The 288,358-nt window shown below is 40.3% G+C and overlaps 1 protein-coding gene across 1 annotated transcript; it reads left to right on the top strand.

Annotated features, from left to right (window-relative positions):
• Positions 1 to 74,024: 74,024 nt before the first annotated feature.
• On the top strand, positions 74,025 to 244,340 carry LOC132402384 (lutropin-choriogonadotropic hormone receptor-like; the record flags this gene model as incomplete). Its single annotated transcript, XM_059985241.1, has 10 exons — positions 74,025 to 74,203; positions 161,424 to 161,495; positions 185,975 to 186,049; positions 219,927 to 220,001; positions 227,754 to 227,825; positions 234,484 to 234,561; positions 236,967 to 237,035; positions 237,164 to 237,238; positions 241,064 to 241,258; positions 243,044 to 244,340. Coding segments are annotated over 10 exons (2,187 nt in total), but the record flags the coding sequence as incomplete, so codon positions are not given.
• Between the last annotated feature and the right edge of the window lie 44,018 nt (positions 244,341 to 288,358).

The raw sequence follows: 288,358 nt of genomic DNA, 5'->3' as shown, positions 1-288,358 counted from the left end.
CGTCCACGCGACTAGTCTCAGTTTCTGTAGTCGGCCCTGATCCCTCTATGTCACACTTCTCCATGTATCTATTGAAATGCTTCTTAAATTATATCTGCCTTCACGACTTCCTCTGGCAACTCATTCCATGTATTCATCACCCTCTGTGTGAAGAGGTTGCCCTTCTAAAATCTTTCCCCCCCTCAGCTGTGGAGGGCAAGTATTTATGTATATTCAAGGTAGGAGTTGGTAGATTCTTGATTTGTCAGGGCATAAAAGGAAACAGTGGGGGATGGGAGGGAAGCAGGAGATTGAGGCTGAAGAGGAAAATTGGATCATCCATGATGAAATAGCTGAGCAGACTCGATGGGCCAAATGGTCTAATTCTGCTCCTATATCTTATGATCTTCTGTCAGTCCATGGCCTCCTCTACTGCTGGGATAAGGCCAGTCAGGTTGGAGGAACAACATCTTATATCCTGTCTGGGTGGCATCCAACCTGATGGCATGAACATTGATTTCTTGAACTTTTGGTAATTGCAACACCCCTCCACTCCTTCACCATGTATCATTCCTCACCTTTTCTCCTTACCTGCCCTTCATTCCCTCGTGTTCTCCTCCCCCTTCCCTTTCTTCTATAATCTTCTACCCTCTCCAGCACTTTCACCAATCAACTTCCCAGCTCTTTACTTCACCCACCTCCCCCTCTCATGGTTTCACCTATCACTTGCCCTCTGTACTTCTTCCTCCCCTCCACCCGCCTTCTTCCTCTGAATTATCATCTTTTATTTTCCAGTGATGAAGACGGGTCTTAGCCCAAAACATTGACCGTGTACTCCTTTCCATACAACCTGCCTGGCCTGCTGAGTTCCTCCAGCATTTTGTGCATGTTTCTCCAGTTCCTACTGACTATTGGGGATCTATAATACAGCCCCACCTGACTGACCTCTCGTTCTTGTTTCCAAATTCTAACCATGTGACCTCACTGGATGAATCCGCAATAGTGGCATCTCTGAGTTCTCCTGTTTGTCCACCCTTATCAAACAGGCTATACACGTGCCTCAACTAAATACACCTCTTTTACACCTGTAGTTCCTGTATCCTGGAATATTAGGCTGACAGTCCTACCCTTTTCTCACACATCTTTCTGTATTGGTCATAAAATGCCAGTCTTCAGAGCTATTCCTGGCTCTGAGTTCGTCTGTCTTACCTGTTAAGCCTCGTGCATTGAAATAAATGCTGTTTATCTGAGTTTTGTTTTCCCTGCCTTTATTGTGTCCCAGGCTATTTGGACTATTAGACTTGTTTTCACTGGTTACTGCTTTATCGATTACTTGCTCTCCCTCCACTCCCACTTTAACACCAATCCCCAGATCATTTGGCTGTTCACCCACCCCTTGAGAATTTTCTGCCACTGCTCAGAGAGATCCTTGACCCTGGCTTCCAGGAGGAAACATATTATCTCAGCATTTCTTCTGTGGCCATGACATCTCCTGTAAGTTCTCCTCACTACTGAGTCCGCTTTCACTATCACAATCTGACTAAACCTTTCAGCTCTCAGTCTGAGCCGAGAGCTGGTCACAGTACCAGAGACCTGACAACTGCTAGCCCTGAAAGGAAATTCCTGTCAAAGGTATACAAGGGGGAACAGCCTTAGAGAATTGTGCACTGACTGCCTACTGCTCTTACTTCTCCTAGTGGTCACTGATCTGTTTGAAGCCTGTACCTTGGGTGTGAACTTGGGCCTCTACATTTTGGTTGCTGTTAATTCCAAAGATCATTTATTTTTCAAAATGGCTGGTTGCTCTCCAGCAAGTTGCATCAGAATGTCTTTTAGTTAATGCAAAACAAACAAGCGTAAATGTAATTGTGAGAAAGATGAGAAATGCTTCAGCATGATTATTATTATTTATTACATAGTGATACAGTGTGGAACTGGTCTTTCTGGCCCAACCCAGAAATCCAACTATTTAACCCTAGCCGAATCACAGGACAATTTTCCATGACTACCAGCCAGTACTTCGGACAGTGGGAGGAAACTGGAGCATGTGGAGGAAATCCACATGCATGCAGGTAGAATGTACAAACTTTCTGACAGAGGATACCAGAATTAAACTCTGAATTCTGTTGCCCTGAGCTGTAATACCATCTTTAAACCAGCAGTAAATTTTAACCAATTCAACCAGAATTCTATGGTCTGATAGCAGAACCAGGATACCGTCTTATTTTTTGACCATTCACCCTGATGAACTTGTCTCATCCTCAATCATATAATGGCTTAATACAAATTTGAGAAAATAAACTTTTATATCTGCTTATATATCCTTCCATTAAATGATGATACTTGATGAGCATTTCAACCCTCAACTTACTATATGTTATTACAGATAAGAATGAAGCCCTTGCCTGTAAGGTTGTGGCAACATTTTATATCTAACTGAAAGAAATGATAACCACTTTTATTTCAAGGCATTGAATCAAAATGTGCAGGAATAATACATGGGGCAAAATGTTTACACAGCCCTGTTCAATGCAATTACACACGATGGCATTGCATGGATTTGTACTTTGGGTTATTGACTTTTGACAAATATACATGCATCAGCATGATGCAGCAAGGAATAAACTTCAAACTGGGACAAAAGAAATTGTACTCATCAAGGAAAAAAGCAAGGAAATAGGTCAAAATCTAGGCTACTATTTTGTGGATTTTGTTCAATATGAAGTTCTACATAGAGAAATGCTTGATAAAAAGGATGATGCTTACAAAGTTGGAATGCATAATATGAGGGGTGATTGATATGTTCATGCCCTAAGGTAGAAGGAATCAATTTTAGAAAATCTAGCACATTTATTTTTCCTACATTTACACACTTAGTCCAGCAGTTGTGGAGCATGCAGATCCCTTCTTTATAGAAGGCGGCATCTCGGACTTCCTGAAGTGGTCCACAGCATGGGGTGATTGATAAGTTCATGACCTAATGTAGAAGGAGATGAGTTATTAACTTCAAACTTTCTGCATTTTCACTCTAAGAGTTGAACTGCACATACATGTAGCGAGATCTGTATAACTCATCTCCTTCTACCTTAGCAAACAAACTTACTAATCACCCCTGCTGTGGACCCCTGGAGGCCCAAGATGCTCTCGTTACATGCACGTGCATTTCAACTCTGAGTGATAATCCAGAAAGTTTGGTTAATAACTCATCTCATTCTACCTTAGGCCACAAACTTATCAATCACCCCTGCCGTGGACCACTTCTACAAAGAGGAGATCCGTATGGTCCACGACCGCTGGACTAAGTGTGTGCATGTAGGAGGGGACTATGTGGAGAAATAAATGTGCTAAGTTTTCTAAAATTGACTCCTTCTACCTTAGTCCACAAACATATCAATCACCCCGTACACTTTTCAGTGCTGCATAACTGACATTGAGATGCTTCAGTTATAGGTTGTTTCACATAATTCCAAAAATGTCAGAGGTACTGTTAAGCATGAATTGCCCTTGCAAGTCTGATATGATTTTTGTGAGATGTATTCTTCATGCAACACTTTTAAAAAATGTTTTGGGAAAGTTGAATCAAGACTTCATTAGGCCCTTGCAGAAAAATTAGATCTTGACAATAAAATACTGGAAAGGGAATCCTGAAGGTGAAGTTCAAATTTCTCTTTATTCCTTTGACTTTCCCTTGCCAACATGGCTCTAAGTTCTTATCCACGATTTTTGAACCAACACTCTAGATCTTTGACTGATCAATAAATCCTATGTTCTGATTTGCTGATCATGCTTCAAACCACCTACCTCATTACTTACCCTTAAGCTTATTTTCCTCTAAAGGCTCCAAATTATCAGAATCAGATTGAATATCACCGGCATATGTCATAATTTTTTTAACTTTATGGCAGCAGTACATTGAAATGCATGATAAATAAGTATAGAGAAAAAAATCTGAGTTACATTAAGTATATACATACATATATAGTGAAGTTAAAAAAAATACTGCAAAATAACAGAAATAAAAAAAAGAAGTGAGGTAGTGTTTGTGTTCATGGGTTCAATGTCCATCGGATGGCAGAGGGGAAGAATTTGTTCCTGGATCACTGCGAGTGTCCCTTTGTAGTATGTACCCAGCTACTTATCTGACCACCCTTCTCTTAACCTGACTTTAAGTGTAGAAGCAGTCAATCCGAAGTTACTTAGTAGACCCTCCTCCTGCTTCCATTTTTACTAGTCTTAATCTTGCTTGGCTCCTTCTACCCAATTTACCCTCTGAAAATATTAGATGTTTCTTTTAGTTGTACTCTGAAGTATATGTGCACTCTTGAACTCAAAACATCAACCAAACACATATTTTTGTACCAATCAACTTTAAATTGAATTAAAGCATAGAACAGAGTGTTGCAAAGCTATTCATGTACTTTAGTTAATGATGACCACTGTACTATCTCAGACAAACAGCTAATATACACAAAACTCAAACCAGTATGCAAATATCATAGCACTGATCTGACACCCATTCCTTCCCAACCTACTACTTACTCAACTCAGCTTCCTGATCCTAGATACTGATCCTCAGCCTTAGGCCACTGATCCTTTCTCCCACTTCTCATCCCTGGTACTATCACCCTCCCCCCTCATCGCTCTGAACCCTGCATCAGGGACTGGTAGCACATTATCAACAACAGAAATGTGGAACAAGCCCTACTAAAACTTTCAGTTCAAATCCAAGGTCATTTTAAGTGTTAACGGTTTTGTAATTTTGAAAACATTCATTTTACAGAGTAAAATTCCACAATTATCAATATAACAAATGACAAGATGTTTTGTTTGTTAATTTTAGTCATTCACAAAATGTATGTAGGTATTGCTCCTAATGCTAGAATTTATTGATCCTCTCTCACGAGCCTTGAGCTGGAAAGGAAGTGATGCTGGAGTTAGGTATGACAAGTTTCCTTCCCTGAGGAAAAATGTGTAAACCACATGGATTCTACAGGTTCTATTACAGAATTCTGTTTTCCTTTCTAAATTATAGATTCATTCAGTTACTTTTTTACGTACTCTAAGTACCATGATGAGATTCAACCTCACCTTTTTCACTCAATGGCACAAAACTTCAGCTACTTCTTCAGTAACCAAAGGCTGTACTACTGTAACTTATGGTGAATTGTCAATGTAGAGTGGGAAGAGAACAGAAAATCTCTGTCATTCTTTATCATGACTACGTGATATGTATGTATAATATCTGAAATAAATCTTATGGAAATGTTTGTTTGATAATGAACTTCAATAAAAAAAAATTCCAAAAAAAAATGTACCATGCAATCCTTAAAATCCATTTGAGGTTGTAGACAGGGCCTTGATTTAACATATCATAGAATGATACAGATGTATTGTGCTGAGGAGACTATTTAAACTATTAAACTGCCAAAAATGGACTTTATGTTAAGCTCATTTCCCAGACCTTGGTTCATTGGCCCAGGTAGTAATGCCTCTTCAAGCACAAAAATTGCTTAATTTAATTATGTAGATCTAAAACCCTGAGCTGCTGTGGTGAGACTTGAACTAAAACCTTCATATTTTTAGATTCCAGATTACATGTCTAATAATTTAACAACTATAATTCCATTACTAGCTACCTCTCAACCAAGTTTATATATTCAAATCCAGAGAAAGAAGCTTGATTCACAAGCTTCAGACATAGAGGCACAATGGAATTTGCAATAAATCAACGGGCAATATTATAAGATAAGGAATTGATGAGCTAGTTAAATAATCTAACATCATCAAATGGAAACCACATTCACAAAGATATTAAAAATGTTTATTCAAAAATCTGAAAATCATTGGCAATGGTCAATATCATGTTAAAATAGCAGTTACATCATGCCCTTTATAACAAATTATCTCTGATGTTTGTGATGTAACAATTCACATATTTCACTTTAATTACATTTTGGTGATGTTATCTCAGAATATTTTAAAGAGTGTTTGGGTTCTCACTTCATCATGAGCTGAGTCTAACTCTTTGATGTCCTGCATCATTAGGAAAATTGTGCATTCAGCACACAGCACTGCTGTTCAAAACCTCCTTTTGCTGTTTACCTAACTGGATTACTAGTCTTCTCTCCTCCCGTAGATAACAACCACATACCCTGTGCAGTCACCCATCTTAATAACATTAAAATCAGCAGCATTGGGCTGTCTTCTTCTGGTGCACAAGATTTTCTCACCATTAGTACTTTCGTACTTTATTGTAATTTATTTATTTAGAGATACAGCGTGGAACAGGCACTTTTACCCCAACGAGCCACACCAGCCATTTAACCTTGGCCTAATCACTGGTCAATTTACAATGACAAACTAACCAACTAACCATCTGTCTTTGGACTGTGGAGGTAACCAAAACACCCAAAGGAAATCCAGGCACTGATTGGAAGAATATATAAACTTTCTTATAGAGGACAAGAGAATTAAATTGTGAACTCCAACACCCCGATCTGTAATTGTGTCTTGCTAACCGCCATGTTACCATGGCACCCAATTAAATCAATTTAGAATAACCCATCAATGAACTGAAACACGTAGAAGAACACTGCAGAATGATTGCTCCATCAATAATAAACATACCATGATTAATTTACAAAATTTATAAAATGTAGCACTATTTGCATTCTTGCTGCACTGCAATCAGAATAACAAGTATTCTGAAACTCTACAAAACTTCGGTATAAGTTTAGATAAAATGAAAGGCCGCAGAAAATTAATAAGCTTCATCCAACAAAATGAATTAAAAAATTAAAATCATATGTGATGAGCAAACACCCAAAAGTACTTAGTACGGTTAAGGTGTAGTTGAAGAAAAGCTATATCTGTAAGAATATCTGCGAAAGGCAAATATAAAGTGAACCAACTACAGTAAACTAAAATTAGAAAGAAACACCTGGAGGCTGTCAAAATAAAAGGAATACACAAGGAAGTAAAATTTAAAGAAAGAATTTATGAGAATGATAAAAATTACCTGGAAGCTTCCAAGGAAAACTAAGATTTAAAAAGGACATCTTGCATAAAATTAGAATTTAAAATTCATACCCAAGAGACAGAGAAGGAAAATTGAGAGATTAGAAACAAGTCTAATTAGAAATGAGAGCATGGGGTGTGTGTGCTGTGGAATGGTTTCACACAGAGAGTGATGACAATAATAATTGGGTGAAGAGATGTGGAAACTGTCCATTGATCAATGCGCTTATGGAAATAGAAATGGCTTGAGGGAAGAATATATATGCAGTTTTATTGTAGGAAAAGAAGAAGCGATAATTAAGAAATCTTGGTTAGCACAAAGTCAGAGCTAATATAGACCCTGAAAATGAATAATCAGGGTGTGCAGCTGGGTGCAGTAAAATAACCCAGTAATGATTATATTGCATGAACATCTTGGATCTCCTTATAGCAGTATATAAAATCAAACTAAACTGTGCAGCAGAGAGGCTTCGTACCATAGAGTCACAGAGCAATACAGCAGAGATACAGGCGCTTTGGTCCAAATTTCTCCATGCTGACTATGGTGCCCACACAACAGGTCGCAATTTCCTGCATTCAGCCTGTAGTTACCTGGGTTGTCTTCATGTTATGCCCTTGTTTTTCCATGTGAATCTTTTTTACTTCAGTGTGATTCAGGGAGCTGTTCTCCATTCACTGGGTGGAAATAATAGAGAAACGCCCTAACAATGATTTTTCCTGTGGCAGACAGCAGGGGAAACACCTGTTTTATTACTGTAATTGGATTTGTCTCTTTTGTTGAGGTGGTCATTATTATGGCAATCTGAATTTCTGCTAGTTTGCCTGAAAATATGACAACAAAATCATTGATTTGTGATTGTATCTCTTCACGGCTGAGTATTAGAATTTTAGCCGAAACACTATCTCTTTCAATGGCCTTTTTTTTAATGTTGAGCCATGGCTTTTTCAGCTTTGTCATATTAAAATGAATCTGCAAGGTTTAACCAAGTAGATTACTGTGAGATGGACGGGGTGGGGAGGGGGCGCACATCAAAGTCAGAGTCACATTTGAGGTCTTTCAAGTTTTCGTTCCAGTGGGTACTAACTATTTCTTGTTCTTAATGAGGTTATCTTTACTCTTGGATTTCAGTGGGAGGGGACCATGGATGTTTTTTTGTCTGTTTAAAGAAAATTCTGTGCATTTTGTTTTCAAAGATTCTATATGTTTCTGAGCATACCTGGTAACTAGGATGCGAGAACACAACTGTTACTTTGTGTTGGCCTTACCAGCTGATCTGCATAATTAGTATAAGATACTAGGGGTGACAAGCTGCAGGTTACATTCAGTTATCATATAAGGTCAGTGCTTAACCAAACTCAACCTGCTGCCACCATGGCTTTGGACCCTGTTGGCGACAGGACCTTGGGCAGTATTGCAGAACAGAGAGAGCAAGGAATACAAGTACAGAATTCTCCCAAAATGATAAAGGCATGTAAACAAGGTCATAGAGAAGACATATGGCATGATTACCTTCATCAGATGGAGCTCTGAGTACAAGAGTAACTGCTGTACAAGATTGCATCTGGAATACTGTGTGTATATCTGGTCACCATACTATAGAAAGGATATGATTAAGCAAGAGTGGGTACAAAAAATATTAACAAGGATTTTTACCAGGATTGGAGGCCTTATCTTGAAAGGAGAGACACAATAGTCTAGGAATATTTTCTCAGGAGTGAAAGAGGCCATGATGTGACCTCATAGTTTTATAAAATCATGAGGGACATAGATAGATAGATCATCACAATTTTTTTTTCCCCAGTGTAGGGGAGTCTAAAACTACAGTACTCAGTATTAAAGTGAAATGGGGAAGATTTAAACATGATCTGAAATACAAGGTTCTTTTCCACACAGAGTGTAGTAAGTATATGGGATAAGTTTTTTACAATGTGTGTACACCTAAACATTAAAACACATTTGAAAAAGTACATGGATAGACAAGGTTTAGAGGGAAACGGAGCAAATGCAGATGAGACTGGCTCAGGAAAACACATTGGTCGGCATGGATGAGTTGGGCTAATGGACCAGTTTTTATGCTGTACAACATTCTGACTGCATCAAATCTGTAAGCTGCCAATGGGTGCTCTATAGGTTTTTAGGATTGCAGAGGCATTACTCAGGTTGCTTGGTAATGACTTTAGTGAACAAGAATCTACTGTTCACTTGGGAAGAGTGCAGTCATCTACTGCCACACTATCACTATCCCTGTATCAGTATCTGTCATCCATGTCAAAATGGTGCAATCCACAAGTAATCCTTTTCAGCCCTAAGTGGTCAGTAGACCTCCAAGGGAATCTAGTTTTACATTCACTCTACTCCAGCCATTTTAGATGTAGTCTAAAAACCTAGAAGCTAAAGACTGAAGAATGAAAGTCTGATTTTTTTGTACAATTCTTTGGGAATACGGACAATGGCACAATTTTTCAAATAAGATGTTGAACAGAGACTTAACCACACTCTCAAATAGATGTAATATACTCTATGACACAGTTCTGGAGGAACAAAGTTATTACTAAAGTCTTGTTCAATATTATCTCATAATTAACATGAGAAAACAATGTATTACCTTATAACAGCTGTTACATTTCCTACATTTCAATGGTGACTACACTTTACCCATTCCTGACCTGCTGAGTTCTTCCAGCATTTTGGTGTGTGTAGCTCTAGATTTTCAGCATCTGCAGAATTTCTTGTGTCTGTAGCTTATAATCACAGTCCACACCTAAAAAGCTCAATTGAATAATATCAATGTATTTGTAAAACCTGGAAGATAATTAAGCAAGAACCATTTATTTTCCATAAAACAAATTTGTGAGAGTTACACTGACATAGTTATGAACAATTCACAGATGGTTCTTCTGGAAACTTTTTTTAAAATTTCACCCTTCTATATAATTTGATTTCTTATCCAAAATGCTCAGTAGAGGTAATTACAGTGACCTTTTGAAAACTAATATAAATATCTCCTTGATAATCTTTGGCCTCCCTGTATTCTGTTCCCCTCCAATTACAAAAGTTCTGCTCTTCCATTTTCAAACAAAATTTGCATTCAGATCCATGCATTAGTTGCTTGATGTCTCCGTCATTGATAGATGGTGTTCATTACAACAAGGTCTATTTCAGCTCTCATAATCTTATATACCTCTACCATGTCTAACCAATGATGTATCATAATGTTCCATTTATTATGGTCTATGCCCCAAACAACGAAGGCAAGCATGCCAAATGCCTTCTTCAGCAGACTATGATTTGCTTTTACCACTTACAGGGAATTATGGACTCAGGTCCCCAGTTCTTTCTGTTTATCAACATTCCTTTGTGCCCTACACTTACTGTGAATGTTCTCTCCCAGCTGATTTGCCAGAAAGCATCATCTCACATTTAGGATTAAATCCTGTCTGCAAATGCTTAGCCAAATTTCCATCCAATCTATATCTTGCTCGATCCATAGGTAACTTTCCTCGCTTTCCATATCTCCATCAGTTATCATGTTATCTGAAAAATTGCTAACCATACATACCTCCTAAGTTTATGTCAGAGTCATTTATAAATATTACAATCAACAAAGATCCAGGCACTGATCTCTGCAGTACTCCACTGGTCATAGATTTCCAATCAGAAAATTACCTTTCCATCACTATCCTCTGCCTCCTATCACCAAGTCAATTTTGGATTGGATTAGTCGGCACACCGTAGATTCCACATTTTACAACCTTCTGGACCAATTTATCATGTGAAAACTTACCAAATGTCTTACTGGAACTGAACCAAAAAGTCAACATCCACTAAGCTATTTTTACTCTCCTTTCATATCTCTTTAAAAAACAATCAAATTAGTGAGACAGTACACACAAACATAGGCTAACTACCCTAATCAGTCCCCACCTTTCCAAATACACATACTGTAAATTCTGTCCCTTAGAATTTTCTCCAATGTTCTTGCTATTATGCTTATTGGCCTATAGTTACTTGTGTTTTCCCTACTGTTCTTATAAAGGAACAATAATATCTAACTTCCAGTTTCCCTTTAATCTCTTCTTTGGGTAATAAAGATGCAAAAATCCTCAACAGTGACTCAGCAATCACCCTCTTTGTAATCCATCACAATCTGGGATAACTCTTATCTGCTCCTGTGGATTTATCCACCCTTTGGTGTTCCAAGGCAATTAACACTTTCACTTCCAGTTTTGACATTCCTGGCGGATCCAGGAATACCTCCTGCCCAATGGAAAAGGGAATGGCCTGAATGGTGGTTTTTTTTTATGATAGACGCTGCTTTCGTGCGGCAGTACTCCAAGTAAATGTATTCAACATTTGGGAGGCTTTAGTCTGTGATGGACCGAGCTGTGTCTATCACTTTCTGTAGCCTTCTCCATTCGAGGGCATTGGCATTTCCATACAAGGCCATGATGCAAGCAGTTAGAAACTCAGCACTGTGTAACTACAGCAGTTTGGCAGAGTCCTTGGTGACATGCCAAATCTACATAAACTTGTTGGAAAATAGAAGCACTGGTGAGCCTCCTTTGTGATGGTATTTATACAGTGGTAGTAGCACAGATCTTCTAATATGCTAATACCAATAAATTTAAAGCTACCAACCCTCTCCATCTCCATTCCTCTAATGAGGACAGGCTCATGGACCTCCAGTTTCTTCCTCCTGTAATCGGTAATCAGCTCTCTGATTTTACTGGCTGTTGCTTGGTAGCCTTCAGGTTCAGGTCCAATTATCATATGCATATTGAAACACGGAGTGAAATGTGTTGTTTGCCTTAACAATCAACACTCCTAAGGATATGTTGGGGGCAGCCCGTACCCACCAGCAAGTCCACAATGTTCAGCAGACCAACAGAGAACACAACAGAACAAAACACAACAAGCAACAAAGCAGTAAGAGCAAAACAAGTCCTGCTTTTCCCTCCCAGCCACCCAGGCGTATACACAGTGATCAGATCCCAAGATAGGCTGGTTTCTTTTGTATCCAGCCTCCAGTGGACTGGTGGATCGACAGATATTGAGCCTTCGACCATGAGACTTCAATCCAGACCTCAAATCGACCATTGGTCTTTGATCAAGACTTCCAATTATCCTGCAGGCTTTGAATAGAGCTTTCATCTGATTCAACCAGATTTTCAGTCTCTCTATTATATGCTCTATAAGTGTAAAACTATATTCTGCACTCTGTTCTTGTTTTTCCTTTTATACTAACTCAATTTACTTCTGTATGGACCCATCTGTTTGAATGGCATATAAGCTTTTCACTGTATTTCAGTTCCTCTACCAATAATGAACCAATTACCAATCAAATTTTGAATAATCTCTGCCATATTCAGTTCCCTAATCCTGCCACTTTTGCCTTTCTTAATTCCAGAACACGTTGCGAGCTCTAATTTCTATGCTAATTTACAATCCCCTGCTTTTGTTTTAAGTTTTAATAATTGCATTCAAAATAAGATTTCAATCACAAATTGACAGTAACTTGCCTGATGTAACTTTGGAAAAGGTATTTTTTTTAAACTCAGTATGTAAGGGAGGGAAAATGGCGAGGTTATTAGTACTCAACATTACAAAGGTTGAAACCTGACAGCAATTTCTGCAGTGCTCCTTTGTGTAACTGAAGGTGAAAATGAAGACTTATCTGTCATTAATTCAACAGTTCTCCACAATGTGTGCTGCTGCTGTGCTCATCAAAGCAGTTGATGCTGAATCAGTAAATGTAAGAGCTATCCACACCGTAACACTGAGCAGCTTAAACCTTTGTTAATTGAAATGCAATTGAGGTTTCAGCAGTGGAGAAACCTCTCTTCTCCTGAAAATCAATCTAAAGTATGTGAAGGAAAATTTCAGCTGAGAATAAATACATGTATTTCAGCATTCTACGGATATTAAAACATTTTTTAAAATAACTATGTGTTTATATTTAAGCTTCTTTATTTTGGTCTGGGTAACATTTTCAAATCATTATACAAACATTTATTTACATTCTATTAGCTGCTCAGTAAACTTGATGACATCATGGTTAATGGATGCCACAGAAGCTTCTTGTATCAAGAAAGAAAAAATCCTTATTGCATAGTCTAATGAAACTTTAAGGTGAATTTCTTCAAGTTCAGAGATAATTCCTCACCACTGACCAGAAAACCAGACTGTGTAATCTAATTTTTGACTTACAGAAACAGGAAAGCTGGAACGAAAACAGGAAATGCTGAAAAGATTCAGCTAGTTTCAGCATTGGTGGAAAGAGATACAGAACATTTCAGATCTAACACTTTACTGGAACTGGGCCAAGAGAGAATCAAAGGTATTTTCTTAAACACAAGAGATTCTGCAGATGCTGGAAATCTTGAACATCACACAGAGAGTGCTGAAGGATCTCAGTACTCCTAACGAAGGGTCTTGTCCCCAAAACGTCAACTTCTTATTCTTCTGCATAGATGCTGCCAGATTGCTGAGTTCCTTCAGCACTTTGATTGTGTGTTAACTAATGTATTTATAATTAATGTCACTGGTTTTGTACTTTATGGCATACCAGTCAAGATGGTGCCAGTGAACAATGAATTCTCGGCGCCATCTTCCAGATAGTCAATTATTTCAGTTTTTTTACATCTGCTCCTTATACTTTTTATCGTAATTTTGTTTTTGAAACTGTTGAAGCCTGTGGCTTGCATTCTATAGTTCGATCGAGCAAGTTAGCATTCTGCTGTCCCTGAGAAATCTCCAGGAGGGAAATGCGATCATGACCTAACACGAGGAGAAGCTCAGAGACAAGACTAGGGTCTATGATCGACTACTTTTCTGTATTCTATAGCTATCTGGAGAAGACAAGTTTCAGAGTTGTATTCTGCAAAGATATTTTGATAATAAAATGGAGTTTTGAACCTTTGGTTTCAGATTTTAATGACCCAAGGCCTTTATCATTGTTTCATTAAATGAATTTACCCAGGAAAAAGTCTTGCAATGCATTTGAACTTTTGCTACAGATAGCATTGACAGGAATTTGGAATTCCACTTCCTTTCATTTTTTGCTTGACAATTTCAGTCACAAAAATAAACCATATTTATTTCATGAGTGGTGTGGTGCTGTCTCAATAAATATTAGCTAAATCTGGATAATTTTTATAAAGTATGGTAACCATCCATCACCTATGACCAGAACATAAAGAAAGTGTGAGGTGCTACATTTTGGTAGGACTAATCAAAATAGGAGATACAAGGTAAATGGTAGAGCATTGAGGATTGCAGTAGAACAGAGTGATCTAGGAATAATGGTGCATAGTTCCCTGAAGGTTGAATCTCATAGGGTGATGAAGAAAGCTTTTGGTATGCTGGCCTTTATAAATCAGAGCATTGAGTATAGGAGTTGGGATGTAATGTTAAAATTGTACAAGACATTGGTGAGGCCAAATTCGGAGTATTGTGTACAGTTCTAGTCACTGAATTATAGGAAAGATGTCAACAAAATAGAGAGAGTACAGAGATTTACTAGAATGTTACCTGGGTTTCAGCACCTAAGTTACAGAGAAAGGTTGAACAAGTTAGGTCTTTATTCCTTGGAGCATAGAAGGTTGAGGGGGGACTTGATAGAGGTATTTAAAATTATGAGGGGGATAAATAAAATTGACATGGATAGGCTTTTTCCATTGAGAGTAGGAGAGATTCAAACAAGAGCACATGAGTTGAGAGTTAAGGGTCAAAAGTTTAAGGGTAACACGAGGGGGAACTTCTTTACTCAGAGAGTGGTAGCTGTGTGGAACGAGCTTCGAGTAGAAGTGGTGGGGCAGTTTCTATATTGTCATTTAGAAAAAAATTGGATAGGTATGTGGACAGGAAAGGAATGGGGGGTTATGGGCTGAGTGCAGGTCGGTGGGACTAGAAGGGCCGAGATAGCCTGTTTCCATGCTGTAATTGTTATATGGTTATAAATCTTGGATCCAAATAGTAAATAGCTAGGTGGCTAGGTATAAGATGCGCTGATTCATAAGAAATGGCATATTGTATCTGACAGTTTGTCACAAACTATATTTTTACTCTGAATCCTTGAGCAAACTTTCTCTTTTCTAAAATGGATATATGTCGGTATAGCATGTGGAAACTGTTCATATCTGTTGTGAAGGGAATTTAAATTATCTATCTTGCATTTATTGAAGAACAGAACATCAGTTACTTGCTGTTAGAAACAGTTTGACAGCCCCTATGAATAGAACAAACACACAGAAGTCATTTGACCCAAGTTCACCATGCCATCAGAGGTGGAGAGGGTCAGTATCTCTAAATTCCTGGTTGTCATTATCTCAGAGGTCTTGTACTGGACCCACCATATAAATACAATAAAAAAAAAACATGAAAGCGCCCCTACTTCCTCAGGTGTCTGTGGAGGTTCGGCATTCATCAAAAACTTTGGCAAACTTCTATAGATGTGTGCTGGAATGTGTATTGGCTAGCTGACTTATGGCCTGGTATGGGAAAGCCAAAACCTCAGAGCGGAAAATCCTACAAAAGTTAGTAGATTCAGCCCAGTACATCACAGGTAAAACATTCCCAGCCGTTGAGCACTGCTACATGAAATATTGCTGTAGAAAAGCAGCATCCATTATCAAGGACACTAACCATCAATACCATGCTCTTTTCTCACTGCTGCCATCAGGTAGAAAGTACAAGTGCCTCAGGACTTGCACCACCAAGATCAAGATCGGTTACTATCCCTCAACCATCAGGCTCTTTGGTATTCCCACAACTGATGGTTTCATTTTAAGGACTCTTTATCTTGTTATTTCATGCTTGTTATTTATTGTTAATTATTTATATTTGCATTTGCAGAGTTTGTTTTCCATTGATCCTGTTAACAGTTACTGATTTATCGATTTGCTAAGTACATCCGCAGAAAAAGAATCTCAGGGTTGTATGTAATGACATGGATGTACTCTGATAATAAATTTTACTTTGAACTTTGAATTGTTACTTTGAATACTTTATGTTATTTGTCTTTAGTTTTGCTTTTCCACTTGGCTTGAAAGAATTTCTTTTTGTTAGCTCAATAAGAACATCCCATAATTTTAAAGACCATTATGATTCAACCATCATCCCTCTTTATACAAGAATGGGTGACCCAGTTTAGTCTTTCTTTCCTGACAGGTGTGACTCTGGTTTAATTCTGTTAATTAATTATTATACGTATCCTTTCACATTGTTTTAAAAACATAGCAGGAGGAACTCCGTACAGGCATGATCAAATGCGATCCAATATGTATTTCAAAGCAAGAATAGCTCTTCAAGTTTATTTTCCTAGGAATAAAACTTAGTATTTTGTTTAATTATCATAGCCTCATTGAGCAGCACAGGACTTGGGAATCTTTCCTCCCTGATCATTTTGCTCCTCAATACTTATTCGCCATGCAATATGTGAGGTCCTTAGCTTTTCTCATCAAAATGTAATTTCCTACACAGCTGCCATCTTTGATATGACAAAAGATAGATATTGTGATATCTGTCACAAAGGATCCAGGCAAAGACACCTAAAAAGAAGTTAATGGAATTGTAAGGAAGTGGTGGTAGACAGCAAGGCCTCCTCGCAGTTATAGGGAGATGCTACTCACATCCTGAATGGAGCAAGGAGCAGAGGTTGACAGGTACGTTAAATGGATAGATACGTTAAAGAAAAGGAGTTGCCTGGGTTATATTTCCATTGATGGGCCCTCCTTAATTATGTGGAGATCTTTGAAATGATAGTTGTTCTGGAACAAAGTGACTTAATTGCCTAGAGAGCAGTCCTAACAATTGGGGTGACCCAAATGCAGTTGGATCATCAGTTTGTCCAATTGAATTACCAACATGATGTAATTCCACACTGAAACAGTCAAGTTTCAGATGTGCAGTACTGAAGGAAAAATTAGTGACACCTTCTAACAATAGTAGTACTATGAACATAATTGCTGGGAAGATGTCTTTGCTGATTGATTCTTAAAGAAAAGAAAACATTGATGTCTGTGGACCCTACTCTTGAGAAATAAGCTCCGGTGGATGCACCACTGATACTGGATGCTCAAGATCCATTTCACATGAAGTTCCTTTCCATAAGCTTTCCATTGGCCATCTCTCAAAAGGCAGTCAAAAGAATTAGAATCAGACTAAGGTTTATTATCATTGACGTGAGTCATGAAATTTGTTGTCTTGCACCTTAGAAAAAAAAGCTCCAAGACAGAATACAGGCACCATCAAGTATAGGAGCCTTGACACTTATTGCAGAGACAAATTACCAATAGGACACCATTACCCAAAGGACAATCAGACTTTAGATCAATGAGTCATTGATGAAGCAGTATGGTGATGGTGGAGAATGATGATGGTAGAGGATGGAGCTGGTGACCAGCCTGGAGCTGCAAACCTAACGCTCAAAGAAACAAAGTTCACTGTTGTGGCAGAACATGTGCATCCAGAATCAAGCATTTTCCCATCAGAATACCCATTAAGTCTGACAGACATTAATGTGAATTCAAGGGGATTGTCATCTGCTCATCACCAAAACTAATCCACATCTATAAAAACTGAAAGGCTACCTATAAAGCATGTATCTATATAGATAATCAGACCATGAGACCATAAGATATAGGAGCAGAAGTAGGCCATTCAGCCCATCGAGACTGCTCCAACATTCAATCATGGGCTGATCCAATTCTTCCAGTCATCCTTTCTCCCCTACTTTCATCCCACAGCATCATTAAGACATTCCAAAACATGTTTTATTTGATAAAATACTTTAGAACTTTTGTCACCATTGAAGAATAGGAACATCTAGGTCCACAATTCAAATTGTTGATAAAGTATAAATTTGCAATTAATTTTGCTACTGATAATGAGCAGGCAAGTTAATTATATAATATATTGCAGCAAAATCTTGTCTTGATGAATGAGTTGTTGGCTATGTTGTGACATAACTTCTAAGGCTTTCAAAATACTGATTAAATCTATTAGAGAAAAATTACACAAGTCGATTGCCTTTTAATACCAGGGGCCAACAGTACAGTTGGTAAACCTCAATATGTCAGATTGAATTAGATTGATTCTACATGGCAATTTGGCAGGAGATGTACATAAAACTATTTAAATATAGTGCACTTTTCTGATTACTTTCAATACTCATGTTTTCTAAAATTTGTTAACCTCACATAGACTTCTGCTGTTAGTGTAATACCTAACATCACTGCACACTAATCAACTCTGTTTTCATTTCTCAATTGCTTTAAAATATTTATTTGGAGTATGGCTAGGATTGCTGTGTCTAAAGCCAAAGGTATTCTTGACCATTTATGTACTTGTTGTTCAGACTCCGATCTTTTTTGATATTGAAACTCACATACAAATAACTAGAAATAGTAAATTATGGATAATAAGGACTTGAAAATTAACAGCGCAATAGTACTGGATGATCGGCCAAGATGAAAATGCCAATTGTACTTGAGTTTATAAAATTGCATATCTATAGCACCCACTCTATTTTGCAGGTTTTCAGCTTATGTAAATGATGACAGCTATTTTCCTGCTCATTTCAAAGTCTTTCACGTTATTAATGCACATTTTAAGCACTGTTGGGTCTCATTCAAGTTCAAAACTCGCAAGGATTATTGAATGTTCAGATGTACTTCAATTCTCATATAATGATAAAATATGCTCCTTTAAACATGAGTCTAAATTGAGTTATGAATTCAGGATGTACTAGACCTTGAGGAACATCCAATAGGAGGAAAGTAAGAACTAACATGCACACATTGACTTCATTTTGCTAATAACTAATTATGATCTCCATGCAAATCCAACAGTTAACACATGGAGTTCCTATTTCAATATCATGAAAATGAACAGAAGAAACAAAACTTGCACAAAGTAAAGGGACATCTTTACTTGGTGAAAAAACGGGAGGTCTTTAAAAGAGAGGTAGGAAGAATTAAGGGGCAGAAGTTTAGGGGTAACACAGGGGGAACTTCTTTACTCAGAGAGTGGTAGCTGTGTGGAATGAGCTTTCAATAGAAGTGGTAGGGGCATGTTTGATTTTTGTCATTTAGAAAAAAATTGGATATATATATGGACAGGAAAGGAATGGAGGGCTATGGGCTGAGTGCAGGTAGGTAGGACTGGGTGAGCGTAAGTGTTCGGCACGGATTAGAAGGGCCGAGATGGCCTGTTTCAGTGCTGTAATTATTATATGTTTATATATGGATATATAATTCAGGAACAGCATATTGCTCTTGAAGTGGAAGTCAAGGCTGGTGAGATTAAAGAACCTTGCTTGACAAGCGATATTGAAGGTCTGGATAGGAAAAAGAAAGAGGTTTATGTCCAATACAAGCAGCTTGAACAGTCTGATGGATGAGGATGTACTCTTTGGAATTAAATTAGGAGAGCAAAATGGGAGCATGAGATAACCCTGGTAGAAAAGATAAATGAAAATCCTTAAAGATTCTATAAATACATTGAGTGAAATGATAGCCAATGAGATATTAGCCCTTTTTTACAATCAGTGTGGTAATCTGTGTGGAGGCATAGGTAATGGTCAAGGCCCTAAACAAATACTTCATATCTGTATTTTAAGTGGAAAAGGACCTGGGAGCTCGAAAGTTGAGGGAAAAGAACTGTAATATTCAGAAGAACATTGACCTGACAAAGGAGGAAGTGATTTTGGTCTTGAGATGGATGAAGGTGGATAAATCCCCAGAAAATTCTGGGAATCAAGGAAGGAGAACATTGGGGGTCTGGCAGAATTTTTTTTTATTTCTGTAGGCACAAGGCTGGTACTGGAGGACTGGAAGAGAGCTAATAATGTGCATTTATTTAAGAAGAGCAGAAAGAATAAGCCGAGGAACAGTGATGGAAATTTACTGCCCTGGGCAGGTAGGCCTTTCTAACACAACAGCTGAAACTTTCAGAGATCAGAGAATTGTTTTGGAATAAGTTAAATTTCCAACTAGCACTCCTCGTTTAGCTTCTTATTGTAAATAGAATCCGGTCTTCAGTTCTTAATGTAACTGGTAAGCCATGGCCATCTGAGATTAGAAGGCCAGCTTTGCAAACAAACAGCACTGTCTACAGTGCACAGGATGTTGGCCTGCAACATGGGGCTGGCTGCTCAAGAGATACAGTAAAAGATAATGAGGTTATGATAATTGGCCTGTTTCAAACCAGACAACACTGGTTAAGTTATTTAATTCAAGGAAGCTTGCAGACCAGGTTGATACTATCACTTAGTACATCAAATAGCTGATCTTCCAATAGTTGGAATGTTTGTGTTCTCAAAGAATCTGCTTCACAGCATTAAATGTGGGAATCTGTGAACTTTGTCTCGAGATGCTTCTCATCCATTTGTGTAAAAATGTATCTGAAAATAATATCATATGAGTGTGAAGTCACCCAAGTGGCAAAAAAGCAGTACAAATTTAGAGAGCAGTCAGACTTGTTAGGAATGGTAAAGAATAGGAAAAAAGAAAAATGACAGAAAGACAGGGTGACTAAAATCCATTCCTCTGCTTTCGATTTCTGGACAGACAATTTGTTCATCTGCTACTCATTGATAAGTCTTTCAGCTTAAAGGAATTATACACGTTTTAGAAATCCTTTCTGTTTTAGAAATCATTTATCATTGGAAATCTTTTATAAGATAGAAATCTTCTGTAAGGTCAAGGCGGACTGGTGAATAGATGATGTTGTTCCTTTGTTTAAGAAAGGCAATAGGGATAACCAAGTCATTTTAGTATGGTGAGCCTTAGATCAGTGGCAATTAAGATATTTCTTAAGGGAAGGATTAACCAAAACGTGGAAAAGCGTGGATTTTATTAGAGATCGTCAGCATATGCGGGTGGGCATGGGGTCTCATTGTACAAATTTAATTGAAGTTTTTGAGAAGATAATAAAGACAACTGATCAGGGCAGTAGATGCTTTCTGCTTGGATTTTAATAGAGCATTCAACCAGGTCCTTCATGACAGGTTGAACCAGAAGATTAGGGCACATGGCCAACCTCTTGGGTGTAGATCCTTGAAGGTGGCAAGATAAATGCATTGGGTAGAAAAGGAGGAGTATGACATGTTTTCAGTTGTGAATATCAAAGTCAGGAAGTCATGTTGCAGCTGTATAAATTTATGGAGGGCCACATTTGGACTATAATGTGCAGTTCTGATTGCTGCATTTCAGGAACAATGTGAAGGATTTGGAGAGGTGGCAAAAGAGGTTCACTAGGATGTTGCCTGGATTTGAAAATCTAAGCTATCAGGAGAGCTTATGCAAATTTTATTTCTTTTCTCTTGAGTATTGGAGACTGAGAGTTGACCTGATAAACAAAAGAATATAAGAAATAGGAGCAGGAGTAGGCCATCTGGCCCATCGAGCCTGCCCTGCCTTTCAATAAGATCATGCTGATCTGGCCATGGGCTCACCTCCACCGACCTGCCTTAACCCCAGAATCCTTAATTCCTCTACTATGCAAAACTCTATCCAACTCTTGTCTTAAGCATATTAACTGAGGTAGCCTTCACTGCTTCACTGAGCAGAAAATTCCACAAACTCATTGTTCTCTGGGAAAAGCTGTCCTAAAACTACTCCCCCCAAATCCTGAAGCTATGTCCCCTAGTTCTAGTCTCACCCACCAGTGGAAACAACTTCCCTGCCTCTATCTTATCTATCCCTTTCACAATTTTAAATGTTTCTTTTCCTTGTTCTGAATTCCAATGAGTACAGTCCCAGGCGACTGAATCTCTCTTCTTAGTCTAACCCCCTCAACTCTGGAATCAACTTGGTGCATGAAGTATAGAGACCTCCCAATGGTAGATAGTCAAGAGTCTCTTTCCCAGCGTGCAAATGTCAAACAGCAGAAGACGTAGGTTTAAGGTGAGAGCTGGAAAATTTAAAGGAGCTTTCAAGGTAATTTTTTACACAAAGAATGATAGGTGCCTAAATCACACTGGCAAGAGAAGTAGAAGGAACAGATACAACAGTAACATTTAAGTGGTATTTAGACCAGACACACAGATAAATGATGAAGGATATAGACAATATGCAGGCAGTGTGGGTTAGCTTAAATTCGCGTCGTGGTTGACACAGACACCGTGCACCTGTTCCTATGCTGTACTCACTTATGTTCGAGGGTAAGGTCTGATTTGGACTTTGTGAGTTGGAAAACACATGTCATAAATTTGGTCAAGTTTTGATCAAGAGGACGGATGAGGGCAGGGTGATGTCTTTTGTCTATATGGCAAGATCTTTGGCAAATACCCACATGGTAGGTTTAAACAAAGTGAGCTAGCTAAATTGATTCAAAATTGCCTTGGTAGGAGGAAGCAGTGGGGGATAGCGAAAGGTTGTTTTATAAATTGGACAGACAATATGGTGCAACAATTAGAATCAGAATCAGTTTTATTGTCATTGGCATGTGTCGTGAAATTTGCTAACTTAGCAACAGCAGTTCAATGCAATACATAAAATAGAAAAATACAAGATAAAATAATAATAATAATAAATAAACAAATAAATAAGTAAATTGCAGTATATTTATATTGAGTAGATTAAAAATCTTGCAAAAAAAACAGAAATAATATTTATTAAAAAGTAAGGTAGTGTCCGAGGATTCAATGTCCATTTGGAATCAAAATGCAGAGGGGAAGAAGCTGTTCCTGAATCGTTGAGTGTGTGCCTTCAGGCTTCTGTACCTCCTACCTGATGGTAACAGTGAGAAAAGTGCATGCCCTGGATGCTGGAGGTCCTTAATAATGGATGCTGCCCTCCTGAGACACCGCTCCTTGAAGATGTCCTGGGTACTTTGCAGGCTAGTATCCAAGATGGAGCCAACCCTCTGCAGCTTCTTTCAGTCCTGTGCAGTAGCCTCCCACCCACCGCAACCCCCCCATGGCACACAGTGATGCAGCCTGTGAAAATGTTCTCCACGGTACATCTATAGAAGTTTGTGAGTGTATTTGATGACCTACTAAATCTCTTCAGACTCCTACTGAAGTATAACTATTGTCCTGCCTTCTTTATAACTGCATCGATATGTTGGGACCAGCTTAGATCCTCAGAGATCTTGAAACTGCTCGCTCTCTCTGCTTCTGATCCCTCTATGAGGACTGGTAAGTGTTCCTTCGCCTTAACCTTCCTGAAATCCACAATCAGCTCTTTAATCTTACTGATGTTGAGTGCCAGGTTGTTGCTGCAAAACCACTCCACTAGTTGACATATCTCCCTCCTGCACGCCCTCTCGTCACCATCTGAGATTCTACCAACAATGGTTGTATCATCAGGAAATTTATAGATGGTGTTTGAGCTATGCCTGGCCAAGCAGTCATGTATATATAGAGAGTGAAGCAGTTACCCCTGAGGTGCACCAGTGTTGATTGTTAACGAGGAGGAGATGGTATCACTAAATTGTACAGATTGTGGTCTTCCAGTTAGGAAGTCCAGGATCTAATTGCAGAGGGAAGTGCAGAGGCCCAGGTTCTGCAACTTCTCAGTCAGGATTGTGTGAAAAATGGCATTAAATGCTGAGTTATATTCGATGAACATCATGCTTGCAAAGGAGTTTGTGTTGTCCAGGTGGTCTATAGCTGTGTGAAGAGCCATTGAGATTACATGTGCCATTGATCTATTGTGGCAATAGACAAATGGCAGTGGATCCAGGTCCTTGCTGAGGCAGGAGTTCAGTCTAGTCATGACCAACCTCTCAAAGCATTTCATCACTGTAGATGCGAGTGCTATAGGGTGCTAGTCATTAAGGCAGCTCCATTATTCTTCTTAGGCACTAGTATAATTGTTGCCTTTTTGAAGTGAGTGGGAACTTCCACCCGTAGCAGTTTGAGATTGAAATGTCCTTGAATACTCCTGCCAGTTGGTTGGCATAGGTTTTCAGAGCCTTTCCAGCGACCTTCTGCTTTGCCAGCATTCACCCTCTTTAAAGACAGCCTAACATCAGCCTTTGAGACAGAGATCACAGGGTCACCGAGTGCAACAGGGATCTTCACAGCTGTAGTTACATTCGTCCTTTCAAAGCGGGCATAGCAGGTGTTGAGTTCCTCTGGCAGCGAAGTAGCACTGCCATTCATGCTGTTGGGTTTCACCTTATAGGAAGTAATGTCTTGCAAACCCTACCAGAGTAGTCGTACATTCAATGTCACCTCCAACCTCATTTGAAATTGTCTCTTCGCTCTTGATATAGCCCTCGGTAAATCATACCTGAGTAGTGCTGGATCCTCAGTTGCTTATTCTATATGGTAATGGTTTGGATGAGAATGCAAGTAGAATAATTAGTAAGTCTGCAATGACATCAAAATTGAGGTTACACTGAATAGTAAAGATGTTTGTCTGAAGTTACTAAAGACTATGGGAAAATGGGTAAGGGAATGACTAGTAGAATTTAACTCAAGCTTTGCAAAGTGATGCTTTTTGGGAAATCAAACAAGATGAATGACAGGGCCCTGCAGTGTGTGCTAAACAGAGGAATATAGTTCCTGTAAGTGGTCACACAGTTATAGTCAAGGGGGCAAAGAAGGCGTATGGTGTGACTGCCTTCATTAACCAAGGCATTTGTGTACAAGAGTTGGGATGTCATGTTACATATGTAACTGACATTGGTTAGGCCACACTTAGAAAATTATGTATAATCAGCACGCTACAGGAAGGATCTGATTAAGTTAGAGATGCTGTAGTCATCATGCTGTCTGGATTGGACCATTGACTTATAAAAGGGATGATAAACTGCGGTCTGTTTTCCCTGGAATTAAGGAAGTTGAGAGGTGATGCACTAGAGGTATATAAAATTACAAAAGGCATAAGATGTGTAGTTAGGCAGTCCCTAATTCTCATGGTATGAGTATCAGAAGTTAAAAGGGCATGGGTTTACTGTATGGGGAAGGAGGTTTAAAAGGGATGTGAGGGATAGATATGTCACACAAAGCATGGTACTTGGAATAAGCTGCCAGAGGAGGGGGTGGAGAAAAGAAGAACTGCAGCATTTCAAAGGCACTTGGACAGGTTCTTTTATGAGCAGGGCATAGAAAGTTATGAAATAAATGCAGCCAACTGGGATTAATTTAGATAGGCATGATCGTTAGCATAAACATGGTGGGCTGAAGGGGCTGTTTCTATACTGTACAACTTCATGATTCTGTAACTAAATAAAAGCAACGGTAAAGTGAAATGGCAAATGAAGTTCAGAGACTGAAATCAACAAACTGGATTTGTTGGATATATGAAATAAAAACAAGAAATATTGCAACAGGTTCGGGAACAGTTATTGCCCCGCGGCTATCAGGCTCTTGATAACTTCACTCAATTACACACATGCCAACGCTAAGCTGTTCCTGCAACCTATGGACTCTTTCAATGATTCTGCATCACATACTCTCAATATTTATTGTTTATTTATTTATTTGTCTGTTTGTCTTTGTATTTGCACTGTTTGTTGCCTTTTGCATATTGATTGAATGCCTGTCTTGTGTGTGGTTTTTCATTGATACTTTTGTGGGTCTTTTTTGTACTTACTGTGAATGCCCACAAGAAAATTAATCTTAGGGTATCACGTAGTGAACTATATTTACATTTAAAATAAATGAACTTTGAATAATCTTCATCCTTCTGGTATTTATCTCTTCTGTTCCCCATCTCACACTCCCTCTGACTTGTCCATGTCCCGACCTGTTCTAATGATGCTCAACGTAAGCTTGAGGAACAACTCCCAGCTCTTCTCTGAACATTCTGGACTCCATATCAAATGCAACAATTTCAAATAATTCATTTTCTCCTTTTCTTTATCAGAACTGGTCAATTCTGCTGTTAGGTTATTCCTCTACATTATTATCCCAGCTGTTTATCTCCCTCCAACAGTACCTGCTTCACTGAATATTCCCTACAACCCTGTAACTCACAGCTTCTAAATGTTCCTTTATTCATTTTGTCTCTCAAACTTCCATAATTAAACCATCAACTAGATGACTTATCACCATGACCACCTGATGTACCGTCAATAACTCTCTCTGAGACGTGAAGGCGAGATATCGGCTTTTATTGACTGGAAGAAAGAACAAACAGTAGTTGACCACCATACTACATCCTGGAGACTGAGAGGCCGGGCTCAGGTCTCAATCGCCTTTATACTGGGGTCTGTGGGAGGAGCCACAGGAGCAGTCAGCAGGGGGCGTGTCCAGACAGGTATATGTAGTTCACCACATTCACCCCCCCTTTGTTTTAAAAGAGAGTCCCCATGGGGCGAAGTTTCTTACGTATACTTAAAGGTTAAGTCTATCAGGTGGTCGAATATGTCGCTGTGATCTACGTAGCACCGGCTGTGATTGCACAGGTGCTGGTGGTGATTGCACCTGAGACGGTGGTTGTGCTGGTTCCGGCCTAACTGGAGGTGTCAGCCTACCAGGTGTCAGTAATCCCTCATGCGTGTGCAAGGCGCCTGGATTATGCGCGTATGAAATGCCCGGTATATGTGTGTCGTGAGGAGTCTGTGTAGGGCTCGGTGTGCGTGGTGTCTCCTCAGGTACAGGGTTCATAGTTACCATGGAGTGTTCAGGGTAGTGGTTTGCTGCTCCTGCGGGCGCCAGGTCGCGGATGGAGACCGTGTCCTCCCGCCCATCAGGTAAGACCACGTAAGCATACTGGGGGTTCACATGTAGAAGGTGAACTCTCTCGACCAGCGGGGAGTACTTATTGCTCCTCACATGTTTCCGGAGCAGCACTGGCCCTGGGGACGTCAGCCAAGCTGGTAGGGTGGTTCCAGTGGCAGACTTCCTGGGAAAAGAGAATAGGCGCTCGTGAGGGGTGGCATTGGTGGACGTACATAACAGGGAGCGGATAGAGTGGAGTGCCTCAGGGAGGACCTCCTGCCATCGAGAGACCGGCAACCCTTTTGACATAAGGGCTAAAAGTGTGGCCTTCCACACTGTGGCATTCTCCCTCTCCACCTGTCCATTTCCCCGGGGATTATAACTGGTGGTCCGACTAGTAGTAATGCCCCTAGCTAGCAGGTACTGGCGCAGCTCGTCACTCATAAAGGAGGACCCCCTATCACTATGGATATAACAGGGATATTCAAACAGAGTGAAGAGCTGTCGCAGGGCTTTTATGACAGACATGGTAGTGGTGTCGGGGCAGAGGATGGCAAAGGGGAACCGCGAGTACTCATCGATAACGTTGAGAAAGTAGACATTGCAGTCGGTGGAGGGAAGGGGGCCCTTAATGTCAATACTCAGTCGCTCAAAGGAGCGGGTGGCCTTGATAAGTTGCATCTTTTCAGGACGGCAGAAGTGCGGTTTGCACTCAGCGCAGACTTGGCAGCCCTTGGTCATTGTCCTGATGTCCTCAAGGGAGTACGGCAGGTTCCGGGCTTTCACGAAATGGTAAAATCGGATGACCCCCGGATGGCAAAGATGTGCATGGTGGGCGTATAGCTGGTCGAGCTGTGCACTGGCACACGCTCCCCGGGATAGGGCATCAGGGGGCTCATTGAGTCTGCCAGGCCGGTACAGGATATCATAGTTGTAGGTGGAGAGTTCTATTCTCCACCGCAAAATTTTATCATTTTTGATTTTGCCCCGCTGTTGGTTGCTGAACATGAACGCAACTGAGCGCTGGTCGGTCAGCAAGGTGAACCTTTTGCCGGCGAGATAGTGCCTCCAGTGCCTAATAGCTTCTACTATGGCCTGGACTTCTTTCTCCATCGCGGAGTGCCGAATTTCAGAGCCTTGAAGGGTACGAGAAAAGAATGCTACTGGCCTGCCTGCCTGATTGAGGGTAGCAGCAAGCGCGAAATCAGAGGCGTCACTCTCTACTTGGAAGGGAATGGTCTCGTCCACCGCATACATCGTTGCTTTGGCAATGTCCCCTTTAATGCAGCTGAAGGCCGCGCAGGCCTCTGCAGAGAGAGGAAAAGTGGTAGAATTGAACAGGGGGCAGGCCTTGTCTGCGTAATGGGGGACCCATTGGGCGTAATAGGAAAAGAAGCCCAGACACCGTCTGAGGGCTTTGAGAGTGGTGGGAGGAGGGAGTTCTAACAGGGGGCGCATACGTTCGGGATCAGGGCCAATGACCCCTTTTTCCACGACTACCCAAGGATAGCGAGTCGGGTGGTTCTGAACACACACTTGTCCCTATTATAAGTGAGGTTCAGGGCTTTGGCCACTTGGAAAAATCGTTGGAGTTTGACGTTGTGATCCAGCCAGTCGTGACCACAGATGGTGATGTTATACAGATAGGGAAATGTGGCCTTCAGTTGGCACTGGTCCACCATCCGGTCCATTTCCCTCTGGAAGACCAAGACACCATTTCTTTCACCAAATGGGATGCGCAGGAAGTGATAGAGCCTGCCGCCGCCTCGAAGGCGGTGTAGGGGCGGTCCTTTGGACGGATGGGGAGCTGGTGATAAGCGGATTTCAGATCTATTGTCGAGTACACCTTGTACTGAGCTATCTGGTTGACCATATCCGCGAAGCGGGGTTGGGGGTACGCATCAAGCTGCGTGAACCTATTGATGGTTTGACTATAGTCCACGACCATCCTATTTTTCTGCCCGGTCCAAACAACAACCACCTGGGCCCTCCAAGGGCTTGTGCTTGGCTGAATGATCCCCTCCCTGTGCAGCTGCTGCACCTCTGACTGAATGAAGGACCTGTCCCCAAAGCTGTACCTCCTGCTTTTAGTTGCCACAGGTTTACAGTCGGGGGTCAGGTTGGCGAACAGTGGTGGGGGAGGGATCTCGAGGGTGGAGAGGCTGCAAGTGGTGTCAGTAACGCAGCTGTCGGCATGGTGCTGGTTGGGATGTGTGGTTCGGTGTGTGTGTGTGTGTGTGTGGTCAGTAGCGGGGTATATAGCGAAGTCCTACAAAACTGAGGATTCCTGACAGTGACTGGTGGGAGGGGCCCGTCGTATACCATAGTCACACTTTCGAGGTGGCTCTGGAAGTTCAGCCCCCATGGCACAGGTGCGCACAGTTTAGGCATGACCAGTAGTGCAAAGTTCCGATATTCTGTGCCCTGCACCACCAATGTCGCTACACAACCCACCTGGAGGTCTGTGGAATACGACCCAGTAGCCAAGGTGACCCTCTGGCTTACCGGCCGTGTCACAAGTCCGCAGCGTTGCACTGTGTCCAGGTCAATAAAACTCTCAGTGCTGCCCATGTCAAACAGGCAGCTAGTCCTGTGCCCCTCCACCAGGATGTCCATCATTGACCTTGCAAGCTGGTGTTGGGCACTTTGGTCGAGGGTTACAGAGGCTAGAGTTGAACTACCGTCTTGGTGCCTGGTAAGCACCGGTGGGTAGGGGACGGGGCATGTTGGTGCCAACAAAGATGGCCGCCCCCATCCAGGCATGCAAGATGGTAGCCCCCATGCCTCGCACGAGGCGGGCAGGCAAGATGGCGGCCCCCATGCCTCACACGCAGCGCTGCCCGACCCCGCTCGTGGTTTAGACTTACAGACCTTGGTGAAATGGCCCTTTTTCCCGCAGCTGGAACAGGTCACTTCTCGGGCTGGGCAACGTTTTTGGGGGTGCTTTATGAGTCCACAGAAGTAACACTGCGCGGGCTTGCGACTGGCAGCAGCTGTGGTCGGGTTCGGGGATTTCGTGGAATCGCGACTGGCAGTGGTGCTGGCGAACTCGCTTGCAGGAACTGGCTGCAGCGGGGTCTGAGCTGTCCACGGGACCGGCGTGGAATCACGCGGCTGGACAACGTCAGCGTTGTGCAGAGCAGCCTGCAGCATGTCAGCCGTCTCGATCGCTGAGCGTAAGGTAAGATCGGCATTTTCCAGCAGCCGCTGGCGCTCGTACACTGATTCCTGTAACAAAGGCGTCTCATACGAGGAGCTCCGCATGCTGTTCCGCCGAGAGAGTTTTGCAGTCGCAAGTCCGCACGAGTGTCTGTAGGGCTCGGAGAAACTCGGCGCTCGATTCTCCAGGCAGCTCCTGCCGCGTCGCTAAGCGATGACTTGCGTAGACGGTGTTCACTGGCCGCAGGTACAGTCTTTTGAGGGCGTCCAGTGCCCCTTGGTAAGACGACAGGCCTCTGATAAGTGAGTAAACTTTCGGGATGACCCTTGAGAGGAGAATTCAGTGCATAACAGCGGGTTCAGTTGCACTAACCTCCTCCAAGTATGATTGGAAGCATGCAAGCCACAGTTCAAAGGCAAGAGCTGCTTCAGGGGCTTGGGGGTCCAAATCCAATCTTTCCGGATGTAAAATGCTTTCCATGTTTTAAAACTTCCAGTCAATAAAATTTATGCACCATCAATAACTCTCTCTGAGACGTGAAGGCGAGATATCGGCTTTTATTGACTGGAAGAAAGAACAAGCAGTAGTTGACCACCATACTACATCCTGGAGAATGAGGGCCGGGCTCAGACCCCAATCGCCTTTATACCGGGGTCTGTGGGAGGAGCCACAGGAGCAGTCAGCAGGGAGCGTGTCCAGACAGGTATATGTAGTTCATCACACCACCCTAGCCTCTCTCTTGGTACAAACCATCCTTCTGTCATCCTCTCTGCAACATTAAACTCTATTTCTCTATTTGACGCTCAAACTCTATTTGAGCGTCGAGTGCGCACTTTAAAAGGCAGGACTTCTTGTCAGAGTGGTCATTTGAATCGGGAGGAAGTTACAGCTTGTGATTCAGCTGGGATCTCTGAGAATTCGACCGTTGTAGGTAGGATTTAAGCCTACCTGGTCAATACCTCTGGACGAGGCGGAACTGCGCAGGCGCGAGTGACGTCAGCGTCGAGCGTGCACTTTAAAAGGCAGGACTTCTTTTCAGATCGGGCAGTGTCGAGCGGGCAGTGGAGTCTGTGGAAGCAGAGTCCTGGGCTTTGGCTAAGTGGGCTTCGGCGTAAGGGGACTTTGGTAAGCCTGTGTGATTGTTCGCTGAGGGGAAGAAGGTAAGGTCGCTAGGTGCTTTTTAGACTTATTCTATCAATCCAGTTCAGGTATGGGGGAGACAGTCAGAGCAGTGGTGTGCTCCGCATGCAGTATGTGGGAAGTCAGAGTCAACACAGTTGTCCCTGATTACCACACCTGCAAAAGGTGCGTCCAGCTGCAGCTGCAACTCCCTATCAGACCGAGTTAGGGAATTGGAGCAGGAGCTGGATGAACTACGGATCATTCGGGAGGCAGAGGCAGAGATAGATAGGAGTTATCAGGAGGTAGTCACACCAAAAAACCAGGAAGTAGACAGATGGGTGACAGTCCAGAGAGGCAGGGGGAGCAGGCAGAGAGAGCAGAGCACCCCTGCGGCCATTCCCATTAACAATAAGTATACCGTACTGGATACTGTTGATGGGGATGACCTACCAGGAATGAGTTGTAGTGGTCCTGACTCTGGCACAGAGGTTGAACCCTTAACTAGGAAGGGGAGGAGGGAAGAGAAGAGAGCGATAGTTTTAGGGGATTCTATAGTCAGGGGGGCAGATAGGAGATTTTGTGGGGCAGATCGGGAGTCTCGGATGGTATGTTGCCTCCCTGGTGCCAGGGTCCGGGACATCTCAGATCAGGTGCAGGCTATTCTTGAGAACGAGGGCATGAACCCAGATGTAGTGGTCCATGTAGGGACCACCAATGTAGGTAAGGTGAGTGAGGGGGTCCTGCTTAGAGAGTTCAGGGAGTTAGGAGTGAAGCTGAAAGGCAGGACCTCCAGGGTGACAATCTCGGGATTGCTACCTGTGCCACGTGCGAGTGAGGCGAAGAATAGAATGATTATGCACATTAATACGAGGCTGAGAGCATGGTGCAGGAAGGAAGGGTTCAGGTATTTGGATAATTGGTCTTTGTTCCAGGGACGTTGGGATCTGTTTCGAAGGGACGGTCTACATCTGAACCGGAGGGGTACTAGCATTCTTGCAGTAATGTTTGCCAGTGCTACTCGGGGGGGGGGGTTTAAACTAGATGTGCAGGGGGCAGGGATCCAGAATACTAGAGACGATGATATGATGAAGGATAAGGGACAGGTGGGGAATACATGTTTCCCAAATATTAATTGTGTAAAGGAGAAAGGTGAGACAGAACATGTGTTGGAAAAGTTACATGTACAGAGGGTTGGTCAGAAGGAGCATGGGGTTAAATGTGTAGAAGGTTTGGGTGATCTTGAGAAGGTCATCAAAATTCAAGGTGCAATTAGCCCGATGGAAGTTCAAGGAGCTGGGTTAGGTACAATAGACAGTGTTTTAAGCAAAGAGAGGAGGAATGGGCTAAGAATTCTATACTTGAATGCGCGTAGTGTCAGAAATAAGACAGATGAGCTTGAAGCTCAGATGAAAGTGGGGAACTACGATATTGTTGGGATAACGGAGACATGGCTGCAAGGGGATTAGGCCTGGGAATTGAGTGTACCAGGGTATACGTGCTATCATAGAGACAGAAATATGGGAAGAGAGGGTGGGGTGGCCCTGTTGGTGAGGAATGAGATTCAGTCCTTAGCAAGGGGTGACTTAGGAACAGGGGAAGTAGAGTCTGTGTGGATTGAGCTGAGGAACAGTAAGGGTAAAAAGACCCTAATGGATGTAATGTACAGGCCCCCAAACAGTAGCGTGGATATTGGGTACAAGTTGATTAAGGAGTTAACATTGGCATGTGCTAAAGGTAATGCAGTCGTTATGGGAGATTTCAACATGCAGGTGAACTGGGAGAATCAGGTAGGACCCCAGGATAGGGAGTTTGTGGAGTGTTTAAGGGATGTATTTTTGGAACAGCTTGTGCTTGAGCTAACCAGGAACGAAGCTATTTTGGACTTGGTGATGTGTAATGAACAGGAATTGATAAGTGATCTTGAATTAAAGGAGCCGTTAGGAAGTAGTGATCATAGCATGATAAGTTTTTATCTACAATTTGAGAGGGATAAGGGCAGATCAGAGGTGTCAGTGTTGCAATTAAATAAAGGAGACTACGGAGCCATGAGGGAAGAGCTGGCCAAAGTTAAATGGGCGGATGCCCTGGCAGGAAAGACAGTGGATCAGCAGTGGCAGATATTCTTGGGGATAATACAAAAGATGCAAAAGCAGTTCATTCCAATGAGAAGGAAGGATTCAAAGAGGGGGAAGGGGCCACAGTGGTTGACAAAGGAAGACAGAGATTGTATAAGCATTAAAGAAAAAGAAGTATGACAGGGCAAAGATGAGTGGGAATACAGATGATTGGGAAAATTTTAAGGAACAGCAGATCTTAACTAAAAAAGCAATACGGAGAGAAAAAAATCAGGTATGAGCTCAGTCTAGCCAGGAATATAAAAGGGGATAGCAAAAGCTTTTTTAGCTATGTGAAGAGAAAGAAGATAGTTAAAAACAATGTTGGCGCTTGAAGAATGAATTGGGAGAAATTGTTATGGGAAACAGGGAAATGGCAACAGAATTTAATGCGTACTTTAGATCTGTCTTCACCAGGGAGGACACAAGCAATCTCCCAGATGTATGGATGGGCCAGGGTCATAAGATATCAGAGTAATTGAAACAGATTGACATTAGGAAAGAAACTGTGATGAGTAGACTGGTAGGACTGAAGGCTAATAAATCCCCGGGTCCAGATGGTCTGCATCCAAGGGTTCTAAAAGAGGTGGCTCAGGAAATTGCGGATGCATTGGTAATCATTTTCCAATGTTCCTTAGATTCAGGATCAGTTCCTGAAGATTGGAGAGTGGCTAATGTTATCCCACTTTTCAAGAAGGGAGGGAAGGAGAAAACGGAGAACTATCGCCCTGTTAGCCTAACGTCAGTCGTGGGGAAGATGCTTGAGTCCATTATTAAGGACGAAATAGTGGCACATCTTGATGGCAGTAATAGGATTAGGCTGAGCCAGCATGGATTTACCAAGGGCAAATCATGCTTGACTAATCTGTTTGAGCTTTTTGAGGGTGTAACAAGGATGTTAGACGAGGGTAAGCCAGTGGATGTCGTGTACCTAGATTTTCAGAAGGCATTCGATAAGGTGCCACATAGGAGATTGGTGAGTAAAATCAGAGCTCATGGCATTGGGGGCAGGGTTTCAACATGGATAGAAAACTGGTTGGCAGATAGAAAGCAAAGGGTAGCAGTGAATGGGTGTTTCTCAGACTGGCTGGAGGTGACTAGTTGGGGTACCACAGGGCTCTGTATTGGGACCACAGCTCTTTACGATTTATGTCAACGATTTAGATGAGGGCATTGAAAACTATATCAGCTAGTTTGCTGACGATACTAAACTGGGTGGCAGTTTGACATGCGAAGAGGACGTTAGGAGAATACAGGGAGACTTGGATAGGCTGGGTGAGTGGGCAGATACTTGGCAGATGTCATTCAATGTGAATAAATGTGAAGTTATCCACTTTGGAAGCAGGAACAAGAGGGCAGAGTATTGTCTGAACGGTGTAGAGTTAGGTAAGGGAGAAATGCAAAGAGACCTAGGAGTCCTAGTTCATCAGTCAATGAAGGTGAATGAGCAAGTGCAACAGGCAGTGAAGAGGGCAAATGGAATGTTGGTCTTTATTACAAGGGGAATTGAGTACAAGAGCAAGGATGTCCTTTTGCATTTGTACAGGGCCCTGGTGAGACCACACCTGGAATATTGTGTACAGTTTTGGTCTCCAGGTTTAAGGAAGGACATTCTGACAATTGTGGAAGTGCAGCGTAGATTCACTAGGTTGATTCCTGGGATGGCAGGGCTGTCTTATGCAGAGAGATTGAGAGATTGGGCTTGTACACACTGGAATTGAGGAGATTGAGAGGGGATCTGATTGAAACATTTAAGATAATTAAAGGATTTGATAGGATTGAGGCAGGAAATATGTTCCAGATGTTGGGAGAGTCCAGTACCAGAGGGCATGGATTGAGAATAAGAGGTCAGTTATTTAAAACAGAGTTGAGGAAAAACTTCTTCTCCCAGAGAGTTGTGAAGGTGTGAAATGCACTGCCTCAGAAGACGGTGGAGGCCAATTCTCTGGATGCTTTCAGGAAGGAGCTAGATAGATATCTGATGGATAGGGGAATCAAGGGATATGGGGACAAGGCAGGGAGTGGGTATTGATAGTGAATGATCAGCCATGATCTCAGAATGGCGGTGCAGACTCGAGGGGCCAAATGGTCTACTTCTGCACCTATTGTCTATTGTCTATTGTCTATTTCCATCTTCAGATGAAGGGTCAATGACATGAAGCATTAACTCTATTTTTCTTTCCACAGGTATTATCTGTCTGTAGAGTGTACTCATAACTTTGCTGTTAACTAGTGACAGACTTCTTATAGGTTCTATAAAAAAGCACACATTTCAGGGATTAATAATGGAAAATAAGGAGACGGCAGATTAATTAAACAGATATCTTTTCTCAGTTTTCAATTTAGAACATATCCTTAAATTGCTCTATTCCATTCTTCAAAGGAAGGAAGAAAGGAAAATTAGTCACTGGGGAAGTGTTTCTGTGCAAATAGTTGGAGCTATGATCTGACAAAGCATTGAAAGAGATCCTACAGTTCACTGAGTCCATCCCAAACATCAAACACCCATTACTCTGTACTCCGCATATTTGTACTACTCATCCACACAACAGGACCAATTTATAGTGGCCAATCAACCTGCCAAACAAAGCGTATTTGGAATGTAAGAAGAAACAGAGAATTCAAGGGAAACCATTAAGTTAATGTGCAAACTAAACACAGATATCTCAGGAGGTCAGAATAAAACTCAGCTTTGAAACAGCCAATGTAAATGTAGAAAATTGTAATTGTAACTCATTTGTTCAGAAACTAAGAAAGTACAGATCAATTAGTTCAACATCTTTCATAGGGAAAATGTGAGAAGCTATTATTAAAGTGCTATAGTAGATCACCTTGGAAATTCAAGGTAATCAGGTAATATCAAATCGTTTTGTGAAAGGGTAATAATGTTTGACCAAATTATTAGAATAATTTGATGAAGTTGCATGTCCTGTGAACAAAGGAGAATTAGTAGATGTAGTAGATTTGTACTCCAGGGAGCGCAAAGCACAGAATCGAATATCGCTGTGATGATTGTACACGCTAGTATCAATTGTTTGGCGACAATAAAGTAATAAAGTAAAGTAGTTAGATCTCCAGGAAGCATTTCATTAGGTGTTTTATCAAAGATATCTGTAGGCAGTAAAAGCTTGCAGTGTAGGCCATAACATCTTGATAAATATGGATTTCCAGAAAATAGATAAAAGTGGGCTGTTTTGGTTGGGAAGATGTTACAAATGGTGAATCATAAGGAGTAGTGGTGGGATTGTAACATTTTACAATCATATAAATGACTTGGATAACGACATGGATCAGGGAGGAGGTACAAAGTGACAGAAGACCCACACACAATGCTTCAGAAACTATTTCATCATCAGATTTCTGAATGGTTGATAGACTCAACAGCACTGCCTCATTATTCCTTTCTTTTTGCACTATTTATTTATTTTGTAATTATTATGTTTAAGTTCTGTATTGTTCTGCTATTGCTGTAGTGCTGATGCAAAACAAAAAATTTCATGTCACATAGGACAATGGTAAGAAGTCTAATTTTAGTTTTAATTCTGGCTGCTGTAATATTGGAAATTTCATAAGGAAGTCAAGATGGATCATCTTTTGGGGGTATCTGGCTGAACATTATTCATCCAGATGCCCTAAAGAATGATTTGCAACAAATAATGAAAAATCTGAAAGACTATTACTGAACTTGGATAGGAAAATCGAATAGAAAACTGGGGAGATATGCTTAATTTATGTAGATGAAATCTTGAGTATTTTGTATAGCATTCAATCATTACTTAAGAAAGACTGTTAATGTACTAGAATCAATTCATAAATTTACTTGCATAGTCTGGTGGGACTATTATGAAAAATTAGATAAGCTGGGCTTACATCTGTTGGAGCTTGGAAGAGCAAGGAAGGACTTAAGTGAACAATGTAAGATCCTAAGGGACCCTTATAGATTTCTGGTTGAGAGACAATCTATATATATAAAAATATGGGGTACCAATTAAGGCATAAATTTAGTAATTAATTTTTTTCTCTCTCTCAGAGGGTTCTGAGTCAAAAGACCATTGAAAATGAATTTGAATATTCGTAACTCAGAGATAGAAAGATACTTAAGACCTTTGACAAGGCGCCACACATGAGCTACTTAACAAGCTACGAGACCATGGTATTACAGGAAAGATTCTAGCATGGATAATGCAGTGGCTGATTGGCAAGAGATATTGAATGAAAATAAAGGGAGCCTTTTCTGGTTGGCTACTGGTGACTATTAGTGTTCCACAGGATCTGAGTTGGGCTAACTCTTTTTATGTTATATGTCAATGATTTAGATGATGCAATTGATGGCTTTGTTACAAAGTTTGTAGATGATATGAAGGTGGGTGGAAGTGCAGGTAGTTCTGAGGAAGTACAGAGGCAACAGATGGATTTTGACAGATTAGGAGAATGAGCAAAAAATGGCAGATGGAATACAGTGTTGGAAAGGGCATGGTCTTGCACTTTGGTAGAAGAAATGAAAGGGATGACTCTTTTTAAATGGAAAGAAAATACAAAAAACTGAGGTGAAAAGATACTAGTGAGTCCTTGTGTAGGTTGACCTTATGGTTAATTTGCAGGTTGAGTCTTGGTGAGGAAGGCAAATGCAATGTTATCATTCATTTCAAGAGGACTAGAATATAAAAGCAAGGATGTGATGTTAAGACTTTATAAAGCACTGGTGATGCCCCACATGGAGTATCATGAGCAGTTTTGGGCTCCTTATCTTAGAAAGGATGTGCTGAAACTGAAGAGGTTTCAAAGGAGGTTCCAGTATTGAAAAGCTTGTTATTTGAAGAGTGCTTGATGGCTTTGGACCTGTATTCACTAACATTCAGAAGAATGGGGAGTGACCTCAATGAAATCTATTGAATGGTGAAAGGTCTTAATAGAATAGATATGGAGAGGACATTTCCTATGGAGGGAGAGTATAAGAACAGAGGACAGAGCCTCAGAATAGAGGGGCGACCTTTTAGAACAGAGATAAGGAGGAACTTCTATAGCCAGAGAGTGGTGAATCTGTGGAATGCTTTACCGTAGGCAGCTGTGAAGGCCAAGTCTTTAGGTAGATTTAAGGTAGTAGTTCATTGATGCTTTATTGGTCAGGGCATGGAGGGATCTGTGGAGAACTCAGAAGATTGGAGCTGAGAGGAAAATTGGAACAGCCATGATGAAATAACAGAGCAGACTTGATGGGACAAATGGCCTAATACTGCTCCTATATCTTATGGTCTTGATAAAAGGAGGAGGTGAGGAGTAATTGCTGCCACAAGTACCTTGGAATGTGAAGCTAACATTACAGTCAGACCACCTGTAATTTTATTAAGTGCCAAAGTAGGCTGAATGGCTGTTTTTCTTTCTTCTGCTCCTAATCCACATGTTCTCAGAATCAGAATCAGGTTCATTATCATTAGATTACGTCTTGAAATTTGTTGTTCTGCAGCAGCAGTACAATTCAATACCTAATAATAATAATAAATTCTATAAATTAGAATAAGTATACATTAAAAAATTAAGTACGCTGTGCAAAAAAAGAGCAACATTTTTTAAAAGAATCCAAATTCATATCCAACTGATATTTTTTAAGATTTAAACGCTTATCAGAAGGGTTTAATAGCAACTATTTATGATATGATTATGAAAATACAGCCAGGTATATCAGATAAGATCAAGAATGAATGGGAAAAGGAACTTCAACTTTCCTTACCTACAGAGAAATGGGAGAAAATTCTTCAATTAGTTAACTCCTCCTCTATACGTGCTAAACATGTGTTGATACAACTTAAGGTGGTGCACAGGGCCCACAGGTCTAAAGACAAGCTAACTCGTTTTTACTCTCATATAAATCCTGTTTGTGGTAGATGTCATTCTGAGGTAGCTTCTTTGACCCATGTGTTCTGGTCTTGTCCTCTTTTGGAGAAATATTGGAAAGACATTTTTGATATTATTTCAATAGTTTTGAGCATTGATTTGCATCCTTATCCTATTACTGCAATTTTTGGTTTACCAATGGTGGAACATGGTTAATTATTTATCCTCCTCAGCTCATTGGATGATTGCATTTGTTACATTAATGGCCAGAAGATCCATTTTACTGAATTGGAAAGATATTAATCCTCCTACTACATTCCAGTGGTTTTCCCAAACTATATTTTGTTTAAATTTAGAAAACATCAGAAGAGTCATTTCTGACCCTTTGGTTAAATTTGAAGAAACTTGGAGACCATTTATTCAACACTCATATGATGTAATTTGACCTTTTCCGAATCCTTTTTATTATCCTTAAATATTTGGATAGAGGAGTGGAGTTATTGATATTATTGATTGTATCCGATGTAACATAATAGCCCAGCTTTGTTTAGTCTAGTTTTGTTTAGTTTAGCTCAGTTTTTTTCAAATTTCTAATTTGGGTTTTTTTATATATGTGTTTTTATCATGTTAATTACACTAAGAGTTTGGGAGGCTTAGTGCATTTGTTTTATCTATAGCTTATACTCGTATATACTGCTTACCAACAATGTAATCCCAATCTCCCTGTACTACTATTGTAATTATGCCTATGTATTTGAAATTAATAAAAATATTAAGGAAGGAAGGAAGGAAGGAAGAAAGGAAGGAAGGAAGGAAGGAAGGAAGGAAGAAAGGAAGGAAGGAAGGAAGGAAGGAAGGAAGAAAGAAAGAAAGAAAGAAAGAAAGAAAGAAAGAAAGAAAGAAAGAAAGAAAGAAAGAAAGAAAGAAAGAAAGAAAGAAAGAAAGAAAGAAAGAAAGAAAGAAAGAAAGAAAGAAAGAAAGAAAGAAAGAAAGAAAGAAAGAAAGAAAGAAAGAAAGAAAGAAAGAAAGAAAGAAAGAAAGAAAGAAAGAAAGAAAGAAAGAAAGAAAGAAAGAAAGAAAGAAAGAAAGAAAGAAAGAAAGAAAGAAAGAAAGAAAGAAAGAAAGAAAGAAAGAAAGAAAGAAAGAAAGAAAGAAAGAAAGAAAGAAAGAAAGAAAGAAAGAATGAATTATAGTGAGGTTATGTACATGGTTTCATTTTTCATTCAGAAATCTGATAGTGTGGTGGAAATGCTATTCCTGCAACTTTAAAAGTGTGTCTTCAGGCTTCGGTACCTCCTCTTTGAATATAGCAATGAGAAGAGGGAATGTTCTGTGCAATGGGGGTTCTTAATGATGGATGCAGACATTTTAAGATATCGCTTTTTGAAGCAGTCGTTGATGCTGGGGAGGCTACTGCCCCTGACAGAGCTGTCTGAATTTACAATATTGAGCAGCTTTTACAATCCTGTGCAGTCGCCCCTCCATACCATATGGCATGTTCACATGAAGAAGAATGACATTTTAATCTTTTAGATGGGATTTTTAAAAGGTGAACATAACATATGATGAATGGATGGTACAATCACAAAAATAATTAGAAGAGGATACTAGATGAAATTCCGGGAATGTACATTGTTAGAGAAGGGGATGGTAAATAGTTCACTAACAGCAAACACATTAATCAGTCAATGGTTGTTTTATGGCTTTGGAGGGATAAGTGGAAAATGACAGGAATAATCTGAGCAGGCCATTTCACACTACTAAATGATCATGGTTCCATTTGTATTATGAAACACCTTTGGCCATCCAGAGTGATAGCATAAAACTAAATGAAAGACGTTTTATTAAAATAAAGAACAATAGGCAATCCACAGATACCAATCAACATAAAAGTAAGAAGGGAGTAAAATGTAAGTGCTACGAGCTGCAAACAAGGAGTGAACAAAACAATTTGCGATGTGCACCAAGGACAGGTCAAGTTTTTTCTTATGTATCCTATGGCCTGAATTTTGTAACTGATGGCAAATCATTCACAGTTGCCCTTGTGCAGATTTGCCTAACAGACACATTGGCCTATGTGGTACAAATATATCCTTTGCCAAGGCTGGCTATAGTCAAAGAGCAGTTCAAGAGAGGAAAAAACGCTCTTTGGGTTTCCAGCCGGGTACAGTTTTCGATTATAATTGCATTTCAATGACAAACTCCAACATATTCATCCCTGATACCTGTACCCGGTTGGAAGCCCGAGAAGAGTTTATTCCTCATGTGCACCGGGAAAGCACTAGGTCCTTTTTCAGGTCAAGAGAAGTTTGATTACTGTGAATACTTCTTGCAGGCCAAGAAGAAAAAAAGAACAGTATATAATTAACTTTCTAAATATTTTTACAGAAACACTAAATAAATATTTGAACAGGTGCACATAAAATAGGAGCTTAAATACCATATTACTAGGCTGAAGTTACTGTTATATTTTAAACTATCAAAATTTGAAATATGCAATCCTCAAACATAAAGTAATCATTAGAGAACATAGAGGTTTGTTGAATAATAATTATGGCTTAGCATTAATATATTTATTGCAGGATGAAATCATAAATGGCATAAATTCACTTTGATTTTGCATGCATTTTTAAATATGTAACAACTAAGAAGTTGCTGATTGTAAATGTCAACAGTTTCATTAACACTGTAACTGCAAAACTTAGGCAATGAGATAAAGAGAGTGAGTAAAGGTAATGGGCTACTTAATGACAGGCTTATGTCATGTTAGCATTGGAAGTCAGGAAATTGGGTACTTACTAGTTACCAAACCTGACAAGCGGATGATGTGCTGAGGTGAAGGAATTATTAATGCATCAGCTACAATCTGGTGCCTGAAGAAAGGGATCGGTATCTAACTTGTCTGACAGAACTAAGTTAGGCAGCACAATAAATAGTGTAGATGAAAGTAAAAAGTTGGAAAGGGGTATTGAACAAAAAAATCTTTTTAACAAGTAAAGCTAAGAAAGAAGAACCAGAATGCAAGAAATTTTGATGACACCCATATACCTTTCCAGAAATGCTCTCATCTCTCCTTGCAAAAAGATGGTTCAAATTTTATTCAAATACTAAGAAGCAAGACATTTTGGGCAAGCAGGGGAATTAAAGCACCAAATATGGAAAACTCTAAATCTTGTGGAAAGATAAGAAATATCTCTGTAAAGACTTTACCCAATCAACAGAGACTGTGATTTCAGTCTCTGAGGCTGATGAGTGAGCAGCCTTCAGGAGGGTGAACCCAGGTAAAGTATCTAGCACAGGTGTGATAGCTGGCCAAGTACTAAAGACTGACACCGATCAATTGGCTGGAGTGTTCACTGAATTCTTTAACCTCTCACTTTGGCAGTCTGAGGTACCCACCTGCTTCAAGCAGACTTCACTTATACCAGTTCCAAAGAAGAACATGGTAACATGCCTCAATAACTATCATCCAGTGGCACTTCTGTTCATAGTGATGAAGTGATTTGAGAAGTTGGTGCAAAGACATAACCATTCCTGGTGAGAAGTAACTTGGATTCACTCCACTTTGTCTACTGAAGCAACAGGTCCACAGCAGATGCCTTTTTTTTGGCTCTTCCCTCGACTCTGGAATATCTGAACAGTAAAGGTACATACAAACGTACATCAGGATGCTCTTTCTCAATAACAAAGCTCAGCACTCAATACCATCATCAATGATGATGTTGTCAGGGACACCCACTGCCCAGGTCATGCTCTTTTTTCACTGTTGCCATCAGAAAGTACAAGAGCCTCAAGACACTCTACCAAGTTCAGAAACAGTTATTACCCCTCAAACATTAGATTTTTCAACCAAAGAAAATTACTTCACTTCACTTGCCCCACCATTGAAATGTTCTCACAACCTATGGTTTCACTTTTAAGGATTCTTCATCTCATGTTCATGATATTTATTGTTTATTTATTTATTATTATTACTTATTTCATTTTGTATTTGCACAGTTTCTTGTCTTTTGGACACCGTTTGATGAACATGTGGTTGTAGTCTTTCATTGATTCTATTATGGTTATTATTTTATTATGGATTTATTGAGTATGTTCACAAGAAAATGAATCTTAGGGTTGTATATGGTGATATGTATGTACTCTGTTAATAAATTTACTTTGAACCTTAAACTTTGATTGGAATACAAAGATATAGATATTCTATGACAATCCTAAGGAGTTGTAGTTAGACCCCATCTAGACCACTACATCCTGTTTTATGTACTGACCCTCAAGTAAAATACTAATGTTGGACAGGAAGGGTGCATATTCACCAGAAATATATGTAGATCAAAAGAATTAAATTTGATGGGGATTCTCCATAGGCTATTCTTATATCTCTTTGAATGCATTGAAAAGTAATGATTTAATTGAGGGATATACAGCTATAAAGGGATAAATAAAGTTAAACATTCTGCGGTTTAGATTTATTCTGTGGATAAACTGTTATGTTTTGTCGCTCCAGGAAAAACATGGGAAGACAAGGAGAATGTGTTTGCTTTGTTTCGTTAAGTTTAGCGAGGTGACTACATGATGACATGGTTGCATTAAGACACACTGTTGACGTGATGGTGTAATGGTGCATGCCATTCATATAACCCATAATGAATTATGTAAACAACAAAGAATGCTTAATCAAACAATATATTGCCAATATTACTCAAATATTAAATACACTACATTCTTCCCTGTTTAGCTGTCAACTCCACTATACAATATCTAAGTAACATATATATGCTGAACTATACAGTACAACTACTGTAAAGACATTACGGCATTGTAAATTTTAAATGCTGTTAAAGATTTCTTACTCTTGTGGGATATCTTTTCTGACAAGAGGGTGTCACTGTACTTGACATGTGAAACTTGTGGCTGTAAAACAATCTCAGGTTCTGGGCCTTCCTCTGTGGTTGTTGACTCTGGGACTGCAGGAAGTGGTTCTAATGGCTCTGTACACCTTTCTTCTCCAACAATTGACTGTGCTCACCTCAGATGATCTCTAGATGACATCAGGCACAATCTCCGGTTCTGTTCTTAATCTTTCCATGTACTCACTTTTGATCACCTCTGTAGTCCAGGGGTGAAGCTTCGAGTCTTCATTTAAGGAGCCCTCAATTTGTTTCAGTTGTTAGCCCTACATACTCGTTCTGAGATCAGGCCTGAGGAGATCCAAGCGTGAGTACAAGAGATGACGCAGGAAAAGCATAGCTGGTGAATTGTTGGTTGTGGAGTGTGCTGCATTCTGATGTGCAGCAATGAAATGGGTGAGCTTCTGGTTCATTCAGTGTCAGTGTAGTGTGTTCTGATGACATTGATCGCAATGCATTCTTGAGACCCTGAACAAAACTGTCCTGCAAGCCATTTGAGGCTAGGTATTATGGAGCAGATGTACTATAACTTATTCCATTCATTTTCCAGAATGACAAAAACAGTGCCACAATAAACTGTGGTCCATTGTCACTGACTACGTGTTCTGGAATGGGGAGGCATTGTTCTTGGTATCTTTTGGATGTGATGGCACCCCAAACAGTCAATGGTGAGTTACTTGATCTGCTAATCTAGCCCAGGCCGCCAGACAGAGTTCTGAGCCAACATTTTTACTTTGAACACACCCAGATGACCAGCATTAGCTACTCCAATACTTTAGCTCTCAGCATGAATGCTACAAACAACTCTCAATCCCCACATGAGATAATATGGAATTTCTGCTACACATTCCAGCCATTTTGAGTTGCTATGTAGATGTGAGACAGTGTGCGGTCTATTCTGGGTTTCCTTCGGATTATTTCTGCTGTAATCGGGAGACGTCTGTTTTGCTTTAGGGAGAATATTTGAAAAGAAGTGTCCTCTTTTGTAAATTTTTCAAGTATTTCCTTTTCCAAGGGTAAACAGGACAATCTATCAGCATTTCCATAATTAGTTGTCCTCTTGAATTTGATCTTATAATTGTGTCCTCCAAGAAACTGAGCCAATATCTGTGTTCGTGCTTCTGCTGTTAACTGCTTCAGAGTTAACACACAACTGTGTTTGAAAAAGGACACTAGTGTTTGATGATCAGTAATAAGAATAAACCGTCTTCCATACAAGTACAGATTGAAATGTTTTACACCCCAAACCAGACTCAGGTGATCTCTGTCAAGCTGAGAATTTTTTTTCTCTTCAGTAGTAAGTGTTATGACTGTCATTCCCATAGGAGTTATCTTTCCCAAGTATGTGTTCTTAGTTGAATATCTGTAGGCTTCAGTCCAGTATCTTTGAAATCCCATTCAAGCAAATTTTGCAGAATGAGTGAAACAGCTGAGCCAGTGTCCAATGTTATTTTAATTAATTTGCCATTCACTTCTGGTGTAAGTCACCTTGCTTGTTTATTGTTGGTTTTCATATTGCAAATCTCAAGGCTATCCACTCCTGTGTCAGTCTTATCATTATCATCTTTTTCATCAATAGCATGCAGGTTAGTGCTCTTTTGTCTTTTTATCTTTCTCTTTTTGCTTTGCAGTCCATTTTATTTTTGTCTGCCCAGCATGTTCCTTGTACGTGTCCTACTTTCTTGCATTTTCTGCAAGTTTTGCCTTTAAATCTGCATTTGTCTGGTGCATGTGAGACTCTGCCACAATGGTAGCACAATTTGTTTGGCTAGGCTATTCTATTTTTCAATGTTAGTTTTGTTTGTGCTTTTATTCCTGACTGCAACTCAAATGCTTCTCTGTCTGCTGTTTCCATTGATACAGCTATTTCAGCTGCTCTTCAAAATATGAGCTGTGCTTCAGAGAGGAGCCATCTTGAATGTGTTTTTGTTAGGTTTCACAAACTAAACAATCTCTCAGAGTACCATTAAGCCAATCACTGAACTAACAATGTTCAGACAGCTTCCTCAATTCAGCCACATATGCTGAAATGGACTCACCTTCTTTTAATTCCACTAATAAAATCTAAAGTGTTCTGCAATTAACAATGGTTTTGTTTCTAAATGCTCCTGCATTGCAGTTCTAACTGTATGCTGTTAAACCCTAATGCACTCAACAAAACTGACACTTGTTTTGTACTGGCTATTTCATTTGCTTCAAAATACTGTCCAATTTGACCAGTATACAATATCCAGTTATCTCTTATGCAATCAAACCTGTCTATCTTTCTGATGTAGCCTGCCATTTCTACATGTTTTTAATATATGCTTATTGTCACCTGGCATTCACTGTTTATGAACCCATGAAATCATCCATTCTCTGCCTTTTTAAAAAATTCAAACATCCAGCTGCACTTTGGCAGGTAGGTAGTCATCTTGGTTTCATTTTAAAACTTCCTCATCATCATGTGCTTTTACATCTAACTGATAATAAATTGTGTAAACAACAAAAAGTGCTTAATCATACATCACTCAAATATTACTGAAATATTAAATACACTATACTGCCTTTGAAAGATATTTTTCCCAGTGGCACATACAGAAATAATGATGTAAGAAAGCTAAAAATACAAGGATACATGCAAGTAGTAAGAACTACTTGCATATATAATTATGCCCACGGGCAAAGTGAGTGGAGGGAAAAAGTGAGACCGCAATGAAAGTCAACAATAGTATATGCTTCTTGTTAGCGGGAAGTGGTGATGCTTTGCTTTTCTCTTTGTAAATTATGAAGGGAAGTATAGAGAATGACTATGCATAACTTAAACTGAAGCAAAGGATGGAATGGAGAAAAATAATGGGTTGTGAGTAACTGTGCTTAATTATCTTGTGCGCAATTCAGCTACACGAAGACTGATGTGTGATGCTGGAACTGTAAATGCAGAAATTTGTATCTATTTGAATTTGAAGCTGCTGGAATGGCAGAAAACCCCACTCCTCCTACCCCAGTACTGCTGAGCAGTCTCTGAACTTAACAATTATTTCACATTCCTATGTAATCCAAGCTCTTGATTAAATGTGCCTAATTTATGTTTGAGGACAACCTTCATTTCACTAAATAATATTAGTAAAAACCAGTTCATGGTAATCAATAAGGTTGTCCATGTGTTATGAATATAGACATAAGGTTAAATAATCAAACCTTCTTGCTGTAAGATTTTCCTCAGTTTTATTCAAGTATCATTTCTAGGGTAAGTGCATTAAAAAGTAACTTCCCAAATACTTCAACTGCACCCTTCATTACTGCTAATATACAGTATGTGGATAAAATACTGTTAGGCTATAAAAAATGTCTGGCTGCAAAAATCCATTTGTTTTCCTTTTTGTGATATTTTGTTAGTAAGAAGTTTATGGAATATATATGCCATAAGGGAAATGCATTAATTATAACAGTACTTCTAAAATTATTTATGGAAAGTTAAAACAGCAAAACTGTTTTGTTGAATAAGTCAGTTATTTAGTGCAGACTACAAAGGGTAGGATGCAAGGGTACAGCATCCAGTTAATCCAAAACAAATTTTTATAGAACTTTTCAGACGTTTAGATATTGTATGGAAACAAAACATTCAATAACAGGAACCAAGATTTATCTTAATAAAGACCTGGAGCTTTTTTATCTAGAAAATAAGATGGAGGTTATGAGCTGAAAAATACGCAATTTTTATAGAACTTAATAAAAATCTAAGTTTGAGGAACACCTGCAACCATAACCATTAAATTTAAGATAAGAAATCCAACAGAAAATTCATGAGGAACTTCATTATTCAGGAAGTGTTTTGGAGGGATAGTAAATTGACTGAAGACAATCAGTAAAAATGAAGATTATTTTGGTTCAAAGCGGATGGGAGAATTTCATTTGGAGTAGCCCATTCAAATATCACATTTCCAAATAGTAGCTTGTATGTAATTTGGAGTATCTGCGATTATCAGTAAGATATATGGCAGAGGCAGCGGAGGAGCTTAGGAGGAGACAATGGTGCCTAAAGGCAACTCCTTTGCTGCATCTTTGGCAACAGCTTTGTTTCCATCTTTCATTTCTCTATATTCCTCTTCCAGGTTCTTTTGAAGAGTTATATGCTGAATTTGGTTCTTTGTGGGAATGGGACCTGCTCCCAGGGTTTCATTACTGGCCATTATCTGATATGCCAAGGATGCGGACTAAGAGATTAGCTCACTTTTAGGGTTCCAAGATCTTGAAGGTTGGTGTCTCTGCAGGAATCCGTGGTGTCGTGGGAGATGGACGATTAAAAGCAGGGAGCTGGCTGCTGGCCATGTACCCAGAGATCCAAGTCCTTTGGCACAGAGCTCGGAAAAATGACGCAACAGACTTTTAACATTGTAAATCAGCAAGTTGTTTGTTATGTACATCCTCTCACTGTTAAACAAAGACACCTCTTCTCCCTTATTAGGGAGAGAGAGAGAGCCTGTGGTATGCCAAATACTGGGTGAATGAGTAATCTTTGGGGTACTGCAAGTCTATGTCTTTGCTGATGCTTTGCTCCACTCTTGAGTGCTCGGTTATGGGTGCCAATGCTATTTTTTTGCTAGTATGGGAGGGGGGATTATTGCTTTGCTGCTGCTTACACGTGGGAGAGGGGAGCTGGGAGAGCTGTGGAGTTCCAACATTAAACTGTCATTCATTTTTTGGGGGCACTCCTCTGTCCTTGTGGGTGGTTGTAGTAAAAAGTATTTCAGTAAGTATATTGTATACATTTCCCTGGCATTAAATGTACCTTTGAAAGCTTTGAAACCCATTGTCAAAAAATTAGAATATACAGTGTATTAAGCTTAACCCTTTCTTCCAGCTGGACAGAATAAATGATTTGCTGCAGATTCAAATCTGAGGGGAAAATGCAAAACAAAACAAAAATTATGGGCTGGTGTGTGTAACTACTACAGAAACCTACTTTTAAAAAAAGTTCAGCTTTAATAATAAAGGCATTTTCTCTAAAATAGTGGAACTTATAAAATGCACTTCACACTTGGTCTCTTCAGGAGATCTGATGTCATCAAAACCCTTTGCGAACTATAGATGTGTGGGTGAAAGTATGCTGGCTGGCTGAATTATGGCCTGGATTGGGAACACCACTATCTTTGAGTGGAAAATCCTACAAAAGGGAATGGATTTGGCCCAGTACATCACAAGTTAAAAACCTCCCACACATTGAGCACATCTACATGATACATTGTAGCAGAAAAACAGCATCCATCATCAAAGATCCTCACCTCCCAGGCCCTGTTCTTTTCTTGTTACTGCCATCAGATAAAAAGACACAAGTGTCTCAGGACTCGCACTAACTGGTTCAAGAAAAGTTACTACCCCTCAATCATCAGGCTCTTCAACAAAAAGGGATAACTATACTCATTCTATTTATGGCATCCCCACAATCGATGGTCTCACTTTCCGGGCTCCTTATCTTGTTATTTTATGCTCGTTATTTATTTATATTTGCATTTGCAGGCTTGTTGTCGATTGATCCTATTTACACTTACTGCTCTATAGATTTGCTAAGTATGCCTGCAGAAAAAGAATCTCAGGGTTGTACGTGGTGACATGGATGATAATAAATTTTACTTTGAACTTTGAACCTTACTTCTTAAACTTTATACAGGGTCACAAAGGTGGTGACAGCAATTTAGCCATTTTTCTCAATGCATTCATTGTCTTCTCTCTTAGGTAAATTAATTGAGTTTTTTCCTCTTTTGGATTGGATACATATTATCTCCATGTACAATGGATGAATGGCATCAATGTCACCCACAACACTGGAGACCCAATGAAACTAGTTTCCTTGTTGAACTGAATAGGTATGAATCTGCAGAAATTGTTTTAATCACTTGAGAATAAAATTCAATTGACATCAGAAAAGAGATTAATTGAATGTTGTTTTGTCATCAGGCTGGACATTCTGAAAAATAACTGCAATGTATATTTAGTGTCACTTTAGATTGTGCATTCCAATCACACTTCTGAGACTTTTGCAAACTGATGTTTGCAGGACATTTTAGGATAGCACTGAGGAAGTACTGCAATGTCAAACTGAGATGTTAGAATTAAGTTCCTTCTGCTCCATTGTGTGCATGTCTGTATGTTGGTGTTACAATGGTTAAATTATTGCACTAGCAATCTAGAGACCTGAGTTTAAATCTCACTACAGCTTATAAGACCATAAGTCATAGGAACAGAATTAGACCATTTGGCCCATCAAGTCTGCTCCACTATTCCATCATGGCTGATTTATTATCCCTCTCATCCCCATTCTCTGCCTTCTCCCCATAACTTCTGATGTGCCTAATAATCAAGAACCTAGCAGCCTTAGCTTTAAATATATACACTCGCTTGGCCTCCATCATCATCTGAGTTCAGCAGAGTCACCACTCTCTGGCTAAAGAAATTCCTCCTGATCTCTGTTCTAAAGGGACAACATTCTATTATGAGGTTATGCCCTCTGGTCCTAGGTTCTCTCCCTATAAGAAACATCAACTCCATACCTATTCTATCTAGGTGGTTATATGTTCGATAGGTTTCAATGAAAACCCTCCTCATTTAATCTTCTAAAGTCCTGTGAGTGCAGAGCCAGAGCCATCAAATGCTCCTCATATGGTAGCACTTTCATTTCTGGTATCATTCCCATGAATCTCCTTTGGACCCTCTCCAAAGCCAGCCACATCCTTTTAGATAAGGGACCAAACTGCTCGCAATGCTCCAAGTGTGATCTGACCAATGTCTTTAAAGGCATCTTTGCTTCTTAATTGTATGAATGTCATATACAACCCCTGAGATTCATTTTCTTGTGGGAATATTCAGTACATCTCTAGGACAATAACGATAACAGAATCAATGAAAGACCAGCCAACTTGGGCGTTCAACCTGATGCACCATCAATAACTCACTCTGAGATGTAAAGGCAAGATATCGGCTTTTATTGACTGGAAGAAGGAACAAGCAGTGGTTGACCACCATACTACATCCTGGAGACTGAAAGGCCGGGCTCAGGCCTCAATCGCCTTTATACAGGGGTCTGTGGAAGGAGCCGCAGGAGCAGTCAGCAGCGGGCGTGTCCAGACAGGTATATGTAGTTCACCACATTCACCCCTCCTTTGTTTTAAAAAGAGTCCCCATGTGGCGAAGTTTCTTACAGGTTAAGTCTATCAGGTGGTCGAACATGATGCTGCGATCTACGTAGCACCGGCTGTGATTGCACAGGAGCCAGTGGCGCTTGCACCGGAGACAGAGGTTCTGCTGGTTCCGGCCTAACTGGAGGTGTCAGCCCACTAAGCGTCAGTGACCCCTCACGCTTGTGCGAGGCGCCTGGTATATGCGCGTACAAGACGCCCGGTATAGGAGTGTCGTGAGGAGTCTGTGTAGGGCTTGGTGTGCGCGGTGTCACCTCGGGTACAGGGTTCATAGTTACCAGGGAGTGTTCGGGGCAGTGGTCTGCTGCTCCTGCGGGCGCCAGATCGCGGATGGAGACCGTGTCCTCCCGCCCATCAGGTAAGACCACGTAGGCATACTAGGGGTTCGCATGTAGAAGGTGAACCCTCTCGACCAGCGGGGAGTATTTATTACTCCTCACATGTTTCTGGAGCTGCACTGGCCCTGGGGACGTCAGCCAAGCTGGTAGGGTGGTCCCAGTGACAGACTTCCTGGGAAAAGAGAATAGGCGCTCGTGAGGGGTGACATTGGTGGACGTACATAACAGGGAGTGGATAGAGTGAAGTGCCTCAGGGAGGACCCCCTGCCATCGAGAGACCGGCAACCCTTTTGACTTAAGGGCTAAAAGTGTGTCCTTCCACACTGTAGCATTCTCCCTCTCCACCTGTCCATTTCCCCGGGGATTATAACTCGTGGTCCGACTAGTAGCAATGCCCCTAGCTAGCAGGTACTGGCGCAGCTCGTCACTCATAAAGGAGAACCCTCTATCACTGTGGATATAGCAGGGATATCCGAACAGAGTGAAGAGCAGGCGCAGGACTTTTATGACAGACGTGGTAGTGGTGTCGGGCAGGGAATGGCAAAGGGGAACCGCGAGTATTCGTTGATAATATTGAGAAAATAGACATTGCGGTCGGTGGAGGGAAGGGGGCCCTTAAAGTCAACACTCAGTCGCTCAAAGGGGCGGGTGGCCTTGACAAGTTGCGCCGTTTCAGGATGGTAGAAGTGCGGTTTGCACTCAGCGCAGACTTGGCAGCCCCTGGTCATCGTCCTGATGTCCTCAAGGGAGTACGGCAGGTTCTGGGCTTTCACAAAATGGTAAAATCGGGTGACCCCCGGATGGCAAAGATGTGCATGGAGGGTGTATAGCTGGACGAGCTGTGCGCTAGCACACGCTCCCCGGGATAGGGCATCAGGGGGCTCATTGAGTCTGCCAGGCCGGTACAGGATATCATAGTTGTAGGTGGAGAGTTCTATTCTCCACCACAAAATTTTATCATTTTTGATTTTGCCCCGCTGTTGGTTGCTGAACATGAACGCAACCGAGCGCTGGTTGGTCAGCAAGGTGAACCTTTTGCCGGCGAGATAGTGCCTCCAGTGCCTAATAGCTTCTACTATGGCCTGGGCTTCTTTCTCCATCGCGGAGTGCCGAATTTTAGAGCCTTGAAGGGTACGAGAAAAGAATGCTACTGGCCTGCCTTCCTGATTTAGGGTAGTAGCAAGCGCGAAATCAGAGGCGTCACTCTCTACTTGGAAGGGAATGGTCTCGTCCACCGCATGCATCGTTGCTTTGGCAATGTCCCCTTTAATGCAGCTGAAGGCCGCGCAGGCCTCAGCAGAGAGGGGAAACGTGGTAGACTTGACCAGGGGGCGGGCCTTGTCTGCGTAATGGGGGACCCATTGGGCGTAATAGGAAAAGAAGCCCAGGCACCGTCTGAGGGCCTTGAGAGTGGTGGGAAGAGGGAGTTCTAACAGGGGGCGCATACGGTAGGGATCAGGGCCAATGACCCTGTTTTCCACGACAGACCCAAGGATAGCGAGTTGGGTGGTTCCGAACACACACTTGCCCCTGTTATAAGTAAGGTTCAGAGCTTCGGCCACTTGGAAAAATCATTGGAGGTTGGCGTTGTGATCCGGCCAGTCGCGACCACAGATGGTGATGTTATCCAGATAGGGAAATGTGGCCTTCAGTTGGTACTGGTCCACCATCCAGTCCATTTCCCTCTGGAAAACCGAGACACCATTTGTGACACCAAATGGGACGCGCAGGAAGTGATAGAGCCTGCCGCCGCCTCGAAGGCGGTGTAGGGGCGGTCCTCTGGATGGATGGGGAGCGGGTGATAAGCGGATTTCAAATCTATTGTCGAGTACACCTTGTACTGAGCTATCTGGTTGACCATATCCACGATGCGGGGTAGGGGGTACGCGTCAAGCTGCATGAACCTATTGATGGTTTGACTATAGTCCATGACCATCCTATTTTTCTGCCCGGTCCAAACAACAACCACCTGGGCCCTCCAAGGGCTTGTGCTTGGCTCAGTGATCCCCTCCCCGAGCAGCTGCTGCACCTCTGACTGAATGAAGGCCCTGTCCCCCCCGCTGTACCTCCTGCTTTTAGTTGCCACAGGTTTACAGTCGGGGGTCAGGTTGGCGAACAGCGGTGGGGAAGGGATCTTGAGGTGGAGAGACTGCAAGTGGTGTCAGTAGCACAGCTGTCGGCATGGTGCTGGGTGGGATGTGTGGGTCGGTGTGTGTGTGTGGTCAGTAGCGGGGTATATGGCGAAGTCCCACCAAACTGAGGATTCCTGACAGTGAGCGGTGGGAGGGGCCCATCATACTGAATTGTCACACTTTTCAGGTGGCTCTGGAAGTCAAGCCCCAATAGAACAGGGACACACAGTTGAGGCATGACCAGTAACACAAAGTCCTGATATTCTGTGCCCTGCACCACCAGTGTCGCTACACAACCCCACCAGATGTCTGTGGAATGCAATCCAGAAGCCATGTGACCTTCTGGCTTACCAGCTGTGTCACGAGTCCGCAGCGTTGCACTGTGTCCAGGTCAATAAATCTCTCAGTGCTGCCTGTGTCAAACAGGCAGCTAGTCCTGTGCCCCTCCACCAGGATGTCCATCATTGACCTTGCAAGCTGGTGTGGGGCGCTTTGGTCGAGGGTCACGGAGGCCAGAGTTAAGTCGTCTTGGTGCCCGGTAAACACCGGCGGGTCGGGGGTGGGGCATGCTGATGCCGACAAAGATGGCCGCCCACATCCGGGCATGCAAGATGGCGGCCCCCATGTCTCACATGGGTCGGTGGCGGGGCATGCTGACGCCGACAAAGATGGCCGCCCACATCCGGGCATGCAAGATGGCGGCCCCCATGTCTCACACGCAGCGATGCCCGACCCCGCTCGTAGTTTAGTCTTACAGACCTTGGCGAAATGGCCCTTCTTCCCGCAGCTGGAGCACGTCGCTTCTCAGGCCGGGCAGCATTTTCGGGGGTGCTTTTCGAGTCCGCAGAACTAACACAGCTCAGGCTTTCACCTGGCCACAGCCGAGGTCAGATTTGGGGAGTTTGTGGAATCGCGACTGGCAGCGGCGTTGGCAAATTTGCTCGCAGGAACCAGCAGCGGAGTGGTCTGAGGTGTCCACGGAACTGGCGGGGGATCGCGCAACTGGACAGCGTCAGTGTTGTGCAGAGCAGCCTCCAGCGTGTCGGCCGTCTCGATTGCCAAGCGTAAGGTAAGATCGACATTTTCCAGCAGCTGCTGACGCACGTACCTGACCTCATTCCTGTAACAAAGGCGTCTTGTACTAGCAGCTCCTCATGCTGTTCCGCCATGAGCCTTTTGCAATCACAAGTTCGGACAAGTGTCTGTAGGGCTCGGAGAAATTAGGCGCCCGATTCTCCAGGCTGCTGTCGTCTGGTAGCTAAACAATGTCTTGCATAGACGGTGCTCACCGACCGCAGGTACTGTCTTTTGAGGGCGTCCAGTGCCCCTTCGTAGGTCAACAAGTCCCTGATAAATGGATAAACTTTTGGGGTGACCCTCGAGAGGAGAATTCTGTACAAAACAGCGGGTTCAGTTGCACAAACCTCCTCCAAGTATGATTGGAAGCATGCAAGCCAGAGTTCAAAAGCGAGAGCTGCTTCAGGGTCTTGGGGGTCCAAATCCAATCTTTCCGGATGTAAAATTGTTTCCATGTTTTAAAACTTCCAGTCAATAAAATTGAAGCACCATCAATAACTCACTCTGAGACGTAAAGGCGAGATATCGGCTTTTATTTACTGGAAGAAGGAACAAGCAGTGAGTGACCACCATACTACATCCTGGAGACAGAGAGGCCGGGCTCAGGCCTCGATCGCCTTTATACCGGGGTCTGTGGGAGGAGCCACAGGAGCAGTCAGCAGGGGGCATGTCCAGACAGGTGTATGTAGTTCATCACACAACCAGAGTGCAGAAGACAGCGATGTAAATACAAAAAGAAAGAAGGAATAAGAATAATACCAATAAATAAGTAAGCAATAACTATTGAGAACATGAAATGAAGAGTCCTTGGGTTTGTGGGAAAATTTAAATGAGGGAGCAAATGAAGTCGAGTGAAGTTATCCCACTTAGTTCAAGAGCCTGATAGATGAGGGGAGTAACTGTTCCTGAACATTATAGTGTGAGTCCTGAAGTTCCGGTACCTTCTTCCTGATGGTAGCAGTGAGAACAGAGCATGTCCTGGGTGGTGGGGTTTGCTAATGATAGATGATGCTTTGCTGTGACAGTATTTCATGTAGATATTCTCAATGGTGGGGAGGGCTTTACCTGTGATGGACTGAGCTGTATCTACTACTATTTGGAGGATTTTCCATTCAAGAACATTGATGGTTCCATACCAGACTGTGGTGCAGCCAGTTAATCTACTCACTGCACATCTATGGAAGTTTCTCAATGTTTTAGATATAATGCCTAATCTTCTGCAAACTTCTAAGGAAGTAGAAGCACTGCCATGCTTTCTTAGTAACTGCACAGCTGCTGGGCACAGGACAGGTCTTTCGAAATAATAACACAGAGGAATTTAAAGTTGCTGACCTTTCCACCTTTGATCCACTGATTTCCTTTTCCTGAAGTCAATAATCAGCTTTTTGATCTTGCTGACATTGAGTAAGAGGTTGTTGTTATGACACCACTCAGCCAATTTTCAATCTCTCCCCTATATGCTGATTCATCACCACTTTTGTTTCAGCCTATGACTATGACATCAGCGAACTTGAATATGGCATTGGAGCTGTGTTTAGCCGCACAATCATAAGTCTAAAGCTAAGCACACAGCCTTGTGGTACATCTGTGCTGATTGAAATCATGGAGGAGATGTTGCTGCCAATCTGAACTGACTTGGATCCGCAAGTAAGGAAATTGAAGATTCAATTGCACAAGTAGGTATTAAAACCAAGGTCTATGAGTCTATTGAGTAGTTTTCAGTGGATAATTATATTGAAAGCTGGGATGCAGTCAATAATGAACACCCTGATGGATTTATCTTTGCTGTCCAGATGTTCTATGGTTTAGTAAAGAGCCAGTGAGGTGGCATCTGCTACGGACCTGTTGCTCCGGTAAGCAAATTGCCGTGGATCTATGTTGTTTCTCAGGCAGGAGTTGATATATGTCATCACCAACCTCTCAAAACACATCATCACTGTGCATAGTCATTGGATGATAGTCGTTGATGCAGGTGTTCACACTCTTCTTGGGCACTGGTATAATCAAAGGCTGCTTGAAGCAGGTGGGTACCTCAGACTGCTGAAGTGAGATGTTAAAAATCTCAGTGAATACTCCATCCAGTTTATCAGCACAGGTTTTTAGTACCAGACCAGGTACCCTGCCTGCGTTGGATGCTTTTTGTGGGTTCACTCTCCTGAAAGCTGCTCACATATCGGCCTTAGAGACTGAAATGAAATCGAGGAATGTGAATGTTCATGATGGTTCCTCCATGACTTGATGGTCAAGGTGATCATAGAAGTCACTGAGCTCCTCTAGAAGCAAAGCCGTGCTGTAACTTATGATGCTTGATTTAACTTCATAAGAGCTGATAGTATTCAAGTCCTGCCACAACTGTCAAGTATTCTTCATTGATTCAAGTTTAGTCCAGAATTACCAATTATTCCGTTAGATGGCTTTCTGGAGATTGTTCCTAAATTGTGGAGTGACATTTGCAATTCTTGCAAATAATGGAATATAAGTACAATTAATAGTCTTGAAATAGGGAAAAAAAACTGCCAGTCTTTATTAACAATGATCATAACCAATCAGATTTTCATAACAATCCATCTGATTCACTAATGGCAGCAGCTGCAGAAAATCTTCCGGTCTTACCTTGCCTGACAGATATGTAACTGCAGACCCACTTCATATGGCAATTCTTAATTGCACTAGTAAGCTACCAAGTAGAACAATGATGGTCACATTCTAAAAGAATAAAACAAGATGGATCACCTAGCATTGAACCAAGCACCAAATTTATTCACAGCAAAGTCGCTCTCAGTTTATTGCCTTAGCGAAGTCCCCCTCACAAATGCCTGGCGATTGGTATCTAAATTGGGGAAGGTCATAAGCAACACCCTGAACTAGCCACACTAACAGAATCATACCACACAAAATATGTGCTTTACTCCTCTATCAGATTCCTTGGATACATCTTGTCCCAGTAGCAGTACCACTTCACCAGAAGCAATGATACAGTGGTATCATCAGTTGTAAAACAACTCTTGTAGCAAGATTACAGAATGTATTCTTCGTGGTGGGATGTTTATGCCTTCTCATAGAACAGGATTCCTGCTTAGCCCACTGCTCTAGTCTCTCTATACCATGACTGTGTGGTGAGGCATAACTCAAACACCATCTATAAATTTGCCAATGACACCGCAATTGTTGGCAGAATTTCAGATGATGATAAAGAGTGTACAGGAGTGAAATTGGTCAGTTGGTTGAATGGTGTTGCAACAGCAACCTTGTACTCTGTGTCAGTAAGACCAAGGAATTGATTGCGAAATTCAGGAATGGGAACTCGAAGAAACACATACTAGTCCTAATTGAGGGATCAGTTGTGGAACGGGTGAGTAGTTTCAAGCTCTTGGGTGTCTACATCTCTGAAGATCTAGCCTGAGCCCAACATATTGATGTATTTACAAAGAAGGCACAACAGCAGCTATATTTAATTAGGAGTTTAAGGAGACTTGGAAAAAACTCTCGCAAATTTCTACAGATGTGGAGAATGTACTGGTCGCATCACCATCTGCTCTAGTGGGGCCACTTCACAGGATCAGAAAACAAAACTGCAGGAAGTTGCTAACTCAACCAGCTCCAATATTGGCACTCGCCTTCCACCCAAACCCCTGATGCACCATCAATAACTCTCGGAGACGTGAGGCTCTGAGGGTGGTGGGAAGAGGAAGTTCCAACAGGGGGCACATACGGGCAGGGTCAGGGCCATTGACCCCGTTCTCCACGACATACCCAAGGATAGCAAGTTGGGTGGTTCTGAACACACACTTGTCCCTGTTATAGGTAAGGTTAAGAGCTTTGGCCGCTAGGAAAAATCGTTGGAGGTTGGTGTCGTGATCCTGCCAGTCGTGACCGCAGATGGCGATGTTATCCAGATATGGGAACGTGGCCTTCAGTTGGCACTGGTCCACCATCCGGTCCATATCCCTCTGGAAGACAGAAACACTATTCGTGGCACCGAAGGAGACGCGCAGGAAGTGATAGAGCCTGTTGTCTGCCTCGAAGGTGGTGTAGGGGCAGTCCTCCGGGCAGATGCGGAGCTGATGGTAAGCGGATTTCAGGTCTATGGTCGAGTACACCTTGTACTGAGCTATCTGATTGACCATATCCACGATGTGGGGTAGGGGGTACGCGTCAAGCTGCATGAACCTATTGATGGTCTGGCTATAGTCCACGACCATCGTTTTTTTTCTGCCCGGTCTGAACAACAACCACCTGGGCCCTCCAAGGACTTGTGCTTGGCTCAATGATCCCCTCCCTGAGCAGCCGCTGCACCCCCGATTTAATGAAGGCCCTGTCCCCCGCGCTGTACCTCCTGCTTTTAGTTGCCACAGGTTTACAGTCGGGGGTCAGGTTGGCGAACAGCAGTGGGGGAGGGATTTTGAGGGTGGAGAGGTTGCAAGTGGTGTCCGTAGCGCAGCTGTCGGCATGGTGTTGGGTGGGATGTGTGGGTCAATGTGTGTGTGCGTGTGGTCAGTAGCGGGGTATATGATGAAGTCCCACAAAACTGAGGATTCCTGACAGTGAGTGGTGGGAGGGGCCCATCATACTGAATTGTCACACTTTTCAGGTGGCTCTGGAAGTCGAGCCCCAATAGCACAGGGGCACACAGTTGAGGCATTACCAGTAGCGCAAAGTCCCGATATACTGTGCCCTGCACCACCAATGTCGCTACACAACCGCCCCGGATGTCTGTGGAATGCAATCCAGAAGCCATGGTGACCTTCTGGCTTACCGGCTGTGTCATGAGTCCGCACCGTGTCCGGGTGAATAAAACTCTCTGTGCTGCCGGTGTCAAACAGGCAGCTAGTCCTGTGCCCCTCCACCAGGATGTCCATCATTGACCTTGCGAGCTGGTGTGGAGCACTTCGGTCAAGGGTCACGGAGGCCAGAGTTGAATCGCCATCTCGGTGCCCAGTAAGCACCCATGGGTTGGAGGTGGGATGAGGTAGCACTGACAAAGATGGCCGCCCCCATGCCTCGCATGTGTCGGGCAGGCAAGATGCCGGCGACCAAGATGGCCGCCCCAATGCCTCACACGAGGTGGGCAGGCAAGATGGCGGCGACCAAGATGGCAACCCCCATGCCTCGCATGCAATGCTGCTTGACACCGCTCGTGGTTTGGACTTACAGGCCTTGGCGAAGTGGCACTTCTTGCCGCAGCTGGAGCAGGTAGCTACTCGGGCCGGGCAGCATTTTTAGAGGTGCTTTTCGAGTCCGCAGAAGTAACACTGCGTGGATTTGTGACTGGCAGCAGCCGTGGTCGACTCGCCGGCGGGTTGTGGGGACATCACAGTCTCGCGACTGGCAGCAGCCGAGGTCGATTTGCCGGCGGGTTGCGGGGTCTGCAGCGTCCACGGGGTTGGATCGCGCGCCTGGACAGCATCAGCATCATGCAGAGCGGCCTCCTGCCTGTCGGCCAGCTTGATCGCCGAATGTAAAGTAAGATCGGCATGCTCCAGCAGCCGCTGGTGCACGTACACTGACCTGATCCCCGTAACGAAGGCGTCTCTTACTAGCAGCTCTGCATGCTGTTCTGCTGTCCGTCCCCTGCAGTCACAGGTCCTCACAAGTGTCTGTAGGGCCCGGACAAACTCAGCGCTCGACTCTCTGGGCCGCTGCCACCGTGTCGTTAAGCGATGTCTTGTATAGACTGTGTTCACCGGCCGCCGGTACTGTCTTTTGAGGGCATCCATCGCACCCTGGTAGTCCGTTTGGTCTCTGATCATGGAGTAGACCCTTGCACTGATTCTGGAGAGGAGAACCCTGCACATCGTGGCAGGGTCGGTCACATGCATCTCCTCCAGGTACGATTCGAAGCATGCTAACCAGAGTTCGAAAGCATCGCCGGCTTCCTGGGATTGAGGGTCGAGATCCAATCTGTCGGGTCGTAAAATGCTCTCCATGTTTTAAAACTGCTGCTAATAAAATTGATGCACCATCAATCCCCCCCTTTGTTTTAAAAGAGAGTCCCCATGGGGCGAAGTTTCTTACAAGTATATTTACAGGTTAAGTCTATCAGGTGGTCGAGTCTGTCACTGCAATCTACGTAGCATCGGTGGTGATTGCGCCAGTGACGGTGGTTGTGCTAGCTCCAGCCTGATTTGAGGTGCCAGCCCATTAGGCATCAGTAATCCCTCATGCGTGTGCCTGGCGCCCGGTATGGGAGTGTCGTGAGGAGTCTGTGTAGGATTTAGTGTGCGCGGTGTCTCGTGGGTATATATATCGGTGGGTACAGGGTTCATAGTCACCGTGGAGTGTTCGGGGTAGGGGTCTGGTGCTCCTGCGGGCGCCAGGTCGCGGACGGAGACCATGTCCTCCCGCCCATCAGGTAAGACCACGTAGGCATACTGGGGGTTCGCAGTTATTGATGGTGCATCAATTTTACTGGTGGCAAAAGGGAACACGACATCTTGGAGACTGAGGGAGGAGCAGTGCCTCCAATCGCCTTTATTCAGGGGTCTGTGGGAGGAGCCACATGAGCAGTCAGCATATGGGCGTATCCCAACAGGTATACATAGTTTAGCACACCCTCTCCAACAGAAGGTGGGGGAGGGGAGAGAGAAACTGTCGTGATGAGGGCACACTGAGGTTGGAGGAACAACACCTGTTCGGGTAGCCTCCAGCCTGATAGCATGAACATCAATTTCTCAAACTTCTGGTAATTCCCCCCATCCCCCATCCTCCACCATTTCCCAACCCCTTTCCGTCTCTCACCTTCTCTCCTTGCCCGTCTATCACCTCCCTCTGGTGCTCAACCCCCTTTTTTTAATCTTCCATGGTCTTCTGTCTTCTTTCATCAATCAAATTCCCAGCTATGTATTTCACCCCCCCTTTCCAGGTTTCACCTATCACCCAGTATTTTTCTCTCCCCTCCCCCACCTTTTACATCGACTCCTCAGCTTTTTTCCTCCAGTCCTGCCGAAGGTTTTCGGCCCGAAACATCGACTGTACATTTTTCCATAGATGCTGCCTCGCCTGCTGAGTTCCTCTAGCATTTTGTGTGAGTTGTTAAATCTGAATTAGATAGCCAATGAACCAACACAATTCATAAATTGCCATAAATTCATGCCACTCTGTAAATTAGTAAATAGCCTGTTAAGTAAAAATATGAAAGGGCAAGTGACATCATGATTATCTTGTGCCATCTGGAAAGTCTTGGACACTTTCTGTGCTCTGAACAACTAGATATGTGAAAAACATTACCACTGAGATCTGCTTGAATACTGTGATGCACTTTTTAATGCCCAGCCACAAGTCTGAGTGTTGTGTGGGAAGTGGCCACCTGCAACTTAAGGGCTTGTCAGTAGGATGGGAATGGGTGGCCACTGTAAAGAAGAGGAGAATCTGTTGAGTCTATCTGGTTCACCAACTAGTGTTCAGTGATGAGTATTTGTGAGGGTAATGACAGGAGAGCATTCACTTGCCTACCTTTTACATTCAATGGCAATATCTATTTTGAGTTCTCTACCATATCCCGAAGGACAGCACTGAACTATCCACAAGTATTATGGCTGTATTGCCTTTATGGCAGTTATTTAGTTTATAATATTTTCGCTTAGTAATTCATTTGTTAGTATCTTCTAGTTAGAATTAGAATTGTTTAAAGTATATTCATTGCCTGTAAAATATACCGGCATGCGATGACGTCACATCCGGTTTCGCCGCGTCTTGTGGGAAAATACCGGTTTGGGATCGATGCAAGGGCGGGGGCTCGCACGAGGCAGACCCGCGCAAGAAGTTGTTTGTAAGCATTAGAAATTACAGTGAGAGCAACACTGTAAGTTAATAGATAATCGATATGTTAAATTAAAATGTTAACGCCGATCCCGTTAAAAGTAACGAAGGCCAATGAGGTTTATGTTTTCGTTAGTTAAAGAGTTGCGGATAGTTTGTGTTGAAGTGTATTTAAAGCGGTCCATGGCATAGGTAGATTCTGACTGTATGCTGCACTTTAATGCAATGTAGTTGTAGTTTACTTTTACAAGTATTTACAATGTAAATGTGATATCGAGAAAGGAACAAATACTGTATCAATCTTGTATTGTTTTATCAACAGTTTTCACCATATGTTAATGTGAAAAGTGAACAGTAAATGGTTAATCTTACTGTGACCTTGTTTCATTGACTATGGTTTATCTCGGCGTTTAATTTGGCGTTTCATTACACCCGAGCGAGAACGCTACAATGGCTATAAGGCCAAGTCAGAGGTTTAGCATCCACAAGTGGAATAAGCACTGGATTTCCAATAAAGGACAGGATGGAATATTTCTTTTTGCCTCGATAAAAGAGGTGACAACAATTTTCAGGCAGTTCAGCATTTCCATTAAAAGCAGTATTTCTGCTTGTTATCCATAAACCACCCCACACATTCATTTTCCCCATCAATGGTGTACGTTTGCCACATTGTTTATGCCATCTACAAATTCCATGAATTTTCTAGCCTAAGCTACTCTGGAGCACCACCACACTTAGTTTCCCTTCCAAGTCAGACACCATCCAGACTGGGAATTTCACTGCTGGCTCTTCACTGACATTGGACCTAAATATCGGAACTCCCTTCCATCAGCACTCTGGGAGTACTTTCACCAGAAAGACTGCAACTGTCAAAGAAGATGGAGGGCAAGATTTTAAAGAAAGACATATAGGGTGATATATAGGCTGATTCTTACTCCTTAAACAATATCAATTCAAACAGATTACTGTTCATTATTATGGAGATTGTGGAAGATTGCTGACAGTATTTTTCTTCCTACTGCTGTATTTTCCACTTTGTAACAGTGATTTTGCTTTTAAAAGCACCTCATGTGCTGCAGCAATTGCTTTAGGGTGACCTGAGGTCATAAATTGTGTCAGAAATGCATGACTTTCCTTTTATTTCTTCTCACAAGAACACCCCACTTAATGCTAAGCTCTCCATCCTCAGAAAATATCAGGCTTTCTGATAATATGGAATTCTAAATATGTCACAAGCTATGGCCCCATTGTTTACAATAGAATTTCCTTGAGCTAAATGACAGCTTCGCACAAAACACAGAAGGTAATCTTTATTTTAAAAAAATTAAAAATCTCCTTCAATAGCTTATTTTTCAACAGACTGTGATGCAATCTGAATGACAACAAACAATGTTGCTGTCTTTGTTTCTAGGAAGGTATGGTCTAGTTGTCAGTGGCTTCATCAAGGCCTGTGTGAATGAGTGTGTGCGTTCGAGAACACACCAGGCATACTCAAACCAAAAGCTGTGGATAAAGCAGGATATTTTCAGTTTGTTTAGGGCTAGATCTGTGGCATTCAAGATCCATAATCCAAAACTATACAAGAAGTCCAGGTACAACCTAAAAAAGTCTATTCTGGAATTAGGGTACATAGCAAGCATTAACTTCAGCATCTAATCTCAGCAACCAACCTTTAAACCTGAATATGAATTTAGATTAAATTTAAAAAGCATCCCTATATCCTGGAACTTAATTGAGAAAACTAGACAATGCTGATTAACATTCATTTTGGGTGTCTGAAATGAGGGTATGTAAACTGTATGTAATTCAAAGGAAGCATTGTAGATACATCGTCAATATTGAATTGTTCTTTGATCTTTAGCATATAAAACATCATGTAACATTGGGTTGAACAGGCCTCTCCCTCCAAAAGGGTCTCAATATGATGTCTGCTGCTTGTTTTTGTTGAGTAAAACACTTTCATATTCACTAACTTTACTGTCTTTCTAATGACGTTGTTCACATTACAACAGTGAAAAAACAATTCCAGTTCTGGCCGAGTTTGCAGTCCATTACTTCCTACAAGGCAAAATCTAACATCATGCATGGCTGTGAGGCTTCACTCTCAGATTAATTCAGCACTTTTTATGCACACTCTGAAAAGGAGGATAAAACTACACCGCAGTGAATCCCTACAGCATATAAGGATTCTGTGATGTCTGTTACCAGGCTGGCATATATATAACCATATAACAATCACAGCACAGACACAGGCCATCTCGGTCATCTTTCAAGAGTGTGAACCCTCACAAGGCATCAAGTCCAATGGTATACCTGGTAGGGCACTGAAAAATAGTGCCAACCAACTGGAATGAGTGTTCAAGGACATGTTCAGTTTCTTACTGCTGCAGTCAAAGGTTCCCACCTGTTTTAAAAAGGCAACAATCATACCAGTGCCAAAGAAGAACTGCCTCAACGACTATCAACAGTTACACTCATATCTACTGTGAAGAACTGCTTTGAGAGGTAGTCATGGCTGAAATTAACTCCTGACTAAGCAAGAACATAGACCTGCAGCAATTTGCCTAATGCCACAATAGTTCTACTGGCTCTCTGCTCGGCCTTGGACAACGTGGATATATCAGGCTACTGCTTATTGATTACTGTTCAGCGTTCAATACTATCATACTTTCAGTTTCAATCAACGAGCTTCAAACTCTGAGACTCTGTATCACCATTTGCTCCTGATTCTCTGACTTCCTCACCAGGAGACCACAGTTAAACAGATTAGAAGTAGCATCTCCTTTTCACTGGCAATCAGCACTGGTGTGCCTTAAGGATGTGTGCTTAGCCCATGGATGTACTCTCTCAGCACCCATGTGGCAGCTCAAATGCCATCTAAAAATTTGCCAATGACACAACCATTGTTGGTAGAATCTCAGATGGTATGAGTACACATATAGAAGTAAGATAGCTCAGCTGGTTGAATGGTGTCACAACAACAAACTTGCACTTACCATCAGTAATACTAATAAAATGATTGTGAACTTCAGGAAGGGGAAGTCAAGGGAACTCACATCAGTCCTCATTGGGACATCAGCAGTGGAAAGGGTGAGCAGTTTCAAGATCTTGGTGTCAACACCTCTGAAAATCTATCTTGGGCACAACATATTGCTGCAATTACAAAGAAGGAAAACCAGCAGCTATATTTCATTAGGAGATTTGGTACTATATGTCACCAAAAACCCTCACAAATCTCTATAGTGCCAAAGAAGATCTGAGGGAACTGGTTGCATTCCCAGATATGGGGGAGGAGGGGCACTGCAAAGGATCAGAAAAAGCTGCAGAAGATTGCAAAAGCTGCCAGATCCATCATAACTGCTCTGCCAAAATTTCTTTCAAGCACCTAATACACCGAGAAAACAAACGCACTTAGATCAGAATGATGTTTCTATATTGAAGTTCAGCATTCAGAATTATTGTCCCACAGATCTTGATGAACAAACTCCTACTCCTTGGTTTAAATACTGTACATCAATGTGTAACTGGATATTGGAATTCCTAACAAACAAACCTCACAGAGTCAGGATGTACAACCACTCCTCCATCGCCATCATCCTCAATTTTGGTGCACCAGAGAGCTGTGCGCTGAGCTCATTGTTATACACTCTACTCACACATGACTGCATGGTCAAACACCCAAGTAATCATATCATCAAGTTTGCTGATGAAATGACAGTGAACAAGCCCATCACCAACAATGATGAGACAGGTTCCAGAAAGTAGATGGAAGAGCTCAGGGTCTGATGCTAGGAAAATAACCTCTTCCTCAACATCAACAAGACAAAGGAGATGGTTATCGACTTCAAGAGAACTTAAACCACTCACACCACCCTTTACATCAGCGAATTAGCAGTGCAAACTATGAGCAGTTTCAATCTTCATGGGAGTGCACATCTCATAGTCCCAGACACATTCTGTACAGTCAGGAAAGCTCACCAATGCCGTATCTGAGGAGGCTGAAGCGAGCTGGACTATGCACACCTGTTATCATGTGATTCTATAGAAGCACAAAAATAATGCTAACAAGCTGCATCACTGCATGCATCGTGGCACACAGGGAGGCATCACTCTAATGTTTTGTGACCCCAAAACTAAACAAAAGAAAAAAAAGCAGGGAGCCCGGAGATAAACATGTCTATTTCATCTTTACTCTTAGTGAGGCCTGTAGTTATGACATGGTAGCATAATGACGTACACCATCCACATACTTTTACACATAACCGTAATTAATTATGTAAACAACAAAAATGCTTAATCAAAAAATATATTTACAATATTACTCAAATAATACTGAAATATTAAATACACTACAACTACAATAGGTAGTTACAACATCGCAATATATCACCAATCCCAGCCTACCTGCCATCAAGGATGTATATACAGAAAAGTACTAGTAAAGGGCCAGTACATCATGAAGAATCCCAGCCCCCCTACACGTGGGCTGTTTGTTCCACTCATATCAGGGAGGAAGCTTCATAGCATCAACACCAAGATCACCAGAACCAAAAACAATTATTTTCTCCAAGCAGTAAGACTAATCAGCACCGACATCCACCAATCCACCCCTCCATGTCTCACCTTTACTACATTATCACTTTCTGTCAGTCGAACTATGTTACAGATACTCGAGTACTCGAATGACTTTATGCACATGAAATCAATTTATTTATATTAGCTGTCCTATGTTGTTATATTTATTGTGATTTTTATTCTTATTATTGTATTCTTTATCTTTCATTTTTATGTGCTGTATTGGATCCAGAGTAACAATGATTTTGTTCTCCTTTTGTTCTCCTCCTGTACAGGAAATGATATTAAAGAATTTCGAGCCTTGAATTGAAGAACCCTCATCACCCAGGACTTGCCATTTTCTCATTACTACCATCAGGGAAGAGATACAGGAGTCTGAAGACACACACCCTAAAGATTTAGGAACAGTTTCTTTCCCTCCACCATCAGATTTCCAAACAATGAACCAACCCGTGAACGCAAGCTCACTATTATTTTGCTCTCTTTTATTTATATATATATATATATCAATCTAGTATTTATATATAGTACATTTCTTATTGAAATTTATTGTTCTTGATATGTTTTGCAGAAAATGACTTATTTCAATATATATGCCAGAGATATTCAACCTGATTTTGCATCTAATTCTAGCATTTGTTGAGGTACACAAAACATAATTTTAAGCAATAACACTTATATCACTACATGTCAATATTCCTTGTATCAGTTAATTGTTTTAAATATATCTATGAATAATCATCCTGCATCTGTTTTCTGGAATGCTTGAAAATCTAAACGTATTATAAAAATTGTCTTCAATAAAATTACTTCCCAGGAATTGAACACGTACAACATCTTAACAATTCACCAAGAGAAAATCCCTTTTCTGTATAAAACATCTTTTGGTATTCTGCATTTTCTGCCAGTTCAGATGTGATATGGTGCTGTGCTTTATTTCCTTTGTAACAATATTAGTCACGTTCGATAGAATAGAAAGAGCTAATGTTTTATCATAGCAAGTCTTCTCAAAAACACTTTACTAACTAGTAATTATTAATGACACAATGTGGAATGATAACTTAAAGACATCAGTTCAAATCTCCAAAGAAATCAATGGGCTATTTAAAATCAATTAATTAAATAAATTCTTATACTGGTAAGTGTCTATCGGTAATAGCAACAATGAAACACCTGGATACCGTCACAATGAATTAATATCCTTCAGGAGAGCTATTTAGCCCCATGAAAGCAATATTGGTTAACACTTAGCTGTTACTTCAGACTCAACCCAAATAAAAAAACTGACCTTGTTAGCAGTGTTCATATCTTGTGAATAAATTTTTAAAAAGTAGAAAACACAACAGCTATACAAGAATACTCCACAAGCATTAATTGAAAAGTGTCCAGATAATCTGAATTTGTATTGTTGATTGGAAGGCAAATATTAGCCAGAACATTAGAGAGATTTTTATATTTCATAATAATGTCATTATATCATTCATGCTCATCATAGAGAATTTGATGATTTGAAAAATACCACATGTAGCAGTAATGTATTCCCTGAATGCAAGCCTAGGTTTTGTGTTCAGGTCTTTAGAATTATGCTTAAAACTTTGCAGTAGTGGACAAGTCCTTCAATGTATCATTTTTATAAAAAATGACATTAAATGAAAATCACCCAGCTCCTCGGTCCCTACTTTTTTCATTAGTAGGTACCTCCTTGATATTGTTTTGAGAGGCATGAAATGGTAACCCAAAGACACCAGTTCAAATCCCGAAGAAATCAGTGAGTAGAGTTCAAGAGAAACACACAGTGCAATAAATGGCAGAACTGGTACTTGCACTTCAGTTTCTGATGTCTCATGAGTACATATCCATTACATTTTCATTGAATGGGTGTGCTAATGGCAGCTGCAGCACTTTAGGAAAGGTTATAGCAGAACAGGGTAACTTTCATCAGTGAATACAGTCCATATTAACTATGCCTAGCAAATCGCTATCTGGGTTATTTAACAATTGCTTTTCATCCATGCACATGCTTCTGTAATACCTGTATGTTCAAATAATATATGATATATCTGGTAGCTACTTAACTTCTTTAAAATGCTCCATTCATGTTATAATATTCTGTGCCAAGTGAATTTCCTAATTTATATGTTAACACTTTGACATATGATGCATTCTTTTGCACTCTAACACCATATTCCATTTGTATCTCAGAGCTAAGATAACAAGAGGAATATGCCCTGTAACATTGGCATACTAGTTATAAACATACTATGTTATCCTGGACACCCACAGCTAGACTATATTCAATGATTCAGAATCAGAATCAGGTTTATTATCACCGGCATGTGTCGTGAAATTTGTTAACTTAGCAGCAGCAGTTCAATGCAATATGTAATATAGAAGAAAATAATAATAATACATTAATAGGTAAATCAATTAGAGTATATGTATATTGAACAGATTAAAAATCGTGCAAAAAAACAGAAATACTATATATTAAAAAAGTGAGGTAGAGTTCACAGGTTCAATGTCCATTTCGGAATTGGATGGCAGAGGGGAAGAAACTGTTCCTGAATCACTGAGTTTGTGCCTTCAGGCTCCTGAACCTCCTACCTGATGGTAACAGTGAGAAAAAGGCATGCCCTGCATGCTGGAGGTCCTTAATGATGGACGCTGCCTTCCTGAGACACCACTCTTTGAAGATGTCCTGGGTACTTTGTAGGCCAGTACCCAAGATGGAGCCAACTAAATTTACAGCCCTCTGCAGCTTCTTTCAGTCCTGTGCAGTAGCTCCCCTTCCATATCAGACAGTGAAGAAGCCTGTCAGAATGTTCTCCACTGCACAACTATAGAAGTTTTTGAGTGTATTTGTTGACATACCAAATCTTTTCAGACTCCTAATGAAGTAAAGTCACTACCTTGCCTTCTTTACAACTGCATCGATATGTTGGGACCAGGTTAGATCCTCAGAGATCTTGACACCTAGAAACTTGAAACTGCTCACTCTCTCCACTTCTGATCCCTCTATACAGATTGGTGTGTGTTCCTTCGTCTCACCCTTCCTGAACTCCAAAATCAGCTTTCTCGTCTTACTGACGTTGTGCCAGATTATTGCTGTGACACCACTCTACTAATTGACATATTTTGCTCCTGTACCATCAGAGATTCATCACCATCTGAGATTCTACCAGCAATGATTGTATCATCAGCAAATTTATAGATGGTGTTTGAGCTATGCCTAGCCACAGAGTCATGGGTATACAGAGTTGTGCAGTGGGCTAAGCTCACACCCCTGAGGTGTTGACCATCATCAAGGAAGAGATGTTATCACCAATCGGCACAGATTGTGGTCTTCTGTTTAGGACGTCGAGGATCCAATTGCAGAGGAAAGTACAGGGGCCCAGGCTCTGCAACTTCTCAATCAGGATTGTGGAAATGTGCAACTCAGTTGTGGAATCATTCTGCATAATACAGGCCCTGTGCATTGCAGACTATGCTTGGAATGACTAGTACTAAGCTTAGGTAGACCCACCCTCCTTTCACCTGCAACAATAACATCAGCAATTTGTAAGAAATACAATTATGAGGAAGAAAACACCAATTTAAAATCAGAAGTTGAGGAAGGCTTTGTATTTATCAGTAAAGATGGTAAAACAGTTGTTAAGAAATATTGGTTTTTCAGGATCTGCATGTGGCTGGCGAATTCAGCATTATTACCAACTCTACTTTTATTTCATGAGGCATCTTTTAGAGGTGCCACAGCCCTGTGATATAAGGCACTCCCAAATTGCTGCAGGATAGGAAGTTAATGAATTAGACCAGCAATGATGAAGAACCCACATAGATTGCCAATCCAGGATGATGTGTGACTTGGAGGGATACCTGCAATTGATGGTGCTCCCATGCAACTGCTGCCCTTGTCCTCCCTGATGGCAAAGGTTGATAGTTTAAGAATTTCTGTCAGAGTAGTCTAGGTGAGTAATTGCTGCACATTTTGTAGTTGGTGCACACAGCAGCTACTATACACTGGTGGGAGAGATAATGAATGTTTCAAACAGTTGATAAATGTGAATTTTGCAGGTTTTGTTTAACTCGACTAGTGTCAAACCTCTTGTGAGTTATTGGTTTTGTATATTTCAAATGCAAGTGGAGACTATGTTCCTGATGTGGCCTGGAGATGTTGGAAAAACCTTTGGGTTATCTGTGGGTGAATCACTTACTACCTAACCACTCATGATTAGCAACATGGCTCATCTGTTTGAGTTTCTAGTCAAATAGACTTTGATAGTCGGAGACCTATCAAAGGCAATGCCATTGAATATTAATAATATTTAATATTTTTTGAGATGAGCTAGGCTCTTGTTGGAGTTGGTCTTTGTCTGGCTGTGAGTTGTGCAAACATTACTTGCCCTTATCAGCTTCTGTCACATGTCTTGCTGCATTCAGGTATGTGCTATCTTATTTTCTAAGGAGTTGTGAATGGAATCAAACACTGTGCAAACATTATTGTTCATTTCTACTTCTAACCTTCTGGTGGTAGTAAACATATTGACCTGGAGTTGAAGTCATTGGCTTTGAGCTGCAGTTCTGACATCGTCCTGCAGTGACATCCCAGGGGTTCAGTAACTAACCACCAAGAACCAAATCTATTTATCGTTCTCCGTATGACTCCATCCAGTGGAATTTTTTCCCTTTGCTATTCATTAACCCATTTTACTCAAGACTCCATGAGGCAAAATGACTCTGTGTCAAGGGAAGTTAGTGTACACATGCTTTTGATATTCAACTCTCTGGCTCATATTGAGTCCAAGATATAGCAGAGGTGTGGAGCTGAATAGTTTTCATGAACCCCAAAATGGGTAGGTTCAGTAGGTTATCGGTGAGTAAGTACTGCCTGATAGTATGGTCAATAAAACCTTCCATCACTTTGTGGACAATTGGTAAAAACTCTGATGTATCAGTACTCCAAGTTTTTGGTTAGATGGTAGTGAAAAACTACAGTACTGATAATGCAACGTCTTGGCTAGTGGTGCAATTAGTTCTGGAGCACAGATCTTCAGTACAACACAAGATCAGAAGACTCTGAGACATAGGAACAGAGTCTTTTCCACTGTTCCATCTCAACCCCCATTCTCCTGTCTTCTTCCTGTAACCTTTGATACACTGATTAATTAATGCTCCATTTTAAATATATACTTAATGACATGGCCCCACAGCTATACATGACAATGAATTTCATAGATTCTCCCTACTCTAGCTAGAGAAATTCCTCCTCACCTCTGTTTTAAATGATGTCCCTCTATTCTGAGACTGTGCCCTCTGGTCTTTTACTCTCCCACTTACAACCTCCACTTTATCAAGGCCTTTCAATAGGTTTCAATGATATCACCTCACTCTTCTTCTAAACTCCACCGAGTACAGGTCCAGAGCTTTCAAATGCTCCTTATATGTTAACCCTTTCATCTCACAATTCATTCTTGTGACTCTCCTTTGGACTTTCTCCAATGTCAATGCATCTTTCATTCGATAAGCGGCCCAGAACTGCTCACAATACTCCAAATACTGTCTGACTAAAACCTTATAAAGTCTTAACATTACATCCTTACTTTTATATTCTAGTCTTCTTGAAATGAATGTTAACAGCACTTTTGCCTTCGATACCACCAACTCAAACTGCAAGCTGACCTTTAATGAATCCTGCCGAGGAGTCCCAAGTCCCTTTGCACCTCTGATTTTTGAATTTTCTCCCTGTTTAGAAAATATTCTATGCCTCTATTCCTTCCACCGAAGTGCATGGCCTTTCACTTCCTTACACTGTATTCCATCTGTCACTTCTTTGCCCATTCTCCCAAGATATCCAAGCCCTACTACAGATGCCCTACCTCCTCTACACTACCTGCCTTCCACCACCCTTTGTGTCACCTGCAAACTTGGCCACAGAGCCATCAATTCTGTCATCCAGATCATTACAGGGCTGGACATCTGGCATATTGTCTGGCCCTGTAGTCTTTGCTATATCCAGTGCCTTCAGCTGTTTCTTGACATCACATGGGGTGAATTGAATTAGCTGGAGTCTGGCTTCTGTGAAGGTGGAGATCCCAGAAGGAAGCTAAGAATGATCATTTTGTTGGCATTCCTGGCTGAAAATTGTTGCAAATGTTTATTGTGTTTGTAAAGAATTGTTCATCTTAAAACCACACACGAAGCTAACAGGATGAAGACTCCTAAAACCTGTACCATTAGCTATGATGGAGCACTCATTTGGTCAACTGTGGTAAAGTAAAATGCAGGTATAAAACAAATTTTGAACTTTCTGAAAACATTCTCTAGGTCCGGCAGGATCGGATTCAGGATATGCACATGTAATGTTAAATGCTGCCTTACTTGTTTATTTTTTGGCATTTTCTGTTTTTGAAAGACATGGCATTTTTAAAATTTTTATAAAATTGTGCATGCATGTCTTGCGGCTCTCAAACATACAGATATTTTAAATGAATCTTTGAGATCTATTGGGTTTGGTCACTCTTGATTCATACAAGACTGGTTCTTCAGTTTCCACTTGCTCATTAACCTTTTGTTAATCACACAATTTAACAATTTTTTTTTCAGTCCTGATAAACCTTTTTTCCTCTTAGAAAATGTTTAAAATGCTGCATCCAGCAACTTAGCCAAGTGCTTAGTGACTTTAAATTTGTATGATTTGTATTGGTAGGTTGCTTTTCAAAGAATGCATAAAATGCAACCATTTAGATTATTTAAAAATATTGTTGTGGTGCTGCACAGTAAGTTAATCACTTCACATATTTGTTTTTCATTTAGTTGAGTTACAGCGTTAAGCTTTATCAACATGTTTCCCAGCAAGGTCTTAGATTCGCTATGTAGGTGATTGCAGTCTGTTTAATAGCAGAGGAAATATTGAGAGCGTCAGCAATGTTCTTGAAAATACTCTGGATTTTTTTAAAGCGTGTACGACGAGCGACAGATAAGCGGTCCCAAGGCTTTTGGAGTAAAGGGATGAAGTTAGACCTCCCATAATGCGGTCAGATGCAGTGCGAAAGAAACGGGCTGTTCCCCAGTGGTGTCCCCACTGTCCAGCTCCGCCTCCGGGCTACTGGTGACAATTGAGCTCCTTGATCCAGCTAATACTTTAAAGAGGGTCGATTATTTGCGAGGTGTTAAAATTAACTTGAATTTCGAGACGGAAGTTTCTTGGAGCTCCTAAAACTATGTGAAACGCAACACAATGACTTGGCTCGTACTGTTGCTGTTCTGGGTGCTTCGGGATCCTGTTTTCAGCGCTAACTGCCCCAAGCTCTGTAGCTGCAGAACGGATAATCGTATCATTTGCCAGGAGAGCAAAGTCGATCATATTCCAAACGATTTTCCCAGAAGCGTCAGCAAGCTGTGAGTACACAAGTCTTCGCTTTCGTTTTATACTGGCGCAGGCAAAAGTTGTGGGGACCCAAGAGATTAAATTGCAGTAGAACTTCAGTGCCGCTGAACCATTTGTTGACCCAGTCCGACCCTGACAAGTGAAAAGTGGACGGGGAGGACAGCACAATCGGTTCCTGTGGTTTCTTCAGAATATATAGACCACAGTTGACAGCTTTTATCTGTAATTACACTGAAGTATCACACTTAGTCTAATAGTAAGCTCAGAGGTGATTGACGATGGTCAATATAGCGGGTCAGAACATTCTCGCTGGTGACGCTTTACATGATTTCAGTGCTCTGATTTAAATAGCGAATCGCATAAATCTGCCTATAAAAAGAAATCGTCTTAAACTAACGCTCTTTATGACTTGACAGCAAATTAGATTATTTTGCAATGTAGTCACTGCGGTAATTTAAACCGAAGGGACAGCAAACTACCGCAAAAGTTGCAAAAACGAGCAAATGTGAACTATCAAATCAACTCTTTTAATGAAGCTGTCAAGATCAGTGTTGGCCATATAGTTGAAAGATTTCTCTTTTGTGTCACCATGCAATCTTATATTTTCACCTGAGATGCAGTGAAGAATTTGACATCTTTGAGTCCCCAGCACTTAATACACAGCGCCTAAGGTCAGGTGGGATAATGCTCTCATATTGTTGAATCCAGAAATTTGAATGCCTTTGTGCAACCTCAGGAGCAAAGACTGAACTCTTAGCAATACCTCTTCAAAGTTGTTAATGGTGCCACTTTGCAGTGGAACTACTCGGGTAGAACACTATAATGTTTATTGTAGGAATGTAATTTGACTGAAACTGGAAGGAATTGATAAGCAGGCAAATGGAGTTAAAACAACAACACACACCAAATGCTGGTGGAACACAGCAGGCCAGGCAGCATCTATAGGGAGAAGCACTGTCGACATTTCAGGCCGAGACCCTTCGTCAGGACTAACCGAAAGGAAAGATAGTAAGAGGTTTGGAAGTAGTTGGGGGGGGGGGGATGCGAAATGATAGGAGAAGACCGGAGGGGGTAGGATGAAGCTAAGAGCTGGAAAGGTGATTGGTGAAAGTGATACAGAGCTGGAGAAGGGAAAGGATCATGGGACGGGAGGCCTCAGGAGAAAGAAAGGAGGGGGGAGAGCACCAGAGGGAGATGGAGAACAGGCAAACAACTAAATATGTCAGGGATGGGTTAAGAAGGGGAGGAGGGGCATTAACGGAAGTTAGAGAAGTCAATGTTCATGCCATCAGGTTGGAGGCTACCCAGCCGGTATATAAGGTGTTGTTCCTCCAACCTGAGTTTGGAATCATTTTGACAATAGAGGAGGCCATAGATAGGCGTATCAGAATAGGAATGGGACGTGGAATTGAAATATGTGGCCACTGGAAAATCCTGCTTTTTCTGGCGGACCGAGCGTATGTCGTTAAAGATGTCCTCCTTCAAAACTCGGGGTTTCCCTTTCTCAACCATTGATGCTGCCCTCACCTGCATCACCCCATTTCACTGACATCCACACTCATCCTATCTTCCTGCCGCTTTAATGGTGATCGATTTTCTCCTGTACTAACCTACCATCCCATGAGCCTCTACATCCAACAAATCATTTTCTACAACTTCCACCATCACCAAAGGGATCCTACCACAGAAAACAGCTTTGCCTCCAGCCCACTCTCTGATCTCTGCAAGGATAATTTCCTCCATGATTTCCTTGTCCATTCATCACTCCCCACTAATCTCCCTCCTGGTACTTATCCCTGCAAGAGGCCAAACTTCTACACCTGCCCATTCACATCCATCCCTCACCTCCATTCAGGGCTCCAAACAGTCGTTCCATGTAACGCAACACTTCAGCTGTGAATCTGTTGGGGTCATCTAATGTATCTGATACTCCTTATGTAGCCTGCTCTTCATTGATGAGACCTGTTGTAAATTGGGTGACCGATTTGTCCAACACCTGTGCTTCATCCATCAAGTGCTCAAATTCCTGCTGGTCCATTTTATTCCATTTTAATTTCTTTTCCCATTCTGACTTTTCAGTCCATGGCCTCCTCTTTTGCTACGATGAGGCGACTATCAGGGTGGAGAAGCAACACTTTATATCCCATCTAGGTAGACTCCAACCTGATGTCATATTAATTTTTTTATTCCAATAATTTTTTGCCACGCCCCTTTCTTCTTTTTCTATTCAGGCCGCTTCTCATCTGCCTATCACCTCCCCCTGGTGCCCCTCTTTCTTCCCTTTTACCCATGGTACACTCTCCTCTCCTATCAGATTCCTTCCTCTTCAGCCATTTACCTTTCCCACCCAATTGGCTTCATTTGTGTACTCCTAGCTATCCTCTTTCCCCTCCCCACCTTTTTATTTGAGCTAATTCCCCCTACCTTTTCAGCGCTCAAGAATTGTCGCAGTCTGAAAGGTCGACTGTTTATTCATTTCCATTGATGCTGCCTGACCTGCTGAGGTCTTACAGCATTTTGTGTATGTTATTTTGGTAATTCTGTTGGTTATTTTCTCACAAACTAGATAAGGGAAAGTTGCTACTGTCACAATTGCATACATGATTGTTGTGGCTGGAGAATTAGCTTTTCCTAATATTCTGACATCTTCCCTTACAGGACAATTAAAGATTAAGGAATTATGAATACATCTTCTTAAAACAAGATGTCAATAAAATTCAACAAATAGATTTTAAACTATAACTATTTTAATGCCAATTAATTTGAAGAATTGCAAGTGGATAGTCCAGCTGGAAATTATAAAAGTGAATAGCTTTAAAATGTGCTTAATTATTCACTATTATCAATTTCATTGTGAGTGTTAGCCTGGTGAGAATGTATTAATAGAGCTGAATTGTGTACAGAAACATGTAATAAAACATTTTCACTGAGTGTCTAGATTTTTGAGAGCAGCCTAATTTAAAATGTCCGAAAATGTCTAAATTCTGAGTCATGTATTAGCATGATTGGTGAGCATCAACTAGATTTTCAAAAACGCTGCTTTTGATATGAGAAAGCTTTTACAATCTACCTTCAGGTTTCTTGTGCACCTAAGAAAATCAATGCACCACAAACCACAGCATCAATGGAATCTGTCAGTGTTGATCCTGGAACAGGCACTGATCCAGATAAACTGAACTATAAGAAAGTGTGAAAATATGTAGAAACCGCAAACAGAAATGCTTTTGTTAATCTTTTGCTTTTGAAGTTACGATGATTTTGCATAGGTTTACTGGATTTTGACCAACATTTCTAATATAAACAAACAGAAACCCCATCACTACTTTCACACTAATGTTTTGGATTTTGTCACAAGGCCTCTGACTTATTTACAAAGGAGCCCCAGTGATTCCTGACATTAAGGGAACATACATAAATTGCTGGCTCTCAAGAAGACAACTTCCAGCAGATAGTAAGACATTCAGCCATGAAAGTGCGCATAAACTACTTGCTGGCTCCCAATATTTGGAGGTTTCCCAAGGAATATGATGCTTATGTAAATCTCCAAGCTGAGTTTCAGGCTCTACTTTTAGACAATAGACAATAGGTGCAGAAGTAGACCATTCGGCCCCTCGAGTCTGCACTGCCATTCTGAGATCATGGCTGATCATTCACTATCAATACCCAGTCCCTGCCTTGTCCCCATATCCCTTGATTCCCCTATCCATCAGATATCTATCTAGCTCCTTCTTGAAAGCATCCAGAGAATTGGCCTCCACCGTCTTCCGAGGCAGTGCATTCCACACCCCCACAACTCTCTGGGAGAAGAAGCTCTTCCTCAATTCTGTTTTAAATAACTGACCTCTTATTCTCAATCCATGCCCTCTGGTACTGGACTCTCCCAACATCTGGAACACATTTCCTGCCTTAATCCTATCAAATCCTTTAATTATCTTAAACATTTCAATCAGATCCCCTCTCAATCTCCTCAATTCCAGCGTGTACAAGCCCAATCTCTCCAATCTCTCTGCGTAAGACAGCCCTGCCATCCCAGGAATCAACCTGGTGAATCTATGCTGCACTTCCTCAATTGCCAGGATGTCCTTTCTTAACCCTGGAGACCAAAACTGTACACAATACTCCAGGTGTGGTCTCACCAGGGTTCTGTACAAATGCAAGAGGATTTCCTTGCTCTTGTACTCAATTCCCCTTGTAATAAAGGCCAACATTCCACTTGCCCTCTTCACTGCCTGTTGCACTTGCTCATTCACCTTCATTGACTGATGAACTAGGACTCCTAGGTCTTTTTGCATTTCTCCCTTACCTAACTCTACACCGTTCAGACAATACTCTGCCCTCTTGTTCCTGCTTCCAAAGTGGATAACTTCACATTTATTCACATTGAATGACATCTGCCAAGTATCTGCCCACTCACCCAGCCTACCCAAGTCTCCCTGTAATCTCCTAACGTCCTCTTCGCATGTCACACTGCCACCCAGTTTAGTATCGTCAGCAAACTTGCTGATATAGTTTTCAATGCCCTCATCTAAGTCGTTGACAGAAATCGTAAAGAGCTGTGGTCCCAATACAGAGCCCTGTGGTACCCCAGTAGTCACCTCCAGCCAGTCCGAGAAACACCCATTCACTGCTACCCTTTGCTTTCTATCTGCCAACCAGTTTTATATCCATGTTGAAACCCTGCCCCCAATGCCATGAGCTCTGATTTTACTCACCAATCTCCTATGTGGCACCTTATCAAATGCCTTCTGAAAATCTAGGTACACAACATCCACTGGCTTACCCTCGTCTAACATCCTTGTTACACCCTCAAAAAACTCCAACAGATTAGTCAAGCATGATTTGTCCTTGGTAAATCCATGCTGGCTCAGCCTAATCCTATTACTGCCATCAAGATGTGCCACTATTTCGTCCTTAATAATGGACTCAAGCATCTTCCCCACGACTGACGTTAGGCTAACAGGGCGATAGTTCTCCGTTTTCTCCTTCCCTCCCTTCTTGAAAAGTGGGATAACATTAGCCACTCTCCAATCTTCAGGAACTGATCCTGAATCTAAGGAACATTGGAAAATGATTACCAATGCATCCGCAATTTCCTGAGCCACCTCTTTTAGAACCCTTGGATGCAGACCATCTGGACCCGGGGATTTATTAGCCTTCAGTCCTACCAGTCTACTCATCACAGTTTCTTTCCTAATGTCAATCTGTCTCAATTCCTCTGATATCTTATGACCCTGGCCCATCCATACATCTGGGAGATTGCTTGTGTCCTCCCTGGTGAAGACAGATCTAAAGTATGCATTAAATTCTGTTGCCATTTCCCTGTTTCCCATAACAATTTCTCCCAATTCATTCTTCAAGGGGCCAACATTGTTCTTAACTATCTTCTTTCTCTTCACATAGCTAAAAAAGCTTTTGCTACCCCCTTTTATATTCCTGGCTAGACTGAGCTCATACCTGATTTTTTCTCTCCGTATCGCTTTTTTAGTTAAGATCTGCTGTTCCTTAAAACTTTCCCAATCATCTGTATTTGACGTTGTCATCGAGGAAAAAAGATCAAAGTAAGGAGGAAAAGTATCTATGTAGAAAAGAAAATCTTAGAACAGCTACATAGATGGGAGAATGTATGAAATAAAATTAGAATGATTAAAATATTGAAATAGAATAAGTGAGAAACATAACTGTTCAAAGCAACACATAGAAAATGCTGGAGGAACTCAGCATCATCTACGGAAAAGATATTTGGGCCGATACCCTTCATCAGGAAGTTCTCTTGCTTGTGAACATAACTGTTCAATTGGCATTAGTAGATAAAACAGACTTTCAACATTTAATAAGTAAGCTTTTTATTTAATGAAACTAGTATCAAATTAATTAAAAGTGTTTAAATCTAAAGGTCTCAATCTGGAGATCAAGGTAAATGATGTTGATAAAGTAGACCAAGTTGATCAAAATAGGAAACAATAGGTCAACAGAATGAATGTGACACCTTGTTCAAACAAAAAGTTACCTTCCTACTACCTTTAAAATAATCATTCAAATGTATCTTCCATCCTTTCTTATGACTTTAATAAACACCACCAATAATTCCTCCTGTGAAGGAAACTATATAAGTGAAGCATTAAATTCTTTGCTAATGTTTTACTGAGGAACTATGGTAGAACTGAAAGAAGTTTAAGAGTTGTATGTGAATTGTATAAAAATTGTGTACAGTCTTCATTGAAACAATGCAAAATGAAAGAGCAGCAGAACTAGAATGGCATGTGAAATGGACAAAATAATTAAAAAGGGTGAGCTATGGAGCCATACTTGGCAAGGTGGTCAACTGAGCTTCATTGGGTACACTTTGGGAGAGACAAAGAGATAAAGAGATGGATTAAGAGAGCATGTGTCTAAAAGATACATTCAATCACATATTCAGAAGTAGGAATTGAAAGAAAACCTATTTCATGTCTGTGAACAACCCCACAGAAGATCGATTACACATGAAGGATTTTCAGGGGAAAATTGATTGCCAGGATGTGAATATGGGAAAGGGTTTAGTAGCCATCATTTATAAGATGATCATGAATTTACAGTTAGATGTATCAAAAAAAGTTAAGAAGGAATGGCAAGAAGAGTTGCATTGTCCTATATCTACTGAGCAATGGGAAAAAAATTTATTATTGGTAAATTCGTCCTCTATTTGTGCTAAACATGCCCTAATACAATTTAAGGTTGTACATAGAGCTCATATGTCTAAGGATAAACTGGCTCAATTTTATTCTCATCTTAACTCAACCTGTGATAGATACCATTCTCATGTTGCTTCATTGACCCATATGTTCTGGTCTTGTCCTTGTTTACAAAATTATTGGAAAGATATTTTCAGTATTATTTCAAAAGTCTTAAATATTAATTTTCAACCACATCCTCTTACTGCAATTTTCGGTTTACCAATGACGGATAATAATCGTTTATCTGCTTCATCTCAACGAATGATTGCATTTGTTATATTAATGGCTAGAAGATCTATTTTATTGAATTGGAAAGAAATTAATCAACTGTATTTCAGTGGTTTTCTCAAACTATTTCTTGTTTGAGTTTAGAAAAATTAGAAGTGTGGTTTTTGAACCTTCAGTTAAATTTGAAGAAACTTGGAGACCTCTTATTCAACATTTTCACATGAGTTGAATTGTCTTTTCCTAAACCTTACTTATATTATCCTTAATCAATTGGATGGAGGTTCGGAGTTATTGGCACTACTGTATATGTACTTAATATTATTCAATGGCCCATGTTGGTTAGTGATTTTTTTTGCTTTTTTTTCCTCTTTTTTTGGGGGTTTTTCTTTGTTTTTCTTTTTACTTCTTTGTTCATTAATGTTTTGGGTTTGAGAGGTTATATATTTTTATTATTATATATCTAAATGTCTATTTAAACTATTAATTATGTACTCTCAAACATTTTGTATTCATGTTTCATTTATGTTTGTTTAAAACTAATAAAAAGATTTAAAAAGAAAGGATGTGAATATGTAAAAGCCCCAGTTATAAAAGATAAATTAGCATATTTGCTCATGTTTCTGTTAGATCTATCACGTACAAAATACATTTTGCTTACTGTTTTTCTATCATGGAGATCACCTTTAATTGGTTGGGCACTAATTACTTAAAAAATGCTACTGTGATTGATCACCTGAATTTTGGCTTTTCTAGTTTCTGGGGAAGAAACTACATGTGCAGTATAAAATACTGATGACAAAAATTGTTTCAAAATGATCTGAAACCAAACATGCTGGAATAAAAGACACATCTACAGCATTAGAATGTTGAAAAGGAGATGGAACAAGGAGTCAAAAATATGATTGCTTTGATTGAAGAACTTTGACAAATTATGAAGATTATACTATGGAGAAGAGAGTGAAAAATGCATGAGTGTTGGTTCCAGTTAACTTCACTGACATTAAAAAGCAGAACTAGAATTTTGAGGAATGTATTTTTCATGATTACAAATTGAATTAACCAAATTGACAAATTTATGTACCAGGAACATAAGTTTAGAATTTTAAAAGTTATGAGTAAGAAGGGAGGTCAAATGTAGTTTTGCACCCAGGAAAGTTGAAATTTCCTGTAAAGTATTTGAGATGATTTGATTGAATCTGGTTCTCGATAAGGGTGACTTGAGAATGCTTGCAACTGAGACTGACACACAGAAAAAGGTTGTTTGTAATTTTAATATTCATGTTTTCCTATTTTGACAAAAGTTTTACTTTAAAGTTCTAAAATAATAAAAAATTATTTCTGTTTGGATAAAGAATTACCTAGATTTTGCAGATAGCGGGAAAATGATGGTATTCATTGCTAACTTTGAAGAAAGGTGCCTACAAAAATCCAATGAGCTCTGTGGCATGTATTTCACACTTCCTGATTGTGCCTGCTGACAGGAGTTAGCTTCTAGAAAATCTAATGTCACCCATCAAAGAGACTGAATAACTAATTACGTTCCAGATAGAATACTGAAAAGCAAAAGGGAAGTCATTTCATTTTTTAAAAGATATGTAATGGTGTCTGAAATAAAGATTGAAGGTACTCATGAAATTAACCTAGAAACTAAAAATTTGATAAACAAACTTTTAAAAAGTAAAACACTTTAAAAGTATATATAATTTTCAGTTATTTATATGAGAGAATAAGGTAGATAAATCACCAGTTCCTGATGGGATGCACTTATGTTGATGAGGGAAATGGAGGTGAAAATTAGTACATTGAAAATTCACATACCTCATAAGAAAAATACAATATTCACCGCCACTTTGTCACAGCAGTAGTTTAAAAATATCTTAAATGCTCAGCACTTCAACGGGAAGACTTTGTGGAGGAACAGGGATGCTTTGAAGATAATTTTTTTTGTTTTCTATCTTAAACAGTATGGATGCATTCTCCAGAAGTTGTTCCCAAATTGCTCCTATTATTAAAGAGAATGCTAGTAATCTTATCATTATTTCACAGTACAAATTCTGGGATGTTGGACTTATTTGGGAAGAACTAAATAGTCAGTGGGATTGATTGGAAGCAATAATTGAAAGACGGAAATCACAATGGAGGTACATGATGATCAGAATGGAAATTTTCTAACAACTGGTTGAAAATAAAAAATTTAATATGAGTTCTTTTCGCAAGACTCATTAAACTGCCCGACTGAATAAATGTGGCTCTGATGCTGCAGAATTTGAACTTGTGAAACATATAACATGTGTGCAGCTCTTGGTGCATATGTTTTGCATTATGCATATTTTGCTTAAATGAATCATCTGTTTTCAATACTTGGACGGCAATTATATTTGACAAACATAACTGTTGCCCAATATAATCATACTTTGATAGAATTCTGTGTTAGTTTACAATTATGATATCAATTTCTCTCTCAGTTCAGTGGATGTTAAAGCATTTTGTTTAAAATACAACTTTAAAACAGCTATTGTCTTTGATTTATAAATCAAATAACCAACATATTCTTTATTCTGATAGAAAAGAAGGACTCATTCACAATTACAAATTTTGTTACTAGAAATTACATTTATTTCTTCAATGTAAATATGGCAAACATTTTATGTAGCAACAACATGGCTCGAATCTTATGAAACCCTCTGTTTGTGCATCATCAATATGCTAATTCTGTTATTCCTGGTCTCCATGGTAAATATTTACATATATTGTAGGATATACTGTGTTTTCGTGTACCAAAATCAATGCTCTTTTTAATTTCCCAGAATATAAATAAAACAAAGACACCTGAACCTAGTGAAATTGATCCATTAGAAAATCTGCTTGTTACCATGTAAATATAACTGCATCGATTTCTGTTCCATTTTTTTTTACTGTGGAGCAATTCACTTCCTATTAATTTTAGAATACAATAGATCACTCAATATACTTATAAATTTATCTCTCCCAGTCAGGCCTGCTGCACCCAAAAAATCCTCTGAACAGCAAGAGACTGTAGGAGAAGAATTGGGCCATTCAGCCCATCAAGTATATTAAACTATTCAATCATGGCTAATTTATGTTTACCTTTCACCATGTTCTCCTGCATTCTCTCTATAAGCTATGAAGCCCCGTCTAAATAAGAACTGATCAGTCTCCAGCTGAGGTATACCTAAAGACTTAGTCTCCACAGATTTAACACCCACTGGCAAAAGACATTCCTCATCTTCTCTGTACTAAAGTGATGCCTATTTATACTGAGAATGTGCCTTTTGGTCCTAGACTTACCCGCTACTGAAAACATTTTTGCCACATCTACTCTACCCAAGCCTTTTAATATTTGGCCAGTATTTTTAAGATTCCCTTTCATCCTTTTAAACTCCTGTGAATATATGCCCAGAGCTATCACACACTCCACCTTTGTTCCCAGGATTATTCTCATAAACTTCAGCTGGGCCTCCTCCAAGACTAGCATATACTTCCTTAGACTTGGGGTCCAAAATTGTTCAGAATATGTGAACAGTTATATGAAGAATAAGGGGATAAGACATGAGCGAATAGGACCAATCAAGTGTGACAGTGGGAAAGTGTGAATGGAACCAGAGGAGATAGCAGAGATACTTAATGAGTACTTTGCTTCAGTATTCACTACAGAAAAGGATCTTGGCATTGTAGGGATGACTTACAGCAGACTGAAAAGCTTGAGCATGTAGATATTAAGAAAGAGGATGTGCTGGAGCTTTTGGAAAGCATCAAGTTGGATAAGTCACCTGGACTGGATGAGATGTACTCCAGGCTACTGTGGGAGGCAAGGGTGGAGATTGCTGAGCCTCTGGCGATGATCTTTGCATCATCAATGGAGGTGGGAGAGTTTCTGGAGGATTGGAGGGTTGCAGATGTTGTTCCATTGTTGAAGAACTGGAATAGAGATACCCCAGGAAATTATAGACCAGTGAGTCTTACCTCGGCGGTTGGTATGTAGATGGAGAAGATCCTAAGAGCCAGGATTTATGAACATTTGGAAAAGCATAATATGATCAGGAATAGTCAGAATTTCTATTATTGATCAATAATAGAAATTTTTAGTCTTTTTTTTGAATTGTTAAGAGGAGTTGTAGTTTCTTTTATATTGTTACGAACCCCGTAACTGGGTTACTTACCAGCAAAGATAGAGACGTCCGTTGGAGTCTGATGATACTATTTTTAACAGTATTTATTAGTAAAAATACACAAAAATAATATCGATACAAATATACAGATACTATACATCGTCAATACTGAACCTAAAAGTGCGGGTATAATAATAATCAATAAGAAACAAACTCTATCGTTATCTAGGGGATAATGAATTGTCCGATGGAAATCTAAAGTTCATTTCAGTTCATACAGGATGCCATCGTTTGTTTGTCGCTGTGTTGCAATTGTTGGAGAGAGAGAGAGAGATAGAAGAATGGGAACAGTTACCGCTATTGTTTTTGCCAACCTTCCTTTATGATTTCGATCTGTCAGTGTCTCGTTGTTGTGGCCGTTCAAGTATGACCTCTCCTTTAGCTAAACCGTTCTTCTGTGATGAGCCCGCCACCCATGCAAGGGAAGATGCACACAAGCTCTCACCGGCTTTCACTATAAAACGCTGTCACTGGATTTCTAGCGTTTCTCCTGGTGCATCTGAGGGGTGTTCCCCAGACCCAACTTTTATCCTCACTCATGGGGTCTCAGATGTCAATCAGGTTGGGATGATGCAATCTCTCAACCGGACCACTCTGGTTGTCCCCTGAGGGGCTTCAATGAATAATACAGTACTCAATACACAATTCCTTCTCCAAGAGACAATAGCAGTAATCAGTGGTTCCGTTCCGCTTTTGTTAAGAGACATTCCACCTGGTTGTGTATTCTGCGTTGTCTATAACAACTGCCTTTGCTGTGATCCTGCGTCTCTCTCTCTCATTTCCTGGGTCTCAGACCCGAAATAATAGCGATCTTGCGATTCTCAAAAAGGGGGGGGGGGCATTGGCGATTCTGGTCCCTTCTGTCCATCAGAGTTGATACTTATTTGTAACATCCCCATCCTTCTAAGGATTTTTACCACAGGTAAAAATGAACTACTACAGAGACTTACAGAATTTCAGAATCTAACACAATACAAAAGAGTTCTTTTTTCACTACAGAGTAATACAGTTATACATTCAATTCAGCATCTAAACAGTTAGCGATTACATTGTCACTTCCTTTAATATCTTAATATCTTGTACCTTAATAAATTCCTGTAGCATCACTCCAATTATTTAATAACCACCTATTTTTATTCCATTTCTTCAGCAGAATAAAACTAAAGAGTTGTGCTCTTAGCTTAAGTGTATATTACAAAAGTTTATGCAAATACTAATCTTTATTTCACTTTCAAACCTAACAGTCAATCTTCCATGGTGTTGTCTTTATTATTTACATGCTTTGTCAAAATCCCTTAAAACCAGATCCTGTTATTTAAAGTGGCATCCCGTCAACTCTCGCCCCTTTTCCAGTTAACTTCCACGTGGTTAGCTTGCTTACCAGTGTGGAATAGGCTGTTGCATGCTCCTTTCATAGGAGTTGTTTTATCAACAATGTTTTCCAAACGTAGCCCATTTTCTGAACTTACACACAATTCTTTCTTTTTAAGCAAGTTCTTAGTTTTGTCTTCAGGACCCTTCATTCTGTTGGTTTTCAGTTTAATATCTGCAAGTGATCCCTCTTTGTCCAAACAACATTTCAAATTCTGCCTCTTCACAGCACACCCTTGAATAACATTAGCGTGTGGGGCACCTTTACATTCCAAATCAAATTGTAATTGATTCGCAGGCACCTTGGTAACAAGCCATTGTTTCCTTAGCCTGGTTACTGCTTCTGACACCAATCCAGACTTTAAATTTTCTTCATTCAACTTAGGAACTATACTTTTCCCTTCTCCTTTAATAATAAAATCCACATCACCACCTTTTATCTCCTCACTAACTTTTAACACACCTTCAAACACAAACAACTGGGAATTCTCTCTTCCCACTATTACCAAGGTTAACCCTTTCTTCACTGAACAAAGGCCATCTGACCCACAAGGACTGCATTCTTTTTTAACTGAATCAGATACCTCAGACTTTTCCTGAGTTTCATTACTAGGTTCAGTACCACGTGCATCCACATCTTGAACACACTCAAACGGGACATCTGCCTCTTCCAGGCTTTCAATACCCATCCCCTTTTCAAATTCTAAGTTCCCCTGATCCTCCCAGCTACTCTCTGGGCAACTCCCTTCCGGAGTAAGCTCAACCCTGCGGGCTGAAACAACCTCATCTGCCAACCCAGCAGACTCCTTCAAGGTAATGGCCTCCTTTTCATCTAGGACTGCCCTCATTTCATTATCGGGAACACCTTTAAAATTTTCAACTTCTTCAAACAGTTCTGTCAAACCAGACAGATCATCCATGTCCAACCCTGCACCTTCTAACAGCCTTATCTGTTTTTCATTTTTACTCCGTGCCTCTATAAATTTCCTCCTGGCTAAGGGTAGGTCTACCTCCTCTCTTTTACTCTCTTTCACCTCCCTACTCTCCGTTTTACCATCCTTTAACCCCTCTTGGGACAGGGTCGGTAAAAACGTCTCAGCCAAATCGATACTGGCCTGATTTAAACTGGTCTATTTCTCAGCTGTCTTTCTCGACATGCTGCGAGTGTTCACACATGTGGGATAGATCTTGGAATCTAGGGGCGGGTCCTCAACACTTACAGGCTGGCTCGTCAGCTTCATTGCTGACCAAACCTCACCACCTGCTAAATCATTACTCAGAAGGATGTCCACGTCAGCTCTCGGAAATTCTGATTGCAACCCTATTTTAACTGGTCCAGATACCAGCTCACAATTTATAATGATCCTATGCAAAGGCACAGCTTCTGTCCCTTTTCCTATGCCTCTCAAAGCTACCTCTCCCGTCTCAGGACCAAAATCTAGTACCTTCCTGAGAATCAATGACTGCTCAGCTCCAGTATCTCTCCAGATCCGCACTGGAACTGGTGTTTCTCCCTCTTTCACAGACACGGTCCCTTCCGTAATAAATTTCTCACGCCCCTCTCGTATTCTATCTACCTGGGGCTTTCTCGTCAATTTACTGATCAACACAATACATCCTGTAGGGACTGCTGCTTTCCCTTTTCCTGTCTCCTTCCTCGGAGCAAAGCATTTAGATGCAATATGACCCACCTTTCCACAATTAAAACAGGTCAAGCCAGGACCCCTCCTGCCATCTTGCCTTTCTTCCTCCTTATTTTTACCACTAGCTCCTGGCTGAATCTCTTCCTCAGCCGGCGGGCTTTCTCTACTGTTCCCACGGTCTTTCTGGTAACTCTTATTCGAGGAAAACTTTGTCTTGTGGGTTAGGGCATATTCATCTGCAAACCTGGCAAATTCGGATATGGACTTATTCGGCTTCTCATTCAAATACATCCGGAAATGATCCAAAACACAACCTTTAAATTCCTCAATCAGAATTAACTCCCTGAGACGCCGAAAATCTTCTTCCACCATTTCTGCTGCACATCAACGATCCAAGAGCACACCCTTCTCATAGGCAAACTCTACATACATCTCATTTAACACTTCCTTTAAATTTCTGAACTTTTGTCTATAGGCCTCAGGTACCAATTCGTAGGCCCAAAGAATGGCCTGTTTTACTTCCTCATAATTCTCATACTCTTCCTCCTCCATGGACAACGCCGCATATGCTCGTTGTGCCTTCCCTTTTAACGCACTTTGTAACAACGCCACCCACTGATCTCTGGGCCACTTCTGACTCACTGCCACCTTTTCAAAATGTAAGAAATAACTATCAACATCCGTCTCCTCAAACGGAGGAACTACCCCAAACTCCCTACTAACGTTAAACTTCTCCTCTCGGTCTGGCCCTTGAGCACTTCGCTCTTGCCTTAACCTCTCCATGTCCATCTCATGCTGCCTCTGTTTCTCCTTCTCCTCATACTCACTCTGCTTTTCAGTTCTTTCCTTCTCCTTTTCAGCTGCTTCCAGCTGTTTCAACTTAATTTCATGCTCCTCCTTTTCAGCTGCTTCCAGCTGTTTTAACTTAATTTCATGTTCCATCCTTAATTTTTCCAACTCTTACTGAGCCGTCCCACTAGCTGGTACCTTTTCAAGGATACTTTCCAATACCCCAGCTGAAAACACATTCTTCTCAATATAATACTGAGTTATGGCCCTCTGCATCTCACACTTTTTCATTGACGACTTCATCTCTGCGAGATTTAGTCCTTTCGCAATATTTACCAAGTCCGACTTTGTGGCCCCCCCCCTCTAGCACCTTCAAAGTCGGGTTTTGTGTAAATTCGTCTACATCCATCTTTGCTGGTTTCCCGTCTGGCTACCCACGCAACCAGATCCAAGTTTGGACTTAAAAGCCCAATTTACTAGCCCTCCAATTTGGTATCAAGTCTCAAGACGAGGCCCCAAGTTGTTATGAACCCCGTAACTGGGTTACTTACCAGCAAAGATAGAGACATCCGTTGGAGTCTGATTATAATATTTTTAATGGCATTTATTAGTAAAAATACACAAAAATAATATCAATACAAATATACAGATACTCTGCGTCATCAATACTAAACCTAAAAGTGCGGGTATAATAATAATCAATAAGAAACAAGCTCTATCGTTGTTCTAGGGGATAATGAATTGTCCGATGGAAATCTAAAGTTCATTTCAGTTCATACAGGCTGCCGTCGTTTGTTTGTCGCTGTGTTGCAATTGTTGGAGAGAAAGAGAGATAGAAGAAAGGGAATAGTTACCGCTATTATTTTTGCCAACCTTCCTTTATGATTTCGATCTGTCAGTGTCTCGTTGTTGTGGCCGTTCAAGTATGACCTCTCCTTTAGCTAAACCATTCTTCTGTTATGAGCCCGCCACCCAGGCAAGGAAGGACGCACACAAGCTCTCACTGGCTTTCGCTATAAAACGCTGTCACTGGCTTTCTAGCATTTCTCCTGGTGCATCTGAGGGGTGTTCCCCAGACCCGACTTTTATCCTCACTCACGGGGTCTCAGATGTCAGTCAGGTTGGGATGATTCAATCCCTCAACCGGACCACTCTGGTTGTCCCAAGGGGTTTCAATGAATAGTACAGTATTCAATACACAATTCCTTCTCCAAGAGACAATAGCAGTAATCAGTGGTTCCGTTCCTCTTTTGTTAAGAGACATTCCACCTGGTTGTGTATCCTGCGTCTCTCTCTGTCATTTCCTGGGTCTCAGACCCGAAATAATAGCGATCTTGCAATTCTCAAAAAGGAGGGGAGGGGGCATTGGTGATTCTGGACCCTTCTGTCCATCAGATTTGCTCCTCATTCGTAACAATATATTAGCTCAATATTATACCACATATGATTTTGACAGTGTACACTCCTTTTTTTGCTTGTACTTTTATCGAAATATGTATTTGATATAACTTCTTTGATTTGTATTTGTCTTTATGTATTTTTAAATTAGTTAAAAGATTAAAAATGAAATGAAAATGAGGAAAAGTCTGCATGGCTTTGTCAAGGGCAGGTCGTGCCTTATGAGCCTGATTGAATTTTTTTAAGGATGTGACTAAAGACATTGATGAATGTAGAGCAGTAAATATAGTGTATATGGATTTCAGCAAGGCATTTGACAAGGTACCCCATGCAAGGCTTATTGAGAAAGGGAGGAGGCATGGGATCCAAGGGGACATTGCTTTGTGGATCCAGAACAGGCTTGCTCACAGAAGGCAAGGAGTGGTTGTAGATGGGTCACATTCTGCATGGAGGTCGGTAATCAGTGGTGTGCCTCAGGGATCTGTTCTGGGACCCCTACTCTTTGTGATTTTTATAAATCAACTAGATGAAGAAGTGGGGGGATGGGTTAGTAAATTTGCTGATGACACAAAGGTTGAAGGTGTTGTGGATAGTGTGGAGGGCTGTCAGAGGTTACAGTGGGACATTGATAGGGTACAAAACTGGGCTGATAAGTGGCAGATGTAGTTCAAACCAGAAAAGTGTGAAGTGGTTCACTTTGGTAGGTCAAATATGGCAGCAGAATATAGTATTAATTGTAAGACTTTTGGCAGTGTGGAGGATCAGAGGGATCTTGGGGTCCGAGTCCATAGGACACTCAAAGCTGGTGTGCAGGTTGAATCTTTGGTTAAGAAGACATATGGTGCATTGGCCTTCATCAATCGTGGGACTGATTTTAGTAGCTGAGAGGTACTGTTGCAGCTATACAGGACCCTGGTAAGACCCCACTTGGAGTACTGTGCTCAGTTCTGGTCACCTCACTACAGGAAGGTGGTGGAAGCAATACAAAAGGTGCAAAGGAAATTTACAAGGTTGCTGCCCAGATCGGGGAGCATGCCTTATGAGAATAGGTTGAGTGAATGGCCTTTTTCCCTTGGGGCGACGGAGGTTGAGAGGTGACCTGATAGAGGTCTATAAGATGATGAGAGGCATTGATTGTGTGGACCGTCAAAGGCTTTTTCGCAGGGCTGAAATGGCTAGCATGAGAGGGCACAGTCTTAAGGTGCTTGGAAGTAGGTAAGAGGAGATATCAGGGTTACGTTTTTTTATGCAGAGGGTGGTAAGTGCTTGGAATGGGCTGCCAGCGGTGGTGGTGGAGGTGGATATGATTAGGTCTTTCACGAGACTCCTGGATAGGTACATGGAGCTCGGAAAAATAGAGGGCTGTTGATAACCCTAGGTTATTTCTAAGGTAAGGACATGTTAGGCACAGCTTTGTGGGCTGAAGGGCCTGTATTGTGCTTTAGGTTTTCTATATTTCTATGTTCTAATACTACTAGTGTGGTCTGACCCAAGCCTTCCTTGCTTTCATATTCTGGTTGTCTTAAAATTAATGCTAATTTTGCATTTATGTTCCCTACTACTGATTCAACCTGCAAGTTAGGTTTTAGGGAATCCTGCACTGCAACTCTCAAGCTTCTTTGAATGTCCAAATTCTGAATCTCACTGTTGAGAAAATACTCTTTGGTCTTTATTCCTCCTTCTAAAGTGCATGACAATACACTTCCTTGTACCGTGTTCCAGCTGCCATTTCTTTGCCTATTTCCCAACAGATCCAAGTTCTTCTACAGATTCCTTGCTTCCCCAACAATACAGGCCCCTCCATCTATCCAGATCATTAGCATATAACATTAAATGTAGTGGACCCAACTCCTACAAGAAAAGGCCCCTTTTATTCTCACCCTCTACACCTGTCAGTCAACCAATTTGCTTTCCATGCAAGTAGCTTTCCTGCAATACTTTTGCCCGCTGTTTGGTTCAGCATAATGTTTGAAGCACTTTATCGAACCCTAGTTATACGATTCACCAGGATCCTGGTCCCAGCATGGTTTAGGTGGAGCCTGTCTCATTGGAACAACTCCTTCCTTCCACTCCACTGGTGCCAATGCCCCACGAATTTAAACCCACTTCCACACCAATCTTTATGTTTGGCATTTATCTCTCTGTTATCCTATTGACCCTGTGCCAAAGTGCTTTTATTTCAGATAAGAATTCAGAGATTATTATCTTTTTTGTTCTGTTTTTAACTTAGTCCATTGTTACTCAAATTCTCTTAGCAAATGCTCTTTCTTTGCTGTACCTTCATCATTGGGACCCACATGAACCAGAACAACTGGATCTTTCTCTCCCCACTCAAAATTCCTCTTCAGGTCAGAGGAGATATTCTGAACCTGGACACTAAACAGGCAATGCAGCCTTTGGGGACGATTGATTCGTGTTACTCAGAATTGCATCCATTCCCTTTACCATACTATTCCCAATGACAGTTGAATTTCTCTAGTCTCCACTTCCTGAATGGCTCCCTGCGGCATGGTGCCATGGATAGGTTGCCCATCCTTCCCACAGCATCTACACTCCTCCGCACAGGGAACAAAATTTCAGATGTCAAGAGCATCCCTTATGTTAGCAGGTATGTGTAATGATGATTGTCACCAATTACCTGAACAATTGCTCTCATTTTAGGTTGAAAATGGTTATTATAAATCATCACTGCACTTCCAATAAATGGAAGAGCCCCTCAGACATATTTTATTGAATGCCAAATGGCCAGTATAGTATTTTTAGCAGTAAATTTATATTGCTCTGGTTACTCTAGCAATAATCTAACTCTTAGCAGGCATTTTTCACATTGAATTGTAAAAATCAAAAGGAGGGATGAAGCCATTAACTGGATCAGCAGTTAGAGAATGTGCCTAATTAATTGATATTAACCAGTTAGTCTCTCTATGTTTTCAAAGTGTTGTGAGTCATAGTTAAAAGGCTTAAGTTTTCCATCAGCCACATTATTGAGTTGTAATAAAATGCTTGTTAAATGAAAGCTTCATTTTTGCAGCAGCAGCTTTATAACATTGGGAATTGAATAAAGGAAGAAGACTGTACATTGACAATTCATGAGCTGAGTTGCTTGACATTATTAAAGTGGAGCAGTGCTTGCATTGTATTCATTAATGCATACATGACCCTCACTGCCAGTGCACCATTCATGCAAAAGTAGTCTTCACAATGACATTGAGGTCTCCCTCTTTGTTACATGAAGGCATTTCCCTGTCAGCTACTGGAAGCTCAATTCTGGCAATTCCATCCAATACTCATTTCTCCCCTGACCCTTTCTTCCCAGTGGTGGTATCTCCCTGTCCACTGATTTTTCAGTGCAGCTTCACCTGATCATCCCCATTGCTCATTTGTCTTTGATTGCACTCCAACTCTGACTACCACTCTACCAATCAGACCAAATGCACTGCTGATTCATGTTCGCATTCCACTATCAACTTTGTCAAAACTATTTATTTATCTATTAAGGGCACAACCATTGCCTTGATCCTGCATGTTACCACACCAGCCCGCATCCTCTTTCATGCCCAGACTCAGATGTATCTATTTCAGTGATCTCCCTTGCATGCCATATAAACATAAAATAAACAAAATAAATGCTTTTCCTTGTGAGAGCCTGATTCAGGATCCTTTCACATTATTCTACTGCACCATGAGTTGTCCTCTGGAAGCCCACAAACAAAAGGTTTGTTTTATTGCTGAGCACTAACTGACTAATGAATACACCTTTACAAACTCCAACCGATTTCTGATCATGTATATTACCTTAGTCAATGCCCCCACACCTCTTTTGGCAGCTAAGTCCAGATACCATTGCTATTTCATGCAGAAGAAAATGTAGCCTTCACATTCTCTTTAAGTCACCTGCCTCTCAACATATTTGCTTCTTTTAGATATCCATACCATGGGAAGCAGAGAACACCTGGCTGTCCTTCCTGTACCTCTCATAATTTTATGTAAATCTATTATGTCACTTTGCAGCTCCTTTGCTGAAAAGAAAACAAACCCAAGTTATTTCTGGGTCAAGCAGAATGAGAAAAAGAAGAAATAAGGAGGATGAGAAATAATGGATTGGGGAGAGATAAAAGAAATGAAGTAAAGAAAAATCAGCAAAAATGAGAATTGAAAGAATGAATCTTCAAACTTATAAAAATTGATTTTCAGCACCAGAGAGATTGTTTTGCAGTTATTAAGTCAATAGAGTTTTAAAGTTGGAATATAGATTTAATATTTTATGGTGTGTTTATTCCATAGAAGTGGTGTCTGTAAAAAGCCTTAATACTGATTGGTAGATATGAGAAAAGAAACCATTTGGCAATTAATCATTTCCATGGAGCTAACAGGGGTTTTCATGTGTCCAACAGTAGTTTCTGAAATGTCACATTTAATTGTATATACTTGACAAAGGTTTCTATTTAATCTGTCCATAAAGAACTGTAATCATGGCTGGCCTCACTATTGTAGTCTAAGTTAAAGGTGACCCTCAATTTATACTGTGCTAGTTTCGAACTCAGGTACAATGTGAAAAGAAACACAAGGCCAATACACTTGTGGTCTGTGTATGATTATCCATTTTCAGAAAATAATTTCTTCACAGGCATTTGAAATCAATGATTTACTTGTGAATGGCCATGGTATTGACGGCAATTCTTGACTCAAAAAAAAACTTAATTCCTGAAACCCTCTAATGTTCTAAGTTAGGACAGTTATGGTAATTATCACAGGAATATCTCTGAGGCAATACTTTCTGTTTTATTGCCTGCTGAGACTGAGACTTGCTATTCACATCCCAAAGTATGTTTTGTTTGCGATTCCTTAGGGAGATGTACAATGCACTTTGGGAGCCACTTATCTGTTGCTGCATGTTGGATTCAGGAACTAATCTCTCTGACTGATAACACCCTCATGTAGTTCAGATTCTAAAAAAGAGCAGAAAGAGCCTGTAATCTAACTGCAGTGTCAGATATGTTTTTGTAAAGGGATCTTAAGTGCTATTGATGATCATACAGATAGAGAAGGAGTCACAAAGTTCATTCCTTACAACTTCTGTATTAGAAAGCTGTGGTAAAAATGCAATTACATTGTGCAATGCCTACTTGTGCTATGTGATTGAATTTAATGAGAAATTCACCATTGTACCCAGTGCACCTTTCATGAAAGTCTGTATGGCTTCTGGATCCTTCTCTGTGTATTAGAATGCATACGCATGGTCAGTGTCCCTGCAAACATTGTTGACTCACACAATATCCAAAACCTGTTCCAACACCAATTCTGCTAAGTTCATTTGTGCATACTTAGGCAAAGAATAATAAAAGACATTTATATGAGCATGAGGCTCAGCAGCGAGACTCAAGGGAGATACACTTTAGTAGCTTTTGAATGTGGGAGTACCAGTTCACCTTTCTCCCAACACTTGACTAAAGTTCCAGTCCACCTCAACCCCTCTTGACAATCCCTCTTTCTTGTTACAGCTGTGATTCAAGATCTATGAATAATTTGGATTGCTCAATTTAGTGAATGTCTGACCAGCACAATTAAAATTAAATAGGATACAAGGATAGACAGTGCTTTCAACAAGTAAAGCAGAGTTCTAATTTGTCAGAAAAGGTACAATCAATGTTTCGGGCTGAGACCCTTCAGGTCCTCTGTCTGAAATGTTAACTCTTCTCTTTTCCTTACAACTGCCTGATCTGCTGAGTTTCTTCAGCATTGTGTGTGCTTCACTTGGATTTCCAGCATCTGCAGATTTCTTCTTGTTTGTGATATCATTTGCCATGGCAGAATGCCCTGGTTAGTCCCATTATGCCCAGTATGCCCATATGTGAGAATATGAAATTTGGTAAAGGTTCAGAAGATAGCAACAATATTGCGTCTCAGTTTAAAGCACCTTAGTTACCAGGAAAGATGTCAATGGATGGCTGTATATTCTTGACTTACTTGATTATATCCCCATGTAATTGTACTGTGTATGTTAATCAAAATGGCTTCTTTGTTCTGTTAAGAGTAGGAATGCTTCTTTGTATGATAAGTGCTTTCTCTCGCAGTTGTTTAGCTTTGGACTTGCTGATATCGGGATTGTATTCATTTGTTGACCAATGGAGAATGTTATTTTGTCATGTGAGGTTGGGAGCTTGGGGGTTTTCGTGGTCTTTTCAGGGAAGTCGGGAAGAAGATGCTGAGGAAGATGGACGTGCGCCGCCCTGCTCGGTTGACCACCCAGATGGTCCCAGGTGCGAGGACGTGGAGGTCGGAGGAAAGTGACGAGGGGTCACATGGTTCGAAGGTTGAGCTCCAACTATGCGCACTAAACTGACTGAACTTTGATAAGTTGGCGCCTTTTACTTTATTTTCTTTTCCTTCATATATATTGTATTCCATAGTACTCTTTTTCATTTTAGTAAAATCTTTAAAGTGTATTCCATAACGGTATCTGGTGTGAGTTTGATATGGTGTGTATGCGTGCGGCATAAACTTGATTCTCACAGCACCTGCGTGTACAGGAGGTGGGGTTGGTGAGTGGCTGGATCTCCTTTTCCCCTGGACATATACCAGCCTGTTGGGTAAGTGTTACATAATACTGAAGGTTCTACACATTATTGCAGTTAAAAACTTTAGAGAGTACCAGGATCATATCTGTACTACACATGTTGAAAACTACATTATTTACAAGGAAGTTCTTTTAGCAGGGAAGTAAGTTATTACCATGAGCAATGAATGCCAGGTTGCCCTCTCTTTAAGAGAGCTGGGTAGATTTCTTGTGGCTGAGGTCAGACAGTACAAGGGGTAGAAGTGAATTGATGTAAGTAACACAGAATGTGATGTCCTGAAATAATTTGGATCGCCCACAGGGATGAAGGAGGAATTTTCCAGATTATTTTCTTGTAATTGGACCTCAATTTTGCATCTTCTTTCCCCAATCTCTCTGGAGATTACAATTCCATGAAAAGACAGAATGTATTAATTGTAATGCATCAGAACTATATTGAATAGGCTAGAATGCTAAATTGTAATGAATTTCATTCAACATTCTGGGGATATTTAACATTGCCTTAATGATGCTATTTATGGAAATTGTATTAAATGTGTGCTGTTTAGTTGTTACATTATTACATCTCATTTGTCTTGTGATCCATGTAGGGCTGGTTGTTCTGTGCTTTGTTTGTGCTAGCTGTCACATAACTGGAGAAGAGAGCAACTTTATATTGTGGCTGCAGGAATTATAGATGTTGCAGTGTCACTGATACTTGCACCTGGAATATCAAGGCCTTCTGCTATCTCAGAAGAAAAAATATTTTAAGTCTTACTTCAAAGGATAACCAGCTGGAATGGTCACTGTCACAGGCATGACCTTTAGAGATAAGCTTTTCCCTGCCGAAGATGTTCAAAGCCCATTTGTATGATGATTTTATAGGCTTATATCTATGTGGCTGTGATAATAGCTAAATATTTGATCATCCCACACACAGTACAGCTTGCAAGATATCTATTATTTTAGCTAAACAAACATGCATCTTTAACTGTCAGCCCCAACAGAGCACATTATGCAACACAACAGCAAAAAAAAACACTAAAATTCTGCAAATAGCTTATTGTGGCTTGAAAAGCTTTCATGTTCAAACTAAACTTTGTACGGCAACTTCCATAATATTGGTGTATAGGTTTAATTTGATCACAAAGTAATGCAATTCTAATTTGAAATAGTTACAACTGACCATTTTGGATGTGTTGTCATTTGGAGTTTGTTTCCTGGTGACTGGAAGAACTCTCACTATGATATATTTTCATTATATACACTTGCCCTTCATCATCTTCATATTTATTCCACTGATAAAATTAGAAATATCTAAACTTATGGTATATGAGTACACTTAAAAGATGAAGCTCTGTTATAAATCCTTCTCTCCAGAAACTGTCATTACTGTACTTTAGAATTTAGTATTTAAGGATGTCTAAAAGAAAGGGGCTGGTACTGTATGTGGAACTCAATATAATGGTGGCTGAATGTCTGCTCAACAAACTTTGACATCTTTGTCAATGGTAAATCTATAGAATTCTCCGAGAAACTAAGTAAGCATGGTTTATTCCATGATCGGTGTTGAGAGTGCTTCTTTTCAAGCTATATGTCAATGATTTGGATGACAAATTGATGGCTTTCAGGCCAGGTTTGTGGATGTAACAAAGATAGGTGAATGGGTATATAGTGTTGAGGAAGTAGCGAGCCTGTAAAAGGATTTAGACTGATTAGCAAAATTCCCAAAGAAGTGGCAGATGGACTGAACGGAAATATATGGTTTGTACTTTGGTAGAAGGAATAAGGAGGAAGAAAATACAAAACTCATTGGTACAAAGGGTCTTGGGAGTGTTCATGAAGGTCAACTTGCAGGTTGAATTGGTGATATGGAAGGCAAATGCAACGTTAGCATTCATTTCAAGGTGACTAAAATACTAAGCACAGATATAAAGCTAAGGCTTTATGAGACATTGGTCAGGCTGCACATGGAAAATTGTCAGCAGTTTTCCGCCCCTTATGTGGAGGGTGGCCAGTGAGCAGGTGAATCACTGAAGGAGTGGAGACTTGAGGCTTTGGTTCAAAAGGCTTCAGAGAGAAGAGGCGGAGGATGAGCTTGCTCCCAGTGAGGTAAGGTTGGGTAAGTTTCTTTAATTAATTTAATTAACTTAAGAGTTGGTAATCAAGGCTGTAGACAGGGCAGTTCAGTACTCCGATTGTAGGATGTGGGAAGTCAGGGACAGCACAATTGTCTCTGATGACTGCACCTGCAAAAGGTGCATCCAGCTGCAGCTCCTGTCAAACCCAGTTAGGGAGATGAAACTGGATGAAGTTCGGATCATTTGGGAGGCAGAGGCAGTAATAGATCGGAGTTTCAGGGAGACAGTCGCCCCTAAAAGTCAAGAGACAGGTAACTGGGTGACTGTCAGGAGAGGGAAGGGGAATGGACAGAAAGAGCAGAGCACCCCTGTGGCTGTTCCCATCAACAATAAGTATACTGTTGGTGGGGACGACCTACCAGGGACAAGTTGCAGTGGTCGCATCTCTGGCACCGAGACTGGACCCTCAGCTCAGAAAGGGAGGAGGGAAAAGTGGAGAGCAGTAGTGATAGAGGATTCAATAGTAAGGGGGACAGATAAGAAGTACTGTGGGAGAGATTGAGAATCCCGGATGGTCTGTTGCCTCCCTGGTGCCAGGGTCCACGATATCTCAGATCGAGTTCTTGCTATTCTCAGGAGAGAGGGTGAGCAGCCTGATGTCGTGGTCCATGTGGGGACCAATGACATAGACAGGAGTAAGGATGAGGTCCTGAAGAAGGAATATAGGGAGTTAGAAAAGAAGTTAAAAAGCTGGACCTCAAGGATGGTAATCTCGGGATTGCTGCCTATGCCACGAGACAGAGAGGGTAAGAACAGGAAGTTATGGCAGATGAGTGCGTGGCTGAGGCGTTGGTGCAGGGGGCAGGGGTTCAGATTTCTGGATCACTGGGATTTCTTCTGGGGAAGGTCTAACCTGTTCATAAAGGACGGGCTGCACCTGAACTGGAAAGGGACTAATATCCTGGCGGGCAGGTTTGCTAGAGCTGTCGGGAGGGTTTAAGCTAGTTTGGTGGGGGGTGGAAATCAGAATGTGAGTGCAGGGATTAGGGTAGAAGAATAAGGGCATGATGCTATGTGTTCTGAGTTGGTGAGGAAGGACAGGCAGGGGACAAAACATAAATGTAGCCAGTTAGATGCATTGAAATGCATTCAACGCGAGGAGTATTAGGAATAAAGGGGATGAACTTAGAGCATAGATCAGTATGTGGAACTACGATATTGTAGCCCTTACTGAAACTTGGCTGGAGGAAAGGCAGGATTGACTGATGCAGGTACTGGGGTTTAGGTGTTTTAAAAGGAATAGGATGGGAGGTAGAAAGGGAAGGGGTAGCATTACTGGTCAGGGATAGTATCACGGCTATAGAAAGGGAGGATGCTGCAGAGGGAGTGTCCACTGAGTCAGTCTGGGTGGAAGTTAGAAATAGGAAGGGATCTATCACTGTGCTGGGAGTAGTCTATAGGCCCCCAAATAGCCCTCAGGACACTGAGGAGCAGAAAAGCAGGCAGATTTTAGAATGGTGCAGGAAATACAAGGTTGTAGTTCTGGATGATTTCAACTTCCTTCATATTGACTGGCAGCTCCTGACTGCAAGGGGGATAGATGGGGCTGAATTAGTCAGGTGTGTTCAAGGATTCCTGACACAGTATGTGGACCGGCGGACAAGAGGCGAGGCCATACTGGATCTAGTTTTGGGTAATGAACCTGGTCAAGTGGCAGACAACAACTCCCTTAGCTTCAGCATAGCTATGGAAAAGGATGAAAACAGACAAAATGGGAAAGTGCTTAACTGGAGAAGGGCTAACTATAAAAGGATGAGGCAGGAACTAGCGAGAGTAATTTGGAAACAGATGTTCAAGGGTGTAAACACAGAAGTAATGTGGAGGAAGTTTAGGGACCACTTGTGTTGGGTTTAAGATAGGTTTATCCCACTGAGACAAGGAAAAAATGGTAGGAAAAGGGAACCGTGTCTCATGAAACATGTGAGGCAACTCATCAAGAGGAAGAAGGAAGCATATGTTAGATACAAGAAGCAGGAGGGGCTCATGAAATATAGGGTAGCCAGGTAGTAGTAGTAGGCTTCTGTTCGTCTCGATAGACCATGGATTTGCATCTTGTAAAGTTTCCAGGGCACAAGCCTGTGCAAGGTTTTTTTTAAAATGGAAGACCGGCAGTTGCCCAAGCTGCAAGTCTCCCCTATCCACGCTACTGATGTTGTCCAAGGGAAGGTCATTAGAAGCCAGGAAGGAGCTTCAGAAAGGATTTAGGAGAGCATGAAGGGGGCATGAGAAGGCCTTGGCATGTGGATTAAGGAGAACCCCAAGGCGTTCTATGCGTATGTGAAGAACAGAAGGATGACAAGAATGAAGGTGGGGCTGCTAAAGGATAAAGAAGGGAACATGTGCCTGGAGGCAGAGGAGGTTGGGGAGGTCCTAAATGAATACTTTGCTTTGGTATACACAAGTGAAAAGGACCTTCATCACGGTGAGATTGAAATAGAACAGGCCTGTGTGCTGGACAATGTGGAAATTAAAGAAGAGTTGGATCTTCTTAAAAACATCAAGATTGATAAGTCCCCAGGTCTGGATGTGATATACCCCAGGTTGTGTGGGAACTGAGAGAAAAGATCACTGAAGCAGTAGCTATGATCTTTGAATCCTCGTTGACTGCAGGGGAGGTGCCGGAGGATTGGAGAATGGCAAGTGTAGTTCCCTTGTTTAAAAAAGTTAACAGGGAGAATCCTGGGAACTATAGACCAGGGAGTCTTACGTCGGTGGTCTGCAAACTATTGGAAAGGATTCTTAAGGATAGTATCTACGAGCAACTAGAGAAGTACAGTCTACTCAAGGATAGTCAACATAGCTTTGTGAAAAGAAGGTCATTCCTCACAAGCCTAATTGAGTTTTTTGAAGAGGTAACAAAAGAAATTGATGAGGGTAGGGCAGTAGATGTGGTCTACATGCATTTTCGCAAGGCATTTGACAAGGTCCCCCACGAGAGACTCATCCAGAAAGTCATGAGGCATGGGGTCAGTGGAACTTTGGCTGTTTGGATAAAAAATTGGCTTACAGGAAGAAAGCAGAGGGTCGTAGTGGAAGGAAAGTATTCTGCCTGAAGGTCAGTGACTAGAGGAGTGCCACAAAGATCTGTCCTGGGACACCTGCTCTTTGTGATTTTTATAAATAACCTGGATGAAGAGGCGGAAGGATAGGTGAGTAAGTTTGCGGATGACACGATGATTGGAGGAGTTGTGGATGGAACTGTAGGTTGTTGAATGTTACAAGAGGATATAGACAGGATGCAGATTTGGGCAGAAAGTGGCAGATGGAGTTCAATCCGGATAAGTGTGAGGTGATGCATTTTGGAAGGACAAACCAGAAGGCTGAGTACAGGGTTAATGGTTGGTTACTTAAGAGTTTGGATGAACAGAGGGACTTTGGGGTTCAAATCCATACATCCCTCAAGGTCACTGCATAGGTTGATAGGTAGTTAAGAAGGTTTATGGGATGCTAGGCTTCATTAATAGGGGTATTGAGTTCAAGAGTAGAGAGGTCATGTTGCAACTCTACAAATCTCTGGTGAGACCACACTTAGGGTATTGTGTTCAATTCTGGTCACCTCATTATAGGAAGGATGTGGAAGCTATGGAGAGAGTGCAGAGGAGATTTACCAGGATGCTGCCTGGATTGGAAAACAAGTCTTATGAGGCAAGGTTAGCAGAGCTGGGACTTTTCTCTTTGGAGCATAGAAGGATGAGAGGCGACTTGATAGAGGTCTACAAGATTATGAAAGGCATAGATAGGGTGGATAGTCAGTATCTGTTTCCCGGGGCATGAATAGCAAATACCAGAGGGCATATGTACAAAGTTAAGGGAGGGAAGTTTAGGGGAGACATCAGGGGTAAGTTTTTTTTTACACAGAGGGTTGTGGGTGACTGGAATGACTTGCCAGGGATAGTTATGGAGGCTAAAATATCGGGGGTATTTAAGAGCCTCTTGGACAGGCACATGAATGAAAGAAAAATAGACGGTTACAGGGTAGTGTGGGTTTTGTACTTTTTTTTAAGGAATATATGGGTTGACACAACATCGAGGGCTGAACGGCCTGTACTGTGCTGTAGTATTCTAGTGTTCTAGTATCTATAAAATGATGTGATAGCATTGGAGAGAGTATTCAGGAGATTCACAAGAATGATTCTAGGAGTGGAAGGGTTATGAGGAGTGTTTGATTATTCTGGATCTATACTCACAGGAGTTTAAAAAATGAGGTAGAATCTCATTGAAACCTATAAAACATTGAAAGGCTGAAACTAGTGTGTGTGGAGAGGCTGTTTCCAATAGTGGGGCAGTTTATGAAAAGCAGACACAGTCTCAGAATAGAGGGGCATCCATTTAGAACAGAGAGCAGGAGAAATTTCTTTTGTCACAGAATGTTGAATCTGTGGAATTCATTGCAATGGGCAGTTGTAGAGGCCAAGACATCAGGTATATTTAAAGTAGAGGTTGATAAGTTCTTGATTAGTAGGGGTGCCAAAGATTACAGGGAGAAGGCAGGATAATTGGTTCGAGAGGGATAGTAAATCAGCCATGATGTAATAGTGGAGTATACTCTATGGTTCAAATATGCTCATGTGTATTAAGGTCTCATGGTGTTATTCTCAATATCCTTCATCTTGTTATTTATGACTTCCATAGAATTCTTAGGGTAAGGGACCTGAGGACCTGAATTGTAGGGGAAGTTTGAATAGGATAGGACTTTATTCACTAAAATGTAGAAGATTGAGAGGAGATTTGATAGAGGTATACAAAATTATGAAAGGTATAGATAGGGTAAATGCAAGCAGGCTTTTTCTCCTGAGATTAGGTGAGACTACAACAAGAGATCATGGGTTATAGGTGAAAGTTGTAAGATTTAAGGGAACTTCTTAACTCAGAGGGCGGTGAGAGTGTGGAATGAGCTGCCTACACAAATGGTGCATGTAGGGTCAATTTCAACATTTAAGGGAAATTTGGATGGGTAAATGGATGGGAATGGCATGAAAGGCTATGGTCCGAGGGCAGGTCAATGGGACAAGGCAGGTTAATGGTTTGGCATGGACTAGATGGGCAAGAAGGCCTAATTCTGTGCTGTAGTTTTCTGTTAGAGTTGCACAGTAACATACTTGATAGCTGAACAATTTACAGTACAGGCAACCAAGGTTCAATTCACACCGCTCCCTTTAAGGCATTTGTAGGTTCTCCACGTGACCTTGTGAGTTTCCTCCAGGTGCTCTGGTTTCATCCCACAGTCTGAAGACATACCAGTTGGTAAGTTAATTGTTCATTAAAAATTGTCCCATGATTAGATGAGTGTTAAGTCAGGGGATTGCTGGGCAGCATGTCTCAAAGGGCTGGAGGGCCTATTCATACTGTATCTCAATAAATGATAAAGAAATGGTTCTATGACTCTATGATCCTGATGATACCTTCAAGATATGAATGTTTGACTTGCATAAATCCAGGTGTAGTATTTTTGATTAAGCATCGAGACTAAAGGTGTACTCTCTTAAGGCAGATGCTCGTAAAAATTCACCTATCATTTGTATGCTGTAAAATTGTGCAGTGACCCATTTACAATAGAATGTAATGTATTAGAACATAGTTATCACTGAAAATTGCTCTAGTACATATCTCAATAAAGATTATAATATTTTCTAAAGATTTCTGACACAGAATACATCACCTACATATATTTTATGGTGTGCATTTTTGTGTTTATAGAAGTTGAGCAACATTGACAACTAAAATTTTAACATTCTGAAAAATAGTGACTAAAGAAATTACAACTTGATTTCACAGGAGGCAGTTACCAACATCTGGACAGGTTTTTAAGATGGCATTTAACATTGTGCAGCACTGAAAAAACATACAGTATGCCCTGACAGTAAAACACGCAAAAGGATTAAGAAACTCTTCTCAAGCTTCCAGCCGGGTATAGGTATCAATTTTAACAGATGTTTCAATGACAAACTCTGCCATCTTCATCAGGGATGATGCTTAGGCATGTCTAATCTGGTGATATTTATACCTCCATTGCCCATCACCCCTGATTGATTAGTACTTATCCAATCAGGTTTCCTCTGTCCCAACTTTTCTACAGTTGAATTCCAGTTCCAGATTGCAAGCAGTATGGACAGCAGAAACCTGATTGGATGAGGAGAGGAGAGTCAGATGACAGGAGTACAAATACCACTGGACTAGACATGCTCAGGTATCATCCCTGATGAGGATGGCAGAGTTTGTCATCAAAACATCAGTTAAAATAGATACCTGTACACGGGTGAAAAGCCCAAGAAGAATTTATTCATCATATATGCCGGGAAAGCACTGCATCCTATTTTTTTCTACAAAAGGATTGACAGTACTATTTTGCTTTTGAAATAAACTATTCAATAGAAGAGATAAAGCATAGCAAGTCTAATCATGAGGTATCAGGCATTCATTTGTTGTCACTTGTAGTTATATAATGCAATAGCTGTTTCATTGAAGTTTTCAAGCTTTGACATTTATCAGTACAAATCAAATATCACTTTAAAACAAAACAGAAAAACTCAAGATTGAAAACAATTAAACAATTAAAGCCACAGACATGTTAATTCACTGACAGTGCCAGCATTGATTGATGGAAGAAAACCTGTGGATATTTTAATAAGAAACCAGAGAGATTTTCAACCCAGCAAAGTGTCAAAAGAAAACTATAGCATACATCCAGATACAGAAGACTTTCATTCTTCATGTATATCAATAGCACACAGTACAGTGTTGAGTACACAAGGTTAAATATTACAAAGATGAAAAATATTAAGTTCCCCAGTGTGATAGTCCCAAAAAAATCAATGTTTCTTCTAGCATATCTTTTCATATTTTCTATTCACCTCAGGATTCCTTTCTGTTGATGTCCATGTCTGACATATGTACAGTATGTGCAGTACCCAATTAACTCCATGCAGATTGTCCTATGAAGCTCTTCACCTCTACCCTTAAAATAATGTCAAAGATAGCTTTGGATCATATTCTTTCCTGGATTTTCCTTTGCAATTTGGACATTAAGATCAATGAGACATCAAATGCAACATTGGAAGATCAGAGGTAGATAGGGTCAGCTACTTTAAATTCCTTGCTGTTAATACTTCAGAGGAGCTGTCCTGGTCCCAGCATGTAAGTGCAATTATGAGGAAAGCAAGGCAGTGCTTCTGCTTCCTTAGGAGTTTGAGAAGTTTTAGCATGACAACTAAAACGCTGAAAAACTTCTTTGCATGAGTATTGATTGCATCACAGCCTAGTATGGAAACATCAATGCCCTTGAATGGAAAAACCTACAAAAAGTAATGGATACGGCCCAGTCTATCACAGGTAAAGCTCTCCCCATCATTGAGCACATGTACATGGTGCATATTTGCACGAAGGCAGCATCCATCATGAGGGACCCCCGCCACTTCAGGAAGGGTTAGCTGCTGCAATCCGGAAGAATGTACAGGAAACTCAGGACCATGCTCAGGATCAGTTATTACCCTCATCAATCGGGCTCTTGAACCAAAGGGGATAACTTGAGTCAACTTCAACTTCACATAGATGGTGCAGTAGCATCCACACCAGACTTTGTGGTGAGTGGTACCGGGTACAAATCCGGCCAGCTCCTTGCATGCCTTCCATCCATGCTAGGTTGAGTGCCAGGCTTCCAACTCAGCTTCATAAAAACAGACAAAAATGCAGAAGAAATGGCAAGTTTGCTGTCTGATGTGCCATAAGGCATGGGAAGGAAGAACAGCAATTTATTATTATCATTTCTTTTCTTTGAGTTTGTATCATTTTGTTATCTTTTGTACACTGGTTGAACTCTCAAACGTGGAGTCTTTCATTGATTCTATTATAGCTATTATTTTCCTATGGATTTATTGAATATGTCGGAATAAAAATAAATCTCAGGGTTTTAGATGGTGACATATATGTACTTTGATAATAAATTTAATTTGAATTTTGAACTTTAAAATTTATTTTTGTAGTTACCTTATTAATCATACTGGTAAAACAGTACTAAGCCTTTGTGCGAATCAAATACATCATACAACAATATCTTACAGAAACAGAGAAAAATGCAAATAATTTTATTTCTCTTAAATGCCCTTATTTTCAGAAGTTACAAAACATAATTCTGGCACCCAAAAACAAAATACTGGAGATGTTGAAACTCTGAAATAAGAAAGGAAGAAACTGAACATATTCAGCATGTCAGGATCATCTGTGGAGCAAGAAACAGAGTTAATGTGACATCATCTCCTGCCAGATGCCATACTGTATGATGCCTTCCTTATAGGGCAATAAGGGCTGAAGTAGCAAGCAGAAAACCCTGTTACATCATGTCGATGCACCTCTATTTAACCAAAGAATTCCTACTTTCTACTTCCACGACCTCACTGGAAAGTAGACCATGTGGCCTCCCAAGCCTTTCCTGCCACACAATGTATATGCTAACTCGCCACTGACCTCAATTTCCAGATCATTAAAAAACATATCTGCCTCATCTTTAAATATTCTAAATGATATCACCTCCACATCACTCCAAGGCAAAGAATTCGAGCTTCACCCCTGTCTATCAGAAGGTCTTATGCATCTCAGTTTTAAATGTAACTATCTCTCTTTGTTCCAGATTTACCCACTCATGGAAACTTCCTGGCATCTACCAGGATTTGCCCCCTCTGGATCTTATTTTTTTCAATAAGATTTCTTACAATTATTTTGAGATCCAGGGACTTTTATCTATTATCTTTATGGCATCTCCAATGCCAGTGTATCCTTTCTTAAACAAAGGGAACCAAAACTCCATCATATTCCAGGTATGGCCTAATCAGTATTCTATAAATTTATAACAAATACTTACATATGTTTTAGTTTCAAACCTCTTGCAATAAAAGGCCTCTTAACCATTTGCTGTGTCAGCCTTTTTGTGCTGTCAAAGGAACACCAGTACCACTGCTTGTATGAGGCTGACCCTCCCAGCAGTTGAGCACTTACATTAAACTTAGAAGCTGTGACTGACAAAAATCTCTGTTACAACATTTTTGAACTCTGTTCTTGTCCTTGGCACCCACAAGAAAGGAAGTAAAACATGGATGAAACAAAATCGGAACACATATGGACCAAAGGATTTTTACCCCTTCTTGAGTGGGTTATCTGAACTGAAATTGTAACGTTAGCTGAGACTGAGCTAAAAGGTAGACTTGCCAGTACACTGCTGCCCTCAATTGGCAGTGCATTCTCTAAATTGCAAACTGGCTGCAGGTATTAAGATTTGAGGTGGAGAAATTCTGCAAATGGCCTGGATTATCCTTGGTATATGTGCTAAGATCTACAAATAAGAACTGGTGCTGCAGGTCTCCCTGGCAGCTCCCCATCCATCTCATATTGTTTCAACCATCAGAAGCTCCAACTGATTTGACTTCTGAATCAATGTGCCATCAAGCATTAAAATTGCTCCATGTAATTTGTTGCAAACTCTTAATCCTGCTACGAATTAGACACTGAATGGAAATCTTTAACTAAAAAGAAAATGACCACTAAAAATATAAGAAAATTGTTGTAAAAAGGAAGAATAAAGTTATTACACCAAAGAACTTAAACATCTTATTCGTACGTTTTCCTTCTCATTAGTTCCAGAGGTCAGATTCCATACAGTAGCAATGTAGTGGACTGTTTGAAGCTTAGGCAAGAAATGAACACAAACATATCTGCTGAGAAATGCATTTCTCAGTCTTGCTATATTTGTAATTTGAGATACTGTGCAGTTACCTCATAACTTTCTTGGATGTGTTAACCAGAGTCTTCCTGACCAAATAGTTTACTTGTCCTAAAACAGGATGAGTCAAAGCACACTTGGATGTCTAGTTCTATACACTTCACAATAGTTTCTCATGAAATTATTAGGACATGAGGTGAATTTTCATCAACTCATTTTAGCACAGGATGCTTCAATGCTAGCTTGAGCAAAGGCTGCTTTGAGAGGCAAGAAAAATATCACAAGTGGAGAAGTATTTTATTCAATGCTAATTGAATATTTCTAAAAATAAATGTCAATATTCCAGTGCACAAGAATGTCTACTCCAAGGCAATTAAGATAGTAGTAAAAGGTGATACAGTCACACCATAGATCATAAACAGAAGAAGGCTAATGACAAGGCCAAATTTTTCAGTCACTTTAACTCAGAGTTCACTAGTAATCACTAAGAAATCAAATTAATCAGGAACTTCCAAGACAGCCAACATTCTGTTAACTGTAGAAATTAGAAATTTGAGTTGCTCTTCTCCACAACAGTTGCATCATGCTGTTGTTCCGCTAAGATCAGAGTCCACAAAATGAAGAAAGTGTGAGATTTACTCATTATATACCAATTTAACATCCCAGAGATGGTTTGAGCTCGTCCATTCAAGTTTGAAAGAATGAAACACGACACACACTTCTAAGTACAATTTTTCAACACACAAGTCCAAATTGTTGCCAATTTCCTTGTATTGACTATGAATACTTAAGTATGTGTTGAGCCTCTTTCCAGCACATTTTAAACATTGTGGGAGACTGTTAAAAATTAAAAATACTAGCTAGTATACTTGTGCTTTTTGTATTTGCTGTTTCCTGAACATTGGTTTAGATCAATTTAAATACTCTTCCATTTCCTTTAAAATCTAAAGCAAATTTGTTTAGATTTTGTGTAAGCCAGCAAGGATGATAGTCTGTTTATATAAAGAGACGCATTCATTCCAGATCCCACGTGGAAGGAGTCACACCTTTTAAGCTCACTAATTATTGTAAATCTCTAGGTAAAAAACACACATACTTACCTTCTTCCATTCCAGTTCTGTGGCTTTTGAGATTTATCTGACCCTAATGGCACTGTAACAGGTCAGGCATAAGGTACTTGACAGTGCAAGTGAATCTGCTATTTTTGAATGTATTGATTATAACTTAGATCATGACCTCCAAATGTGTGCAAGCATTAGCACCTGATAAATAATAAGTCATCTGTATCAGATGGTTTCTCAATTCTAAAATTTAGTTGAGAAGAACTTCAGATGCAAATTTGTTGACCCATTTTCTACAGATGGATAGAGTATGACATGTCATTAGACTCAGAGATCCTGTAATCATGACCATCCAAGAAATAAAACAATAGTAGAGGTTCTTGCTGTCACAAGGAATGCAAGGATCTTCCACACCCTTCAAATGCCTCCTCCTACGATTCCCAAATTGCAGTTTAGAACAAACAGACATGATGAAGTCATAGAGTCTTCCCTCTTCCTTTTCAGTCCTGATGAACTGTCTCCATTTCCATAGATGCTGCCTGATCTGCTGTGTCCCTCTTGCATTTTGTGCGCATAGCTTTGAATTTCCAGCATCTGCAGACTTTATTCTGTTAATAATAGAAGTTCTGTTAATAATAGTTTTTTAATGTGCTGTTTCACTCAAATGGGTGATAAAGGAAATGGAATCGATGCACATTTAACATGACAAAACTCATTAATGCTTACTTTATATTCTGCATTTGTCCGCCATGTTGGATGACCTATTGACCTACTGAATACTGAAAGATCTATGCAGAATGTTCATGGAAAGGTTGTTTCCAATAATAGGAGAGTACAGGTCCAGGGAGCATAGACTTAGAATAGAATGATGTTCCTTTAGGGAGAGATGAACAAGAATTTATTTAGCCCGAGGATGATGAATTTGTGGAATTTATTGTCCCAGGCAGCTGTGGAGACTGTCATTGGATATATTAAAAGCAGAGGCTGATCAGTTCTCAAATAATAAGGGCATCAAATGTTACAGGGAGAATGGGGTTGAGAAAGAAAATAAATTGTCCATAAATGAATGGCACAGCAGACTTGATGGACCAAATGGCTGAATTTTGCTCCTGTTCTCACAATCTCTCTGTTCTAATTCATAGTCATTCTTTTCTAATTCCTGCAATTCCTCTGGTTATCAACTCAACTGATGGTCATCCAAAAGTCAATCGTTCATCATAATCATAGTTAGATTGTATAGTCTGGTTATAGATTGTTGTAATGGTGCCCTGAGCATTTTTTCTTCATTTAATTTCACAAAGCCCTCAATAATACAATGAACATGGAAAAGATGTCTCACAATCGAAAGTTCTTGAAATTTTGAAATGCCAGCCGCTTGGCTATCCATTCTATTTTTCTTGGCTAGACATCACGTTTTGCAGTGAGCAACAAGGTCACAGACTCCCTGTTCCCAGGAAGGTTAATACAATGTCAGAGTCTTCATTTCTTGTTTAGCTTGATGAGTTGTAAGCTCCATGGACCATCTATAGAAGCTTAGCATATATTTATTATGAATGCTGCTGTTGGACAACATTTCAAACAACCTGCCCATACTATATCTGTCTATTTTCTAAAGAAAGTACTTTTCAGAAAGCAGTAAAAGACTTTCAAAATACACATAAACATCATACATAAACTCAGGATTCTTATCATTGTGAGTCTTATCAGTTAGTGTCCTTCTCTGTGAAACTGAAATAGTGAAAGGTCTGCATTTCACATTTTCTTTGTTTTGACAATTCTGGGTGTTGTCTGGAAGATAATTCTGTTTATCCTTAATTTTAGCAACAGGATTACATGCTCTTTAAGAAGTAGTTTGCTGCAATATGCTTGAAATTATTAAGATGATCAAATGTCCTAAGATTCTTTTTTTCTTACTTGACTACATCACCTAACATTCCAAATAAGATTTGTATTTGGATTGACATTGACTGAAGCTGATGAAAGCAGACAAGTTTCCATTCATCCTGTAGATTAGTTCCATTCTAGTATGAAACTTGTTGAAGATAAGGTGTAACTGCTCAATGAGTCAACGGTCCTTTAACACCTGCTGTACAATGCTGAGGCTGTCCTACGAGTCTGTGGTGGCCAGTGCTATCATGTTTGCTGTTGTGTCCTGGGGCAGCAGGTTGAGGGTAGCAGACACCAACAGAATCAACAAACTCATTCGTAAGGCCAGTGATGTTGAGGGGGTGGAACTGGACTCTCTGACGGTGGTGTCTGAAAAGAGGATGCTGTCCAAGTTGCATGCCATCTTGGACAATGACTCCCATCCACTCCATAATGTACTGGTTAAACACAGGAGTACATTCAGAGACTCATTCCACCGAGATGCAACACTGAGCGTCATAGGAAGTCGTTCCTGCCTGTGGCCATCAAACTTTACAACTCCTGCCTTGGAGTGTAAGACACCCTGAGCCAATAGGCTGGTCCTGGACTTATTTCCACTTGGAATAATTTACTTATTGTTATTTATTTATGGTTTTATATTGCTATATTTCTACACTATTCTTGGTTGGTGAGACTGTACGGAAACCCAATTTCCCTCGGGATCAATAAAGTATGTCTGTCTGTCTGAGAAAAAAAAAATCGGAGAAGTGATAGAACAATTACAAAGTTACTTGATTGCATTGAGGTTAGATTAGTTAGAATCAAAGCCATGTTGCAGATGTGAATTGGACGCCAATTTCTAAGGGCAACTAAATTTGACAAAACTGCTTCATATTTCCTCTCAATTGATACTGTTCAAGACTTTCAGAGCTGAACAAGTCGATGTTGTGCTGCCAACTGCACTCTCTTGGACTTCTTGTGTGCTCAAAATGAAAAATTGGTGGTGGTATTGATAATGAGATGGGTTGCCTAAGGCTGCAATAGTGATATTGGTCAGCTGGTAAGTTGGGTAGGGCTGTGAAAAATGGAATTTAATCCTGATATGTGTGAGGTAATGCATTTTGAGGCAACATTTAAAGGTAGAATATACACCATGAAAAGTAGACCTCTCAGCAGTATTAAGAAACAAAAGTACATTTGTATTTGTCAATGAATCCCTAAAGGTGGCAGCACAACCAGATAGGATAGTACAGAATGTATGCCTTCATTAATCAGAACAGAGAATTTTACCGCCGGTAGATTTTAATACAAAACATCATTTAAGCTACAGCTGTAATATTGTCTGTATTTCTGTCACCTCACTAGTGGATAGATGTGATTACACCAGATAATTCAAAGGAGATCCATGGGAGAATTTTTAACGTATTTTAAAGAGAAAGATTGGCTTTATTTGTCACATGTACATCCAAAAAAAAAGTGAAATGCATCATTTGCAACAATGACCAATATAGTATGTACGGGATGGCCGCAACTTACTAACGCTATCTCATACATCATTGGAATGTGGAAAGCAACCAGTGCACCCAGAGGAAACCCACGTATGTAGTCAAGGGGACAACATATGAACTCCAAACAGACAGCAGTGGGAATTGAAACCTGATCGATGATTGCTGGCACTGTAATTGGGCTATGCTAAATGCTATGTTACCATGCCACCCCAAATGTGAGAGACCAGATTTTCCTTTGAGCAGAAGAGGATGATGGGGAGTGGGGTTGGGTTGGGCGTGGAAGATACTGATGAAGGTGTAAAAAATTTGATGAGGCATCAATAGGGTCCATGTTAAGAAATTATCCCAATCACAGAAATAGCTAAGATCAGAGAACACAGCAGACACAAATTTATAGTGAAGAGTAAGAAGCTTAGAGAAGACCTGAGAGGATCTGAGGAGAAAGAACATTTTCAGTTGGAAGGTGATTGCAATTGGAATGTACTGTTTAAGTTGTGCTGGAGGTAGATACTCATTACCTGAAGAAGGTTATTAGCTCTTTTTCTCCCTTAATTGCAATTAAGATAATGTTTAGGATGATTTTTTTTATTATAGGGGCAATGGGTATTATTGGCAAAACCAGCATTTAATGTACATACCTGCATTCCCTTGAGAAGAAGCTACCTAGGCCTCAGTGACTGGGCATGCACCAATTTAAAAGTAATCTAGAACCAGAGGAAATCATCAACCTGAAATGAGACCACTGCAACCAAAGCTACTCAAACAGCAAATGTGCAATAGATGTATATCCTGTCCAATAGGTCATCTATAACGTACAATCTCAATGATGTAATTAATCTGGGAAGTTCAAAACAATAATGAACAAATCCTGATATTGTAAGGTAAAAATTAAAAATGTTATATTTTGTGGGTCCCTGAGAGCACTTAAGTGTTAACACAAGGAAATCTGCAGATGCTGGAAATTCAAACAACAACACACACAAAATGCTGATGGAACACAGCAGGCCAGGCAGCATCTGTAGGGAGAAGTGCTGTCGACGTTTTGAGCTGAGACCCTTCATCAGGACTAACTAGTTAGTCTCGGCCCAAAACGTCGACAGCTCTTCTCCCTACAGATGCTGCCTGGCCTGTTGTGTTCCACCGGCATTTTGTGTGTGTTGTAGCACTTAAGTGGTCTTGGTTTATAATCGTACAGCAGTATATGAAGGAATATTCTGTTATATTTTTAAGAAATTGACATTAGTCATTTGGTCTTTTGATTATCCCTCATGAATGACCAGCAATCAGATTTGTCCATCAAATATTGAAATGTGTACCTCTGCCATTTCCTACATGAGAATATTTAAAAGTTGCCTCCACTTCCACTACCTCCCCCTTCCCTCTATCCACTCCTTCAACTTTGAAACTAGATTAAAACATGGTTATGATAAAGTGTTAGGGACTCGAGAAGGTATGCACAGAAAAGTACACTTTTTGATTTACTCTAAGGATTTGAGAAAGAATTATTAACAGATTCTTGGAAATCCTTGAAGCAAATGGACAATTATTTTTAATATGTTATATGTGAGGAAATAAGCCTTTGACTTTCACAATTGGTATGTGTGTGTTTAGTTGGAATGATGACTCTCAAGGTTTGCCATGACAAGGTGAAGGCTTTGCAGTAACATTGAAGTCCAAGGGATCTAAATGTTCTGATGTACTGTCAGTTGGGCAGTACACACTCCATATCAATAACTGATTTTGTTCCCTTTGGGATTGCCATTTTTATGCAACTGAGTGGAAAATGTTTAATTAGTTTATTTTTTAGGAATATTTTAAATTTTCAGCATTATCAGTTTGGAATAATTTGTAAGAAGTTCAATCTCCAGTGGTTTGGACTGTCATAAGCATCTGTGCAAAGCTTCATCTGCTCTTAAGACATATCAAAGACATATGCCTAGGAAAGTCAAGTGTTGAACTGAGTGTCACCAATCAGTTGTGAACCCGCTTTCTTGACCTAAGATATGCCAGACAGTCTGCTCCAGTAAAAGCTCTTTGAAGATGGATGATTACTGAAGTCAAATAATTCAGTATCCAGCAGATGATGTACACCAGCATGAAAGCATGTTACCCGTTTCATTAATAACACTAAACACAGCAGATTGCTAGCCTAAGCTGAGCATGTGCAGAATAACACCATGGTCCAGGTGCCAGAACCCCAGAACCTGCTGTTGAAATCATTAAAGAGCCTTTTCTTTGCTCTCTCTTGGGTCTTGAATAAAGTCAGTATTGCAGTGTTTTGTCACAGTTGACCTAGAGATCCCAAAGATCTTAAATACTGCATAATAACAGAAGGTGAAATTTTGAGAAATCAATGTTCAGTAAACAGAGTATTAGGAATGTCTGATTTCTGGATACGTTGCTTAATTTTTCGTTACCATCCTTTGTCATCATACTCTTGAAAATATAATGTACCAGCCATAAATTTTGGGAGAAAATACTTCTATTTCTGGAAAATGTTTTTTAATGCAATTTGTTGATCTATGCTACATCATTAAGTAGATTTTCTATAATTACTTTTCAAGAGAGTAAAGAAGATGAAGTTGAGACTAAACATCTTCACAATCTGATGGAACTGAATAAGATAGTGCAATAAATTGAAGAATTGATAGGGTGGCATGGTAGCATAGTGATTGGCACAACACTTTACAGTGCAGGTGAACTGGTTCCAATTCCCTACGCTGCCTGTAAGGAGTTTGTGCGTTCTCCCCGTGATCTGATGGGTTTCCTCCAGGTGCTCAAGTTTCCTCCCACAGTCCAAAGACGTACCTGTTGGTAGGATAATTGGTCATTGTAAATTGACTTGTGGTTAGGCTAGGGTTAAATCAGGGGTTGTTGGGTGCAGTGTACCTCAAAGTGCTGGAAGGGCCCATTCCTCACTGTATCTCAATAAGTAAATTAATAACTTTAACACATAGATTACACCCATAGCACTTAACTTCAGGATTTTGTCTTGGTTCAAAGTCAATGTACCCAAAGCAATCATAGATTTTCAGGTACAGTATTAACATTGCCACTTTAATCATATAGGAGTCATACAGTATGAAAGCAGGCAATTCAGCCCACCATGTACATGCTGACCAATGGGTTCCCTCTGTATTAATCCCACTTTCTACCACTTAGCCTATAAACTTCAATGCCAAAGCAATTCAAGAGCTCTTCCATAATCTAATTATATACTATCAGTGACTCTGCTTCCAGCACTCATTCAGGTAGTGTATATCAAGGTACTTACTCCCTCTGGATGAAACAGGTCTCTGTCTAAATCCCATAACCATCTAGTTCTTGTTTTCAATGCCTATACTAATGCAGGCCAATATCCCACATGAAGGCCTGTATCCTATAACTATCCAGTTCTTGTTTCTCAGTGCCCATACTAGTAAAGTATCTCATATGCTTTATTAACTACATTTTCTACTCACATTGCTGCCTTCAAACTTCTTTGGATGCTTTGTTCCTAGAACCACAACATTCATTGCCTAAGCCCTAACCTCATTAATTCTTCCAAAAATACAGCAGCTCACAATCATCTGAATTAAACTCCATGTGATATTTTTCAGCCATTTCACTGTATATCAATTCCACTGGGCAACATAGCACTACCCTCCACTCTATTAACAGCTCCACCAAACTTCAAAATCATCTCTGAAGTTACTGATCATGCCTTCTACATCCACATCCATGTCATTCACATATATTACAAACATCAGGGATCCCAGCACTTTCTTTGTGGAAGACCACTAGTCATAAAAACAACACTCTACCATCACTCTCTATCTTTCATTGCCAGGGCAATTTTGGATCCAATTTTGCAATTTGTCATAGATCCCAGCACCCCGCCCTCTAGATCCTTGCCAAAGGCCTTACTGCAGTTTATGTGAACCACATTTACTACACTGCCATCATAAATCCACTGTTAACTCTTCAAAAAGATTGCTCAGACAGGATCTGGTCTTGACAAAACCATTTGGGTTATCTCTGATTTGTCATTTCTGTTCTAAAATCTCCCCGATTTGTCATTTCTGTTCTAAAATCTCCCCTAAAGCTGAAGTTAGGCTCTCAGGTCTGTAATTGTCAGGTTCTCCTCTACTGCCCTTCTTATAAAGGGTATTATTCTTATTTGTACCTTACCTGGCCAGTAAAAATTTAAAAATCTCAGCCAGAGTCTCTGCAGTCTCTTCCTTTGACTCCCAAAGCAGCCTGAGATTCATTTCATCTGCCCATAGAGATTTATCCACCTTTATGTCTTCTAAGGTATCGAGTACTTCATTTTTATTTATGGTTACTTGTGTAACAATGTAATTGGTGAAAATGCACAGAGTTCACAACAATATTGGGTTGGGGTTCACTTTCAGAGCCAGGTCTGACATGATGAGGTAATTATGTATAGGCATTTTAGTGCACTTGAAGTTCAGTTTTCTGGTGTTCAATAAATGAGTTTTTTGAAACGTAAAATGCCTTTGCCGTTATATTTGTGAAAACCCTCATTGGTGACCCCAGTGCTCTAGGATGATCCCAGAGTTATTGAAAAGCAGTCACTTCGAAACTGTTGGAGTTTTGGGAGCAAAATGCCATTGCTTGGTTTGTACAAGCTGATGCCTAATTTCTGCTGCGAGAAATCATCTCTGACAACACCAAATATTTCTATGTGGTATTGTCACTCAGCAGCTCCACAGCTGTGAGAGTGGTGTGTCTACTGAACACGATAAATACTGAAAACTCACCTCTTACAGACTTTAGGAGTCTGAACGCACCAAACAGTTGCTCTTCTTACCCAGCCTTGATGATGCTAAGCTGTCGAAGTTAGTGGACTACATACTGTCTTTCCTGGGAAATCACCATCCTTGTTTTATTTGTGAAGAACTCTCCATGTAGTAAATACTTGATCAAATTTGCATAGCCCTCACTAATGCACTCATGAAAGATTATAAGGAGCTTGTTAACATTATTGATTGTTTACACTCAGCTAGGCAGCAGTGCCTCATTCCTCCTTCCCTCTCTACTTCAATAAGGCAACCAATATAAGGATGCCAGCGACTGTGAGATGGAAAATGTGGAGCCTGTGTTTTTATCACACTTGCTTTGGTAGGAATGCTAGGAAGTGCCAACTGCACTGCAGCTTCGACAGTGCCAATGCATCGGGACATCAGAGATCTGTGAACGGTAGATTCCAGCTGTCAGGGTCATCTAATGTTCATTATGGACACCCTTTCAGGGCAATGCTTCCTGTGTGATACTGGTGCTCAAGTGAGCGTGCTTCCAACATTGCCTATTGCTGAGAAGGAAAATAGCGACAAAACCTCACTGGAGGCCACCAATGGCAGCAGGGTCCAGACTTACAGTATACAGTGGGTGACGCTCCGTTTCAGTTAGCAACGTGGTACATCGTCCTGGCTACAGTGGCTAGACCTCTGTTCGGTGCCGATTCCCTGTCTGCCGAAAGACTATTAGACAATCTTAAGAGCTGCCATTTTGTGGATGTCATGAACTTTAGGTTGTTATCCTGCACCCCCAAGTAAATTCCTCCACAACGGCTCTGTTAAGTGCACGTATCACAGCATGTAAGTTTACTCAACTGCTGGGTGAGTTGCCAGACTTTACCAAGCCCACATTCTCAACTACAGTCACAGAACATGGGATCAATCACCACATCTCTACAACTGGCCCACCAGTCCATGCCCGTGCACATAGACTGAACCCAGAAAAGTCGGCAACCACAAAGGCTGAAAAGACTTGGTAATATATGTCACCAAATAGCCCTTGGGCTTCACCCATCCAATGGTGGTTGTTGCCCAGGTAGCAATTACTGACACCTTGACAAGGCCACAAACCCTGATCATTACCCGATCCCAGTATTTTCTTTTTTGTTTACCTGAATGATATACTTGTAGCCAGTACATCCACATCCATTCACGTATCTCATTTCTGCACACTTTTCAAACTCTTAAACCAACACAGGTTGATTATTAACCCTGTTGAATGACAGTTTGTGTTGTGAACCATTCACTTTCTTGGCCATCACATCTCCAGAGAAGGTGTGAAACCCCTCCAATCAACAGTAGCTGCTATTATGGATTTCCCATTACTCTGCACTACTAAATGACTACAGAAGATTTTAACCATGGTGAATTTCTATCAGTGCTTCATTCTGCAAGCACTGAACTTATGCACCTCTCTAGTGCACTTAAAGGCAATACCCCGATCACATGTTTGACTGGTCAGAGAAAATGGCCAGGGCATTTGATGATATCAAATAAACTCTTTCTAATGTGACATGACTGATACACCCACTCCCCAATGCACCAATAGCTATTACTACTGACGCATCAGACTATTCTGTAGGTGCTGTGCGCAAACAGCTGGTCAGAGGCATGTGCCAACCATGAGCCATCTTCAGCTAGCAGCTCTGTTCCCCTCCTGAAAGGAATGTAACATGTTTGACTGTCAGCTTCTCGGTCTCTCTCTCTCTGGCTGTCCGCCATTTTCATTTTCTCCTAGAACATCTCCATTTCACTGTGTTCATTAACCACAAACCCCTTGTATATGCAATGGCCAAAATATCAGACACTTGATCTGCATGGCAGCAATGCCACCAGGCCTTTATACTACATATCAAGGGGGAAAAATTATACCACAGGTGATTCTCATGGCCAGCAGTTGATACCATACACATAGGGGTTGACTGTGCTGTCAAGCCACTGACCCAGAGGTCCAGGTTTACTGAACAACAGTCACAAGCCTGCAGTTGGCTGATATTAAGTTCAGGGAAGTTGGGATTTCTCTCCTCTGCAATGTCTCAATTGGTCACTCTCACCTCATTGTGCTTGCAAACTGGAGACAAATTGATTTTGACTCCATCCCCAGCCTCTTGCATCCAGCCCGGAATGCCTCTCAGAAAATGGTTGCACTAACATTTGTGTAGCATGGCCTTAGAAAGGACGTGCATGATTGGACTGCAGCCTGTGTGGAGTGCCAGTGGAAAAAAATAGCATGTCTAGGTGCCATTGCCACCTTTTGAGGTCCCTGAGCGATGGTTTGACCATGTCAATATAGACCTAGTTGGTCCTCTTCCCCCTTCATATGGTTTCATGTTCCCTCTTACCATGGTGGTCTATACTGCCAGGTGGCCGGAAGTCATCCCTCTAGCATTAACAATGGCCAAAGACATGGCTTAAACTTTCACAGGCAACTGGGTTGCTCAGTCTGACAACCTATATGATATTTCCTCTGACTGCAGTCCTCAATTCATTTTAGACCTCTAGGCTGAGGTGGCCCAAAACCTTGGCATTAGCCTACATCACATCAGTCAAATCATTTCATCACTACTTAAAGGCTGCTCTGAGGGTTTCTCTGATGAGTGCTGATATGATAGTCTTCTGTGGGCCCTGTTTGGGCATCAAATACTTCTAAAAGAGGATCTGCAGTCATCCACAGCTGGATTGGTATACAGGCAGCCATAATGAGTGCCTGGTCAGTCTCTCAACAGTTTTTCACCCCCCTCGGTAATTTCAATTCGTACCTCCCACTGTGCTGTACAGCACTCTTGGGTACCTATTGACCTACATACCACCGCATATGTTTTGTCCACCATGATGGACACCACCATTCCTTTAGGGCCCCTTACAACAGCACATTCTGCATTTTGGAATTGAGAGAAATTTTTTTAAAAATCATAGATAAGAGGGGTAATCCTGAATACATTTTAGTAGATTGCTTTAAACTAGCCCACAAAGATATGGAGTATTCTGCTACCACGCCCCTGCCATCATGACATGACCACAAGGGTGTCAACACACCCCTGAATGAGCCAAAGGCACCTGCTGTTTCTCCACCCATGGAACATGGGACTTGAGCCATACGTCTCTTTTGTGCTCCAGACAGGCTCACAGTACTAGTTTTAGTGAATTCTGAGGAATGTAATTGGTAGAAATGTACAGAATTCCCAACCATCAACATTTGGCTAGGTTTCAGTTTAAGAGGCAGGTCTGATGTGATAAGGTAATTATCTAAAGCACCCTTAACACCCTTTGTGTTCAGTTTTTTGTGTTCAGTAAATGAGTTGCTATGGCTTTTCAGAAAATAAAGTCTCTCCACTGTTTGATTTGTGAAAACCTACACTTGCATTAAAGTTTCACCTTCCCCTTTGCTGAATCTTCCATCTACAAAATCCATTTCTGTTGTGAATACCAATGAAAAGGTTTCATTTGCGATGTTGCCCACACATTCAGGCTACACATAGAGGTTGTTCTATTGTTCCTAATGGACCCTCATCTTTAAATGATCTTCTGCAGCTCCTGTGAGTTGTTGATGATATTACAGAATGGATCAGACAGTGATTGAAATTTCATACAGTGGGTAATCAGACAATGTGATACTCCAACTGGTGCCAGCTACTGGGTTAGGGTTGTTGCACAATTATAGTGTTTATCTGATATGACAAAATGGCTGAAGAATGGCCCTAAGAAGGACTTTGATGGAGTTGGTCTTCCCTAAAGTCACGGTCAGTCACATCTTTCCAGAGGGTCATGTCCTTTCTAACCCTGGCATTGAAGTCACCTCTGAAAAATCAATATATTTTTTTCTGGGTTTGGAGTACAAGTCCTCTTGTCCTTATCTGTACCTTTGGAGGCTGATGTAATGACAAGGATAGCAAGCTACCTCTGCATTATTGTGAGCTAGAGTTCACAAAGTGTCACTATTTCTATGTGAAAATCACTGAGATACAATGATACAACCCTAATTGAATCTTAATGCTACCCCATCACCCTAATGAAGATAGCATTCACCTTCTGGTTTGTCTCTGCTAAACTGGCCATCTCCTGAATGAAATGTCACACTCAGAATAATAATGTCAATGGCAAAGCTTCTGAATTTTTAGACTATGATGGTGGTACAGTATTCAGGTCTTTCATGGTTAGAGCGGAAAATGAAAGTACTGATGTTCCATTCCAGATTCTGAAAATCTTATGGAGTGAAACTTGCTTATGCATGATTAGTTTTTAAACATGAAATATTGATGGTGCACCAAGAATGATACTGGTGTTACAGAGTGAGGTCATTCTCCACTGACTAAAAGGATCAAAACAACTGAACTGGACTCTATGCATGGTCATTAACACGAAGACGTGTAGGTGCCAGCACCCATTCAGGCACACACAGATTGGCTCTGGGATGCAAATACTCTTGACTACAGCCTCCTTATTCCACCATCCATCCATAATCCTCCCTGCCATAAATATCTTCACTATTAGCATTGCTTTCATCCTCATCCTCCTGACACCCTCCTCAGAGGCAGTTCATGCAGCCCTGTGCCTCATTCCATCTCTCTTGCGACCTACTAGTTGGCATCCCTTTCTTTGCAACATGCACCTCTCCCTCTCCCCTTTTACATCTCTTTTTCATTCTCTTCATCCCCTTCCCATCCCATACCACCAAGTTCTTCTCACTCTTCAGCACTAAAGTGGACTCTGTGTGCCATCTTAAGAATTATTCCCTAAGTATTGGGTTGGCTGGAGTTAATGTCTTACAGATCCAAGTATCCAACAAGTCAGTTGCAGTCCCTATAGATGCTATGTCATATTAAATTATTTTAAATTCAGTTTAAACATACCCTAATCTGGATAATTGATCTGCTGAGATTCATATGACCTTCATTAATATTGACCTGTGGGTTTGACTGGAATAACTATTCAAAAATATAGTTCAGGTTAAATTAGTTTCACTCAGTAACCTCTACACCATGTTAGCCATGTTCTTATTAATATGTGATAATCTTAACAGGAAAAACAATATTAAAATAAACATAAACAGATCTTTTTGCAATATAATAACCCCTTCCACTCAACAAAGTGCAATAATAGTGGAGCTAAAATTGAAGTCACCATCTTAATTCTCCATTCTTAATCTATTACCTTTTGCAATCCACTCCCCTTTCCCCAAGCCATTCTGCTGGTTGAATTACACATTTGTCTGAATCAGGTAAGAGCTAATTATTCTAACCAATAAATCCAACCAATGATACAAACTCTGAATGTGTTTTTTCCCTCAAGTAGGCATTGTGCTACCAAGCAGAACATGATGTCAAAAACAAATAGGGTTTTACTTCCAAATCAGAAGATTAGTGTCTACCTGAGGGAATTGATCAAAATTCTGACAAAAATAACCATCCTTGGGCAATTGACGCATGAAAAGCTACTTACAGAAATCATTATTTAGAAACTGTTTAGTGGGAAATTAACTTGTTTCTCACTATAAAGCAGCATTATAGACTAACCACCTAATTAATGCTTTCTAATGAATACAGTTGAATTTGGTATTTGAAGGTGATTGTCCTGCTAAAATATTAACGGTAAAAGCTCAGTATTTTAGGAGCTAAGAGAACAACACAGAAAATAATATAATGTTTGGTACTTTTTCATCATATGAGGTAGAAACCTGAGGTAGAAATTGCTGTAAAGCAATGGGATAATTTCTCTTACAATAGATGGGGAAGAATTTAGTATGAATAAACAATGGTATTTTGTTATCATAAACTGTAAAGTCTCTATTACAGCTACAAGAACAAATGATAATTGTTACAAAGAATGGTATACTTGATACATTTTGCAAATTCCTATTGAAAATAAAATCTGAATTTTAAATATTTTTGCAGTACATTCATTACATCATTCCCAATCATTTCATTGCTAGACCATCATCTTAAACTTCCAACTGTTGTGATCTGTCTCTGGAAATCACTTCCATTGTCTTCACTGGAATTGAATTCCAAAAAAACTATTTGTATTTTGCTGCCACAACTGTGTAGTGTATTTCTCACTACTGATCAGGATTGACCTTCTGAGCAACCTAGCTTTTAAAGTTTTCAGATATGTTAAGATTGTTTTTGTTTGATTAAGGTGAATGCATTCCTTACTTTTCAGCTGGCAAGAAAGGTGGCAGTGCAGAAGGGCACAAGTATGCCTCTGAAGTTGCCAGTAGCACTTGATTATCTATTATTATCTTTCTTCACTTCCCCCTCACCTTAGCATTCTGTTAGAGCTCATCAACATGGAGTGCACATGGCTCTCATTTTTTTTAAAATATTCACAGAATACATGAACTAAACACAATACTCTCTTTGGATCTGATTGCCACAGATGACGGCATATGTAGGAAGTGTGGCACAAATTGCTAAGGTAAACAAATCCGCCGTCATTGGTTTTGTCACCAATTCAAGAGACATCACTGAAGCCAGAAAAAAAGCTGAGATGATTCCAAAAAGGTGGAGTATGTGTTACAAGAGCACCTGATAAGGTTTGGATTACTAAAGTTGGGAACCCCTAGTCTCTACTGTTTTTTGTGCTATGGAAGTAATCTGTTACTAGAAGTTGCTTTACTAAATAAGAATCACCAGTGACTATATAACACTGTCTGATAGTTTGAGAATTCAGTCATTTTGTGATATTTTTAAACCTTGAAGCAAATACAAACCTTACTGTTAATTTTTACTCATTTTCTGGTGTTTAAACTATAAATTGAGTATTCTTCCTCTCAGTTGTTACATCCATTAACAAAGATGCTGCCACTGCTAGACTTGAGAAAGGACAAACATTTGTATCGATATGCATTTCTCAGTTGCATCAGCTCTACAAGAAACTTGGTTGAGTGTTCAAATATGTTTGGTATTTTTGCTACTAAGGTTCATGGAAACTAGATTTAGAACAGAATATGATGTAGCATTGTCAATTTATACAAAATTGTGCATCTGTCTTTCAGAATGTTTTACGATCTAATCAAAAATGAGAAACTGGTTTTATTAGCTGAGCACCATGAATACAATTCATTTGATGTAATAATACAAGTAGGGTAATGTCTTACTAAGAATATGCGCAAATCAGCAGCATTAAAAACCATTCCACATCATTGAAAATAGAAGTGAACATCAACACCAGTCATTTTTAGTGAGCTTCTCTTCCCTTGCAGTTTGCTTTTATATAATTTCTCAGAATGTGGCCAAAGTTTTCAAAACTTGCTTTATTGGCTGTTCTTCATTATCTTCCAAAGATGGGGCTCCTCCTTCTTCAAATGATGGAAGCTACTTCAGAGTAGAATTACCAGCCAACCAGGATTATCTTCATGTCTGAAGGAATTAAAGATCAATCCCTTGGATATCAGTACAAGCAGCTCAGCGGATATGTCACAAGCCCGTTTGGAAAATGTGCATGCTTTTATTTTACTTTACACTTTTGTGGAGGAGAGCAACCATGTATTTGACCAGTATGGCAACAACAAAAAGATCATGTGAAGGAAAGGTCCTGATAATGTTGGCAACCATACTTAAAAGAGCAGTTCAGAGTTGAACTCATTATCTGTAGAATTAAAATTATATATTGCTCAGTTATAGAAAGCATTAATGTAATAGTAATCTAGTAATGACAAATTATTTGCATTTCTTTGAGATTTAGGTTGTTTTCCTTCCTATAGCAGGGTATGGCCATATGGTGATTTTATTTCAAATGATGGGTGATGGCTTTCTTGCATCAACTCAACAAAACTTCTGAAGTTAAATGCTTAGATGCACCACCTAATGAACATGCTTTTCCTTTGTCCTTCACTTACTGATTGCCTGCCTATTCCCCATGTTTCTCAGTTACTGCCCTCCTGTTCGCTACCTTACTTATTAACAATTTACCCAAAGGCAAATGCTGGCTGTACAGTAGCCTGGGGTTTGAATGCTTTACATCAGCTACCTGGAATTCTCAATAAGTGTTTGTAATTTGCTTCATTCATCTAAATGAATGCTAGAATTCAATTTTCAGTCATCTCAGCCTTAACTGTTCAGCTACAAGGATTGATCCCTACTCCCAGTGGTAGACCAACGAAAGGTAATTATTTCAAAATAATGTTTAACAGCTCTACAAAATCAGACACAGGAGATGAAAACTAATAAGTACAGTTATACAGTGCACTCAATCAGAAATAATTACTAAAATTGATAAGAATGGAAATAAATAATAATTATCCTATAACTAGAGTATTGTTAGTAAAGTATAATTTGGTCATTCATAGTTCAGAGAAAGCTAGGTATAATTATTTACTTGGAGATACAGAAGGGTAACAGGCCCTTCTGCCCAATGAGCCTGTACTACCCAATTAACTTACTAATCCATACATCTTTGGAATGTGGGAGGAAACTGGAGTACATGGAGGAAACCTGCACAATCACAGGAGTATGTATAAACTCCTTACAGACAGCAGCAGAATTGAACCCAGACTGCTGGTGCTGTAACAACATAACACTAATCTCTATGCTACCACATCACCTACTGAATCAATATCAAAATAATTACCATACTCTAACAAAAACTGCACAATCTGAAGGCACATATGCAAAGTGCATCCTCCGACATGAAGCATTTAGTATTTATTTGTTAACTCAATCAGTAGAGTGAGTTATATGTTAGGACAACCTCCAATAGACTTTCCTTTTGTTGGCATCATAGCTAAACAGAATGGAAATAGCATCCGAGCCAGACTTGTCTATGTCAAAGTGCCCTCTGAATTGTTTAATGTATAGATGCACCACCTAATGAACATGCTTTTCCTTTGTCCTTCACTTACTGATTGCCTGCCTATTCCCCATGTTTCTGTTACTGCCCTTCTGTTTGCTATCTTTCTTTTTAACAATTTACCTTATTAACAATTTAACATATGTCCATGTTTGACCCATATCCTTCTGTAGCTATATACTTAGCCAAAAATCTTTAGTGAACTAATTAGCAAACAACTAAATTACTTGATATGACAGAAAAATGCCAACTAAGCACTGAGGAGATTATTTTCTTAAATTTTCCATGACTTGTCTCTTTGAAGCACACTAAAATGTAATATGTGGTACATTTTAATGCAGCATCTGATTTTGTGATTCAAATGTAGCTGGCATTTTGCATACAATACCATTGCTAGCACAATTTTAATCTTCAAAGATACCATTCTGTGAATTTTTCCATAATGTTTATTTTTGTGTTGAGAGCTCCTGTCATGGAGATTTTCTTTGAATCCAGTGGCTTTGAAATTCCTGGAAATAAATGTAGTTCTTCTTACAGGAATAGTTTAGGAACATGGGCCAAAATCCAGCTAAAATGAAAATCTATCCAATTTTATCCACTTTTTAAAATTTCAGTAAGAGGATCATGCATTGACAAATGCATAACTGTCTTACAATAATAACTGCATTTAATACATGGGGAATGTCCATGACAAGTAAGAGGTCACATGATGCCTTCTGATGGTTCATCTCTTGATAGAGGATGGTAATGATTCAGCTTTGAATGGAATTACAGCTTCATCTGAGATTTTGGCTGTTAAGGCCTTGAAAGAACTTACTTCACGTTCATTAGGATGGTTCAGCTTGGACTGGGGCAGTTGCACTGGCACACCTGCTGCAACATAGGCAAGTTGTCTTTGCTGAGCAGATTACGTTGTCCCTAGGGCCTTTGCCTTGCAAAGATAAGACGAGCATTTACGTTCTACTACAGTTAGAGGAGTCGAATTCTTGGGATTGTGAGGCAATTTTCAAACTCTAGTTTTAGATTCCCTATTCATCACTGGACAACTGCAGCTTGATCTCCTAATTACCAACATTTGCAAGGCAATCCAAGTGGTAGTAAACTGCTCTTTATTCTTCGGTCATCAGTAGGAGGGTGAGGAGAGGCTACAGGTAGTTGAAGGTGTATTCAGATTTTCAGCAGCAGTGTTATCTGCCTGAAGCAACAGCAGCTTCTTGAGACACTGCATTAAAAAGTTTCTTCAATTTACAGATACATTTGAGAAGATGATTTTGTCAGAAGTCAGTGTGAGAAGCATTAGTCCTATTGCACCACCATCAGGCAGCTCTACCAAAAATTGGTCTCAGCTAGAACTGGAGAAGATTGAAGAGATTTATTAGCCAATCTAGACAAATCCATAAAATTCGTGGCCACAAGTGGCTGTGGAGACCAAGTCATTTGGTATATTTAAAGCGGAGTTTGATAGGTTCTTGATTAGTAAGGGCATCAAAGGTTATGGAGAGAAGGAATGAGAAAAGGGTTAAAAGGGATAATAAATCAACCATGATCAAATGGCAGGGCAGACTCTGTGGGCCGATTGGCCTAATTCAGCTGCTATGTCTTATGGTCCTATGGTTATAAACTACCGACTGTTACTTGGAAGAATTAGACAATGAATTAATGACTATTTTAGCTTGTGGATTTGGCCCACTTAACACACTTACTGTCACTTAATGATATTAGACTGAGATCATCTATACTACCACACCAACTCTCCTTTTACCAAGTCAGGATGAAATAAAGTTGCCAATATAGACATGGGTAGGATCACTTGTGCATCCAGTAGAAAAATGTAATTAGTTTTGTTGGGTGTTTATACCTGTGATTATTGTATCAGCTACACAATTTGCAACTAGTAAGAGTGAAGGAAAGCAAACATAATTACAGCCGAGCAAGAAAATGAGAAGCCTGGGCTTTGCTCCTGTTGTGTGCAATATGGTAGTTACACAATTAAAATCAGCCAAAACTGCAAAGAAGACTAGAAAGTATCATTGATTTAATTTTAAAATATTATCCACAAATGTTCAATGTGTTGATTTTATAATTAGTCCCTATTATCAGCATATTTGAGCTGGGATGTAAATGCATTTTAATCCGGCTTTGATGGCTTTATTATGCAAATTGAAGTTTTGTACAAAAAACATTCATAAATAAAATGGTCTGACAGATTCAGATTAATGGCATAGCTATAAACTCCTACTCCAGTCTCTGGGCTCCTGAAGGCATCAAACAAAGAAGCCTGATCAAAAAGCATTTATAATTTGTTATAGCTGAAGTACGTGAATCTTTAGACTCTGAAAACATGGGCATTTGCTGCTTCAACAATGATGCATTTACTTTATTGAACTGAACACCTAAATATAATTTACTGTTTTTAGTTCAATGGCATTCAAGAAAATTGACATGACCCAGTACAACATGACCTACTTTAGTGTCTCTCTTGGTTTTATCTCTGAAGTAATGCCATGAATCATTAAAAAAAGCAATTAAATGCACATGTCCAGCAGAAATAGTATTACTGAGATCACTTTATGCAGAGACTGAAATTAATTATATTGTCATTCTGATATGACTGACAATCTGAAATTGTGAAAAGAATTAGAACATGTTTACTCTAAATACATTAACAGATACAAAACATCACAAACTTCTGCAATTGTACATCACAAATTGTAGCTTATAACCTTATAACAGAAATTGAAAACCAGACAGGAGATGGGTGGAGAAGATTACCCAATGCCCCTTCAATGAGTAAAGTTCTCTGGAGACTTTCTCACACAGATTAGTCAGGAAGAAAGGAAGCCAAGTAGATGGGTTTAACAATGTTTTCAAAGTACAGGACATGATAGAATGATGAAATGAGTGGATTGGGAATAGAGACTTGGAAGTAATGGGAGATGCAAGTGACCAAATGAAACAGTAAAGATATAGGATTTATTTAGAATGTATTTAAATCTTACATCTATCCCACAACTTGGAGTAAAATCCTTTGCATTGTGACTCAGTTGCAATGTACAGACATGTGAATTTAAAAGCCTAATAGCTTGTAGAAAGAAGCTATCCTGTAGTCTGTTGGTCCTGGCTTTCATGCTGCAGTACCATTTGCCAGACAAAAGCAGCAGAAGCAGATTATGGTTGGAGTGACTGGTGTCCCAGATGACCTTTCAGGTCTTCTTTCTGCACCTGCTTCTATAAATGTCCTCAATGGAGGGAAGTTCACATCCACAGATGCGCTGGGCTGTCCTACCACACTCTACAGTGGCCAGCAATCAAAGTTGGTGCAGTTCCCATACCGGCAGTGACACAGCCTGTCAGTATATTCTCAATGGTGCCCCTGTAGAAAGTCTTGAGGATTTGGGGTCCTACGCCGCCAAAATGGTGGCATAGTGGCCATTTTTTCCATACTGGAAAAAAATCAAAGCATTCATTTATACACAAAATTTCACCATATGGCATCTAAAGGTTTTTAACTGATGGAAAATAATCCAAAAATAGAGGGTACAAGACAGAAAGAAAGGATAACAAAAGCCAAAAATGAATTGAAGAATTCAGCTGATTGAGCAATATCTGCTGAAAGAAAAACTGGACAATATTTTGGATAGATATACGAGTCATAGAGCATGACAGCACAGAACAAAGCCCTTTAGCCCATCTAGTCAATGGTAAACTGTTATTCGGCCTAGTCTCATCAACCCACACCTGTACCATTGTCCTCCATATGCCTCCCATCCACGTACTCGTCCAAACTTCTCTTAAATGTTGCAATCAAATCCGCATCCACGACTTACACCAGAACTTGTTCCATACTTGCACAAACCCGAGTGAAATTGTTCTCTCTCTCTCAGGTTCCCCTTAAATATTTCACCTTTAACTCATGACTTCTAGTTCTAGTGGCACCCAAACTCATTGGAAATAACTTGCTTGCATTTACCTTTTCTATGTTCCCATGATTCTATATACCTCTATTAAATCTCCCCTCATTCTCCTGTGCTCCAGAGAATAAAGTCCTAACCTATTCAACCTTTCCCTATAACTCAGGTCCTCAAGACCCAGCACAGCCTTATATTTCCTCAGTGATGCACTATCAATAACTTCAAAAGACTGGAAGTAGAGTAATTACTGAAAGACTTTTATTAGCATCAAAATGGAGCATGTCTATGCCGGATGATTGCCCTGGACTGTGGGAGGAGCAGTGACACAATCACCTTTATCCAGGGCTCTGTGGGAAGAGTCACAGGAGCAGTCAGCAGAGGGGCGTGTCCGGACCGATATACATGTTTTACCACATTCAGCAACACACACAAAATGATGGAACAACTCAGCAGGCCAGGCAGCGTCTATGGAAAAGAGTAAACAGTTGACATTTAGGGCCAAAACTCTTCATCAGGACTGGAAAAAACAGACGAGAAGTCAGAGTAAGAAGGTGGGGGAAATGAGGAAGAAATACAAGGTAATAGGTGACAGGTGAAGCTGGGAGGGGGAAGAGGTGAAGTATAGAGCTGGGAGGTTGATTGGTGAAAGAAGTAAAGGGATGGAGAAAGAGGAATCTGATAGGAGAGGACAGAAGGACATGGAAGAAAGGGAAGGGGGAGGAGCACCAGAGGGAGGTGATAGGCAGGTCAGGAGATAAGCTGAGAAAGGGAAATGGGAATGGAGAGTGGGGAATGGTGGGGGGTGGGCATTACCAGAAGTCTGAGAACTTGATGTTCATGCCATCAGGTTGAAAGCTACCCAGACAGAGTACAAGGTGCTGCTCCTCCAACCTGAGTGTAGCCTCATCAGTAGAGGAGGCCATGGACTGACATGTCGAATTTTCTCTGTAGTCTTTTAATTTTATATCATTCCTATTAGTAAATGACCAAAGTTGCACATAATATTCTGAATCTGCTTTCACTAGCATCTTATACAACTCCATCATAACTTCTCAACTACTGTACTCAATGGTCTGATTTATGAAGGCTGACATCCAAAAGTTCTCTTTCTGACCTTAGTTCCCTGTGATGCCACCTTCAAGGAATTAAGGATCTGTATTCCAGATCCCTTTGTTCAACTACACTCAATTGTATCCTACTGTTCATCATACAAGTCCTATATTGGTTGGTCCCCCAAAGTTCAATTCCTCACACTTGCCTGTATTAAATTTTGTCTGCCATTTTTGCAGCTGCACACTTTGTCAGCCTTCCTCTGTCCTCGACACCCCTTAGCTTGGGGTCACCTGCAAATTTGCTTATTCAGTTTATCATATTATCATCCAAATTATTGATATAGATGACAAACAACAATGGTCCCAGCATTGATCCCTGCAGCACATCACAAGTCACAGGCCTCTAGTCAGAAAGGCAGCCATATACTACCCACTTCGAAATTGTGGATCCAATTTACTGCTTCATCATGAATACTAAGTGACTTAATCTTCCAAACCGGCCTCCTGTGCAGGGCTTTGTCAAAGGCCTTTCTGAAGTCCATGAAGACAATTTCCACCATCTTTCCTTGTAATCTCCTCGAAAAGCTGTATAAGATTGGTTGGTGTGTGCTAAGCCATGTTGACTGTTTCTAATGAGGCCCGTCTATCGAAAAGCTTAAATATTCTATCCTTCAAAATACCTTCACTAGTTTATTCACTACTGGTGTTCGGGTCATAGCCTCCATTTTCCAGCTTACTCTTAGAGCCTTTCTTGAACAATCGAATAACGTTAACTTCGAAGTGATGTATTGCTTCGACTGAGAGCCTCTCAGCGCCCCAAACAGTCAAAACATGTTTTGAAATATTTTAACTCAGAGGTAACTTAATTTTTGATAAGCAGTAGGGGGAAAGGTCAGTCAGGGGTGGATTTAAAAAGGGAGATGAATTTGAAATTAACTATGAATAAATGAGCAGGCCCAAAGCAGCTGAACAGGCCACTCCTACTCTTAATTTATATTTTAATAATGATTAGTGGGATTCAAATTCTCCACATCAAGAGCATTCAAATATGCAAATATGCTGAAATTGACTTGTGGATGCGCAAAAATGTTCTGGGGTACACGGAAAGTGTTGCTCATCATTGTATAGAAGATTATTTTAGATGAAGCTATTAATGTCCATTTTAACCATGTGCAGAGCATTGGAGTGTAAATAGGGATCTCTTGATTTGGTGTTTCCAAGTATGAAGCAATATTCTATATAGTACCATTTGTCAACATGGCTTGCTTTGCCAAAGGAGCAAGTCTATTTGCTTTATCTTATGGTTTTCTTATTGAAGATAGCTCTCTGGATACATTACTAATTTGTTCTTGTGTGCTGTGTTACAGGTTGATTCACTACATCTATGCCCTATATAAATATTTTATCATTCAGCCAGTTTGTGGACTGAAACTGGTAAATAAACACACTGTCAAGCCTCAAATCAATGCCAAGAAATCTAAATTACTAATAATATTCATAAAGACAAACAGGATGAAAAGTGATGGCAACGGTAAAAGAAATAAATGAGAAGCATTCTATCTGTTGTGCAAAAATATCTGCTAGACTGAATCTTAACAAAATCAACACCAGCTTGGAGCTTCTTTTTTGATAAAGTTAGAGAGGCATTTACAAACTTAGAAGAGTAAATGTATATTGAATAGTTTTAATAAAGGAATGTGTGAGGTAGAGAAGGTTAGCCATATTATTCTGTGAATAAAAGAGAAAAGATTAGGCATTTTCTTGTAGTGTATAGTAACTGAACAGTATGATAAAAATCCTGATGAGATCATTGAAAAATTCAGACACATACCACAAGCAAAAATCTATTCAGAAGATCTATAGATGTGAAATCTAATATCTGAGATATAAATTAAGTTTAGGAATGCCTGAAAATGAACTCTAATTAAAGAAGTTGACCAGCATCAGGCTCACCTTTAGTGAAATCTGAATTATCTGTGAACCTCCTATTGATGGATTTGTATACTGAGATGACTGGCATTGAATTGCTGAGAATATAGACTGGATCTCCAACTGAAGTTTAGGTCTGCTATGTGGACTCGGAATGAAATGAAGACAAACTGAACTAAGAGCAACATGACAAAAACAAGCTTCTGTTACACAGTGTGCAGTTGGAATCTAAAATGCAGATTATGGGTATTTTTTATATAACAAAAAACTAAGGAAACTGATTAGGGAAAAGGAATAGTGTTAGACTATGTGAAACTGGTGACTGATTTAATAATATAATCTGAAGGTTGCTCTGCTCCTGTAAGAAGGCAGTGAGGTGTCATATGGGATCCACTTTCAGCTTCCATGCTTCTGACATCCTTCAGACACTTTTGGTGTTACTGAAATGAGCCTGTATCTAATTTTACCTGCCTCGGACAGCTTCTTTGCTTATAGTGGTAATTTAGCTATACAATATATTTTGGCAACTCCAAGGAAGAGAAAACAGATTTTTATTTTAATGGTTGTTCTGAAAATTGTTGCAGCTGTTATAAAATAATTTACAATTAGATCAGGGTGTGATAATCTAGTATCATCGATCACGTGTATGACGATTTGTATTGTATTCTGAAGATAAGTAAGTTAGCCTAAAATATGCTTTCATGGAACAAGTAGAAAGTAAAGATTGGGAAAGGAAGGGTGAATTAAAAGATTCAGGAAGATGAGGCAGGAACAATAAAGAGCTACATTTTAATATCCACAAGGCTAATTCGAATCTAAAGACTACACTTGAAAAACTTAATTTTCAGCAAGCATGAGTTTGTTTAGCTCAAATTATAATTGTTCGCATCTTTAAATATTTATTCATAATTTGAATAAAAAAACTTCAATTTTTAAATGTATTTTGATGTTGAATTTCTTTGGAAGGTACTAGCAGGTCAAAGTTTGTCCACGAGCAGAACTAATTGGACAGCAACTTTTAGTTTTTTATGCTTAGCTGGATGTATGTGGACTCTGGGTTTTACAATATTGTATACTCAATAATAATAGCAAGAACTCTTAGCTACATCACATCGCTATCATTAATTTTAAAAATCTTCTTGTTTTATTGCGGTTGGCACCCAGCTTAATGATGCATTACCGCCACCTTCTGCTCTGCAGTGTGGATCAGATGATAGACTTACAACACACACACACACACACCCCCCCTACACTTTATCCTTCCTTCTCTGGCCATCCTAGTACCCTATTCCTGCTTATCCATCATAATGTGAAAAAATGGGGCATTGTACATGGAGGAGCTCCTGCCTTTAACCACTGGTGACCAGTGCTCCAGTCCAAACCTTCTACAACGCATTTTGTAGCACTTAGCAGTTCAGCAAACTTTACCACTGAGGACACATTCTGGCGCAGATTGGGTTTGTTCAAATAGAAATCAGAATGTGCTCTGGTGTGACGTAGTTGAGAGGAAGATGAATAAATTGATGGGGAAGACATGCAGAAAACTCAGTTTTGAGCTGAAGTTGAAAAGCTCTAAGAGTAAATGATGAGAAGTATACTAAGTGGAATATGCTGTCACAATGAACAGAACAGGTTGTGAAGATAAATTTCTAGGGAACCAGGATTTAAAGGAAAAATGTTATTGTGGATTGAGCTGATTCAGTGAGTTTGTGTAGACCATGAATGGCAGCTTAAACCAGTTGTGTTAAATAATTTCTCAGTACCGTATGTGTAATTGTTGTAATTTAATATGGTCAAATCACAGTAAATTTATTTTCTATATGGTACAAGAAATCTCTCTTTAAAATTTCAGTTCACTTAGTTTCATAAACAAAACAAACATTCGGCAGAATTTGTTGTCATACAGTGACACTGTTATCTTCAATTAATAGCGGAGAATTTCAGGCAAGGAGAAGATGCACAAATAATGAATATCCAAATGTTACTCTCCAATTAGTAGCACATGAACAACGTATTACTGTCAGCTTCACCGTTGACAAGGACTGAAGGTCACAATCTTGGCTGTATTTTCATGATAGATACAAATTAAATCCACCTCAGATATTCATAGCCAGAAATTGCAAGTATACCAATAACAATATGATAGGATTAAGGACTGCTAATCAACTTCTCTGGCTTTGAAATTGAATTATTTAAAATTTGAAGTTTTATTCTTTCAGATTGTAGATTACTGTGGGAAAATTAAAGAATGTCAATTTTAGTTCTTACTTTTTGGTTGTCGATAAAGATACCAGAGCTTGGAAGCATGTAGTACCAGGATCAAGAACAGTTTCTATCCCATGGTTGCAAGATTATTGAATGTTTTCTTATTATGTGACATGGACTCTTGACTTCACAACCTACCTCATTATGACCTTGCACCTTGGTGATTTCCTGCATTGCACTTTCTCTGTACTGCAATACTTATTCAGCATTCTGTACTGTTTTATCTTGGACTATCTTAATGCACTGTTGTAGTGAATTGATCTGTAGGAATGGTATGCAAGACACATTTTTCATTGTACCTTGGTACATGGGTCAATAATAAACTATTTTACAGATTTTTTTCACCAATTTTAGTTTATTTATTTTGTAACTGAGTTTATGGTGCATTCACCCCATTAATTTCCTTGTTCTAATTTTTATTCTTTAAATCAGTTTGGTTAAAGTACAATCCTCTTAGTTGCCCTTTTACTTAAGTCCCAGGTACATTCACTGCATTGTTTACAGCCTGGTATTACCTGGCACTTATGTTTGGTAAGTTAAGCTTCAGGGCAAGTGTTGTACCCCACAAATCACTTGCTACATCTTTATTGGCCTCACCTACTTCAGTCACTGATAATTGGATGATGGTCAATTCCATTTGCAGTCGCTCAGAAAAGGAAGTCGCCATGCAGCATTCAATAGAAAATGACTGAAGAACTGAGAAGGTAACTATAAGTACTTATCTTAACAAAAGATGTGGCACTAACTATTGGTGTGTTTCTGCTGATGGACCAGTTTTAAATCAATACTCCCAATGTTCAAATGCACCCTCAATGGCAAGCCCAGTCATTCTCATCTCAGTCCAGGAACTCAAAATGTTGGTCCTTATTTTGACCAAGGTTATACTGAGGTCTCAAGCCTGGCAAAACCAAAACTGGGCTTCAGTAAGCAGGTTATCAGCTACTAAGTGCTGCTTGTAGCACTTGTCAATGATCTCTTCCATCACTTTGCTGGTGCTTGAGAGTAGAATGATTCGAGAGTCATTAGCCAGATAGGATTTGTTATGTTTTCTTTTGTGAAAAAGACATACTTGGGCAAACTTTTACGTTGTTGTGAGGATGTTAACATTGCAACTATAAACAATAGACAATAGGTGCAGGAGTGGGCCATTCGGGCCTTCTAGCCAGCACCGCCATTCACTGTGATCATGGCTGATCATACACAATCAGTACCCCGTTCCTACCCTCTCCCCATATTCCTTGACCCCACTATCTATAAGAGCTCTATCTAACTCTCTCTTGAATGCATCCAGAAACTTGGCCTCCACTGCCTTCTGGGGCAGAGCATTCCACATATCCACCACTCTCTGGGTGAAAAAGTTTTTCCGCATCTCTGTTCTAAATGGCCTACCCCTTATTCTTAAACTGTGTCCTCTAGTTCTGGACTCACCCATCAGCGGGAACATGTTTCCTGCTTCTAGTGTGTCCAATCCCTTAATAATCTTATATGTTTCAATCAGATCCCCTCTCATCCTTCTAAATTTCAGTGTATACAAGCCCAGTCGCTCCAATCTTTCAACATATGACAGTCCCGCCATTCTGGGAATTAACCTTGTGAACCTACGCTGCACTCCCTCAATAGCAAGAATGTCCTTCCTCAAATTTGAGGACCAAAACTGCACACAATACTCCAGGTGGGGTCTCAACAGGGCCCTGTACAGCTGCAGAAGGACCTCTTTACTCCTTTACTCAATTCCTCTTGTTATAAAAGCCGGCATGCCATTAACTTTCTTCACTGCCTGCTGTACCTGCATGCTTGCCTTCATTGACTGATGTACAAGAATACCTAGATCTTCTTGTACTTCCCCTTTTCCTAACTTGACTCCATTTAGATAGTAATCTGCCTTCCTGTTCTTGCCACCAAAGTGGATAACCTCACATTTATCCACATTAAACTGCATCTGCCATACATTTGCCCACTCACCCAACCTGTCCAAGTCACCCTGCATTCTCATAACATCCTCCTGACATTTCACACTTCCACCCAGCTTTGTGTCATCAGCAAATTTGCTAATGTTACTTTTAATCCATTCATCTAAATCATTAATGTATATTGTAAACAGCTGTGGTCCCAGCACCAAACCTTGCGGTACTCCACTGGTCACAGCCTGCCATTCCGAAAGGGACCTGTTAATCACAACTGTTTCTTGTCAGCCAGCCAATTTTCAATCCATATCAGTACTCTGCCCCCAATACCATGTGCCCTAATTTTGCCCACTAATCTCCTAAGTGGGACTTTGTCAAAAGCTTTCTGGAAGTCCAGGTACACTACATCTACTGGCTCTCCCTTGTCCATTTTCATAGTTACATCCTCAAAAAACTCCAGAAGATTAGTCAAGCGTGATTTTCCCTTCATAAATCTATGCTGATTCGGACTGATCTTTCTACTGATATCCAAATGTGTTGTAATTTCCTTTTTTATAATTGACTCCAGCATCTTTCCCACCACTGACGTCAGGCTAACTGGTCTATAATTCCCTATTTTCTCTCTCCCTCCTTTCTTGAAAAGTGGGACAACATTAGCCACCCTCCAATCAGCAGGAACTGTTCCTGATTCTATAGAACATTGGAAAATGATTACCAATGCATCCACAATTTCTAGAGCCACCTCTTTAAGTACCCTGGTATGCAGACCATCAGGTCCCGGGGACTTATCAGCCTTCAGACTCAACAGTCTATCCAACACCGTTTCTTGCCCAATATAAATTTCCTTCAGTTCCCTTCTCCTTCTCAAATTGTAGGTTAAAACATATCATATTATGGTCACTACCTCGAGGTCCCTGATCAAATCTGCTTCATTGCACAACACTAAATCTAGAATTGCCTTCTCCCTGGTAGGCTCCAGTACAAGCTGTACTAAGAATCCATCTCGGAAGCACTCCACAAACTCCCTTTCTTGGGGTCCAGTACCATTCTGATTCTCCCAGTCTACCTGCAAGTTGAAATCCCCCATGACAACTGTATCATTACCTTTGCGACATGCCAATTTTAACTCTTCATTCAACTTACACCCTACATCCAGACTGCTGTTTGGGGGCCAGTAGATAACTCCCATTAGGGTCTTTCTACCCTTAGAATTTCTCAGTTCTATCCATACTGACTCTACATCCCCAGATTCTATGTCCCCTCTCGCAAGGGACTGAATATCATTCCTCACCAACAGAGCCACTCCACCCCCTCTGCCAGTCAGTCTGTCCTTTCGATAAGATGTATATCCTTGAATATTCATTTCCCAGGCCCTGTCCGCTTGAAGCCATGTCTCAGTTATTCTCACAACATCGTACTTGCCAATTTCCAACTGAGCCTCAAGCTCATCTACTTTATTCCTTATACTTCGTACATTCATATATAATACTTTTAATTTGTTACTCCCCTCTCCTTTCATATCAATTCCTATTTCACTTGGCCATACTGTATGATCTCTTCTTGAGCTTTCTACTCCATTGATTCTGTTGTCCTTTTTAACTTTTCTTATTTTCACTTTCCCTTTAACTCCATCCTTATATTTCCAGTTCATCCCCTCCTCTCCCCCCCCCCCACCCCACTACTTAGTTTAAACACATCCATGTTGCAGTGGCAAACCTGTCTGCCAGAATGCTGGTCCCCTGCCTATTAAGGTGCAACCCGTCCCTTTTGTACAATTCATCCCTACCCCAAAACAGATGCCAGTGGTCCAAGAATATAAATCCTTGCTTCCTGCACCAGTTCCTCAGCCACACATTCAGACCTATTATCTCCCTGTTCCTGCCCTCTCCAGCACGAGGAACTGGAAGCAAACCAGAGATAACCACCCTGGAAGTCCTGCTTTTCAGCCTTCTTCCGAGTTCTCTGAAGTCCCGCTGCAGAATGTCCTTCCTCTTCTTCCCGATGTCATTTGTGCTGAGCCTAAAGACACACACTCACTGTTTCAGGAAAAGCTTGTTTCCCTCTGTTACCTGATTTCTGAATGAACAACGAACCCATGAACACTACCCTAGTATTTTTCTCTCTCTTTTTGCACTAATTACTTAATTTTCTTTTTTATATATATTGTAGTTTATTGCTTTATTATTATGCATGTAATGTACTGCTGCAGCAAAACAACAAATTTCATGATATACTGAAGGTCAGTGATATTAAACCTGATTGTGATTCAGTCATCATTGATCTTATCAGCTGTTAATGGGATTTTTTTGCTGTTCATTGTATGCTATATTTGGTATTAAGCATGTATGCAGTTTTGTCTTGCAGCTTTACCGCCCTGGCATCTCAGTTGTACATCTAGTGCTGCTCCTGAAATGCCTTTCTGTACTCCTCATTGAGGAGGATTAATCACCTAGATTACCTATTAGAGCACAGTGGAAGACATGCTGAACCATGAGCCTAAAGACTATAATAATAAATATTTCTGCAGCTGACAATGATGATGGTTTGCTGTATCTCACTGATACATCACTTCGGAGCTGCCACACTTGCTCTAAGACTATCCTATATAACACAATGGTAGTACCACAAGTGAAGTGGGATTTTGGTTTCCAGAAGCACAGTACTGTGCTCAATTATGAACTATGCTGTCATGAGTAGATACATCTGCTGCTGGTAGATTGTTGTCTTCAAGTAGGTTTATCCCTCATGTGGGTGAATCTAACTGCATTATAGAAAATAAAGATGTCAATTTATTTATTCATCCAAAGATGTGGGGAATCGGAGGAAGTCTGTGCTGCTGCCCCAGTGGACTCCATGATTAATCTGGCATAGATATCCCAGGGCAGGCACTCACCTGTAGCAGAAGGCTCCTCTTTATTCTTTATTCACAAAATCTGTTCCACTGTAAACTTAAGTGCTCCAAGAATAACAAATCTGAAAGAATCTGGTGGATTTTAAATGAGAAATTTGCTCCATCATTTTTAAAATGCAAAGGATGGGCTGTCATTTTATGTAACACGTTTGCTCCTTTAATTAAATATTTTTGAGCCTTTCTAGAGAATTCTCACAATTGTTGATCTTTACATAAATATTCTTTTCTGCATAAAAGATGCAATATAATGCAATCTATTTCACTTCCTTTCCTTTCTTGAGACCTTATGAATTCATTAAAATCAATGACTCAATTAATGTACTCACCCTTTGAAACTATTATTTACAATGTATTTAGATAAATATTGCTATTGTTTTTCCATTTTAAATCATGCTTCATTGTAGGTTCATTGATTTTCATTTTACTTACAAGGTAAAAGCAGTAGGTTATAGCTTTTTTTAATTTGTTTTAAATTGGAAAGATTAGTTAGATTGTCAGTGTGTCAATTACAAACTATTTGCTTCTAGTTTGCAAGACAGCCTGCAGAGGTGGATTTGTTAATAGTAACGTTATGCAGGGTGCTGTGTCTGGAGTCCAAATCAGTAAAATCACGACTTGGATGCGATTTTCCTTTTGTCAAAAATTGCAAAAAGTCTTCCACTGGAGTTTGTAATATCTTGACTGACATCGGAGCAACATATGGCTTAGAAGCATGAAATCCCTGAGAAAGCTATTTCATTGAAATAATGGCAAATTAACACTTCAACATAAGATAGGTGCAGTAATTATCCTTCAGTGGTGCATGAAAGGTAATAAGATAACTACCTACTAATTCTTTAAACAGGTTCTCTAATCCAACCAGGAAGTGGCTCAACAACAGTTGAAAGAATCACATTCACCGAAAAGGGCTGGTTACTGGTGCTGGTTACTCTGACAATAAAAGCAAATATGTCTGGTTGAGGCAACAGTGTCTAGAGTAGGAGGATGTGGATAAAAGTCAAAACAGAAGGATGAATCATTCAAACTTTCTAATGAGGAAAACTAAGTAACACGCAAATCTGGAGTTAAATGATTGGCACTAATAATGAAGTGGTGACATAGGAAGTTACAATAACTTTCTTCAGAAATAAAAACTGCACCTTTAAAATACGTACTTATTTTTGTGTTGTTGTTATCCGGGAGAAAATAAAAATTATACCGAAGTTGTGGCATTCAAGTCTCAACAATAAAATGAATTGTTTCCTGTTGTGAGGTGATCATGATTGGCTTACATTTGACAATATCCCTTATGGCAGATTGGTCCAGAATATGAGATAGTAAGGGATAAAGAATGAGTTAGCCATCTGGATATAAAATTGGTATGCTGGAAGAAGTGAAGGAATGGTAGTTGAGGGCTGTTTCAAATTGGAGGCCTGTGGCCAATAGTGTGCCAGGAAGATCAGTGTTGGGTCGCCTGCTGTTTGTCATAGATATATGATTAGAATCAGAATATAGGAGCAATGATAAGTAACTTCATGGATGTCACCAAAATTAATGGTGGATGTCCAAAAGGGGCTGGTTAAATTTACAATGGGATCTAGGCCAAATGGAAACGTGGACAAAGGAATGGCAGCTGAAATTTAATATTTGGGAAAGTAAACTAGGGCCAACATTTACACAGTATTGTAGAACTAGTTGTAAAAGTACTGTTGTTCTCTGAAAGTGGTGACACAGCTATACCACATGCTGAAGAAGGTATATCACAAGTTTGAATTCACAATATGGGGCATTGAGTACAAATGATGGGATATCATGTTAAGGTAGGGACATGTTCGGCACAACTTTGTGTGCTGAAGGGCCTGTATTGTGCTGTAGGTTCTCTGATTCTATGTTTCTAAGGATTTTGTCATGACAGGAGTGTTTGAGTTATGAATAGAAACTGGATAGGCTGAGATAGTTCCCTTTTATAGCCTTTATAAAATCATTAAACATGTTGATGGTTGGTATTTTCCTGGAGTATGGGAGTCTAAACCTAAAGGACACAGTTTAAGTTGAGAGGTGAAAGGTTTCAAGTGGATCTGATAGGCAACAGAGATGGTGGGAAAATTATATAAGCAGCTAGAGGAAGTAGTAGAAGTGGGTACAACTATAAAAGATATTTGAACGTTTTTGTGGGTAGGAATGGTGGATAGAAATGGAATTTACTCAGGAAACTGCTGTGGTCAGTGTCAATAAGTTGGGCTGAGGGATCTGTTTCTGTGCATTACAACTCTTACTGTATGACTGCAAAAGTCCTCCTTGCAGAGAAGTCACTTTATGTATAATTTTCTAAAATGACTCATTGTAGAATGGTGTTGTGGACTGTCATTTCACAAAATGGCTATGCAAATAGTCAGGTCCATAGCTACTAACTCATATGATAAAAAAGAAAACCTGTCTCACCACTTAGTGTTTAGAATAGAAACCACAGGATATAACAAACACTTAAAATATCTTTGCTACTTGTGGAGGAAATCATACAAAAGGTAACCAGTGGACAATGGATGGAATGTATAAGTGGTGCTGGTGGATACTCTGGTTGTCCATCTATAAGTGAATGAATGTCCAAACTAAGATGAAATGAAGAGGGGGCATTGTCTGGAGTTGGAAACAGACTTGTTGCTTATTCAATTGGTCTTCATCTATGATGAATGCTGTCATCTTCCAATGGACATTCAAACTAGACTTGCCAACGATAATGGCCACCGATACAATTTGTCTACCACAGATGTTGCCATCCTCTCAAATTTATAGAATTCCAAAGATGCAAACATCATTCAAAACCTGTACACTAATATTTCCAAATTCTTGCTGCAAGTTTCAAATTGTGCTAAATCAGTACTTTATTTTGTACTGATATTTTAGTTAAAAAAAAGGCACAAGGCATTGAATATTTTGACTGGTAATAATTCTAAGATTTTAGGAAATGTAATAAAGATGAATAGCAGAAGTTATTTTTGGTATAATATTTTAGCTGATGCTGACATCTAACCTGGAAAGTAACAACATTACTAAACAGTCCTGTCCCTTGACAGTGCAGTACATTTCACAATGTAATGGGTGAAATATACATTATTAATGGATCAAGTTATAGTTAGATTATGACAAGCTGTGGCTTTTAGTATTTACCTCATTTTCTGTGTGACTAATACAGTTTTTCAGAAAAAGCTCCACAGACAATAAAAAATATATTTTCTGATCAAACCTTAGCAAAAATTATCATTTTCAAGTGCGAGTTCTGTTCTTGCTGTGTAAATGGCCATTAAGAACTGATAACTTCAGGCCTGTGGTCACAATGAATAATTGTCAGAAACCAGGCCTTAGCATGCCTGTGTATGTCCAATCTGAATTGTGTTACTGCTTCATTATCATGATTTCAGTGACCAGGCCAGGTTTAGCATTGTGCTCATCACCCTAGCAAATCACCAAGAGCCCCGAGTGACTTGCAAACACGGAGTAAAGCCAGCCTGTAACCCTTAAAAGGGGAGTGCAGTTGATGTAGTGTTGTAAATCATAGGTGACAACTAGATGTGCAGTCGGTGGATGAGAGGCAGAGGTCATCAGTCTGTAGGAAGCCAAGCAGATCTCCAGGTAAAAGGTAATGAAAGAAAACAACAAGCCCCAAAGATGCTCATATAATGAATTAAAGAATGGTCTCTGTTCTCCTTTCAGATCAAGATCAGTGAATAGATCCACAAATCAGATCTCACAGCAACTACTTCAGTAGCCCTACAATGTAGCAAGCCATAATCTTTTTACTAATGCCGATCGTTCAGAACTTAGACATAATGTTCAATTTTCATCACACTCTTACCAACTGCATGCCAGGCCTCACACAGCTCCCAGCTATTCAAACATCAAAACAAAGAAAAACCATAGCAGCTGGAAATCTGAAGCAAAGACAGAAAATACAGAAATAATCAGATCAGGAATCATCTATGTAGGAAGAAATGGGACAGAATGGCACAATATCATTGTGGTTACCACATTGCTTTACAGTGCCAGACACCAGGGTTCAATGCCCATTGCTGTCTGTAAGGAGTTCTTACGTTCTCCTCATGACCATGTGGGTATCCTATGGGGTATACTCATGCATTCCAAAGACATCCAAGTTAGTAGGTAAATTGGTCACATGGGTGTATTGATTTGAATTGACTTTATTACTTACATTCTTCATATACATGAGTAAAAATCTTTTACGCTACTTCTCCTTTCAAATGTACAATGTGCAATTATAGTAATTTATAATAAATTATGTACAACAGTACAGTCAATATAACAGAAATACAGTTCTATCTGGATGGATTAATCAGTCTGATGGCCTGGTGGAAGAAGTTGTCCCAGAGCCTGTTGGTTCTGGCTTTTATGCTGCGATACCATTTCCCAGATGGTAGCAGCTGGAACAGTTTGTGGTAGGGGTGACTCAGATTCTTCAGGCCCTTTTTACACACCTTTCTTTGAAAATGGTGAAGAGTGGGAAGTTCACATCTACAGATGTGCTGGGCTGTCTGCACCACTCTCTGCAGAGTCCTGCGATTGAGGGAAGCAATGCTCCCATACCAGGCAGTGATGCAGCCGGTCAGGATTCTCTCAATTGTGCCCCTGTAGAAAGTTCTTAGAACTTGGGGGGCCATACCAAACTTCTTCAACTGTCTGAGGTGAAAGAGATGCTGTTGTTTCTTTTTCACCATACAGCTGGTATGTACAGACCATGTGAGATCCTCGGTGATGTTTACACCGAGGAACTTACAGCTGTTCACCCTCTCAATTGGGTGTAATTGGGAGGCACAGGCTCACTGGGTTGGGAGAGCCTGTTACTATGCTGCATCTCAAAATTAAAGTTAAAATTAAACAGAATTAACATTTCAGGACGGAGTATTTGAATGAACATGCAAACAACGATGAGGAGAAAATATTCTTCAAGAGACCCAACAGCTCCTCTTCCTCAATATCAAGATGTACCTCTCCAATCCCAGTATCATCCGTATCCAACACTTCTAGTTTGTTTTCAGCTATTATGGCAGGCAGTTAACCCAAATATTCACCAAAGAACATCACACATCCACCAGCAGCTACAACAGCAAAGTGGCAGCGCAAATGCAGAGTGTGCACCCAGGAAAAGAGACTTCCAGCCATTATTGTACCGAATTTACAAGACTCCACTGATGTTCACTGGACATATTCATACCCAAGACTAAGCTCCCAACTAATCCCAGTTTGCACATCCCATTCTGCTTTTTGTGCAATATCTCTTGCAGATAGAGTACCATTCATTTCTCCAGCCCTTCTCTCTTAATTCTATCATTACTGACTATCCTCAGAAGATTGGACAGGCAAGAAGTAGCCTTCCTGCCTGCTTAGAAAGTAACAATGAAGGTACATCATGTTATGTAAGCCATTGCTTACATCTTGTCACTGTTCTCCATAGATGGGTAGTTTCGAGATGCGGTTATGAATCATTAACAGTAATGTCTGCAATGTGGGCAGTGGGAAAGAGTTGTCAGGTTGCCTGAGAGCAGTGTTGGCTACAGAGATTGAGATGAAGACTAGGATAGTCCATTTTGTCAAAGCACATTGGTGGGTATGTACAATAAAATACTTGGTGAATTGGCAAATCCAACAGATATCTTGCATGGAAAATCAAGGAGTCCTGGCAAGTCCCACTTCAGCTTTATACCAAACTTCATACAGAACTTACACTTTCAGTCATCATGTATGTGATGAGCTTCATTCTAATACTTAGAAATAGAACTACAAAAATAAACGGATAATTCCATTTCTTCACTGCAAAAAAAGAAACGTCACTCACTGTCTGCAAGAAGCAGTAGAAGTTCCGTCAGTTGGGAAGGAAGAACAGGGCTCTGCCAACTTAGCCCTCCAAGGGGCTTTGAGGGTATCACAGTACTCCAGCAGTCAGTCTCGTTACAGATTACAAGGACTGCTAAGAACAGAGACAGCTGCTGTGCGAGATCCAAGGTTGCTATATTCCCTCAGGTTGACAGATTTATGGCCCCTGCCCTTCCACTCCACCAGTTGTCAGGCAACCAGTCTTTGTGACTGCTGCTCTTTCCGAGGTGCCGGAGAGCTATTTGAGTTTGTCCTTCAGGAGCTCCTACAACTCTATCACAGCGAATTGCCATTCTTTCGGCAGCCTGCCGTTGCCACAGTGAAGCATTCCTTTGGAACAGGACAAGTAGTGAAGCAGACAGTAAATGAAGTAATGGTTAGTTCATGCCTGTGTCATTGACATCAAGGATCTGCAGCAACTAGAACTGTTTATTTGATGTGGGCTTCAAAATGTATCATGAATAAGTTTTGAAATTAAATGTACTCTTTCCTTAAGTTAAGTAACTGGATATCACAGATGATTTCCCCAACAATAGAACAATATACTTCTGTTACAAGTTCCACATTTTTTTAAAAATCAACAAAGGTGTAAAACATTAAAATTCTGACACTTCACATCATGATCACCTGCATAGCAAAAACTTAATTCTGCAGTGCCTCTACTCAATTATAATACACAGAGATTACCAGTATTAAGACATTAGTAGCACTCTTATTTATACTGCTAAATAGAATGTTACTTCATTTCCATTATTATGACATGGACCATACGTGATCCCACTAAAAGAACAATTACTTGGGGAATATCTGCCAATACAAGGCTAATACTAGATTTACATTTTTGAGGTCAAGTTGTGCTGTGCCTGCTTCTAGACCAAACCCTTCAATCATCTAGTACCACTCCCATGGCCAGTGAGGATACAAAGAACATAGCCAAATGTGCGTGAATCTCTTCTCTTGCTGCTCGTAGTAACCTGTGTTATATCTCGTCCAGCCTAGATGTTCCTCATCTCGTTAACCATGATTCCTTCACTCAACCAACCTCTCCCTGCCTCAATGGGACTAACCCCTCCAGAAAACCAGGCAAGTCTTCCCTATACAACATCTACTTCCACTGGGAAACTTCTGAATTTACAGTATTTACAGGAAACTTCCCATGTCACCAAAGGTCTACAAGCACACTCAGTTTCTTAATGCTGCTACATTCAGCATTGAGAGAACATATGGACCCCGGACACAGTGGAAAAAGAGGCCATTATTAATGAAAGTTCAAAGTTCCAAAGAAATTTATTCTCAAACAATGTCACCATATACTACTGTGAAATTCATTTTCTTGCAGGCATTCACAGTAAAACAAAGAAATACAATAGAAACAATGAAAAACTACACACAAACACTAACAATTAATGTGCAACAAAAATAACAAACTGTGCAAAAATAAATACAAAATTAAATAAATACACGCATACATAAATACTGAGAATGTGAGTTGTTAAGTCCTGGAAATGAATCCATAGGCTGTGGAATTAGTTCTGTATTGAGGTAAACAATGTTATCATGGCTTAGTGTAGTAAACAAGGTGCAATGCTGACAATCAGCTTTACAGGCAAAATAGTACACTATTGGATTAACTACTCTGCACCTGTATTTGTCAAATGTTAAGTTTGAGAGTAAACTGCAAGATTTAACTTGATGGTTTTGAAATACATTTATCAAGTATCACAAGTATAATGGGAGGGAAAATGCCAACTGTTAAACCAAACAAAAGTAAAAAGAAGCACATATAATTTTATTGCACAGTAATGCAAACAAACAAAAAGAGAAACGTGTGTAATTTTATTGCAAAGCAATGTCATTATTATATACCCTATAAAACACTTCTAAAGAAAGTCATAAAGTAATGGAGATTTTTTTTTTATTTTATATTCTCTACATTCTAATTGCCTTGCTCTCCATAATGAGCACAGGATACAAAATGTATTTTGTCTTGTTTGCTCTGTTGTCAACTTTCTGTTGAGACCAATGTGCTTAAATTTGATTTTCTAGGCATGTTTGAAGATACTGTCCAAAAGACAAAATAGGCAAGTCACAGAACCAATCGATAAGTAGTTATAATTTTTCATTGAGTGGTAGTTTGCCAATGTGATGCAGTCATAGATCTTCATCCGAGCAATATGCTACCTCATATAGAGAGAGCCAGATTCTAGAAAGGTTATATTACCTAACACAGTATTGACATGTATAAAAGGATTAATATCACTGACAGTGTCACCAATAAAAATTAGGAAGAGAAGAGAGCAATGTACTCTGCACGTCACTTTACTGTAGTTTACTCTTGACAACTAATCACTGGCTACTATCAGTGTCATTAATAAAAATAAAGATGGATATCCATCAGATGAGATACTTCTCAATGGTGCTGTGTGCTGCATTGCTGTCCAATGCTTCACTAGTTGATCTTTCATGATTGATCTTGTACATCTTTCTGATGATGATACCCGTAGATCAATACTAAAAGGCATTCTATCCAAAAATAATACTAATTTATTGACAACTAATTGTTTGCAATGAAAAGATAGAACATAGAAACTGTCACTCAATTTAGATAGATAGATAGATAGATACTTTATTCATCCCCAAGGGGAAATTCAACATTTTTCCAGTGTCCCATACACTTATTGAAGCAAAACTAAATTACATACAGTATTTAACTCAGTATAAATATGATATGCATCTAAAATCACCCTCCCAAAAAGCATTAATAAATAGCTTTTAAAAAGTTCTTTAATAGTTTACTAAAGTACATTGAGTGGTAATTTAAGCTCAGTCCTAACCCCGGCACTTTAACATGTCTTGCCCCTGGTGGTTGAATTGTAGAGACGAATGGCGTTGGGGAGTAATGATCTCTTCATCCTGTCTGAGGAGCATTGCATTGACAGCTACCTGCTGCTGAAGCTGCTTCTCTGTCTCTGGATGGTGCTGTGCAGAGGATGTTCAGGGTTTTCCATGATTGACCGTAGCCTACTCAGCGCCCTCCGCTCTGCCACCGATGTCATACTCTCCAGTTCTGTGCCCACGACAGAGCCCGCCTTCCTTACCAGCTTGTTAAGACGTGAGGCGTCCCTCTTCTTAATGCTGCCTCCCCAGCACGCCACCACAAAGAAGAGGGCGCTCTCCACAACTGACCGATAGAACATCTTCAGCAACTCACTACAAACATTGAATGACGCCAGCCTTCTGAGGAAGTACAGTCGACTCTGTGCTTTCCTGCACAGGGCATCTGTGTTGGCAGTCCAGTCTAGCTTCTCATCTAACTGCACTCCCAGATACTTGTAGGTCATACTGCATTACTTCATTAATAAATTAATAACATCAGTAATAATTCAGATGAAAACAGAATAAGATGGAAAGTCTCAGGAGTCAGGCAGCATCTGTGCAGACAGAAATGGAATAAATGCTTCAATTTAACTGCTGTTGAAACCCTCACTATGCTAGCTTGAGACCTAGCCATTCTAATGCTGTTTAACTATCCTACTCTGTAGGAAACAAAGCTCATGCAAAACTCTGACTCATATTTCACCTCACATCATCCTATTACTGTAATTTATCTCTGAAATACCCTCATTCACACACAAGCAATACCCTATATATTGCCTAAGGCACTTCAATTCAGCATTTGCCTGAAGAGGCTGAACAAACTTGGAACATTTTTTCCCCCTTGAGTATTGGAGATTATGGGGCACCACAAAATTACTACACAAAATTATGAGAGGCAGAGATAGGTTAGCGAGTAAGAACTTTTAATTAACCCCCCCCCCCACCCTCTCGGGCAGAAACGTTGCATGATAGAGGATGTAAATGTTAGGTTGGAGGGGAAAAATGGAAATTGATTTGCAAGGGCAAGCTTTTTTAAAAAAAAAGCTAGAGTGGTAGGTACCAGAATATGCAGCCAGGGAAATTTTAGAAGCAGATTTGATAGCAGCATTTAAGAGGCATTTGAGGCAGACACATGAACAGGCAGTAAATAGAGAGATACGGACCATGGAGAGGACAATGGGATTAGTCTAAATTAGCTGCATGGTTGCTTCTACTTTCTGTGTACCTACATTTTAAAACAGGTTTCCTTATATTCAAATACCTCTTGGCTTTATTACATCCTGTTTATTACATTTTGTTTATTTTCCAGGCATATGTTACAGGGTACAACAATGAATAATTACAAATAAATGAGGTTATTCTTTATTTTATTGTTTGTTGTTATGTCAGCAGCTGTTAAATTTATACAATAGCAAATATTGGAAATACGCTTGTTAGAAGAAAACACTTAAATTAGATTAACAGCGAATTACAAAGTGGCCTTTTAAACTAAGGCAACAAACCAAAAGTCATTTTCAAATTGCTGTTTAGAAATGCAATTAATTTATGTGCAGTCACAATCCTTTTTAAACCTGACTGCTGAAGGTTCTATCCTATCTATTAAATATGTAAAATTGTGTAATCTTGTTTTGGAATGATCTAAAGTACAAACCTTGTAAAGAAAATCTTGAAGAAAATACATTGTTGATTAAGGTGCACAGTACTGAGATTAAGTCACATTCAGATAAGTATACAGAGTTGTTCCTTGACAGTTCCTTTGCAAAATTGTCTGAGCAGGAAACTGATCCATACTGACCAAGTGATTCCATATATATTATTTGCTCTTAGATGGTGAAACATCAGGGAAGTTATAGTTGACTTTAATGTCACTGGACTAGCAGCATAATAACTAGAGTTCCACTCCTGTGGAATCTAATGGTAAAAATGTAATATTGAATGTGAGAAGAACTTTGTTTGTCTGTGTTAGATCTGAAGATGATGTCTGGGAAGTTCTTGGATGTCAAAAATAACATGAAAATCTTATGGTTACACCCATTCATTAGATGTTCATCATAGTACAGGTCAGATGGGGTCAGACGGAACCAGCAAGTAAACCAAGAATTAACAAACGACCTTGAGTGTATGCTTCCCTTCTGTATCGCAAATTGGTCTGAACCAATATAGATAAGAAACTTGTGAACAGGTACTGACTGAGGCACACTTCAGCTTAAGGAGACAAAGATGATAAAAGCATAAAACCAAATAAAATGAAGCACAATTAATTGGGACACATCAGAACCGATACATTTTGGTTCAATTTAGCGGCTGCCCCAGTTGCTGAAGTTTCATGGAGATAGTAAAAAAGATATTAAAAAAGACAAACTACCATTTAACGAAGTAACAAATCATGTTTTTAAATGAAGTATTGAACTACTGCGAACACTGCCAATGCTACTACAGTACTATAGAACTGTGTATTAGTTTCTAATAGTCATCAACAGAATTCTTCTAGTGCACACTATCATATTCTTTCAATTGACTGTAGATGAGTAAAACCAGTGCAGACACCTAGAGTAGACAACAGACTGCCCTCGAACTATGTTGTCCATGACTGCATTCTCCAAACCTTCAATTTCCTTGTAACTTTCAAGAAGATTGCAAATACCTTCAAAATATTTGTAGGTCCTAACTTGAAGTAGTGAAATCACTTCATTTTCACTCCCAGACATTTCTGGTATCTCCAAGCCTGAATGCCTGAAACAGCAGTGAACAAAACAGTTCCAAGTTGTTTTACTGCTTATTCCAGTGACAAAAATCACTGTTTTTTCGTGACTGGTGTTCGACGTTGGCCCTAGTGCAGAGGGCGAGATGTGGACTTTAGAATAAACATTTCACTCAGTTTTATTAAGTATAGTTGAAATATAATAATAAAAATAAAAATAAATGTAGGCCAGCAGGGCTACCAACTAAATCTCTCAGTCACTGCTGCTCAGGAGCAGTAACATCAAATTATGTTTATACCACTCCTTTTACTGCATCTGTTCAAAGCACTAGTCTTCTTTTGCAAAATGTAGGCAAAGTTAAACAGAGAGAGTTGTCACTGTGCTTCAGTCAATACTTGATAAGGCTGAAAGGGAGGGAGTTAAATACAATTACAGAAATCCTAATTGATGGAATGAGCATTCTCAGATGTATGACGGCTGTTTTCTTCCAGTTGCCCACATGCGAGTGCACCCATTCTCCACGGCAGAGTTCATAACTGTGACAGGCCCCCATCCCTGTGTGCAGCTCCCAAAGGGCAAGGGATCTGAATCCAGGATGAGAGACTTGTCCAGCGTGTTTCAAGCTGGAAACAAAGAAAATTCCTTTGGGCCAACTCCTCCCAATCCACGAAGTACTGGACCCTGCCCTGCACTCAGTGAGACATCAGGAGATGTCATACAGAATAGACCAGGGACCTATCCACCAAGTGGTGATTCTATTACGGTTATTATTCAAATATAGATTTGAGTATGCCTGCAAGAAAATGAATCTCAGGGCTGTATATAGTGTCATACATGTACCTTAATAATAAATTTACTTTGAACTTTGAGTAGCAGCAGCAAAAACATCATGGTTGCCACTTCATTCTGGCCGTTTGGTGTGAGCTGCTGAACAGAGGCAGTAATGGCTGACACTGGAATTTCATTGTCTGTGGTGAATTGTTGAACTGTCACTGCAAATGTTGACACCTGTTCTTCCTGCCTGGACTCAATTAGCCGCTCTGAGAGAAGTTGTTACACTATGTGAGCCACCTCTGGCAGCCCAGCCTCCACTGACTTTTAAACTTTACCACCTCAGCAGCAAAATTTGGTCTGGGCTGGGCTTGCCACTCTGAGAACAGATGCCGCCACATGCACTATGTCTGCCGGCCCGGCCCCAACTGACTTGAACGTCTTTCCTACCTCACTGACAAAATTCGATCTGCTGTGTCTATGCCAATGGTCAAGTCTTGCTGACAGGAATTGGGTGATGGCCTAAGTACAGAGGGAGTGACATGATCTCGGAATAAACAGTTCTCTCAGTTTTAATAAGAAATGTGCAGATCAAAGGAAAAATAAACACTAGGCCAACAGAGCCTCAAACTAAAATCTCATGCCGTGACTGTGCTCAAGAGCCAGAACATCGAACTAAATTTATCCCACTCCTTTCACAGCGTTCGTTCAAAACACTGCTCTTCCCCCCACCCTCCCCAGGATGTCGGCAAAGGTACGCAGGGAGTATTGTCATCGTTGTGCTTTAGTGACGACTTCACAAGAGGGAACTAAAAGTTAAATATAATTACAAACAAAAACCTAATTGGGTGGAATATGCATTCTCCAGTGTATGATTGCTGCCTGCTTCCAGCTACCCACTTACAAAGATGTCCAGACTCTGCAGCAGAGCCCGTGGTTGTGACATTTTGAACACAAGCACATGCAACTGACGGTATTTAAAACCACTTCTCTCTAAGCACAGTGTAGTGTCTAATAGCTACAAATGCGAATGTGACTGGCACTGGTTAGGATCTTTTCAGCAAACCCTTTTAAACAGCATAGTAACCCAAAGAGACAAAAAGGAATCCTGGCTATTTTCCTCAAATAGTTCTTGTTCTTTGAGAGTTGTCTCAAATAAGTGGCTGCTCCGATTAACCAGAATCCACAGTATAGCACAAGTTACTAAAAGTTTACAAACAGATAATTATACAATCAGAATTAGTTTTAATATCTACAGCTTATGTTGTGAAATTTGTTTAGTGGTGCAGTATATTGCAATACATAGTAATAAAAACTATATTTATATTAAGTTATACATAGAAAAAATAAATAAATTAAATCATACAAGATAGAGCAAAAAAAATACTGAGGAAGCATTAGTGGATTTATTGCCCATTCAGAGATCTGATGGCAGAGATGAAGATGCTGCTCCTAAAATGTTGAATGTGTGTCTTCAAATTCTGGAATCTCCTCCTCGATGGCAGCTATAAGAGTACACGTCACAGGCGACGGGGCTTTTAAATGATAGATACTGTGGTGACCCACTACCGAGCGCACTCAAACCGCCTCACAAAACAGCGCGCTCAGGCATTGAGGCAGGTCCCAAAGAGGGCGCCAAGCCTGCTCACCAGCAAGGGGAAAAGCCCGCGCATGGCACGGGACTGTGAATATGAGCCCCCTATGGCATTCCTGCCCAGGGAGGGCAGGAACAGGAAGGCTTTAAAGCAAGCCCACTAAGTTTGAATAAATCTCTTTGCAACTGCAGCTCACCGACTATGTGTCGTTATTTCAGCGCTGTGTGTAGCACACCGCTACAATACTGCCTTTTTGAGACAAAGCCTTTTCAAGCAGTCCTGAATGTCAAGGAGGCTAGTGTGCATGATGGAACTGGCTGAGTTTACAACTTTCTGCAACTTTTTCCGATCACGTGCTGTGGCCCCTCCATACCAGATAATGATGCAACCAGATGGAGTGCTCTCTATTTCTCTTCTTTAGAGCATTAAACTTGTATTTCTCAAATATCCTGTATACAATAGAGAGTTCAAGTTTGTTCTCAAGATTTCATTTGTCAGATTCACTTTATTTATTCCTTTCATTCCTTCCTGTATTGCTTTTATTGCTGACTTATCCACTGATGCATGGCCGCAGCTTTCAAAATGTGTCCATTTTGGAGTGGCCTTTACATTTCAACACAGTCACCTCTGTCAGCATTTTGCACCATCTGGCTATTTGGATGGGGTCCCTACAGCCGTAGAAATCTCCCTTGTCTCTCTAGATTTTCAAAATCATGAACACTAAAAGTTTGCTGCCAGTCTATGTAGAAGTTATTTGATTTTTCTTCAGTCATACAGGCATCAATCAGATCTTTTAGTTCTTCTTACTAAAGTACTAGGAGCCATACGTCCTAATGTCAGTGCTTCTGTTTCAGTGACAATGGTCTATCCAGCCATTCTAATTCCTCCTTCAGCCAACAAGAGGCAATCAGTGGACAGAACCAGACCTAGGCTCAGGGTGTTTTGCACCCTTGTGTCACCCTCAACTACAGTGAGTGGTTTGTTCAAACTTGAGCAACTACAACCGATTCCAGCCAACCTCACTCTTCACAAACTCGATGGTGGAGCTTAGAGTCAATGAAACACTGACTTCAAGGAAAGTTTGCAAAAGGTCTCCCAACCAAAATTGTATTTTTTTTCCCATAGATGAGAACCTAGGAGAACTTGAACTGGACTGGTTTTGATTTGAGTAATTCCTGTGCTTCGGAACGAAAACAGCACATCTGCAAATATTAGCCTGTGGTGCATTTGGTTGTATATATTAGATCAACTAAGAATCCAATATATTCATTTTCATGTAGTGTAACACATAGATCATCTAACTTTTGCTCTATTCAGGTGAGCAAGGGCAGCTGGGAAGGAGTTATTGATTTTTTTTTTAAAATCTTGAGACTGCATCCCGAAATTCCCTTTATTGCTCAAGAGTTACTGTCAGGACAGGATTTTTCGACACTGGTGGAGCTGCTGACTGAGTCTGTTTCCATTGACCACCATGCTTTTTAACCCCACAACTTCTAGCCCAGTGTCCTATTGTATCACAACAGTGACATGCTTCTTTAGGGACCTGGTCTCACCTTTTTTGTTGGTGAACTTGTAGCTCACTGCCTGTAATGCTCTTACTTGAAATTCTATATCTTGGCCCACTTGATTAACAATATCCACTAACTGGCAATATGAACTGTAGGCTCTTTCCATTAGATTTTGATAACCTAACCATTCTGGCAACATGAATCTTCAGGCTATTCATGACGGTTGACTTCAGTCAGAGCCCTTGATTTTATCATCATTTACCAGTGGAATTCCTGAGTGGAATAGAGCATCACTATTTTGAAGGCAATGGATAATCGTGCAACCATTTACACACATTATTTCCAAGGGCTGTGCCATTACAGTTGTGGCTTGATCAATTCAAATGATCACAGAGAGAAATTCTTCCTCCTCTAGAATAAAACGATAAGCAAGTGCAATGCACAGAGAAACACTGGGTGAGAAGAGTCATGTTTGTAATACGGACTGGTTCATTATCCATGTATGAAAATTGGTGGAGGTGAAACTGATTGGGCTCTGTTATACCCATGCAATTCCACCAACCTAGTTGTGTTGTATCAAGGTTGAGCAAATGTATAATTTGTCTCAACAAATCCAAAGGTTCCCATTGTAATGAAGCCACTGTGAAGCAATGTACATCATGGGATATGATGCTTGTTGCTTTTGTCTATTTAAAAGCAATCAAAGGCTTCAATAAGTGAACTGCAGTAATCAGCACATAATGACTGTGTAAAGCAATGATATCCAGCCAGACATACAAATTCCAATTTATATCATCCTGTCTGAAGCTGTACATTCCAACATCACACTGTGATGACCATTTACCACATAAATGAGATGAGAGCTGTCACGGTACAATAACTTGGTGGAACATTTTTAGCTGAGGTGATACCAATGCAATAAAATTGGTCATACCTTATGATATAACAGCATAAATTTGGCCAACATGCAAACTAGATAAATTCATTTTGCATAACAAAGATGTTATCCTATATCATCTGCAAAACAAATATTTAAAGAGATATAGGATTTTGCAATACATTCATATATAATTATTTCTTATTTTCAGAGAGCGAACTCTAGAATGAGGTGAAAACATTGACTAATTAGCAAGATAAATGAGAAGAACTCTTACTGGATGAGGTATCAGTTGAGAGTATGTATGCCCCTTAATAATCCTAAGACACAATATGAACAAGAGTGGAGAAATTTATGGCATTCTGAGCAAAGCTAGATTTTAAATCAGCAACTCAAATCGAAATTAAATGCCCATTCATCATACTGCACTCGGAGAAATGTTGTTCTATGTAAATTGATTATCAAATAGAAAGTTTGCTGTGATTGCACTGTGAATTATGTGGAGTGAGAGAGTGGTGAGGCCCGATCATCATCTTTAAAAAAAAGTCTGGGTGCGGTCAGTTTATGTGCATTCACCAGGTGATGTAAAGGGCAATTTCTCAACCCCACAAAACACTGACAAACTTCAATTCCTTCACCTACATCTCACTGAAGACTACTTAATTAAGTGCAAGTCTCTTTGTAAAGTCTTAAAGCTTATAAATGGATTGTGGAAAGGAGAGTTCTTTTAAATATAATAAACACACAACATCTAAAGTCAGTGCATAATAGGATATTGGATTCTGAACTCAATGGGTTTATCAATGCTCACTGCAGCATGAAATAGTTTGCCAGAACAGATAATCCTTCTTAACAGCAGGGAAATGCAAAATAAACTGCAGTCCAGTCAATACACTTTCTGCTGAGGACTTGGTCATGCTGAGTTTGGATTGCTTTTTGACCTTGTGACATCTTTCTTTTATTCTCAAGCCCAGCCCTCTTATTTTCATTTGAACTAAAGAAGCTGAACAAACTTGGATTGTTTTCTCTGGAACGTTAGTGGCTGAGAAATAACCTAATAGATGAGTATAACATTATCAGAGTAATAGGCAGGGTAAATAGAGATGTGTTTTCTTCAAAGTGCAAATGTTAAATATTAGAGGGCATAACTTTAAAATGATGAGGAAAGGTTTACAAGACATGTGTTTTTTAGATTACAAGACCATAAGACATAGGAACAGAATTAGGTAATTTGGCCTATCGTGTCTGCTCTGCCATTTTATCATGGCTGATCCATTTCCTTCTCAGCCTCGATCTCCTGTCATCTCCCTGTAACCCTTCACCCCGACTAATCAAGAACATATCAACCTCTGCCTTAAGTATATCAACGAATTGGCCTCTGCAGCAATCCATGACAACAAATTCCACATATTCAGCTTTCGCTGGTTAAAGAAATTCCTTGTCACCTCTGTTCTAAATGAATGTCCCTCTATTCTGAGGCTGTGTCCACTGATCTTGGACTCCCCCACCATAGGAAACATCGTCTCCTCATCCACTCTATTGTGGCCTTTCAACATTCAATAGGTTTCAATGAGATCCCTCTCCCCTCATTCTCTGAATTCTAGTGAGTACAGGCCAAGAGCCAAACACTTCTCATGTGATAAGCCTTTCAAACCTCAAAATAATTTTTGTAAAACTTCTTTGAACTCTCTCCAATGTCAGCACATCCATTAATAGAAAAGGGGCCCAAAACTGCATACAATACTCTAAGTGAGGCCTTACCAGTGCCATATAAAGTCTCATCATTACATCCTTGATTTTATATTTTAGTCCACTTGAAAAGAATGCAAACGTTACATTTGCCTTCCTTACCATTGACTCAATCTGCAAATTAACCTTTTAGGGAATCCTGCACAAGGACTCCTAAGTCCCGTTGCACCTCAACTTTTTGATTTTTTTTCCTGTCCATTCAGGGAATAGTCAACCCTTTTATTTCTTCTAACAAAGTGCACTTCCTGATACTATGTTCCATCTACCACTTCTTTACCCATTCTCCTAACCTACCCAAGTCCTTCTGTAGCCTCTCTGCTTCCTGAACACTACCCACCCCCTCACCTATTTTTGTGTCACCCACAAGATTTGCCACAGAGAGTGGTAGATAGCTAGGACACACTGCCCGGGGGAAAAGGCAGATTCTGTTACTTAAGGATACTTTTGCCCACATGCAGGTTAGAAGGGTGGAAGTCTCTCTAGTCAGTAGAAGGACTTTGACAGGATATCATATCACACACACATATATACAGATAGTTTCTCCATCAGGTCTAGAAGCAAGGTTACCCACTCTCATCTTCTTGTTTGTATGTTGCACGGAACCCTTTGCCGAATCCATCAGGACGGACGACAAAGTAAGTGGGGTGGCATTGCCAGACAGTGGAGGCATACAAGTCAAACTCTCCCTGTATATGGATTATGTCACTGTCTTCTACTTAGAAGTATTATCAGTTTGTAGATTGATCAGCACATGACCAGTTCAAGTTAGCATCCAGAGCCTGAGTTAATCGCAGGAAGAGCGAGGACATGCTCTTCACTTATCGATCTGACTTATCCAATGTCCTCCTTCTTCCCCACCCCTCCCCCACACCATCTAGTCTGACTCCCTAAATTTGTAATTGTTATAAATGACCTGGATGAGGAAGTGGAGGAATGGGCTAGTAAATTTGCTGATAACACAAACGTTTGGAGTGTTGTGGATAGTGTGGTGGGCTGTCAGAGGTTACAGCGGGATATCGGTAGGATGCAAAGCTGGGCTGAGAAATGGCAGATGAGTTCAACCCAGGTAAGTGTGAGGTTGTTCATTTTGGTAGTTCAAATATGATGGCAGGATATAGTACTGATGGTAAGACTTTTGGCAGCATGGAGGATCAAGGGGATCTTTGGGACCATGTCCATAGGACTCTCAAAGCTGCTGCGCAGGTTGACTGTGGTTAAGGCGCATACAGGGCATTGGCCTTCATCAATCATAGGATTGAGTTCAAGATCTGAGAAGTAACGTATCAGCTGTACAGAACTCTGGTCAGACCCCACTTGGAGTACTGTGCTCAGTTCTGTTCACCTCACTACAGGAAGGATGTGGAAACCATAGAAAGGGTGCAGAGGAGATTTACAAGGATGTTGCCTGGATTGGGGAGCATGCCTTATGAGAACAGGTTGAATGAACTTGGCCTTTTCTCCTTGGAGTGGTGAAGGATGAGAGGTGACCCGATAGAGGTATACAAGATGATGAAAGGCATTTACTGTATGGATAGTCAGCCATTTCAGTCCTGGGGGAAAAAGCTTCTAACAGGAAAGGGCACAGTTTAAAGGTGCCTGGAAGTACGTACAGCGGGGATGTCAGGGCTAAGTATTTTTTTGTGTAGAGAGTGGCGAGTGCATAGAATGGGCTGCTGGTAATGGTGGTGGAGGCAGATACGATAGGGTCTTTTAACAGGCTTCTGTATAGGTACATGGAGCTTAGAAAAAGAGGCCTATGGGTAACCTTAGGTAATTTCTAAAATAAGGATGTGGTTGGCTCAGCATTATGGGCTGAAGGGCCTGTATTCTGCTGTAGGTTTTCTGTTTCTATATCTACACTCATTCTATTTCTGGTGTTCCCACAACAGATGGTTCACTTTAAGAACTCTTTATCATGTTGTTTCATACTCTTGTTATTTGCTGCTATTTATTTATATTTCCATTTGTGCAATTTATTGTTCATTGATTCAGTTTATAGTTACTGTTCTATCGATTTGCTTTGTATGCCACAGGTAAAAGAATCTCAGGGTTGTATGTGGTGATCAGGATGTATTTTGATAATAAATTTTATTTTGAACTTTTTACATAATCTTATCAGATCCACCACAGCTTCTCCATGTTTCCCTTATCCTGTAATTTCTTCTGCTCCTTCTCTTTAGCCCTTTTAGAGTGGTGCTTAGAACTGGACACAATATTGCAGTTGTGGCTGGACAGTTTTTTTTCCCCCTTTAAAGATAATCCCTTTTAGCCGATGTACCATGATTAATGTATAGACCAACATTAAGGCTATGAACTGTCCCATAAAAGCTGGAAGATCAAAACTCAATTACACACACCAACATTCCCTTCCCCTGGACAAATATTAAACAAGTTTTGCAACCACCAGTGATCAAGTCATTACTTCACTGGTATTGCACACAGCAAATTGATGGGTGAATAAAATCTATGAACTTTTCATAAGCACTGATAACCAAAAAGTGAGGCTTTAAGTGTTTATACACTGATACTAATTTGTTATTTTTCTTCTGTATGCAGAACTTTTAAATACACTAATCTGAACAGAATACCAAGTGGAGCTTTCTCTGGACTCAACAACTTATCAAGCATGTACGTATTCAATTAATTTGTTCAATGTGCTGAATATTCAGGTGTGCCTTTGCTTGCATTGTCAAAGAAAGCTGGAATATATGGCATTATTATATAATACTTTTCCTTGCAGTATGATATTACTGCATTTGCAATTGTCAGTGAAAACACAAGGAGACAAGTGGAATATTATTTTATAGAGTAGGTCAATAGGACATGGTTTGCTATACATTATGGAAATCAGAACCCATAACAGCTTTTAATGAAGCCGATTGAATAGCTGAATTAGAGCAATTCAAGAGAATACAGGGCAATTGCAGGCAAAGTAATTAGAGCTGACACAGGTGTGAAGAGCAATGTAAAAGCTTATTCATCCTATGACTACAAAGTACAATTTAATAAAATTTTTCCATATTTGAAAAACAATTCTAGCATATAATCCAAATCCATTAGCACCATTTTGAATGTACAGATCATGTTTAAAGGTTATTTTTGTACATTAAATTACACTCATGCCATTTTTGGGTTAAGTCATCTGTATTGGCCTGGGCACTATTTTACATGATGTACTAGCATTTCCTGGCAAAAGCTCTCAGGAGCTGGAGCTTTTGTATGTGATCGGTGGCTTTTGCTGGAAAACTAAGAGCACATCACATACAGATCAGCAGAGAAACAGGAATTTATAGGGTGTTTTCAGTAGTTATAATATTAAAAACTGCTCTCCCATCACTGTTCACAACCTCTGTATACAAGTCACAAAACTCCTCTGCCCTTTGTTCATCTTTGCCATGATACTACAAAGTTAAAGATGACAATGTAGAGCTCAATAGGGCCAAATCATCAAAAGGGTGCTGTGTTCCTCTCCCACACCCCCATAGCAAACTTCCATGCAGCTAATCTGGTTGTCATGGAGAAAACCCCTTTGATGCTCTTCCCAGCCTTCAGCACAGGGAAAGAAAGTGACAGTAGCTGCAAGTTTCTCTCATAGCTCCCACTGGGATTTACACAAGGGATTTTCAATGTAGTTCTGATTAATTCCATAAATTTCCACAATTTGGGATCAGTTCTGTAATCAGCATATCAGAATTCAGTGCACTGAAGATGAGAACTCCACATTCAATGCATCCATGCTACAATTTTTCTTTAAACTCTCAGATTGCCTGTGTTATTTTGTGGTGGGAGGCCTTTGGTGCCAATGAGAGAGTGGTACTGTAGGGCATGGCAATGAAAGAAGGCCAGAAACTATGCTCATCACCCAGCCGATTTTTTTTATTCTACTGCAACCATGGTTAAAATGGCATGGGCATTTACCCTATAGGAGCCAATATGACTGAATTGAAATAGAATAAAGATCGGGCAGCATCTGTCAAGGACAGATGATGAGGTCCACTGATAGGTTATTCATTCTCCTCAAGGTCAATCATCTTGATCCAGATTTAAAAAAAAAATCATACAAGCTCTCAGGTTTCACTTGAAGTTGGCCCTCAAAGTACCAATACAATGTTCATCAACACACTGTCCACTGGATCTACAATTTTCACTTGGCTCCTTATACCAGAAAATTTTAGCTTGGAAAACAGGGCTCGAATGGAATAATCAATTTTTGTTTTCTTCATGTTTTATACTGAAAACTAAATTAGACCTGAAGTGGAACTTCCAGCTATAACATACAAGCTGCAGGTGAAATTTAGTGAGCTGTAAAATTTTTTTAAATCAGGTATGTTAAAGACTATAAAATCTACCTGTAGTAATCCATGCTATTTTTAACTAAAAGGTCTGATTATAACAAAGCATCATTGATTGCTAACCAGTTCATCTGCAATTTCTGAAGTTCCATTCACCCGTCAGTCTGACCTTGCTTATAGAACATAGAAATCTGCATCACATTACAGGCTCTTCAGCCCACGATGTTGTGCTAACTATGTAACCTACTGTAGAAACTGCCTAGCATTTACCTAGCACATAACCCTCTATTTTTCTAAGCTACATGTACCCATCTAAAAGGTTCTTAAAAGACCCTATTGTATCCACTTCCACCACCGTCACCGACAGTGCATTTCACGCATCCACCACTGTGTGTGGAAAAAAAACATACCTCTGACATCCCCTTGGTACCCATTTCCAAGCATCTTAAAACTATGCACCCCGATGTTCGCCATTTCAGCCCAGGCAACAAGCCTCTGGCTAGCCACATGATCACTGCCCCTCATCATCTTATACACCTCTATTAGGTCACCTCTCATCCTCTATCGCTCCAAGGAGAAAAGGCCAAGTTCACTCAACCTACTCTCATAAGGTACACCCTCCAAATCCAGGCAACATCCTTGTAAGTCTCCTCCACATTTTATCTATAGTATCCACATCCTTCCTGTAGTGAGGTGACCAGAACTGAACACAGTACTCCAAGTGGGGTCTGAACAAGGTCTTATATAGCCGTAACATTTCAAGAGCCATGTGGCACTCAAACCCATGGTTGATGAATGCCAACATACTATACACCTTCTTAACAAGATTATCAACCTGTGCAGCTTTGAGTGTCCTATCGACACAGACACCAAGATCTCTCAGAACATCCACACTGCCAAGAGTCTTACCATTATTTTATAGTCTTCAAATTGAACCTACCAAAATGAACCACTACACACTTATCTAGGCTGAAGTCCATCTGCCACTTCTCAGCCCAGTTCTGCAACATATCAATGTCCCACTGTAATCTCTGACCATCTTCCAGACTATCCATAACAACCCCAACCTTTGTGTCATCAGCAAACTTACTCACCCATCCTGCTACTTTTTCATCCAGGTCATTTGTATATTAAAAATATAATCAGAAAGAGAAGGGGTCCCAGAACAGATCCCTGTGAAACACCACTGGTCACTGACCTCCATGCAGAATATGACCCATCCACAACCACCCTTTACCTTCTGTGTGCAAGCCAGTTTTGGATCCACAAAGCAAGGTCTCCTGGGATCCCATGCCTCCTTACTTTCTGAAAAAGCCTTGCATGGGGAACCTTAAAAAAAATGCCTTTCTGAAATCCATACACTATATCCATTGCTCTACCTTCATCAATGTGTTTTGTAACACCCAATGCTCAGGTGCACCATCACCACCCAAAGCAACTTATCTTCAGAGTCAGGTTTATTATTGCAAACTAATGTCATGACCACCACTGATGCTGCCCTCACTCACATCTCCATTTCCTGGCCATCTATGCTCATTACATCCGCCCATTGCCTTCAAAGGAATAGAGTTCCTCTTATCCTCACCAACCACCCCACAAGCCTCCATGTCCAACACATCATTCTCTGCAACTTCCACCTTTTTCAACTGGACCCCCGCCCCAAACCCCCTCACCCGCTTTCAGCAAGAATCCATCCTTCTGTGATTCCTTTCCCACTAATAACCATATAACAATTACAGCAAGGAAATAGGTCATCTCGGCCCTTCTAGTCCGTACTGAATGCTTACTCTCACTTAGTCCCACTGGCCTGCACTCAGCCCATAACCCTCCATTCCTTTCCTGTCCATATACCTATCCAATTTTTTTTTTATTTTTTTTTATCTTTTATAAATGACAATACTGAACCTGCCTCTACCACTTTTACTGGAAGCTCATTCCACACAGCTACCACTCTCTGAATAAAGAGGTTCCCCCTCATGTTACCCCTAAACTTTTGCCCCTTAACTCATGCCCTCTTGTTTGAATCTCCCCTTCTCTCAATGGAAAAAGCCTATCCACGTCAACTCTATTCCCCTCAATTTTAAATACCTCTATCAAGTCCCCCCTCAACCTTCTACGCTCCAAAGACCTAACTTGTTCAATCTTTCCCTGTAACCTAGGTGCTGAAACCCAGGTAATATTCTAGTAAATCTTCTCTGTACTCTGTCTCTATTTTGTTGATATCTTTCCTATAATTCGGTAACCAGAACTGTACACAATACTCCAAATTTGGTCTTACCAATGCCTTGTACACTTTTAACATTACATCCCAACTCCTATACTCAATGCTCTGATTTATAAAGGCCAACATACCAAAAGCTTTCTTCACCACCCTATCCACATGAGATTCCACCTTCAAGGAACTATGCACCATTATTGCTAGATCACTCTGTTCTACTGCATTCCTCAATGCCCTACCATTTACCATATATGTCCTATTTGGATTATTCCTACCAAAAAATGTAGCTCCTCACACTTGTCAGCATTAAACTCCATCTGCAATACTCAGTCCACTCTTCTAACTGGCCTAACTCTCTCTGCAAACTTCGAAAATCTACTTCATTATCAACAACGCCACCTACCTTAGTATCATCTGCATACTTACTAATCCAGTTTACCACCCCATCATCCAGATTATTAATGTATATGACAAACAACATTGGACCCAATACAGATCCCTGAGGCACACCACTAGTCACCGGCCTTCAAACTGACAAACAGTTATCCACCACTTCTCTCTGGCATCTCCCATCCATCCACTGTTGAATCCATTTTACTACTTCAATATTAATACCTAACGATTGAACCTTCCTAACTAACCTTCCATGTGGAAACTTGTCAAAGGTCTTACTGAAGACCATATAGACAACATCCACTGCTTTACCCTCGTCAACTTTCCTCGTAACCTGTTCAAAAAATTCAATAAGATTTGTCAAACATGACCTTCCACGCACAAATCCATGTTGACTGTTCCTAATCAGACACTGTCTATCCAGATAATTTGACTGTTCCTAAACTTAACTGTTCAGCACCCATTCACCACCATTCAGGGCCTCAAACAGTTCCAGGTGAGGCAACACTTCACCTCTGAATCTGTTGGGTTTGTCTACAGTATCCGGTTCTCCTGTCGCAACTTCCTGTATATTGTTGAGACCTGAGAAACCACTTTAGAAGACACCTCCTGTCCATCTACAAAAAGCAGAATTTCCTGGTGGCCGACCACTTTAACTCTTATCCCATTCCATTTCCAACATATCAGTCCATTGCCTTTTCTTCTGTCACAATGAGTCCTCTCTCAGTGTGGAGTAGCACCTTACGTTCTCATAGATTCCTTCTCTAATGCTCTTCATTTTCCAGTTACAGTTTGTCACTTCATCCTCCCTCCCCCACCCATCTGGCTTCACCTATCACCTTCTAGCTTGTGCTCCTTCGCCTCTCCCATCATCTTCCCCCATTCTTTCAGTCCTGACAAAGGGTCACAGCCTGAAATGTCAGCTGTTGATTCATTTCCATAGATGCTACCCAACCTACTGAGTTCCTCCAGCATTGTGTGTCACCATGACATGTTTGGCAAAGCATTGTGGGCCAAAGAGCCTGTATTGCATTGTAGGTTTTCTATGTTTCCATGAAATTTTTTGTTTTGTGGTAATAGAACAGAGCCACAGATCGACCTCCCAAACCCTGACCACTGCATTGTAGCTACTCTTGACCCTTGATTCTCCAGTTAATACTTTACTACTGATCCTAAACTCTCCTCACAATCTGACCTTAGAATATACCACTGCTACTCCTGATCCTAGATTCTCCTCATGATCACCAGCCACTGTTTACCTCCAACTTTTCCTGACTCTAAAATCTCCCACAGAACCCAGACCACTGAAGCCAACTTGACATTCCTCCCTTTTTGTTAAATTCTTTTCCCAAATCTGGTCATTGTCAGGATGGCCAAAAGGTACTTGCAATCACCAATTGTCTCTGAAAAGGTGATGAGATAACCTCTCAAACAGCTGCACTCCTGCAGAATCTGTTCCCACAATGCTATTTGGTAGCATATAGCATATAGCACTCAGGCTCCATTGGGATAATGGAATGGTGATATATTTCCAAGTCACAGTGGTGTATGAGTGATGTTTGAATTGAATCCATTCAGGTAGGGGGCTTTCCATCATATTGCTGAGTAGTACCTTTCAGTGGGGGCCAGGGATTGGTGAAGCTCAGATCAAAGGCCAAGTTTGCAGGGGTCATGTTGTCTAGTTGCTAGGGATTGATGGAGATGCTGGAGATAGGTGGTCAGAAGATGGGATTATTGAGTTGTTTTTTAAAGAAATGGTGCATTGGGCTGAAAGATCAGGAGTAAATAGAGGATGTGGGGGCAAAGCAGTAGATCAGAAGTTGGAGGAGGACAATTGATAGACAAGGTAGGTGCCAAGAGGGGATGAATAATAAAGGGTGGCAATTTGACAAATAGATCATTGGGTGACGTTGGCTGAGTTTATGTTTAGCCGGATAGGATTAATTACCAGATGGCAAGCAGGAAGAAATTTGAACTGGCGAGGAGAGGTTTGTGAACAAAGCTGGTAGATGGGCCATTAGAGATTATATTATTCATCATGAGCCCAATTTGAGCAGGTTGGCCAAGTCTGACACATGGGTTGGAATTAACTCAGGCACATCTCCTTAAAGTGAAGCTTAAAGCCATCCCCAAAGTCTGCTATCTGCTTAAATAGCACACAAAATCTTTGGCCTGATGTTATTGCAGGCACAAGTTCTGAAAGTGTGGCTCTATGCACTCAAATTTTGAGCCAACTGCACAAAATAGTCAGTTTGTATATTTCTTTTTGTGACGTATTCGGACTTCAAACAAAATCGTGATCAGCAGAAAACATGAAAAATTAACAGCAATTCAAATGAGATCTTCATGTTTCTGAAATCAAATGCAGCCTTCCCCTGAGATTAGACTGGTTGATTTCTAAATTTGAAAAGAGAAGAGGCATAGGAATTGCACAACAAATGTACAGAATCTTGCAGTCATTGTTATTAATAGTGTTCTGAGATCACACATGGACCTAGACTTAATTTCTTAGTATATTTCAACAGAAAAATACCATTTTGTAAACACTTCCAAATTTGAAATATTCTCAAGTACAAACTCTTATTTCTGGGGATGATTCCACACATCTAATGGAAACTGTTGAACATATGCGAACCAACAGCTAGTAGTTGCTAAAAACCTTAAATTATTCCTTGAAAGGAGATGCTTTACCTGTCTATCGACCTCATCCTAGCCATTACTGGATTCACCTGTCACCCCTTCTTCCCATTTATTTTTGTTTATAAATGCTGGCCATCTCCCCCTTTCTTTCCAGTCCTAAATAAATGTTTCATCCATCAACGCCATCTGACTTGCTGAGTTCTTCCAACTGTCCATATTTCCAGCAGTCTCATGCCTTCACTCTCAAATTCATTGGAATTGATTGCAGGGCAGAATTTCCTCTTAATATTGCAACTTTAACAGGTACAGTGCAAAAGTAGGGCAAGAGTATGTTCATCTTGGATGCTAACCTATCATAAAATATAATTTAATTCCTCATCTGCCAAATGACCTTGTTAAACCTAGGTTCTTGAAGACTTTTATCTCCTTTTGATGATTACTTCATGTATACCGGTACATTGTTCTTTAATACACTTCCCTCCCATAGTTCAAATAGTTCTGATTTTTTTTTTAAATAAATCAACTTGGGCATCTCAGTTGCTACTATTAGCATCTAGAACAGGTACACACATTGCATTGTAGTAGCAGATGCATAGACTTCCAGTGTCTTCATAAGGAGTGGGAATAAAGGGAGCCTTTTCTGGTTGTGACAAGTGATGTTCCCCAGGTGTTCGTATTGGGATTGATTCTTTTTTGTTATATGTCAATGATTTGGATGATGGAATTAATGGCTTTGCTGCAAAGTTTTCAGACAATATGAAGAGAGGTGGAGGGGCAGGTGGTTTGAAGTGGAGGCTACAGAAAGACTTAAACAGATTAGGGAAATGGGCAAAGAAGTGGCAGATGGAATAGTGTCGGGAAGTATATAGTCATGAACTTTGCTAGAAGATGAGGCAAAGGTTTGACAATTTTCTAAATGGAGAGAAAATACAAAAATCTGAGATACAAAGGGACTTGGGAGTCCTTGTGCAAGGTTCCTTAATTTGCAGGTTGAGACTGATGAGGAAGGCAAATGCAATGTTAGCATTAATTTCAATAGGACTAGAATATGAAAGGAAGGATGTAGTGTTGAGACTTTATAAAGCACTGGGGAGGCCTCACTTGGAGTATTGTGAACAGCTTTGGGCCCCTCATCTCAGAAAGGATTCACTGAAACAGGAGAGGGTTCAAAGGAGGTTCATGAAAGTGATGCCAGGATTGAATGGCTTGTCATATGAACAGCATTTGATGGTTCTGGGCCGGCATTCACTAAAATTCAGAAGAATGAGAGGTGATCTAATTGAAACCTATCAAATGGTGCAAGGCCTTGATAGAGTGGATGTATGTGGAGGGAATGTTTCCTGCGGTGGGAGAGTCAAAGACCTGAGTACACAGCCTCAGAATAGAGGGATGTCCTTTTGGAACAGATGAAGAGGAATTCTTTTAGCCAGGGAGTGGTGAATCTGGAATTCCTTGCCACAAGCAGTTGTGGAAGTCAAGTCTTTATTCATATTTAAGACAGCAGTTGATAAAATCTTGATCAGTCAGGGCATGAAGGGATACTGGCTGGTTGGGAGGGGGTGGCATGTGGAAGGCAGGAAATTGGGGCTAAGAGGAAAATTTCATCAGTCATCATGAAATGGTGGAGCAGACTCAATGGGGCAAATGGCCTAATTCAGCTCCTATATCTTATGGCATTATGTTCTCTATGCACAACTTACCTGAACACAAGAAACCCATACAATTTTAATAAATGGCTCAGGCAATACAAGAGTGAATTTCATTAGCTAGTCTTGATAAGTTCAATCACAACTTCTGTTTATTTATGTTCTTAACACTTCAATTGGTTTTGGACTTCTGCAAGTACATTGTAGAATGTAGATGTCCATATCTAATGAATGAGATTGTCTACATTAGTCACTATGCTCCACTAGTAAATTCTGCTAGTGGATTCCTCACAAATTGGCAACATATCTAGTGTTTGGTCACACAAGGCTTTGGTTCGGAGACCCACTGGTTTCAATGAATAAAAAGGGGAAATGTATTTAATGCTTTGATAATTATTTTTTGAGTTACAACTAATTTATTTTATTAATTTTGTGATACATCACATAGCAGTCATAGAGTCCATTCTCATGTATGGATGCGAGACATGGCCACTCACCAAGAGCATGTGAAAGTCACTAGATGGTTGCTATACTCGAATGCTCCGATGGCTCTTGACGCGAGTTTGCAACAGCACATGCTGAATGTCGAGTTCTATGGTAACCTACTGATGGTCACTACTAAAATTGAGGCGAGAAGGCTGCAACTAGGGGGCACTATCTACACCATCCTGAGCTACCTGCCAGCCTAGTTATCACATGGGAGCCCAAGCATGGGAGGATGAACCCTGGGCGCCCTCCCAAGACTATGGTTAACACGCTCCTAGAAGATAGGGGTGCGGCTAATGTAGATGAAGTGAACACACTGATGAGGGAGAGGGAGGAGTGGAGAGTCCATCATCGTGCCTGACGCTGGCCCCCTAGGCCTGAGTCGACATAGTAGTAGTAGTAGATAATAGGCCCTTCCAGTCACACCACACCAGCAACCCACTGACAAACCCAATTAATCCTAATGTAATCACAGGACAATTTACAATGAACAAATTACCAATACATCTTAGAATTGTGGGAGGAAACTGGAGCACCCAGGGAAAACCCATGGGGAGAATACTCAAACTCCTTACAGAATGGCGCCAGAATTGAGCTCTGAACTCTGCAATGCCTCAAGTTGCAATATTGTCATGCTAACCACTACACCACCACGATGCTGTTTTTAGGCATTTTAATTTTGAAATAATTTAAACTATTTTACTCAAGTGATTTACACAAGTTATATTTTTCAAATGTTACTGAATATGAGAGATACAAATATTATAAAATCTTTTACAGCTTTAATAGGGGATAAAGCTGTGCTGCATTGTTTGCATCCCGTTAGAGAATTGAAGAATGGATTCACAGCACTTTTTCCACCAGGGTCTATTTGCCACTGTGACCAGCCCTACCCACCCCAAAAGCATAGTGTGAGGACAAATGAAATTGGTAAAGTGTGGGTGACCAGAGCCCATGGGCTGCAGCTTCAGCCAGTGTGGCAAGTGCTGAGAAATCTGATCATTATATTTGTTTCAAGATACTGTTACATGCATTCTACTACTTTAATCTTCACTTTGTACATTGACTTTCATGTCAAGTGAATAATCACAGTCATACTGCCTTCACAACCTCTTGTGCAAAGATTGTGAAGATAAACCTGAATAGGTATCCATGCAGAGTAATGTAATTGTCGGCTGAAAGGGAAAGCTACTGTATTTAAAGAAAAGTACCAGGATTTACATATTTGTTATGATACTGTGATGCAAGCAATTTGTCTCAAATTTTCCATTTCCAAATATAGTTGCACAAGTTAAAATATAGCTGTAGAAAGTAGAGGGTTAGCTGCATTAATATCTTTTTCCAGCTTTCCAAACAAAGTAGCTTTTGGCCAAGTTGTGCTCATATATATTCTTTTTGACCTTTTGCTATTTTTTTGCTCATGTACCTCATTAAAAATTATTCATTTCTAGTAGAAAGCAAACAACTTCAATAACATTCAGGGCAAGAAGGCTGTGAGTGAACAGCTAATATTTCAGAGCAAAGGGAGTTTTTTTTTACTACTCAGGGTAAAAAAAAAGGCAAGACTGCGCAGGTGCGTGATATCAGCCAGTAGTGCGTAAAAGGTTTAAAAAGACTGCCGTACTCAGTGAGCAGCGGAGTGAGAGGCAGCAGAGTGATAGGGGCTTTGGCTCAACAGGCTTAGGCGGTAACAGGATGAGGCAAGGTAGGTTTAACTGTGTTAATTGTGGAAAGGAGATAGTATGTGTGTGAGGCCAGTTTTCTGTGCTTGGTGTCAGAAGTGGGGGGGGTCCCGGAGTCTCCCAGCCTCCCAGACAGCCATACCTGCACCAGGTGTGTCGAGCTGCAGCTCTTAAGGAAGCAAGTTAGGGAACTGGAGATGGAGCTCAATGACCTTCGCCTGGTAGGGAAAAGGAAGGAGTTACGGGTAGGTGGTCACACCGGGGCCACGGGAGACAAACAAGTGGGTCACAGTCAGGTGGGGGAAGGGGAAGAGTCAGGTACTAGAGAGTACCCCTGTGGCTATTCCCCTTGACAATAGTACTCCTGTTTGAGTACTGTTGAAGAGGACAGCCTACCTGGGGGAAGCAGCAGTGGCCGTGCCTCTGGCACGGAGTCTGGCCCTGTAGCTCAGAAGGGTAGGGAAGAGAAGAGGAAGGCAGTAGTGATAGGGAACTCTATAGTTAGGGGGGCAGACAGGTGATTTTGTGGACATGGATGGTAGTGTGCCTCCCAGGTGCCAGGGACCGGGATATTTCAGATCACATCCAAGATATCCTGCAGTGGGAAGGAGAACAGCCAGAGGTCGTGGTATATATAGGTACCAACATAGCTAGGAAAAGAGAAGAGGTCCTTTTTTTAAAAAAAAGTACAGGGAGTTAGGAAGGAAGTTGAGAAACAGGACCGCAAAGGTAGTAATCTCAAGATTACTGCCTGTGCCACGTGACAGTAAGTATAGGAATAGGATGAGGTAGAGGATAAATGTGTAGCTGAGGGATTGGAGCAGGGGCAGGGATTCAAATTTCTGGATCACTGGAACCTCTTTTGGGACAGATGTGTTCAACCCAGGTAAGTGTGAAGTGGTTCATTTTGGTTGGTCAAATATGATGGCATTAGTGGTAAGATTCTTGGCAGTGTGGAGGATCAGAGGGATCTTAGGGTCTGAGTCTATAGGGCACTCAAAGCAGCTGCGCAGGTTAACTCTGTGGTTAAGGCGGCATATGGTGTATTGGCCTTCATCAATCGTGGAATTGAATTTAGGAGCTGAGAGGTAATGTTGCAGCTATATAGGACCCTTGGAGTACTGTGCTCAGTTCTGGTCACCTCACTACAGGAGGATGTAGAAGCCATAGAAGAAGTGCAGAGGAGATTTACAAGGATTTTGCCTGGATTGGGGAGCATGCCTCATGAAAATAGATTGAGTGAACTTTGTCTTTTCTCCTTGGAGCAATGGAGGATGAGAGGTGACCTGATAGAGGTGTATAAGACACATCAATCATGTGGATAGTCAGAGGCTTTTCCCCCAGGGCTGAAATAGTTGCCACAAGAGGACACAGGTTTAAGGTGCTGGGGAGAAGGTACAGAGAAGATGTCAGGGGTAAGTTTTATTTTTTTTAAAACTCAGTGGTGAGAGCGTGGAATGGGCTGCCAGCAACGGTGGTGGAGGTGGATACGATAGAGTCTTTTAAGAGACTTTTAGATAGGTACATGGAGCTCAGTAAAATAGAGGACTGTAGGTAAGCCTAGTAATTTTTAAATTTAGGGACACATTCAATACAACTTTGTGGGCCAAAGGGCCTGTATTGTGTTGTACATTTTCTATGTTTCTCTATCAGACTGATAAAGCTTATAAATGATTAAAACTTGCATCACCCCATACTGTAAAAGGGCTGGATGGGAAAGAGTTTGTCAAACATGTTCAGGAAAGTTTCCGTAATCAGTACATAGGGAGAGTGTGATACTAGATCTCCTTTTAGGGAACAGGGCAGGTAACAAAAACGTCTGTAGCAGAACACTTTGCATCTAATGATAATAATGCCATTTGACTCAAGATAATTAAGGATAGGTCTGGTCTTTGTATTGAGAATCTGAATTGCAGAAAGGCTGATTCGGATATCATCAGAAGGATCTGCCAAATGTGGATTGGGACAGATTGTTTTCTGGCAAAGGTGTTAGTTGTTTAAGAAAAAGGAGGTGCATCACAGGTATAGACTGGCAGGAACAAATGAGACACTGAAGTGCAAGAAATGTAAGAGAACACTAAAGGAAATCAGGAGGTCTAAAAGGAAATTTTCTGAAGTAAATTGTGGTCACCAATCACCACAAACAATCAAGAAGCAAAAGGAAGCAAAACAGATTCAAAGGATAAGCCATGCTGGTGTATCACAAAGCCAAAGCATATGTTCAAGACATGGGTTATGGATGTGTTGGTATCACGGTCACTGTTGGAGTGAATGATTTGGAGAACAGTAGATGTGGAAAAGTTTTGATTCCCGTCCACCTAACCTGTCCACCAGCTGCAAGGTTGGATCTCTCCAAGCACCAATTTGGTGAGATCGAGAATGGCTTTCGGCGGTACATACTGTGGTGAACTACATATACCTGTCTGGACATGCCCCCTGCTGACTGCTCCTGTGGCTCCTCCCACAGACCCCGGTATAAAGGCGATTGAGGCCTGAGCCCGGCCATCAGTCTCCAGGATGTAGTATGGTGGTCAACTACTGCTTGTTCTTTCTTCTAGTCAATAAAAGCCGATATCTCACCTTCATGTCTCAGAGTTATTGATTGTGCATCACATACCAAGATTGTTACTGCACTGATATCTGGGTTCTAGAGTGAGGCACTATCTGCTGCTTGGACAATTTAAACACTGGTCCAGATAGACAGGAAAGCCCATGTGTTGGGTTGCTTTTGCTCACTCTCCCTCAATGTTCTTTCCTCGCTCTGTGGTACCGAGGCTGTGAACTGTTCTGGCAGCCCTGCTAATGTGATGAACTGAGCTTGAGCCTTCTCTGGGAAGCAGATCCAGGGACTCATTCTGCTTCAGAATGCTGTTTTTTTTTTACCCTCATTCTCAGTATAGTGGTTGTGGTCTTTTTTTAAAAAAAAAATTGTGTTATTTTGGGTTTTTTGCTTTGGGCTGCCTACAAGGAAACACATCAAGGTAATTAATTTATTCGTTCTTTGATAATAAATGTACTTTGATTCTTGGAGATGGCATGAAGTTGCTCTAGCAGACGAGGTGAAGGGGAATCCCAAGGGCTTCTACAAGTATTAAAGAGCAAAAGGATAGCAAGGGACAAAATTGGTCCTCTGGAAAATCAAAGTGGTAATATACGCACTTGGCCGAAAAAATATGGGGGCAAACTTCAAAAGTTTTTTTTTACATCTGTATCTATTTCCTGTGTAAATACAGAGTTTATAGATGTCAAGCAAAGCAGCCATGAGGTCATGGACTGTCTACAGAGGAGGTGGTGTTTGCTTTCTTGAGACAAATTTGGGTGAATAAATCCCTAGTGCCTGACAAGGTGTTCCCTCTGATCCTGTGGGAGGCCAGTACAGTAATTGCAGGGGCCCCGAGCAGAGACACATAAAATAGCATTAGTCAAGGCTGAGGTGCTGATTGGAGGATAGTGAATGCTGTTTTGCTGTTTAATAAAGGCTGTAAAAATAAGCCAGGAAATTACAGGCCAGTGAGCCTGACATCAGTAGTGGGAAAGTTATTGGAAGGTATTCTAATGGACAGGATATACAAGTATTGTGATAGACAGTGCCTGATTTGCGATATCCAACATGGCTTTGTGTGTGGTAGGTCATGTCTAAACAGTCTTAGAGTTTGAGGAAGTTACCAGCAAAGTTGATGAAGGAAAGGCAGTGGGATCTTGACAAATGCCTTGCTCAAGTCCATATAGACAAAATCCACTGCCTTGCTTTCAACAACTTTGCTGGTTGATCATGAAGATTTAGTCACTTAGCATTCAAGATGAGGTAGTAAATTGGATTAGACATTGGCCTTGCGGGACAAACCAGAGAGTGGATGTAGATGGTTGCTTCTCTGGCTGAAGACGTATGACTAGTGGTGTGCCGTAGGGCACCAGAAGATTCAAACCCATTGCTGAGATAGCATTGAGGAATGAAATCTTTTGTTGCAGGTGCTAAAAGAGTACTCAAATCCTCAAGATTTAGTTCAGCTGAGCCCGAGGGAATCAAGTGTGTATGAATAAATAGAAGATACTTGGGACCCCTGAAATGCTAGGTTCAATAACAAAGTTTACCATATCTTTTCACATACTTCTCTTGGATATGAAATGATTCTTGCAGGGTGATTTCCACAATAATGATAATTACACAATGTTGATGTAGCCCAATTTGCACATTATTATAGGAGATGACTTATTCAATGTATTACATTGCATAAAAACAATGCTCAAGTATTGTTTTCTGTTCCTACCATGAACTCAGCTGAATAGTGGATTATACCAAAAAGGAACAAAGCAAGAACACCATTAATCCAATTATCTCTTCAAGTCACTTTCCATCCTGATATAGGAAGGGTGATAAAGGAATATTATGGAATTCGCTGTCTAGGAGAACTCCTTGGAACAATTTATACAGAAAACTCACCACAAACTGCTCACATATCAGAAGGATGAAACTTAAATGGAGATGCAAGATACCAGAATCTGGATTTTTAAAACGTACACTCTGTGCTTAAAATGAAGTATATGGATAGACGAACAGATGGCTAGCGTTTCAGGTTGAGAGCCTGCCTCAGGACTAAGGGCAAAGGAAAGATGCTCAGCTTACAGAAGTGAGTTGGAGGGGTGAGGCAAGGACCAGGTGATAGGTGAAACCAGATGAAGTTGATGACCGGGGGGGGGGGGGTGGGGAAAAGAGGAGAAAAAGAAGAAAGCAATGGATAAATGAAGCCAGTTGGGATCAGAGGTGAAGCCTAATGTCTGGGTAAAATCTACATGACAGATACAAAGTACAGCTTTCAATGATAGGGCACAAAAAAATAAATTATTGCCAGTGATACTGGGAGGCTTTCTGTTGTGTTAATATACACAGATAAAAAGAGCAATTAAATTAGAATAGGCCATTAAGAACACCTGGCATACCAACTGGCACTGTTCTGGATTCTATTTCATTAATTGCTTTATAAACAAACTCAGAACATTAAAATAGTATAGCAGAATTTTTAGAACATCAATTCCCCTTTGTAAAATAAATCTAGAGCACATTGGGAAACATTTTCTTTATTTCAGTATTCAGCTTTCCTTGTTACATCCATGTCTATTCTGAGTTTCCTGGTTGCTCCAAGTTAATATTTGAACACATTTATAAAATGAACATCGTAAAATATCCTGACATCAGGATCATCCATTAGCTTGGGTGTTCTAGCCAGGATTGCTGAATAAACTTGAGGGATGCAGTAGGATCATCGAGGAGCAGGCTTAAATCAACCCAAAAGATGGACGTTTTAAACATTTTACCCCATTTCTAAAATTCGTTATTCTTTAATGTTTGAGAAGTCCCAGAAAGTTTTTTTCCCCAATTGGATGGAACTATCCAGGGTTCTTGAGAAAGAATACCTTTGCTTCCCCTTCAATTGGTAATGGTGTTTTATATTCAAAATTTAGAGATGGTGGCTTGTCAATCCCCAAATTCAAGGTTCAGATACCATAAGCTATTATTAGGAATTACCAAGGTTTCTTGATTCTGGTGAAGATATGATTTGAGTTCAGAGTTCGCTGGGATTGACATCATTGAGAAGATTGAAAAATATAGACAGTGCAATTGCTTTAGAAGCACTATTTTATGAATGATTGTCAGGAATGATGAGGATAGAATTGCTATTGAGATTAATAGGAATGTGGGTGGATAGTCAAGTTCAATTGGTGGACCTGGCTTGGTGATCTAGCTACTGGGGTTCATTACTTCTATATCAACACCAATCCAATAGCTGTTAGATGGGTTTTTTGCCTCTCAGACAGTCTGACTTTATTAACGGCTTGCTCCTCCAGTCAATTTGTACCCCATCAAGCATGAGCTAGGTGGAATATGTCATAGAATCATAGAAGGTGCAGTCTGGCTACAGAAATCATCAGCTACATTTAGGAATAGGATTAGGATTCAGTGATTCTAATCCTATTGTGCAAACTTTTGGAGAATGATCAACCAATGTAGTTTACTGCACAACACTTTGAAAACAGCTACAGTAAAGTTTTAAAGCTGTAGTCAGCAGAAATACTAGAAAAATATAATCTTTCATCAAGAAATACAAAGCCCTCTAAAGATAGAGCACCTGGTGTTCCCAAGATTCAGTCGAGGTCAACTGTAAATGAAGAAAGCCAAGTTTTTGAGCTGCTTTCATTAACAGCTTACTAGCACAACAGAGTGTTGTTTAGAAAATTACCGAACAGAGGAACAGACTTCAAGAACATTCCCAACAATGCCAGAGCCCAGTCTGCAATTGCCACAAAAATGCTGAAGTATTTGCAAACATATTCAGCCTGGAATGTTGAATAGATGATCCAGCATTGTTTCCTTATGTCATCCCTTCCATTTTAGAAGCTAACATTCAATTAATATGGCTCACACTATATGACAGCAAGAAAGAGCTAACAGTAAAGATTGTGGGACCAGACAGTATCCACTGTATGGTACTGAAGGCCTGTACTTCAGATTAATCTGCATCTTCAGATTAATCTGCATCTCCAGCCAAGTTGTTTCACTGAAGTTACAAGATTGGCATCCATCTGACAAAGTGGGAAATTGCCCAGATATGCCATACCTTCACATGACTGATTACTACCCAAATAAACCACTAAGTAATAGATGGTATACATTGCTAGAAAACAATATATATCCACCAATAAGCTGCTTACATTTTCCAAGACCTCTTGGCCCCAAGATCTTATCACTGTTTTGTGAATAGGCCAATCTTCCCCACAAGTCTACTCCATCATTGTGAATGATCTGACTAAATTCAGCTCTCCATTTCTGCACCATATAACCTAAAGTATAATAAGGGACTACTTTATGTTTTAGTAACACGTCATTGAATGCGCTATTAGGCGCATATTTATCTGTACGTGTGCTGAGTTCAGTTTATGCCAGTAAAGAACCATGAACCTTAGCTCTCGTCTCCAGCATTTTTATTAATAGTGTTGTTGAGTAACCAGACCACATACACAACAAATTGGCGATGAGGTTAATGAACCTACATCTTATCGGGATGCCGTGATTTAATTGATAACGACACTCTGAGGAGGAGCACAAAGAACGAGCCAAGGAGGTAGAGTGAGACCACAAGTCTGAAAGGAAGTGGGAGCATAACTGGGGTCGGGAACATTGGGAGACCAAGAAACACGGTTGGAGCCACAGCACATTTAGTCAAAACCACATCCGGCACTGACTCCCAGGGACAGAGGTTCTGCCTGCCCCAGAAAGGAGATAAAAAGGAGTGACACACACACCTAAATGGAGTGCATATGTGGCGCTAGCAAAAAGGACATAGGAGTAAAAAAAAAAGGAAAATAAGGGGAGAATAGGGCTAATTAACATAAAGATGACAATGCTTGGAACCATTACAGCATTTGATAGTGGCATTGAAGACTGGGCAACTTACATTGAAAGAGTGGAGTTATATTGTAAGGCTAACGGTGTTAAGGATGAAAAGAAAGCAAGAGTCTTACTCAGTGTAATGGGAACAAAAACGTACAACCAGCTACGGAGCTTGTTAACCCCCGAAAAGCCAGCTGAAAAAATGTTCAAGCAAATAGTAGACACTCTCCAACAGCATTTAAACCCCAAACCACTGGTCATTGCTGATAGATTTAAATTTCACAATCAGAATCAGAGCAAAAATGAAAGCATTTTTGAATATTATGCTGAATTGAGCAAATTATCAGAACATTGTCAATTTGGAGCTAGTCTATTGGATGCATTGAGGGACAGGTTAGTGTGTAGCATGCACTGTGAAACCATACAGAAGCTTTTGTGTGAAAGAGGCCTTATGCTCGAGAAAGCACTAAACATTGCAATATCAATGGAAATAGTGGCACAGGGTGCTTCCAAGATACAACAAAATTCTCTGGAATATGCCACAAATAAAATGTTACTGAACAAAAGTGAAGCAAAGAAATGCTACCATTGCGGGAACAGGTCACATGACCCTGACGGCTGTTGGTTTAAAGACAAAAAAAATGCAGAAACTGTGGCAAACAGGGCCACATTAGCAGAGTGTGCAAAGCTAGTCAACAGCAGAAGGAGGACAAAATACAGAGAAACAAGAACCCCCAGAAAGGAAAACATAATGTACACAAAGTGAAAGAAAGCAGTTCTGATGAAAATGACTCAGATGAACGTGAATTGCCTTGTCTGCAACCTCACAGCATGAAAGAGACAGATGATTAAGGAGCAATAAGGATCATTCCACAACTGGTGGGTGTGAGACTTAAAATGGAATTAGACACCAGCTCAGCTTTAACAGTGATCTCTGTACACAACTACAAATGACTGTTTTTGCACATACCTCTGAAATGAACTAAACTTCTACTAAAGACTTACTTACAGGACAGAAAGTGCACCCCAAAGGCAAAATTAAAGTGACACTGACCTACGGAGACAAAACACAGCAACTGAACCTCCATCTACTGAAAAATGGAGGACCACTGTTGCTGGAATGTAAATGGCTCAGGAAAATCCAGTTCGATTGGCACTGGGTGTGTCAACAGAGGGCAGTATCCATGACCACAGCTCGTACGAAGATACAGAGGATGCAAGGGAGACAGATATTGCCAACAAGCAGGATGATAAAGACTACCTGGAAGTAAAAGAGCAGGTGTATCAGGAGAAATTGACATCTCTGAAAAGACAGCTTTGCAGTTTTTCAGTTACAGGAAGGCATTTTGCAGGAGGATCAGAAAAGGATGAGGAAACTGGAGCAACAGTGCAAGGGAAGAATATAAAATGCAGAGCTTTTTCTGCAACTGGGGACAGAACAAGTGGAAAGGAATTTATATTAGAGAAGAAAGCAGCAGTGAAGGAATTTGAAGATAAAAAGATTGAATTAGAAGAAAAAGATGATTGAGAATGAGAGGCTAACAATGGAACTCATAGGAGATTCTATGAAGGTAAAGTCAATAATGACTAGGAAACTGAGGAGACTTAATGACCCTGTTCCAATTACTGACAAAAAACCCTGCACATGCACAGTTACTTGTTAACAGGTGAACAGATAATGGAAGATCTGCAAACTCTCAATAAGCTTAAATCTCGAAAAAGACCAGCATCTCTATTCAGACAGAATGCTTTTGCACATGGTAAATCTCAAACCAATCATTTCTTCCACTGAGAATCATACACTTAATCATTTGCAGGAAAGGATCTTTTGCACATACATATTTTGAATCCTCAGCCAATGTGTTTTATTTTTCCACAAAGAAGTTGGGAATCAGCATCAAAACAGAGGCAAATTGTGGTAACAAACTAGAAGGTTTCTACTGCTCTATTTTCACACTTGTGCTGAATGTGCACCTGGAGGAATTCTCCTCCTTGAGCTAGACAGAGAGCACTGCAGGTAATCCTTAATATCAGCAAAGCTGTACTTTAACAGCATCTTAAGAACAATGGAATGAGCAACAAGATTTTGATCAACTACTTCATCAAATGGTAAATGATCACTGGTAAGTACTGATCTTTCTGAGAGTCATTAGATTGCCCTGACTTTTGAATAACTAGTAGAGACAGCAGATCACCGACCACTTCTTTTGTTAGTGGCAAGTCATCTTTGAAACAGATCATGGAAACAGAAGTTACAAAAAAAATGCATCACACCTCTTGCGAAATAGGACAAATTTTGCTACAGCTTCACTTATTTTTCCTGTTACCGCTGGTACATAATCATCTAGAGAAGTACGGCACAGTGGGCAGAGTCATTGTCCTGATTCAAGCCACCACTTTATACATTTAAAACAGTGAAAATGATTACATGGAAGCAGGATGGGATCATTAAGCTCTCCTAAGCAAATTGTACATTCTTTCAGATCATACCTGAAGAACAGACATTCTGCACTGTTTTTACAGTCCGAGGACCTAAGTCACAGCCCGAAAGAGCCTTCAGGATCTCACATCAGAGTTACTGTTCAAACACTTTGCAAGTTGACCAGCATAGAATACAACCTTGTTCTCCAATTTATCATATATTTCTTTAAATCCCAAAATGATGCGTTCCACAAAAAGTCACAGCATCTCCGTCTTCTCCTGAGTATCTTCCCAGCACTCCGTCTGAATCACCAGCGCAACAATATGAAGCAAATACAAGATGGAAAGTTATATTACGGTAAGAAATGGTATCATAAAGGTTAGGCTATCTAATTGGAATCCAAGGAGAATACGAAGATTGGCAGTGTAATTAGTTAAATTGGAACAATGAGATCTGGGTAAGGAAGACAAGTGATAGCACAAAGATGCACAGAGGAGTGCTCATTATACAGAGGTGATCTGCTGCCTAGAACTCTTAGCAAGTTGGAGGTGCACATCTTCTTAACTCACTATGCACAGAGGTCAACTTTTCATGATTTTTATATGGAAACCTGTATTAAAACAAATTTATTGAGAGACATTACCTGGAGAGGCTGAGAGGACCACCCCCCACGCCCCCCAGAGACTTGAGTTATAATGGGTCTTAAACCAAAAGTTAAAAAAGCTTGTTTAATTTGATATTATGTAACTTTGTTCTAATTTGATATTATTAAGTTACTAAGTAAACAAATGGTAGGCAGTTGTACGTTAAGGGTAAACGTATGTTTAGCATAGTGCCCCAGTTTAAAAAAAAGTTGATACACTATTAAAAAGGGAAGAGTGTACAGTACAGCCTACATTATAAGAAGGGACTACTTCATGCCCTAGTAACACTCCATTGAATGCGCTATTAGGCGCATATTTAGCATGCGCTATTAGGCACGTATTGATCTATACGTGTGTGCTGAGTTGAGTTTCTGCCAGTAAAGAATCGTGAACCTTAGCTCCCATGTCCAGCATTTTTATTAATAGTATTGTTGTGTAAACAGGTCACATACACAATTTCTACCTTGCTATGATAACCATTCACTTTCTTACTTATCAAATGCCCACCTATCTTTGTCTTAAATCTATTTAAAGGTTAAGGGAACCAAAGTCTTTAAGGACGATGGCTTCAAACATTCATATCTAAGTGTGAAGAAAATTTTATCTCATCTGTCCAAAATGGATGATGTCTTTTTTTAACCCCAAAACAGTGACCACTGGCTCCAAGTTCGTGCACCAGAGAAAACACCCTTTCCATGTCCCTTGCTTCAAGGCCCCTCAAAATTTTTATGTTTAAATCTTAAATGTGATCCATGTCACACTTCTAAACTGATGTGGATACAAAATTGTCACATTTGATCATTTTCACACTAATCCTCTCTCAAGCCTGGTTTAGTCTATTGTATTTACTAGTTCTCTGGCATGTCAACAAATACACTCAAAAACTTCTATCGATATACCGTGGAGAGCACTCTGACAGGCTGCATCACTGTCTGGTATGGAGGGGCTACTACTCAGGACTGAAAGAAGCTGCAGAAGGCTGTAAATCTAGTCAGCTCCATCTTGGGTACTAGCCTACAAAGTACTCAGGACATTTTTAGGGAGCGGTGCCTCAGAAAGGCAGCATCCATAATTATTAAAGACCTCCAGCACCCAGGGAATGCCCTTTTCTCACTGTTACCATCAGGTAGGAGATACAGAAGACTGAAGACACACATTCAGTGATTCAGGAACAGCTTCTTCCCCTCTGCCTTTCGATTCCTGAATGGAATTTAAAGCTTTGGACACTACCTCACTATTTTGATGTACGGTATTTCTGTTTTTGCAGATTTTTAATAATCTATTCAATACGTGTAATTTACTTGTTTAATTATGTTTTATTTATTATTACTATTTTTTCCTGTCTCTGCTAGATGATGTATTGCATTGAACTGCTGCTGCTAAATTAACAAATGTCACATCACACGCTGGTGATAATAAACCTGATTCTGATTCTATAACTAATTATTTGACCGAACTCTGTGTGTGGCCTTCCATTAGTCGAGATCAATTATGGATGTTGCGTCCTAGCTATCTACAAGGGGTGATTGATAAGTTTGTGGCCTAAGGTAGAACGAGTCATTTAGGTTTAGAAAACCTAGCACATTTATTTTTCAACATTGTCCCCTCCTACATTTACACACTTAGTCCAGCGGTCATGGAGCATACAGATCTGGGACCTCCAGAAAGTGTCCACAGCAGGGGTGATTGATAAGTTTGTGGCCTAAGGTAGAAGGAGATGAGTTATAACTTCCTGCATAATCAAAGAATTGGCCTGCAATGGCATGTAATGAGAGCTGTATAACTCATCTCCTCCTACCTTATGCCACAAACTTATAAATCACCCATCTGTGGACAGTTTCTGGAGGTCTAAGATCTGTATGCTCCATGACTGCTGGACTAAGTGTGCAAATGTAGGAGAGGACTATGTTCAAAAATGTGCTAGATTTTCTAAAATTGTACTACTTCTACCTTGATCTAGAAACTTATTCAGATTATTGTCATTTAGAAACCACAAATGCAATGCAGTTAAAAAATGAGACAACATTCCCCCAGAATGATATCACAAAAGCATATGACAAAACAGACTACACCAGAAAATCCATATAATGTTTGGCAATCCCCAATCTAGAGTCCGGAGAGGCTGCTGCGTATTAATATCATGCTGCCATCTAGCTCGTTCCCCAGAAAGGAGCTCCAAATCCACTAGACAAAAACAAGACCAAAAACTAAAGCTACAAGAACTGCACAAAACCACATAATTACAGCATATAGTTACAACAGTGCAAACAATAGCATAATTGATAAAAAAAAAAGACTATGGGCACAGTAAAAATAGTCCAAGATGTTAAAGGACTGCAAGTTCAAAAGAAATCACCACAGTTTCCACAAGTCCCCAAGGTCCCGACAGACTCGCCACCCCACACAGGCGGCAGAAGGGAGTAACCCCTCTATGGCCTTCCAAGGCGCCGCCCAACTCAGCCTCGCAGACGCAGCACACAACGAAAGCAACCCGAGTCCGTCAAACATCCGAGCCGATGACCATCGCCTCCAGCACAGCTTCTCTGAGCACCATCCTCTGCTGAGCGTATTAAGACGGCCCCGCCAATGGCCATCGGCAACACAACCCCGAGGACTGGGGGCCTGTTCTTTCCTGCAGAGTCCCGGACCTCACAGCTGCAATGAAGAAGGTCTTCCTGGAATTTCCTGATGTTTCTCCATGCTTCCACGTCCGTTTTCAATCGATTATGATTGCGCATGGCACCCCACTTCACAAATAACAGATAATCAGGTCCGGAGTGGCCGCTGCAAGCTGCGTCGCGCCGCCATCTTGGATTCCAAAAAAAAAATCACCCTTGTACGTTAATCAACAAATCCCATATAAACAGTTAAATCAGACAAACTGTAATAACAGGAAATCACGATGAAGATTCAAACTAGTGAAAGGACAAATTTCAATCAAGCTTTCTGGTTAACACTACTGAAAATGTTACCTGGCAGGATCATAAAATCAGAAGAAGTTGATAGATTTATGTCAAGGAACAATGCAAGAATATTTCCCTTGGTGAGTTAGATAGTATGGCAGAATACATTTTGATATTCTATCTTTATTAAAAAGTTACCTTGGAATTATCTTTTCTTTCAAAAATATTCACAACTCTGATCATCTTAAAAGAAAAATATCAGAGCAAGGTGGTTTGGTCCTCTTAATATTCTTTAAAGACTATTGTGAAAATAATGAAGTATTGACATTTGTGGAAATGTTACATTCTATTTGCATTATTGTAATTTTAATTCACCTCATTTTTGCAATAACAGCTGGATGTTACAGAATGAAGCTTTGGAGAATATTGAAAAAAATACTTTTGTTAATCTACCAAATCTTGTTGAAATGTAAGTAAATGCAAATACAGTTCGTTTGAAATTTAAAGGTAAGTGGCGAGTTTGCTTGGAGCTTTTATTTATAAAGAAACTACTTAACGTCAGTCTTAAACTTTGTTTATATTATTGTTATTTGTAGCAAGTAAACATTGTAAACAACATGAACGAGGTAGTAGCTTGTTTGGTGCAATGTCTTTGCTCACTATATGATGGTGCCCTGTGGGGTGCTTGTATTGGCAGTTGATTGAGTTTAATTAGTTCAATGTGTTCAGAGGATAAGCATTTATGTTTTTCTTTAAATTCATAGCTGAATTCTCATAGGCCATACACTTATACAGTCATTACAAAAAATGTTATATTATTTAGTAGTTATGGATTGTGAAAAGTATTTCTGAAACATTTTCTCCATGTTTCTATTTGTATTTCTTACCTGTTTTGTTAATATTGTTATGCTTTTCATAACTAAGTTCTTCCCTACTTTGTAAATAACATCTTTTACAAACAATGAGCTACAGATTGTTGGATTTGTTTTGTTGATTTCAGATCAGCAGCCATAAACAGCAAGAGACTATTCAGCTGCACTCAATGTTTGGAGAAAACATTATTACAAAATTCTCAAAGATTAAATTTTCACACTGACGACTTCAGTTATAATTAGTGTTTTTTTGAAAATAACTTGCTGTATTTTATCCCTCAGTACACATTTGTCTATATGTATGTTTTATTTTGAAATGTATTTAATTTTCCCCCATACACTATAACTCCACCTTTAATTCTCATGGTAATTAATGTAAACGGTGTTTGATAACTCTGGGTCTGTACTTGTGGAGTTCAGAAGAGCCTGAAGGAATCTCCTTGAAACCTGCATAACATTGAAAGTCTAGTGGCTGTGAGGAAGACATTTCCAATAGTGGGTGACTAACTCAAGAGAGCATGTTCTCAGAATAGAACAACGTCCATCTACAGCAGATATGAGGAGGAATTTCTATAGCAAGAGGGTCATGAATCTGTGGAATTCATTGCCACAGACAGTTGGGGAGGTCAAGTCATTGAGTACATTTAAAGCAGAGGTCAATAAGACCTTAATTAGTAAAGACATGAAAGGCAATGGGGAGAGAGCAAGAGAACAGGGTTGTGAGGGAATATAGAGTATAGAATGCCTATAAAAAGTATTCGCCTCCCCCCGCCCCCGTGGGAGTTTTCACCTTTTACTGTTTCACAATATTGTTCCAATGGATTTAATTTGGCTTTTTTGAAACTGATCAAGAGAAAAAGATTCCTTTATGTCAAAGTGAAAACTAATTTTGACAAATCGGTCTAAATTTATAACAATTATTAAACAAAATAATTGATTGTACAATTACTCACCCTCTTCAAGTCAGCATTTAGTAGGTTCTCCTTTCTCAGCTACTAAAGCTTGTAACTCCTCCAAAGTTGTCATACATCTCTTGGTGGCCTCCCTCACTAGTAGCCTTCTTACACAGTTGCTTAGCTTTGAAGATGTCCTGCTCTAGAGAGATTTACAGCTGTGCCTTATTCTTCCCATTTCTTGATTGACTTAACTATACTTCAAGGGATATTCAGCGATTTGGAAATTATGTGGTTTCCATCACCTCATGTGCTTTTCAATAACCTTTTCACAGAGTTGCCTGGAATATTTGTTTGTCTTCATAGCATAGTTTTTGCTAGGATGATGACTCACCAGTATTTGGACCTTCCAGATACAGGTGTATCTTTACTACAATCAATTGAAGCACTTTGACTGCACACAGGTGATCTCCATTTAACGAATTATGTGACTTCTAAAACCAATTTGCTGCACCAGTGACAATTTGGTAATTTGGTATGTCATATTAAAGGGAGTGAATTCTTAACAATCAATTATTTTGTCTTTTATATTTGTAATTAATTTAGATCACTTTATAGAGATCTGTTTTCACTTTGACAGGAAAGAGTCCTTTTCTATTGAACAGTATCAAAGAAAGTCAAATAAAATCCACTGTGATTCAGTGTTTTAAAACAATAAAACATGAGAAGAGGAGGGGGCAGGTTAATACTTTTAATAGGCACTGAAAATCAGCCATGATTAAATGACTGAGCAGCATTTATGTATTATTAAATTATACAAACCATTAAAACTATCAAGCCATTGGAACTAAATGTTATAAATGTCTGAAGAATAAAGAGAAATCTTATAGACTAAATGATAGGCAAAGCTTTTACATGGTCTATTTTGGTAGGTCAAATATGATGGCAGAATATAGTATTAATGGTAAGACGCTTGGCAGTGTGGAGGATCAGAGGGATCTTGGGGTCTGAGTCCATAGGATACACAAAGCTGTTACGCAGGTTGACTGTGTGGTTAAGAAGGCATATGGTGTATTGACCTTCATCAATCGTGGGATTGAGTTTAAGAGCCATGAGGTAATGTTGCAGCTATATAGGACTCTGGTGAGACCCCAATTGGATAACTATGCTCAATTCTGGTCGCCTCGCTACAGGAAGGACGTGGAAGCCATAGAAAGGGTGTAGAGGAGATCTACAAGGATGTTGCCTGGATTGGGGAGCATGCCTTATGAGAATAGGTTGAGTGAACTCGGCCTTTTCTTCTTGGAGTGACAAAGGATGAGAGGTGACCCGATAGAGGTATACAAGATATTGAGAGGCATTGATCATGTGAATAGTCAGAGGCTTTTTCCCAGGACTGAAATGGCTAGCACAAATGTGCATAGTTTTAAAGTGCTTGGAAGCAGGTACAGAGGAGTGGTCAGTTTTTTACGCAAAGAGTGGTGAGTGTGTGGAATGGGCTGTCAGTGACGTTGGTGGAGGTGGAAATGATAGTGTCTTTTAAGAGACTCTTGGATGGCTACATGGAGTTTAGAAAAATAGTGGGCTATGGGTACAGCCTAGGTTGTTCTAAGACAAGGACTTGTTCAGCACAGCATTGTGGGTTGAAGGGCCTGTATTGTGTTGTAGGTTTTCCATGTTTCTCTAATGGGATAGACAGACAAAAGATTACAAGGAAACAACAGCAAGAATGGCCTACTTGCCCCTCAATCCTGCCCTGCAATGCATTATAGTCATGGATGATCTTCCCCAGGCCTCAACTTCTTGCAGTGCCACCTTCTCATCACCTTCAATCTTCTTATCTTTCAAAAGTATATTTATGTACACTTTCAAAGCAACACACATAAAATGCTGGAGGAACTCAGCAGGCCAGGCAGCATCTATGTAAAAGAATAAACAGTTGGTGTTTCATGCAAAGTAGACCTCCACTTTAAATGTTTTTAATCCGCTAGCCTTCATGTCCCTCTGGGTCAGAGAATTCCAGAGGTTCAGCACTCTATATAACAGTGTAGGAAAAGCAAACATACTAGATCATGTTCAATCTTGAACCAGTTAGTAAGTGTACATGTGTGGTGGTCATTGCTTCTCAAGTATTTATCCCTTTTAAGACCAAAGGATGTCAAACGTTAAGCTTTTATTTCACAATTCATATCTCCATGTTTATTATCCTTTTGGAAAACATTTATTCTCCTCTCTAAACAGTTCATACTTCACTGAATTTTAGGGGATGTATTACTGAACAGTTTTGTTGCTGGCCCTATCTGACCCCCTCTATTTGAGATGCCTATTTGGATCCGAACTTTTCAGGTACAGCACCATCCGGAATCACTCACAGAGAGACTTGACAGATGACAGATTTAAGTCAAGCAGTAATCAATCAAATAAATTTAATTCATTTTGCCGCTCACAATTGCCTGGTGACCTCCAACAACTTTTTCTGGTCCTACACTCTCAAGGACCTTGAGGCCTCAGTTCCATGATCAGGGTACAAGTGGTGACTGACAGTCTGGCACAGCTCAGTATCCTGCAATATAAGAAACAAAATTATAACTACTGGGAGATGAGCCAAAATTGGTAAAACCAATGGTAAGAAAGATAGTTTCTTGAGACTCCACTGAAATTTATTTGCATATCATAACATATAAATCCTATCAAATATTAACACAATTTGCAATGTAATTGCTTCAAAAATTGCATTAATAATATTCTTTGATATAATTGATGCAGTTTGATGAATATAGCTGAAAATGGATTTGTAATAAAAAATAAATGCCTCTAAAGTTGTATAGTCTTGGATGTTAGTTTATACTCTGCTTCTGAAGTACATTTTCTTCATTTTGCACTACCTAGCAAGACTGAATTTCAAAACAATTTTCATTGCTCATCTGCATGTTTGCTATATTTGAATGCAGTTTTTGTGTGTCTGTTAACAATTTCTCCTTGTTATAATTTTCCCAATCTTCTTATAACCCCTAATATTAGTTAAACCTAGTGGAACTCGATTGGCTTACCATCTGATATATGGAATCTATAACGAAGCAACAGCAGAACACCTTCAAAAGAATAGTAGGGCTGAACTGAAACAAGGCCGTAAGACACGGGCAGAATTAGGCTATTCAGTCCATCAAGACTGTTCCAAATGGATTTATAAAAGGAAAATCATGATTGAGTAATTGTGTCAAGCTCCCTGAGGACATGACTAGCAATCTGGATATGTAAGAACTAGTAGATGTGACAAAATCCAGGTGTTTGGAAGACATTTGATGAAGTCACACACAGGAGGTTAAACGGCTATGGAAAGGGAGATAACAACCTGACGTTCAATGATAATTGGTTATTGTACAAAAAATGAGGGCAGGCAAATGAATGGAACATTTTCCTATTAGCAGACTGTGGCTCATGGCTTGGGGACCAGCTTCTCACATCAAAATCCATGAGTTGGCTGAGTGGATGAGATGTCATATTTCCAGTTTTGCTGATGATACACAATGAGGTGTAACTGTGAGCAAGGGGAAAGATGTAATGAGGCTCTAAGTAGATATAAACAAGCTAACTGAGTGGATAATAATATGGGAGATGCCACACAATGTGGAAAAATGATAGATTATCTCTTTGGTGCAAGTAACAGAAAAGGAGAAGATTTCTTAAATGGTGAGTTAAGGGTTGGCAATGATGTGCTTGTACATAGGTCACTGACGAGCGAACTGCTGATACAGTGCACAATTAACAGCGTAAAATGTGCATTAGTCATTATTATGAGAGGACTTCAATGAAGAAGCAAGGATGCTTTATCGTATTTGTATAGGTTTCTGGTAAGAATACACCTGGAAATTTGCCTGCAGTTTTGAGCATCGAATATATAGCAGAACAATACTGCACAGAATTCTATCCACTTGCCTACATACCAGCTTTATCCTTAATTCTCTCTCTGTTAATGTGCATGCCTACATATCTCTTAAAAATTGCTATTACATTAGCTTCCGCCCCGTCATCAGGTATTCCAGGCATTTATTATTCTCAATAAAAAAAGACCTTGAACTTAAATCCCCTTCAATCAACCCCGATAAATTGTATTCAGAAGAATGGTCTTCCTCAGGGAAGTGTGCTTGCACTACTACTGTACAATATTTACACGAATGATCAACCTATAGATGATGTCACACGGTGTTTTACATATGCTGATGACTTATGCATCACTGCCCAAAGTACTGATTTTAACACCATGGAGAAAACACTTTCTGTGGCCTTGGAGGGACAAACATCCTACTTTGTAGTTTGATGAAAACCAGCTCCGCGCAAACCCATCAAAGACGCAAGATTGTGCATTCCACATCAGGAACTGTGAAGCCAAACACCAGCTGAAAGTGACCTGGCGTGGAGCAACACTGACACATTGCGAGCACCCTGTCTACTTAGGAGCCACCCTTGACAGATGCCTCACTTTCAAGAACCACATCAATAAGACGAAGGCAAAAGTGAGCACACGAAACAACATCCTGAATAAGCTCACTAATACAAAATGGGGAGCAAACTCAAAAACATTGTGAGCCAGTGCACTTGCTCTTTGCTATTCCACTGCCAAATACTCCTCCCCTGCGCGGGAAAGATCTACTCATGCTAAGAAGATGGATGCCGTTCGGAATGCAAGCTGCAAACTTATCACAGGTTGTTTAAAACCAACAAACATCAACAGCCTATATATACTGGCGGGTATCGCTCCCTCTGATATAGGAAGAATGGTAGCCAGCAAGAAGGAACTACTCTGTCAGACATCAGATGAGAAGCACCCTCTACATGGTCATATACTCACATCCAGCTGCCTAAAGTCAAGGAGGAGCTTCATGAACAGTGTTGTTCCATTACAATCAACCCCATCTGAAGTCCGCATCGCCTTGTGGAAAGACCGGCTCGCCAGTCTCAAACTACCCCCACTGATGGAAGTTCCACCGGATGAAGGTCTTCCCCCAGGAGCTAATTGCAACTGGGCAACCTGGAAGTGCTTTAAAAGACTTAGGACTGGTTTAGGTTGTTCAAAAGTGTCACTAAGCAAATGGGGATCTAGCCCGACAACTTGTGAATGTGGAACTGAGCCACAAGCTATGCAACATCTCCTGCAATGCCCATCATTAGAGGAATCCTGTACTGTTGCAGATCTTGCTGAATTCAACAACATGGTGCAAAAATGTGTCCAGTTCTGGCTGACCCATATATAGACTGTTTATGGACACGATAAGAAGAAGTCCTTTAATCAATGCCAACTAACAGTTGAAAATTTCATCCTGAGAAAAAGACATTACTATCTACACTATCTCTGCCATTCATAATTTTATAAACTTCAATCACATCTCTCTTCAGCTTCTGATGCTCCAGAGAAAACAATCTAAGTTTGTCCAATCCCTTCCCTAATACTTATAATCGAGGCAAAGTCTTGCTGAATATATTCTGCACCACTTACAAAACCTCCAGATCATTTCTGTAATGTAGTGACCAGAACACAATACTCCTAAAGTGAAAATGATTGAATCTGCAGATGATGGAAATAAATAAATACACAAAATGCTGGCAGAACTCAGCAGGCCAGACAGCATCTATGAGAGGAGGTAGTGACGACGTTTCAGGCCGAAATGTGGTCACAACCTCCTCCCACAGATGTTGTCTGACTTGCTGACTTCTCCCAGAATTTTGTACTTTTATGTACTCCTAAAGTGGCCTGATTAAAAATTTCCTCCCAACTTTTTAACTCAACATCCTAGCCAATGAAGGCAAGTGTGGCATACATTTATTTTAACACGCTTAAGTAGTTGTGTTGCTTCTTTCAGGGAGCAATGGACTTGTATTCCAAGATCCCTCTGTACAGCAATGCTTCTGAAGGCCCTGCCATTTACTGATAAACAACAGAAAATCTGCAGATGCTAGAAATCTGAGCAATACACACAAAATGCTGGAGGAACTCAGCAGGCAAAGCAGGATCTAGGAAAAGAGTCCTGCCAGAGGATTTCAGCCCAAAACGTCGACTGAACTCTTTTCCGAGATGCTGCCTGACCTGCTGAGTTGCTCCAGCATTTTGTGTGTATTGTTGCCATTTACTGTGTTTTTTTCTGTTTATATTTGATTTTCCAAAGTACGACACGTCACACTTGTTTGGATTAAGCTCCATCTGCCATTTATGGCAAAGCAAATTAGGAATTCTGCTTGGATCTAATTTGCTTTTATCTTTGATATCAGTCAGCCTATTGTGAGGCTAAATGCTTGACTAAAAACTCCATCATACAACATCCACTGCTCTGAACACAAGACAATCTTGCTGGAAGTCAAAATCAATACACACAACATGCAGGAGGAGCTCAGCAGGTCAGGCAGTATCTTTGGAACAGAGTAACCAGTCAACATTTTAAGTCAAGATCCTTCATCGGGACTGGAAGGGAAGGGGGAAGGAGTCAGACTAAGAAGGTGAGGGGAGGGGTGGCAGAAGTACAAGATGGCAGGTGATAGGCGAAACCTATAGGCAAGGGGAAGGGGTGAAGTAAAGAGCTGGGAAGTTGATTGGTGAAAGAGATAAAGAGCTAGAGAAGGGGGAATCTGATAGGGGAGGACTGGGAAGGTGGAGGAGCAGAGGGAGGTGATGGGCTGGTTGGAAGAGGAAGTGTGAGAGGGAAACAGGAATGAAGGAGGGTGAAGGAGAAGGCTGGGGTAATTACCAGAAATTTGAGAAATCGCTGCTCATGCCATCAGGTTGAAAGCGACCCAGACAGAATATAAGATGATGCTCCTCCAAACGGAGTGTGGCCTCATAGAGGCAGTAGAAGAAGCCATGGACTGACATGGCAGAATGGGAATGGGAAGTAGAATTGAAATGGGTGGCCACTGGGAAATCTCACTTTTTGTGGGAGACAGAGTGAAGATGCTTGATAAAGCAGTCCTCCCAGTCTACGTCGGGTCTCACCGATATCCATACAGCCACACTGCCAGCACTATGTTCTCACCTTTTACCCTTAACCCATAACTTTTGGTTGTAGTCCCACTCAATCTCAATGGAAAAAGCCTGCTTGCATATATCCTATCTATACCCCTCATAATTTTGTATACCTCTTTCAAATCTCCTCTCAATCTTCTATATTCTAAAGATTATAGTCCTGACTTAATCATTTTTTCCTTAGAACTCCAGAGCCAGCAATATCCTTATAAATGTTTTCTGTACTCTTTAAACCTTGTTCAATTCTTTCCTGTATGTAGATGCCCATGACTCCACATATTACTCCAAATTAGGCCTCACCTGCGTCCTCTGCAACTTCTGCACTTTTAAAGAATATAAGAATATAAAAGTGGTTAAGTCTCTGGTTCCTGAGAGGATATTCCCTAGGACCTTGAGGGAAGTTAGTGTAGAAATAGCAGGGGCTCTGACAGAAATATTTCAAATGTCATTGGAAACAGGGATGGTGCTGGGGGATTGGTGTATTGCTCATGTGGTTCCATTGTTTAAAAAGGGTTCTAAGAGTAAAACTAGCAATTATCGGCCTGTAAGTTTGATGTCAGTGGTGGGTAAGTTAATGGAAAGTATTCTTAGAGATGGTAGATATAATTATCTGGATAGACAGGGTCTGATTAGGAACAGTCAACATGGACTTGTGCATAGAAGGTCATGTTTGACAAATCCTATTGAACTTTTTCAAGAGGTTACTAGGAAAGTTGATGAGGGTAAAGCAGTGGATGTTGTCTATATGAACTTCAGTAAGGCCTTTGACAAGGTTCCGCATGGAAGGTTAGTTAGAAAGGTTCAATCGTTAGGTATTAATATTGAAGTAGTAAAATGGATTCAACAGTGGATGGATGGGAGATGCTGGAGAGTAGTGGTGGATAACTGTTTGTCAGGTTGGAGGCCGGTGACTAGTGGTGTGCCTCAGGGATCCGTACTGCGTCCAATGTTGTTTGTCATATACATTAATGATCTGGATGATGGGGTGGTGAACTGGATTAATAAGTGTGCAGATGATACTAAGATAGGTAGCGTTGTGGACAATGAAGCAGGTTTTCAAAGCTTGCAGGAAGATTTAGGCCAGTTAGAAGAGTGGGCTGAAAGATGGCAGATGGAGTTTAATGCTGATAAGTGTGAGGTGTTACATTTTGGTAGGACTAATCAAAATAGGACCTACATTGTAAATGGTAGGGCATTGAGGAATGCAGTGGAACAGAGTGATCTAGGAATAATGGTGCATAGTTCCCTGAAGGTGAAATCTCATGTGGATAGGGTGGTGAAGAAAGCTTTTGGTATGCTGGCTTTTATAAATCAGAGCATTGAATATAGGAGTTGGGATGTAATGTTAAATTTGTACAAGGCATTGGTGAGGTCAAATTTGGAGTATTGTGTACAGTTCTGGTCACCGAATTATAGGAAACATGTCAACACATTAGAGAGAGCACAGAGCAGATTTACTTGGGAATGTTACCTGGGTTTCAGCACCTAAGTTTCAGAGAAAGGTTGAATAAGTTAGGTCAGGGGTCAGCAACCTTTACCACTGAAAGAGCCACTTGGACCCGTTTCCCACAGAAAAGAAAACACTGGGAGCCGCAAAACCCGTTTGACATTTAAAATGAAATAACACTGCATACAACGTTTTGTTTTGCCTTTATGCTATGTATAAACAAACTATAATGTGTTGCATTTATGAAATTGATGAACTCCTGCAGAGAAAACGAAATTACATTTCTGCATGCAACAAAAACATTTTGAACTCCGAAAAAAAGTCGTTGGGTTGAAGGTTACTTTTAAGTAAAATACTTAACGTCTATTTGAGTCCTTCTTGTATTTATGAAAAATGCCAAACTTAAATTTGCCGCCAGCAGCAAACCAAAAATAACGTCAGCCAGCTGTCAACCTGAAAAATAAAAGGACTATTTCACTGAACAGTGAAAACATATGAATATACGTAAAGTAATAGGCAATTAAAATATTTATCATACTTGTTCAGGTTGACTCACACCTGATAATGCAGTCGTATTCAGTAGGGATGGATCGATGCTTAGGGGAGTGACCGGGAAAGATAATGTGTTTTTTTCCTCTCTGAACTCACAGAAGCGTTTCCCAAACGATGTTTGCATTGCGATGATTGCAGAATGTAAATACTCCGAATTTATCATGTCGTGACCTTGTTTGAACTCTCTCAAATTGTGGAAGTGAGACAATGTGCCTTTCTGTAAATCTCTAGCAAGCAACGTCAACTTGCGCTCGAATGCCAAAACATCCTCCAACATGTGCAGGGCTGTACGTCCTTACCCCTGAAGAGCTGTGTTCAGCGTGTTCAGGTGCGCTGTCATGTCTACCATGAAGTGTAGCTTTTCCAGCCACTCTGGCTGTTCCAGCTCAGGAAAGTTGAGCCCTTTGCTGCCCAGGAAAGTTTTCACTTCTTCCAGACACGTGACAAAGCGTTTCAGCACCTCCCCTCTGGACAGCCAGCGATAAAAACACGTTGTAGCGGTGTGCTACACACAGTCAGTAAACTGCAGTCAAAGATAGCTTTATTCGAACTAAACAGCCTTGCTTTTAAGCCTCCCTGAACCCGCCCCCCATGGGCGCGGATGCTGCAAAAGACACGTACTCACAAACCCCCGTAGGCTATCTCCCTTAGCCTGAACGCTGGCTAATTGTGAGCCGGTTCGGATGTGTCAGGAAATGGGTCGCCACTACGTCTTATTTAGATTGTACAAGATCACCATAATCTTCAAATTTAGATTTACATTTCAAAAACTAACAAACTAACATAAAATACATTTTAATTAAATACTGACCATGTAGCGGTGTGCTACACGCAGCGCTAAAATTACGACACGGAGTCGGTAACTGCAGTCGAAGGAAAAAAACATTATTCGAAATCTTCAGCCTCACTTTTAAGCCTCCCTCAACCTGCCCCCCATGGCGCAGAGGCTCCAAAGCTCTGTGCTCGCAACCCCCCGTAGGCTATCTAATTGTGAGCCGGTTCGGATGTGCCAGGAAAAGGGTCGCCACAACAAATTATTTCCCAAAGCAACAGGGAGCCGCAGCACAGACGTAAAAGAGCCACATGTGGCTCCGGAGCCGCGGGTTGCCGACCCCCGAGTTAGGTCTTTATTCTTCGGAGCGTAGAAGGTTGAAGGGGGACTTGATAGAGGTATTTAAAATTATAAGGGGGTTGATAGAGTTGACGTGGATAGGCTTTTGCCATTGAGAGTAGGGGAGATTCAAACAAGAGGGCATGAGTTAAGGGGCAAAAGTTTAGCCGTAACATGAGGGGGAACTTCTTTATTCAGAGAGTGGTAGCTGTGTGGAATGAGCTTCCAGTAGAAGTGGTAGAGGCAGGTTCAGTATTGTCATTTAAAAAAAAATTGGATAGGTATATGGATAGGAACAGAATGAACGATTATGGGCTGAATGCAGGTAGATGGGCCTAGGTGGGAATAATTGTTTGGCATGGACTAGAAGGGCCAAGATGGCCTGTTTCCGTGCTGTAATTTTTATATGGCTATGTAGTTAATATAAAATCTCATCTTCAGTACTCAATACATTGATTTATGAAGACCAATGTGCCCAAAGCTTTCTTTATGACCCTATCTACCTATGTTACTGCTTTCAATGAATTATGGACCTGTATTCCTAGATCCCTATGTGCTGCTGCACTCCTCAGTGCCCTATCATTCACTGTGTAAGGATAAGGTTCGTCTTGTCCTCACCTACCAATCCACAAACCTCGCATCCAGCACTTAATTCTCCATAGCTTCCATCATCTCCAAGGGGATCCCACCATCAAATACATCTTTCCCTTCCCCAGCCCACCCCCCACAATCCATGGTGTGGCAGTGGGAGGGTGGGGTCAGGGAAGATGTGTGTGAAATGGAAGAAGTGTGGTTGAGAGCAGCATTGAAGGTGGAGGAATGGAAGCCCCTTTCTTTGAAGAAGGAGAACATCTCAGTTCTAAATGAAAAGCCTTGCCCTGAGACCAGATGAGGCGGTGACAGAGGAACTGAGAGAAAGGAATGTAATTTTCACAAATGATATGGTGGGAGGAGGTATAGTCCAGATAGCTGTGAGAGTCAGCGGGTTTATAAAAGACTGTCTCCAGAGATGGAGACAGATCATGAAAGGAGAGATAGGTGTCAGACATGGGAAGCCTTCTTTGTAATTGCATCAATATGTTGGGAGCAGATTAAATCCTCAGAAGTCTTGACACCCAGGAACTTGAAATTGCTCACCGTTTCCGCTTCTGATCCTTTAATGAGGACTGATATGTGTTCCTTTGACTTCCCCTTCCTGAAGTCCACAGTCAATTGCTTAGTGTCACTGATGTTTTCTACAATGTTATTGCTGCTACCCCACTCAACCAGCTGATCTATTTCCTTCCTGTACACCTTGTCATCACCATCTGAAATTCTGCTAACAATAGTTGTATTGCTGACAAATTTATAGATGGCATTTGAGCTGTGCCTCGCCAAACAATCATTGGTATAGAGAGAGTAGAGTGGTGGGACAGTCTTGATTATTAGTGAGGAGGGGATGAGAAAGTCAAGAATCTAATTGAAGAGGGAGGTACAGAAGCCCAGGTTTTGGAGCTTGTTGATGAGAACAGAGGGTATGATTGTGTTGAATGCTGAGCTGTAATCAGTAAACAGCAGTTTGACGTAGGTATTGCTGTTGTTCAGGTGATTGAAGACCGAGTGGGGAGCCAGTGGGATTGCATCCACTGCATACCTTGTTGCTCGCTGCCGCTTACACACAGGAGGGGGGAGCTGGGGGTGGGGTGGGGGGATACTTTGGTTTTCTCACGTTTAACTGTTGTTCATACTTTGGGGCACTTCTCTGTTTTCGTGGATGTTTTGCGAAGAAAAAGCATTTCAAGATGTATATTGTATACAGTTCTCTGACATTAAATTGAACCACTGAACCATTGATCTATTGTGACAATAGGCAAGTCCGAGTCCTTGCTTAGACAGGAGTTGCATTTAGCCATGACAAACCCTTCAAAGCACTTCATCATAATAGATGTGAGTGCTACAGCTCTTCTACATCCAGCTCTTCTTAGGCACTAGTATGATGTTGTCCTTTTGAAGCAGGTGGGACCTACAACTGCAGCAGTGAAAGATTGAAGATATCTTGATGTCTACCAGTTGCTTGGCACGGGTTTTCGGAGCCCCACCAGGCACACCATGCAAGGGTTCACCTCTTGAAAGGTGCTCTACATCGGCCTCCCAGACAAAGATCACCAGATGCCATGGGGCTTCGTAGAGGTGTAGTTTTATTCTCCACTTTCAGGGGTCCTTCTGAGTTGTTGCGCAAGTTGGTAGGGTGATTAAGAAGGTGTATGGCGTGTTGTCCTTCGGTAATTTGGGGATTAAATTCGAGAGCTGCTAGGTAATTTTGTGTTCTATAAAACTATGGCTGATCGCATGGAATATTGTTCCCATTCCCATTCAGATGTGTCATAAGAACACAAGAAATAAGAGCAGGAGTAGGCCATCTAGCCTGTCGAGGCTGCTCTGCCATTCAATAAGATCGTGGCTGTTCCCCATAACTCTTAATTCCCCTGCTATGCAAAAATCTATTCAAGATGAGGCCATCCTCAGAGTGGAGGAGCCATACCTTATATTCTGTCTGGATAGCCTCCAACCTGATGGCATGAATATCGATTTCTCCTTTCGGCAAATTTACCCCTGTCCCTCTTCCTGTATTCCCCACTCTGGCCTTTTACCTCTTCTCACCTTCCTATTACTTTGCCCTGGGTCACCTGCTCCTTCCCTTACCGCTATGTCCACTCTCCTCCGCTATCAGACTCCTTCTTCTCCAGCCCTTGACCTTTCCCACCCAGCTGGCTCTACCTATCACCTTCTAGTTAGCCTGCTTCTCCTCCCTGCACTTTTTTATTCTGGCATCTTGCCCCTTCCTTCTCAGTCCTGAAGAAGGATCTCGGCCTAAAACATTGACTATCTATTCATTTTCATAGATGCTGCCTGATCTGTTGAGTTCCTCCTGCATCTTGTGTGTGTTGTATTGTTCTGGTTGCCTCATTTTTGGAACAAGGTGGAAGCTTTACTGCAGAGGAGATTTACCAGAATGCTGCCTGGATTAGAGAACATGTCTAATGAGGAAAGTTTGGGGGAGATAGAGCTTTTCTCTTTGGAGCAAAGGAGGATGAGAGGAGATTTAATTGAGGTGTATAAAATGATAAGAGATATTAACAGAGTGGAAAACCAGTGCTTTTTTTTTTTCCAGAGTGTCAAAAGCTAATATGAGAGAGGACATACTTTTAAGGTGATAGGAGGAAAGTATAGGAGGGATGTCAGAGGTTGTTTTTTTATTTACACAGAGGGTGGTGACTGCATTGAATTCACAGCTAGGGGTGGTGGTAGAAGAAAATACATTGGCGACGTTTAAGAAACTCTCATTGATGAAAGAAAATCCACTGACCTACTCTTGTAAATCATCTTCATCACCTCCTCAAAAAATGACATTAAATTTGTAAGACATGACCTCTGTCACACAAAGCCATGTTAACTGTCGCTAATGCATCTATGCTGTTCCAGAGTAAACCCAGTTCCAAGTATACTCTTCAACAATTTCCTTGGCACTAGACATTTTGCCTACAAAACTTCTAATTACTCTTCTTCTGAACCACTTTCACTGCAATCTGTAGCCTGTAAATTCCCATTAAGTAATGTACTTTTGAAATGTTGTAGCAAACTAGTGATTTCACTGTCTTCCGAAAGACTTGGCAGACTTAACTCTCAGGAATGCAGGTTCAGCACCTTCTATATCCTACCCATTTCCACAACACTAGCTGCCCCTCCACCAATCTCTGTATCATCTGCAAACTTGGCAATAAAGCCATCTATTTCATCATCTAAATCATTTATATACAACATAAAAAGAAGTGGTCCCAACACCGAACTCTGGGGAACACCACTAGTCACTGACAGCCAACCAGAAAAAGATCCTTTTAATCCCACTCACTGCCTCCTACCAATCAGCCAATGCTTTAACCATGTTAGTAACTTTCCTGCAATACCATGGGCTCTTAACTTGGTAAGCAGCCTCATGTGTGGCACCTTGTCAAAGGCCTTTTGAAAACCCAAATATACAATACCCACCGCATCCCCCTTAATCTTTACCTTCAGCCAGTAGGCAGCACAGCACATGGCAGCAGCAGCCTTTCGAAGCTGGTGCTGCTTTAATTTAGTTTTTTTAAATTTATTTTAATTTTAAGGCACAATTAGGGTTTAGGGCAATTGATAACAGAGTGACTATCTACCATCGCCAGATCCTGCTACAACACAGAGATCGCCCAAAAGCAAACCTTCAGGAAAATCTGCTGGTTAGACTGCGCAACCTCGGCTTGCTGAGGGAATCGGGCCTGCAGTCCTCTGAGTCGCCTGATGCCAGTGGCCGGAGGTGGGGACATTGTAAGCGACGTGCGAGGAAGCAAAAGTGAGACGAGTGGGCAAGGGTCCGTGCCAGGAAAAAAGCAAGCCCCAGCTGGCCGGCTCTCCCGTCCATTCTGCTCTCCAATGGACATTAAATTGGACTACATCTGTGGCAATCTCGGCGGGAGTAAAGAAACGGACTGAATCTCGGACACCGCCATTCACCACTCTTTAGTTATGTAACAGATTTTTCCCCAAGCTATCGAACTACCAACCTACTACCCTCTGCTGCGCCTATTGTCTTGTTTATTATTTATTGTAACGCCTGCACTGTTCTGTGTACTTTATTGCAGTCCTGGGTAGGTCTGTAGTCTAGTGTAGTTTTTGTGTTGGTTTACGTAGATCAGTGTAGTTTTTGTACCGTTTCATGTAGCACCATGGTCCTGAAAAACATTGTCTCGTTTTTACTGTGTACTCTACTAGCAGTTATGGTCTGAATGACAATAAAAAGTGACTAGACTTGACTTCAGCTCTCCTACTTGTAATCTCCTCAATTCCAACAGGTTCGTCAGGCAGAATTTTCCCTGTCCTATCTTGTCCTGTGCCACCAAGTACTCCATCATCTCATCCTTAACAATTGATTCTAACATCTTTCCAATCACTGAGGTCAGACTAACTGGTCTATAATTTTATTTCTGCTGCTTTCCTCATTTCTTGAAGAGTGGAGTGAAATTGGTAATTTTCCAGTCCTCTGGCACCGTGTCAGAGTCCAATGATTTTTGAAAGATCGTTTCTAATGCCACCACTATCTCTAACGCTACCTCTTTCAGAACCCTAGGGTGCAGTTGCTCTGGTCCAGGTGACTTATGTATCTTTAGGTCTTTCAGCTTTTTGAGCACCTTCTCTCTTGTAACAGTAACTCCACCCACTTCTCTTCCTTCACACACTACAACATCAGGCATACTGCTAGTGTCTTCCACAGTAAAGGCTGAGGCAGAGTACTCATTTAGTTCATCTCCTTGTCTCCCGTTATTATTTCTCCTCCTCATTTTCTAGCGGTCCTATATCCACTCTCCTTTCTCTTTTATTTTTAACATGCTTCTGTTATGTTTTAACATACTTCTATAGAAGTGGCAAATGGAATTCAACCCAGATAAGTAGGAGCCAAGAGGTAATGTTGCAACTATATAGGACCCTGGTCGGACCCCACTTTGAGTACTCTGCTCAGTTCTGGTTGCCTCATCACAGGAAGGATGCAGAGGAGATTTACAAGGATGTTGCCTGGATTAGGGAGCAGGTCTTATGAGAATACGTTGAGTGAACTCAGCCTTTTCTCCTTGGAGCAGAGGAGGATGAGAGGTGACCTGATAGATGTGTATAAGATGATGAGAGGCATTGATCGTGTGGATAGTCAGAGGCTTTCTCCCAGGGCTGAAATGGTTGCCACAAGAGGGCACAGGTTTAAGGTGGTGGGGAGTAGGTACCGAGGAGATGTCAGGGTAAGTTTTTTACTTAGAGTGGTGAGTGAGTGGAATGGGCTGCTGGCAATAGTGGTGGAGGCTGATACGATAGGGTCTTTTAAGATTCTTTTAGATAGGTACATGGAGCTTAGTAAACTAGAGGGTTATAGGTAAGCCTAGTAATTTCTAAGGTAGGGACATGTTTGGCACAACTTTGTGGGCTGAAGGGCCAGTATTGTGCTGTAGGTTTTCTATGTTTCTATACTTGAAAAAACTTTTACTCTCCACTTTGATATTATTTGCTAGCTTGCTTTCATATTTCATCTGTTCCCTTCTAATGATTTTTTAAATTGCTCTCTGTAGGCTTTTAAAAGCTTCCCAATCCTCTATCTTCCCACTATTTTTTTACTTTATTGTATGCCCTTTCTTCTGCTTTTACAATAGCTTTGGCTTCCCTTGTCAGCCATGGTTGTACTATTTTAACATTTGAATATTTCTTCATCTTTGGAATGCACATGTCCTGCACCTTCCTCATTTCTCCCAGAAACGCACACCATTGCTGCTCTGCTGACATCCCTGCCAGCAGCTCCTTCCAATTTACTTTGGCCAACTCCTCTCTCATACCACTGTAATGTCCCTTACTCCACTGAAATATTGCTACATCAGATTTTAGTTTCTCCCTATCAAATTTCAAGTTGAACACAAACATAATGTGATCACTGATTCCTAAGGGTTATTTTACCTTAAGCTCCCTAACCACCTCTAGTTCATTACATAACACCCAATCCAGGAGAGCTGATCCCCTTGTAAGCTCAACAACAAACTGCTCTAAAAAGCTATCTCTTAGGCATTGAACAAACTCACTCTCCTTGAGATCCATTACCAGCCTGATTTTCCCAATCAACCTGCATGTTAAATCTTCCATGACTACCATAACCTTGCCCTTTTGACTTGCCTTTTCTATTTCCTGCTGTAACCTGTGGTCCAGCTCCCAGCCACTGTTGGGAGGCCTGTATATAACTGCCATTAATGTCCTTTTACCCTTGCAGTTTCTTAACTCAGCCCACAGGGATTCCGATCATATAACATATCTTTCTACTAATTTGATGATGTCATTCTTTACCAGTAGAGGCACACCACCCCTTCTGCCTGCCTTCCTATCCCTCCGATACAACATGTAACCTTGGACATTCATCTCCCAACTACAACCGTCCTTCAGTCACAATTCGGTGATGGCCACAACATCATACCTGGCAGTCTGTAATATTGCAACAAGATCATCCACCTTATTTCTTATACTACTACATATATTTAGTTACATCACTTTGAGTACCATATTTGCTATCCTTTCTAACTCTGCATCCCTAATGATTTGATACTCAGCCTGTTGGCTTCAACTAAGTCCCATCACTTGCCTGCCCTTGCTGACAATCTGACTGCACACTATCTTTACGATTTTACCATCCGTTCTTTCCTGATTCCCTTTATTCCAGTTCCCCCCCCCCGCCAAGTTAGGTTAAACCCTCCCCAACTGCTCTAGCAAACCTGCCCGTGAGAATATTGATCCCCCTTGAGTTCAGGTGCAACCCATCACTTTTGAACAGGTCATATCTCCCCCAGAAGAGATCTCAATTATCCAAGAACCTGAAGCCTTTCCCCCCACACCAGCTTCTCAGCCATGCATTTATCTGCCAAATCATCGTGTTTCTACCCTCACTGGCATGTAGCACAGGCAGCAATCCAGAAAATACTACCCAGGAGGTCCTGCTTCTCGGCTTTCTACCGAGCTCTCTAAACTCTCTTTTCAGGACCTTATTGCTTTTCCTTCCTCTATCATTGGTACCAATATGTAGCAAGACATCTGGCTGCACCCCCTCACCCTCCAAAATGTTGTGGACATGATCTGAGACATCCCTGAACCTGGCACCTGGGAGGCAACATGCCATCTGTGTGTCCTGTTCATGTCCACAGAATCTCCTGTCGGTTCCCCTCACTATCAAGTCCCTTATCATTATCACTCCCTTCTTCTCTCTCTCTCCCTTCTGCTCCATGGTTCCTTGCTCAGTGCCGGTTGGTATGGCATTCTCCTGGGAGGTCATCCAGCACAAAAGTATCCAAAGCGGTATACTTGTTTTTGAGGGGAATGGCCACAGGTGTGCTCTGCACTAACTGCCCACTTCCATTTCTCCTGACAGTCACCCATCTACTTACCTCCTGCAACGTTGGGGTGACTACGTTGTTCACTGTAACTTTGATTAATTATATCCTCACTCTCCCGTATAAGCCTAAGGTCACCCAGTTGCTGCTCCAGATCCCTAAGACGTTCTTCTACTCTCGCCACTGGCCAACTCCAAACAATGGCTGCCCGACAATAGTACTTCCTGAGGGACCATAAGCAAAATATATTTGGGGAGCAAGGGAAACGCAGGATCCTAGATTAATATTTCCCACTGCTACTCACCAGAAATAAGGATGAAGAAGCCAGAGAGTTAAGGGATTGTTTTGATGTATGGTACATGAGATAAATAAATCTGAATATGAATCTAATGAAGCATCTTCCACGTGAAACATTAACTTATTCAGCACTCCAATGACCTTCATTAAACTTATCTCACTTTCCTCCTCTCTGAATCTCAACTTTTTTTCTTTTCCTTTAAGACGTTCTTTGGAATCTTCTTTGAACAAATGTTTCATCATCTTCCTTATTATCTCGTTGCATGGCTCAATGTAAAAATTTGTTTGATCATGCATCTGTGAGGTGCCTTGGGATGTTTTGCTATATTAAAGGAACTGCATTAAATCCAGTTATTGCTATTCTTGCAGGCTATTAATTCCTCCTAGGACTTGCCTCTTGTGTGATTATTATCTTAAAGTGCAGAAGATCATTGAAATTCGAGTTGTGATAAATGCAATTTGTGCTTAAAAGCTTGTGAACTTTTCCAAATGTTGCCAATTTGAAATTTTTGACTGAATTGTGCAGAGAAAGCAATACAGAAGAACAAAGCTCTGCTCAGTAAGCCAGTGTTGTTGCCTCTCTGATCTATGGAAAGCTAATGAATTGTGGTTATCTATTTCCTTGTTGTTGAAATGGAACCATAGGATTGAAAAGATGGTTCTGATACATTGATATACCAAGGAAATATGCATCCATTATCATATTATGTGCATATTTTGTTCTGTATACATTGTGCTGTTTCTAACTCCTTAAAACTACTCTACATCATTAATTAAATTGCAAATCAAATAAAGAAACGTTGAACTACTGGGAGAAATTTTGCTGAGTCCAATCCAGTATTCTATACAATCCATAAGTTGGTAAATTACATTGAAATGACTCCCGCTGACTATACTTCGCCAGGGACACCCCAATATACTGTACATTTGTCATTGGTACAATGTTTTCCACTCGGTTTCAATTATTCCAAGCAAAATCTGCAAGTGGGCATGAAGAAAAATAAAAACACTCATGTTTATTTTGTCACAGATTAAATTCAAGCAATTTTAGATGCAGAAAAACGGAAATAAAACCCGAGAATTCTCATCACATCGAACAGCATTTGTGGAAAGGAAATATAAAAACATAGAAAACCTACAGTACAATACAGGTCCTTCGGCCCACAATGCTGTACTGAAAATGTACTTACTTTAGAAATTGTCTAGGGTTACCCATGGCCCTCTACTGTTCTAAGCTCCATGCACCTATCCAGGAAACTCTTAAAAGACCCTATCGTATCCGCCTCCACCACCGTTGCTGGCAGCCCATTCCAGGCACTCACCACACTCTGCATAGAAAACCTACCCATGACATCTACTCTGTACCTACTTCCAAGCAGCTTAAAACTGTGCCCTCTCATGTTAGCCATTTCAGCCCTGGGGAAAAGCCTCTGACTATCCACACGATCAATGCCTCTTACTATTGTATATACCTCTATCAGGTCACCTGTCTTCCTCTTTCACTCCAAGGAGAAAAGGCCGAGTTCACTCAACCTGTTCTCATAGGACATGCTCCCCAGTCCAGGCAACATCCTTGTAAATCTCCTCTGCACCCTTTCTATAGTTTCCACATACTTCCTGTAGTGAGGTGACCAGAACTGAGCACAGTACTCCAAGTGGGTTCTGACCAGGGTCTGATATAGCTGTAACATTACCCCTCAGCTCTTAAACTCAATCCCATGATTGATGAAGGCCAAGGCACCGTGTACCTTCTTAAAACACACAGTCAACCTGTGCAGCAGCTTTGAGTGTCCTATCAATTTGGGCCCCAATAGCCCTCTGATCCTCCACATTGCCAAGAGTCTTACCATTAATACTATATTCCGCCATCATATTTGACCTACCAAAATGAACCACCTCACACTTACCTGGTTTGAACTCCATCTGCCACTTCTCATGCCGAATATGACCCATCTACGACCACTCTTTGCCTTCTCTGAGCAAGCCAATTCTGGATCCACAAAGCAAGGACCTCTTGGATCCCATGCCTCCTTACTTTCTCAATAAGCCTTGCATGAGGTAACTTATCAAATGCCTTACTAAAATCCATATACACTACATCTACTGCTCTACCTTCATCAATTGGTCACATCCTCACAAAATTCAATCAGGCTCTTAAGACACGACTTGCCTTTGACAAATCCATGTTGACTATTCCTAATTATGTTATGCCTCTCCAAATGTTAATAAATCCTGCCTCTCAGGATCTTCTCCATCAACTTACCAACCACTGAAGTAAGACTCACTGGTCTATAATTTCCTGGGCTATTTCTATTCCCTTTCTTGAATAGGGAAAATAGAGTACAGGAACTGTGTTGTACAAAGGCTGTTGAAAATCTAGTCAAGAGGAAAATAAAAGCTTACAAAAGGTTCAAAAAACCAGGTAATGATAGAGATCTAGAAAATTATAAGGCTAGCAGGAAGGAGCTTAAGAGATTAGGAGAACCAGAAGGGGCCATGAGAAGGCCTTGGCGAGCAGGGTTAAGGAAAACCCCAAGGCATTCTACAAGTATGTGAGGAGCAAGAGGATAAGTCATGAGAGAATAGGACCAATCAAGTTTGACAGTGGAAAAGTGTGTATGGAACAGAAAGAGATAGCAGAGATACCTTTTCTTGAATAAGGGAACAACATCTGCAACCCTCCTGATGCACCATCAATAACTCTTGGAGACGTGAGGCGAGATATAAGCTTTTATTGGCTGGAAGAAAGAACAAGCAGCAATTGACCACCAATCTGCATCCTGGAGACTGAGCCCGGGGCGGTGTCTCCAATCACCTTTATACCGGGGTCTGTGGGAGGAGCCACGGTCAGTGGGAGGAGCCACAGGAGCAGTCAGCGGGGTGGGGGGGCGTGTCCAGACAGGTATATGTAGTTCATCACACCTCCAATTCTCCGGAACCTCTCCCGTCCCCATTGATGATGCAAAGATCATTGCCAGCAGATCAGCAATCTCCTCCCTCGCCTCCCACAGTAGCCTGGGGTACATCTCATCTGGTCCCGGAGACTTATCCAACTTGATGCTTTGGAATGTATCTATGCACAGCACCACACAAATATTCCCTGAACATTTGCCACATTTCTTCCATATATTTCCATGAGAACATCTGTTCCCAATTTATGCTTCCAAGTTCCGGCCTGATAGCTTCACATTTCCCTTTACTCCAATTAAATGCTTTCTTAACTTGTATGTTCTTATCCCTCTCCAATGCTATGGTAAAGGAGTTGGAATGATGATCACTATCTCCAAAATGCTCTCCCACTGACAGACCTGACACCTGACCAGGTACATTTCCCAGTGGCAGATCAAGTACAGCCCCTCCTCTTGTAGGCTTATCTACATATTGTGTCAGGAAACCTTCCTGAACACAACTAACAAACCCCTTGCTCTAGGGAGATGCCAATCCGTATTTGTGAACTTAAAATCTTCCACCACAACTGCCCTGTTATTATTACACCTTTCCCGAAACTATCTCCCTATCTGTCCCTCAATGTCCCTGTTACTGTTGGGTGGTCTACAAAAAAAATCCAGTAGAGTTATTGACCCTTTCCTGTTTCTAACTTCCACCCACAGAGACTCAGTGGGCAATCCCTCCGTGACTTCCTCCTTTTCGGCAGCCGTGACACTATCTCCGATCAGCCCCCACCTTTTTGCCTCCCTCCCTGTCCTTTCTGAAACATCTAAAGTCCGGCACTCTGAGTATCCATTCCTGCTCCTGAGCCATCCAAGTTTCTGTAATAGCCACAACATCATGGCTCCAAATACGGATCCACGCTCTAAGCTCATCGACTTTGTTCATGATGTATCTTGCATTAAAATAGACACATCTCAAACCATCAGTCTGAGTTCATCCCTTCTCTATCAGCTGCCTCTTGCACTGTCTCCAAGCTTTCTCTATTTGGGAGCCAACAGCACCTTCCTCCATCTCTTCAGTTTGGTTCCCACCCCCAGCAAATCTAATCTAAACTGTCCCCAATAGCCTTAGCAAAACTCTCTGCCAGGATATTGATCCCCCTTGGATTCAAGTGCAACCTGTCCTTTTCGTAAACGTTACACCTGCTCCAAAAGAGGTCCCGATGATACAAAAATCTGAATCCATGTCCCCTGCTCCAATCCCTCAGTCACGCATTTAGCCTCCGCCTCATTCTATTCCTATACTCACTGTTGTGTGGCATAGGCAGTAATCCTGAGATTACTATCTTTGAGGTCCTGCTTCTCAACTTCCTTCCTAACTCACGGTAGTCTGTTTTCAGGACCTCCTCCCTTTTACTACCTATGTTGTTGATACCAATATGTACCACGGCCTCTGGCTGTTCACCTTCCCACTTCAGGATATCGTGGACACAATCAGAAACATCCTGGACCCTGGCACCTGGGAAGCAAACTATCATCCGTGTTTCTATCCTGCATCCACAGAATTGCCTTTCTGACTCCCTAACTATAGAGTTCACTATTACTGCAGCCTTCTTCCTTTCCCTACCCTTCTGAGCTACAGGGCCAGACTCTATGCCAGAGGCACAGCCACTGTTCCTTCCCCCAGGTAGGCTGCCTCCCCCCCCCAGCAGTACTCAAACAGGGGTGCTTATTGTTAAGGGGGACACCTACAGTGGTACTCTCTAGTAACTGACTCTTGCCCTTCCCTCTCCCGACTATTACCCACTTATTTGTCTCCCGAGGCCCTGCAGTGACTACTTGCCTATAGCTGCTCTCTATCACCTCCTCATTTTCCTTGACCAGATGAAAGTCATCGTGTTGCAGCTCCAGTTCCCTAACCCAGTCCCTAAGGAGCTGCAGTTCGATGAAACCGGTGCAGATATGGCCTTCTGGGAGGCTGGGAGTCTCCCGGATTTCCCACATCTGACACCTGGTACAGAACACTGGCTTCACAGACATACTTCTGGTTTCTATCCTTCACAAGTAACTTACCTCACCTCCATCCATTATCATTGAAGCCCTCCTACTCTGACTTCATCTATTCTGCCACCCACTCCTCCGAGCCCACTCTATAAATCTGTCTTCTTTTCAAATTCTTCCCGCCGGTCTAACTACTGATGTCCACAAGCTTGCACCATTATCCTTCAATCAAGCTGCTGAAGAAAAATTTGTCTCCTTTTAAACTTTTCATGCCGTTCTAACTCTCTGAGCGTTAACATTTCAGGTCAAAAAGCCTTCGGTCTGAAATAGGAAAGAGAGAAGTAAGTTAGCTTTTTTTTTTGCATTCCTGGAATGACTATCCTTAAAATTATTAACACAAAAAGAAACACACAGGATGACTCTTTTGGAATGCTAAGAATAATTCTAGGGTTGGAATATGAACAGTAAATAACATGTTTTCACTGCATGCAATAGAGTAGTAAGATATACATTCAAAGAATAGATAGAATTTTACGACTTTTTTAGAACATTACACAAAACTGGGAAAAAGGCTCTTGTGTATATGAAGGTAAAAGACATCAGTCTTTAATAATCAAAGTGTATTTTTGGGTCTTTCCAAGCACTTGGATCTACTTGTTTTTGTCAGTTGAGGGAGGGCATAAACCTACTATCTGCAGAGCAGACAGAGGTCCATGAGCCAGCACTTATCAGAGGATCAGAGGTGGAGAGGGTCAGTAACTTTAAATTCCTCAGAGTCACTATCTTAGCAGACCTGTTCTGGATCCAACATATAAATAAATTGCAAAGAAAGTACGACAGCACTTCTACTTCCTCAGAAGTCTGTGGAGATTCGTCATGTTATCAAAAACCTTGGCAAACTTCTATAGGTGTGTGTTGGAAAGTGTGCAAACTGGCTGAATTATTACCTGGTATAAGAACAGCAGTGCCTTTGAGTGGAAAATCCAAAAACAGGTAGTAGATTTGATCCAGTGCATTGTGGATAAAGCCCTCCCAACCATTGAGCACATCGACATGAAATGTTGCCATAGAAAAGTAGCATCCATCATCAAAGATCCTCACCACCCAGGCCATGCTCTTTTCTCTCTGCTGCCATCAGGTAGAAGGTACAAGTGACTCAGGATTCACAACACCAAGTTCAAGAACAGGGTACTACCCCTCAACCATCAGGCTCTTGAAAAAAAGGGTAACTACACTCATTCTATTTCTGGTGTTTCCACAGCTGATGGTCTCACTTTAAGGACTCTTTATCTTGTTATTTCATTCTTTTGTTACTTATTGCTAGTTATTTTATATTTGCATTTGCACAGTTTGTTGTTCATCGATCCAGTTTACAGTTACTGTTTTATGGATTTACTCACAAGGAAAAGTATCTCTGGTGTTATGTGGTGACATGTATGTGCTCTGATAATAAATTTTACTTTGAACTTTGAACTTTGAGACTTGTGTCCTGTTTTTTTTTTGTTATTTGTAAGGCTTGTGCGTTATACCATGATGCTACACCGTCTTTTTTGTCTCATGTTATACCAGTCTCTTGTGATACTGGCTGAGCCAAAGAGTGAAATATTGTATTATAAAGTAAAGCCTCCCTGAAGACCCTGGTGCAGGATTATCCTTTGTGAGAGACAATGAGAGAGAGAAGAACAACATTTCTCACAGTGGTGGCTTGATGCACATTTTAAATTTAACTTTCTGCTGATTGAGTAATATGGAGTTGCTCTTTAGTGTAAATCTTCATGCCACTGGGTGATATCATTTTTTTTATTTCCAATTCCATTTTTATTTCCTTTTTCTACTTACACTGTGAAAGTAATGGGTAACTATCCCAAATGATAGTTGTACATTTGAGGATATTTGAACCCTGATATTATTCATGAAGAGAATCAAAGGCACAGGATAGCATCAGCAATTCAAGAAGACAATTCACCACTGCCTCTTCAAGGAAAACTGAGCAAGGAAAATAAATGCCAGACATACCCACATACCAGAGAGAATAAAATAAAGGTTCTTGGCTAATCAGGGACTTCCATACCTGTTCCTCCTTTTGATTGTTTTCAGAATTCACCTTAGGCCTTGAGGCATGAGTACTTCTTTGGCCTTGACTAAGTTCATCCCATCTAACTCCACTCTGACTTTATGATTGTCTAACAACCTTATCTTACCTGGGTTAGTTACACTAATCAGTAAGATTATCATCATCAGAATGCTATCACAATCCAACCAGGAAAACAGCTCAGACTTAAAACTGGCAAAACATTGTGCTCACCCTACACATATTTAACTTGAAACTCTGCTCCTGCAAGAGATGTGAGCACCATCAAGTTAATAAACCCTTTACAGGAATGGATCATGCTTTGTTCAGTGTGAAGAGTGGCACAAAGTTACAGTGACAGAGAATTCACCCTCTGTACTCACAAAATCGCCTTAAAACATGTGATGTGCTTGTAATTACTATGCAAAATGTGTTAAAGGCAGTCAGAATCTGTTGTAGGTGGTTTTCTGAAAGAGCTGCAACACTGTTGTCATCTGTGTATTGGAACTCGATGAGGGAACTCCTGGATGTCTTGTTTTTGGACTTGAGACGGGCGATATTGAAAAGTCTGCCATCTGTTCTGTAGACAATTTTGATTCCTGGGGGTAGGTCATCCTTGATAATGTGGATGATTGTCACAATGAAGATGGTGACCAAAGTTGGGATGTCCTTTCTACATATGGATGCCCTGAAAAGTACATTCGAATCCTGAGACTCTGCACGATGGCATGCTTGCCACAGTCATGGTCAACAATAGTAATTGTGAGCCTTTTCAAGTCAGATCAGGAGTAAAACAGGGATGCGTGATGAAAGTTGGACTTACCATCAATTCCCAGAAGACTCAAGTCATCTACCAACCATCACTAACTGAGACAAATCAGTTGATTGAATTGATTGAACCATCAATTCGGCTTGGCGAAATAACCCTGGAAAACATGGACCACTTTCTGTATCTTGGAAGTCACCTCTCCTCCAATGTTGACCTTAATGATGAGATCCAACATCGTCTTAAATGTGCTGGAACAGCTTTTGGACATCTCCGAACAGGAGTATTTCATGATCATAACACCTGAACAGACACCAAAATGTTAGTGTACAAAGCAGTGGTGATCCCAATGCTCCTGTATGCATCAGAAACCTGGACAACATACCAATGACATCTGAAGGCACTTGAAAAGTTCCATCAACGCTGTCTTCGAAACATCTTAAATATCAGCTGGGAAGATAGAAGAAGCAATGTCAGCATGCTAAATGAAGCAAAAACAACAATCATCGAAGCCTACGTCATCAAGAACCAACTAAGATGGAGCGGTCACGTTGTTCGGATGAAAGACGAATGTCTGCTGAAACAAATCTTCTACTCACAGCTTAAAGAAGGCAAGCGTAAAAGAGGCGGACAACAGAAGAGATTCAAAGACGTCTTAAAAGCCAACATGAAGAAATGTAACATCGACATCAACAATTGGGAAACCAATGCCAAGGACAGAAAACTCCGGCAAGCTGACATCCAAGAAGGAACAGCAACTTTCAAAGCCAACAGATGTGCAGAATTAGAAGAAAACAGAAGAAAATGGAAAGAGAGGCAGCAACTACCAAAGCCCGATCTGCCATCTGGAACTACCTGTCCTGAATGCGGAAGAACTTTCAAAGCCAAGATTGGACTCATAAGCCACTTGAGAACCCATAAATAGATCAACCATCATCGTCAACCTCCAGGGATAGCCATGACGAAAATGTGCACCTGATGTTGGTTTTTGCCAAGCTCTGTGTCCCTGTTTACTCCTTCCAAACAAATAATAGCACATGCTCAAGTACAAGAATGCAGCACTAAAGGTGAACTGTACTGGCTGAGCTGCAGCTGTCTCTGACATCTTTAAGCTGAGCCCCATCTATCTACACTGTGATTGGAGCATATGGATATTATGTTATTATTTTGAAAAATCACGGGGAAGTTTTCCATGAAGATCTGTCCAATATTTATTACACATTCAGCATAATTAAAATGATTATCTTACTGTTCATTATATCACTGCAAATCCTTGGAATTCTGCTGTGTGCTAAGATGCACAAACGCTTTGAGATAAGAATGACCACATTTCAAATGTAATTCATTGGCTTTGTACCTGTCAGGAACACAGAAAACCTACGGCACAATACAGGCTTTTTGGCCCACTATGCTGTACCGAACATGTACTTACATTAGGAATTACCTAAGGTAACCCATAACCCTATATTTTTCTGAGATTATGCATTGTGCTGTATAATTGAAAGATATTTTTAAATCTAATACAGAGCTTGGCTGAAGTCAACTTGGATATGAGCTTGATCTCTCTGCGCCAGTGGGAGAGATGATGTTTGCGATCTAGTTAAGTAATTAATCCTTTACCTTCTCCTAAAAGCGCATCCCTGCAAGCATTTCTCAGATATAACCAATAACAGCTTAAATTAGAAATCTTTGTTCATAACTGTTGCATTGCTGCTGTTCTAATGGAGTCATTAAGGTATAGCCTCATTTTTCCAGAACTTTTAAAATGATATTACACCAGTTATTTTTAGTGTAGCTTCCTGAATCCCACCTTTCTGTTCTTTGTCTAAATGACCATTGTTATTTCCAAAACTATTTACTTATATATGGAGTACTGGACTGCTGCCTGTGTTCCTCTGTATAAGTTTGAAACTTTTCTGTCAATATGCGCTGCCTTTGCTTCAGTGCCTCTATGTATGGACTATACAGTGCATATGACAATTTATTTTCCTGAACAAGAAGTCCCTGAAACTATAATCTTTATGTGGTTTTTAGGCAGTTGTGGTGAACTACATATACCTGTCTGGACACGCCCCCACCCACCCCCCCCCCCGCCGCTGACTGCTCCTGTGGCTCCTCCTACAGACCCCTGTATAAAGGCGATTGAAGGCACTGCTCCTCCCTCAGTCTCCAGGATGTTGTGTGGTGGTGTCTTGCTGCTGACGGTGCTTTCTTCTAGCCATTAAAAGCCTACCTTGACTCACGTTTCCAAGAGTTATTGATGGTGCATCAGCAGTATCATTTTTAAAGCTGATATCTCTGGATTTCCAACTATCTTTTCACAGAATTGTCACCCTCTGCACTTACTAGTATACGAAGTTGGTCCTTCATGTGATATTCTGGGCACTTAACAGGCTATTTTATCTGTCCTGCCACAGTGGCTAAATGTAATCCATCATTCAATGTCCATTAGCTGATAGCTAAAGAGGACACAGTGCACAATGTTCAAACATACGAAAATGAGATGCACAAAGGACAGATTGTCCCAGATCTCAGTGCATTACATTTTCAGGATATTATTCATAAAGCTCGAATTAAGTAGAGAAAAATTACAATATTTATCTTCTTGATAAATCTGAATTATTCAATAAATGGTCCTTTATTTGTGCAGACTAATTAATTACCTAATTAGTTGTAAATGAATTGTTTTAGATCACCTATATTTCTCAAATTACATTGAAATACCACCCAAGTTGAAAATAACATGAATCCAATGAAGTACTTCACTCATTTATGCAATTCTATGTTTGGTTAAGTACATATAACTAAAGTTGTTTCTGAAGAGATTTATAGTCTTGGCAAGGTTGATTATTTATTGAAGGCTCAATAACTTTGTGCTTTTGGATGTGCCTTTAAGAACTTGCTGAAGGACAAGCAAAGCAAAATCCGCCATATCAGTGGCTAGAATTGTAAACAACTTCTCAAACACAGGACTCTCAAACTAAAGTTGTCTGTCCTGTGTAACATTAATGTATGTTGCCTATTTTCACAAGAATCCACTGGAAGTTGTGGGGGCAGCGGCTGAAGTACTAGGACTCATGCACCTGCTGATCATTAAAAAGAGCAACTAGTGAGGTCCCAGTTGCAACAAATGCTGCACAAAAGTCAGAGACGAGAAAAAGAGAATCAAAGTTAAGGGATTGATTTTATGTATTAAAATATTTCACTTTTTGCAGTGATTATACTTTTCATACCATTACTTTATAGGGCCCCATATCTTATTTGATACTTTTCGTGATACAGCTAAAAATTTCAGCCACTGGGTTGACTCAGAAGATCACTCTTCATCTCATTTCTCCGCTTTTTATTTCTCCACTCCCCTCTAATTAATTTCCACCCAACATGCCCATCATCTCCCCCTTTTTCTCCACCATCAGTCACACTAGGGATAATGGAGTAGGTAGATATCTGCTGAAGCTGGGGTCAGCCCTGGCTGCTTGGAGATGTGAGACAGCAACCCCAGCAGCATTGGAGTGCATCCATAGCTTCAAGTCTAAGGTCGTGCTTCAAGAACTTAGCTCAGCCCGAAATCAATTCAAGCTTTAGTGCAGCTTGCCACGGGTGATTAAATGCTCATTCAACCTGCAAAGCCCACATCCCTTTAAACAAATATACAAAATACAGCCTGAGCTTCATCGTATCCAAATAGCCATGAAACAAAGAAAAAATATTGAAGTCTTTGAAAGAGAGGACATAAACCTCCCCCCCCATGCACATAAAAGAAAAAAGAAACAAAAATCTCTCACACAAATACTATCAGATTGCCCACATGGCAAACGGCAGCTAGAAAATCAAACCCCAAAGCCCCAACCTTCTTCTTTGCAAAAAGAACTAACATATTTCCTCCATGAAAAAAATCAACAATCACATTAAACCCCCAATCCTCTCTCTCGCACACACAAAAGTAGCAGATCACCTGCACAGAAAATCACCATCAAAAATATCAATCCCAAATCCCCAAACCCTCCTTCACACAAAAAATCTAACGAATTGTCCACCCAGAAAACAGCAACCAGGACATCAACCCCCAACCCCTAACCCCTAACAAGAAAGGAAACACAGAAACCTGAGGGAGACCAATATGAATTGCAGTCCACACAAATAACCACATAAATCTCAGAATTTCGATAATATATTCCATCATCATCAAGGAAAGCGACCGCACAAACATAAAGAGTATCTGCTCGCTCTCCTCAATATTCATCTTGACGTTTCAATTTTCCTTGATGCTTTAATGAATGAGAAATGGAGTTGATAATGAATGAGAAATGGAGTTGATAATGAATGAGAAATGGAGTTGATAATGAATGAGAAATGGAGTTGATAATGGCCTTGCATCCCATCTCTGGACATTTCCTCAAGGCAGCCAGTGCTCGTGCTCCTCTCCTGGAATTTTCTCAAGGACAACAGAGTGCTAGGTCACTCAGTTGAATTCCAAACTGTAAGTCACAAGCTTTAAGTTTTAGAAACACAATTAAGATATAAAGAATAAATAAAAGACATAGAAAAGGTGAAACTATTGACTATCTGGAAGACATAACCCAAGGAATCATTGTTTGCTAGTGCCATGTTGATGCTGATGAAGAAGATATTTTGTGAGTTGTTCAAGAAAACGATTGTGAAACATTAGTAAAATTTTCCGAGAAGATGGTGAAGCAATGGCCTGGGTCAAGTTGAGAGCAGTGTGGACGAGACTTGATAAAAGACATGGAAGAAATTTAAGAAAAAAGAAATTCAGTTCCATACTCTTGCAGGGCACACTTTCAAGTAATCAATGGAATTTAAAAGAATACTACACAAACTTTAATGAACGTCATGCAAGATTGTGGTGATGCAACCTGACAACATAATTCACCTAATTACACACAACATTAGCCAATTGAGCACACCCTAGCAACATCTTAAAACTACTTCTTAAATTCCAGAGCTAAGTTATCCCCTGATCATTAGGTGCACATATTGCAAGTCCTACCTGTTCCTATATGTGATAATTTTACTAGGTTGGTGTGTCAGACAATGAATTTGCAAAAGGAGTGGAATTTCAAAAATTGCCTCAGAGGTAATCTGAACATTTACTCAGGTCTTCTTGTGAGCTTTAGAGCCAATTAAAAAAAATGTGAAGTTTAATTATTGTTGTATTTTAGGAAACATGATATTAGGCAGCTATTCCATATTCCTACAATGATAAATCTTATCATCAAGCCATTTGTCAATAGCATAGTAGCTGACACTACAATTGATACTTGCTGGCTAGAAATGTCAGAGGCAGAGTAATTAGTGGGACTAATAACTCTGCTTCACACTGATCATTACTAGCAACCTACTGCTTATTTTTATGGAATTATGGGACTGTAGAGTTTATCCCTCCTGTGCTACCTGTTATTCCTTTCACCTTGTGTATCTTGGCCATGACATAATGAAATTAAGACATCTTAATATTGTAAGTAACTTGAAAATGACCCATCAATAAGTGTTATTTATTTGCCAACTCTCCAATAATTGAGCAAAAAGCTGCCAATGATGGAGTGCAAAATTACAACAAACAGAAAATGTTGTAATTAACGGACAGGTATTCATGATTTCCAGAAACAAACTTACTGTTTTAGATAAAAGACCCTTCAGTTGAACTGGGAAAAAAGAGAAAATAAGCTTGTTTTAATTTTCAGAGAGATGGAGGATTTCTTTTTCTTTCCTATCTCTGATCATTAATTTTAACATAATTGTTACTTTTCTGTTTTTATTCTACACCTCATTACAGCAGTTGCACATTTTGGAGGTTAACAGCAATCTTAACATCTCATTCTGGGTACAAGAGATATTTAAATTCACTTTATCAAAATAAACTATAATTTTACATTTATCCTTTGTGTTGAATTACTTGATATCACATGTGCTAACTATCTTCAGAATACAATAGTAGAATAGACCATTTATCCCATTCTAATGATCTAACAGTCAAACAAAACTACTTTGGCATTAGCTATCTATGATAGAAGAAAATCTTTAATCCTTGCAAGCTCAATTTCAGCAAGATTTCAAAAATTACCCATACCAATTCATGTCGAACAATTGTTTTGTACAGCTAAAAATGTATAATACTAGGACAAATATCACCAACTGGACAAATCCATTTCAATGGTTGACAGAATATTATATAATTAATTGGTGCTTATCCTTATAATGAAGGATATATATACTTAATCATTAAAAATAGGCCTTCTGCATTGACACCACATATTAAAAAAAATTATCAGTGTAAACAGAAGCCAAATAATAGAAAAACTCAAATTTTGTTTCGGTCACCACTGTTTTGACTAACTTATCATTAACAATTTTTCTAAATATATTTTCTAGTAGCTATACCAATTAGTATGTTTCACGGTATAGTTGTTTTTAGTTTATAACATGTTAATAACTTTTTTGCTGTGATTAGATAGAAAAGTAATGCATCATTCGGTTTGTTATTATTGTTTTACAGAATAATTGATAAAGCAAAGCTGCTTGTGCAAATTGACCGAGGAGCATTCGGAAATCTTCCGCAGTTAAGATACATGTAAGAGGAATCAATAATTTTGACTCCTGTACGTTATGGATATTAATGTCAAAATAGAAAATAAGCACAGTAGTCAGACTTATATTTATGGAAAAGTAGTTCCTAAAGTTTGTAGCTGAACCTTAACAATGAAAGAAAATAAAGCAGATATGCACACTCAATAGTGACAAAACTTGATGGTGCTGATATTTATCACACTGGAGATTGTACAGGCTGGGAGACTGAAAATGGCCCAAGGAATTACAGATACAGATGCCCTGCCAATAATATTGACATGAGGCCTTTGCAGTTTTTCTTCTGTTTCCCCTTCAGCAGTCAGCAATTTTGACTGCCTGACCAGCCACAAGCATGCGGTTAACTGGATGAAGCAAAAGCCTGAATAATCATTTAGAAACATGGTTAGTAAGTCTAGCTCATGGGGGCTGGAGGGTCCCTTCCTCAACTATTTGCTAGAATTTTCAGAAAAAAAGATGGGCTAAAGCCATTCTGACTTCAATTTGACTGTTTTTTTTACTGACTTTCAGCATTATAAATGTTTCAACAAACAAATCAATAGCAATTTTAGGTAACAGCTCAATGCCAGTTAAATCCAGAAACCCAAAAGTTGCAATCAAAATTGACCCATTTCAGAAAATGTTTTCTCACTAAGAGGCACAGCTCTAAATACATGGAGCAGTGTGGATTATAGAACAGCAGGGTTAAATGATGTAAGTACGGACCTGTGATTTGAACATCAGTGATGGGAAGGTTATTGAGATGAAAATATCTGAGGGACAGGATTAACCCACACTTGCAAAGGCAGAGGTTAATTAAATCTTTGGAATGGTCTTGTTATGGAAGATCCTGTCTAACCTACTTGATGAGTGCAGTGTGGTTGAAGTTGCCTGCATGGACTCTTGTGAGGCCTTTTACATGGAAAACTGGTTCTGAAGACTGGATTCCCTGGAATAAGCTATCAAACTGGATCTAAGATTGGCTTGGTAGTAGAACGAAGAGAGAGGTGTTGGAGGGTTGTTTTTGTGATTGAAAGCCTGTGATCAGTGGTGTTCTTCAGGGATTGATGCAGGGACTCCTACTGTTCCTAAAGTACGCTGATGATTGGGGTGGAAAAAATGACTACTAATTTCATAGAAGACATGAAGATTGGTAATGATGCTGGAAGAGAGAAAGGTAATCATAGGATGTGGAATGACAACACTCTTAATCATATGTTAAAATGGGCAGAGAAATGGAGGATGTAGCTTAATTCTTGTAAGTATGATACAATGCATTTGGAGAGTACTAATAAGGCTTTGAGGTAACTGAAGAACACAGATACCTCAGTGCATACATTCAAACACTCAAGAAGATGAGAGTGTGGGTAGCAGTGGTGAAGAAGACATGCAGGCTACTCACCTTCATGTACTGGGAAATAGAATATAAGAGCAGGAACCTTATGGTACAACCTTATAAAGCATTGTTTAGGTCACAACAATGTACAGTTCTGGTCACCACACAACAGAAGAATGTGATTGAATTAAGATTCACTAGTTCACCTGGAGTGGAGATTTTTACTTATAAGGAGGAACTGGATAGCCTGTGTTTGATTTCCTTGGAGTGGGAGAGTCTGAGTATGAAAGGTGTACAAAATTAAAAGGGATATTGATGGTGATAGTAGGTAGGTAGTGGAAAACTTTCCTCTGTGGCAGAAGAGTCCAAAAGTATAGATTTAAGGCAAAGATTGAGAGGATTATGGAGGGTAGCTGGAATTTCAAACATATGGCTTAAGTGGATGAGGGAGGTGGACACTCTCACAACTTTTAAGAAGCATCTAAACAAGCACTTGAATCGCCCAGGCAGAGGAGGTTATGGGTAACTGGGTTTATTATGAATGGCTCGTGATGGCTGGCATGGATGTTGTTGCCCAAAAAGCCTATTTCTAATTTGAGGGTGGTAAGGAAATAATGATGAAATTGGCATGGTCCTGCTGAGTCCTGAAATGTCCCGAAACGTCAGCTATATGTTTTTCCTGGATGCTGCCCGGCCTGCTGAGTTTGTCCAACATTTTGCATGTGTTGCAATAGAATTGGCAAAATTGGGATAGCTTTGCTGGGGCCAACTTGAATGACCACTCAGTGTGCCATGTAAAGCAAAGTTGTTTACCAGACATAAGAGCTTTAAGAGCTAAAGGAGCCACGCTTTCCCCAGAAAGACTCCTGCATAATACACCCATATTCCGGAGTCAGTAGACAAAACTTTAATTTCACCTCTGAGTTTCCTGAGATTTAAAAGAATCTTGCATACAAGCAGTTGTATTTAAATCAAGAACATTTACAGTGGGAGTTCGAGTTCAGTATGTTAAAATAAAGTTCTATCTACTCAAGACAAATGTAGTCGCAAACTATGGCACCCACCACTGTAAACTCAGCAACAAGTGGGTTGGCTTCCTTAAGGGTTTCACTCCTTCTGACATTAATCCAGAAAGAGTTAATAATGATCCCAAGTACTTGCATTATATTAAAATCTGGCAAGAAGCATACATTTCCTGTGACTATCACACTTAGTTTCACACTTAAGGAAGCACATTTCAGACAGCAGATTCCACCTGTCTTTAATCAGTGCTACTGAAGAACACTTTTGAGGCAGTCATATGTCACTTGAACAAAATTTACTTCACTTCATACATTTCAAAAAGGGGTAGAAAGATCTACTGCAACATGAGAGATTTTCTAATTAACTGCAAAAGTTACTTTATAGATTGGCTTCTAGTTGACCTAAGGAAATGATAGCAATTAATACATTGTTGCCTAATGCAACATGCATATAGCTTTACAGGACTTTGGGGAGAAATGTACTTAACTCTTCGGTAGTGTTTTAAAGGGTACTGCCTGCAAGCTTCTGCTCTGTGCTTATGTACATCAGAATGGAAGCACAGAAAGTGATTGGGGTCAGTTGCCAATCCATTTTCTAATTCCCTTACCTTTCCTTAGGGCCTCTGCTGGGGAGGTCTGTGCCAGTTTGTGTAGTCATCTATGCCTTTCCACTGTATAAGTAACTGACAGGTATCAACAGAAATATTCCTCTACATCTCTTCACAGGTCAGGTGCTTTTTTAAGTGGTAATCATGGTCAGTATTTGTTGTAGTTTTGCTCTTACATTTCATAGTGTATTTTATAATATTTGTGTTGTTTTGTAAAGAAGAATGGAGCAAGCTGATCTGTGCTGTTAGTACTGAGTTTGATTTTATTATTGACACATACATTTTGAATGGAAGAAAAGAACATCAACATGGCAAAAGGCATTCTTTTGTTTCATCTTCAGCATGGCTTTGGATAATTAGTTAATTTCTTGATTAAAAAAATCAACATTTTATTGATTTTTGACATGATTATTTGAGAGACTTTTAACAAACTTCTTAAGGATCTCAAAGTATTTTTTTTAAAATTTTGACTCAAATCCTAGGTTCAAAGCTGAAAGAGCAGCTATTGAATATGTTTTGCTGCATTGGTTTGATGTGAAAATCTGCCAGGTTTGATTGTGTTGGTTTTCAAATGTAAATTTCAACATCCCTGAAGAATTATCTACTTGTCCAAGATACAAAGAATAATTATCAGTGATTCCATTGTACAATGGTCCAGAATCTTAACAGCTTTTACTCACTGCTAGTAACCAAACAAAGTAATACAACCACAAATCTCCTATGAATTCCAGCCTCCCACAAATGACTATATAAGTCTCACCTCGACCCCCAACATCTTGCCATCTATATCTCCAATATTAGAGATATGACAATATAAAATCAGTAGACTTGTGGGAACCTTTCTTATTTTCCAGTCCTAAACTTTAAGAATGTATTTTAGCAGACAAGCAAAGTTTGTGAAGTGGTATTCCATCTAGACTCACTCTACTTTTAACCAAAGGTGAAATGACAAAGCACCATCAAACAGAATGCAATAACACAGTAAGGTATAATGTTTGGTTATTCCTTGTTATTCTGAGACCTTGAAGTATTTTTGCCATAAGTAAAGACAAATTAGATCATTAGATTCAGTCTCAAAAGAGTACAATATAAATTTTGAACAAAATGTATCAAAGTGAGCTTTATGGAACTGGCCAAACATGGCATTTCAGAATCAGAATCAGGTTTACCATCACTGGCATGTCATGAAGTCTGTTGTTTTGTGAAAGCAGTACATTGCAATATGTAATAATAAAAATAAATTACAATAAGAATATATAAAATAAGAAAATTAAATAATTAATGCTAAAGGAAAGGGGAAAATACTAAAGTAGTGTTTATAGGTTCATTGTCTGTTCAGAAATCATAGCGGAGGTGAAGAAGCTGTTCCTGAAATGTCGAATGTGTGTCTTCAGGCTCCTGTACCTCCTCCTTGATGGTAGCAATGAGAAGAGGGCTTGCCTTGGATGTCGTCAATGATGGATGTTGCTGTTCTGATGGTGTCCTGAATGCTGGAGAGGCTAGTGCCCATGATGGAGCTGGCTGAGTTTACAACTTTCTGCAGCTTTATCCTATCTTGTGCAGAGGTTCCTCCATACCAGATGGCAATGCAACAAGTTAGAACACTCTCTATGGTATTTGTGGTGAACTACATATACCTGTCTGGACACGCCCCCCGGCTGACTGCTCATGTGGCTCCTCCCACTGACCGTGGCTCCTCCCACAGACACTGGTATAAAGGCAATTGAGGCCTGAGCCCTGTCCTCAGTCTCCAGGATGTAGCATGGTGGTCAATTGCTGCTTGTTCTTTCTTCCAGTCATTAAAAACCGTTATCTCGCCTCACGTCTCAGAGAGTTATTGATGGTGCATCAGTACTTCTGTGGAAATTTGCCAGTGCCTTTAATGACATACCAATTCTCCTCAAAAACCTAATGAAATGTAGCCACTGTTGTGCTTCTGTTGTAATTGCATCAATGTTAGGCTGAGGACTGTTCCTCAGAGGTATTGACACTCAGGAACTTGAAACTGCTTACCCGTTCCACTTCTGATCCCTTGATGAGGACTGGTGTGTGTTCCCCCAACTTCCCTTTCCTGAAGTCCACAATCAATTCCTTGGTCGTACTGATGCTAAGTGCAAGATTTTTGTTGCGACACCACTCAAACTGCTGATCTAGCTTGCTCCTGTATGCCTCCACGTTGCCATCTGAAACTCTGGCAAAAATAGTTGTGTCATTGGCAAATTTATAAATGGCATTTGAACTGTACCTAGCCACATAGTTGTGGGTGTAGAGAGAGTAGAGCAGTGTGTTAAGCATGCATCCTTGATTGCCAGCCAGGTCAAGATGTATTTCCGATCTGCACAGACTGTGAGGAAGCCAAGAATCCAGTTGCAGAGGGAGCTACAGAGGCTCAGGTTTTGGAGCTTGTTGATTAGAGCTTGTGTTAAACGCTGAGCTGTAGCCATTACACAGCAGCCTGACAAAGTTATTACTATTGTCCAATGATCCAAGGCTGAGTGGAGAGCCAGTTAGATTGCATCCGCTGTAGAAATGAATCATGAATCCTATCAGATTTGCAGGGAATATAAATCAGACTGTGAACTAAATACATTCATTAATCAGCAATAACCCATAAAATGTTATATATCTTTGAAGATCAAGAGATAATAAATAGATTTCTATAAGACATATTTACATATTTGATATTAGATGGATGAAGGTATTAATTACATTTTTATTGCAGTAATTACTAGGTATATTCCTAAACATATTATAACAATTAGTGTTAGCTATTCAGGTTATATTTTTCTTCAATGGCATCTTAATATATTCAGTAGATTAAGTTGTACACTGCATTTATATTTTATTATTACAGTTGTTACTCATAAAATTTGCATGTTAATGAGAATTAGTCACTATCTGCCACTGAAATATTATAGTTACTAATCAGCTTGATAGATTTGTTGGAAGAATGTTATGCTACCCATTTTACATAACCTAATCATTAAAAAGAACAAAATCCCTGGCCTAAAATCTTAAGTGCTGAGCACAATTAGTTTCTACCCAATTTTACTAAGGAAAGCTTGCTTGAGTTTTTCAATCTTTGTGTCTTCCTTTTTTTCTTGTTCAAAGCATTGGCCACCATCAGAAATGTATCCACATCTCATTCACATTCCTATTGCTTTATTTAAATGCAGAATAAATTTCAAAACATTATATCTAAGTTACAGCGAGTTCAGACTAATTACAGCAAAGTAACATGTATTTTTATTTAATGAGAACTTGTCAGTGAGTCAGCTTTTTTTGTGGCGCTGTGGTTAAGTGCAGAGCAGCTTAAAACAATTCTTGTCCATTTTTAAAAGATATAGTTCAATGAAGTTTGTCAAGCACTTCCGACGCCCATCTCTTCAGTCCTGCAAAGCAACAAACACAGTTGTGGGGTGTGCTCCAGAAGCTAATGAGTCTGGGAATTGGATGTGGCTGGGAGTTGCTAGGAGGAAAGATAAAGACACTGGGAATAGTGGAGATGAAGTTCAGAAACTCAAGAAACTGTAACAGGTCAAACAACCAAACATGTTGTGGTAGTGACCCGATTATGAGAAATATACCAAATTGTGTTTTTAGTAGAACTTTACATTCTCTAGTGAGGAGTTCAATTACAATCAATGCATAATTTATAACTTATGATGGGATTTCTTTGTACTCTAAGACCAAGAAAATGGAATGGCTGTGTTACAGACTTATCATCTGGCATACAGTTGTCAAATAATGATTCTTCACACCAACCTCACAAATGAGTTGGATACACTTTGTTTCAGTGATTGCTGAGGCTAGGAAATACTAAACCACTGTTTCAAAATTCCTGCATAATTCTAAATAATATCATTACTGGCATGCATGCTATATGTTATCATCAAGTATCTGGGTCTGTTGAAGATGTGTCAAGGAAGAGGTCATCTGCAGTTTCCCATCTCCTGCCAGGCACATTGTAAAATAAACGCTAGAGCTGTTGTCTCAGCATGATCCTGCTTGCTGTCACTGATCACCTGTACTTTGATAGAATGAGGCCCTTGAAGTTCCTCAAAGCCATGGATTTTATGTTACAGCCTGGATAGTAATCTTCGTAAACACCATAACTTCATAGATCTGGAATAGCCATTTGCTGTGGAACAATAGTGCTGACTTCTCAACCCAGTCTCAGTTTCTCATGAGTTAAATAATGAAACCATTAATAAATAATGAAATAGTGACATACTTTGTGCTTCAGTGCATTATGAATTGATTGATGACATAGATAAGCTTATGGAGTTCTGAATCAAGCATTGGAGCATTGCTTTTACTGGAATTGTCCCTGCGTATGAGATTGTTGCAGGCTGAATTTCTTATGGGCAATGAAGCAGGACATACCAGGGTCATTTCCCACAAATTTCCCTATGTAGGTGTTTCAAGGATGTAAGTATGATTAGGTAGGTTTTTATGCATTGCCGGTTATAAATCTTTCACGTAGTTACTCAAAGAAGGAAAAGCCTAAATGATTCCATCTTACAGACCATTAACAGTGACAATCAATACCTTGTTGTTAAAAATCTAGGGTGAAGTTGCCAGATATGAAAGGCAGAGCATGAAGTGCAAGGGTAACCCACTGGATTCCAAGATAATTAAGGGTTTTGCATGTTGATTAGTCAAATAATTCAGAAAACATATGTGATGCTCAAGCATGAATAAAAGTTTTGGAAGCACTAAAACCTATTAATTTGCAATTTGTGATGCATCCTTATCAACCATGTTTCTTATATATTCTTTTATTTCCACAGGACCATCACCAACACTGGAATTAGGTATTTCCCTGATATCAAAAACATACAATCTGAAGACTTTATCCTTCTGTAAGTTTTTTGGCAGTCTATAACCTTCTGGAAAACATAATAAATTAGTGTCCTTTCAATTAATCTTTTATTTTCTATTTTTTCTCTCCCTTACTGATATTGATTGAATAAACATTAATTGTGATCTGTAGTTAACCCTCAGCCTCAGAAGTGTGGATTCTAGATCATATCACCACCTTTTAAGAAACTATTTTTAATGACATTCTTTGTAAATAACTGCCATTGTGAATTTGAACAAATGTATAGAGAAAGCTATAATGTTGGCTGAAGCAGTAATGTTAAAAAAGGCAGCCTCGTTTCATCTGTAACCAACTCTATAATCACAGCAAGCAATAAAATAGATAACGGTGAAAATAATTAATAAAATAAGAAACTAAACATTTGAAACATAGCTTACATTCATACTAATTATTCTGAACTCACACCATTGATATTAAGAAGTTGAAAACATTAAAAAAAATGTTGGTGTGGAACTCTAAAACCTCTTGAGCCCTTCTGCTTTTCGATAAGATCATGGCTGATGTGCTAGCTTATCCACTTTTCCACCTGATCCCCACGTCTTTGAGGAATCTATCAGTCTCACTCTTGAATCAACTCTTTTCCTGGGCATCCATAACTCCCTTGACTAGAGTGTTCTATAGATTTACAAAACTCTAATAAAACTAAAAACAATTTCTCTACGTTATTGTAAGTTCAATGGCTGCTGACCTACCTGTGACTAGATTTCCCTGTCTCAAGAAACCAAAATCTGAGTCCAATTAAAGTTGAGCAACACAACCTAATCTTTTATCACCTTTCAAAATCTTCTATGTCTCAAATAAATTACTTCTCATTCTGTTAAACTGCTGCAGGTATACTGTTGCGTATACTTTAGATGGTGATACCAAACATGCAAACAGTACTCCAGGTGTGACCTTTCAAAAGTGCCGTATAATTCCCTTCCTTTAAAATATTTCAGTCTTATTGCTCCTTCTGTTTTACCTGGTTTGAAGACACATTAGCAATTTGTTTTGTCTTGGTGAAATCAAAATAGATTCAAACATGTCAGTAACTAGCAGTTGCTATCATTGTGTGTAGTGTATTCTGATAGTTGAGTAAGAAATGAGCCATTTTTGGCTCCTGTTCATTTCTTTTCATTTTTCTCAGTCTACCTTTCTCAGACTGAATTATTCTTTCCACCATTGAGCTTGATGTTTGATGGCATGAAGCTGAGATCATGTGATTGAATCTATTTCTCCTGTTAATTATGAACAGACCTTTGTGTAGCAAAAGTCAATTTTATCTTTGGAAACAAATCTATTTACCATGACTAAGATTATTGTAAATGGTTCTGAAAAATCCATGTGTCCTCAGCAGACATCCCACCTTGCAAAAACTTATTTCAGGGAGGCAGCACCATCAATTTGCGGGAGAGGTGGGATGTCGGCAGTGGAGTAGCTCCTTAGCAGCTAGTTTAAATAACATTAAAACACAAAAATACAACTGCAGAAGCTGTGGATCAAAGAATATGAACACAACGCTGGAAGAACTCAGCAGGTCAGGCAGCATCCGTGAGAAAGGAGTAGCCAACGTTTCGGGCCGAGACCCTTCATCAGGAATGGGGAGGAAGAGAGGACTGAAGCCCAGTAATAGAGATAGGGGAGGGGGTAGGGCCTGGGGTGCCAGGTGGAAAACCATTCAGAGGAAAGATAAAGGGGGGAGGGGGAGGGGATAAGCATGAAAGAACTGTAGAGATAAAGAAGCAGAAAGTTGAAAGGGGAGAGAGGCAGCGAGGGACCTGGGAAAGGGGAAGGGGGAGGGGGAGGGAATTACCGGAAATTGGAGAATTCAATGTTCATACCACCAGGCTGGAGGCTACCCAGATGGTATATGAGATGTTGCTCCTCCAACCTGAGTTTGGCCTCATCATGGCAGTAGAGGCCATGTATGGACATATTCAAATGGGAATGAGAGGTAGAGTTGAAGTGGGTGGCAACTAGGAGGTCCTATCGATTGTGACGGATGGAACGTAGGTGCTCGACGAAGCGGTCCCCCAATCTGCGTCAGGTCTCGCCGATGTAGAGGAGGCCGCACTGAGAGCACCGGATGCAATAGACAACTCCAGCAGACTCGCAGGTGAAGTGTTGCCTCACCTGGAAGGACTGTCTGGGACCCGGAATGGTGGTAAGGGGGAAGGTGTGGGGACAGCTGTAGCATTTGCACTTGCATGGATAAGCGCCAGGTGGGAGTTCTGTGGGGAGGGATGTATGGACCAGGTAGTCACGGAGGGAATGATCCCTGTGAAAAGCTGAGAGGGGGAGGGAGGGAAAGATGTGCTCACTGGTGGGGTCCTGTTGAAGGTGGCGGAAGTTGCGGAGGATAATATGTTGGATCCGGAGGCTGGTGGGCTAGTAGGTGAGGACAAGGGGAACCCTGTCCCTGTTCTGGTGACAGGAAGATGGGGTGAGGGCTGAAGTGCGGGAAGTGGAGGAGATGTGGGTGAGGGCATCTTTGATGATGCCAGAAGGGAAACCACGATCCTGAAAGAAAGAGGACATTTGAGAAGTCCTGGAATGGAAAGCCTCATCCTGGGAGCAGATGCGGCGGAGACGGAGGAACTGGGAATAGGGAATGGCATTTTTGCATTGGCCAGGTTGGGAAGAGTTATAGTCAAGTGATGCACCATCAATAACTCTCTCTGAGACGTAAAGGTGAGATATTGGCTTTTATTGACTGGAAGAAGGAACAAGCAGTGGTTGACCACCATACTACATCCTGGAGACTGAGAGGCCGGGCTCAGGCCTCAATCACCTTTATACAGGGGTCTGTGGGAGGAGCCACAGGAGCAGTCAGCGGGGGGGATGTTTTAAAACATGGAAAGCGTTTTACGTCCGGAAAGATTGGATTTGGACCCCCAAGACCTCGGTATAAAGGCGATTGAGGCCTGAGCCCGGCCTCTCAGTCTCCAGGATGTAGTATGGTGGTCAACCACTAATTGTTCCTTCTTCCAGTCAATAAAAGCTAATAACTCTCTCTGAGACGTAAAGGCAAGATATCGGCTTTTATTGACTGGAAGAAGGAACAAGCAGTGGTTGACCACCATACTACATCCTGGAGACTGAGAGGCCGGGCTCAGGCCTCAATCGCCTTTATACCGGGATCTGTGGGAGGAGCCACAGGAGCAGTCAGCAGGGGGACATGTCCAGACAGGTATATGTAGTTCACCACATCGAGATAGTTATGGGAGTGAGTGGGTTTGTAGAAGATGTCAGTGAATAGTCTGTCTCCAGAGATGGAGACCGAGAGATCAAGAAAGGGGAGAGAAGTGTCCGAGATGGACCAAGTGAATTTAAGGGCTGGGTGAAAGTTAGAGGCAAAGTTGATGAAATCGACGAGCTCAGCATGGGTAAAGGAAGCAGCACCAATGTAGTTGTCAATGTAGCTGAGGAAAAGTTGGGGAGTGGTGCCAGTATAGATTTGGAGCATAGACTGTTCCACATAATCCACAAAGAGGCAGGCATAGCTGGGGCCCATGCGAGTGCCCATGGTTACGCCCTTGATCTGGAGAAAGTGGGAAGAACCAAAGGAGAAGTTATTGAGAGTTAGAACAAGCTCCGTCAACCGGAGGAGTGTGGTGGTGCTGGGGAACTGGTGGGGTCTGTTATCCAAAAAGTAGCGGAGGGCTTTGAGGCCTTCTTGATCTGGGTTGGAGGTGTATATGGATTGAACATCCATGGTAAAAATGAAGGGGAATTGGAAGTTATTGAAGAGGTGAAGGGCATGGGATGTATCCTGGATGTAGGTGAGGAGAAACTGAACTATGGGGGATAAACTGGAGTCCAGGTAGGCAGACACAAGTTCGGTGGGGCAGGAGCAGGCTGAAACGAACGTTTAAATAATGTTAACTATGCCAATGAATGAATGACACCTGTTAAATTCACCTTAACATGCCATTTGCATTTTAACCCACCATGGGCAATAGAAAAACCACCGTTGCAAACAGTGCAGTGAGCAACACTGTCATTATTTTTGATCTGTCGCTCTCTCTCTCTCTCCCTCTCTCTCTCCCCTCCCCTCTCCTCCTCCTGATACCCCCACTCCCTCGCTCACTCGCTTACTCTCAAAAAAATCAGTTTCCAGGATATTGTATATAATTTGCATCAGGGAGCTGCTATCAATTTGCGGGTGACTCCCGGAACTTCCGGGAGAGGTGGGATGTCTACCTCAACAACAATTTGCTTATGCAGGGCCACAGGCTGAGAGGGGCAACTGGTGCACTCATGTGTTGCTTCTGAGTTGCTTTAATTGTGCCATATTCTGTAATATGGTAATAGTATGTCATGTTCAAAAGAGTGGAGCTATGTCTGATCGTGGAGGTCAATTTGTGATCCATATACTCCACCAACATTATTGATGCCTTCAACTGACAGGCACCTCAGAGTGGCAGTATTCTGATTCTAGTGCTTCAAAATCAAAACTAGAATCAGGTCTAATACCATGGCATATGTTATGAAATTTGTTGGTTTGTGGAAACAGTACAGTTCAATACATAAAAAATATAAATTACAGTAAGAAATATATGTAAATATAAAAAGTAAATTAAATTAATGAAGTAGTGTAAAAAGAGATCAAAGAAAAAGTGTTCATAGGTCTGTTCTTTGTCCATTCATAAACCTGATGCCAGAGGGAAGGAGGGAACACATGAACTATATGTTAGCATCTCTTCTCAGAGATGAGCAAATACAGTACTATACAGACATTGTTAACTAATTCTATGTACATGTTGAGTGCTGAGCATCTAAGGTGGATTCACTAGAAAATGTCCACCACAGAGTTTTGGAGATTTTTTTAATTTGTGAAGTTCTGACTAAGCAGGTACTTGTAAAACTTCTTCACTTTGTAGACAACATCTTTTCATTTTTTGGTCAGTTAATTATAACATTGTTTTATCTTGGAACCAGACTTAGATTCAAAATCAATGACTGAGACGATTCCATTTCTTTACCAAGTTGCCATAAAATTATAGGGCATCATAGGGCTGAAGCAATGGCTTTGCTGCATCACCAGCAACATGACACACTGTACAAATAGCTTTATCCCTCAGGACACAACTTATGTTTTTCCTGTCCTTCTCTATTATGTGCAGCAACACTTCAAGAAGTATTATTCTTAATGTTGACAGAAACTGTTCATAGTCCTAAGTCATTTGAAATATTGCAGAATATTGGTAGCTCAGGTTGGCTATTTGGAAGGACTTCTTTCAACACTATCAAGTTTGTTTGCCCTAGAAGGATGTCCTTCCAATCTAATGGTAATGTAGACTTCTGAGGCTGCACAGAAAAGAATCTGCCCTTCTTACACTGTACTACTTTTCCAGAATCATCTAAGATTCTTCCTGTGTTGCCCCTGTCATTCTAGTCACTGAGATATTAACTAGATAGCTCATGGGCACATGGGTAGTGCTTGGAAAATGCTACCCCCAAATGAACAGTACATGGTGAGTATTTTTCATTCGGTATCATTGATAATATCAAGGGTTGTGAAGATCTGTCCTCTACCTACTGTGCCATAAATTGTCAGAGGTAAAGATTTGTTGTTGGTTAACATATTTTCACAGAACTGCTGCCTTTGCTACATGGACTATTGGAGATAATCAGAAAACATAGCTGGTACACTCAATTCTTGTTGCAATAGACTCTATCTCTTTGAGAGATGTTCATTCATAATCATTCATTGTTCTCAGAGATAAGAAAAAAATGAACTTTTATCTTCTGGACATCATTTGCAATGAAAAATGTGCCTTTTTTAAAAACCATATTTTGTGCACAATTTGATCTCATTGTTAAGGTTGTCAAGAGGTTAATTTTTCCTCTCTAAACATTGACTACTTCATAGAGTTCTGCTTTTATTCTACATTTGCAATGGCAACTTCATTTTATGTTTATTCAAAGTAAAACAGGTTTTCACACTTAGCTCTCCATGTAACACATGAGCTATGTGCAAAAATAGACCTCTTAGAAATTATGTCATTTAATTTGATTAACATGCATTGCGTAGTGTTTGCACTCAGAAGTACCGATCAAGCATTAGTGTTAGAACTAGAGGAGATAACTGTGATGTTGTGAAAAAAGATGTATTAAATACAATTACATAAGCTTTTAGTTCACTTGAATTGCTCATTAATCAATTATTCTTATACAGATAAAATTGGAAGCCTAATTTTAACAGAGATATAGATTGCATCAAATTAAAATCTATGTTCTACAACAGGATAAATAAGGGCTTAGCCACCAATAACACTTAGTTTTAACTCAGAAGGTTCTTGTTTAAGACCCATTCATTTGTACAAAGTCTTCAGCTGGCACTCCAGAAAAATACTGAGGAAAGTCAGACTGTTGAAAGTGTCAATAAACCAAAACCCTACCATGAATGTTAAAAAACTTATGGCAGTGGGCTTGTCTATCATCCAGGAAGTGTTTATCCCTCAATCAGAATTAACAAATCTCATAATCATATTGTTGTTTCTGGGAGTAATATAGTAAGTTCACAGTTTAGATGTTACACTCACTATGATAGAATCTGCTGTCTAGGGTGACTGGAGAAAATAAACAGGACTTTATAAATATACATACGTGTTTCTTTCAGAAAAGTAATTTCAAGCACTATCTGTTTCTTTCAGTGAATTCCGAGACAATATAAACATGCACATCATTCCATCCAACGCTTTCCAGGGATTAAGCTCTGGGACATTAAGTATGTAAGTACACATCTTCTTATAAGATCAGTCACTTTCCATCTGGACTACACAGGGAAAGTGTCAGAAATCTATGTGAAGCTAATATGTATTTGAAAGAGATTCAGATATAGGAATGTGTATTTCTTTTATCTGAATTCCCAAAACAATTCTATCCTTTTTAAAATTATGAAATAATAAACTGTGTATATACGCACACCTCTGGTCTTTCCTGGAAGCCTTTGCTGCAACAGTTTTGCGTGCACTGTTTTGAAATGTAATATGTGAGCAACTATTGTATAGCTGGTGAGTAATGAAGGGGATACCTGTGTTTTACAACATGAACCAATTCTTTACTGAATACTATCAGCTACTACCTACCACATATGCTTTTATCACTCATATAATTACATCTTTCCATTGTGTGTATATATGACCCATTAAATACCACCATAACTGGGTGCACAAGCAGTACTGTTTCCTGGGAAATTTACAAGCAGGTTTGAGACTGAAGTTGCAGCAGGCACAAACTTCCTTACCTGATTGCACCTGACACTACTGTTACTCAGTTTCATAACTGTAGTCACATATGAAAATTTGCTCCCCTAAATTTTCAGAAATTAAGGAAATAATCTACAGGGACAATCTTATGCAGAGAACATAGATCTCTACCAGAAGACAGACAATGAAAATACCCTGCTCTGCATGACAATACATAAGGCAAAATTGGAGTCAAGTACTGTGACAGAAGGCACAGATAATGAAATCATGAACACAACATATATAAAAAAACACTCCCAAAGAAAATAACATCTGGTAGAGTTCTGAAGATCAAATGGAAATTCTCAATGATTCACTATTTCACAACGTTAATAGTTGTTGCTGGTGTGACTATTGAATCATAGTCAATCCAAATATTATCAACAAATAAAAAAACAGGAAATGTTGGAAACATGCAGCATATTAGGCAGCATCTGTTAAGTATCAGTTATTATTGAAGTCGATGCAAAATTTCAGGAATGCCAAATTTGAAGTCTTCTTCCACTGAAAGTCATTAATCTGAAACTGAAACTGAGATTCTCTTTTACCGTGTACTACTTGACCTGCTGAATGCTTCCAGCATTTTCTGTTTTATCTCAGATTTCTAGCATCTGCAGTTTTGTGGATTTTGAATCACTGTCATTTAGATATCAAAATTAATCTTTGTTATTAGACCCATTCATAAAACCATTGCTATTTTCGACGTGAAACTCAACCAATACTCCTTTCCATTGAACCTAGTGATTTAACCCCTGGGATCTCAAAGAGATAACTATTGATTTAATGGAGATTAATGTATTTTCCATTTATTTCATCTCTGGTAATGCATGTTAGATTACTAAATAATCAGAGTGATTAATTGTCAGAGTGATACTTTATCACTTTTTGCACATGGAGCTTCCCATCATTCAAGAAAATTACCAAGTAGTAATAAAGTCATGCAAAATAGGTACTTTTTTGAGGAAGAAATTTTAAAATAACATAATTTGGGGAAAAAAGTGGTATGTTGTCTTTGCAAACATGAGGAAATCTGCAGATGCTGGAAATTCAAGCAACACACACAAATTGCTGGTGGAACGCAGCAGGCCAGACAGCATCTATAGGGAGAAGAGCTGTCAGTGTTTTGGGCCGAGACCCTACATAAGGACTAACTGAAAGGAAAGATAGTAAGAGATTTGAAAGTAGGAGGGGGAGAGGGAAATGCGAAATGTAATCTTTGCACTTGTTTTCTGATAGTCTCTTTGTTTTTACAGTAGGTAATTGAGCATTTTGGGAAGTTTAAGACATTTCAGATTTTGAGCACTTGCACCTTTTCTCTCAGTGATATTCCCTTATACTCTTAGGAGCTTCCATTATAGCAGTATGATATCTTCTTTCTGTTTTTTATTTTATTCGGAGATACAATGCAGAACAGCCCCTCCTATCAGTCCAATGAACTGCACTCCACAGCAATCCACATATTTAAATCTAGCCTAATCATACAATAATTTACAATGACCAATTAACCTACTAACCAGTAGTTCTTTGAACTGTGGAAGGAAACAAGAGTACCTGCAGGAAACACACACCATCACAGGGTAAACTCCTGACAGATGGCGCCGGAATTGAACTCCGAAACACCTGAGCTATAATAGCTTTGAGCTAACCGCTATACTACCGTGGTGCCAGAAATATGCATCAGGACTTTACTTAAAAAAGCAAAGTTTACTTATGTTCAATGTTGTAAATATAAATACTGCTTAAATAGAATGTCACTTATTTCTTTACCTGCGCTACAAAATAAACCATATGTCATATTTTAAATTGTATAATATCGATACCAAAGCATATAGCAGTGAGAATAAACAGATTTATTTTTTTTCTTTGCTCTTTCCCCTTGTCAAACACAGAAAGCTGATTAACAATGACCTCACAGAAGTACAGAGTCATGCATTCAATGGAACAGATTTAGATCAGCTGTAAGTTGAAAATTTGGTATTCTCTACTTGCCATGTTGTTATCTGTAGACTTTGTGTTACTGTGTAAACACACAACACTTGTGCATCCTATTGATGATGGCTTTAATGATTTCTGCTTTCTCTTGCAGCAGTCTGGCAGGTAATCAAAATCTACAGAAATTACACGATGATGTTTTCATGGGGGCAACAGGTCCAACTGTTCTGTAAGTGAAATGCCACTGTAACCATTTCAATATACTATGCAACAATAACATTAAGCATTGTCAAGGATCGGTCCAGCAATCTCTTCGACTGCTACGCAGGCAGGAAGTACCATAGCATTCGGACAAAGACTGCTAGGATGAGAAACAGCTTCTTCAGCCTGTCTGTGAGACTACTGAACTCCCAACCACCACCCAGATCTCACCACATAGAAAGCATCAGATGCATTATACTGTTAATTTTTTAATTTGTGTTATAAATGCACCCTCTGCTAAATGTTAGTCTTTTGGGATATATTTTATTATTTATTAATTTATTTGTGGTACTATTACTTTATGTGTTAAATGTGAGTTATATGTGCAGTGTTATGCACCACAAAACATTGTTTAGTTTGGCGGTATACATCTATACAGTTGAATAACAATAAACTTGAACTTGCACTTGAAAGACTGCAGTTGGACATGGTTAGAAAACTTATTTCACTCAACAATAATTTCAAGTATCAAAAGAGAGATTAATTTATAGAAAATTAGTTTTGATAGCATTTTGTTAATATGAATGATATGAATGAAACAATATTTTAATGATATTTTACAATAATCTTTGAATATTCCTCAAAAAAGTAGCATTTCTTCCACAACTTTCCATTCTAGTCTTAAGACCATTCAGTTTGAATGAATCCATTCCTGTCAATGTTCTCCTAATAAGTGTTTGAGGCAACCTTTTGATCCTGAGTGTAAAGACATTAAGTTTTCCCAAGTTCTGTTTTTTTTTAATTGGCATGATGGTTGAGTTATCAAAAAGTACCTGGCTGACATTTAGTGAGGGTGCTTGGTGCCAGAAGTGTGCAGACATGATGTCAACCAGTACGCAATGCCAGTGTGGTGCTAGCTAGTGCAATGGAAAAGCAACACCTACGACTTGCAAATCTCTCTTGATTTTTTTCTCACTGTTGAGACCATTCCACAAGTAATTAATATGCCCTATATTTTGTCATTTTGCCAGAACCTACAAGACATAGTAAATGTTTTCAGATTTTGGCCCAACTAGAGGTTTCTCTTCACACCAATGGAGTCAGAAATATAGTTCATTTGGAGATCTATCCCTTTAGAATGGGAGAAAAAGTAAAGTGTATATGATAAGAGACAAACTGCTGAACAAGAGAAGAGAACTGAAAAAAGTAATGCATTTCGATGACAGTGATGCTCCAACCTGAACTGCATTGAGAGACAGATACTTCATGAGTATTGTGGGTTTCTGTCTGATTAAGGTGCACAGTTGACTCTCTGCTTCTTGCAGCTGGTGCAAACAACTTTGAGATGTATTACAAATTGCAGGGGGCTCTAACTCATCAGGATCATGAGCAACAGGGGGAAGAGGAGAAGAAAGGGAAAGCAATTAAGTAGCTGAGGCAGTCCTTTTAGGTCAGGTTGTCTGTAAGCAGTATTAGTTAGTGCAGCCATGATTTTCCATTTTACCTCTTCTCTGTAGCTGACCATCAAAGCTTGCACTTGGCCACAATGTAAACATAAAGCAGCACAAAATAAATATACCAAATCAAAATTTATATATAAATATTGCATAACGCTTATAACCATCAAATCATTCCCAATTTTGTTCTTCAAGTGCTAATGCCTTAGAAGTTGCAGTACAGTCGATGGAAGTCACTGCTGAATTTCACTGGGAAAGACCTCAAAGTTCAAAGTATGTATACTATATACAACCTTGAGATTCGTATTTTTGCAGGCAGCCACAAAACAAAGAAACCCAACAAAACCCTTTAAAAAGGAGCATGAAACACCCAATGTATGAAACTAGAACATATCATGCAGACAAAATGTAAACAAATGTCTCTTAGAACTAAAGTTCACAGCCACAAAGCCAGTTTATTGCTGCAGCCAGTCCAGGAGCCAATTATTTGCAGACCACAGCCTCAGCTCACTGTTGAAATGAGTAAACCTCACTGAACACCAGCCTGTCCCGTGCCTCCAGCCCCACCACCACGGCCTTTGTAATCTGGCTTGGCGCTGATATTGGCCAAACATAGGCTTGTTCCTCATTTGGACCTGGACCCTGTCCCTTTGACTTGGCCACGCCAGCAATGACCAAACATCAGCTCATTCTTCATACTTGTGCCCAGGTCCTGACACTTTGATATGGCTCCATTCCGCTCAGGTAGAATAGCAACTTAACCTTGAGCTGTTGCGAATGGAGCTTCAGACTGCACCACGATGCAATGAGTAGCAGCAAAATGGACTAGCTGACTGACAGATGACAACAAGAGTCCAATGAAGTGACATTTGAGGGTACATCAATCCTGTCATCCTGACAGGGTATGGCATATTTATGCCCAAAAGGCCAACTGCCATTTCTTACATTGATGTCTAAATGGCCAAAATAATCTCTCTAAGGCCAGAATCCTATATGCAGTATTGTTTGAACATCCTCACATCCAAAGCATGAAGGCAGCAATTGCTTTACAGCGGCATTCTGGGTATTGTCTGCATGTTGCTGCTATAGTAACTGAGACTTCTGCATTGAATACTCAATTATGGCAGATCCATAAGCATGTTCTTGAAATAGTCCACTATTTCATTACTGGAGAGGACAACTTCAGGCTCTCCAGAATTCTCTTTTCAAGGTTAATCATAACTCACTCTTCCCTGTTTTAAATTGCATACAAGCTTTTAGCAGGGCTAACAAGACACCAAGCGTTTCATTTTATGTAGCTTTCTTGTATAGAATGCCCTTGTGTGACACCTGCAGCAAAACTCATGTGCAGTCTCACACTCCGAGAAATCACCAAGTGAGCTTCACTTTCGCCAAGTGAGACACAGCTGGTGTCTCAGGGCCTATGATTCCACTCCTAAATTAATCTGCAGAATTTGAAATACTGGTGTCTGAGTTGATCTCTCTGTGTCTCAAATTAAATTTCTTAGTTATGTATATTTCCTGTTTGATCCTTATTCTTCAGACTATGTGTTAAAAATGATTGCCATTAAAATTGAACAAGAATTATAAAATATTAGTTAATTATTTGACAATTACAACCATTAGACTACTTTCAGCTAAAATGTTAAAAGAAATTTTAACACACGGGAAATTAATGATAAATAAGAAGCATGAAGTGAAAGGAATTGGATTACTATTTACAGCTTTCCATATTAATATAAGCAGAGGTTCAGTCAAAGTTATAGAAATCTTATAAGGAGAGAGAACTTTTCAAGCCATCTTGCAGTTTGGGGCTGTAGTTTTCAATCAATTGAATGTCTGAATGGCAAAACAGAAAAGCTGAAGAAGAAGCCTACATTTTTCTTCTGGTCATATCTCATTATTATTCAGTGGCAAGCTACCAGCAATCAAGGTGTCAGAGGTGGAGAGTGCAAGTTTTGGATATCCCATGCGTTCTTTTTTGAAACCATGCAAAGAAATTCAACAAGGCACCAATTAAAGGGGATGTGGTATTAACCAAATCTGTTTTTAATAAATTTATATAAATAATACACCTGGTTCCTTCTTTGTAGGATCTTTTGAAGTATCTGTAAGAGGTTTCTTTACTTCCCTGCAGATAAATTTTTGGATTGCTATGCAAATTAACCACATAATTTGTATCTCTGAAATCTGGGTTGGTATCCATTTGGAGATGGATTGAAGATTCGTGAGGGCTTATAAACTCCTAGCCAAACTAATACTTACAGTATCTAAATAATGGCTATAATAGCCAGGTTCACAATGACAATATTTTATGTCATCAGCAACATGATATACATCATGGTTTAACAGAAATAAGGATGATGCACAAATCAGTAGCATTTTTGTTTTAACAGGGATATTTCAAGAACGAGCATTGGTATGCTTCCAGTTCATGGCTTGAAGTCTGTTAAGAAGCTCATAGCTCAGGCAACTTCCAACTTAAAAAAATTGCCACCTCTGGATAACTTTGTGAAACTAAGAGAAGCAAGCATGACGTACCCAAGCCACTGCTGTGCTTTTGAAAATGAAAATGCTAAGAAACAAAAAGAGTGAGTATTGCTTATTCTCTTGCACATGTAGAGTTAATGTTAATGAAAGAGTGAGCAGGCTATTGAGAAACTGTAAATTTATACAGAAGCTGTTGGAACACACTGTGTATTAGTCAGCGGCTGTTGGAGGATAATATTCCAAAAATATTGCCTTAATTTCTGAACGCTCTTTTTATTACCTTGAATGATTAAATGCTTAACTTTAATTTGGTATTTAATCATTTGGGAACTCTTTGCATACATGCGCTTAAATATAAAACATAAATATGGAAACAGTAAGGAAACTGAATGCACTTAAATCTTTAAATAAACAGAATAATCAATGATGATGGATTATTTCTAAGTTAGTGAAAAGTAATTGTTTTGCACCTTTTTTTTTAATTGTCACCTTCTCTCTCGCCCCATTTATTCAGCTCAATTATCGGACGACAGGGCAACATGTGAAATCTGACTTATTTGGGCTTTATAAAAGGAATTCAATGTGCTGTTATACGGCACGCAACTTAAGGTCACAATGTAAACAGCAGATCTGTGGAGAGTTAGACAATGGACCAGCAAACTGGTCACAAAATTGGCAATAGCGTAGAAGTTAAAGTTTATGATTCTGGTAAAGGCATCAGTGTGCAGCTTTATCCTTTTCATTATTGATTTAGACAATAGACAATAGGTGCAGGAGTAGGCCATTCGGCCCTTCGAGCCAGCACCACCATTCAACGTGATCATGGCTGATCATCCACAATCAGTACCCCGTTCCTGCCTTCTTCCCATATCCCTTGGCTCCGCTATCTTTAAGAGCTCTATCTAACTCTTTCTTGAAAGCATCCAGAGAATTGGCCTCCACTGCCTTCTGAGGCAGAGCATTCCATAGATCCACAGCTCTCCAGGTGAAAAAGTTTTTCCTCAACTCTGTTCTAAATGGCCTACCCCTTATTCTTAAACTGTGACCTTTGGTTCTGGACTCCCCCAACATCGGGAACATGTTTCCTGCCTCTAGCATGTCCAATCCCTTGATTTGAACTTTCGGGGGTAATAGAAGAAAATACTGAGAAAAGGTGCAATAAATTACAAGAAGGCTTAAACTTGCTGAACAATGTATAATTGTGAAAGGGATTTCATTGTGTGCCAGTGAGAAGTGGATCAAAGTGGCCACATACTCTGAAATTTGGAATGTGATTGAGAAAGAGCTAAAGGAGAATCTGGGCATATCAGCATTTCAACCTATTAAAATGGTGATAGAGGTTAATAATACCATAAACATGGCATATACAGCAACATGTTTCATTTCTAGGAGATGGAATTGAAGAGCAACTGTCATTTTGAACCTGTACAGAATCTTGTTTAAACCCCACCTACAAGAAGCTGTGATTACTCTGGTTCCCATATCATATAAAGGATGCTGAAGCATATGAGAAGTTGAAAATAAGATTTACAAATATAACAAACTTTAACATCTTAGTTTTTCCTGTCAAAAGTATTGAATATTTTCTCTGGAAAGGAGTGTGGAAGTGACTTGTTCGAAGAATTGAAAAATAATGTAAGAGTTGATAGAGATGATGCAAAGAAAATCATTTCAACAGTGTAGGAGATTGAAAGAAGACCCTGAAATAGATACCAACAGAAATTTCAGAAGAAACTTTTATCACTGATGGTGGTTAAAATATAGAACGCAGCAGGAACCCTGACTAAAATAATCCTTCTTATTTATGTCTATTAAATGTCACTGATTCAAGATTACTCATTGCTTACTGGAATTGTAGTAAAAATGGTAACTTTTCTTTTTTCCAGAATACAGTCATCTGCAGTTTGTAACAAGCTCTATAGCAACATCAGCTCCCCACGGGAAGTGGAGATGAGCTCCTTGCATTCAAAGAAATCTTTGCAGATTAATTCATCATTGCCTCAACAATATGCCTTTCTTGAAAATGAGGCATGGTTTGACCTAAATGAAGATGAACCCTTTTTTGACTATGGTTTCTGCACAAATGTGGTAGATGTGATCTGTTATCCCAAGGCGGATGAATTCAATCCATGTGAAGACATTGTGGGGAAAGACATTCTGAGGGTCATGATATGGCTAATGAATATTCTTGCTATTGTAGGGAATGTTGTTGTTCTTATAGTATTATTAACAAGTCGATATAAACTTACTGTCCCACGATTTCTTATGTGTAATCTGGCCTTTGCAGACTTTTGCATGGGTCTCTATTTGTTGCTTATTGCTTCTGTAGATATCAAAACAAAAGGTCAGTACTACAACTATGCTATAGACTGGCAGACTGGTGCTGGATGTGCATCTGCAGGGTTCTTCACTATCTTTGCCAGTGAACTCTCAGTGTACACACTGACTGCAATCACCCTGGAAAGATGGCACACGATAACTTATGCCATGCGGTTGGACAGGAAGCTCCACTTGAGGCATGCTATTGTGATTATGATTGGCGGTTGGATGTTTTCATTTACCGTTGCAGTGTTACCTCTTATTGGAATCAGTAATTATAGGAAGGTTAGCATTTGTCTCCCTATGGACATCAATTCACAAATCTCTCAAGCTTATATTATTTTCATTCTGATTTTAAATGTTACTGCATTTTTAGTTATTTGTTTTTGCTACATTAGAATATACTTAACCGTTCGAAACCCCAACTTTGTTTCTACAAATAGTGACACAAAAATTGCCAAGCGCATGGCTGTATTAATCTTTACAGATTTCATTTGCATGTCGCCTATATCTTTCTTTGCTATTTCAGCAGCTCTGAAAGTTCCTTTTATCACAGTGTCTAATTCCAAGATTCTCCTGGTTCTGTTCTACCCAATCAACTCTTGCGCCAATCCCTTCCTGTATGCAATTTTCACAAAAACATTTCGTCGAGATTTCTATATTCTTTTAAGTAGGTTTGGCTGCTGTGAAATGAAAGCACAGCTCTACAAAACAGAAACAACATCATCAATTCACAATTCCAATGTGAGAAATGGTGCTTTGGCCACTGCATCACAGTTTGGTCAAGGAATGGCTTACGCAGAGCTTCTGGTAGCCAATAATCGACAGCAGCATGAAGCTCAATCTCAGTTCTCAAGAAATTAGGGAGAACTCATAATTATTTAATGGAAAATGTGCCTCCCTGATATGAATGCATTTTGTTAGCCTATAAGTTTCTGAAGCATTATCTTCAGGATAACATATCATTTTTAATATTTACCATATGTACCAAGATAACAAAATTTGCTTAATACATCCTTGCAAATGAGCATTCACCACTATTTGTGGCTATAGCTACAGGGATGAACTGTGGTTGTACAATATGGAATTAGCATTAGCTAATTGATGTCTCCCAATCGTCTTGAGATTTCTAATTGATTCAAGTAATCTACAAATTCCCTTTTGTGCAAAAGGGTCATAAATACACTTGAGTTACTTTCTCAATTTGAAATCTGATAGAGTTTCCAGATTTCATTTTTATTTATGCTGTGTTAATGTAAGATTGTGATGTTATTGTACTCTGAATACATTGAAAAATGCTCCTTAATATTAACTGGTTTATCAGTTCCAGAGTTTGAACGTTTCAAACTCTTGCTTCAAAAATCTCTTCTGCAATGGAATCAATAAAGCAATGCAGTATATTCTCATGACTGATGACATAATAATCAATCAATACTGAATATAGGATCCTTGTTTTAAAATGAAGTTTGTAATCACCTAGTCAACTTTGAGTTCTGTTGTATAAATCTCAGTGAAAATTTCTATTATTAGTGAATGTGGGTGTTATCGTTTGCTTTAGTTACCTTCCTGGTGAGGAAGAAAAATTATCAGAAAGGTGCTTGCTTTTGATTCTAATCTTATAAATTTAGATAACAAGATTGTAATCAAGAGTAACTTGAAAGAATGTAGTTAGACTCCAGTGATCTGGTTTATATTCAGAAGTAGAAAGAAATAAGATAGAAGAAAAATGCAAATTTCATCAGCAGGTTTTTTATTTAAATTATAGAGTAAGGTTTGCTTTATATATTGTTGCAAAAGCACATGACTTAATAGTTGAAAAGATTGAGTTCTTTTTATGGATTGCCCACAAATTGACTATATTTCTGTTGATTGAGATACTTCATTAACACCATGGTTACCTGTGCTGATTATAAATAACAACATTGTCTTTGAGACCGTCAGTGTAAATATTATACTTGGGAGTTTATAAAGCAGTGCAGCAGATGGGAGAAGTTGTGCAAAGTCACAGATCTGAGTCATGCACCCATTCCTTTTTACGGAGGCTCAGTGTGAAGCAGTTAAATACTTGAGTATTCCAACACTATATTACACTTCTATTACTTTTTAATATTTATTACTTATTGTAAAGGACCACTAAAGAGCATTAGATTTTATATTGCACACTGTGGGCCATTTAATCCTGTTACCATTACTCAACCTCATGTTTTCCTTGAATTTCAAATTTCTTTACCTCCTTAAGCTTTCTCTTTCTCTAACTGTCTTAAAGTTTCAAATCCCATTCACATCAACTGGTTATTTCTGCATCTTAATCTATTTATTGGAAATAACCTTTATTTTGAGTTCCACTTTTTGAAGTGTTAATAATTCTGCATTGAAAAGTGAATTATCCAGGAAAACAAGAAAGAAATTATCCAGAAAAAGATAATCAAAACAGATTTCATCTTCATTTGCTGATAGCAAATGGGAAGCAAGTCATCATAGCTACTTTCTTTACCCAAAGAATCAAGTTAAGTCCTCAGCAAGCTCAGTTGCTAAGGAGACAATCCACAGATGTCCTGATCTACTTGAACTAAGATTTAGATCTGATAACCTGTCTGTACTAGACTGGATGATGCCAGCTTTAAAGAGAAAAAAGTAGCTAACACCTATTTTGCTAATCTTGCTGACTATCTAGCTTCCCTGTCATGATTATGATTCAGGGCTGGTTATGCTCATGGATAATTATCTCTGAGAAGTGGATTGCCCATGGTGCTCTTTCCATTTTGTTGAATCTGTCTGAGGAAAGCTCACTGTTATGTTTTTATTTCCCTAGTTTCATTTAGTTGTGTGTCACCAGGGCAGTTATCCAAAAATAATTTGCAGTACAGTCTGAAGCAATGGCTCTCGAGGTGAATAAGAGGCAGTTAGATTTCTAGCAGCTGGTCTGATGTTGTCATGCTTACTGTCCACCAGCTTTCCTACTGCTCTTGAAGGTATTCTGCGGTTAAAAATAAATGGCTTTCCTCAGCAGGTTACAAAAGAATGGCTATGCTTTCAAAAACAATTGTATACTGTGAGGTGTACTCACTTGAGATTTCTTTCTGACATTTAATACTGAATAACTCAAAGCATAAAGATAAAACTGTTTAAACCCAACAATGAGAAAGATCAATATTATTCTTAAAAGCCGTACTTTGTGTAAGAATAAAGTGCATAAGCAGGAATATCATTTATCCTCTTCTATTAAGTGCTCCAGCAATAACATGGAGCTGCCTCAGAGATGAAAACATATCTGTTTGTTATATCTTTTTTAACAGGATACGGATTAATCTGTATAATTCCCTTTCAACAAGTAGCTCACAGAACTTGCTTACCCTAATAAAAATACTAACGTTAGTGACTTGGACTGGTGAGCTTGCAGGAATTTGACCACTAACATTTTATCAAGAATACTCTTTATGTTAGGAGAACAAATGCACTCTTGAAAATACTAAGAACATGATCAGGTAACTTAAATAGATCTAAAGTTAAACTTTGCTGTGTTACACTCAATTATGGTAAAATCAAGATCGTTCACAAATATCCATTGTTATTTGATTACGTACTTTACAATTGCTTTACATGTCCTACTTGGACAAATTTATCCGAAAAATTGTCTTTATCATTTCTAAATCTACTTTCATGATACTGAATAAATGGTGGTGACCACAAAGGGGCTGTATTAGTTAAGTTAATCAATGTCAAAACTGAAATGGATCTAAATCATTAGATTCCTGAGTAGTGATAATTAGCAAACATTTTGTGCAACTTCTCTTGAACAGAATTTCCAGTCTCATAGTAGCATTCACTTTGATTGACACCTGATGTTTTTCATTACATTACCCTGATAAGTACAAAGGTTTGATAAGCAATATATAAAAAAGCAACTTGATGAATTGCCCAGAAACCTCGAAACATCCTCTTACAAAGACTAACAGATCAGAACACCGTAAATGAGTTGATAACAATTTTGTTGTGTTACAGGTGCCCAAAGGAGTTTTCTTTTCCACAGAATGGACAATGTATTCAAAGCTGTACTTTAACTTTGCTTAAACACATACAAGGTCAAGGAATTTATTGAAAGTGAGTGCTGACTTGATCAGCTTCATGGCATCAACAGAACGAGTTATAGTTATGATTTGGTTGTGTTAATGATTATGATGGCAGTGACAAAGTCCTTGTGACACTTTTGTTTAGAGGACCGTGAATTTACTGGACTATTTATTACCCATCTATCACATTTGTAATCATGCAACTGCATCATTACTTTCAACTTACCGTTGAACTATCTTTCAGTAAATGAAAGCATTTTGAAAGCAATTAAACTGAAAACCAACATGAGAAATTGTGCAAGAGTTAAAAAGAAAGATAATGAACATCTGTGTAAATATTCTGAATGCCTTGTAATGTCAGTGTTATATTGAATGCCTTTATCTGTGTTTGAATATAAACTGCATTTTATAATCAATTATGTGTGAGTCGTGTTTTTCAATCCCAATGTTAGATACTTTGAATTTGAAATAGCACAATCTTTTGCCAATCAGCATCTACTAAAGCAATTTCCATTGTTGAAATTTTACTTTTTTTTAATGTCTGCCTCCAGCAAATCCTTCAAAGTTCATTGTGTGGATGAAGGCACTCACATCAGCATTCATTCCTATTCATCAGAGCTTTAGAAATTTCCTCAAATGAACATGATCTGTTCTTATTATTTTGATCGAACAACTTCCACTCCAAATTGGATGCATACTTGAATCTTTTAGTTCCTCATCTTCCACTCCAACAGCTCCCAAATGTATCATTTGCAGCTTCTGCTATCCAGCAGTTATATTCTACTGCAAAATGCATCCTATCTTGTGTTGTCCCACTCTAATAGCCTGCTTCATTCTACCACAACCTCAAAAGCCTGCAGCCTTTCCTCTACCTTTCTATATAAACCCTGGGATGTATCTGCTCAAGTACAAGCAGTCGCACAGAAGTTTCACAACATCTACATTTTGTATTATGTAATTTCTAATACATATGTGCAAATAATTCTAGGCTGAAGTAAAATGTTCATAATCTGAAAGTTGTATTCAACTCTGAACTGAACATCTGAGCTATCATCTCTGTCATAGGGGTTGTATATTTTCACTTTTTTTTCCTGCTCAATTCACCTTTTATTGAAAAGCTGTTCCTAAGTCTTTCTCATATCACATTTGCTTATTCCAATTCTCTCCCCACTGATGTACCATCTTCAAAATTCTAAACATCCAGTCATCTAAGATTTTGTTGGATGTCAGTTGTTCAAATTCTAATATCAGTATAACTCTTACTGAACTATATTGGATCCTGGTCCCACAAAACCTTAAACTTAAGCGTTTTCATTTTCATCTGTCTGTCCAGCTTCATTCTTAGACACCAAATCCTTTCATTTCTTCAACATCTTGCCCAGTCATTGGGAACCACTTTGTGCTTCATGCACTGATATTTAGTTTGGTCCCTAAACTTCCTCATCTCTCTTTCCTTTATTTAAACCTCTTCAATGTCCCTTCTTAGATCTCACTCATGTTTACTAAGATGCAGATTATTCCTGTTAACATTTCCATCTGTGATCTGGTCTTCATTTTCCATAGGCAACATCCCTGTGAAATGCTAAAATTTCAAATGACGAAAGGCCTTAATGGAGTGGACATGAAGAGGATGTTTCCTGTAGTGGGAGAATCTAAGACCAGAGGACATAGCCTCAGAATAGAGGGCTGTCCTTTTCGTACAGAGATGAGGAGGAATTTCCTTACCCAGAGGGTGGTGAATTAGTTGCTACAGGCACCTATGGAGGGCAAGTCTTTGTGTATATTTAAGGCAGAGGTTGATAGATTCATGATTGGTCAGGGCATGAAGGGATATAGGGAGAAGGCAGGAGTGGGGCTGAGAGGAAAATTAGATCAGTCATGATGAAATGGTGGAGCAGACTCGATGGGCCAAATAGTCTAATTTTGGTCCTATATCCTACAGTCTAATGGTCTTATTCAGGACTGCATTGTACTCCATGTGCAGGATCTACCCTATATCACTATTCAATGCAAAAGATACTGTATGCAGTTTATATACTTTTCCATCCAATTCCCAATCGATGTCTTGAATATACTAAATAACTGATCATTTTTAACCTACAAGGGAGGAAAATTCCAAAACTAACAATCCTCCAAGTAAAATAATCTCATCTCAAACCTAAATGGTCTTGTCCCAAAATAGTAACTTTGCAGACTATGCAATAAACTAGAAATCAAAATTATTTTGGTTTTGTTCTGGGGAAGTCCAGAACGAGGGTCACAGTTTAAGGATAAAGGGGAAGCCTTTTAGATGAGGAGAAACCTCTTCACACAGAGAGTGGTGAATCTGTGGAATTCTCTGCCACAGGAAACAATTGAGGCCAGTTCATTGGCTATATTTAAGAGGGAGTTAGATCTGGCCCTTGTGGCTAAAGGGATCATGGGGTATGGAGAGAAAGCAGGTACAGGGTTCTGAGTTGGATGATCAGCCATGATCATACTGAATGGCGGTGCAGGCTCGAGGGCCAAATGGCCTACTCCTGCACCTATTTTCTATGTTGCTATTTTATATAAATAGTATCCATTCTCAAAAATGTTGTAATCCTTGTATGACATTCCAGAGTGAAGTTCTGAATTTAAGTCAAACTGAAGTAACGTTACTACAAAATGAATTAATCCCATCCAATTTCCGAAGAGAACAAAATTATCAGTCAATGTCCTGAATGTATTTTAGCCCACAAGGGAGGAAAATTCAAAAATTAACAACCCTTCAAGTAACCCTCACATACTGGCCAAAAGAGCATCAATATTTTTTGCAACCTAGACAAACATGGAGGAAGACCTTCATACATGGGCCTTATGTACGATAGATGTTCATTCAAGGAAGCCACTCCAGCAAGTCAACCACCAACCCACTCACCACCCACCACCACTTCCTCACATCCTTTCTTGCACAGGGAATATTTATATTGAACTTCAAATAAATCTCACGATATATTAAAGACATGCTAAAAATTGAAAACTGGGTGATTAGCTTTTAACTGGACATATAGTGTGTAATCTGTTTTCCATGCCATCAGGAAATGACTGGCGTCTATATTAACCATCTGCAACTGAGAATAAAAGATTAGAAGTTCCCTTCTATAGGAGACCAGGACATTATCAACTCTGATAATCATTATCAGGAGTTCTGTTATGGCACTCTATTTGACTTCATCTTGAGGTCTTTTTCTTTCATGATGTACACTATGTAACCTCCAGTGTAAGTTTTAACCAGTAGCACAGGCATTCCCATGTACAACTAGAAGGATTAATTGTCTTAGAAGGATTAACAGAGCTCATGCAAGCTTTTCAGAATAACATCTTCATGATGCAACTTAGTTGAAATTTAAAATATCTAAATACCCTTTTATCATGATTAACATTTAGCATAATCAGTCCCTGAGGATCCCTAATGTACTTGGTACATTATGCTCCTGCCCTCTGTAAGCTCAACATCCTGATTACTCCTGTGGACTAATCTTGTGCCTTTTTTTATTCAGAATGCACCAGTACAAATGCAATTTAAATATGAAGATGACAAAACTCCAAAATCCGAGAACTTTACCATAGTGTTAATTGTGATTTGGGAAGAAAAGAGATTATACATTCCTTTAAACTAACAGTCAAACTATTTAATTTATTTGTTATAAAGGTTTAAACGAACATCACAAGCATCAGCCCTGTAAAGTTCATACAATTTCATGATTGAGTAGTTATGGGAATGGTTTGGCTCCAATGCAACCTACTTTCATTATGTAATTTTTACATACAGTATAATATCAGATGGGGTGTGAACCAAGTGATCCAAGTGTTAATGAACATCCAAGCCACATGTGCAGCCATCATCAATGCCAGACAGACAAGCTCTGGCCATCTGGTGTACGGTCCACCATGGTAAGGAGATGCATGAAACCACAGGATGGGGAGAAGGCCAACTCAGTTCACATTGATGTGGTCAAACCAACACTCAGGGACCATTGAAGGTGCCGACAGTGCCCAAAAAATGAGAGATAATTTTCACTTGCTGATACACACTCCAGTCTAACATGTCCTTCCCAAGGTCATGCCACACAAACTTTAACAGTTTCTGTGAAGACTTCCTGCCCATATGTGAGAGGCTGTGAATGGAGTTAGGAACTGTTTGCAGGCACAGTGGGGCAAGGCTGACTGATGGAGGCATCACTCAGAAGGGAAACTCTGCACCATCAAACTTTCTGTCAGCCAGTCACAGGCCCATGACTGCTGGCCTGAAAGCCTGGACCTCTGGGTTGGGAGCTTGGTCAGCTGCTATGCCAACATAGTCAACCTTGATGTGTATGGCATTGATGGCTGGTGGTGAGAGGCAATCAGACACCTCATTATTTTTCTTTTCAATGTGCTGTACGCCAGTTGTGAATTCTGAAATGCAGGCCCAGTTGTGCAGACTGAGTCTGGCGCTTTGGCCACCGCATACACGAGGGACAAATGCTTTGAAATGCTTAACACTCTAGTAGGAAAAGAAAATGGCAGATGGCCAAATAGAGAGCAAATATGTGTTATTATATAGTTAAATAATGAAGAACTGCATTTCCCAGTGGGCAATGCAAGTGGTTCACCTGGAACCAGAAGTTTGATAGGTGTGCAGGACGCAGATACACACTCTTAGCGGGCTGAGTAAGAAAGGTATACTTGGTTCCAATGGAGAGAAGCTGCCAGCAAGAGAGCACGTTGTCTCAAAGTTCACCAAGAAACTGAGGTGAGAGCCTAAAATTCATCACAGTGGGTTACCCAAGTCCTCCTGCAGCTATGCAGTTTACGGGCAATCTAGCTGATAACTGGAAACACTTCAAACAGCAGTTCAATAAATATTTAGAGGTGAACAGAGCCAGAGGTACAGAGGAAAAATTGAAAGTGCCGTATCTTTTTACTCGTAATTGGCAAAGGATTTGATGAGGCCGACTTGACGTTGTTCACACTGATGACAAGATTTGAGGAGCATTTTGTCCCAAGTAAAAACGTCATGTTGAAAGATGCAAGTTCCTCTCCTGTGAACAAAAACAATGCGTTAGCTTTGACCAATACTTAGCTGAGCTTCACACACTGAGTAAGTCCTGTGAGTCTGGAAATTTTAGAGACTCACTTGTCGAAGACAAAGTAGTTTGTGGAATCCCAGGTAACATTTTCAGAGAAAGATTGCTCTGTGAAAAGGATTTCAACACAAGGAAAGGCTGCGTATATGTACAGGACAGCAGAGACCACATGAGCATGAGATAAAGGGCTGCACAGTGCAGAAATAAGAGTGCATTCTAGAGGTGAAGAGCACCAGGCATTTCAGAAAACAACAACAAAGCAAAGAGCTCAGCTCTAACAGCAAATGTGGAGGTAAGCACTTCCAAAAGACGTATCCTGCTCATGGAAAGTCCTGCAATTATTGTGGGGAGAAGAATCATTTTGCAAAGTGCTGCAAAGCTGGGCCTACCAAGAAGAATCTGACACTATTGATGAGGAAATTGAGGAAGTTTTTGTAGATTCTTGGCAGACTACAGGTAAGACAGAATGGATCATTCCAGTGACAGTGAGTGAGACAGTAATTCTGCTCAAGCTTGACACCGGAGCCCAGGTGAATCTTGTCTATGGATGATTACATATTGTTACACATTGCATCCTTGTCTATGGATGAAATCTTGCTCTCAAAGAGCAAGATTTATCCAATGAATTTAAATGTGATGGGCTATAGTGGAAAATGGAGGCTGTATAGTGACCTTCAAGTCCAAGGGGCAGATCTTAAAGCAAAACTACTATTGTTGGCAAGAAAGCATAACCAATATTAGATCTGACTGCATGTGAAAAACTCAACCTGGTGAAAAGAGTTTTTGTAGTGGCTTCACAAACCAAAAGTGACCTGACAAAACTGAATAAAGAGTATGCAGATGTCTTTGAGGGGCTTGCATGCTTACCTGATGTAACTCAAGAAACTCGTAACAGCATCCATGAGAGCTCCAAAGACATTATGCAAGAAAAGCACTAAGAACTCCAATTTCCGTAGCATCCATACCAGCTATATCAGCATGACAGTCTGGCTGTCAGTGTTGAACAGAGTGATCATGATGGAAGAAGTTGCTGGTCTTGTTTCCACATCAACACACAAACTCAGCAGGCCAGGCAGCATCTATGGAAAAGAATACAGTCAACATTTTGGGTTGAAACCCTTTTGCAGGACTGCTGCTTGATTGTTTCAGGCGGAAAGCCTTCAGCAGGACTGCGGAAGGGTCTTAGTCCAATATGTCAACTGTACTCTTTTCCATAGATGCTGCCTGCCCTGCTGAGTTCTTCCACCATTTTGTGTGTGTGGTTTGGATTTCCAGCATCTGCAGCTTTTCTTTTTTTTATGATTGAATTGCTTCCACATCATGCAGTTTTGTGTCAAAATTTGTCTCTCATCAGCTTCCACTTATAAACCGAAAATCAAAAATAACTCTATGATCCTTTCTAAAGTTGAAGTGAAAAAATACCAAAGAAGATGGCAAGACCTCACAGAGCCAAAGGTCAGAACAATGGCCACAGTCAACACAAACTGACAGAAGGGTTTGATATCTATGCTATGCAGCCAACAGCAAGAACTCTAATTTGACACAGAATCAGTTGGAACTTATGCAAAGGCTCACAGGGCTCCATTATGAGGCACATGGAGTGAATTCTGGTCGCACAGCAAGGACAAGAATAGAGACAAACAGATGGGATCTTGACAGAAGGATGTGAAAGAAATGAACACTTAGATCAGAGTTCTCAAAAGGACACTAGTATTAAACACAGCAACTGAACACATAACATCTGTGGAAACAAATAGCAGTCCAAAAGGAATCAATAAGTTACACAGAAACAGACTGAGAGTAGCTGAGTGAATAGGGGACCATATTTTTCCATTACAATTGAAGCTAATGTAACTATCTTCATTGGATATCATCAGTGAGCTTTGCAGGCTTATGAGGACATAATATTGTGTTTGTTTTCTTTAAAGGCGGAAGATGTGTAATTATGTGGGTACATTGACGAATTTCAGCTCCCAGTGTGCGATGTTGGTGGTACACCCTAATCAGGATTGACATTGGTGAGAAGGACACAGACACATGTTCTTGGCGAGCTGAAGGTTCCAAGTAAAATGTGGTCAAGCTGAAACCATCGTGTAAATAAAATATTTCTAGCATTTTTACCCATGCCAGTTTCCCTTTCATCAAAAACAAACATAACAAAGAAGCCCGCGGTCAAACATGCTGTACTTTCTCGTGGGGTTGGCAGCAGAGCTGCTGGCTGAAGAAAATGAGCATCTGCCACATGCCTCCAAATAACCATTTGTGCAGATCACCCACTGCACAATTTGTGGTGTCAGTAGTAATGGTTGGGGAGTGGGTGTACCAGTAGGGCCGCATTCAGAAGAGCTCGTTTGGTGTCAACAAATGCTCTGGTCATTACCACTACCTGCTTAAGCATGCAATTAGAGGCACTGCCTTTAAGGACACTATAGACGGGGGACAAAAGTTCAATAGTTTGTGGAGTGAAACAGTGATAGAAATACATCATACCTAAAAACTCTTGCAGCTTTGGTGGTGCAGGACAGTGGAATATCCGTAAAAGTGGCAGCTTTTGACGACAAGGGTGTCACACTGCTTGAGGAGATACGGTGGCTGAGCAACTCAATAGTAGACAACCCAAAATGGCATTTTGCGGGGTTTATAGTCAGCCCATGCTGGCTTAAGTGCTTGACAAGTATGTGGAGCTGTGATAAGTGTTCACTTTGGGATGGACTGGTGACAAGTATGTCATCCATGTAAACAAAGAGGAAATCTAAGTCTTTTTACAAGGAGTCTATTAGTCACCGGAAAGTCTGCACTGCAATTTTCAGCTCAAACAGCATGCACAGAAACTCAAATGGTGTTATAACAGCAGTTTTGGGAATATCCTCAGCACAACAAACCCCTGACTAAGTCCTCTTTGGAAAACAACACGATTAATTTACGCCCGCTGACACACAACATAGGCTATATTTCAGTTTGCACATCCTTCCACTCAATTTTTTAAAGAAACCAGTTTCTCTGAAACTATCCCATGAATGGAGTTAAAAACAGTACAGTCAGCAGGCACCACGGGGCAAGGGCAACCGGTTGAGTCCAGCTGCTACATGCCTGCGACCATCTGCGCACAGCATAGTCTGGGTCATCAGTAATGATGACTATAGATGCACTGAAGAGCAGGTGCGCCAGGATGGTCATGTTCCAAAGAGCTCATTTGGTGTCACCAAATGCTCTGGTGATGTCCTCTGTCCACCCCAGCATGCCTTTAAAGTCACAATGCAACCAGAGCTCCAGAAGGAAATGGTGATAGAAATTCACCATATTAAAAACTCTTGCAGTGCTTTGCTAGTACAGGGCAGTGGAAAGTCCATAATTTGACAGCATAGTATTTTTCCTTCTGTGGAGATGTGGTGGCTAAGAAAGTCAATAGTAGACAACCCAAACTGGCATTTTGCAGGGCTTTTATTCAGACCTTGTTGGCTTAAGCACGTGAAAAGCCTGTGGAGATGTGGTAAGTGTTCAGTTTTGAGTGAGCTGGCGACAAGTACGTCACAGAGGTAAACAAATAGATGACGTAAGGCTTTTAACAGAGTCTATTAGTGGCTGAAAAGTCTGTTCTGCACAGGCAGAAGTTCAAATAGGACAAACAGATTTATAGCAGCAGTTTGGAAATGCCCTCAGCACACAGGCACCTGATGAAAGCCCCCAATTGAATCCACTTTTGAAAAAATTATCTTTCCAGCTAAACATGCCAAAAAGGCTTGAATATGTGGAACCAGGTAACAATCATGGTGGTGGGCTTGTTAAAGTGGTAGTAATCGTTACATGGAAGGCAACCACTGTTGGGCTTATGGACCCTTTGGAGGAATGAAGCCCAAGGTCTACTCAACCTGTTTCCAATGCCAAGCATTTCCACATTAGCAAACTCAGCCTTCGCATTGAACAGCATTTTTTTTTTTTTTGCATCAGTCTGCACGCGTAGGCATGGACCAGCGAGTCAATTGTGTAAGTGTGGTGCTCGACCTCCATGCTTTGTGACTGTAGTGGAAAATATAGACTTGGTGAGGTTTGGGAATTTGCCCAGCAGGTGAGTGAATTCAGGTGTAGCAGTACACGTGCTGAACAGAGGCATTGCGGAGAACTTACTGTGGGTACAGGGTAATTACCCAAAGCCCTTTGCATCCTCAAACTGGCAGTTGTAAAGATCTGCTAGCTGAACCTTGGTGCACAGGATGTGTGTGCAGAGCAGAGGTCTAGCAATTTCAGCTAAGACAAAATTGCGTCATCCACTGAAGCAGAGCTTCACATGTCATGCCCTATAAATCCGGATTCTGCTGCCATTGGCAACCTTCAGCTGGGGTTCATCATCTTCTGCCGTATAAGCAATGGGCGATGCTGGCAGCACACACACTTGAGCACCCATGCCACACAGGAATGTCACCTGAAAGGGTATTTGTAATGAACAATAGCCATCCCTTGCAGCGTCAGGACATCAGATTTGGGACTCTGATGTCCCGATAGGCTGGCACTGTTGAAGCTGCATGGTGGTCAGCATTTACTGGTGTTTGTGCCAAAGCTTGCATGGTAAACATTTAGACCTAGCTATATCTGATTCGGAACTGTGGGTGTAAGTCTGCTGGAGGCTCTGCTGACAGGACTTACTGAGACAGGGAAAGGAGGAGGAATGATGCCTGGCTGAGCGTAGGCTGTCAGCCATATTAGGAATCTCCCTATGGTCTTTCACGGCTGTATTAGTGAGGGGTGTGTGAACTTGATCAGGCATTTGTTGCATAAAGAGGTCTTTAAAATAAAATAAGGATGGTGATTGCCCAAGAGAGATAGCATGTGGTCCATTAGTTCTGAAGGCCTAGTGTCACTCCCCCGGGCAGAGCAAAGAGAGCAACTGTTTGGCATCCTCAGGCTTAGATAGTCCAATAATCTATAATTGGTGATTTTCAGCATAGTAAAACTTGGTATTGTCCATGGTGATTTCTCACAGTGCAAACTGGGCGAAACACGCGGGAGCATGCCCTCCCGAAACTCCGGCTGCTTCAAAGTGACTGCGTTGCTTGGCATGTTGATGAGTAACTCTAGAATTGTCTGAGACCATCAGGGTCACCATGTATGATTTTGAGTAAAACATGCTAAAAGTCATTTTATGTGCTTAACAAAGGTTGCAACCTTTTACTTCCATTACCAGCAAACCAAAAGCAGTTGACTTACACTGACGTTAACATGTCGGACACTGCTTGTAAAATTGAACACAACGAATCAATGACAGTGTTATGTAAAACAATTTATACTATGAATTATGTGTGCCATCTGTCACCCATTACATTATCTTACATGCTCACTGACAGATGCAATGAAATTTGCTGTTATGTGGCAGTAGAACAGTGAAACAGTAAAAATCACTATGAGGGAGGATGGAGGGATGATGGAAGATGAATACTACACAAATACATATAGCATAAACAATCTTCCACTATATTTATGACTTTGCTAACATGAAAGGTTTTAGAGTAAATTTCCTTTTATTATATTTATTGAGTCTTCTTTCTTCTTGGATATGCAAAAGACTGAGTTTAGGGACACTTGCTTTAGGATAAAAAAACTTCCATAAATATCTAACTAATCACTCTCTGGGTGATAGTATACACTTTGATGCCAAGATTACAAATTACATGTAAATTTAGGAATAAGCAAATGGTTGAGGTGCTTACTCAATTGAATATTAATAAGTCTTCCAAAAGTGCAAGCTGTTGGTTTTTCTAACATAAGTGAGTAAATAGTTACAATATCAAAATAATATATATTATTGAGTTGGTTTTGCAGTTATTTTCCAAATCTATACAAAGTAATGGACAAGTCAATTGCATGACATTTTATTCAACTTTGTTCCAAGTGAGGATGTTGCTGCTGAAAACCGAGACTTTATTTCATTTTTGCGTGCATACAGAATCCTTCAAGAGCTCCTCAGGACACCAGTTTGAAGAAAATCAGTGGAATTACTTCTGTTGTTTGACTAACATTTAGCTTTGAACTAACATTACAAAATCACCCTTTGTGGGAGATTCTGTACACAAACTGGCTGCCATGCTTCCTTCACTTTAACAATTGTGACATTTAATAAGCGTGAAAGCACCATTTAGTTGCATGTTTTCCACTTAGGGTTAACTTAGCATAGCTGGATTTAGAATAAACCTTAGCACTGCAAAGTGATTCAACATTAACGTCCATTTGAGGATTTCTTACCAATTCTCAGGCCAAATATCTTCCAGGTTCATTTGAGTGACATAACCAATTATTGAAAAATAGATGCTGTTTACAGTGTAGGGCCATGTTCAGACATCCCATTTAGAATGTTCAAAGTAAATGTGCAAGGGACACACATTCAATTTAAAACCAATCCTAGGGACAAAAGGGCAGTTCCAACTCTCAGCACTATGCAGTATCCCCCAAATTGTAAATCTAAAAGCCACAATCATCTTGAACACAATATACGAAGCACTTCTGCAATGAGATGATGTTCATAACAGGCAATTTACATGCAGGCCTGCCTTACTGCAACATTAGGACAAGTGCCTGGACATTCACAGAATGAAGTTACTTGTCACAATAACCTTGCATCTTTACTGCTCACACTCAATCTCAATTTAATTTGCTGTCATGTAAAATGGATCACCTGCATAAAAGTGGTTCATGTAACTCATACTTAGACATTTTTCACAACTTTGCCATCGAAAGCTGAAATAAAAGCAAACTGCTGGAAACACATATTATTTCAGGCAGCATCTGCATAACATACAAAAGTTCAATGTTCAAAGTAAACTAATTATCAAATTACATATATGTCACCATATGCAACCATAGGATTCATTTTCTTGCAGGCATTCACAGTAAACACAAAGAAACATGAGGATGGATGTTGCTTTCCTGCAATATGCGGATGTGCTGAATTGTGGGGAGGGCTTTATCCATGATGGACATTACTTTTTGTAGGGTTACCTGTTCAAGGAAATTTGTAGTTCCATAACACACTACGATGAAATCCACCGAACAACTACAGAAGTTTGTCAAAGTTTTAGATAACATGCAAAATCTTCACAAACTTCTAAGCCATGCTGCTGTGCTTTTTTTTGTCATGGCACTTTCATGCTGGACCCAGGATAGACACTCTAAAATGAAAGCAGCGAGGAATTGAAGGTTACTGACTCTCTCCACCTCTCATCCCTTGATGAGAACTGGCTTGTGGATCTCTTGTTTCCTCTTTTGGTAGTCAATAATTAGCTTCTTGATCTTGCTGACATTGAGTGAGGGGTAGTTGAGGTGGCATCTCCCACCCAGAGTTTCAATCTCATTCCTACATGCTGATTCGTCACCAACTTCAATTCAGCTAATGACAGTTGACTCATCAGCAAGTTTAAATACGGCATTAGAGCTGTGCTTAGCCTCACACTCATAAGTGTAAAGCAAAAAGAGCAGAGAGCTAAGTACACAGCCTTGCAGTGCAATTGTATTGATGGTGATTGTGGAGGAGATGTTGTTGCCAATCCAAAGAGACTGGGCTCTGCAAGTAAGGAAATCGAAGATCCAGTCGTAAAGATAGGTAATGAGCCCTTGGACAGAGCTAATTGATAAGTTTAGAGGGGATTATTGTATTATGGCTAACCCCTAGTCAATGAAGAACATTCTGATGGATGCATCTTTATTGTCCAGATGGTCCAAGGTCAAGAAAGAGCCAATGAAATGCCATCTTCTGTTAACCTGTTGTGACAGCAGACAAATTGGAGTGGATCCAATCACTCCACAGGCAGGAGTAAATGTTTCATCACCAACCCCTCAAGGCACCTTTTAAAAGTGGATGTAAGTACTGCTGGTGGATAATCAATGAGGAAAGTTACGCTGTTCTTCTTCGGCATCAGTATAATTGAAGCCTGCTTGAAGCAGGTGAGTACATCAGACTGCCGAATGAGAGGTTAAAGATCTCAGTGAACACTTCAGCCAGTTGATCAGCATAGGTCTTTAGTACTTAAGCAGGTACACGGTCTGGGCTGGATGCTTTCCATGGGTTCACTCTCCTGAGGACGCACTCATGTCAAGCTCCGAGACTGAAATCACAGGGTTATTGGGGGCTGTGGGAATTTGTGAAGACACCTTTATGTTTTGACAGTCAAAGCAAGCATAAAAGGCATTGAGCTTACCTGGGAGTGAAACCTCTTTGTCACATTGTTTCACTTTGTAGGAGGTGATAACATTCAAGCTTTGATACAGCTATCAGGCATTCTTCAGTGATTTGTTTGTTCCGGAATTGCCATTTTGCATGTGAGGTGGCTTTCTAGAGGTCATACCTGGACCTCTTGCATTATCCTTGGTTGTCAGACCTGAACAACGCTGATCTAGCCTTCAGCAAATTGAGGATCTCTTGGCTCATCCAGGGCTTCTGGTTGGGGAATATTCTGAATGATTTTGCGGCGACAGACTCGTCTATGACTGTTTTTATGGTCTGTGACAAATGTGTCGCATTTGTTCAGATCCGCTAATTAATTCTTGAACATGCCCAGTCCACCGACTCAAAACAATTCCATAGCTGATCCTTTGACTCTCACACAACCTCCTTATCTTTGGAGTCTTGCTCTTTAGCCTCCTGTTATATGCAGGTAGAAAGAGTATAGCCAGATGATCAGACTTCCCAAAATGCAAGTCTAAGGATCAAACTGAAGCATTCCTAATGGTAGGATAACAGTGGTCAAGTGTCCCTGGTGGTGCAGGAAGTACATTGATGATAATTGAGTACAGATTTCTTCAAACAGGCCTGATTGAAGTCCCGACAATGATTTGAAAGGTATCTCTTGTTTGTTAATCACTGCACTCAGTACTTCGAGTGTCTGCTTAACATCAGCCCCTGGTGGTATGTAAACTGAAGTCAGGATCACAGAGAACTCTCTTGGTAAGTGGAACAGTAAGCACTTCATCTTTAGATGTAACACAAAAAATGCTGGTAGAATGCAGCAGGTCAGGCACCATCTATAGGAAGTCCAGTTGACGTTTCGGGCCAAGACCCTTCATCATCTCTAGATGTTTCTGATCTGGGGAATAAGAGTGCAATAAGACTGATGTGTCATGAAGCACAGACCCCAGCTTTAGTCCTCTTCGAATCAGCAGTTCGGCCCATCCTGTGTATTGAGAAGCACTCTGGTCTCCTGGACATTTTAGTGATTACTTGAAAACAAACTAAAACTGCTGACAGACAAAGGTAATCGACGCAATATGACATGCTTCTAAATAACAAATTTCCAAATAGATAAACTTAAGTTTGATCCTTTATTACAAAACCAGCAAAGACAAATGATCTTATTGTGATAAAATACAAAACTATTAGCAAATAGAATAATAAGCAAAATAACAAACTAGTTAATAGTCCAACTAAGTTAGCAACGTAATGAAGTTCGCAATCTAGTTAGTGATACAATCAAGCGATCTTAGTGGTCAACAAAAAATATCATTCCCCGTGGCTCACTCCTCTGTGTACAACACATCTGAGGTGAGCCATGTCCCCATGAAACACAGAACATAGCAATCCCTCATTTATCTCATATGCAGCAACTCGCCCTTAGGTCCTCAGTTTGTTCTCATGTGACTGTAGAGTTGCCAACAACATACTGGGTGGAGGAAATTTTACATTCCTCCATTTTAGTCCCTTCCTCTCTTCCGACCATGACAATATACCTTTATCAGCTTAAGTGTGACGTGTCTGCATTCCTGAAAATTAAGTCTACCAAGACCTTTAGAAAATCATGAACTTGCTAGTTCATTCAAATTGTTCAAAAACGTGTTTTTTAAGGGAAATTGTAGGCTGCAGATTGTAGTGAGAATAGGTCAGAAGAAGTATATTTAAAAGCTTTGTAGCACTTTTCAACTAGCTAATCTATCTCACTGTGATATACATCTGCAAATTTATAGATTGGATTTGAGAGTGCTTAGGCACACAACAATGAGTGTAGAGAGAGTTGAGCAGTGGCTTACACATCCTTGAGGTATGCCTGTTTTAAGTGCCAGTGAAAGGAGATATTATCACCAATCAATATTGATTGTGATGAGCAAGTTGAGAATTCATTTACCAAGGAGGATACAAAGGCCTAGGTTTAGAAATCTGGTGGGTAATACTGAACCATAATTGATAAAGAGTGGCATGACATATAGATTTCTTTGTCCAAGTTCTCCAAAGTTAATGGAGAAACAGTGAGATTGCATCCTCTTTTGACCTATTATGGTAGTTGGGGAATGGTTGTGGGTCCAGGCTTTTGCTCGGACAGGAGTTAATTTGAGCAATAACCTAACTCTATGTACTTCATTACAGTAGATGTGAGTGCTACTGGGTGATAGTCAATGAAGCAGCTCATCCTACCTTTCTTAGGCACTAATATATTTGCACTGAAGCAGGCAGAAGCTGATGTTGTCCTTGAACACTCCAGCCATTTGGTCAGCACAGGTTTTCAGTACTCAGACAGATACAGGGGTTTCAGAATTGGCATGGATCCAGCATGAGAATGGGTTTGAGCTTGGCATGCTAAGGGGGTGTGGAAAGCAATGCCTGAGGAGGATGAGACACAGTGGATGGTGGGCTGAGTCACTCTGAGAGTAATCGGATGGTATATGAAGATGTGTGCTCATAGCCTAAACTCCAATTGTCAAAGACTTGAATAAAGAAAATGTACACTTTTGTACATTGGCTTTCAAACACCCATCCATACACTATTCCCATTTCCCTGATGTTGGCTCATTACTTTCTATACCATGAATCTCCTGAATGCTGAGTGCCTCTGCCTCCACAAGTGTGCTCCAGATTTCAAAAATCCCTTTTTGGAAAAGATAGGCTTCAAAACTCCTGTAAATCTTTCACTCCTTCCTGTAAATCAATACCCCCTGGTCTTTGACATCTCTGCCAAGGATATAACTTTTTGATTACCTCTCCTACTTACACCTCTTATAGCTTGTGGATATGTCTCTGCTCCAAGGCAAATAAATCTAGACTATTCTGTCTCTCACACAAAATGCTGGTGGAACACAGCAGGCCAGGCAGCATCTATAAGGAGAAGCACTTTAGACGTTTTGGGCTGAGTACTTTCAAAATACTTTCAAAAAAGTACTTTAAAATCTCTTACTATCTTTCCTTTCAGTTAGTCCTGACGAAATATCTCGGCCCGAAATATCGACAGTGCTTCTCCTTATAGTTGCTGCCTGGCCTGCTGTGTTCCACCAGCATTTTGTGCGTGTTGTTTGAATTTCCAGCATCTACAGATTTCCTCATGTTTGCTATCCTGTCTCTCCTCATTTTTGAAATATCCCACCTCAGGCAAAATTGAAGTAAATCCACTCTGCATCCTCTGATGCAGAGGATGTGGCTAATGCACCTATATTCAACACTCCAGTGTGGCAGAACCAAGAGTTAGTTTCTCAAGGGGTTTCAGTGAGCAGAGGCAGAGGCTAATGTGACTTTTCTATTATGTTCTTTCTTTTTGCAAAGGTAGAGCAGTGGAAATAGATCCCAGGGCAGTGGAAAGCTTCTCTTGCATGGCGAGGGAAATCAGGGAAAACTCCAGTGTCTCCTCTGACTATATCTGCAAGACGTACATCCAGCTGCAGGTCCATAGAGACTGCCCTAGGGAGCTAGGTGACCTTTAGATGATTTGAGAGAATGAAGATTTGATAGACAGAGGTTACGAGGAGGCAGCCATGCATCGGATGCTGAAGGCACTTTGCTGAGTGGTAGTCAGGAGTGGGAAAAGGAATAGGCAGGAATTTCAGCGTACCCTCATGGCCGTTCCCTTCAAAAATAAGCATTTTTGTTTTGTTTCTTCCAGCGTCATGTACGTATTCTTTGTTTTGATAGGTCAATGTACCAGTGGAAAGCCACAGTGATTGGGTCTCAGGCACTCAGTCCGGCCCTTGGGAAGAGCAGTAGTAACAGGGGATTCTTTGGTTAGGTGAGCATATAGGAGGTTGTGTGGAAATAAACAAGACTCTTGAATGCTACGTTGCTCCCAGGTTCCAGGGTCAGGGACATCTCAGATCAAGTGCATAGCATTCTTAACAAGGAGGGTGAGCAGCCAGAGGTCATAGTCTATGCTTGTACCAATGACATAGACAGGAAGGGTAACAAGATCCTGTAGAGTGAGGTCAGGGAGTTTGGTACTATGTTAAAGGATAGACAGAATCAAATCAGTCACTTGAGGAATACAAGAACTGCAAGAGAACAGGAGGGCTAAAAGAGGATCTGAGCTTGGTCTGGCACACAAGTTGAAAAAGAATCCTGAAGGCTTCTATCACTATGTTAAGAGCAAAAGGATACAAGGGACAAAATGAGTCATCATAAAGATCAGCTTTGTCATCTATGCATGGTGCTGAAAGAAGTAGAGGAGATCTTAACTGAATTTTTAACATCGGTATTTTATCCGAAGACAAAGAATAGTGTGGTCTGGGTTATGAAAGAGGATATGCTTGTTGCAACTTATAGTGGATAAATCTCCTTCACTGTAATGACTACGGAAGTTAGGATGTTATGTTGAACTTGTATAAGACTCAGTGAGACCAGATTTTGAGTATTGTGTGCATTTCTACTCACCTACATACATGAAAGATACCAATAAGTTTAAAATAAAGGAAATTTACACAGATGTTGCCATGAGTTGAAGACCTAAATTATAGAGAAAGGTTGAATAGGTTTGGATTTCATTTCACTGAGCACAGTAGAGATTTAAGACAGACATACAAATTTATGAGGGTATAGAGAGGATGAATGCATGCAGGCTTTTTTCCCCTCAAGGTGGGTGAGACCAGAACTAGAGGCCATAGGTTTAGGGTGAAAGGTGAAATAATTAAGGGGAAATTTAGGGCGAGCTTCTTCACTCAGAGGGTGGTGCAAGTATGGAACGAGCTTCCGGTGGAAGTGGGAGATGTGGATTCAACTGTAACGTTTAAGGGAAGTTTGAACAGGTACCTGGATGAGAGGGATTTAGGAGGACATAGTCTGAGTGCAGGTAGATGGGATTAGCCAGAAGATCAGGTTGTCATGGACTACGTGAGCTGAAAGGCCTGTTTCTATGCTGTAGTAATTTATGACTGTATAACCTGAATCCAGAAGTGTCCTCCCTTTCACAAGGAAATACCACAGTTTTCTTTAAATCCACAGGCTTTGCCTAGAAAATATCTTCATATTGAAAGGTAAAATACTTAAGTGAAATCTGAGGGGGATCTACTTTACTGGGCCTCTACCTCCCTCTGTAGATGGATCCTAGATCCTCACTGGAAGACCATAGTCAGTGCGATTCAGAAATAACATCTCCTCCTCACTGACAATCAACACTGGTGCACTCAAGGACGTGTGCTTTGTCCACTGTTTTACTGTGTCTGGACCCATAGCTGTGTGGCTAGGCACAGCTCAAACACCATCTATAAATCTGCTGATGATACAAGCATTCTTAGCAGAATTTCAGATGGTGACAATGAAGCATACAGGAGTGAGATGGATCAGCTGATTGAGAGGTCTTGCCTCAACAATCTTGCACTCATTGTCAGTAACACTGAGGAACTAAGTGTGGTCTTCAGGAAGGATAAGATGAGGGAACACACACCAATCTTCATCAAGGGATGAGAAGTGGAAAGGGTGAGCAGTTTCAAGTTCCTGGGTGTCAACATCTCTGAAGATCTACCCTGGGTCCAACATATTGATGCAATTACAAAGAAGGCACAACAGTCGTCACATTTCATTTTGAATTTGAAAAGAATTGGTACTGTATATTCTCATAAATTTCTACTGATGTACCATGGAGAGCATTTTTACTGGTGCATCATCATCAGGAATGGAAGGACGACTACTCAGGATTGGAAAGAGAAGTGAATAGGTACATGCATGAAAGTGATATGGATGGCTATGGTCTAGGCATTAGGCAGAAACTGCACCAGCATGGATTCAGTGGGCATGTTCCTGTGCTGTAGTACTCCATAACTCTATATAGTTACAGGTGGCCCCCGCTTTTCGAATATTCAATTTACGACAGCTCGCTGTTACAAAAGACTTACATTAGTACCTGTTTTTGCTAACCAAAGAGGATTTTCGCTTTTATGAAAAAAGGATGCACACTTTATATGTGTGTTTACCCTGAGAAAGACTACAATGACCGTGATGCCTTGTGCGGGCAGTTGTTTGCGTATGCGTGTATGTGCCGATTTTTTTTCTGCAAATTGATTTTGGTTCGTTGCCTTCCCGAGTTTGATAAGTGAAAGTACACCGTACTTACAATATTTCTTCTTTATATAGGGTGCAACCTTATATAATTCCTGCTTTTGCTATACATTAGTGTTCTTTTAGGTTTTATGTGCTATTTGGTATGATTTGGTAGGTTATTTTTTTGGGTCTGGGAACACTCAAAAAATTTTCCCATATAAATTAATGGTAATTGCTTCTTCGCTTTATGACATTTCGGATTACAAACGCTTTTATAGGAATGCTCTACCTTTGGATTGCATGGGGAACCTGTATATCAAAATGGCCCTGCTTTTTATATTTCATGTATAGACAAGTGAAGGCAAGTATACCCTCTTAATGATCTGATCCAACTGCTGCAGCCTGCAGGGTTCCTTGAACCTAGACACTAAGCCGTCTGTTCCTCAGTACTTTCTAAGGTCCTAACATTCATTGTGTACATCTTAGCCTTCTAAATTTATCTTCTCATTTTTCAAAATTAGATTCTACCTGTTTTTTGCCTATTTTACCATAGAATGATAGAGCCATAGAGCACAGAAACAGAACCTTCAATCCGACTCTTCCATGTTGCCCAGTAAGCTATTCCCATCTGCTCACATTTAGCCCATAGGCCTCTAAACCTCTCCTATCCACGTACGTGCCTAGATGGCTTTTAAATGTTACTATTATATCAGCTTAATCACTATTTCCGGCAAATAATTCCAAATAGACACCACCCTTTGCACAAAGAGGCTGCCTGTAGTGTTCCTTTTAAATCTCGCTTCTGATCTTCACCCTAGGCTGAGGGGATAAGAGATTGGACATATAGAGAGGAAGTTACACCCCAGGTGCAGGACACAGGAAAGGGAAAGTGCTCAAACAGCCAGTGCAGAGTACCCCTGCGGCCACCTCTCTCAACAACAGATATATCACTTTTAATACTGTTGGCGGGATGAAACAGCTGAGAAAAGTCACAGTGGTCAGGGTCTCCAGCACTGAGTCTGACTCTACAACTCAGAAGGGAAGTGAACTATGGTGTTAAGGCATTTGTTAGGTAGGGGAACAGAAAGGAGGTTCTGTGGATGAGAACAACACTCCCTAATGGTATGTTGCCTCTTGGGTGCCAAGGTCCGAGACATCTCAGATCATGCACTCAACATTCTTAAGTGGGAGGGTGAACAGCCAGAGGTCATGGTCCATGTAGGTGCTAATGACATCGATAGGAGAGTGACGAGGCTCTGCAAAGGGAGTTCAAAGGGCTGTCAAAGGGTAGGACCTCCAGGGTTGTGATCTCCAGTTTGCTACCCGTGCCACGTGCTAGTGAGAACAGAAACATGAAGAATATATGGTTTCGGCCCGAAACGTCGTTATTACCTCCTCCCATAGATGCCCTGCTGAGTTCTGCCAGCATTTTGTGTTTTTTATATGGTTTAACATGTGGCTGAGAGGTTGGTGTAGGAGGGAGGGCATAAGCTTTTTGGACAATTGGACTCCCTACCAGTGAAGGTACAGGAGATGGTTTGTACCTGAACTGGAAGGAGACTAAAATAAAGTCATTAAGTTTATTTTAATTTAACTATATACATGTATATAAAGTATATAATCATATAATATATATAGAAATGATGTCTTGTTTCTTCAAACCAGGAGTGTAAAGTACAATAGTACCATAACACACATGACACACAATAACTTGTGAAAGTAAGGATAAAGTCTACAGATAAATCGCACATAAATAACAAACTAATGTGCATTAATAGTAAATATTGTAAGACATGGAACAGATTAACCAGTACCACTTCAGTGATACTGTGGCAGGGAGTTCAGAAGACAAATGGCCTGGGGGAAGAATCCGTTTCTCATTCTAACCATTCTTGTTTTTATGCACAGAGCCTCCTAGCTGATGGTAGAAAGTCAAAGAGGATGCTGGATGTATAGGTGGGATCCTTAATAATACTAAAAGCCTCCTATGATGCTCTCAGCTGTTCTTTATAGGAACTTCTGGTTTGATGTTCAAACGCTCTCATACCAAATGGAGGTGCAACTTGTCAGACATTCTTAATGGTGCTCCTGCAAAACACAGTTAAGATGGGGGGTAGGGAGCCTTGCCTGCCTCAATCTGCTTAGGAGGTGGAGGTGCTGTTGTGCCTTCTTGTTCAGGGAGGTAATAAGATACCAGGTGAGGTTATCCGTGAGTGAACTCCCAGGAAATTGGTGCACTTAACTCTCTCTACAGAGGAGCCATGTATTCACAGAAGGGGTTTGTTTGACCATCCTGAAGTTCACAATGATCCTTGGTCTTCTCTCTATTCAGGCTTGGGCTGTTCTTCTCAAACCAATCCACCAGCTGCTCCACTTCTTTTCTATACTCCATCTCATCACCCTTCTTGAATAGGCCGTTCACTGTTGTGTCATCCATATACTCAGTGACTCAGTTTGAGCTGAATCCTGTGACAGTCATGTGTCAGCAGTGGGCTGAACACGCAGCCTTGGGGAGCCAGTGCTCAGCTTAATGGAACAAGAGATGTTGCTGCCCACGTGGACTGACTGTGGCCTTACAGTTAAGAAGTCCAGTATTCAACTGCAGAGGGAGGTGTTGACACTAGACAGTAGGTGAAGGAGTAGGCCATTTGGCCCTTCTAGCCAGCACCGCCATTCACTGTGATCATGGCTGATCATACACAATCAATACCCCGTTCCTGCCCTCTCCCCAGTGAGGACAGTTTCCCCACCAGTTTCTGGGGTATGATGGTGTTGAACGCCAAAATGAAGTCTATAAACAGCAGTCAGGCATATGAAACCCTGTTTTTCAGGTGGGACAGGACAGAGTGGAGGGCAGAGGCATTGTGGATTGATTCAAGCGATAGGTGAACTAGTGGGAGTAAGGCCTTAATATGCTCATGACTAACTGCTCAAAACTCGAAGCAAGAGGTTGAACATGATGAGATGGATCTCCTGAGCTGTGTATATTTCAGAGTTCTGAACATTTGAATTTAGGTTTTCAGATTTATTATAAACAACCACATAGCATTTGATGAGTAAACAGTGATAATACACGTTGGAACCTGTGGCATCGCAGGAGTCTACTTATGAACTCCAGCTCCAGATTTTTCCTCGGTGTTTACTCCCAAATCTTTCCCCATGAATGGGTATAGCCACAAGGCAGTGGAGGTTTGAAATCAGAGTTTTCCTTCTCCTAGATGAGCTGCCCATCTGCCCAAGGATCTGGTTTTAAGGCACCAGAAAACTGCCTTTGCCCCTTCTCCTATCAGTAGAAAAAATCCCGCCGGACTTAGTAGCTAACCACACGTGAAGGCCAGGAGCTGGGCTTGGTTGTCAGAGGCTACTTGAGATGCACATCATTAAGAGCATTTAATAGGTATGGGGAACTTATCCACACTACCTTTCCCTTAAACATGAAAAACTTATGGAATCAAATTTAAGTTAAAGTTCTAGAATTAAAGGGAAGTCACAATCATTCAATGAACGATTTACATTTCACACACTGTGTGAAAAAGTGGAGGAAGCAAAAATCTTCAATATGTTTAAAAATTACCTGGTTTAGAACACGATGAATTATAACCACCAGAACCAAAGACCAAATGGTGAGAAGTATGATGAAGCAACAGGCCAATTTCAGACAGCATAGATATAACGGCGTGAGGAACATTTCTATGTTTCTTTGAAAATGAAAGGATACTTTCTATCGCAATTAATGCCAGTTTCATTTCTAAATGAGCATTTTGAATTAATCTGCATGCCATGCATGTTGTCCTTTCTGCTCATTGGCTCAAAGAGACAAAATATAAGATGTTGCCTATATTTTGAAGAATTAATATTTCTGAAGTCACTTGGTTATTTGAAATCTGTAAATTCAGTTGAGTCCTCTCCCTAATCTTGTTTTGTTCGACTGAGAGTTTATTTCTGAACTATAATCAGGATATGTTATCAAATTGAAAGAACGTATAAGTCAAAATTCAACAAAGATTTTGTTTTAATAGCCCATAATCAAATATATTGGTTTAGGATTTTAATATGAATTCACAGAAGATATCACCAAAAATGAGATATTGGAATGTCAAATTCAAGATACACGGGTATATAAACAATTATTAGTGCTGCACAGTTGATGAATTCAGCACTAATAATCGTTTACATAGATCTTGTTCATCAAGAAAATCATTAATATTTCAAATGGTATCGATTTAAAGAACACTTTTGCAGAAAAGCAAGGGAGTTGCAACTCAGAGCAGCGGCTGAACTAACAGCACTTTGGATTCCCATGAGATCATTGTTATCAAACTCAGTGGTTAAATGCAGATAAAAAATGTAGAGAAGTATGTCTCAAGACAAAGTATAAATACAAATGTAACACTTAACAGAATGCTGCACAAAGTAACACTGAAGATATACTATTCTCAAGGCAGAAAATGAAAGCATCACAGCAGCAACAGAACAGTGTAAGCTGTTGCAGAGAATGAAACATCCACACAGACAATCTACCACTGAGCAAACAGACAGCATGCAGAGAATATTAATACTAGTCAGAGACCATCTTATATCAACTCAACAGGAGAACAAAATCAAGATGATGAGGAGGAGTGAACAACAGCTTTACAGATTTCAGATAAATAACTGACATATAAGAAATATTGATTCCCGGTGAATGAGGTAAATTACTATATTTTGTATTTTTGGACCATTGAACAGAAATTCAGCATGAAGGTCGAACATTAAGACTTGAAGATGAACTCTAAATACCATGTAAGCCATGTAAGATTTTGTAATTAGTACTGACATAATTACCACTATTTTTGTGAATTAAAAGTACAGATTCAAAATGAAAAAAAAATCAAAGAAACAAGGAGGGAACTAAATGCTCAGTAACAACAATATTTCTGAAAGGAAATTTAACCAGTGATTTCCTGTGGTCAGAGTTTCAAACCAAATTTCCTGTGGTCATTTTTTTAAGGTTTTGAATGTTGTAACCCAAACAATACAAATGTAGAGCAGATGAATTACAAATGGATCACAACAAATAGCAAGGTTTAAAAAATAGTGAAGAATAATAAGCAAGGGAATGATGATCAAAAGCAGATCCTGGAAAACCAGAAATAAAGATGGAATTCTGGAAATAAGCAATAGAACAAGCAGCACCTGTAGAGTAATGAGCAACTTCAATGATCTATCATTTGCAAATCACAACCCTTCTGTCATGATATATTGGCTTTGACCTCCACAGTTCTAATGAAGTTCAACTTCAGAATGCTGAAAGGCTAGGATTTGTCTGTTACTAGAATATCATTGAATGTGGAAATTATGAATTATGCTTTATTGTCTCATTTTCCATATCTCTCCTTCCAACTCCTCTCCTGCTGGTCAAAGCAAGGACAGAGATCCAGTGATCCACATCTTTCAGGCCACAAAGAGGCTAATTTGGTGGAAAGTGAGTAGCAGGAAAACTATCTTTATTCTGCCTGGGAGAAGCGGGGACAAGAACAGAGGTGGAGAAAGCAGATGGCTTTAGTAAGTGCAGTAGAGGGAAACATTTTCTAATCTAATGGGAACTTACTCCAACTCTGATTTGCAATTTTCATGTGCAGGTCTCTTTCACATCCCTTATCAGTGTAGATACCAGCTGAATATTTCTAACATTTTCCATTTTTAATATAGTTCCATGAGATTACACCAGCCTGTTTCCACTTTCCCGAATTGAATTATAGCTGGAGAGTCATCAACAATAAATTTTCCTTCCCCACTTGACACTGTTAGCTGGATGATTGTCTTGGTTATTTACTTGGCAACATCCTAAGACATCGTGCATGTTTATGGGAAGCAGAATGCCAAATTACAATCTCATGAACAGCAATTTAACAATAATTTAGCTTGCATTATTATTGTCAATTGAGGGATAACTATTCATCAATATAACAATACATTATTATATAACTCCTATGAACTTCTTAAAGATGATACCTTGTCTTCTGATACGTCTTCCTTCAAGATCAGCTGGGACCTCAGTTTAACATTTTTGTGAGAGTAGCACTAGTTGATTATGCCACATGAATATCAGCATAGATCAGGGTTTCTCAACTGTTGTTCTTTGAGAGTTCTCCAGGAGTTCTGCGAAAGATCATGATTTAAAAGAAAATAAACATTGTTTTGAATTTCACGCAGTGCATGATGCTAATGCTCACAGTGGTGGGCAGTGACCGAGCAGGGTGTTTCAGCTGAAAGGTGAATTGCAGAAGTACTTTCAAGAAAAATAGTAGGCCAGATATTGCTGAGTGCTTTGAAGATGAAGCATGACTGCAGAAACTAGCCTACTTAATAGACATTCTTCATTATATGAACCAGTTGAACAAGTTTCTGAAAGCCCTGGAAAAAATAGTCTGACTTCAAGTGACAAGACTCTTGAATATAAAAGGAAACTGAATCTTTGTAAAACGCATGCTACAAAAGGAAATCTTCAAATGTTTCCACTGTGGCTTGGGCTTGAGAGTGAGGAAGGATGTCAGAAAGTCTTGAGACTTGTTGAAAACCATCTAGAAGTACTGCAGAACAAAACTGAACCATATCTTCCCACCCTTCAACAGAAGTGTATGACTGGGTGAGGGACCCTTTCTCTGAATCTTCTGTTCAGCCTGAAAGCTTTACTTTGAGAGAAGGGGAAGAACTTTTGAGCTGTAGTAGACTCATGCACTCACGATGAGATGTACTGACCTGCCCCTGGAGAAATTCTGGATTTCGGTGAAAGAAGAGTATCCTGTCATCCATAGGAAAGCAATGAAAATTTTGCTGCAGTTTTCTACTTCTTACATGTGTGGACAAGCTTTTTTCTTGTTCAACAAGCATCAAGAGCAATAACAGAAATCATCTAATTTCAGTTGAAGTTGAAATCTGTGTGTGCTTATCTCAAGTTCAACACAGAATTGAGTGCATGTGCAGCAAAAGACAAGCACTTGTTTCATATACTAGGCCTATATTTGAACCTGATCATGTCACTTAGTAAGAAGTCTTTCAAAGTTTTGTATAAAATTGTCTTAAGCTATACTTTTATTCATATTGTTTTGGCTTATGGTTTTTAGTACCTATTGTTCAACAAACATTGGCAATTAATTTTAATTTTGTAAATAGCATTAATTAAAACCTATTTACAACTTTTACTTAAATGAAATCCACCAAGCCCTCCTTTATAAAACCTAAAACCCATTTTGGCTAATGCCAGTTATTTAAACAAAATTTATTATGTTTGCTTTATGGGTTTTTTTTCAATAAAGGTTGGCTCAAAATTCATTCTCTCCTCAAAAGAGCATTGACAATAATTTTTGGATTATTACATCTACAACTTACTGATCATACTAACGTACTGTGAGCTGTAGACATAATAATTTTCACTTAGAGGTTCCGAGACCTGAAATTGATTTCAAGGGCAAAAAGGTTGAGAGAGGCTGGTATTTGCAAGTCTTTGGAGTGAAATCGTACAATCTTCTTGTGAAGGCACCCTTCCTTGATACTTACCATTCAAATTCATATTCAGATATATTTATCACATGTACTTTGATATATATATCTATAGTAAAAAGTGCCATTTGTGGTAATGACTGACATACCCAAGGATTTGCTGGGATAGTCCACATGTGTTGCCACACATTCCGGTGCCAACACAACATGTCCACAATGTACAACAGATGATACCCAGCTCTTCCTCAGAACCGCTTCTTTTGAGTTCTTCACTCTCAAAATATCAGAATATTTGTCCAAAATCCATAAATCCGTGTCCAGACAGGTATATGTAGTTCACCACACTCAGACAAAGTGAAAGTCAAAATTGAATTTATTGGCATATGTCAGGTACATGCATGCATAGGTGCAATGGAATACTTACTTGTAGCAGCAATAAGTGAACAAGTTCATTACGTGCAATCCCAGTATTCTATTGAGAAAAAATTATTGAAGAGGGCATATGGCATAACTCGTAAAGTAATACTGCAAACACTGAAAAATATACAGTAAATTAAAATAATGAGTCCTGACGAAGGGTCTCGGCCCAAAACATCGACAGTGCTTCTCCCTATAGATGCTGCCTGGCCTGCTGTGTTCCACCAGCATTTTGTGTGTGTTGCTTGATATATTCAACAGTTCTGATGCAGAATGAAAAGGAAGGCGATTTGCAAGTATTGAAATTAACTTTGACCCCTGGAAGCATGATGTCATTCTGTTCTAAGCTAACTTCTTGGAGCAATCTAAGAGGTTAAAATACAAAGGTTAGAGTGGAAGGAGACTGAAAAATAAAGTTATGGGTAACTGGAAACTCAGGGTGACCCTTGCAGACTTAACAGTCCTTTTCAATGCATTAAAAACATCATGCAGCAAAGTAATTGAACATAGTGGAAGTAAATCAATACTTTACTGGAAAGGCTGTTCACGTTACTGGATGGTTGAAAGAGAAATAGTAAAAGGACTAATTTGGCATGGGATAGTGCTGTGAAAGGAGAGCAGTTGTGAGCAAAGATGACAGAGTGAACCAGGGAGTTGCAGTGGGAATGGTTCTTTCAGGGCACTGGGAGAGGCGTGGAGAGGAAGTTGAGCCTGGTGGCATCTCATCGAATATGGTGAAAGTAATTAGGGTGATATGAGGGAAAATGTGGATACCGGTAAGGGAAGCAGCACCTGTATAGAAGGGGCTCAAGCAAGGACAGCTCCACCTATATCACATATACACAGAGCTGGGCTCATATGAGTTCTCATAACTATTTCTTGTGTTGGAGAATGCAAATGGATTAAAATAGAAATTGTTCAACATGAGAATATTGTCACCACTCAGACAAGCAATGGAAGATTTTCTACCAACTTAATGCTGAAAAGCACCTCCTGTTATGTTAACTATACTCCAAGGTTTGAAAGTGGTTTGAGCAGCCTGTAGTGGGTAATGAAGCTTCTCTCTTAGGTCTCCCAATATCAGTTTATGTCCCATTATGAGTGTCATGTCCCTTTAAATAGACACAGATGTGATAAAGTGGCACAATGTGCTAGCTGCACAGAGAGCTTTCAATAAAATTCACAGACTGAGAATAAAGACACCAATTTGTGTGAGTTAGGATGTGATTAGGTATAAAACTGATACCAGGAAAAGTAATTCTGGCTGAACAGAAATTGAAGCACTAATTTCAATTCTGCCATCTAGCACATTTACAGGCTTCTTTATGATCACCGACAACATCCAAAACTTTAGTCCACTGTAGCTTCATTGTAATTCAAATTCAAAGCATAAAATCCAGCAAGTTAAGCCTGCAAGCTATGCAATGGTCTGCAATAGCAAGGAATGTAGTTTTCAACAATTGTGTTATGAACAGCACAGGTGTATTTATTATCTATTAATATATACTCTTCCACTATCTTTGAAAGAAAATTAGATCAAAAGTTGAGAGAATCAAAACCCATAAATCTTCAGACTGTACAAAGATACAATATTGATTCAGACCTTGAGAAGAGAACAAGAACCAAAACTTTCATCCCTTATGTTGGATTCTGACATGTGGAGTTTGCAGTGGATGTTAGTTTTTTCTCAAAAACAGTTTACAAAGAATTTATCATTGTGACAAAGTACTAGTTGCTTATTTATTTAAAGGAAATTTTACTGTTACATAAACAGTGGTGGAATCAGTTTTCTTTCCTTTTGATCACACATTTTATAACTGTAAATTACAAATTATTCCCAATTTCAGAGACAATTTTTAATATATTCCATTCTTTTTCTAAAAGACCAATGTTGCATTAACCATGTAGTTCCATAGTTTGATTTAAATGAAAAAAGCATCTCTGCATTTAAAAGTTCAAAGCTCCTGAAAAGTTAGTTAATTATAAGATATCTTTCAATAGACTACTGCAGAAAAGACAAATGACTAATGACAAATACCCAGAATCAGGGCTCGGGTAGTACAGTGCATATCAGTTGACTACAGATATGACAGTCTGGGTTCAGTTTAAGAGTAGCAGTGCAGATCGGCATAAAGGACAAAACTGAGCTCTACAGGGATCAGTTTTGGTTCTTGATTTACATGATCTTTTTTTTTGAATCAGAAACATTCTCAACTTCTGTAATGACATGAAACTCATCTATGTAGTTAACGTAGAAGACAGCGACAAATCTTCCAGCTAGATTTAATTCATCATATAAGACGTGATATTCCAAGGACATAATTGAATTTGTGACACTGGCATTTTCTTAAAATGTTTCATTAGTTCTCCTATTCACCTGATACAAACATGACTAAAACATAACATAGTTGACAACTTGTAAATATTTTAATACCCATTGAAAATATTATTCCAATTTAATCTGAATGAATTAAACTAGCAGTATTTGAGAAATATCAGATTTTCATTATTTAATTTGATGTGGTCTCATTTTGCTACATGTGTCCAGCTTACGTTTAGTATTCAGTCCAAGTTCCTACTTTATATTTTCTATGCAACTTTTTCTGGCATTTAGCTTCTCATCAAAGAGAACGTAGTGCTGGGTCTCTTAAACAGCATTAAGGTTGATAATTTCTTGGGGTCTGATGGGTTGTACCCCAGGATATTGAGATAGGCAAGTGAAGAGATTGTTGGGACCTTGACCAATATCTTTGTGTCCTCTAAAGCCACAAGCAAGATCCTGGGGGAATGGCGAGTAACTACTGTTGTTCCATTATTCAAGAAGGGACTCAGTGATAATCCTGGAAACTCTAAACTGGTGAGTCTCACTTCAGCAATAAGGAATTTACTCTTAGGGATAGGATTTATGAGCATTTGGAAAACCATGGCCTAATTATGCAGAAAGTTTGGTTAATAACTCATCGGGGTGATTGATAAGTTCATGGCCTAAGGTAGAAGGAGATGAGTTATTAACTTCAAACTTTCTGCATGATCACTCAAACAGTTGACCTGCATGGGCACTTAATGAAAACTGTATAACTCATCGCCTTTCTTAGGCCACGAAAGATCCGTATGCTCCACGACCACTGGACTAAGTGTGTAAATGTAGCAGGGTACTGTTGAAAAATAAATGTGCTCAGTTTTCTAAAATTAACTCCTACCTTAGGCCACAAACCTATCAACCACCCCTCGTAAATAAGAAAGCAAATAAATAAATAGATAAATAAATAGTGAGAAAATGAGTTGAAAAGTCCTTAAAAAGTAAGCCCATAGAGTGTGGAACCAGTTCAGTGATGGGGTGAGAGAAGTTAAGTGAAGTTATCCCCTCTGGTTCAAGAGCCTGATAGTAATAACTGTTCCTGAACTTGGAGGCTCCTCTACGTTCTTCCTGATGGCAGCAGCAAAAAAAACCATAGCCTGGATGGTGGGGTCCTTGATGATGAATGTTGCTTTCCTGCCACAGTACTCTATACAGATGTGCTCAATGGAGAGGACTTTACCTATGATGGACTGGGCTGTATCCACGACTATTTGTAGGATGTTCCATTCAATGACATTGGTGTTTCCATACCAAGCTGCGATGCAACCAGTCAATATATTCTCAACCACACATTTATAAAAGTCTGTCAAAGTTTTAGAAGGTATGCCAAATCTTCACAAACTTCTAAGAAAGTAGAAATGCTGCCATGCTTTTTTTGTAATGGCACTTACTGGTTGGACCCAGGATAGATACTCTAAATTGAAAACATAATGGAATTTAAACTTGCTGATCCTCTCCACCTCTGATCTCCTGATGGAACCTCCAGTTTCATCTTTCTGAAGACAATAATCAGGTCCTAGGCTTGACTGGCATTGAGTGAGAGGCTGCCGTGGTGGTACCACTCAGCCAGATTTTTAATCTTCCTTCTAAATGATGATTTGTCACCACCTTTGATTTGGCGAATGATAATGGTGTCATCAGAAAACTTAAATATGGCATTGGAAATATGGATTATCCTCATAGTTGTAAGTATAAAGCTAGTAGAGCAAGGGGCTGAGTTCACTGACTTGTGGTGTACCTGTGGTGATGGTGATTATGGAGGAGAGGTTGGCATCAATCTGAACTGACTGGGGTTTACAGATGAGGAAATCATGGTTCCAGTTGCACAAAGAACTATTGAAGCATATTGAAGCACAGGTCTAGAAGCTTATTGGTTAGGTTTGAGGGGATGATAGTATTGAATGCTGGGCTGTAGTCAATGAAGAGCAACTTGATGTATATATCTTCACTGTCTAGATGATCCAAGGTTAAGTAAAGAGCCAATGAAATAGCATCTGTTGTTGACCTGCTATGACTGTAATCAAATTGGAGTGATCCAAGTCATTTTCAGGCAGGAGTTGAAGAGTTTTATCACCATTCTCTCAAAGTACATCATGACAGTGGATATAAGTGCTACTAGATGATGGCAATTTAGGCAAGTTATTAAGTTCTTCACAAGGTCATTAGGGACTGTAGCAGTTTGTGAAGGTGTCCCCATATTTTGATGATCAAAAAGAACATGAACATGAAAGGCATTGAGCTCATCTTAGAGTGAAACCTTGTCACTTGGTTTCACTTTATGGGATGTGATTGCATTCAAGTCCTGCCACAGCTGTCAACCAGCCTTCAATGATTCAACTTTGGTCCAGAATTATCTTGAGATAGTTTTCCAGGGATCATACCTGAACCTCTTGGTTGCCAAACCTGAACACCACTGATCTGGCCCTCAGCAGATTGCGGATCTCTTGGTTCATCCAGGACTTCTGGTTGGGGAAGACTGTGAATGATTTAGTGGGGAGACACATATCTACAACTGTTTTTATAAAGTCCCTGAAAACTGTGCTGCATCCATTCAGACCTTCTGATGAGTCCTTAAAGACAGCCCAGTGCACAGACTCAAAGCAATCCCTATCTGCTCCACTCCCTCCCACAATCACATCTTCATTGTTCTTACTTCTGGAGCCTTGCTCTTTATACTCTGCCTTCATGCAGTTAGGGGGACAACATCAGATTTCCCAAAGTATAGACTAGGGATCGAACAACAGGCATTCCTTATGGTTATATAGTGGTGGCCGAGTGTGTTCAGATCCCTCATGCTGCAGGAAATATGTTGATCATAAAACAAACCTGACTGAGGTCCATGTCAACGATGTGAAATGTGACAGGGTAGGCTGTTTCTTGTTTGCTGCTGGTGGCACTCAGTACCTTGAGTGCCTGCTTAAGATTGTCCTTTGGCAGTAAGTGAACTGTGGGCTGGATCATGGTGAGGAACAGCTGGCACTTAATCATTAGATGTTCCTGAACAGGGGAACAGGTATGCAACAAGACCGCTGCATCCGAGCACCACAAAGAGTTTATCAGGAAACGTACACCCCCACCTTTTGCCTTCTCTGAATCAGCAGTCTGGTTCATTCAGTGTACAAAGAGACCCTCAGATGTAATCGCCAAATGTGGCATATCTTGAGATAGCCAAATATCTGTGAAATACAGAACACAGAACTCCCTCATTTCCCTCTGATAAGGTAATCTTGCCCTAGGGTCCACCGTCTTGTCCTCCAGTGATTGCACATTTGTTAACAAGATGCAGGGTAGAGGAAGTTTCATACCCCTGTGATGTAGTAGTCCTAGGAGTCCTCCCCTCCTCCCTGTCTTTCAGCCATGGTGCCATACCTGCATTCCAGGGAGTTCAGTTTGTCAAGTCCTTCAGAAGTTAGTGAAATGGTTAGTTTATTAAGACAGTTCAAAGACATGTTAATTAAAGGGAGAATGCAGGCTGCAGGTTGCAGTGAGGGCGGTTCAGAAGAAGTATATTTAGAAGTTTTGTAAGCTGCCTGCAAATTGTCCCTGTGTTCCACCAGAGCCCATAAAGGACAGAATGTTGTGGTCAAAGGGACTTATTCTAGCTGAAGCTCTATGATTAGTGGTGTTCAACAGGGATCTGTATTAGGACCTCTGCTGTTTGTGATTTATATAAGTGACCTGGTTGAAAATGTAGTTGGATGATTTAGTAAGTTTGCAGATGATATGAAGATTGGTGGTGTTGTAGACAGCACAGATGACTGGCAAATAATACAACGGGATATAGATCAGTTGTAGATATAGACAGAAAAAATGGCAAATGCAGTTTAAACTGACCAAACATACAGGGTTGCACCTTGGTTGGTCAAATGTAAAGCAATAGCACACTGTTATGGTGAAGACCCATAGTAGTTTTTATGAGCAGAGGGATCTTGAGCCCAAATTCATAACTCCCTGTAAGTGGCTACACTGGTTGATACAGTGGTTAAGTAGCATATAACATGCTTGACTTCATTAGCGGAGGCATTGGATTCAAAAGTCAGGAGGTTAAGCTGCATACAGTTCTGGTTGCCCCAGAAGCTTTGGAGTGGGTATAGAATAAGTGTACCAGGATGCTTCCTAGAGTAGAGGACATATTGCTAAAACGAGGGGTTGGACAAACTTGGGTTGTTTTCTCCAGAGTGGCAGAGGCTGAGGGCAGATCTAATAGAGATTTATAAGCTTATGAGAGGTATTGAGTAGACAGACACCATATTTTTCCAAGGGTTGAAATGTCTAGTACCAGAGGATGTGCATTTAAAGGTGAAAGGGGTAAGTTCGAAGAAGAAGTGTAGGGCAAGGTGTTTTTTTTTACATAGAGAGTGGTGGGTGTCTGGAATGCATTGCCTTGGGTGGTGGTAGAGACAGATACATTAGAGTCTTTTAGATGGTCACATGGATGTGAGGCAAATAGAAGGATGTGGACATTGTTTGGGCAGAGGGGATTGGTCTGGTTGGCCATTTGGTTACTCATTTATTTGGTTCATTACAGCATTATGGACTGAACATCTGTTCTTGTGATGTGCTGTTCAATGTTCTGTGTACATCAGCATCTTTTCAATGAGACTACACCATTGTCCAGATCTTAAACTTTTAAACTTATTGCTGGCAACCTGGGAGTCAGACCTGCACCTTATCAGGCATCCAGACATTTGTCAGAGTCTTGTTCTTTGCCCAGACTTTGTATAATGGAACGAAGCATCCATTTTTACCTCTGTCCCTAAGTAAGTGTAACTTCGGCTTAGAGTATAGGCAGTTTTTTTATTATTAGATATGATACTAAAAAACAGTTTCAAAAAATGTCCTTGCATTGTACAAACTGTATTTGAACCAATTTGACCATGAACTGTTTATTTTTTAAATATCTAGACTAACTTGTTCTTTGGTAAGCAAGACTTGGACAGAATGACATTTGACCTCATCTTCATCAAAAGTTGGATTCGAAGCCTTGATTGCCCAGAATGCTAAACTGAAGGGAATCAGCTGCTCCTAAGGGTAAGTGGCATCCTCTGAGTTCATACTTGTGTAAGCATAATTATTGGGTAGATGAGTAACAAATCATATGACTATTTTATTGTCGCAAAATGTATCAAGTTGTAACGCTCAGTGCAATCAGACAAAAGTGCATCCAGCACTTCTTTAAGACCCTGTTAAGGAATCAGAGCTGGAATTGGATAAACTCCAGATCATTCAGTAAGCAGAGGGGTTGATCGACAAGACACACAGTGAGGAGCTGCATGCAAGGTGCAGGACACTGGTAACTGGGTGACCATCAGGAGAGGGTAAGGGGATAGACCGGGGGTCGGCAACCCGCGGCTCTGGAGCCACATGTGGCTCTTTTACGTCTGTGCTGCGGCTCCCTGTTGCTTTGGGAAATAATTGGTTGTGGCGACCCTTTTCCTGGCACATCCGAACCGACTCACTATTAGATAGCCTACGGGGGTTTGCGAGCACAGAGCTTTGGAGCCTCTGCGCCATGGGGGGCAGGTTGAGGGAGGCTTAAAAGTGAGGCTGAAGATTTCGAATAAAGTTTTTTCCTTCGACTGCAGTTACCGACTCCGTGTCGTAATTTTAGTGCTGCGTGTAGCACACCGCTACATGGTCAGTATTTAATTAAAATGTATTTTATGTTAGTTTGTTAGTTTTTGAAATGTAATTCTAAATTTGAAGATTATGGTGATCTTGTACAATCTAAATAAGACGTTGTGGCGACCCATTTCCTGACACATCCGAACCGGCTCACAATTAGCCAGTGCTCAGGCTAAGGGAGATAGCCTACGGGGGTTTGTGAGTACGTGCCTTTTGCAGCATCCGCGCCCATGGGGGGCGAGTTGAAGGAGGCTTAAAAGCAGGCTGTTTAGTTCGAATAAAGCTATCTTTGACTGCAGTTTACTGACTGCGTGTAGCAACCGCTACAACGTGTTTTTATCGCTGGCTGTCCAGAGGGGAGGTGCTGAAACGCTTTGTCGCGTGTCTGGAAGAAGAGAAAACTTTCCTGGGCAGCAAAGGGCTCACCTTTCCTGAGCTGGAACAGCCAGAGTGGCTGGAAAAGCTACACTTCATGGTAGACATGACAGCGCACCTGAACACGCTGAACACAGCTCTTCAACGGGGTAAGGACGTACAGCCCTGCACATGTTGGAGGATGTTTTGGCATTCCAGCGCAAGTTGACGTTGCTTGCCAGAGATTTACAGAAAGGCACATTGTCTCACTTCCCCAATTTGAGAGAGTTCAAACAAGGTCACGACATGATAAATTCGGAGTATTTACATTCTGCAATCATTGCAATGCAAACATCGTTTGGGAAACGCTTCTGTGAGTTCAGAGAGGAAAAAAACACATTATCCTTCCCGGTCACTCCCCTAAGCATCGATCCATCCCTACTGAATACAACTGCATTGTCAGGTGTGAGTCAACCTGAACAAGTATGATAAATATTTTAATTGCCTATTATTTTACGTATATTCATATGTTTTCATTGTTCAGTGAAATAGTCCTTTTATTTTTCAGGTTGACAGCTGGCTGACGTTATTTTTGGTTTGCTGCTGGCGGCAAATTTAAGTTTGGCGTTTTTCATAAATACAAGAAGGACTCAAATAGACGTTGAGTATTTTACTTAAAAGTAACCTTCAACCCAACGTCTTTTTTTCGGAGTTCAAATTGTTTTTGTTGCATGCAGAAATGTAATTTCGTTTTCTCTGCAGGAGTTCATCAATTTCATAAATGCAACACATTATAGTTTGTTTATACATAGCATAAAGGCAAAACAAAACGTTGTATGCAGTGTTATTTCATTTTAAATGTCAAACGGGTTTTGCGGCTCCCAGTGTTTTCTTTTCTGTGGGAAACGGGTCCAAGTGGCTCTTTCAGTTGTAAAGGTTGCTGACCCCTGGGATAGACAGTCAGTGCAAAATACCACTCTTGCCATTTTACTCAACAACACGTTTACCACTCTGAATACTGTTGAGAGGTAGGAATAACCCAGTAGAGAAAAGCCATATCAGTCAGGTCAGTGGCCCCAAGGCTGGCTCTGTGGCTCCAGAGGGAAGGGGTGTGAAGAGGTGAGCGGTAGTGACAGAGGAGTCAATGGTTAAGGGAATGAGAACAAGATCATTGAAATTTCTTTCATGGAAGGTGGGATGGTTTGCACCTTAATTGGAGGAGGACTAACATCTTGCAGGGAGGTTTGTTAGTGCTACACAGGGGTGTTTAAACTATGGTTTCAGGGGAATGGGAACCACAACCAGGTCAGATTGTGGGGAAAGAAGTTCTTAAGCCTACAAACAAGCTCAGAAATCAAAAGGATGAGCATGTTGGTAATAATGGTCTATTTCAATGCAATGAGTATTGCAGAAAAGGCTGGTGAGCTTAGGGCATGGATCAGCACATGGAGTTATGACATTGTAGCCATTAGTGAGACTTGGTTGCACATGGGGCAGGACTGGCAGATCAATATCCCAGAGATCTTTTGTTTTAGATGTGATAAAGTGGAAGGGACCTAAGTGGAATCGATGGCATTATTAGACGGGTAAATTTTCATGGCAGTATTCAGTTGTAAAAAAAAGACCTCTTACAACAATGATTAGTGAGGCACAGAGAGACCAGTATTAACTGACAAGGACCTTTATTGCACAGGTACTAACAAGTACTAATAAATTCATACACCAAATGCCTCGTGTGCACACTCGCTAGCTATCTCTGACTCTCCTGAATAGTCAAAGAATAGCAAAGGAGTTCACGCTGGCCAGGCGTCTCTTGTGTTCCCAATTCGCACGCCACCTATTTCACACAGGGTTGCTCACATTTGTATCTGAGATGGTTATTCTTTGAAGCTACTGCTGCCAGTACACACGAAGCATCCACTTTTATATCCCTTCCTTATCAATTCAAATATCGCATTCCAGTGTCATTGGCCACAAGTCAAGTGTCTGTCCTTTAACACCTTGTTGTTGGCTCTGCTCCAAGCCAGCATCCATTTATTGCCCTCTTCCCATCAAGTGACAGTGGATAATTTATGGCTCTTTGTTCTCAATCAGCAATGATCTCGAATCACTTCAGGCAGGCACTTACCCCAACATTCACAAACCTGCATATTATATCCAACCAAAGAACATCTCCCAAATAGCTTCTTATTTGGAAATGACTTCCAGTCCAGTAGATTACCTGAAGTATCATTGTGTCTTCTTTAAAACATTGATCAAGCCCAGCATGTCAAGCTCACAAAGTGGAGAATAGAGTGTCTTCACAAAATGGAAGCCTCCATCCCCAAGCACGTGGCAAGAACAAAGACAATTATTCTGTCTACTTCCAATGTCCTTGATTCATTTGAATTCACTGATTTGTAGACTATCATTCTTTCTGGCCAACAACTCAGACATGAGAGACCAGAGAGCTTGTCCACTGAGGAATAAGGAATAACTCAGGCTGATGTGATTGTATTATAAACCACCCAACAGTCTGCAAAATTTAGAGGAAAAAATTTGTAGAGAGATCACAGACTGTTGCAAGAAGCATAAGGTGGCGATGGTAGGTGATTATAACTTTCCGCATATTGACTGGAACTCCCATACTGTAAAATGGCTGTACGGATAGAGCTGGTCAAATGTGTTCAGGAGGGTTTCTTAATTAGTACAGAGGTCCCAACTGCAGAGAGTGCGATACTAGATCTCCTATTAGGGAATGAGACAGGGCAGGTGACAGAAGTTTATGTTGGAGAACACTTTGCATTTAGTAATCATAATGCCGTTAGTTTCAAGTTATAGACAAGGATAGGTCTGGTCCTCAGAATGAGATTCTAAATTGGAGAAAGGCCAATATTGATGTAATGAGAAAGGATCTGGCAATTGTGTATTGGGACAGGCTGTTTTCTGCCAAAGGTGTACTTGCTAAATGGGAGGCCTTCAAAAGTGAAATTTTGAGAGTACAGTGTTTGTATGTTCCTGTCAGAATAAAAGACAAGTATAACAGTTCAGGGAACAATATCTTTTGAGAGCTATAGAGGCCCTGGCTTTAAAAAAAAAAGGAGGTGCATAGCAGGTATAGGCAGGAAGGAGAAAATGAGTTTCTTGAGGAGTACAAGACATGCAAGGATACACTTAAGAAAGAAATCATGAGGGCTAAAGGAAGGCAGTTCCTCCAGCAGACAAGGTAAAGGATAATCCCAAGGAGTTGAACAAATATATTAAGAGTGAAAGACTAGCAAAGAACAGAATTAGTCCTCAGGAAGATCAGAGTGATCAACAATACATGGAGCTGAGAGAGATATGGGAGATCTTGAATGGATTTTTTACAACTGCATTTAATCAGGAGACAGACAGTGTCCATAGAAGAGAGGCAAAGTAGCAGTGAGGTCATGACTTTCTACAGATTACAGAGGAGGTGGCTTTTGCTGCATTGAGGCAAATTAGGGTGGACAAATCCTTAGCACCTGACAAGGTGTTCCTACAGACCCTGTGGGAGGTGAGTACAGAAATTGAAGGTGCGCCAGCAGATATATTTAAATATCCTTTGCCACAGGTGAGGTGCTGGAGGATTGGAGGATAGCTAATGTTGTTCTGTTTAAGAAAAGCTCTAAAAATAAGCCAGTAAATTATAAGCCAGCAAACCTGACATCAATAGTGGGACAGATATTGGTAGGTATTCTAAGATGTTGTATTCAAGTATTTGGCCAGACAAATTGGGATTAGGGAGAGTCAACATGGCTTTGTGTGTGGCAGCGTCATGTCCAGCCAATCTTTCAGGGTTTTTCCAAGGATGATAGCAGGAAAGTTGATGAAGTGTATGTTGTCTACATGGATTTTAGCAAGGTCCCACATGTAAGGTTGGTCAAGAAGGTTTAGTTGCTTGGCATTCAAGATAAAGTAGAAAATTGGATTAGACATTGGCTTCACAGCAGAAGCCAGAAAGTGGTAGTAGATAAGATAAGACAAGACAAGATAAAACTTTATTTATCCAGAAGAAAGTTATTATTGCAGCATTGCTCAGTCAGAATTATATAACTTAAAGTACAAAATGTAAACATTAAGGTACGAAAAACAATACAAAACATGCATTGAAAAGCAATAGTACAAGATACAGATGAACAATGAACCTATGTACTTACATACTTAAAGAGGAGTTATAGCATCTTATAGCCACAGGGAGAAAGGATCTCCTGTGGAGTTCAATGGTGCAGGTTGGTGGAATCTACTTTTACTAAAGGTGCTCCTCTGTTTGTCCAGTGTGTCATGGAAGGGGTGAGAGGGATTATCCATAATGCTCCGGAGCTTCTGCACCATCCTCTTCTCAGACACAACCACCAGGGAGTCCAGTTCCACACCCAGAACAGAAACAGCCTTCCTGACGAGCTTATCCATCTTCTTAGCATCAGCTGCCCTCACACTGCTGCCCCAGCAGACTACAGTGTAGAAAAGAATGCTAATCATCACTGAGTTGTAGAACATCCGCAGCATAGTACTGCGGACTTTGACTGACCAGAATCTCCTCAGGAAGTACAGTTGGCTCTGTCCATTCCTGTATAGAGCCCCCGTATTTTTAGTCCAGTCCTATTTATTGTCCAGGTGAATTCCCAGGTATTTGTAGCCCTGGACATCTTCCACATCTGTTCAATGATGGAGATGGGAATGCAAGCTGTTTTCACCTTCCTGAAGACACCCACCAACTCTTTTGACTTAGTGATGTTGAGCTGCAGGTGATTCAGCCCATATTACTCAACAAGGCAGACAATCACTCTTTTGTACTTATCCACTTGGCCTCCGGCTGACACAGCCCACAACTGCCAAATCGTCTGAAAAATTCAGCAGGTGGCTGGACACCAAATTTTATCTGAAGTCCGAGGTGCAGACGGTGAACAAAAAGAGGGACAGGACAGTCTCCCGAGGTGCCCCTGTGCTGCTAACCACAGTATCTGATACACAGCTCTGGAATGTCACATACTGTGGCCAAGCTTATCAATCTTCTTGTCTTCAGCAGCATTCACGCTGCTCCCCCTAAAAACTACAGTGTAGGATAGAGTGCTGGCAACCACTGAGCTGTTGGCACTGCGATGTTTGCTTCTTTGTCTGGAGGCCCGTGCTGGGATCAGTGCTGGGCCAATTGTTGTTTGTCATCTATATCAATGATCTGGATGATACTGCGGTTAACTGGATCAGCAAATTTGCAGATGACTCCAAGATTGGGGGTGTAATGGACAGCAAGGAAGACTATCAAAGCTTATAGTGGG

This window comes from Hypanus sabinus, chromosome 12 (genome assembly GCF_030144855.1).
Source record: "Hypanus sabinus isolate sHypSab1 chromosome 12, sHypSab1.hap1, whole genome shotgun sequence".
NCBI lineage: Eukaryota > Metazoa > Chordata > Chondrichthyes > Myliobatiformes > Dasyatidae > Hypanus > Hypanus sabinus.
This window is presented reverse-complemented; position numbering and strand designations above follow the sequence as displayed.